This window comes from Rhinolophus sinicus, chromosome 16 (assembly GCF_057876585.1).
Source record: "Rhinolophus sinicus isolate RSI-liver-muscle chromosome 16, RSI-T2T, whole genome shotgun sequence".
Classification (NCBI taxonomy): Eukaryota; Metazoa; Chordata; class Mammalia; order Chiroptera; family Rhinolophidae; genus Rhinolophus; species Rhinolophus sinicus.
The window spans coordinates 36,452,577-36,694,510 of NC_142516.1; the positions used below are offsets into that span (position 1 = coordinate 36,452,577).

Here is a 241,934-nt window from a genome sequence, read left to right on the forward strand (position 1 = left end):
TTGGTCAAAATGTTTTGTCCTTTCCTTGGTGATGAACTTCAATTCTGATGTGGACATGCTAATCTCCATCACAAATCACTGATGACAATTGAACAAGTTCACTGCCATTAAATGCTTAAATGATTTTACAATCACTTAAACCACTAGAGTGTACATATTAAAGCTTTAATTTAAAATCTTTTTGCCAAAACACTTCTGATATAATTTTTCTCTAGACTCACACTCCAAGTTCAATCATTACAATTAATTCCCATCTCCCTAATCAAGGATGCATGTCTTTACTTAGTCTCCCCAAAAGTAATGGAGATTATAAATGGATGGATTTCACTACTGATTGTAATCAGTTGTTCTCAGGTCCTCAGCCTGGAGCCATTTCCTCCAAAGGCTATCTGAAAGCTAAACAAACCTACATTTAGCAGCTGATAACAACAATAACAAAAAGAAGGCCAAAAACATATATACATCAAGCTTATTATGAGACAGGTTGAACCAGCATTGAAGGGGTCAGTAGTCCAAGACCAATCATGCCTCTTGATTGGCAGCTGCAAAGGGTTCCTCCTGCCAAGCCCAAAAGCCAGAGGGCAAGGGGTCAGAACAGAGGCATGCTGCCCTGAAGAAGTGGCTCACCCAGCATTAGTTGCTAAATCCAGGAGGGCCAAATAACACCTGCAGGTGGGATCTGATCAAGTATTTAAAAGCACAAGGGAGTAGCTAGCAAGTCCTGTCACAATTCTGCAAAAGTTGTTTTATCCCAAGAGAATTAAAGAGAAACGGATCCCCTCTTAGACTTCATACTCCTTGAGAATACAAACCTAGTGCAGTATCTGGCACACTATAGATTGATAAATGTTTGTTGGAACTGAAATTGACATGTCCTGTCATTGAATCTGCATTAACTTCCTGACAAAGTAGGTACAATTTTACTATGAAGAAATTGAGAAAGATCAGTTTAGTAACTTGTTAAAAAGGAATCAAGCCAGGGCTCAAGCTCAGGTCTTCCTGGCTCCAAAGTTAATGTCCTTTCCATTACATCATGCTGCTGCAAAGCACCTGCTTTGCTAAATTAAGAAAAACTCTTCTGAATCTTTTCTAATCACAAAATTTACAAGACAATTCTATATGTGTAAAACCCCCTCCTATGCCCATCTCCTTATTTTCTACAGATGATCTCATTCATTCCTTTATTCAAAATGTGGAGATGATTTTGCATTAACCCCACTTCTATGTCTCTTCCCCATCCTCCCTTCCTTCATTATTGTCACTGAGAAAGAGGTGATACCCCAGGTTCCAGACAACAGATTTTTCCACCCCAGAACCATGGCCTAATGTGTCCTCATACAGAAGGCTCTAGCCCTGGTAAACACTGCTGTGACTTACCTGAAGCCTCAATGGGCCACATTTTGGCACTATTGTCAGGGTTGAGCTGGTTCCTCCAATCCTTGCTGAGACCCCCACAGCCATTCAGAGCTGTAAAAAAATAGTGCTCAAACTAGTAGCTACAAAACAGTTAAGGAAGCTGTGCTGAATGGTTTGTGGCCACTGAGGTGTGGATGTATGTGGTTTTATGTTGCTGAGCTCAGAGGCAAGCGTGGCATCATTGGCTATAATATCTGAAAACCAAGCTTTAACGTCTGATTATATTTGGTTTATTATTTGAGTATTCTTAGGCCATGTGTAAACAGACTACTATCTGAATAAAATAAGATTATGTGTCAAAATCAATGTTTTCTCTATCAAACACTACATGGAAGGTAATAATTTCTCAATATTAAGTTGGGTTGTCTTTTGCTTTGATACATTAATTCAGATCTAAATGTATGTCATTGCTTAGCCTAAAACTGTAAAGGATATATGCAAATATATCAACCTGGTACATGTATGAAGATAACATTTTAATTTGAAGGTTTGGAATATATGATAGTTAAGCTTTATTTCCAACAAAGGTGAGGCAATGGCCTTGAGAAAACTAGAACTTGCCATAGGAGAAATAATAATACCATGTGCCAGAGTGATGTAGTTAAATCATACGAGTAGTCATAAAAATAAAATTTGGACTCTATCTCTTTGCTAAAATCATTTAGATAACAGCCATGTCTACGAATGTTGAGGTACTCCTGGTCAACTTGAGTATAGCCTCCTCAAGAGAGAACAGCTGGGTCGTATTCTAAACACCGTATTTACCCGAAAATAAGACCCAGCCGGACAATCAGCTTTAATGCTTTAACCGGATTAATATAAGATCCGGTATTGTATTATATAAGACCCAGTATTATATTATTATATTACATTATATTATATCATTATTATACATGGTCTTATAGTAAAATAAGACCAGGTCTTACATTAATTTTTGCTCCAAAAGACACATTAGAGCTGATTGTCCGGGTAGGTCTTATTTTCGGGGAAACATAGTATATATTTTTGTAACATCTTGTCATGCAGGGTGACATGCGGGGTCTCTGGTCCCGCTCCACACATAAGAACGCAGGACATGGTGAGGCCAAAAGGGAACACCCACGGAGCCACAGACAGGGGAGTCATACCACACGATCTGCAATCCACACTCTGCCCTTGCCAGCCACCATCTTCTTGCTAGCCCCCATTTTCGCTAGCGTAGCCACAGCAGTTATATTAGTGGCCAATGGCTCACTGGTTACAGCTGACAGCCAACTAGCCACAGCTGATGGCCATCCAATCACAGTTGATGGCCATTTATTACCCGGAAAGCACCTTTCCATGTGAGGCCGAGAGCCTGGAAACTGCACTCCTGGCTCTGTCCCCACACATCTTTAACAGAACAGTGTGAATGAGAGCTATGGCCTACATTTTAAATCTGAGTTTGATATGTGTTATTATTCTGTCCAGTTTTATGATTTTTAGAAACTGTCTTTGCAAAATAAAATATCCTACAGATATTTAAATAGAATTATAACAGTATCTTCCATGGGTCTAAATAGCACATTTTGTCCTGAAATAAATAGAAGATATTAATATAACAAAAAAATTAAAAAGAGGTGACTCTATTTCATGATAAAAGCCCTTTCCGTGGCCCTCTTTCTCATCCATTCTCTGGGGCCTTACTCCATCAATAATCCCCCCAATCTAGCTATGTTTTAATACATCTTCACACTTTCTTCTGTGACTTTTTCCTGCCAATGTAATAAATGTTTTGAAGTGTTTCCCATCTTAAAATACACACACACACACACACACACACACACACACACACACACACACACACTCTCTCACCTCCAGTTACCAGGCAACTTCTTTAAACTGCATTCCTGTTCCTCCTTCCGCACACTACCAAGTTTCTTCCTCATGGCCTCCATTGCCTCACCATCTAATCACGTGCAAAGAATTCTCTCTTGATAACCACTAACAGGTTTGTGTTTTCATCCTCTTCAGACTCTCTGCAGTAAGCCACTGTCAAAAACTCTTCATATTATCTTCTCCCATTTTTTATAATGCTGTTCATTCTCAGTTCTACCTCTCATTCTGGTTCCTTTCTCCTTCTCACCCCAAATCTAAGTACTGTCTTTGGTTGTGTCCATAGCCCATTTCCTTTCTCTCCTACTGAATTTTACTGTCTTCCTACCAATCTTTTGTCCTGGCTAGTGCTGCAGTCCACATGCCCAACTGCCTGTTGGATGCGTGCCTGTCCTGACATCCCAAACTCAGTATGCTCAAAATAGTCTTTTTTATTTTTTTGTACATATCTATTATATTGTAATAGAGAGAAGGTTCAGCCCCACCTAATTTTAACTGACATATAAGAATAGACAACCAAAAAATGACAGCTCGTGTGCACCGAGGCATGTACAAGGATGTTCACCGCAACAGTTGCTGTGAAAAGCAAAATCCTGGAAACAACCTGAATATTCATAGATACGTGGATTTATAAAATGTGGTCTTTTCCTACAATGAAATATTATGCAGCAAAATGAATAAACTATAGCTACATGAATCAACATGGATGAATCTCAGGAAAACAATGTTGGGAGGGGGAAGCAAGAAACAAAAAGATACATATCATGATTCAATTTTTATAAAGTTATAAAACATGCAACACTAAACAACATATTATTTAAGAATATATACAGAGTGGTAAAATTAAAGAGAAAAGCAAGAAAATGTTAAAACACGAAATTCAGGATAATGGTTCCTTCTGGAGAGAAGTAGAATTGGGAAGGAACATTCTGGAGGATTCTAAAGTACTGGGATTGTTCTATTTCTTAAGCTCTGAGTGGGGACACTGATATTTGTTGTACCATCATTCTTTATATTTACATGTATCTTACAAATGCAGTTATTTGAAAACAAGTTTCAGAAAAGATACAATAAATATTTTAATTAGTCTGAAAATCCTTTCATTTTCATTTTCATAATCATGTGGAATGCAAATAAAACAGCACTGTACTCAATAAGTAGGATCTATTTTTATGGGCCTCCAGCTTACCACTTGCTTGTCCTGTGGGAGTTCTAGAAAACTAAAGCAAGAGTAGCAAGAGCATTGATTTGCTGAGCATGGTGGGTACTCAAGTTTTATGAGGTCCCAGGCAGTATCAGCACAATACCCTATGGAAGTGGGAAGGCTGGAATTAGTCACACTACTCATAAGACGCCAAAAATCCAGTTTGAATGATCTTCTCACCGAAGTGACTAAGTCTGTCCTCTACATCTGTGTTTACCTTCACAATATATCACTGCCAGCCTGCAACCGCCCTGCTCCAGGACTCTGGGCAGTTACCCTCAGCATGTTGGATCAATAAATAGCCATGACTCCACATACTGAGTGCCAGGCCCTGCTGTCTCATTCAGCCCCTCAACACCCGTCAGGGATAACAAATATTAACTCCATTTTACAGAACACATGCTCAGGGAAGATAAACACCTAAAATCACAGTTACAGCAGGTACTGGAGGCAGGATTCAAGTCCAGGTCTCTGACTCCAAGTGCAAACTTCTCACCTGGCACCCAGAAATCTCCCTCACAGGAGACTTCTCTTATCTAGGCAGTTTCCCAATGAACCCTCCTCTCCAGTGGGGCAAGCAAGTCTCCTAACGACTCCCGAAAAAATCAGGCACAATTTGTGTCTCTGTCTTTCCTTATGTTATTCCCCTGCTGCAAACATCCTCTCCTTTCCTCCACTCATCCAAATACCAAACACTTCTTTCAAGCTTCCATTTGGGACTGATCTCCTTCTGAAGCCTTCCTGAACCAACTCAACTCCAAAATGGTCTCACTTTTCAGAATCATTTTTGTCTTATATGTTTTAATAATTAGGATATAGGTTCCACAAGAGGCAAGATGCTATCTTACTCCGTGGTGTTTTGTTTTGCTTTATTTGGGGTTCTCCATAGATACACCTCGTGACTGCAAAATAAATGACAAAAATTCATGATCCATGTACTGCACAGACATATAATTATAATCCCTGTGGCAGTTGTTCCAAGGAGATTTCAAAACTTGTTAAACCTGTAGATGTCAGGCTCCATTCCAGGGACCTGGTGGGTCAGAATCTCCCACAGTGTAGGGTAGCAGAACTGGGTATCTATAGTTTTTACATGTGATATTAAGTGTACCCTCAGATGAGAACCTTTTGTTTTCTTGCAATTCAGGACTATATCCATCCAGATACACACATAAAGGATAGCCATAGAAAGGAAAGTGAACCAAAATTCTAAGAAATATGTACTTGTAAGACATATAAATACATATTTCAAGAAACCTATTTTCTTACGGAAGTGATTGTTTTGAGGGAAGGAGGAATGTAAGAAAGGAAGCAAAGGGAGAAAAGGAAAAAGGGAAGGAGAGGGGAGGAGGCTGTGACTTTATGAAACTTCACAGAATCTCAAGGCAGCTCATTCTTTCAGGCCTTATAGAACCAGCCTACCCAGGTGTTGCAAATGCAAATACCTACAAGGCCAAGGAAGATACCTGAGTGAAACCAGCAGCATGTTAGACAGCAGGAGTGGAGGGAACTCAGGTGAATTAGTGGGAGCCATAACTAAAGCAGTGAGCAATGACTCAGCTCCACATAATCGTCCCCAAGCCCACAGATGCCAGATTCTCCAATTTGTTAAGAAAATTGTGATGTCTCTCAATTTTTAAGTACTGATCAGTAATTAAAAAATAATAATAATAAACACTGGTCAGGCCTAACTTCCACAGGATAAATATCCTCAGTTCTTCAACCACTTCCTCCCTAACAGTGTCAGGTCTCTTGTGCCTTTAACAAAACAACACACTCCTGGTGACATGTAATTATCGAGAGTGGAGTGAGCACCTCATTCCTTCTACATGCTGCCTTCTAGTAATAAAATCTAAGACCAACATTAGATTTCATAGTGGCTACATTACATTGTAGACACTAGGCATTTTTAGTACATGCTGCTGCTAAGCCACATTTCCCTAATCGTTAAGCGTATGCAATTGTTTTTTGGCCCTAAGTATAAGATTTTCAAGTTATTACTATTAAATATATCTTATTGGTTTCTGTCACCCTAGACTGTCAAAATCATTTATGGATTTTTATTCTGCACCCAGTATTTGAAAATCCCTCCATATTTGGGGGAAAAAAATGTCCTCTACTTATTCAAGTCATTGATTAAAAATTGTGGAGCAAAAGCAGACTGTGGGGAGAGCCTCTGACCCACTACTAAAAACCACAATCTCGGGCCGGCCTGGTGGCTCAGGTGGTTAGAGCTCCGTGCTCCTAACTCCGAAGGCTGCCGGTTCAATTCCCACATGGGCCAGTGGGCGGTCAACTACAAGGTTGCCAATTCAATTCCTCGAGTCCTGCAAGGGATGGTGGGCTCTACCCCCTGCAACTAAGATTGAACACGGCACCTTGAGCTGAGCTGCCTCCCGGATGGCTCAGTTGGTTGGAGCATGGGCTCTCAACCACAAGGTTGCCAGTTCAATTCCTTGAGTCCCGCAAGGGATGGTGGGCTCTGTCCCCTGCAACTAGAAAAACGGCAACTGGACCTGGAGCTGAGCTGCGCCCTCCACAACTAAGATTGAAAAGACAACAACTTGACTTGGAAAAAAGTCCTGGAAGTACACACTGTTCCCCAATAAAGTCCTGTACCCCTTCCCCAATTTTAAAAAAAAAAAAATTTTTTTTAAAACAAAAAACCACAATCTCAATCCATTTGGGTAAAATCAGTCAACAAGAAATAGATCCACTTAATTGTTCTCAATTCTAACCCACATTGTTAACAAAGATTCTATATAACACGACAAATGTCTTATAGACCTCTGAATACACTAAATGCATATTCCTGTTTTCTCTAGTAATCTAGTAACATTTCATTCACTCAACACATCTATCACCTCATTCACAGCACTGAGTTAGGCCCTGGGAATGCAGCAATGAACAAGACAGTCAAATCCATGAGCTCATAGAATTTATGTTCTGGCAATACTGTCATTGAACAAGAGTTCACAATTAATTATTAAACAATGACACCAAAATATTGGTGATTAAATTATATGATGTCTGAGATTTCCTTCAAAATAATTAAGGGATAGTATATAGTTCAAATAATAACCTGGGGTTAATAACTGTTAAACTGGGTGATAGAAATGCAGAGTTATTATACTACTTCTACTTTTTTCTAAGTTTGCAATTTTCCATTAAAATTTTAAAATTACAATCTTTTTTTAATTAAAATTTATTGGGGTGACAATGGTTAGTAAAATTACATAGGTTTCAAGTATACAATTCTGTAATACATCTATATATCACATTATGTGTTCACCACCCAGAGTCAGTTTTCCTTCCATCACCATGTATTTGATCCCTTTTACCATCTACTACTGTGGAAAACTATAGGAAATAAAATACATTAACAGTGAAGACCTAATCTAATGTGATGAGGCAGAGAAAGATTCTGAGGAAGTGACTTTTAAATTTAAATCCAAATAATGAGCAAAAAATATCTAAATTGAAAGGGGAATGGGAGAGGAGAAAGCTTTCCAGAGAGAACAGCATATGGAAGCACCGTAAAAAAAGGAACAGAGTACGTATTAACAGCACAAATATTGTCAAATCATGGTTGAGTTTCAACCATAAATTGGCTGTGGATTAAAGTATGTGGCAAAAATGTGCATCCTGGAAGAATCAATTGGCTATACGAAATTTACAATAAATATTTTATACTTCATTATAATTTGTGTGCTATATCTATACTATATATCCTTTATATCAGTAAGAGTCACAATAAACACATGTATACTGAGATAGATAGGATGGGCGGATGGATGGATAGGTAGGTAGATATACAGATAAAACCCAGTTGTTGAACATTTACTATCATACAACTAAAGGGAATCTAGTGGCAAAGTTTGAGCCTTTGAAAGGGAATTAGCAATGTCATTTGAACCTGACCTCAAACATTCTTTTGAGTGGCTCAAGTATTGGGACACAGAACTCAGAAAAGGAAATATAATTCAATATACTACCTGGACTTTGCATGAACATTATTTAGATATTACATGCTTTTATGAGTTTTAATTTTAAACTTTGATCTATTAAAATTCATCTCCTACCCTTTGAGATGAGCTAGCCAAACATATACAACAAAATTATAAGAGGCATGCAACGACCTGCAATCTTTAGATTTACTACTTCCATGGGAGAACACACCAAAATTTGGTGCCAGAATGGTGATTATTAACTGTGCAAGACATATGCACACTGTTTCATTTCAGCCTCACAAGAATATAGACTATAAAACATCACCCCAACTTTACCAGTGAGAAAACTGGGACTCAAAGAAATGAGACGATTGCTAAGGACACATGCCCTAACACTACTTCAAAGCCTAACTCATCCTGTGACACTGGCTCAGACTTGCCCTCTTCCAAATGACCATTTGCTCCATTAGTACTAGGTCACCAATCAGTGAACAACTTCATTAAGGAGTTGAAAATTGAGTCTAGTTACTGTAATTCACATTATGACATAAGGGCATTTTAACAGATTTTTCAAATCCCTGTAATGGAGAGGAGGAAAAGATTGTTTTGTTTTCTTTTCTTTTGTTTTGGGCATATCCCTGACGGTTTAGGAGAAGTTGGCCAGGAGGTACCTCCTTCATGCCCCTTAACTACATTTCTACTTCACCCAGAAAGACATCAGTTAGGAACTTGCCCTCCCTTCTCAAAGTTTGTGAACCCCAAGAACAAAGCCAAAACAGAAACATTTTTTTTAGGGGAACACGACTTTATTGGGGAACAGTGTGCACTTTCAGGACTTTTCTCCAAGTCAAGTTGTTGTCCTTTCAATCTTAGTTGTGGAGGGTTCTGTTCAGCTTCAAGTTGTTGTCCTTTCAGTCTTAGTTGTGGAGGGCGCAGCTCAGCTCCAGGTCCAGTTGCCATTGCTAGTTGCAGGGGGCACAGCCCACCATCCCTCGCGGGAGTCCAACCGGCAACCTTGTGGTTGAGAGGACGTGCTCCAACCAACTGAGCCATCCGGGAGCTCAGCGGCAGCTCAGCTCAAGGTGCTGTGTTCAATCTTAGTTGCAGGGGGCAGAGCCCACCATCCCTTGCAGGACTCGAGGAATTGAACTGGCAACCTTGTGGTTGAGAGCCCATTGGCCCATGTGGGAATCGAACCGGCAGCCTTCGGAGTTAGGAGCACGGAGCTCTAACCGCCTGAGCCACCGGGCCGGCCCCAGAAACATGTAATACACTTCTTTTCCATTTTCCTTCCACCCTCTACCCATACTTTCCCTACCTCCACTGGGAGTTAAATGTTAAAAATTATAAAAGTTCTTGAGTAAATTGTTTGATAACATTTAGTGGTGTTCATAATGTAAAATTACCAGGGACACTATGTCAATTTGTAGTTCCCAGAAATGTAACCTAATAAAAACATCTTAGCCCTCTGGTTCTTTCTCACAAAATAAATAAATAAATTAATTAATTAATTTGGACTTATGTAGCTATTTCATTTCATTAGCATTGAGATCCCATAAAATTGACATAAAGAATCAGGCCATCATGGAAAAGTAATAATGTCAAGTACATATTTGAAGTTGATTTATACTGAGTCCTTTAAATGCACTAAATCCTTCAGTGCATTTAAATGCCCTGAATCTCAAAGCTACAGTGAATACAAGAGGATGAATTCATAAATCTTTAAAGAGATACCCAAATTTACTGAATTTATGGGATAACCATCTTTCATTCCTAATTTTACAATAATAATAAATACTGTTCTAAAAACTTGGTGTCCTGTTGTTCATCACAGTGTTTGAGAAATATTTAAGACTACCATCAAGGAAGACAATTCACAAAAGAATACAAACCAATTATCACATTGACAAAGACTTTTTTTTTTAATGATAATACCTTGTATAAGTATTTGAGGGGTTGAGAAGCCACAAACTCTTAAAAACTCCAGGTAGGACTATGAACTGGAAGAACTTTTAAAAAAGAAAGTAATAATAGCTACCCCTCAGTACTTAGCATATATAAGACACTGGACTGACTGCTTTAAAACAGTATGTTTTCACATTACTCCCATTTTATGGAGGAGGAAACTGATGCTCAAAAAGTTAAGTAACACGCCCAAGGACACAAAGCTAGTAAAAAAAAAAAGCTAGAAGGCAATTTGGCAACAAGTATCCAAAATCTTCAAACTGTGTTTTTTAGAGCCAGCAATTCTTTCTTATAAAGAAATAATTAGAAAAACATACAATTTGTACAATTATGTCCATAATATTATTTATAAAAATGACAAGTAGAAACAACCTAAAGGTCCAACAATAGCCAAATGGCTAGTTTCAGTGTACTGTGCATTGATGCAATGGAATAAGATATAGCTATTTTAAATGATGGTGTAACTCTGTCCTTATTGAAATAGGTAGCTCCATGTTAAGGGGGAAAAGCAAAACACAGAGTAGTATATATAGTGTAACTTTTATTAATAATAGGTGTAAAAAAGGTAAGAATATACTACAAAATGTTAACTTATTATATATTGTGGTAGGATTTTTCTTTACTCATGTCTTTTTTAATAATTTCTACAACAAAATGAACTACCTAGGTAAACATTTATTTAAAAGAACTCTCATACACTGCTCATGGGAACATAAAACAATACTATGACTTTGGAAAATTTTTCGAGAGCTTCTTATAAAATTAAGCATATACCTGCAATATGATACTGTCAATCTACTCATAGGTGTATACCCAAGAGAAATGAAAGTGTACGTTCACACAAAGACCTTTTACAAATGTTCAAGGCAACTCTTAACAATAGTCAAAAACTGAAAACAATTCAAATATCCATCAACAAGTGATGAATAAACAAATCGTGTACATCTACCCTATGTAATACTATTCAGCAACAAAAAGAATGAAATATTGATATGTGCCTGGATACACAACACGAATAAACCTCAAAATCATTATACTGAGTAAAAGCCAGACACAAAAGAATACACATTGTATCACACCATTTATATAAAATGCAAACTAATTTATAGTGACAAAAAAAGATCAATGATTGCCTGAGACCAAATGCAGGAGGAGTAAACTAAAGAGAAGCACGAGGAAATTTTGGGGGCATAGGGGGTGATGCTGGAAATGTTCTGTATTTTGATTATGGTGGTGGCTTCACAGGTATATAGGTATAACTACGAAAGGTGACCAGCATCATTACAGCATAAGTCATTCCTCTTTTCTCTCCCCTTTTTTGATCAAATTATTAGACATCCATAACCAAACAAAAGTGCCTCTGCACATTACACCAGTTTCCAGCCCACCTGTGCATCCAAAAATAAACAAGATAATTATCAAAGCTCATCAAATTGTACCCTTTAAATGAATGTGGCTTGTTTTACATACATTATACTTCAACTGTTTTTAAAAAGTGTATAGTTTATATCTTTAAAAATTATGTTTTACAATAATTTTTTTCCAAAATTCTGTATACAGGAATTCCAAGTCACCAGATTAGTTTTAAACTTCATAACAACACTGCAGCTAACATTGATAATATCATTGGTGGGCATGAAAGTTGGCAGGGGACTTCATGAAACACTTCAATGGGCACCTAAATCTTATGCTGAGTTGGAAATATGAATAAATTTGGGAGGCAAGGAGGTCAGGGAGCATGGACACTATGAGCTTGAGTATGAAAGCATGAGGTATATTTCCCTACATGCTTGGGGAACTACAGATAATTTGCTCTGACTAAAATTTGGAGGCAGATGAGGAAGAAGGAGAATAATGGCGCAAGATGAGGCTGAAAAGAAAGGCAAAGGCCAGATAACAAGACATCTTACATATCAGATGAAGAGTTTGGACTTCCTTCTCATAAGTAAGAGGGCAGGAGGAGGTTGATATTAAAGGGTAATGAAGAGAAAACAAAAATAAATTTATTCGAAAAAGATCATTCAGGCAGAATTATACGAATAGGTTTGAGGGCAAAATAAGGCAAAGACCAATTAGTAAACCCACTGGAATAATAATCCAGGCCAGAGAAGACCAGAGCCAGAATGAAAGCACCAATTTGAAAGGATGGATTGATATGGTAAAGTACTATATCCCCAGCCTTTGGTGATTGAATATGAAGAGAAAATAAGATCTAAACTCAGCTTTCAAACACTACTCACAGAGATAGAGTACAAGAAAAGAACATTCAGAAGAAAGACAATGCCATCTCATTTAGATCTCTTATAGTAAAAGAGCTATGCAAGTACTATATAGAAGAGGTTACTATTAGGGCAGACATCAGCAAATCTGTGTTGTGCCTTGAACTCTGATTATCATCCTTCAAACAAAGACAAAAGATTTTAAAAATATTTTTCTACTATGTCTATATTTTATATATGTATTTATCTTCCAGATATTTTCCTATTGCATTATTTTAACTAAAATAGTCATTTTATTATTTATGTTTAATGTTTTAAAATTCAAGACTTTAAAATTCTTAAATATTAATAAAAATAACTTTAACTTTCAAATATGACTTTTTAAAAGCAAAGTGAAAACGTGATAAACAGTCTCCCTTTGAAAACACAGTCAGCACTTCCAAAAAAAGAACGAGAGACTTACATGTAGAGCTAATTCAGAAAGGGGATAACATCTAAAGACATGGATAAATACCTTATTTTAGTCCAAAAAAAATGAAATATTTACCGCACCTTAGTAATGAAGTTTTCACTATGCCTTTTAAAATAAATTATCCTTGAAACAAAGGTTTTTTTAACCATTCAATATATTCTCTGAAATGGTATCTTGTGAACATAATTATTTCACTTAAACATGCCAGACATTTACAAGAGCAAAATAAAAATCAGCAAAACAATTGGCATCTGAAAACCTGACATTCTGATTTACTGGATTTACATTTTCCTAAGTATAATATAAACAAATCTTTTTGAGTACTCAACCTATTTATAATTGTGAACTTTCAACAATATGACACACTTGGTAAACACCAGTATAATACTTCAGCAATTTTTATTTATTTATTTATTTTAAGTGTGTTTTTCCAGGACCCATCAGCTCCAAGTCAAGTGGTTGTTTCAATCTAGTTGTGGAGGGCGCAGCTCACAGTGGCCCATGCAGGGATCAAACCGGCAACCTTGTTGTTATGAACATTGTGCTCTAAACACCTGAGCTAACTGGCCACCCCAAAGTCATCTTATGCGCAGAAAACAAACGTCTCAAAAACAGTAGTCACCAAATTCCTTCATCTAACAATTGTTATAAAAAATTTATTTTAAAAACCTAAAAACACAAACATGATTAAACATTTTTAAATGAAATTGAAATTAGTCATGAAACTTCCTTATTCCTTTTTACGAAAATAAAGTTTCAAAAATAAAAGGACAAATTTAATTCTAAATATTTCGTTGTTTTCTAATACTATTTTAGTAAATTATTTATTCAATCGCTTCTTTAGGTTCTCAAGGTGTTCTGCATTAACATCTTGTAATGCCAGTACCATTACTTTAGACAAGGAGGGATTAAACGAAATAGTCATTAGACAGCACAAATCTATTAGCTCTCTCTGACAGTTCTGCAAACCTTCCAGGAACTTTTGATACTGAAGAGGATCCTTTTTTAACTTTTTCATTTCTGGTACTGAAAACCCTATCAGACTAGTAATTATTTCATCTACAAAGTCTACATCTAGATATGCAGTACCATCAGAAATCTTCGCTGTTACACTCCAAATGCCACCAGAACTTGAGAGATTTCCAGTTAAGGTTACAATAAATGCTTTGACTTTCACTGTTGTAACTTCCTTTGGTTTGTTGGCCATTAGAACAGACAAATAGATAAAGGGTGGAGAATACAAATCCATGGCAATAAAAAGATTAGTGCTGTTCTCTGATGATCTTAAAGAACAATTCTGTAAATGGTGATCATTTTCATCAGAAATTTGTGAACTCCTTTTTGGTACATAACTGACTATTTCTCCATTTAATATTTTATTATTTAAGGAATGTCCCTCTGAACTGCCGATGGTTTGTTTTACTTTATTATCTGTCTCTGAATTCTTACCTTTATTTGTAAAATTATGGGGAAGGGGTACATTACAATTAACTGAAAACACACTATTGTTGTGGTATCTAGGAGACAGACAACTAAAAGATTTGTCTTCATTAGTCATTTGTTCAGATAAATTTTTTTCATTCCAATTATTTCCATTTTTGAAAATCAAAGAAAAATTACTTGGAGTATTAGGTTTATCTAAAGATCTCTCTATACTGTCATCTGTGATTCTGTTCAAAGTCAATGGCTGCAATTCTTCAATCTCCACTTGTTCTTTCTGGACAGCTTCTTCCAAAAGCAAGGCCTCAGCCAATGAAAAGTCATCTAATTCCCCATCAGTGAAATGCACAGACTGATTTGGTGGTTTTTCATTGAGTCTTGGAGAAATAACAAGTCCTGGTTCAAAACCTGACTGTCTTGTGGGAATCGTATTTGAAGAACTACCTGTGCTGAAACATCTTCTTTCCAAGGAGGTGTCATTATTTGCTGCAAGCTCATCATTTTCATCAAGACTTGCCAAGAGTTCTTCATCAGAAGGCTCTAACACAAGACCTAGATCATCTGTAATTCTGGGGATGCTTTGGTTAGAATTATTTGGTATGATTGAAACTATAGGATCAGTTTCCCCAATTAATCTTCCAAGTACTTTTTCTTGTGCATAGTCCTCTAAAAGAGCATCCACTTCTCCTCCCAACACCTTCACATTTTCTGGTTTCAATAAGAGAACACCAAGACGAAAAGAAATGTTTCCATAAATCAAAATTTTTGTACCTGGAGGAAGATGACTATGAAGAGCTGGAATAGGCTGATATTCCATTCCCTGCATTTGTACAATCCCATCAGTTAACTGTAGCATCAACATTCGTGAAGGCTTTGCTTCCCAAGGTTTTGGGGTAACTTGCGTTTCAGCTGTAATTAGGTCATTTGTATTATTCTTTCCTCTCAACTTTTGTATCTGAGAATATGCAGGTTGACTTACATCAACCAATGAATTAATCTGCAGAGCGAAAAATCCATTCAGTTCTCCTTTTGGAACTTCTAAAATGCTATCAGGTAAAATAGGATGCTCCAAATCTCTCAGATCAGTAAGGAGCCATTGCTCAAACACCTGTTTGTTCATTTGTGCCTGACTCAAATTAACATTTTCATTTTCTTCTTGAATCCAGTTAACACAAGCTTCCAACCACATTAGAGGTACTTTAACATGCCATGTAGCTAAAAGCCAGGTTTCAACTCTTAGTGCAATATTAGTTACACTCATTTCTTTAAAATGAAAAATATACAGCTGTAACCTAAAAAAAAAAAAAAAATTATAATTCAGTACACTTATAGTCTCTATAATTCTGTACATTATTGCACAAATAGGCATAACTATACCCTTTTGATTTTTCTCTCTTCAGCATCTTAAAATTCTTTGACTTTCTACACAGCCAAAATTTAAATACCATAAGCAATCAAATGGTATGAGAAAAGCAAAAGGTTTGAAAGTTAGCTCTGTCAAATTACAAGCTCTGTGACCTAATATAAATTTCTTAACTTCTCTCACCCAGTCTTTTCATCTTTAAAATGTCAACACCACCATTTATCTTACAGGGTTGTTGTGAGGATTACATGATTAACATTTGTAAATCATAATGTCAGACCTATGATAGACACACACTAAACAGTGATTATTATATTAATAATCAGATTGTAATTTAAAATGTAGTTAGAAAACGATATTCACTAAGATTATTTTCATATCCATAATCCATACTCTATTAAAACTTACCATTGTGTTTAACCATACAGCACTTAAATATATGGTCTAAGGATAAAATTGTAACAAATAACAATAAATTCTGAGCTGATGCAAAGCATCTTACTTGTTTGGCTAAATAATTCTCAACAGTCCTACCAGGCAAATATACTTCTGATTTTTTCAGTATGATAAAACAGTAAAGACTAATTAACCCTGTGTTCACAAAAGTATATTTTTTCCTTCTACAGGTGAAGATAGCTAAGAATTAGAGTTTATATGTTTTAATACTTTCATAAGAAAACTTACCATTTGGAACAGGAGCATACGGTTTGATGACAGGACTTGGAACTGGTTGTTCAGTGAGTACTTGTAACCTCTACTCAAAAATAGCCCTGGGAGCTAAGACAAGAAGCAGTAAGGGTTATAAGAGAAAGTTGCAAAAAGAATCACTTATTTGCACGAGTGCAAGAGTTTAATGGTATGGTTTTTCAGGTTCCTATTACCAATCAGGGCAGAGCATAGGAAATATAGAATAAAAACATGAGGTTTGGAGTGAGAGAAACAGAAGCAAGTGACCTTGAGAAACTTAACACATTCTAAGCTTGTTTCCTTGTCTATATAGTATGTACTTCCTAGGGTTACTGTGAAAATTAAAGGAGATTGGAGAGGACGGCAGGCAGGGCACAGCCCAGGCACAGATCTTGGGCAGCTGGGGCAGCTGACCCAAGGGGCAAGCCAGCCCACTTAGGCCTCTCACCTCAACCTCAAAATCACGACCTCCATGGTGTCAGTTGCAGGGCACCCAGCAGCTGTTGTAGGACAAGAAACAGGCTGCCCAGGTGTCCAAGGCCCCTAAGTAACCAGAGGCTGAAGCAGGCCAAAACAGCTTAGGCTGAAATTGAACACACGGCCTGCAGAAGGAGAAAAAGTTGAAGGCCAAGGAGAGAAGCTGGGGCTCTGGTATCCCATGGCAGTGGCAGCACTAAGGTGGAGGAGGAGATCCAGAAGACGACAACCCTTCAGACCTACTTCTGACAGAACAAGGATAAAGTCCCAGATAACCTCTCTGTCTTACATGCAACATGGGCCAGAAATCCATGAAAACTACCGCATAAATAGGTTAGAGAAGAAGAAAGAAGCACCTGTTCCATGGATTAGCATTATAGATGCCTTCGTGGAATATGACGCAAAAGCAAAGCTCGAGCTATTTCTTGTGAAAAGGTATTAAATTATTTCTGTATATTATGTAGTAGGTCCCTTCACTTTTGAAGAACAGCAAATCTTGCTTCTTTGTACAAACTTAAAGCTTATCCAAAGATTTCATTTTTTACCTCGTATTTCTTAGAAATTTAATTGGTATATACATCATCTGGTTTCCTATGTCTTTTAGCTTAAGCCACATATGTATTCAATACTGACTTCTTCTTTCTTAGACATACATTTGGAAGTAAAGGGCACTCTAAAAACAAGGTTTATTAGAAGATTCTTTAAGACATTAAGACTGTGGCATCTCCATCCCATGTCAGAGAAACTGCTCCTTCTACCTTCTGGAGGTGTAAAACAGAGTCTATTTAGGACATCAAAGTACTGCTGAAGGTATTATAATGAAAACAGGGAGAACAAATAAATTCTTAAATACTAAAGGCTGAACACATGCTACTCTCGTCCTCTACAAAGCTCCCAGAAATACTAGTGAGTAGGCCTATACTCTCCTAGAAGGAGACTAGAAAATCTTCCTCTGCGCAATCTTACCACCTTAACGGAAAAGACCTAGAGATACTAACATGAGAGGTTCTCCAATAAAACAGCCTATTTTGAGACTGCATCAACGGACTCAGAGTTCCAACCAGCATTCTTTCTAGTTTCCCATACTTAATTATAACAAGATATCAAAAGACCTCTAATAAGAAACCACATCAAACAGAAAAAAATGCAGTGAAGTGACCATGAAGGGAGACAAAAACTTCAAAAAAGCTATCAATATACTCAGAGAAATAAGACATCATATCCAATGAATAAGAATAGGATGCTATAACAAGGGATATTCAAAGGACAAAAAACAACTCTCAGAAATTTAAAATATGATAGCAGAAATGAAAAACAGTAGAATGCACGGAAAATAATAAAATCTCTTAGAAAAGTAACACATCAGTACAAAGATATCAATGGAATATGGGGGTTTGGGGAAGGCGATAATCAAAGAAAAAAATTCAGAAAAATTTCTAGAACTTAAAGAAGAACTTCCAGATGAAAAGGACCCAACAACAATGGATAAAAACAGACATATAACAAGGCATGTCTTTACAAAATTTTAGAACACAGGAAAAAAGATTCTGCAAGCTTCCAGAAAGGGAAAACAAACAACAAAGAGGTCACATTCAGAATATCAGGAATGAAAATGGCTTTAGATTTCTCAATGGAAGCTATAAGGTAAATGAGCAATTCCTTCGAATTTCTGAATGAAAATTATTTCCAACCTAGAAGTGTCTACCCAGACAAAGTATCAATCGAGTAAAAACATTTTCAGATCAGCATTGTCTAAAACAATTCTTGTAATGGAGGATGTGTTATAACATAACAGGAATAAATCAAGAAAGAGGAAGACACGATATCCTCGATCTAAAACAAGAGAGGCAAAATATTATAGTAAAGGGTTATTTGCAGGATGTAAAGGCAAACAGCCCAAAGGGCCTCAGGAAAGATTATTTTTCAAGAAGATGAAATTGTGTAAGACCACTGTTTCCAAAATTTCATGTCTTTCTCTTTCTTGGTTTACACCTGTTACTGTGTTTCCCCGAAAATAAGACCTAGCTGGACCATCAGCTCTAATGCGTCTTTTGGAGCAAAAATTAATATAAGACCTGGTCTTATTTTAATATAAGACCGGGTACAGTACAATATAATGTAATATAATATAATACCATGTCTTATATTAATTTTTGCTCCAAAAGATGCATTAGAGCTGATGGTCCGGCTAGGTCTTATTTTCAGGGAAACTCGACAGTTAGAACATTGATGTAGCTCAATGTACAACAGAGTTTTAAATAACTGGAGGAGTCAGGAGCTGAATTAATGAAAAATATACAGAAAACTAACAGAAAAAAGGTAACACAAGAGAAAACAAAATGTTGTACAGGAAAAAGTAATATTTGTATGCTGCATGGCTTAATTGTAAATAACATGTACACAGTCATAATAATATACACTCGAAATACTAATCTGACACCAATTTTAGCATAGCTAATAGCAAGATGGACAAATATGTGTGAGGGTAAAGGTACAGGGAGAAAGGTAGGTGGAAAAGAGCTAAATCTGCATCTCCGTAGTGAAAGTCAATAGATATGCCTAAAACCAAAAAATCAGAAGTAGCAGTATCTGCATGGTTTCCAGAGCTATAGAAGTAAATACAAAAAAGAATCAGCTAGAAAAGATGAAAGTGGCTGCCTCTGGGGAAGGGAACAAAGGAGAAGAAGGGCAGAGGATTGCTATTTCTCAAAACAATTATTTAAAGTGTTATCTATTAAATGATACATGTAAGACTTTTATTTTCTTTTATCTTCTCCTATGTTCCACTGATTTCTTTGTACTGATGTTTAATTTGGGGGGAGATTGTCTTATCTTTAACTTTCATGTGTTCTACTGAGTTTTTCATTTCTGCTACTAACAATGAACAAAATAGTATAAGAGTATTTATCTTTTAAAATTGAAGGTATAGGGATGGCCTGTTAGCTCAGTTGATTAGAGTGTGGTGCTAATAACACCAAGGTTGCCAGTTTAATCCCCACATGGGCCAATGTGAGCTGTGCCCTCCTTAAAATAAATAAATAAATAAATACATAAATAAATAAATAAATAAAATGTGCAAAATTAAAGGTAGAAAAGAAAAAATTTTCCCCCTAAAATCAGAAATAAGTCAAAAATGTCCACTCTCAACATTTCAACATTGTACTGGAGGTCCATGTCAGTGCAGTAAGACAAGAAAAAGAAATAAAAGGTATATAGATTAAAATAGAAAAAAAAAAAGCATCAAGACAGATATATGAACCAATGGAATAGACTAGAGTCCAGAAATAAACCTTCACATATACGTATGATCAAATGAACTTTGACAAGGGTGCCAAGACTACACAATGGGGAAATGATAGTCTCTTCAACAAATTGTGATGGAAAACTGGATATCCACATGCAAGAATGGATCCTTACCTTACACCATATTCAAAATTTAACTCAAAATGTTTTAAAGACCTAAATTTAAGACATGGAACTATAAAATTCCTAGAAGAAAACCTTCATGATACTGCAATGGGCAATGATTTCTTGGATATGACATCAAAAACACAGTTCACAAAAGCAAAAATAGACAAATAGGACTGTCTCAAATTTAAAAACTCTGCAGCAAAGGAAACAACAGAGTGAAAAAGCTACCTACAGTATGGAAGGAAATATTTGCAAACTATGTATCTGATATGGAGTAAATATCCAGAACATATAAAGAACTCAACTCAGTAACAAACAACTCAATTTCAAAATGGGCCAAGGACTTGAACAGACATTTCTCTAATGAAGACGCACAAATAACCAACAAATGAAAAGATACTCACCAGCACTAATCATAAGATAAATGCAAATTAAAACCACAATGAGATATCACCTCACACCCCTTAGGATGGCCACTAACAAGAAAACAAGCAAACAAACAAACAAAAAAAAGTGCGGATGTGGAGAAATTAGAATCCTTATGTAAATGGTGCAGTCACTATGGAAAACAGCATGGAAGTTCCTCAAAAAAATGAAAACTAGAACTATCATACGATCCAGCAATCCCATTTCTGGGTATATACCCAGTAGAATTGAGAACAGAATCTCAAAAAGATGTTTGCATACCCATGTTCATTACAGCATTATTCACAATAGACAAAATGTGGAAGCAACCGAAATGTCCATTAACAGATGAACGGATAAAGAAAATGTGGTATATACATAAGAAGAAATATTATTCAGCTTTAAAAAAAAAGGAAGGAAATTCTGTTATATGCTACAACATGGATGAAACTTACGGACATTATGCTAAGTGGAATAAGCTATTCACAAAAAGACAAATACTGAATGATTCCACTTATATGAAGTACCTAAAGTAATCAAACTCATAGAAGTGTAAAATAAGAATTGTGGTTGCCAGTGGCTGAAGGGAGGGAGAAACGGACAGTTGTTCAATGGATATGGAATTTCATTAATGCAAGAAAAATAAGTTCCAGAGATGTTATACAACAAGGTACATATAGTTAACAATACCATAATGTACACTTAAAAATTGCTAAGAGAGTAAATTTGTTATGTTTTCTACTACAACAAAAAAAAGGGCGGGGGGGAATCAAGAGGGAAGAAGGCGAGAAATGAAAAAATAAAATTACCCCTATTTGCAGATAACATGAATGTTTATGAGGAAAATGCCAAAGAATCTACAAAAAAGATACATCACCTGGTAAATGAGTTAGCAAGATGCAAACTGCCTTTTTCATTCTGTCTTTCTTTTTTTCATGCTCTATTCAGTGCTACATTTTTCACTTTTGTGCTTTTTATTGATGATTTCACTGTTTAAAATGGCCCTCTAGCATAGTGCTAAAGTGCTATCTAGTGTTCCTAAGTGCAATAAAGCTGTGATGTCACATGGAAAATAATGTGTTAGATTAAGCTTCAATCAGGTGTGAGCTATAGTGCCATTGGTCACAAATTCAATGTTAATGAATCAACATGTATTGAATAAAGTGTCTTTAAACAGAAATGCACACACAAAAAAAGGTTATGTATTGATCAGCTGATGAAAATGTCATAATCAGAGGCTTGCAGGAACCTAACTTATATTTCTCCTAGGAGCAGTGGTTCAGTACTCCCTAATTCTCTGTTCACAGTGACTTTATAACTACCACACATAACCAGACTCAACTGTACTAGTAATGAACAAAACAGTACAATTTACAATAGCACCAAAAATTTAAATCTAACAAAGTATGTGCAGGATATGTATACTGAAAACTACAAACTACTTGTAAAAGAAATCAAAGACAACCCAAACAAATGAAGAGATAAGCCAGCATTGAAAACTCTATATTACGGTTTCAATTCTCCCCAAACTGATCTATAGATTCAATGCAATTCCATTCAAAATCCCAGAATTTTTTGAGTGTGAAAAATGACAAGCTGATTCTAAAATTTACATGAAAAGGCACAGGAACTAGAATAGCCAAAATAATTTTGAAAAAGAAAAACAAAGTTAGAGGACTCACACTATCTGAGTTCAAGACTTAATATAAAACTACAGTAATTAAGACGGTGAGACATCGGCAAAAGGATTAACATATAGGGCAATAAGAAGACAGGCTAGAAATAGACCCACACACATATATAGTCAATTGACCTTCTACGAAGTTGCAAAGGCAATTCAATAGAAACAGGAGAGTCTTTTGAAGAAATGGTGCTGAAACTGGACATCCATATGCAAAAATACAAACCTCAACCAACACCTCACAACATGTATAGAAACTCTAAATGGATCATAGACCTAAATGTGAAAACTAAAACTGTAAAATATCTATAAGGAATGTTAGGAGAAAAATATCAAGTTCATAGATACACAGGTTGATGTTTGGCCGAAGTAGGGTGGGCAAAATGGGTAAAGGTGGTCAAAAGGTACAAACTTCCAGTTATAAGTCATGGGGATGTAATGTGCAGCATGGTGACTACACTTAATAACTCTATAGTGCATTTTTTTTTCAGCTTTTATTTTAAATGTGTTTTTCCAGGATCCAACAGCTCCAAGTCAAGTAGTTGTTTCAATCTAGTTGTGGAGGGTGCAGCTCACAGTGGCCCACGTGGGGATCAAACCAGCAAACTTGTTGTTAAGAGCACCACTCTAACCAACTGGGCTAACCAGCTGCCCCTGCAGTGCATATTTGAAAGTTACTAAGTGAGTAGATTTTAAAAGCTATCATCATAAGAAAAATATTTTTTGTAACTGTGTGGTGATAGATGTTAACTGGACTTATCGTGGTGATCATTTCCCAAAGTATACAAATAGCAAATCATTGTGTCGTACACCTGAAACTAATGTGATGTTACATGTCAATTATACCTTAATTAAAAAAAAAAGTTAGGAGAAAAATCTGTGTGACCTCGGTTTCTTAAAAGTTTTCTTAGATATAACACTAAAAGCATAATTCATAAAGAGATTAATAAATTGGGATTCATCAAAATTTTACTCTGTTAAAGACACTGTTAAGAGTATAAAGACAAGCCACACATACACACAAAAGACAAGCCACAGACTGGGAGAAGCACATAACTGACAAAAAACTTTTATCCAGGATACATAAAGAATTCTAAAATTCAATTTAAAAAATCCAATTTGAAAATGAGCAAAAGGGGGAGGCTGGATGGCTCAGTTGGTTAAGGCCAGCTCTTAACAACAAGGTTGCCTGTTCAATTCCCAAATGGGATGGTGGGCTGCACTCCTCCCCCCCGCAACTAAACTGAAAACAGCAACTAGACTTGGAGCTGGGTCACACCTTACACAACTAGACTAAAAGACAACGACTTGACTTGGAGCGGATGGGTCCTGGAAAAACACACTGTTCCCCAATAAAAATTTAAGAGCAAAAGATTTGAATAGACATTTCACCAAAGAAGATATGCAGATGGCAAGTAAACACATTAAAAATGCTCATTATTATTAGACATTAGGGAAATGCAAAATTAAAATCACTGTGTGAACTACATATCTATTAGCATAGCTAAAATACAAAATAACTGACAATACCAAGTACTGGAGTGCTCATACATTACTGGCGGTAATGCAAAATGGCACAACCACTTTGGAAAGCAGTTTAGCAGTTTCATAGAAAAACAGATGAGCATCTTCACAGAAAGTTTAATATACGCTTATACCATACAACCCAGCAATCATATTACTAGGTATTTACTCAGAGAAATGAAAACTTACACTCATTAAAAACCTGTCATGTGAATGTTTGTACCAGCTTTATTTATAGTCACCAAAAACTGGAAGCCCACATCCTTCAACTGGGAATAGATAAACAAATTGTGGTATAGCATTACAATAGAATACTATTCAGTAATTAAAAAAAGAATAAACTACTAATAGTTACAATAACTTGGATGAATGTTGCTATACACTGTGTCCCCCCCAAACTTCATATGTTGAAATCCTAATGCTCTATGTGATGGTATTAGGAGGTGGGGCCTTTGGGACATGCTTAGAGGTCATGAGGGTAGAGCCATCATGAAAGGGATTAGGATTCTTATAAAAGAGAGCCCCCAACCCCCAGAACCACCTTGCCCCTTCTGCCATGGGAGGTTACAACAGAAAGATGGTCATCCATGAAACAGGAAGTGTGTCCTCACCAGAACCCCACCAAATCTGCCATTGCCTTGCTCGACTTCCCAGCCTCCAGAGAAATAAATTTCTGTTGTTTGTAAGCCACCCAGTTCATGGTATTTTGTTATAGTAGCCCAAACAGACTAAGACAAATGTCAAATGCAGTGTGCTAAGTGACTTTCATATGACATTCTGAAAAATGTAACAGTACGATAGAAATAGAAAACAGCTCAGTGGTTCCCAAAGGCTGAGGGTGTGAAGAGGAGTTTACTATAGGGGGCACAAGGGCATTGTGGGGGTGATGAAACTGTCCTATATCATGATGTGGTGGTGGTAGTGATGGTGATGTGACTATGTTTGTCAAAACTCATAGAACCATACACCAAAAAGAACATAACTTTTACTGAATGTAAATTATACCCCCAATCAAAAAATTGAAGACAAATACCAAAAGGATAGAAATATCATAACTGACTTTCAAACTTGCTGAGGAAAACATCGAATAAAGAAAACAATCCAAGAGAAGACACAAAAGGAATGGGCAAGCACTACACTATAAAGACAAACAATAAATAAGATGGTAGAAAGAAGTCTAAATGTCAACAATGATAATGAACATATTGACTCACCTGTTAAAAGATACTCTCAAATTGAATAAATCAAATCCAGCTGTATGCTTAAAAGATAAACCTAAAACAAAATAACATCAAAATATGTAATTAAAGGCATATTAAAACCTCCAAGCATGATTCCATGAAGCCATAGCTTAGTGACATCAAGACTGAAATATGTGTACTTATATCCTAAGATTCCAAAGTACTATCTTATTGCCATTTGCTATTTTTTTTAACCTCAAAAATTAAACCAGATCCATGGCTCTTAGGTGAGCTCATTTAGTAATTTACCTATTTCTTCCACTAAAATTTAAACAGAACAGTGCTGGCAAATGGACCTAGTATAATTTCCAAAGGTGCTATATTAATGTGATGACAGTCTGTCGTGCAGGAGACCCTGCTCACTGCACCATGTGTCAATGAGGGGCGGCCTGCGGGGGGGGGGGGGGGGTCTCTGGTCCCGCTCCCCATATAAGAACGCAGGATGTGGCTAGGCCAAAAAGGAATACCCACGGAGCCATAGATAGGGGAGTCATACCACTATACTCTCGCTGGAGGCTGGGTTGGAGACACAGGAAGCAGAAGCCACACTGTCTGAAACCTGCGGTCCACCTCTCTGTAATCTGCAACCTGCACTCCACCGTGCTAACTGCAGTCGGTGCTTGCCAGCCACCATATTCTTGCTTAGCCCCATTTTCGCTAGCATAGTCACGGCAGTTATATTAGGGGCCAATGGCTCACTGGTTACAGCTGACAGCCAACTAGCCACAGCTGATGGCCATCCAATCACAGTCGATGGCCATTTACTACCCAAGTGAGCACCTTTCCACATAAGGCCGAGAGCCTGGAAACTGCACTCCTGGCTCTGTCTCCACACAATCATTAAGTGAAATGAAATCAGGACAAAGTGTACTTCAGTACTTATAAATTATTTAAGTGAATTATCAAGTAAAAATGCCACAATTGCAATTAAGTTTTTTACAGGATGTTTTATACTATATAAATCAGTATGCCTAAATATTACACGTGGCCATGTAATACAAATGCTATTTTCTACCTGAATTTGTTAAATAATAGGAGATAATACTGTTAATACGTCTAGGAGATAGTGGATGGGGGGAGGGGGGTTCACACAGTGTGAGGGATATAAATGATAAACGTCTAAGTTTTGCTTTGTCTTGTACACCTGAAACTAATAATAATTAAAAAAAATACTTCTAGGAGGAGGAAGGAACCAGGAAGAAAGGAAGAATGACTGGTTTTAAATTGAAAAGGTCCAGACTGGAGCGAAAAGGAACAAGGATGAATTTCTGATGTTAATCCTGTATCCCAGCAGGTACAGGTGTATAAACACAGAATTAACGATGAGGGTTTGCTGGTAACAAAAATTAAAATCCCTTATTTGTAAGACTTTAAACTTTTTTCAAAATACTTTCAAATTTGCAGTATTACCTGCAAATACTACCTAAGTCTCAAAATAATAATTTATGGTAGGTAGGTATTGCCATCTGAGAGAATATGAAATAGAGGCATGAAGATTAAGATCATACCTAGTAGACCTAGAACTAGAATATAAATTCTGCTCTCCATTCCTATGTCTTTTTCTAGACCTTGTTGACTTAAGTGAAAAGAGAAATTATAGCCAGTCCCTCATTTACATATAAAACCCACTGACATATGAAACTCACTCATAAATGGCTATTCTATAAGAGCACACTATTATAATGACCAAGCTTTTCTCAGATCTCAAATAACAAGCTCACCAAGTACATCCTAAATTATTTCATTTACAAAATCAAGTGAAAGAAAAACTTAACATTACCTATTGCATCTGTCTTTATGACAGCTTCAAAACAATGTTATGGTTAAGTACTACTTTTGTTATAATTCAAAGATACGACAAAATTTAAAATTTTTTAAAATATCACAAACTGATATTTTAAGGCTTATGTATCCATTTATTTTTTATTTATTTCAAATATGCACTTGTTTGTGCTGTTGAACATGGGAAGCGTCAAAACTTTCAAGTGACAATTACAAATTCTGAGAAACACTGCTCAAGGAAACCACAACTAAATTATTCTATTAATGTGTGGCAGTATTGATTATTCTCTCCAAGTACTACCCTGTAGGATTTGAATTTCTACTTCTGAAGCTAACTGACATCCTATAATTTTATAATACTGTTATCATAACTAGACAAAGAAAAAATTCCAATGACTAAAACCCCAAAAGATAACCAAGATATTTTTAAAACACAAATGTGTTGAGATACTTAACATTGTACAAGCATTCAATTACAGCTAATATCAAATATTTTATCAAAAAGTCAAGATGTTTGGGGGAGTGGGGAACTGACTACTAAATGCGCGTTACAGAGAATTCGTCATTTAACAGCAAAGTAAGTGGAAGGTATATTGATCTGAACATGGACATAGTCCCCACAATTGCATGTTATAATAATTGTAATCAGAAAGATGATTCTATGTATAATAGGATTATTTTCCTACAGGTTAGAAAAGAAGTTCATTAGAAATTTTAATTAAATGGAAAAAGTATTATCATCATGTGGGATCTATATTATAAAGCTTAGATTGGATTTCAATAACCAAGCCCCTTAATAATTTAGTAAATTCGATTACTTGCATATTCTTCTTCAGAGAATTCCTAAGGTTTTTCGTTCCCCCCTTTCTCAAGAAATTGAGTAAACCAGTTACTGCCGGTAGAAGCAATTCAGAGGGACGGTGTTACCTAGGGCAGCACAACTTCCCATCTGCTTATACAAAAAAACAGCCCCTGATCCTCAAAAGTATGCTCTTTAAATTGTATACTAAGAAATGTTCATACCATATGATACCCTTTTTGTTTTCCAAAGTCAATCTTAAGAAAACAATGAGAAATGGAGAGAAAAGATTTATGTACCAGAGTGTTTATAATTGTGTTTTTACAGTGTGGAAAAATACCAGAAACAATCTAAATATTTAACATTAGAAAAAAATTAAATATACTACATTGGATCCATGAAATGGAAGGCTATAGAGTCTTTAAAAATAATTTTTAGGACTACTTAATGACATGAAAATGTTCCTATTTTATTTTGTTAGGAAAAAGGCGAGATATAAAACTTCATATATCTTAATCTCCACGAATTTTATAATCATGAAAAATGTTATTTAACAAATTGATAAGACAGTTTGTGCATGCTAAACTTGGCTGACGACAATAATCTACTACATGCTAGATCTTGACTGCAGAAACTGAGCAGCATAGAGTAAGAAAATTCTATCATTCACCACTGAGACCTAAGCATATTTGATTTATAATTTTCAATCAGGTTCACGTATCCCAATTTTCTAAAAAACAGAAAGAGGCAGAAATACCATCCTTTAGTTGTATATGGCATTCAATCAATAACTAAAACTTAAAAGCACTAACAAATATTTAAATTATAATCACTCCATGTTTCCACTATCTTCATCTAAAAAATAAAGGTAATCTATGTTTTAACTCATTTGGGATGACTACAAAATAATTCCAGAATTTGAAGAAGGTACTCTCTGAAAATTAGGGGGAACAAATTATATTTAATGATTGAAATCAGAAATAGTCAATGGGGCTATTTGTGAATCTCCCATAATTAATGTAAGGAAAAGAAAGAGAATAGGTTTAAGACTGTGAATCCCAACTCTGCTATGTGACCTCAGACATGTGCCTTAATTTATTAGTCTTAATTTCCTCTTCCACAAAACAAAGATAATCACAATTTACTACAGATTATAGTAAGGGTTAAACTGCCAGCAGAAGTCTGGCACATGGTGGGGAACTCAGGAAACGTTAGCTATAATATTTCAAATAATCATCCACTTGGATAGTGTGCAATCTCACTTATATTAGCTTATCTAAAGTAAATCCCACAGCTAAGTAATACTAGCTCTGAATTCACTGGAAGTCCAAAATTATCATACAATTAATTACACAAAACAGGAGCCATTGAATGCATCAATCAAGTTGGCAAGTCCTTGAATGAGCATAGGTATAATATACTCGTTTGGCTCAGAACAATAAAGGATGAAAGGATGGTGAAAAGACAGACTTTGCCATTATTTAAAAACTAAACCTAAAAAGTAACTTATAAACGTTAAGAAGAAAACAAGTGGAAAAGGAAAGATAAAAACAACAACAACAATGGTATCTAGGAAAGGTACCAGCTTTCACAAGTTAGGGTCCAGTCAGAAGACAGTAAAATTGGGAGGTAGAAGTTCCTGGATAGGGCTGCATACTTTGCATTCCTGTTCACCATTCATCACTTATCAAGGCAGAAAATGATAGCTACAACAGAAATACTAGCTTGAAAGAAAGCATCATTAGTACTACCCCTATATGTGTCTATTAGTGTTAGTGAAATGCCCCAGGTTTTAAGCCAGATTCAATTAAATGTTGCAATTCCTGACTGGTAAATTGTATCTCTATAATCCAAGTATATCCAGCCCCTACATATACTCATCAATTCTTGGTTGAGCACTTTATAAAAATCTGAACTATGTATGACAGAACCAAAATGTGAGTTAAGTTTTACCTCCCAACAACTTACATTACTTTTAAAAAGTATTTACAATACTTTTTAAAAGACTATTTAAAAAACTTATTACCACTTAAAGAGACCTTTTATAAACTCCACAATCCCAGACCCTACGCTCTGACAACTATCTGTCCTCCCAGCCAATATTTGTCCTTCATGGTGCTTCATTCATGAAGTCCTCAGTTCCCCCTAACAAGAGTTTTCTTCCTCGGTAGGCAAGTAAAAGATAAAGGATAGATGAAATCATGGCCATTTAAAAAAACATGCTGGTTACAACCATTTTGCAAATTATTCAAGAGGGAAATCAAGTTACAATGTAATGCATCAGCACAAATTCATCATTATACACACACACATACACACACAATGGTGGATTTAGCCTTGTTCGCAAATTATAACATCTTTAAACTTCAACGTTAGTTTGGGGTTGTTTGTGCATGAAAGCTGGAGGGTTGAAGAGTCGGGATGTGGAAATGTCGTACTACCTGGCCTGGCGATTTCCCAGGTTTGTCACCGATTCGGAGTGACTTTGTGTGTCTTAACAAAAGAAATCATCAAAGCTTGGCACATGGGCCTTAGCAGTAACCAAATACAAAACAAGTGGTGTAAACTGAATAAGCTAAAATGGTAACACATTGGAGGGCGAGGTCTTTGATGTTTTATGGCCGAATACCCTGACACAAAGTAGGCTCTTTAAAGAGTTCAATTAACAGAACGGGGGGGTCTAAACGCCTTTTAAGGTTTGCATCCATTTTGGATGAACGCAATCATACTCCAAGAAAACTTTCACAGATTAAATGCAGCGACGACACTACAAAAATACTCGCCTCACAAACTCCATTAACAAAAAAAGAGACAGACAAAAGAGAGCAAAAGAATGAAAGGTTTCGTCATAATGGAGAACCCTGGAGAGACGCCTAGACTTTCCCGGGCGTGCTGGCTCAAGATAGGCACCAATGGGACAAGTTCTCCAAGACTCACCGCCACAACCCGGCGGACCGGACCCCCTTGCCCGGGATCCCGCCCGAGCCGGCAGCGAACCGCCTGCTGCGCCCCCGGCCCGGGCCACGCCTGACTGGCGCTGCAGCCCGTTACTAACAGCTGGTTTCCGTGGCGTGGGCCGGGCCGTTGGGCGGGCGGGCTGCACTTACCGACCCGCAGCTCGCCCCGCAGCCAGGCAGCCCGGGCGGGAAGTGGGTCGCGGGGAGGAAGGGAGACGCGAGTTTAAACTGTGGGAACCGGGGCATCCATCTGGGCCTAGCACCGACCTGGGCATCCCGCCTTTCCCTCGCGAAACAGTGGTTCCCCGGCCGCGCGACTGAGCACTAGAACCGCCACGGTGCGCGCCCTATTTCTGTTTTGCCTCTTCCCGCTCGATTTAGCAGCAGCTCACGCCCCTCCTCCAAACCCAAAAAATTCCTTCCAGCCGGAAAACGCCCCTTCCTCGCTCCCTCCCTATACGCGTGAACGAGATAGCCTTTAGTTCTCGCGAGAGGTTTCTCCCCTCCCCCAGCTAGTGAGTGCGCGAACGGGAAAGGAGGAGGGCGCTCCAGGCGAAAGCGCTGCAGACGCCATTATCCTCTGTTTCTCTGCGGCACCAACCTCGACGTCTTGCCTACGTCCCGCTTGTTTACGGCCTATAGGTAATTAGCGTTATTGGGGCTTTGGTATTAAGGATTCAGGCAGGGGATTGGTCTCCCTAAAGGCTGCGTCGCCTTTTTCCAAGCCGGTTTTCCTTGGGCCTTTAGCGGCCTTTCAGCCTAAAGGGAGGCGCCGGCGGGAGGCGGGGCAGTCGCCTTCTCCGGTGCCTTGATTGACGCGGCCTTGAGCCAATCGTTTCGCCCTCGCGCCACCGCTGAAACCCGAGCAGCCAATCGGGCACGGCGGCGGGGTAGGAGAGCGCCGAGAGGCGGGGGAGGGCGGCGGGGGCCTGGGCTGGTTCTCTGTCTAGCTGTGACCGGCTGAGGCGGTGCGGCGGCAAAGGGACGGCAGCCTCGTTCGGTGAGGAGCGGGGCTCGGCGAACGGCACTTGAGAGTGAGGGTCGGAGGCCAGTTTTTCCGATTGAGGGTGGTGTTTGAGGGCTACTTGTTGGTTGGCGAATTCTCGGCTAGAGAACGTTGCCCGGCCTCCCCTCCCCCCACCTCCGCCATTTCCCTTAGCGTATATCCGCAGTCTGCGTTGTGATACTAGAGGTTGCGAGGCATGTACCTGGGGACTAGGCCCCTTGTGTAGGAAGAAGGGGCCGGCGGTGGGAACCCGAAGGCGGTAGAGAACGCCGCTGTTCTTTGTTTGGGTCCCGCCGCACTTAGGCTCTCCGACATGGGAGCAGGATCAGGGGAGGTCGAATGATCGGTTCTGCCTCCGTTGCTTTGTCTCTCCCGTGGTGGGGGGAGGGTGCGGGGGATGAGATCTCGAGACCGCGTGGTGGGTGGGGGAGGGGGGGTTCGGCGCTTGGCTCCGCCTAGTAGCACGTAGTCGCCATTACACGGGCCGCCATTTCCTGTCGGATCTGGGAGAGGAGAGGTGCGGCGCTTCTGCTCTTCGCCTCTGGCTTTTTCAGCTCCTGTTACTCGGCTGTTGGCGGATCCCGGTATCGGGCGTCGGGAGGGGAGGGCATATTTGCCTCGGCTGGTCGCGCACAAACTTAGTAATTTTTGTGGTCTGGAGAATGGTGATTGAAGGACCGCGGGAACGTTTTATCCTTGCAAATAGAGCCTTCTGTTTTGTCTTTAAACTTTATCCAAATCTTCGCCACACCTCAGCACTTAACTGAGTGATGGACCCGAAAGATCACGTCTCAGTTATTAGAGTGGTTTATCGACAAACGTTATTGAAAATTTGGGAGACGTAAAAGTTGCCTTGATTTTTTTTTTTTTTTTCCTTTATTTAACGCTAGGCTGCCTACTGTGTTTCCCTGAAAATGAGACCTAGCTGGACAATCAGCTCTAACGCGTCTTTTGGAGCGAAAGTTAATATAAGACTCGGTCTTATTTTGTAGTATAAGATATGGTCTTATGTTAATTTTTGCTCAAAAAGACGCATTAGAGCTGATTGTCCGGCTCCGTCTTATTTTGGGAGAAACATGGTAGCTATCCCTTTTTTAGCACGGGCCACATGTCGCCTCCTGCCAGTCCTAAGCGGTGAGATAAAAGGATGTTTAGAGTCCCATCACCAGTCTGGTTGTAGAGGTGTAATTGTTAGGTTGTACCCTTTTTAATATAGTTTAATCTTCTAGGATTCAAGGGCTACATTGGCTCTGTTAAATAATAGAGCAGCACTGGCCATTTGGGTCTGCCCTTATTAGGTTTTGAAATTTATTTTTTCAATACAATAGATTGACCTGAATGTGGCTGTATTTGTAAATTCTCGAAGTTTTAGAGAACAGCATTTCAAGTCACCAATGGAAAGAAACCCAAAACCGATTTAAATTTTCAATGTAAAATTGCCTTGTTTCCCCGAAAATAAGACCTAGTCAGACCATCAGCTCTAATGGGGTCTTTTGGAGCAAAAATTAATATAAGACCCTGTCTTGTGTTATATATAGTAAAATAAGACCGGGTCTTATATTTTTGCTCCAAAAGACTCATTTAAGATACTGGTCCGGCTAGGTCTTATTTTCGGGGAAACACGGTAGCTTTATCTTTATAAATATATACTTTCCAGGACAAAATTAACTCGTGGGCTTAACATGCTTTTGGTCTTTATGCATTTAACATATAACTACCGGTAGTTTCCATGGTGGGACTAGATCCAATGGCTAAAAATTAGTCGTTCTTGCAAAAAATCAGATTGATTGATTTGGGTTTTTAAGGCAATCGTTTGAGGGTTTAAGACCCTGAAATGAAGAAAGAAGTTTTAGAAATCGGTCTTTGTTGTGTTCAGATCAGTGTTCATTAGTATTCGGTGATCAGCAACCAAAAACCAAAACTGATTTATGTTGGTTTTTGTAGGCTACTGCAGCACTAGGGTGTCAGTTGGTCCCGCCCAGAACACTTCAGTTCTGCTCTGCAAGGATATATAATAACTGGTACGTTCTAGAAGCAGTCATTTATTTACCTTTTAAAAAAAATAGCAACATGCATAGCTTATTTTCCAGTAAGCCAAATGGACTAGAGCCTTTTTATTTTTTCAACAGATCGGTGTGTCCATTTAATCCAAGAAAATGGAAACTGAACAGCCAGAGGAAACCTTCCCCAACACCGAAACCAATGGTGAATTTGGTGAGAAGATGTTTTAATTGTAACAGTTTTATGTTTTTCTCGTTCTGTTAATTTCATTATTTATGATTTAGTCTGAGATCCCCCTCAGTTACATTTTGGCTTTTATTTATGAAGTAAAAGTAACTCATTTGCAAAGGTAACTGTAAACTAAGAAAAACCAATAATACAATTTTTTTCTCGGATTTTGTTATTCCTGAGCCTTTAAGTATTATATCATACTTGTGTTGAGACAAATGTTACTAGAAGGGAGCATACTTTGGTTCATATTTAAAAGTCCAAGAATCTGAGTGCCTTTGGCCTTTTAAAACATTCTTTGCAATTAGCAACCAATCTCTTCGAACAGAATGGAGTTGGTTTTTCTAATTTAATCTATAAGTTAAAACTTAAATGTAGTTAAAGATGCCTTTTCTTAGATGCTGGTGCTTTCTTTGAAATCTGAACTGTTAATTTCTAGGTAAACGCCCTGCCGAAGATATGGAAGAGGAACAAGCTTTTAAAAGATCTAGAAACACTGATGAGATGGTTGAATTACGCATTCTGCTTCAGAGCAAGGTATAAATTTTTATTTTTGAAAGTGGTTCTTAAGTTGAGTGGAAATTAAGATTCTGGTTTGGCCCTCTGAGAAGCCTTCAAAGCCTTATAGGGTTGAATATAAAAGATTTGTGTGATTCTAAACAGACTTGTAGGTCATGGTGGCTTTTTTTCTTCTTTTGGCTAACAAAATGAAATCCCTTAACACAGATGGGACCAGGAGAAAGGGTGTGGGTGGTCCTTAAAGCATTAATTGGTTAAAGATTGTATCTTGATTGTATTGTGGATTTATCAGAAAACATCCTGGTTGGCAGTTTACTTGATTGATGCTATCACACCAAATGTAAAAGTATCTGTTTAGTTCTTTTACAGATGGGTGTCGTAAAATTAATTAGTGCTTAAGTTTTATGCTAAGTGTCTTAGGACATTCTGAATATTCTATAGCTCTGCCTTGCTGTTTAAAGCCCCCAAAAGCACAGGCTAGTGTTTTTTTAACTTGATGATTTTTATATTCCCAAATAAATTTTCAGCCTTATAATAGAAAAGGGTTAGAGTTTTTGTATGGTTTTGGGGGGGGGGGGGGGGGTTGGTTGTTTTTGGTTAAAGCTTAAGAGCACTGGAAGAAAAGGGTAAACTTAATTTTTTTGTTTTTCTACTTTTCTCCAGAATGCCGGGGCAGTGATTGGAAAAGGAGGCAAGAATATTAAGGCTCTGCGTACAGACGTAAGTATTAAAGAGTTTAAACTACACAACCAGCTTCGGTTTATGTTTGTAGAAATAAAAAGTTGCATCATAGAAATCAATAGTCTTAGATACAAGCCATTCGTAATAATTGATTACATAGATAATTTCAAGGTTTGCCATTCCTCATTTAACACAGTTCAGGTTGGGAGGGGTCTATATTAAACCTCTTCACATTCTAATAACTTTCCACCAAATTATTCACTTCAAGAAAGATAACATCTTAGAAATAACGACAGTGTAAAAACCTTTAATTGCACCATTTCCCGTGTGAATCAATTACGGTATCACTGGGGGGAAAAAAATCATTGCAGGTGGCTGATTAAACTCAGAAATTTTTATTTCCCCTTTTTAATCATCCATCTGTTCTTTAACAGCTTGCACATGGAGCACAAAGAAATTGTTGAGTTCGCATGATTAAATATGGGTGAAAAATAGAGTAGGCACTTGATTGGGAAACTCAATGCCAACGATTTATATGAGTCCTTCATATTTTATAGTGGGTTGACTCTTGTGATTAGACACATTAAATGTTGCTATCACCAGAAATAAGCATATTTATAGGACTTGTCTACACCAAAATTCTTTTTTTTTTTTAATTTTTTTCTTGTAGTGAGCAAACTCTCTTAATGTTTTCTTGCTAAAATTGAGGCAAATAACTTTGTGTTGAATACTTATTTGATAGAATTTCATTTCTCTCTCGGTCGCAGATCTTTGTATGTTCTTCTTGATTACTGTAAACTGAACTGGAAATTTTGTTTAAAATTTTACAGTCTTACCTGTTAGGATCTAGGAATGCGTTTTAAACCTCCAGGAAACCAACTAGTCTTTTAAGAGTTATGGGTTTTGGTGGTGTGGGAATTTTTGTTTTGTCTTTTATAAACCTCTTTCCTCTTAATCCAGATGTTCTGTATAATTATCTGGGTTATTCCCCATTTCCTCAAGCACTTCAGTAAACTGAGTCATGACAGGTTTTGTGTCTACCCTCATGAGCCAGCCTGCTACTGAAACATCGTTTGTTTAAAAAAAAAAAAAAGCTAGTACCATCATTTAAGGTCCTTAAATGTTAAGCCACAGTCAGATATAGAGAAGTCCATTATTGTGTTAGTCTTCAGAACAACTTAAGCTTGTTTCATTAATTGAGAGTATGAGTATAGTTTGTATTAAATTAAAATTTATTGCTTTTCCCCCTTTTCCCTCTCCTTGTTTTTTTGGCCATATATCTCCGTTGCCCATGTACTGGATCGACTTACCCCTGCGTTGCCCACCATGACGTTGGCCCATCCGCCCCTGAACGCCCATGTGAAAACCCTGGTTGGCTATGCCCAAAAATGTGCTCGTTGCCAAACGGGTACCATACTTGACAACTTCTGATTGAATGCCCATGCCCAATGCCAACATCCACGAACGCCAATGACCAATGCAGTACAATGCCAGTGTTTCAGTCCCAGACAGCAGTGGCCCCGAGCGGTATGTCCCAACAGTTTATGCCTCACTGCCTGATTAGAAAGAGAGAAATGTATTTTATTACCTGCCTTTTATATAATTAAATAGTATCCCCTTTAGACGGTGTATTGTTTTTCAAGTTTCTGTCTTATTTTCCCCATTAAGTCTTTTTGTCACTGAACTTTTACCGTGAGTTGCCCACCCAAACGATCCACTAATTTTATTTCGATGGAAGGAGCACAGCTTCAAGTGTTGCATATTTGCTGCATTGTAAATCAAATTGTTACCAAAATAGTCTCTCGCTCTGTCTTTGTGGCCCACCTTGCTTCCCAACATTGCCTGTTCATAATTTTTTCTGATGAAATGCTAACTCTGGTTCACTTTCCTTCACTTCTCATTTGTGTTGTCTTTGTTTTGTCTCGCATTTGTATTTGTTTTCTTGCAGAGCCCATTAGTGATCTAATTTCTAACTGGTATCCATAACCCTACTCCAAATACAATGTTCACCACTTGCATATTCCCCCACTTTGCCTAAGAGAAGGTGTGCCAGTTTTACCAATGTAACAGCGAGGGTATCCTTAATTAACTTAGTGGTGGCGGGGAACATAAATATTCAACTCTGCTTCAGTTCTGGTTATTGCCCACTTAATCTGAGCCCTTCCAAGAGCCCATTCTCTCTGTCTCTCTGCAAGTCTCCTAATAATGTTACCATGTCTGTATTGGGCATAAAACAAAAATGCATGTGTAAATCTATAAATAGGCTACTTTAAATGGGGAGTATTAAATGTGTTACTTCTCTGTAAAAGTTTGTATGACTACTGGTGATGAACACAAAACTCATTTTTCTTTTCTACCTTTTTTGTACTATTTGGTATTTGTGATGTTTGACAGCATATTGAGTATCAGTGCTGATATTGAAACAATTGGAGAAATTCTGAAGAAAATCATCCCTACCTTGGAAGAGGTAGGCTCACTTTTTTTTACGTATTTGCCAATTGTGGGAGGGGCGGTGTTTAAAAGTATGTCTGTTGAGGCATAATGTGGGAGGTGGGAAGATAGTAGATGTAATAATTTGTAGCAGTAGCATCTTAACCTGCTACATAATGTGCAAGGTTACTATACACACCTTGTTTCTTTTAAAATGTAGTCTGGCCACTCCAGAGTAAAAGATTAACTATCTGTGGTCATGCATTTCATGGGTTTAGCATATATTTTAGTTTTAGAAGGTGTGTGGTTGGGGTTTGTTTTTTTTTGTCTGGGGTTTTTTTATTTTTTAAAATACTGAGTGTAGAACTATGATTTAGTTTAAGGGGTTAAAAATTCTGTAATTTGTTAGGTGTGTAGAGAAAAGCATTAATATATTGATTCTTAGTGTAGATTAGCAGTTTCTCATTTAATGTAGATGTGAAATATGTTGTAGTAGCTTTACCAATATATGCGACAATAGCCTGATCACACTAGACACTTAACCTATTACTCTTATTTTTCTACTTTCAGGGCCTGCAGTTGCCATCACCCACTGCAACCAGCCAGCTCCCGCTCGAATCTGATGCTGTGGAATGCTTAAATGTATGTCATAGTGCCATTGAACCCCACTGAAGTATGGAGCCTGGCCCATGGGATCAATTTTATTTTTAACATAGTGTACTTTTCCCGTCTCTATAGAAAAAGGTTTACAAACATGATAAATGAATGGTCTTACAACTCACTGTTGACCCTGCTCCATGCTGCAGTGGGAATTAACTACATTTGCAAAGTGCTTTGCAGTCATTTTTATTATGGTGTTATTTGAATGTTAATAATAATTTTGTGGTAACAGCGACATGCTAAATGGCTGCAGTGTGGGTATGGTGTTGCAGGACCTGAAAATAAAATAGTTTTTTAAGGTGGTGCAGAATGTCCTTTTTGGGCCTGGCTATTGAGGATAATAAGCACATAACTGGTAAAGTTATTGAAATATAAATTCAGGTTGCTCACTGCAACAGTATGTTGTTATGCTTATAGCAGATAAGTGTATTATTGGGGAATCTTTAATTTGGGACTAATATTTTATAACTCTCCCTCTGCAGTACCAACACTATAAAGGAAGCGACTTTGACTGCGAGCTGAGACTGTTGATTCATCAGAGTCTGGCAGGAGGAATTATTGGGGTCAAAGGTGCTAAAATCAAAGAACTTCGAGAGGTAAAGCAACTGTTTTATTTTTTCTCCTGTTACTGCAAAATAGTTTTTCACTGTGGACTTAGTTCAATGGGCTTCTCATTCCCCCTTCTTCTGAGTTTTCTTCCCTGAGATTACCTCTATATCCAGTTTGCTATTAAAATATCACAAAAAGACCTGGCCACATTATTTTACTAACTTTCTTATACCACTGGGAAAGTGCTAGAGTTACAAGATTTTTATATTGGGCGGGGGAGTTACTAAAGGCAAATGTAAATTTATCTGAGCCTTCTGGGTTTCCTAACTTGTTTTTTAGTGCATTCTTATGCTCTGATTCTTTTTTTTTTTTTTTTTTGTAAACTAATTACAGAACACTCAGACAACTATCAAGCTTTTCCAGGAATGCTGTCCTCATTCCACTGACAGAGTTGTTCTTATTGGAGGAAAACCTGATAGGGTTGTGGAGTGCATAAAGATCATCCTTGATCTTATATCAGAGGTATCTTCAGAACACGTTTCTTTACATTTAATTTCATGAAACATCGAAAGCCGTTTCGGAATGTTTAGACAAATAGGGTTTTTGTCCTTTCCCTTAATGTAGCAGTTTTCTATCACCTGGTTTTAGCTATCACTTTAATTTAGAAATAGTTTGGATAATTGTCATTTGATTGATGGTGAGATTTTTATAGCCTTTAGTACTTCAAAAGAAGTTTCTGTAGTACTACATTGCACAGCTTCCCAACTGATGTCTTGGTATGGGTTACAGGCTCGCTCAAGATACTGATCCCTCCATATTCCTGGGAATGTTCACTTTCTTCTTCATAGACTGACCCCATTGTGAAATATAAAAGGGATTTCTGGTCTCCTCCTTAAGGTGAAAGGTTAAAACTAGAAAGCTGCTCTTTCTTAGAAAACAGTAAAACTCACTTTCGGTTTAGGACTCACCAAAAATACTGCCCTTTTTTTTGTTTTTGTTTTTTTGTTTTTTTTCCCCATTATTGCCTATGTTTCCTTCTTGTCTGAACTGTATCTCCCAGAAGCAATAGCGGACTTCAAATATTGTGTCAAAAGAATGGTTGGTATGAACCAAGGCTGTTTCTCTTTATAATAATGCATTGCTTTTTTTTGTTTTAGTCTCCCATCAAAGGACGTGCACAGCCTTACGATCCCAATTTTTATGATGAAACCTATGATTATGGTGGCTTTACCATGATGTTTGATGACCGCCGTGGGCGTCCCGTGGGATTTCCCATGCGGGGAAGAGGTGGTTTTGACAGAATGCCTCCTGGTCGGGGTGGGCGTCCCATGCCTCCATCTAGAAGAGATTATGACGACATGAGCCCTCGGCGAGGCCCTCCTCCCCCTCCTCCTGGCCGAGGTGGCCGGGGAGGTAGCAGGGCTCGGAATCTTCCTCTCCCTCCACCACCACCTCCTAGAGGAGGGTAAGTTTCTTTCATCTATGTATTATTAACATACAGCAATCTACATTTAGGGGAGTAGATAGGGTAGGTTTTTATTTGGTGGTGTGACATGTAAAGCTGAGATTACAACTTGTTCTCTTCTTGCAGAGATCTAATGGCTTATGACAGAAGAGGAAGACCTGGAGACCGTTACGATGGCATGGTAAGACTTCATCAGTGTGATTGAGCTGTAGGAGGTCTTAAAAGTCAGGTAGTTAATGTTTTGTTAACGAGTGTTCACTGAAAAGCTTGTCTTTTACAAATGGACTTCTTAGCCACTTATCATTTTGGTTGTTTGCTGGAATATTAAGACTTTATTGAGCTGTCTTTGTTTCCCCCAAAATATGTGATTACTGTAGGTTATATATTTTAAATACTGTAAAATAGAAATTGGGCGTGTAAAAACAGTAGCTCTATGATAGATGCAGTGCCAGGTTCTTGTTAATACTTCTTTTTCTTAACACAGGTTGGTTTCAGTGCCGATGAAACTTGGGACTCTGCAATAGATACATGGAGCCCTTCAGAATGGCAGATGGCTTATGAACCACAGGTTGAGTATCATGGGTGTTTGCATTCATACCAGTAACAATTAAGATGTTTTCCTACTCAACAATAAGTGTCTGTTTCCCCTCGTCAATGTTTTTTTTGTTTGTTTGTTTATTTAAAAGCTGTGTACCTGAAGGTTTCTTCCCCTAAGGATTTTTTTCTGAAATATACTTAGTAGGGGAGGATGTGGGAGGACTTGACTTTTCTAAACTAGAGAGGGATTTGAAGAATATTAAAACATCTGAAGAGTAGATTGGGTTTTGGTTTTTGTTTTTTTCTGAGTAGTTTTGAAGGCAAAGTAATTATTTGTTTGTTTTCATTTTTAGGGTGGCTCCGGATATGGTAAGTTTTCTCCTTTGTGAAAACTAATATTATTTCATGCTTTCTAAATGAACTTGATGCTCATTATTTAAATCAGATTATTCCTATGCAGGGGGTCGTGGCTCATATGGTGATCTTGGTGGACCTATTATTACTACACAAGTAACTATTCCCAAAGATGTAAGTATCTTTACTATATTATAAGGTATATTTTAATAAATTATTTTAAGTTCCGAACTTGTAATAAAGGGTTTCGACAAAAATACTCCATTTTAGGATTAAAATTGTTGTTAAGGACTTCAGTGAGATGTCATTCTCCAGTTTGTATGTTGTCAAGTGATGTTCAGTTCATTACTATCAAAAGCTGTTAAGAGGGTTGGCACCTTCGATTAAAGGAAATGTTGAAGTATAAATATAATCCAAACCTTAACTAGTTAGGTAGTATTAAAAACAAATCAATAACTACACAAAGTTAATACTCTTGATGGTCATTAAAACAGGTAATGCCGTTTCTTTTAAGTGTGTCATAAACACTTGTTTTTGAAAATCTTTTCAGTTGGCTGGATCTATTATTGGCAAAGGTGGTCAACGGATTAAACAAATTCGTCATGAGTCAGGAGCTTCGATCAAAATTGATGAGCCTTTAGAAGGATCCGAAGATCGGATCATTACCATTACAGGAACACAGGACCAGATACAGAATGCACAGTATTTGCTGCAGAACAGGTCAGTTTAGGTTTAGCTTTATGTTAGCTTGCACATACTAAAACTTTGAGCTTTTCTTAATTGATTTTTCTTTTAGAAGCCATGGTGTCTCAACCTTTTGGGGACCTAACTTCTAAACATTCTAATAGCTTTGCTTTAATTTTCTTCTGCTTTCTTACTAAAAACGGAGACATTCAATACTAATCTTTCTGGAAGAAGCCTTAACCAAGCAAACTTCTCATTTCTCTGGTGAAAACTGCTGCCAAAACCACTTGTTATAATTATACAGAGCCTGTAGAAAATATAGAAGATTCAGTGGATGTTGGTCTAGTTCTGTGTGGAAGACTAGTGATTTTGTTGTTTTTAGATAACTAAATCGACAACAAATCACAGTCTGCCATATGGCACAGGCCATGCCTCTACAGGACAAATGATTGGTGCTGTAAAATGCAGCATTTCACACCTTACTGGCATTTCTTGTCTTTTCTACCAAATATTAACAACTTTGGATTTCATTTTCTTAATTCTGCTCTGCTAATGTCTGATTTACTATTAATCATTTTTCTTGAATTTTACATTGTTCTAATTTGTAATTGCTAATATTTTAATTCTTCTAATTATAATGGACATGTTTTGTCATTTTAATTTAGCATTGAAATTGTCTTAATGTTGATTAAGATGTTACGAACAAAAATTCTAATTCGTACTTTTTTTTCTTTTCTTTTATAGTGTGAAGCAGTATGCAGATGTTGAAGGATTCTAATGCAAGATATTTTTTCTTTTTTATAGTGTGAAGCAGTATTCTGGAAAGTTTTTCTAAGACTAGTGAAGAACTGAAGGAGTCCTGCATCTTTTTTTTTTTATCTGCTTCTGTTTAAAAAGCCAACATTCCTCTGCTTCCTAGGTGTTCTGCATTTGAGGTGTAGTGAAATCTTTGCTGTTCACCAGATGTAATGTTTTAGTTCCTTACAAACAGGGTGGGGGGGGAGGGCGTGCAAAAACTAACATTGAAATTTTGAAACAGCAGAGTGAGTGAATTTTAATTTTTGTTCATTGTTGGTTAAAAAGGAAAATTCCCCCTATGTAATTATTGTGAACACCTTACTTTGTGGTCACTGTAACATTTGGGGGTGGGGGAGACAGGGAAGAAAAGTAATAATAGTCCTTAATGTCCCTGGCAACTATTCAGAGCAGTGTGCAGAATGTAATGCTCTTTTGTAAGAAACATTTTATGATTTTTAAAATAAATTTAGTGAACCTATTTTTGGTGGTCATTTTTTTTTTTTTAAGACGGTCATTTTTCAAATGGCTGAATTCCCCAACCCACCCCCAAACTAAACACTAAGTTTGATTTTCAGCTCCTCTGTTGGAATAAATAAATGCATCTCTTGGACATAGGCAAAATATCTTGGCAAATTCAGTTCTGGTGATTTCTTAATGGTTTGAAAGTCCATTGCTTGTGAAGAAATTCCATCATACACATTCACGCTTATAATAAGCTGGGGATTTTGTTTGTTTTGCAAATGCTTGCCCCTACTTTGCAGCAGTTTTATATGTTAATAATTGTGAAAAGAACTAAGGTGGGGAGCAGTACTACAGATTGAGTAATGGTATAAGTATATACCAGAAGCCTAACGGCAGCAAGTTTTATTAATCAGAATAATACTTGTTTATGGAAGTGACTGCTAAATAAATCCTGATTATTTTTATTAGATAATTTCTCACCTATAGACTTAACTGTCAGCCTGCCTAGTGTCTATTAGTTAAACTTTGTAAAATAATATATATATTCTTGTTTTTCCATTGTATGCAAATTGAAAGAAAAAGATGTACCATTTCTTTGTTTTATGTTGGATAATGTAGGAAATGTTTGTGAACAATTCAAAAAAAAGATGAAAAAGTTCCTGTGGATGTTTTGTGTAGTATCTTGACATTTGTATTAATAGTTAAAAGTTCACTTCCAAATAAAACACCCATAATGCTAGAATCGATGTTTGCCCAATTTGAACAAAGGTTACTTGACACCTGTAAAATTTGTTAAAACGTTCCTCTTGTAAGGAAATACAGTAATCTTAAATTATATATTTTCTGTGTGAAGTGTTTTTCTAGCATTTATAAAAAATCTGATGGGGTGGTAAATTCAGAATTCTAGTAGTTGGGATCTTAATTTGTTAAAGGTACAGGTCCTATTCTTTACCTATTAAAATTTTTGAGGTTTTTAGGTTTCTACTCTATCGAATAGCACTAGTATGGTGTTTAAAGAGCAGTGACAGTAAAATAATGCAGATTATGATTCCTGGCTCATAAATCCTTAAAATACTGCTTGTTAACTTCCAATTATCCAACAGGCATAAGAACAACTCAATTACATGGGAAAGGATTCATGGATGTAATTCTGCTTAGATTTAGGAAAGAGACTATTAGAAGAGGGAAGTAGGCAGTTTTTCTTGAATACACAAGTTGTACATGCAAATGTGCCATTTAAGGTGATTAGTATTTCAGTAACTCCTTTTGGTTAGGGAAGAGCAATTGAGTGTTCTCTTCATAGTGAAATAAGGGGTGTCACAACATCACTTAAAACGAGTGAATGCTACCTGTGGTAAAGTTTCACCAAAGGTGAAATCCAGCCAAATTGCTTCCCCTTTGAGTAGTTAATGTGTCAGTTGGGGTTGCTTAGGGTAGTATAGCCTACTAGTATTGAAATGAGCCAGCCCTTAGGGGAAAATTACTAGTGACATTTTAGTCTATTCCTACTACAGGAAAGCAACCCTGGAGAGAACTAATTCTCATAGTTTTCATTGGTCATTCAAAAACTGGTTATGTAAATAAATGGACTTAGCTGGACGTTTTAATACTTGTACAAATAATTCAGACCTTGAACACATGAACCTACTCAAGATTAAATAGATTGGAGACTATCTTGGCATTTATAAGTGGGAGGTAGAGGCCTTTTGCATTGCCACTATTGGAAAATGGTGTTTGAATATGGGCCGGAAATTTGAGTTAGGTTCAGAAAACTTGAAGTACAATTTAAAACTCACTAAAATGGAACATCAGTTTTACAAGAAGTAAGCAGCTGATTTATTGAAGCTTTAAAGATTTAAACACAGTTTTGAAGATTTTAGGTTTAATTTCTGAAGTTACTACCAAAATGGCAACAGACATGTTGGAAACCAAAGGTTGCACCAAGGTTTTTACAGGAACGAAAAAGAATTTTAAAACCTTTCTTGACTGAAGTCAAATTTTAAATTTGCTTTTATAATGAGACTATAATGGAAAAATTTTATTGAACCAGTAATTACTCCTAAATCTTTGATCATTGATACCACTGGAATTACATAGAGAATCTTAGGAAAGTGACCATAGCAATTTTCCTCAAATCATTTCAGTGGTTTATCTTGCAATGCTTTATGTTAATACTCAAAATGGACTTAGTGTTCCACAGACATGACAGGTTGTGATTTGCTTAAGATTGCTGCTAAAGAGGCCTGTATTTAAATGTTCATTTTTAGACCAATGAAAACTTAGGTCCTTACAGTTGGTTTGGTTTTTTAAATGTTTGATGCCATCAACATTTTGGAAAAGGAATCAAATTTTTTTTTGTTTTAATAGAAGAGTTTTTGTTTTGTTTTTTTCAAACTTACTTGTTTTTCCAAGACCCATCAGCTCCAAGTCCAATAGTAGTATCACCTTAGTGGTGGAGGGCGCAGCTCACAATGGCCCATGTGGAGATCGAACCTGCACCTTGTTAAGAGAGCACCACGCTCTAATCAACTGAGCTAACCAGCCGCCTCAGGGATTCCATCTTGATGGTGGCTAAATTAACCTTAAAGACTATTTTACATCTCCCATTTATTACCAAGGTTTACCCCTTGCAAGTTTGAAGTGAAACAATTTCTTGATGGTGACACTGAGCTTTTGCAAAGCGATGTCAGTGTTTCTCAAACTTCTTAGGACCACCTTCAAAATCAACATGCTGCTTAAACATGAAAATTTCTGGGCCATACCTCTACTGAATATATTAAGGTGCTGGGGATCTGCACATTTAACAAATTCCTGGACTTAATACTTTAAATTGTAGGGTACTTTAAATTGCACCCTTCCAAGGTCTGGGTGCAAAGGATTTAGGTTTTGATAATGGAGGAAAGGGCGTTTGTCAGCATATTTGCAATACAACAATATGTAGTAAGAACCGTAAGTGTTCCATACCTTTTCATTAACTCAGATACGTATTTAGTTCCTGAGGTGTATAGGGAGAGTGGTAGGCCCTAAGGTGCAGTGGTTAGCAAAAATAGTCCAGTCTATTTAAAGAGTCCAATAACAAACTGATGAAAAACCTTTACTGTGAGATAACGTGTAAGAAATCCACGTGTTGTACATACGTACATTCACAATCGAGTTGCTTGAAACAAACTGCAAAGTTAAAACTAGGAAAATCCCAGTGTGTTAATCCAAAATGCTCTCTGCTCCTTTTAGCAGATGAAAAAGACATCAGAGCTTGTTTGTGTACACAGATGGACATTATTTGCCCAAGCCAGGCCTCAGCACTTCAGTCATGGAAGAAGTCTGACCCTAGGAAAAGGAGAGAAGGGAATACCTGGAAAATTAAAGCCCAAACAAATACATTTGTCTATGTTTCAAATGGGGAGCTAATTTGCTGAGCCTCTTGAGAGGTTGAACGTACAAAATGCAAATGCTTGCCAACTGAGCAACAAGCACTAGCAATAGAGTAAACTGAAATACGATCTATGACCGCAAAACTTTACGGCCTCCACCTCATTTTTGTGCAGAACCAATAAGGATTTCCTGTCTCCCCATTCCTCCCTGCTTCACCAAACCTCAGACCTGTAATTTTGAGGGAAATTAAAGGCATAGTAGCCATAATCTTACACCTTTCAAAATCATTTCAGAAATATGTACTCCTTTTGGTCATCCCCCTTATTTTTCCTGAAGTCTGCCATTAAAGAGATAGGCTTCATGGAAGGGAAGGGCCAGTTCACCTAGAACGAAGTTTTGTAGGGTAGGGAGAGGAAAGCATATGACAGTTGCTTATGAGACCAAAAGAGGGAGAAATCATTTTGATAGATTTTGCTGGAACAGAGTAGATAGAAGGTGCCAGCTTGGTCCCTTAGGGACCTTAGGTGCACAGCAAGTGGGGTATGATTAGTGAGAGCAGTAACCAGATAGGTTTGAATAGGACGCCAAAAGCAGAGAAGCAAGGCTAAAGCCTCACTTCTATTTGGAACCCTGCAAAGTGTCCCTATGACCACATGGGCTAGTAAGTACAGCAGAAATTGAGGCATATGTTTCCATACAGAGACAGATTTCATACATGCAGGCACACATACCACAGAATTTTCTGATTCCCACATGGAGACAGCAGAAACTCAAAGTGATTGTCAATACCAGTGAAAGCTGAAGTCATATCAGGTTGGTCAAAAAAGGCCACTGGGCTGAGTGCTGAGAAACCAGATCACCAGTTACTTTGATCGTTCAGTGGTTGCTATGGGGAGAGCAGGAGCCAAAATTCAGATACCAGACAGACTACACCTCGTCTGGAGATCAAAAACAGTTTGCTGACAAAGGCCCTTTCCCTCCCATTATCAGAACACCTAAACCTTTTGCACCCAGAAGACCTTGGAAAGTCTTGGAAAGGTGGAGGTGAAAGACCTTTTAGAGAAAACAACCCTAATGAGGGGTCTTATCTAACTGAATAATTATTTCCCTTAAATTAGGTCATTTAAAACTGAAAGACCAACTTTATTTGGTAAGTTTGTGTTTATCATGGGAATAGGAATTTATGAGAAAGAATGCATATGGGAACTGGGGGGCTCTGGAAGTCCCCATAAAAGCTGGAGAGGTAAGGCTAATATCAAACCATAGTTCTAGGTAGAGGTGACCCCAGTTAGTTGGGGCCTTCATTTGGTAGATCAGGTAGCCTTTTTACCTAGATCATTTATTCATATCTGTGTCTCAAATTGGCACCAAATCTGTGTGCAGTTCAGACTCAGAACTCTGTGAGATCAGGCTGGCACTAATCTCCAACCGAGATCAAATCATGGCGTGTCTAATTCCCTGCCTTATCCTGCTTCCCTTGCTCCTTTTTGCCTGAGAGTATTTCCCCAGTGAATCACTTATACAAGAATTCCTGGCTCTGACTCTTCTTCTAGGGACTTGATCTGAGACAGTTGAGCTGGAGCTAAAGCAGACATTTGTATCAACCAGACATTTGATGGTAAGGAGACTTTGACTTATCTCCTTCTGAGGAAGGGGTGAGAATTTTTTATTTTATGAAAAACAACTGCATTCTGTTAGGAGTATTTTTGAAAGTATATGTATGGGAAGAAAATAATTTGGATGCTGATATAATGGGCCTTTGTTAAACCAGACACAATCAGTTTTCCCTTTCTAATAGTCCCTAGTTTTCCTTTTGGAGTTTTTTTTTCTTTTTTTTTTTTTTTTTTTTTTTTTTCTCCCAGTTGTATGTAGGCTTGATGAGATAGAAATCCTGGTCCTTAGAGATTCCTTATCAACCAAGAGGATGGGCATTTGACTCAGGCTTGCCCAACCAGACTTGGTCCTGGAAATTTGAATTTTGAGCAGAATGATGCAAGCAATTTACAATGACCATATTTAGTTTTTTCAGCACCATTAGAAGAGACATTCGGGCAGTTTTTGCCCTCAATATTGTAACTGCCTGATTTCTGTTTACAAGTTTGGTTCTCCAGTCTTCCCCTCCATCCCAAGAATTTTTTCATAATTTTTCAAAAATTATTTTTGCTTAATTAGTTGCTGTTATATGTAGTCCTTCAATCAAAGACTCTTATCATGTACAGGCAGCATTGCTAATTTCAAGGAGGACAGTAACAAAAAGTATGGCTGACAGCTGCTGGCTCCATCTCAGCTGCCACTGCTGTCAACCAATATCACTTAGTCCTTTACAGTTATGCCATCTGGGGCATAAATCATTTTCTAGGGGAGTGTCTAGCCCTATCTCAAGACTACAACTGAACATCCAGGGCAACCAGCAACATGCCCTGACTTTCTGGCTTTTCCCTTCACTTTCCAACTTTGATAAAAATGCCACACCTCACAGGTAAGGGATCTGACTTCCCCACCAGCCACCAAAGGGATGATAGTCAACTCTCTGTGGGGTAAACTGTGACCAATGGAGAATAAGAGAAAGGAAACAGACACGTGCCACTCGGCCATTCGTCCTCTCCACTCTGCCCGGCTGCCAGGGACACACTGTGGATGGCCGATGGCAGGTGGTCATTTTCGTTTGGACCCAGCCGCCAAGCTGCTGCGCTCAATGTTGTTAGAGATACAAAAAGAATTACTAAACTAAGGAATTGGCATTAGTGTTCTTGAAATGAGCCACAGGTCATCTGCTTTCCCTAAAATGATTAACAACACGGAGAATCTTGTGGGAGAATTGTTAGCGGTTCCAGACAACTACAAGGTGATTTTTGTGCAAAGAGGTGGGTCAGGCCAGTTCAGTGCTGTCCCCTTAAACCTGATTGGTCTGAAATCAAAAAAGTGTGCCGAGTATGTAATGAGCTAATGTCGCAGAAGAAGCCTAGAAGTTTGGGACCGTGAATATCATTATCCTAAACTTGGGGGGTTCTACAAAAAATAGATCGAAGTTTGTGAACCCTCAACCTGGACGCCTGCTGTGTGTATTATTACTACGCCAGGGAGACTGCGCATGGTGTAGAGTTTGACTTTATCCCTGATGTCAAGGGAGCAGTGCTGTTTTGCAACATGTCCTCAAACTTCCTAAGCCAGGGGATGTTTCCAAGTTTGGTGTGATATTTGCTCTTCTGGTATGTAGAACGTTGGCTCTGTGGGGTAACAGTAGTGATCATGCACGAGGAACCTCTGGGGTTCACCCACCCTTCAGTCCTGGAGTACAAAGGGCAGGCAGGAAACAAGTCCTTGTACAACACACCTCCGTGTTTCAGCATTTATGGCAGGGGCTTGGTCCTGAAGTGGATTAAGAACAGTGGTGGTGCAACAGCCATGGAGAAGCTTAGTTCCGTTGAATCTCAAATGATTTATGATATTACTGATAATTTTCAAGGATTCTATGTACACCCAGTGCACTCAAGAATAGAAGCAAGATGAACATTTCATTCTACATTGGCAACTGCAAAGGAGATGATGCTTAAGAAAAAGATTTTTCCTTTATGAACTCAGTATGATCTTCTTAAAAGGGATGGGTCTTTTCCACGTTAACCACAAGCAGTGGTCAGCACAATACTACCGTGCTGTTGTATTGTCATCTGAACCTTCTTTTTTTTCCAGTATTACAGATACTGTTTTATCTATAAGATGTTTACCTTATAGATAAAACATAAGCATTTAATCCTGGCCTCAGGTTCTGTTCAAGATAAATATTTGTATGTTTATTTTTGTACTTTTTTCTCAAAGCAGATTTTTATGTTTATCATTGTTGTGTATCCCTTGCTTCCCTTTTTTTGCACTACAATCTAAGCGAGTGATCTATTGCCAACTAGCACCAATTCTCCAAATCAGAGTGTTCAAGGGAAACATTCTTGTGTGATCCTCTTTAATAGAAGATACACCAGACAATCTATTTACTTCTGTTCCCCAGAAATAAAATAACTAGAAGCATTGCTGCTTCTCTTCCACATATTTGAATTTCAATTCTGGAAATTTCTTCAGCCTGTCTTTGGGCAGTGCAACAACGCTTTGCCTGATGATCCCTGGACCCATTCCACTGACATCTCAGCTCCAGCTTATAGCAACCTTGAGCTAAAGAAGGTGATTGCCAGATGAATATTTTGCATTATATCTGAAAATGAAGGGTGGGTTCAAAATTGTTCAGAGATCTCATTTGTAAAGCAGTGTGTACACCAAGTTTGGATTGTGGTGAAGAGAATTTATCAGGCAGGAACTAATGATATCCGTAACATCATTTAAATCACTTCTATGACATTTAAGTTTTGTGCATAATCTGGTAAAGGAACATCATTGGAACTCAGCAAATCTCTCAAGTACTGTGCGGCTTGTTCCAGAATTTTGTTATGTTTTTTAGACAGCAAGAAAACAAAGAGATTAATGTTTTATTATAAAAGGATATAACTTAGGAACAGCCAGATGGGAAGAGACATACATATAGGGCAAAGTATGTGGGAAGGAGCATGAAGATTCCATGCTCTCTCAGCATGTCACTCTCCCTGAATATGTGTTAACCAAATTGGAACTTCTGTACTGTTTTTTTCTTTACTAATACTTAGTTCTTCCTCCTAAGTAGGATATATTATTTCACTAGTTAAAAACAAACTATCGTTCATAAAATTCCTATTGGTATTGAACTGTAGTAATAATGTCATATCTAATGGAAACAATATATTTATTTCATTATAACTAAATATTTTAAAACAGAAATTGAAGAGTCAGAGTTTTTACCAGAAAGAGTTCATTCTGTCCCTAAGCCATAGCCTGTAGATGGGTCATTTTACATACAGTAAGAATAGAAAGAGCCTCTGATGGTACTAAGAAAACTAGGATAGTATAATGCCCTAGAAGCCAACAGTGAATTTCAGGGAAGTGGTCAATTTTAAATGCCATATACTGTACTGTGTTTCCCTGAAAATAAGACCTAGCCGGACCATCAGCTCTAATGCGTCTTTTGGAGCAAAAATTAATATAAGATCCGGTCTTATATTTTATTATTATAGTAAAATAAGACCGGTCTTAGATTAATTTTTTGCTCCAAAAGACACATTAGAGCTGATGGTCTGCTAGGTCTTATTTTCGGGGAAACATGATATATATATATATATATATATATATATATATATATATATATATATACACACACACACACACACACACATATACATATATGTATATACATATACACATATATGTATATATGTATATACACACACACACTATATATATATGGAGAAAAGGATCAGAGAAAAATTACACAGTAGTGAAATATGTATCTCTTTTCTGTTAAGCCTTCTTGAAGCTTTAGTCTATTGATCACTGGTAAAGTCGGAGGAAATGAAAATAACTGCGATGCCCTTTTACAAAATCCATTTTACTTCTCTGCTTTTTCTGCATATATAAGAAACTACGCCTCCCCTCTAGCAATGTCTATTGTCCATTCATTGTTCTAGCCAACTTTTGCAACTTTTCCTCAACAATACCTCTTAACCCTCTATTTAAGTATCTGCCATGACCTATCATGACAGGAAAAAGCTGATGTAGCAATGATTGTTACCAATGCTTGACATTTAATTTAGCTATTCAGAATGATGGCTCTCTTGATGACTGGAATACTCTAAATTTGGATACTGTTCAAGAGGGGGAAAAGTGATAGAACAACAATGATCATGACTTCTTCCTTGTTAACCTTTAAAATATAAGCTTAGGGGGCGGCCAGATGGCTCAGTTGGTTAGAGCGTGAGCTCTCAACAAGGTTGCTGGTTCAATTCCCACATGGGATGGTGGGCTGTGACCCCTGCAATTAAGATTGAAAACAACAACTGGACTTGGAGCTGAGCTGCGCCCGCCACAACTAGTTTGAAGGACAACAACTTGGAGCTGTATGGGCCCTGGAAAAACACAATCCCTCAATATTCCCCAATAAAACAAACAAACAAACAAACAAACAAACAAATAAATATATGGGCTTAGGGACTTTTAGAGGTCATCTTGATCTTCTTTTCAAAAGCCTATGCCTTCTGGTAGAGCTTCTGGCAAAAGCTTTCAAAAGACATATAACTCGGTTGGCATATTCTTTTAGCTCTTTGCTTTTACTTTCCTTCTTCTTTCTCTGGACACAATGCCTATAAGGGTAGAGCCACCTTACAACCATAAAGACAAAAGCCACATGTTAGGGATAGTAAGAAAATACCATGTCTGTATTTGTTATCTGTGTAAGATAGGAACCTTCCATAGCAGATAATACAAAAACCCAACTCAAAACTTCTTTAAACTATAAGGAAGTTTATTAACTCACATAACTGGAGATCCAAAAGTAGGACAGAGTTGACATGATCTCACTACCCCAGTTCCATTTCTCTGCTATTCTTTTGACCTCTCCTATGTGCTCACTTCAAACTCAGGTTGCCATCATAAGGACTATAGCACTTTCAAGCCTTGTATCAAAGCTCTCAACGTGTCCAGCTGAATCACTTCTGGGAGCTCCCCTGGCAAAGCTTTTCTGGAAGCATGCTACAAACCTATCCTTGCAACTCACTGAGGTGAATTGGGGAACATGCATGATCCTAATCTAGTCCCTGGCAAGAGGGTGCTATTATCCTTAGATCAGTCCAGACCACCCCTGGAGCTAAAGATACTGAGCTACATCAACTGTGGTTAAGAGGATGGGATTCCTGAAATTAAGGTACTGTTGGAAAGGAAGGAGAGAAAGGATGTTGAGTAGGTAAACAGCTCACTTTTTGTACTCCCAGCATCTTGTAGACATACTTAAAAGAAAAAAGAAAAAAACAAAACATCCACACATGCAAAGTTTATGCTTTATCTCAAGTCCCTTGAGAAAAGGAAGCATGTTTTACTCATTTATATTACTTCTAGTGCCTAACTCAATATTCCGAACATAGTAGAAATTCAAGTTGTTGGGTTTTTTTTCCTGTCAACCAGCGGTAGTGAGAGAAAATGGCCTAAATTACTTAGCTTCCTGGATTCTTTTGTAGATTGCTAGATTTACTTTCTAATCAATTTCTTTGACTCCCAAGACTTAGGGCTGCTGGGGCACAAAGGAAAAATCCCAAATCCACAGATTTACATTTACTCAACAATCGTATCAATATACTACTTTTCCTGGAATAGTAAATAATAGTGAAGTCCGTGAGCTCCTTTTTCTTACCAAAATGAAGACACCAGAGAGATGAAGCTGTTCTGTTTCTCTAGGGGCACAGTTGTCAAAACTTGTTTCAAATCCTTCCCAAATTCCAAGATTCTTTACTGTCAATAACTAGAGATGACTACTGATTTTTAAGAATAGTTGATTTTCAAAGGTGTGAACGTTTTTTATCACCATCCATGGAGATTTAGGTCTCCAAAGGAGAAAAAAAAGTCTATACTAAGTTCTCATCACTAGGAAAACTTGGATCATCACTAAATTGACTCCTACACCTCCCTCCCTTTCCTATTAAAAAGTATTTCATAAAAAGTTTGGGGCTGTAAGGCGAATACTTATTTCCTCTAATGTCTCCTCAGTAGGGCCATTGATAAAGTCACTGCTTGACAACAGTAGTTGGCATTGGTGAGCTTGGCTTGTAGAAAGTGCCCTTGACTTGGGGAATCAGTGAACAAGGGTTCTAATCTCAGCACAGACCATCGCTGTGACCACTGGCTAACCAATGAACCACTCAGCTTCCCTTGCAAAACGGGGATTACAATCGTTGCTTTTGTAGCAGCCAAAATTAAATGAGATTCAGTACTTAAGCACAATTCCAGGTACACAACGTTAATTTAACAATTTAATACACTTGCTTCCTCATCTATTTCTCCCAATGTTCAACTAATCCTAAAAGTTCAGTCGGCTTCCAAAAGGGCCAGGAATTTGGTAAAAGAAGAGGGCTGCTTGGGGATGGGGGTGGGGGGCCGACGACAGGTATCGCAGTCTGGGGGTGGCTGGGTCACCCACCGGGACCGGCGGCCATAATGCTTTTCGCGGCCCAGGGATCCGGGTACGCGGCGTCACGAGGGCGTCTAGCCCAGACTTCGTTCTCCGGGAGAGGAGACACACGGAAGCCGAGAGACAAGGGAGCCGAGTGAGCGCAACAGTACACCGGTTGGAGTCATCACGACTCAGGCCACCGCGGCGCACTGCAGTCCCACTTGCCAGAAGAGAGGGTGGGAACACGGACAAAATGGCGCAACCCCACGGGTCGGGGTGGGCAACTCCCCGCCAGTGCGCGCCTGACCCTCCCAGGCGGTTTCTGGACCAGCGGAACCGGAAAGGGGCCCCGGGGGGGGGGGGGGAGCGCCCGGGAGAAAGTGGGCGTGACCGTTCTCCCGGAAATGCCTGCGGCCTTGGCCCGGCGCGCGGCCCGTGCGCGGTCCCGCGGTCTCCGCTGTTCCTCAACGGTGCGGGGACGTAGGGAGGGGACCCAGATCCGGCTGCGGTCTGTGTTCTCAGTGCTTCTCTGGGAGGGCGGGACCTGATTAGGGCAGCGATCCCAGGGTGGGTAGGGAGGGAGAGTGGCAGAGGGAACCTGACCTTGTCCCGCCGAGAGAGGGAAGAGAGTTTGGCCAGCCCGCCGGCAAAAGCGTTGTTCCCCAGTCCCAAAGAGGAGGGGTGGAATGGACGGGTTTCTGACTCCCAGGGAGTCCGCAAAATTCATTGCGGAAAACAGTCGGGATGTGTTCATTGATGGCGGAGGTGTGCGGAAGGTGGCTGAGCTGCTGCTCCCCAAAGTCTCGGGTCCGGAGCTGAGCCTGGCGAGCTGGAAGACCCTTCACGAGCTGAACCCCAAGGCGGCCGACGAGGCCGCTGTCAACTGGGTGTTCGTGACAGACACGCTCAATTTCTCTTTCTGGTCGGACCATGACGAGCACAAATGTCTGGTAAGGTACAGGGGGAGAACATACAGTGGATTCTGGTCCCTGTGCGCCGCGGTCAACAGAGCCCTTGACGAAGGTTGGTGCCCCTTCTCCCCTTCGAGGCTTCAGGTTCCTGGGAGGGTCCCAAGGAGGGGGTTGGAATATGGCATAATGTGTTAATAAGGCGAACTTGAAAGTTCTTCATCGCCAGTGCCTTAGCTTAAAAGTATGAGAAGAGGCTGGCATTAAATCTTTATTCAGGGGAAAATGAATACTTATCGCAGTTACGTATAAAAGCCAGTTATCTAAAGAACACCACTTTGATGACATCTGAAGAACAAAGGGACAGATATTATAACACATTTTACGCAGTTAAAATACATCTGATGTAATATTACAGTAATTAGAAATGCATGGATAAGTATAGACAAGCAAATAGAAATGAGGGATCTGCTTCTGATTTTTTAATTATTCATCCACTTTTAGTGCGTTCCTGTAACACTCAAGCATCGTATTAACTATGTTGTAAAAACAAGGGTATAATGAATATAAAATTATGACATTGTTCCCCTGCATTTTCTTGTCTCTCTAAGGCATACCAATCACTAGTGCTTCGTACTATGCCACAGTGACCCTGGATCAGGTTCAGCATATACTCCGTTCTGACACCGACGTTCCCATGCCTTTGATAGAAGAGAGGCATCGGATTCTCAATGAAACCGGGAAAATTCTCCTTGAGAAGTTTGAAGGCTCTTTTCTTAATTGTGTTCGAAAAAGTGAAAAAAGTGCACAGAAGCTAATGCATCTGGTAGTAGAAAGCTTTCCCTCTTACAGAGATGTGACTCAGTTTGAGGTGAGTTGCTTCTGTTGGGGATTTTAGAATTCTTAATTATCTTTTCATAGATAACTCTGACTTCTGGAACTCCTTCTGAGAATAAAATCTTAAATTTTAAAGTTTGTTCTTTCTGGACAAGGAATTGTAATAAAATTAAGTAACAAAATCAGTGTACTTCCTTTATTCTCTTGTCCTTTTTTCTTTTCGTTGTCCTTTTAAAATGTTTCAAAACTGAAAAAACCCTGGACCTTTAACATGATGTTGCTACTTAGAGATAAGGAGGTCCTTTTAATACTTCAAAAAATTTACTTATTGGATGAAAATCAGAATGTATACTAAATTCTCTCTAGTAAAAAGTATTTTTTGCAGAGTTCTAATGTACGAAGCTCGGACAATTTTTTGCGGAGTTCTAATTACACGAAGCTCATGTTTAAGTGCACGGTGGAAAGTTCGAGAACTTAACTGTCTGACCTTTGTACTATGTGCTTGCCTTTTTGTGCACAGAATACTATAACAGTATTATTTGCTTATGGTACAAAAATTTTAAAGAGATGTATTTTTAAAATGGTGAACATTTTGTATAGCCTCCCCGTATACGTCTGGATTTTGTTTTTGTAAAATTCTTTTAGGATCTATCATCATTGTATTTTAACGGAGCCTAGAATTGAAAGCAACTTTAGTGGAATCACATAATAGAAATGTATTGAATATGTTAATGAATACTTTTGTTAAGTTGAAATTTTAAAGCTACCTTTTTGTAATCACAATTCAACAACTAAAATTACCAATAATATTGTTTACATCACTCTCTCATTTGATCCACAGAGCTGCTCTGTGGGGCCTAAGGACAAAGAGCATTATTGTCCCCTTTGCAGACCAGGAACCAATCGAAAAAGAAAGTGTAACTAGTTTATCTTAGGTTATTTAGTCAGGAAATTGCTAGCTTTTCAATTATATTATAAAGTGAGAGACAAATTAATTATGTATATTAAGATTCTGTTAATTGCAAGTGACAGACCAAAACTTGAAAAAACTTAATCAAAAAGAATTTTTGGATGGATATTGGGGATAGGAACATCCAGGATCAAAGACTCAGTGTCATCAGAACTTAGTCTCCTTTTTGCTTCTGTTGACTCCATTTTTCTGTTACTGTAGACCAACTTTCTCCATGAAATAGAAAAGGCTCATGAATTTTGCATCTTATTGCTTCAGCACCAGAGAGAGAAAGGAGACACTCTCAGTTCCAATTCTAAAACAAAAATTAAAGCACTTTGTGCAATTAATTTAAAATTAAAACTCCAATTCTAAAACTCCTGAGCAAGGGCTGATTGAACTGTGAAGGATTATGACCATTAATTAGGTGTGGCTTACAGGGGGCTGTGGATGGGGCAAAGGCAGTTCCTAGAAAAGAGGCCCTTGGTCAGCTCACTGTTCTCGCTCTTTTTTTGCTAATGCAGAATTTACTTTGAGATTTATCTTTGTCTTCAAAGTATATCATTTCATCCTTGTTTTTCAAGAAATTATTCCTTGGTCCATCATTCAGGCAATCTAAGTATATTAAACAGTGTATAAAAGAAATCAAACTGCCATTCATATGGCGAAGAATTCCTGCATTCCAGAGCTGACATGTTTGTAGTAGAAGACAGGCTGAGATTAAATTTAACATGACTTCAAGATGGAATGAATTCAGGATACCATGTAGTTTGTTTACTTTCAAATTGTCTTGAGTTTTTGTTTTTGTGGAAGAAAGGAGTGAATATTTTGTAGATTTTTTTGTAGATTATAATAATTGATTTAGTAAGCATTTGCTGAGTTTCTATTTTATTTACAGCACAGTGCTTTCAATTTGCTTTGCTGAAAAGTTAGTTTTTAAAAACTATAAGTATATAGATTAATTTTAAAGCTGATACATTTTAAAATTAAAACTCATTTCCCATGAGTACTCATTTCTAAAATACATTCTTATAGAAAAATGTCCAAAGTATAACAAAACTCACACTTAAGAATTTTAATACTTTCTTAAAGGAGTATTATATTTTTTCATTTATTTTTGTCCATAAGATTATCATTAGCATTATCCAAAAGCATTAGATTTCTGTAATGCCTATGATTCCTAACATAACACTGAGCCTGTATCAGGTGCTCACTTAATGCTTTGATTGGTCAATTTACAGTTATCTTTGCATATTCATTTAAAAGAGGAAAAATTAAAGCGTTTTGTGCAATTAATACCAAATCTGGAGGAATGCTAATGAGCAATTTTGGACTGGTTTGAAATTCAGAAAGTGTTAAAATCAAGTATATCTTTTTATATTTTAAAATTTTCTAATTGCGAAAGTAAAACATAATTACAGAATTTGGAAAATACAGAAAAGCAGTCTATTCTACCAAGAGGTAACCACTGATCACAATTTGGTCATTTTCTGTGTGTGTGTGAATGTGTATACATATGGGCAGGGGAGAATTAGGATCATGCTGTATAAACTGTTTTAAAATAAAACATCTGGGTGTGGCCGGTTAGCTCAGTTGGTTAGAGCGTGCTGCTAATAACACCAGGGTTGCTGGTTTGATCCCTGCATGGGCCACTGTGAGCTGCACTCGCCTTAAAACAACAACAACAAAAAAACATATTATGAACGTCTTTGTATGTTAATAAAATTCTTCCACAGTACATTTATTTTTTCATAGTACCAATTTTAATGGCTTCATAGTATTTCACTTTATGGATGTATAATCCCATAATTATTTGCCCAAACTATTTTACCACAATAATTACATTTATACAGTTCATTTTTTAAATTGGATTTTATGTCTTGTTTTCAGTTTTATGCTATATAATAAGCAATACAGCACAGCAGTTTAACACCCATAATTATTTCCTTAGAATGAATTCCTAGTAGCAGAAATGCTGAGTCAGAGCATGGCCAGGATTTTCTGACATGAAAATGCTAAATGCTCTCTAGAAAGATAATTACAAAGATGATCATCAGCTGCATATGAGAGTGCCCTTTTCCGTACTCCTTCAGCACATGGTAATGGTATTGTTTGCTATATATTTTTAATAGTTAACAAGTTGCACAAAAATAGTCACAATTATTTTTAATGTATAGTTATTTACTGAGATTATCATTCATTTTTAGATTAATGAATTTAGAAAATTTTAATTCAGACAGATTTAGGTTAGTGAATTCCCAGCCTACCTGTGCCCTAGAATCAGTTAGGAAGCTTTAAAATGCAGATGTATTTCCAAAGTGCCACCCTCAAGGATTCTGATCAATAAGAGAAAGGTTATTTTTTAAGCTCTTCAAGTGACTGATTTTAGAGGATGCAGTAACTATATAAAAATCCTAATTAATAAATCACTTAGGCTATGAAAAATATGAGCTTTTTTGATATTTTAATTGATAACATTTTATGTCACTCTTAAGAATTTGTAATTCTTTTTTTTCTTTTACAGGAAAATATTGGTAATTTTATTTAATAAAAATTTATGCTTCACAAAAAACACCATAACAAATTAAAAGACACAAATAATTAGCAATGATTTTTGTAAGACACGTGGTTAAACCAAGGGTTAATTCCTTAAAATATAAAGACTATGATTAAATAAGAATCAAATCACATAGAAAAATGAACAATAAACATGGACAAGAACTGCAGGAAACAAGGAAGTGAACATCTTAGTCTCAAAATCAGTCTTATAAGAAACAGACATGAAAACAAGCTCCAAGCATTTGTAATTCTTGACCGTTCTAATTTGTTCATGATAAGTTTGTTGAAGAAAATCAATTCATGGTCACATTTTTTCATTGACAATTATTTTATAAAGGTACTATTTTGAAAATAGTTCATTCACAAAGCAATATTATGCAACATGTAAGGAATTGTTATTTTGGGATTTGCTGGTATTTTCAGTGATACCAGTCAATATTTTAGATGCAGAATTTGATTACTAAAATCATTTGGTTACTAAAGCCATATCATCTTTTAATAAAAAGTTTTATAGATGATTTGAATTTATTTTTAAATTTGTCACTTGAATCATATATATATATATATATATATATATATATATATATATATATTTCATTTTAAGGGTATTATAATGTTTATATTAGTTGCCTACCATGAGAACAGTGGTCATGATGTGACAATTTGTTTTGTTAGATGCTACTAGCACTGATTTTGTTACATAAGTCTGGTTCCTAGATTTTTCCAGTTTGCTCTATCAATCTTGTTAAAAATAGGAGATCATAGCCTCTATCTATCATAATAAACATTATGATATAATTGTTTTTGATACACAGTTTTATTTTGTAAATTAAATTTTATGTCTTGCTGTTTTGTAAACTAGACTTGAATTAGAAACCTAGTTACCATATATAAGTCCAGTTTATATAGAGGAACAATTGCCAGGTTTTCATATTTTTCATAGGTTTTGGAATATAGGTTATTTCCAAATGATGTAGGGATAATTCTTAATGGTGATTTGTTCCCCCAGCACTCAATTTAATATGTGGACTTTACACCATGTCAAAAAATGAGCATATGTGTTTCTCCTGAAAAACAAGATACTGAATTTCCTAATGTTGGTCTTAGAAAACTTAGTTTACTTAATAAAAGTAGGTCTGGATTGATTGCAATAACCTTGCTTTACAGTTAAGCAACATTAGGTTATTTCTCATTAGGACACAGTATCACTGGAGTTTTTTTTACTAAATAAGGGAATCTATATTGTCATCTCAAGAAATTTTTGTATGGAACCTTTCCTTGAAGAATTTGATTTCATTTTTTATTGAATTATTTATGTTATTTCGTTTTTAAAACATTCTCCAAGGTGGTCAGGATATCTCTTGGGAGCCAGTAATATTATTTCCTTTCACCAGAGAAATTTATAAAAGATGGTTTGGGGTTATGACCATTGGGATTAGGACTAGGAGTAGGTTGTAATTATCTGTGCATGTTTTTCCATAGTTTATGCTGGCCTGCACTTGTAGTTTTATAGAGAATTTTTGAGTTAAATTATAATCCACTATCTTATCTTGGTTAAATTTGTTTCTCCCATGGATAAATATAATTGGTAGTTATATGGGCTTACATACTGGCTTTGACCATTTCCAGAAATGGTAGACTTGACAAATTCTGGCTGTTGATAAATTATGTCTTTTTCTCTGAAATAAATTAATCATATTATCTGAAAGGAAACATAAAAAATTGAATGTTATGATTCTCTTCAGAGGTGAGTTTAGGGATTATTTTCTTCTTCACACTCTTACGTATTTTATGTTGCAATTAGAAAAACATTTAAATTAAATAAACGTTCTAAAGAAATACTATCTAGCCATTAAAAATAATAAATAGGTGGATTATAGTGATACAGACATACGTACATGAAGTAATGCCATTGAAAAAGAACACTAAATAGTACCATGATTACATAAATTGTGTTTTATGTGCCTTGAAAAATATAGGAACTAAATTTGGATTGATAGAGATAATTTAATAGTTATTAGACCCCTTTTTTTCTGTAAATTTCTTTAAATTCTTGCCAACAGACTAATTCTTGACAACAGAGTAAGATTATTCTACCTTTGAAAAATGTTTTCAACGTCATTTTTTTTTAAAGCATTTCATAACGCTTTCAGATACCCAGGTAACCTTTATATTCTCTTATTCATCAGGGGAAAAGAATTTCTTTTTATAAACGGGCCCAAATCCTCGTGGCTGATACATGGAGTGTGTTAGAAGGAAAAGGAGATGGTTGCTTTAATGATATCTCCACTATCACCATGTTTGCTGACTATAGATTACCTCAGGTTCTTGCTCACCTGGGAGCCCTGAAATACTCTGATGAATTACTGGAGAAGCTTCTCAAAGGTTTGTCAGCTTAATTAAGACATTCTTTGTTATACTATGAATTGTTGAGTATCTAGCTTCTTTCACAAAAGGTCTCCTTTCCTTAACAAAAAAACACTTTTTTCTTTTATTTATTTTGTTAAAAGCATTTGTAAAGAAAAATGCAAGGGCAATTAAAATATAGAGAAAATTGCTTTTTGTTGTTTACACTGTAGAATATGGATGTTGTAGGAAATTGTGCTATTTGGACATTATAATTTCAGAGCATCATCATAAAATGAAATCTTAAATTTATGTTACATGAAGATATGCAATACTAAGACAGTGCATCAGGTGTAGCATTTGAAAAGTGTTAATTAAGCTTCACAGCACACTACACTGAAAGAAAAGGTGGACTGAGAAGTAATATATACTGGATTTTGAGTCAGGAGGCTCCAAGATCTGCCACTGGGTTATCTAACATAAGTCACTCACTTTACTAGGCTTATTTATTTACTTACCATTATTGGATTTGATTATTGATTCTCAAGAGTGGGAGCCTTATTATAATATATGAGTACAGATAATTGTGCTGATGTGAAAATTAGCTTTTTGTTTTTTAAATATTTCTTTGTATAAGAAAAATAATTATATTGTATAATATTAATGTTAATTTCTCTTTTTTGGGGTACAGTATTTTCAGCTACTGTTTTCTTTATTTGTAAAAGAAAGTAGATTTTATGATTGAATAATTTTCTTTTGTGAAATAGACTTCAATCACCCAAAATAACAATAACACAATATAAAGGTACCATTGTTCCTGTGGTTGCTTCTACCAGGCTTTTATGCTGCCTTGGGCAATCCATTTTGTCCCTGTTTCCTCATTTGAAAAACAACAAGCAGTTTTATGTCATAATGCTCATGTCCTGGGTCATTAATTGTTGGATACCTTTAAAAGGGACAACTGTTAGCAGTCAGGGTTTCTTTCACATACAGCCACATTCAGCTGATTGTTTTTTTTTTTGGGGGGGCCAGAATATACACTGCTCATTCCTCTCTCCAAACATTCTCTTGCCTGGTTTCCCTCACCCCCTCCTTTTTTTTTTCAGTTCAAATCCTACACATCGATAAAGGCTCAGCTTAAATTCTACCTCTTCCACGTAGTTTTTCCCGATTCTTCATGATTTGTCTGTCTCCTCCTGAATTTTCATAGTTCCCAGTTGTCTCTGCTACTGTGAGCAAAACCCTGGTGAGAAAGGTTCATCCACCACTGTTGTACAGAGTTGTCTGAGTTTTCTTCTGCCATCCATTTCAACTCCAGATACGCTATTCCAGATGTCCAGCTGCAGCTGTTACTGCCTCTATTATGTCCAGTTTCTAAAAGGAGATTCTGCTATCCTTAGCTAGTTTGACATAGGTTGAACAAACTTTTTTTGCCCCTTAGTTATTTAAGAAAGTTGGATTTTTTTTTTCCAAAAAATACTTTTACTAGCAAACTGGAGGATAAACAAACTATAAATGTAAAGGAGTATACACTGATTTTTAAAAAACTATCTTGAGTGAAGTCTAGAACCAGGTGGCTTGACTAGATGAGGTAGAACCTTCCTTAACTGGTCTCCAACGATGTTTCTTCCAAACTTGAAGATGTGCTACACTTCTTTTCCTTTTCTCTTTTCTCTTTTCTGGATATCTTCAGGACAGCCTTTAGAAGGCCTAGCCAGATTTCTGTCCATTTTATCTTTAACCCATCTCTTCACCAAAGACATACTTTTTAAAGCCAATTATAAAGACGGACAATGCAATTTGGCTAGATTTAGATTCATCACCGTGATTCTAGGGTTGACGTTTAGGCCTAATATATTGGCCACGTTACTTTCCCTGACTCTTATCTATGTTTATCAGTTCTCAGATGGTTTTATTCTTTTACTTTTTCAATGGCCATGTCCTATCCTATACTGTGAGTTGCTGTACTAGTTACTTCATTAGTTTCTAGGGCTGACATAAATTACGACAAACTGAATGGCTTAAAACAACAGAAATTGATTCTCTCACAGCTATGGAGGCTAGAAATCTGAAATCCAGGTGTTGGCAGGGCCATGCTCCCTGTGAAGGCTCTTGGAAAGTATCCTTCCTTACCTCTTTCTAGCTTCTGGTGGCTCCCAGCAATCCTTTGCATTCTTTGGCTTGTAGCTGCATCACTCCAGGCATGGCCTTCTTCCCTGTGAGTCTCCTCTCTCCCTTTGTATCCTCTCTTTTTCTTAGGAGGCTACCAGTCATGGCATTTAAGGTCCACAGTACTCCAATATGACCTCATCTTAATTTGATTACATCTGCAAAACCCTATTTACAAATAAGGCCACATTCACAGATACTAGGAGTTAGGGCTTGAATGTATCATATTGGGGGACACAGTTCAACACTAGTTATTTATTGCTGTGTAACGAATTATACTAAAATTTAGTGACTTAAAACAACAAACACATTATCTCATACTTTCTGTGGGTCAGGAATCTGTGTGCTGCTTAACTGAATGCCTCTGGCTCAAGGTGAGAGTCAAGCTGTCAGCTGGGGCAGTGGTTTCTTCACCTAATGGCTCTACTTGGGTGGTGGTGTCTGCCTCCAAGATTATTGTTGTGGTTGATTTGGCAATTCTGCCAAGTTGATAGTCAAGTTTGGAGGAACTGATTAATAAGAGAACTAAGAGGAAGGGATAGATTTGTATGCTAGTATCGGGGGCAAAGTAAGGAAATGGAGGGGCACAGCTAATGTCTGTTCTTCCACCTGCCCCAGTGACCAGTGCCTACGCCCTGGGGAGAGATGGCTGGAGGGGCCATAAGTAACACTACTAAAGATTTCAGGTCAGAGTGGAACCCACTGAGTTTGGGGCTTTTTCTCTATGTCTCAATGGATCACAAGTCCTATCAGGTACTGTGAAGCTCTGTGCAACAGTACAGATTGGTAGCCAGAAGCCAAATATAGCCTGCAGATGAGTTTTGTTTGGCTTGAACAGTGTTCTAAGCAATTTTTAATTAGTTATCAACACTCGAGAATTAGATTTCATGTGAAAATAAATTTTCTGACTCTTGTAAAAGTAGAGAAATATGGGAATGTTGGGCCTACCTTTAGGCGGCACACACTCTAGCTCACCACATTTTGCATCTGGCTACTGCATTCCTTTATCTGCCTGGTTTCACTGCCAAAACATAGCCAGTGCCCATCTTGGAAGTTCAGATAGAAGTACCCTGAAGTTGGGCACTAAATAGACTGTGGGTTCTGTGGGAGCTCTCAGCTCCATATTCAGCCAGAGCTGACTAAAGGATCAGGATTCCAAAGAACGATTCCTTGTTCAAGTTAACAACTTTGATTTCCTAGGTTCTCCTTGATGCTCCTGGCGTGTCCCTAAGTCAATGTTCAGTTCTCAAGTGGGGAAGGAAGGTGCTGTTTATTTGGCCCCCCAGGAGTCCTCCAAATTTTGCAATAATATTGTTTTCCTGGCATTAAACCCAATTTTAAATACTTTCTTTTCAATAATTGGCCATGCTTTCATATTTTTAAATGTATGGTTACCCCATATTCATTTAGCAAGTATTTACTGGGAAACTAGTATGTGCAAGGTGCTGTACCACGTCCTAGAAATTTTGAGACAAACAGGCCAGACATAGTCCCTGTTTTTGTGGAACTTAATTTGCAATTTTGAATTAATGCCTAAGTTTAGAAATGGTTTAAATTACAAAAAAATAAAGTCTGAGGTTTACAGTTTTAAAATGGGTATTATTTAAATACTGTGTTTTGTTTTATAGTAAAGTTCTGACTTGATTTTATGTCATTGACTATTAGTGCTTCTTGCTCTGTTTTTTTCCCCCTTGCAGGAAAAATGCTTTCATATGGGAATAGGCAAGAGGTGGAAATCAGAGGGTGCTCACTTTGGTGTATTGAGCTGATCCGAGATTGTCTTCTGGAGCTTATTGAAAAAAAGGGTGAAAAAAGTAGTGGAGAGATCAATTCCATTCTTCTGGATTATTACTTATGGGATTATGCCCGTGATCACAGGGAAGATATGAAAGAAATTCCATTTCATCGAACACGTTGCATATATTATTGACCCAAAGTGTAAACTGATCCAAAGAAAACTTCCTTTTTATATCACACAATCATTTGTACAATTTCACTTTGATATTATGAGAAAGTTAATATCACTGATTACCCAGTCTCACTTAGAACATTGTTCCTGACATATTACTCTGTATTCTCAGCTTTATCCTTTTTTACTCACTTGGTTTGACTGTATTTTCCTTTTTTGTTGACACACGACAGGAACAATGAAGGAATTTTAATGCTTTCTTTAAATTTCAGATTTCTTATAATTAATCATGCCTTATGTGATTATCTTAAGTGATAATATTTTATCTATTCCATTGGTATCTTTTCTCAAGGTATAGTAATTTTCTATATACCTTAATCATTTGCTGGGGGGAGGGTAGGGTCTTTGCTCTATAAATGCTGCTCTTATAAAAAATCAATCTTGACAGCTTATTTTACACTTTTTATTGGTAATGACAGTGGGTTTTTGTACGATTTTCAATTTAGTATATCTGTCTGTATGGTATTTTCAGAGTAACTACATTGGAATTGAATAAATATTTTAAAAACTTCTTAAACCTGGAATGGATTATTTCACTAAAATAGAATTTACCACATGTAATTTTAAAGGTTTACAATGAATTTGATTATTTATGTTGCTGAACTCTCATTACCTACCATGCACTTATTTCCCACCTTCACCCCCACCTTCCTTCTAACATAATCTTGATTTTTGTTAGTTATCTACCTTGTCAGCTCACTGTGACTGTGTGAATCAGAAAAAGGTGTCCTTTCCCCAAGCACTTTACTGCCACCTGCTGGAAATTTGTCATAATAATCTTACAAAGACAAGGAATGTGAATAGGCCCCCCTGGAGTTATGCATTGCACCACCAATCTTGTTAGGCACCTGCTGACCTCCTCTGCAAACCTATGGCGTCCTGAGACCTGTTGCTAAGGCTTCCTGGGAATTGTCAAACCTAAATTGTTACTATTAGTCATTGAGGATTTGTCAGCAGGCCAGTCTGACTTAACCAATTTACTATCAAGTGCAACTTTTTTTTGAATTCTAAAAATGCAACATAATTAACAAATTCACGTCTGTGGATTTTTAAAATTCAAAACACTTCAGTTTAATAACTAGGCAGTGTTCTCCCCCTTGACTTCTAAGTTTCATGAGAGAAGGAATGCTTTTTGAAGATGTTTCGAACAAAAATGGGAGGCATTGAGGCTTTTAAAAATAAATTGGAAAAGGTAAACATAGAATTCCCATATGACCCAGCTATACCCAAAAGAACTGAAAACACATTAAATAAATACTTGTACATGAATGTTCATAACAGCATTATTCATATTACCCACAGCGTGGAAACAACCCACATGTGAATCAACTGATGAATGTATAAATAAAATACGGAAATGTCCATACAAGCAACAGAATATCTATCATTCAGCCATCAAATAGTGTAGAAAGTACTGATACATGCTACAAGATGGGTGAACCTGGAAAACATTTTTTAGCAAAAGCAGCTGGTTAAAAGGCCAAAAATTATGATTCCATGCACACGAAAATGCCAAGAACAAGTACATCCATAGAGACAGAAAGCAGATTATCGGTTGCCAGGGGCTGAGGGATAGGGGAATGGGACTGACTGCTAACTAGTACGAGGATTTCCTTTTGGGGTGATGAAAATGTTTTGAATCAGAGGTGATGGTTGCACAATATTATGAATAGCTAAAATACCACTGAATTGTACACCTTAAAAAGGTTCATTTTACATTATGTGAACTTTACTTCAATAAACATAAACTGAATTGGTAGCTAAAATATTGAAACGCAGTGTGAATCTTTCTCACATTCATCTACAAACCCGTACAGAGTTGCTTTGGCTCAGCACTCCGAGACGAGTCTTCGGGTGTTGGCTTTTCAGGGACGCTGGGAGGCGGGCTCCCAGTGCGGGCGGGGTGGGGCGGGGCCCGATGTGGCGAGGCGGGGCCGGGGGCGGGGGCCGGGCGCGGCGGGACAGCGGGCTGGCCCGGAGGGGGCGCGCTAGCGTCGGGCTTCGCTGGTTGCCGGGAGAACCCGTGACAACAAAAGGCGCAGACGGCGGCGGCTGCGGCAGCGCGGCGGAGTTTAGCCGAGGTCTGGGCTGCGCTAGCCGCCGGAGATCCGGGCTTTCTCTAGCGGGTCAGTACTCGGCTGGCGGGCCCGGCCAGGCTGGTGGGGCCAGGTGCAGTGCGGCGCCCTCCGCCCTGTCGCCCGCTGCACCCTGGACCCGCCGTTGGGAGGTAGGGGCCCGGGCGGGAAAGGGGGGGCGGTTGGGGCGCGGGCGAGGTCAACAAGGGCGCCCGAGGGGTGCTGGGACCCCCTCCGAACGGCCGGTGGAAGTTGGGTCCGCCTTCAGGGGGAATAGGGACGCGTGGGAACGCGGACCGAGCCCCACTGAGTCAGATCCCGTGTCTTTCTCGTGTTCGTACTTCCAACTGCAGGATCTGGAGTGGAATGGGAAGGCCCACCCTCTTTGGGGGTTTCGTTTTGTCCTGGGCCGCCTTTTTTCCATTGCGGATGTTGAAACTTTGGTGCCTTCTAAGCGATGTAGAAGTCCAGTAGCTCCCTCCCTCTGTGGCCGTTGATAATTGATGAAGAACGCCCAAATTCTTTCTTTAAAACACCTTTCAAATAACACCGACCCCTTCACGTTTTAAAATCTTTGATATTGTCCCCTCTTTACTTCCTGTCTTCTCCATCTAGTTCTCATGTATTTGGGGCCATTTCTGAGACCCTTATGCGATTCACTATCCATTTGCTGGGAAATTTCTTATGAAAATATTAACAAGCCACAATTTTTAGACAGTCACTACTTCTGAAAAACCAAGGGCACAGGATGGCAGCGGTATTTGAAAACATTTATTTCTGATTAATGAATGACATGGTAACAGTGATTAAATATTTCTCGTCTTTACTCAGATTTCAAAACTCCATTGAGTATGCCTAAATATTACCAGCCAGTCAGATTTCACCTTTCTTTACATTTAATGGTGGCACAATACATATGCTTCTGATGACTGCAATTGGTCAGTCATCAATTGCAGATGTAACTGCTGTGGATTTTTTAAAAAACATTTTTTGCAAGCCATATGTTTATGGGCCTTTATCATTTTTTAATGATTAGAATAGGTGAATTTTGATTGCCTTTGTAGCCAAATTGTTTATAGATAGTCCTATTATAAAAACTGAGAAAATGAAAATATCTACATTACATTTAGCACCTTTGATTAGCAATTTCTTTGGAAGTAGTTAGGCTTGGCTTAACATAGGCCATGACTTGTTTTAATGTGATGGCATAAAAAACATCTGTAAGATAAAAACTTCAAATGTAAATGTTCAGAGACGTTAGGAAGAACCAACTCACACAGCATCCCTGCAGTGTTTTTGAAAAAGTTTCCAGTACCAAATGATTGTAGAGTCCTTTAGGATCCAAAAACAGATTTACCATACATATGAATATTTATTTTTTTAGTGCTGAATTTCATTAGAATGATTAAAACTGCCAAGTTTACATGCATCTCTTTGGCTGGTAAAGATATAATAGTTTGCTGACTCTGTTTTGGGATTTTTACAGCCCAAGAGAGCTGACATTTTTTTACTGTCAGTGGGCTCTAGTAGAGTGATGTAAATGTTTTTTGTTATTGTGATCCTTTTCAGACTACCCATTCACAAAGTTATAAATGGACAGTGCTGATGCAGAGTTCTGTAAAGGCTAGTGAATATTAAATATCTTAATTAACATTTCCATAGCAAGTAGTGCTGAAAATGTTACTTTATAGTTCATTAGTCTGATAGGTTACTTAATGACAGTGTTCAAGACTTGCCTTTTCTGAAGAGCCCAGCCCCACCCAAAACTGATTATTTTCCATTATCTGCACTTAAACGTTATGATAGATTACATGACATTTAAAAAATCTTTTATATGGTGTAAGTTTTATCGTATCAAGACTGTGAACATTTGCATACAAGTTTTTATACAAACATATTTTTATTTGTGTTTGATATATACCTAAGAGTGGAGTTGCTGAGTCAAATGATAACTCTGTGTTTAACTTTTTGAGGAACTACCAGACTGTTTTTCAAAACGACTGCATCATTTTATATTCCTATCAGGAGTGTCTGAGGGTTCCATATTCTCTATGTTCTTGCCTTTACTTATTATTATCTCTTTTCGATTAGAGCCAAGTAAGTGGGAATGAAATGGTATCGCCTGTGGTTTTGATTGCATTTCCATGATGACTAATGATGTTGAGCATCTTTTTCTGTGCTTATGGGCCATTTTTATATCTTCTTTGAAGAACTGTCTTTTCAGAGCCGTTGCTCATTTTAAAATTGGGTTGTCTTTTTAATATTGAGATGTACAAGGTGTGATCAAACGGTACGGTGAATGGTTAAAAAAATATTACAGTAAAAGACACATTGCCATTAATCCCCCTCAAAATACTCCCCCTCACTTCGAACACACTTATCCCATTGTTCTTGCCACTTTCTGAAGCAGTTCTGGAAGTCCTCTTCCCTGAGTGTCTTCAATTGCGCTTTCGTGGCTGCCTCAGTGTCCTTAATCGATTCAAAACTTTTACCTTTCATGGTCATTTTGACTATGGGGAAGAGCCAGAAGTCGCACAGTGCCAGTTCCAGTGAATAAGGTGGATGAGGACACACCGTAATGTTTTTTGTTGGAGAAGAGGAACAGTTCTTTATTGGGGAACAGTATGTACTTCCAGGACTTTTTTCCAAGTCAAGTTGTTGTCCTTCAATCTTAGTTGTGGAGGGCACAGCTCAGCTCCAGGTCCAGTTGCCATTGCTAGTTGCAGGGGGCACAGCCCACCATCCCTTGCGGGAAGCGAACCGGCAACCTTGTAGTTGAGAGGACGCACTCCAACCAACAGCCATCTGGGAGCTTAGCAGCAGCTCAGCTCAAGGTGCTGTGTTCAATTTTAGTTGCAGGGGGCAGAGCCCATCCCTTGCGTGACTTGAGGAGTTGAAGCCGCAGCCTTATAGTTGAGAGCCCACTGGCCCATGTGGGAATCGAACCAGCAGCCTTTGGAATCAGGAGCATGGAGCTCTAACCGCCTGAGCCACCGGGTTGGCTGCCCCTTCCCCCCCCCCCCCCGCCCCCAATGTTTTTATTTGACAGAAATTGCCATACCAGAAGCGATGTGTGACAAGGTGACAAGGAGCCCTTCCATAATAGTTCTTTATATAATTTAGATACAAATCCTATTAGATATATGACTTGCAAATATTTTCTCCTATTCAGTGATTTTCTTTTCACTTCCTTAATGGTATCCTTTGAGGCACAAAACTTTTAAATTTGATTAAGTACATTTTATCTATTTTCCCTTTTATTGCTTATTGCTTTTGCTTTTGGTGCGGTTTCTGAGAAAGCATTGCCAAATCCAAGGTTAGGAAGAGTTACCTTTTAAGAGTTGTATAGTTTCAGCTCTTACGTTTAGGTCTATGAACCATTTTGAATTAACTTTTGTGTATGTGGGTGAGGTAGGAGTCCAGTTTCATTCTTATGCATCTGGATGGATATCCAACATGATTGATTGTTGAAAAGACTTTTCCCCATTGAATTTTCTTGACACATGTCAAAAATCAGTTGCCCATAAATGTAAGTGTTTATTTCTGGATTCTCAGTTCTTTTCCATTGATCTTTAAGTCTGTCTTAAGCCAATACCACACTATCTTAATTATTGTTGCTTGGTTTTAAAATAGGGGAAGTGGGTCCTCCAACTTTGTTCTTTTTCGATAATTGTTTTGGCTGTTTTGTGCTGCTTAAATTTCCATGTGAATTTTAGAATCAGCTTGTCAATTTCTGCAGAGAAGTCACCTGGGGTTTTAATAGGAATTGTGTTGAATCTGCATATCAATTTGGGGAATATTGTCATCTTGACAATGTTAAGTCTTCCAATCTATGAACATAAGATGTTTTCCCATTTATTTAGATCTTCTTGACTTTCAACAATACTTTGTAGTTTTCAAAATATAAGTTTTACATGTCTTTTATTAAATTTATTCCTAAGTATTTTATTCTTTTTGATGCTATTGTAAATGGAATTGTTTCCTTAATTTATTTTTCAGGATGTTCATTGTTAAGTATAAGTACCAATTTAATTTTTTTAAAATTTTCTTTCCTTCCTTCCTCCCTCTCGCCCTCCCTCCATCCCTCCCTCCCTCCCTCCCTCCCTCCCTCCCTCCCTCCCTCCCTCTCTCCCTCCCTCCCTCCCTCCCTCTCTCCCTCCCTCCCTCCCTCCCTCCCTCTCTCCCTCTCTTCCTTCCTGGTGCAGCTCACAGTGGCCCATGCGGGGATTGAACCTTCAACTTTGGTGTTATTAGCACCATGCTCTAACCAACTGAGCTAACTGGCCACCCCAGTTTAGATTATTTTTCAATAAAAATTTTGGTTTTAAATTTATATTGACTTATGGAAATCCTTAACACTATTTCATGGATTTATTTCTAATATTTGTGGCAAAGAAATACTATTTTTCAATACATAGCTATAAAATCTAGTATAAGCTTTTGCATTTAACGTGTACAATTACCCAATTATTTCCTTGCCTTAGTTTTCTAACTCCTCAATTATTCAACAGTTAGATTAATGAGCTGGGAAGCATATTACCATTATAAAAAGAATGGCGCACTGGAATCCCATGTACTTATCATTTAGCTTAATTTACCAATTTGTGGTCCCCTAGATTATTTTGCAGCAAATCCAGACTTATTTCATCTATACATTACAAGTATACTTTTACAAGGCAGATTTTTCTCTTTGTAACTATCTTATATTGGAACAAAACTTGCTCTAATTGACTTTGCTTTAGAAGATGATTTGTTAAGATAGAGGAGTCAGTAATTAAATTTTGTTTTTATTTTGATACACAGGAGTCCAGATCTTACGTAAAATGGATGTTTCTCACACTGATACTGAATATTAAGTAGAAAATCTATTTAGTAATATCTAAGCTGCCATGGAAGAAATACCAATAAAAGTTGCTGTAAGAATTAGACCTCTGCTATGCAAAGAAATTCTTCATAATCATCAAGTTTGTGTGAGAATTATTCCAAACACCCAGCAAATTATCATTGGGAGAGATAGAGTATTTACTTTTGATTTTGTTTTTGGGAAAAATTCCACTCAAGATGAAGTTTATAATATGTGCATAAAGCCACTAGTGTTGTCACTGATCGAGGGCTATAATGCAACTGTTTTTGCCTATGGACAAACTGGATCTGGGAAGACATACACCATCGGAGGAGGCCATGTTGGTAAGATTCCCATACTCTTTGACTTTTATTTGAGACCCTAGAAAGCTAAAACATGACAGTAGCTTACACATAATAATAGGTGCTCAGCATGTTGTTTGAATGAAATAATAGGATAATCACTGTTCAGAAGATCGTCGTCTTTGAAACATTTGTTTTTAAATATTGAACTTTTGTTTAATTTATAATTATATTTGCTTGAGGAAAGAAGTTTAAGACAATGTTCAGTGTTCAGCCCTTTTCTCTTTTTCCAGTTTTATTGAGATAAATTGACATATAACATTATATTAGTCCAAGATATACAACATAGTGATTTGATATATGTTTTTATTGCAAAATGGTTACCCCAGTTTAGTTAACATCAGTAACCTGACAATTACAAATATTTTTTTCTTGTGACGAGAACTTTTAAGATCTACTCTCTTAGCAACTTTCAAATATATAATACAGTGTTGTTATCTGTAGTCACCATGCTGTACATCTCCAGGACTTATTTATCGTATAACTGGACCACCTTCATCCATTTCCCTCACCGCCAACCCCATCTCTGGCAACCCGTTGTCATTTTGAATGGAATTTAAATTAGAGAGACATGAGTTAACATGATCAGATTTTGCATCTTTTAGTAGTCCACTTGTAAATATTAAGAGTCCTGCAATCAGGACTTAGCAGCAGTAAGAGAAATTTATTATGTAGATTAAAGTGTCTTTTTTTTTCATTTTCTAGCCAGCTTTCTAGTTTCTTCAGCTTTATTGAGGTATAGTTGACAAAGAAAATTGTAAGACATTTAAAGTGTACATCATGATGATTTGATATACGTATACATTATGAAAGGATTCCTCCCATCTATTTGATACATCCATCACCTCCCATATATATACAGATTTGTATTTTAAATACTGAATGCTTTAGGATATAATTTCTCCTGCTTGTGATTCTGGTTTGGAAAAGGTAGAATCATAGATTTCCTTAAGAGCTAGAAGGAACCTTGAAAATCATTTTTCTTCATTTATAAGTGAGGAGCTCCAGCCACAAAGCGATGACGGGCTTGTTCAGATGGCTAGTGACAGCTGGAATTGAAAGCCAAGTCCTCTGTTGAGACTGTTTATTGGTATTTATCCACTAAAAGCAACTTTTGAATGTTACGCATATACATCGTCTGAAATTATTAGTATTCTCTATAGGTGTAATGGCTTTCAATATCTTTTCTACTTTCATACTTCTCAAATGTAGACTATGTGACTTTCACAAACATCTCTCATGAAGTGTAGGGATCGGGGAGGGCCGGAGGTTGACTGGTTTGAGGAAGCCCTCATTCCAAAGATTAAATGAAGGGGCCTTCAATGATCAATACCACCCGCCCCCAATTTTTTCAAATCACTATTATACAGGATTAGGAAATTAAAGATACTAGATTATTTTAGGGTCTTACAATAAAATATGTTTAGTTTTTCTATTATTATGAGTTTTCCTAAGGCTTGTAGCTTTTTTTTTGGTTTTGATTGGCAAATGTTTTATGATATTAAAGACTCAGTATGTGCTTTATACTAATAGGAGTATGAAATGTTCAGATCTTGATGACAATTGTAGCTATATTGTTTTTATTATTAAGAGGCCATGAGTACAGTTTTAATTCTTTAAGGGAAAAAGTTATGAAAGTTATCGATTGTCAAAATACTTTAACTGCTCAAAGATACTCTATACCAGGAGAAATAGACCACCATTGGGAAGAGTAATGATGGTGTTATTTTTCCTGTTTTTTGTTTTTTTTAAATACTGTTCATTGTAAAAACAATTGCCAAGTGATGCTGAAGAAATTAAACAAATGAAAACTCCTTTCATCCCCAGGAAATAAAAGTTTCATGTATACCAATTCCAGAGTTCTCTAGACATTTTTCTAGGCATATTACAAATACACACATAGTTTTTGTCTTGTTCTGTAACTTTCTTTTTGCATTTAACCATATCAAATGTTATTTCATTTCCTTCCATTTGGATCATAGAATTTCACCTCATTTTTTGGGGTATATATTATTTCATAGTTTGAATGGGTCATGGTTCATTCATTCCAGTATTAATGGACATTAAAGTTATTTCTGATTTTTACTATTATAAAAAAGCTGCAGTGCATATCTTTGTTCATTTAACTTTGCATCCATGTGTTAGTATTTCTACAGAATAGATTCCTAGAAGTGGATTTGTTGAGTCAAAGCGTATGCACATTTGAAATGTGAATAGATACTGACAAATTACCCTCCAAAAAGGCTTGTAGAAGTTTATATCCCCAACACCAATATAGGAAAGCCATTTGTTCATATCCTTATCGCTTACTGGATATTATAAATCCAAAACATTTTTTTTTTTTTTGTCATTTGATGGGTGAAAAATTGTTTGAAGTTATATTTCTTGATGTATTAGTGAAATTAGTGAGCATTTTCAGTTTCCCATACTGACATCTTTTCTGGGTCAGTTGTCTACTGTGTGATTATTGGTCATGCAAATAATAGTGTTTTCCTCCCCCGCAAGAAACAATTTATTGAGCATTTTCAGTGTCTCGGGTACAATGCTAGGCACTGTGGCAGAATGAAAATCTTTTGTTTTTTCAATATATTGCTTATTTAATATTCATTTTCCTGCTTTTCAAAACTTGGATTTGCTGACTTTTACCTGGCATAATAGTCCCTAAAAACTTTATATTACTGTACTCTTTAGCATATAATAGTGAAATGATGGCTGTTGAGGTATAAAACTTCACAAGTTCTCTCTCTGAAATAGTTTTTTTCAGGAATATAAGCTTAACATTGAAATGTGATTTTGTAGATTTTATTGTAAATATTATTTGACATTCAACTTTTTGATAAGTCTTGAATTTCTGTGTTTTTGTGTTATCTGTTGAATTGAGAAATTATCAGCTGTATATTCTGGCTACTCTAGAATCCCTGCTATTGGCTAGTTCTTGGAAGCTCTCAAAAAGAAATCTTAACTCTCTCCCTTGTATTGGAAAATCTACAGCTTTCTTTACTTGCCACACGATGGCAGTATTGCATCTTAGTTTAGATGAAAGGCAGCCCGATTTAATAGAGATTCAGATTTTCAGGATGATTGTTGCCAAAAGTCTAAACATTGGTAATCTTCAGTTTGGAAGCAAGTTGTTTTTAAGTTTCATTTGTAAGCCAACATTGTAGCTTGGAATATATTTTCCATGGAACAATGCTAAAAATGGTGGGCAATTTTCTAAATTAGCCTATAGAAACTTACTTAAGTCCCAGTTTATTTTTTCACTTATTTTAAAATTTTATCTTGTACATTTTTTTTACTATTTTAAAAATTGTGGTTTTATGTATATATATATATATATATATATATATATATATATATAAAACCACAATTTTATGTATATATATGTATATATAAAATAAAATTTGCCATTTTAACCATTTGTTTATTGTGGTAAAATATATAAAATAAAACTTACCATTTTACCATTTTTAAGAGTACAGTTCTGTGACATTACATTCAGTGTTTTGCGACCATCACTGCTGTTTTTCATCACCCCAAATAGAAGCTTTGTACCCAGTAAGAAATAATTCCATTGCCCCATCCCTTGCTAACCTCTAATTTACTTAATTTCTCTACGAATTTTCCTCTTCTAGATATTTCATAGAAGTGGAATCATACAATATTTGTCCTCCTGTGTCTGGATTCTTTCACTTAGCGTAATATTTCCAAGGGCATCCTCCTTGTAGTATGTATCAGAACTTCAGTCCTTTTTATGACTGAATAATATTCCATTGTATTCATATGTCGCATTGTGTTTATCCATTCCTCAGTTGATAGTCACTTGAGTTGTTTCCCCCTTTTGGCTATTGTGCATAATGCTGCTATGGACATTGGTGTACAAGTATCTGAGTCCCTCGTATGCATTTTTGTTCATTCATAATATTACTGTACTGATCTGTGTTCTGGGTTATGGAAGTGATGGAGAAGAGATGTATATAGTCTTCTGACTCTGCTTTTTTCTTTGGTCTCATTCAGTCTCATGACATTAAATACCAGCTGTATGTAGCTGACTTCCAATTTTTTTTAAATCTCCAGTCTGTGCTACTATCTTGAGCTCTGGACTCATATACCCAACTGCCTCTTCAGTCTTTCCAGTTGGATGCCAAACATCTCAAACTTAATTGGTGAAAAAATGAACTTCTGCCATTTCCCCCTCAAACCAACTCAATTCCCACTCTTCCCCATATCAGTTGATGGCAACTCCAGTGGCCATCAAAACTTTGGAGTCGTCCTTGACTCATTGCTTTCTCTCACATTCCACATCCAATCTGTCAGGGAATCTTAATGTTGCTCCCTTCAACATAAATCCAGAATCTGGTCACTTTTCACCTTTTTTCTGCTACCATCCTGCTTTGAGCCACCATCGTGTCTACCCTCCAACACTCTTGACTCCCAGATTACTGCACTGTCCTTCTAAGTGGTCTCCCCACATCTACCGCTGCCCTTGTATGGTATATGCAAAACACAGCAATCAGAGTGGTCTCTTAAACCCCAAGTTACTGCTCTCCTCCAGTGGCTCTCACAATAAAACCCAAAGTTTACCATGGTCTACAAGGACTTAAATGTTCTGGTTTCTGTCCCCTCTCTCACCTCATCCCCTATTACTCTCTCCTTGCTCTCTCTGCTTCAGCCACACTGGCCTCCTTATTTATGGATCATACCAGTTTAGAGCTTTTGTACTGGCTGTTCTCTCTGCCAGGGCCACTCTTCCCTCAGTTATCCACATGGCTCATCTGCAGCCTCTTTCAAGTTTTTGCTCAAAATGACGCCCATAATGACTTTCCGACTTGAAGTTGCAAGCACGTGCCACCTAACTATACTCACACTTCCAGTCCCCCTTACCTTGCCCTGTTTTTTAAACTGGGCATACCTATTACTTTAAATATACCATTTAATTCACTTAGTTATTCTTTTTGGCTATTGTCTATCTTTCCCCAGTAGTTCCACAAGGGCAGGGAGTTTTTTCCTTCTGTTTTGTTCACTAATGGTTCTCAGGGTCCTAGAATACTGCCTGGCATATAGTAGGTATTAAATAAAAATTTGTTGAATGAATGCATCAATGAATTTTGAGTAAGGGCATGCATGTGAAAATGTTTACCTATGAATTTTATTGTTATGGTTTAAAACATTATATAGATAATTGTAAGAAAATAAATGTATTGATTATAAATTTGATGTAGCTTTTCTTATATTTTAACTATCATATGTACTTTCTTCTAAATTTTCAGCTTCAGTTGCAGAGGGTCAAAAGGGTATCATTCCTCGAGCTATCCAAGAAATATTTCAAAACATCTTTGAAAATCCTAGCACTGACTTTAAAATAAAAGTGTCTTATATAGAAGTATATAAGGAAGACCTAAGAGATCTTCTAGAATTGGAGACATCTATGAAAGATCTTCATATACGAGAAGATGAAAAAGGAAACACAGGTAAAGTAGCTTACTTAATTGATAGCTTTAGAAAATAGGTATGACTTAATTCAGTTTCTGGATATATGCCAAAGAATCTTTAAAAATAGACATAGAAGCAAAATGAATTTGTTTTTACTTTAAAATTGAATAGATTATTGGTAACCAATGTAAGTTAAATCACCCAGTTCAACTGGTTGGTAAGATGAAGTTATTAAGTTATAATTTAAGATAGTACTTATTTCTTATAATCCTTTCTCCCACCAACACTGGGCTAACCTTAGGTGAAAGTGCGAAATATTCTAAATTAGTTTTGTACTTTTTTCCCCTCCTAATTACCCTGAGATTTGGGATGGTTTCTTCCTCTGGTGTTCATTCAAGTTGGTCCAGAACTCTTCTTTCTTCTTTGATTTTTGCCTCATATTGACATTTATTGTCTTTTGTTGTGCTTCTCAAAACCTGACTTTCTGTGCTAGTAACCATTAATCTCATTAAATATCCATTGGTTTGGAAATGGGAGAAAGTTAGGAGAGGGTCAAAATGCAGGCATTTTAAAGAATAATACTTTCTGCTTTTCTGATTTAAAAGATAACATGTTCAACATAGAACATTTTGAAAACATAGAAAAGTATAAGGAAGAAAGTTAAAGATCATCTTTAGTCCCAGAACCCAGAAATAGCAACTTCTCTTTTTGGTGTGTTTCCTTCCAGATTTCTATTTCTATGCATGTATAATTTTTAAAAATATACTTGCAACCCCATGTATAGTATTGCCTGTTGATATTTATATTGTGAGCATTTTCATGTCATTAAATGTTTTTCAAACTATGACTGTTCATAGTCATGTGGTGATTTGTCTTCTGAATGTATTATGATAATTTATTTAACTAATATTCCATTGTTGGGCATTTAGGCTGTTTCTAAATTTTCAGCATTATTAATAACAGTGACTGTTCTTGGATGTCTTCTTCTTCTAGAAAACACTTTTTTAGTAGAACCTTCCTGGAGATAAAGGATCCTGCCAGAGGAGTGACTCTCTGGGGGAATTTCCTAGCAATTAGGAAAGTAAGATGGCTGTCATCATTCAAACAGCAGCCTGCCGCGGGCAGTAAAGCTTGCCTCCTTATCGGCTCTGTCCTGGCAGCAGCCCTGGCATTCCTGGATGTTTGAAGAAAGTGGTTTTTGTTTTGGTTTTTTTTTTAGAAAGAAAGCATACAGAGTAGTTTATGGAATTACTAGATAATTCAATAGTTTATTTTTTTTGGATAGAATTCAGGCTGATGTTTTGAGCTTATGTATCTTATGAAATGTGATTATTGAATGTTTTTTATTAAAAGTTATAAAAATAATACATGCTTATTGTAACATAGCCTCACAATAAAGAAGTATACACTGTCACTCCTGATAAACTTAATGATCAAAATAGTCTGTAGCCGATATCAATTTGGGAAGGATGTAACAAATTTTCTTAAGACAGGTTGCCATATATCATATATAATGTCCCACTCACAACCAAAATGCATTTATTTGACGTACTTATTTAGTTTCTTTTTGTGAAGCGTTGGTTAGTATCCGACCGGGATGCTGCACAATTAGCATCATCTTTGAAGCTTTTTTTAAAAAAAAATGTTGATTTCTGGGCCTCATCAGAGATTCTGATAAATTACTCTGGGATAGGGACTGGGCATTGGTATTTTCTTTTTTATAAAGTTCCCAAGTGATTTGAAGCTGGGTTTGTGAACCATTGATAGTACTAAGCTATAGCTTAACATTAGAAAAATTTTATAAAAGGTATACTATGATTTACAGTTACATGGTCATATTATAATTAGCACAGTGTCTGTAGTACCGGAACTTTAGAATTTTAAATGAACCAGGTTGTTTAAAAAGTTGTTGTGATGGAAATAATGTAAGCAAAATAATTATTTTTCAAAGAAACAGTGGCATGACAGTATCTGCTTAAGATGAAGTACAATACTATAATTTAAGCACAGAATCAGGAGCTTTACTCCTCTGATTCAAATCTCAAATCCACCTACTCTTTTGTGAAATATTTTTGGATGTAAACAAATAATGTCAGCAGTAGTAAACTTAGGTTATTTTGCAGTTCTTATTTTTCTGTTGAAATAGAAACTTTTTTGCTTGTTTTGAATTGCTATCTTATCTGTTTACCTTGAAATCTGATATTAATTCAGGCATACCTGTTTTTAAAATGAATAAGCAACTTTATTTATACTGAAATTTTCGTCTATCGTATTGGTTGTGACTCCACAATACCAAAAAAAAATCTTAAACCTAAGGATGGCTTGACTAGTAACAAAACTCATAAGAAACTAATTTTTAAAAATTAATCTACTACTGATTAATTCTTTTGAGTTATATATGTAATTAAAAATCTATTATCTTTTAATCTATTAGACTCTAGAGATCAAATACTGGAATAAAGAGTTTTTCTTTTGTCAATTCTTTTAAAGAATTGAGCATGATGTGTGGCTTCCAAGAAACCAGATCGTTTAAAAAATATATACAGTATTGTATATTTTAGAATTTAAACATCAAAATGAGTACTGTTTGTTAAAATAGTTCCTTTGGGGGGTGGCCAGTTAGCTTAGTTGGTTAAAGTGTGGTGCTACTAGTAACACCAAGGTTGCCGGTTTGATCCCACGTGGGCCACTGTGAGCTGCACCCTCCTTAAAAAAAAAAAAAAAAAAAAAAAGTTCCTTTGGGAGATTATATAAAATTACTTAATGTTGCTGCTGTTCCTATTGTTTGATTATTGATTTTTTTTAAAGGGACTATTTTAGCTGGGCTGTCTAGCAAATAACTTTTGTGTGGTTAATTTAACTGTACTGGATTTTGATTACAACTACACTTAACAATTTGCTGTTTTAAGTGATTGTTGGGGCCAAGGAGTGCGAGGTGGAGAGTGCAGATGAAGTGATGAGCTTCCTGGAGATGGGGAATGCAGCCAGACACACAAGTACCACCCAAATGAATGAACACTCCAGTAGGTCACATGCAATTTTTACAATCAGTATTTGTCAAGTTGAGAAAAATACAGAGGCAGCTGAAGATGGATCGTGGTGTTCCCGTCGGCATATTGTCTCAAAGTTCCACTTTGTGGATTTGGCTGGATCAGAAAGAGTAACCAAAACGGGGAATACCGGTGAACGGTTCAAAGAATCCATTCAAATCAACAGTGGGTTGCTGGCTTTAGGAAATGTAATAAGTGCTCTTGGGGACCCGCGCAGAAGGAGTTCACATATTCCATACAGGGATGCTAAAATTACCCGGCTACTCAAGGATTCCCTGGGAGGCAGTGCCAAAACTGTCATGATCACTTGTGTCAGCCCATCCTCCTCAGATTTTGATGAGTCCTTGAATTCTCTCAAGTATGCCAACAGAGCACGCAACATTAGAAACAAACCCACGTTTAACTTCAGCCCTGAGTCAGATCGAATGGACGAAATGGAATTTGAGATTAAGTTGCTTCGAGAAGCTTTGCAAAGCCAGCAGGCTGGTAGTATCAGCCAAACCAGCCAGATTCGAGAGGGTACGCCTGATAAAAATAGGATCCTTTCTCTTGAGGAGCAAATAGCTCAGCTCCAAGAAGAATGTCTAGGTTACCAAAATTGTATACAGGAAGCCTTCACTTTCCTGGTGGAGTTAAAAGATGCTGTCAGACTAAATCAAAAGCAGCAACACAAACTACAGGAGTGGTTTAACATGACCCAAGAGGTCAGGAAAGCACTTCTCACGTCGTTCAGAGGAAGCCGAGGCATTGGAAACCTGGAAGAAGGGCCACAGCATGTTACAGTTCTTCAACTGAAGCGGGAGCTAAAGAAATGCCAGGTACTTAGACACTGCTTTTATAAGTAACTTGTTTAGGACTGAATTTATTTGGGCAAATAAGAGTCATTTTGGAACTTCAGAAGTGTTTAAAAAGGATTATATATAAAAATATAATTTGCCTTTACTCTGTTTCTTCCTTTTCCTATCGCTTTCTCCTCATAATTCATACTTTTCTTGGTTCCCCCTCTTTTCCCTGTGAAATGTATTTTAATTTTTTATATTTATTAAGTAGAATCTTGTGGACCTGGTCATTAAATTTAGAGGATGAAAAGAAATACAGGTTCAGAAACAAAATTAAGTTATACTTTATTGAAATTTTATCCCTCTATGGGTCAGAGAAAAAGAAAAAGAATACTTCATCCCTTGAGTTTGGAGTATTGATTTTTTTAAACAAGTCATCGTATTTGATAATGTTTAAGAAATGTAGGTGTGTGCATGTATACATATTGCCTATGCATATATTGAGTTCAGGATTACATTTCCCCACTTTTCATTCAGAAAACATTTACTGAGCGAAGATTCTGTATCACAGGAGAAATAGTGGAGCGCAAGACATACCTAGTACTGTTTGTGTGGAGTTTGAAATTTGGTGGACAAATGGATGTTCCATCAGTTTTTTAAAAGCAGGAAAACATAATTAAAAATAGTTAAAATAATAGTTAAAAACATAGTTGTCTAGTTAGAAATCTTTGCTCAAAACCTTTTCATATGTATTAGAAAAAAGCCAGTTGTATTATTTTCTATTGTAGCCGTTCTTGAACTTTTTGTTCCTAGGTTTCTTAAAATCGAGTTCCCCCATTGTATTTATTGATATTTACCATGTTAAAATTAAAACAAAAAATTGAACTATTTATTCAAAGCTAACAGTAATAATCTGATTGTATGGTAATATACAGAACATTTTTTAATGAAAAATAATATGTTCCAAAACAAAAAACATTTAATAAGAGTGGAATTGTTTTACACTTTTGCAAATCTGCTTTTCATACCTGCTTCAGCATTCAATTTGTTGCAGTATGCTGTTTTAGTTGAAGTACATGAAGAAAATCCAGCCTCATATAGATTTGCAGTTGGAAGAGAGGAATATTTTAATGCCTTTTTCAGATAATTGTAGATATATTTTTTTGAAATTATACCAAACTCAATAAGTAGAAATTTCTTAGAGGTTACTTGCAATATGGGATTTGCAAATATTTTGTTACAGTAATATGAATACATTAAAATTCATTGGTTCCTATCTTATATTTTGAATGGATCTTTTATCCACACATGATTTTGAATCAATATGCGTTGGTCATTTGGAAAATATTTGTTTACTAAGTTATGCAGATCTTCCAGATGTTGACATATTTTATTATACAGTATTAAAAAAGTCATATTCATTAATATCACCACTGATCTCACCAGCGAAGTCTTTAAGCTGTCACACTCATTTCTACAGAAATGTCAAAACATTTCTGTAGCAGAAATGTTTTCCAAAATTCTAATTTTTGCATGAAACTCAAATTTCATCATTTGCAACAAATACTGTTAGTTGTTTTCCTTGAAATGATGATTCTTATTTTTGAGGAAGTGTCTGCCATATACCCAAGTGTAAATAACTATAGTTTGTCTGATTCTTAGAGTAAAAATCGTACCCTATGAAAAAAGTGGCTAGTTCAATTTGCAACTCAAACAATTGCACAAGATTTTTTCCCACAGACAATTATTGCCCTTCGGTATGCAGCGGAGCTATTTTATGCGTACCTCCCATTTTGTCACATAGAATACTAAAAAAAAACATACTCAAGGGTTGAGATTTAATAAAATAATTTTTATTTCTTCATCAAGATATTCATAAGAAAAACTGGCATTTGTTTGTATTGTTAGTGCATGGCAGTGAAGAATACAGTGACTACTAATATAGTCTGGTGACACTTCCTTTATTTATGCTAGGAACCAGCAGTTTACCCATCTCTGCTTACCCACCCATCAGTGCAAATGTCAACGTGGTAAAAAGGCAAATATCATCTTAGTGTTATTGGAAAATAGTTTTGACCTCATGGATACCCTGAAAGGATCTAAGGGACATGCTGAAAGGGATGAATACACTGAATACACTATGGGAACTGCTACTCTATGACAAAGTTTTTTATATTTAACTATTGTAAGCATTTAAAGTAATACTTTTAAAGTCATGGATTTTTTTTTTTTTTTTTTTGCAGTAATTCTGTCCTTGCCTTCTTCCCAGATAGAGCAGGCCTAGCCCTTCCTCACTGGTATAAGAAACTGGTATATGGGTATTGGAAGTTTGAACTTTGGGGCATATGTAGGAGTTGGTGATAGGAAGCACTTTTCCTTCATGCTTCCAAGGTGGCTGAAACTGGAAGCTCATACAACCCACTGTTAGGGTCACTTATTCTCTCCATCTGTTGGAAACTCTCAATTTAGTCTTGCTGTAGATTATGAACTCTAGATTATCATTTCCCAAAGATATTAACAGTCTTGATGGAAAAGGGTACCACAATCAGATTGTTTTAGGGAATGCTAGATTGCAAAAAGCAAACAGGTTTCTTAATCCCAAAACATCTCAGAACTTTGAAAGTGCTAACGTATATTACAAATCTCAAGTGAAAGACACAGCGTTCAGTGTTTCCCAATCTTAAAAAACAAATTCCCTTTTTTTGGTCTGCAATCTTATAGGAATAGTAATCATTGGAGACCACTGAACAGTAAATAGAGAAATGATAAGTGTCATTCCTCACTTTGTTATATCTCTTAAAAAATAATTTTTTTTTTTTAAAGATTTTATTGGGGAAGGGGAACAGGACTCTATTGGGGGAACAGTGTGTACTTCCAGGTCTTTTTTCCAAGTCAAGTTGTTGTCCTTTCAATCTTAGTTGTGGAGGGTGCCGTTCAGCTTCAAGTTGTTCTTTCAGTCTAAGTTGTGGAGGGCGCAGCTCAGCTCAGGTCCAGTTGCCGTTGCTAGTTGCAGGGGGCACTACCCACCATCCCTTGCGGGAGTGGAACAGGCAACCTTGTGGTTGAGAGGACGCGCTCCAACCAACTAAGCCATCCGGGAGGCAGCTCAGCTCAAGGTGCCGTGTTCAATCTTAGTTGCAGGGGGCAGAGCCCACCATCCCTTGAGGGACTCAAGGAATTGAACTGGCAACCTTGTGGTTGAGAGCCCGCTGGCCCATGTGGGAATCGAACTGGCAGCCTTTGGAGTTAGGAGCATAGAGCTCTAACCACCTGAGCCACCAGGCCGGCCCCCTAAAAAATTATTTTTTAAACTTCCCTTTCTGTTCTTGTTTTCTGTGAGAGGCAGAGTAACATAAGTTACCAACGTGGGTACCAAACTCCCAAGGTTTGAATTCTGGCTTCTCAGCTTACTAGCGCTGTGACGTTAGGTAAATACTTGACAGCTCTGCACTTCAGTTTCTCCATCTATAAAATGAATAACCACCTTGTAGGGTTGTTGTGAAGATTATCAGTATTGAACCATTAGTTCTCATAAGGTAATGAGAAGGATGCCTGGCCTATAGTAAGGCTCAATAAAGGTTAGTTTATCAGGATATCTTCTTGTGTGTTTTTCACCTGCCTGCCTACATTATACGTCAGTGGCAGCTAATGGATTGGATTTAGTAGGCATATGTAGGGCCTCGTGCCAGGGGTTACTGTGAAGGCAGCATGGTAAATTCATCTGCTTAGGGAGACAATGGGTCTGGGGGAGGAGAGACACTGACATTCTCATTGCTGAGCTTGCTTCCTTGAGCCTATTAGGCAAGCAGGTAAGTACTTTTGAAAAAATTCCTAGCCAAGATTAGATTGTGGGCCATCTCACAGATGGAATAATAGCCGGATTGTTGCTAGGGAAGTAAATGTCATTTTGAAGTTACTGTGACCTTGATTTTTGACATTAGTCAATTATTGGAACACTGCATCCCCTCATAAAGACCTCTTAAGGGACTTTGTTGCTTTTTTATCCCAAATTTTGAATATAAAAACGGTACTGAACATGAATATACTCAGCAGGTAAACACTCTTTTAAATAAATAATAAAATTGTTGTTTTTAAAGCATATGTAAAAAATATTTACTATGCAGTACTGAGAGAGCAATTATAAGCTTCTCAAATGGACCATTGCTTATAGAAGAGGATATTAACTAATGAGATTACAGTTATATCTTAGTTTATAAAAGAGATAAGCCACAGAGGTTATATAAACATATAGGGTTGTAAGCACCATCAGGGTCATGCGTTCTTTCCCCAGTTGGTCATTTGAGGATCCCAAGCAGAGAAAAGAAGGGACTTGCCCAAAGCCCACTGTGAGCCTGTGGCAAGTTCAAGGCTGGCCTCAGCCGGTGGGTTCCCCGTGCGAAGGTCCATCACCTCATGCCGCTGCCTGAGGAGTCACACACATACTCCATTTTTGTGAATTGGATCTTATTTGTAAAGAACACTATTTTTGTAAACCAACTACTTATTCTTGTGTTTTCCAGTGGCTTAGGCTTTGGATCCAGGTAGGCTCTGGGTTTGTATGTCAGTACTTGGGTCTATCCATTGTGTCCACCTGGGAAGAGGTTTTAATCTCACTGAGCTTTAGTTTCTTCATGAAAAAGAAAACATAGCTATTCAATGAGATATTTTTTAAATGCCAAGTGGCTATCTATCGTAGCATAAAGTAAACCCTTCACAAGTGGTAATTTGTTTATTTAATTTAAAAATTATTTTAAAAGTATTATTAGCATATCCCAAGTTTATTTGAAAACAGGTATAATTCACTAGAAACTAAGAAAACTATCTTATTTTCAGATATCTTCAAAATATACCTCTTTATAGTGAGAGTGTAGGAAATCAAGTGTTCCTTAAATATCCAAATGCATTCCTATACCTTGTATGTCAGTTTGGAAAATGTGACCTTTGATTTTTAAAACCCACATTAAAAATCTCATGGCAATTCTAGCAAACTTGTAAAAATCTTATTGAATGTACTCTAGAATCTGAATAACTGGTGTTCATTTTAAAACACAGGAAATAAAAATCAGGAAAATCTTCCTATCGGTATGGTAATTCTTATGTTAAGCAATGATAAGTCCTCTCAACTGTTTCTGCCTTTTTTATGAAGAAACCAGAAAAAGAGTTGAAAATGAACAGGACGAGAAAAATTTTGAGAGATCTGGTCATGCTGTCATTAAATTACTGCTTTTGTGGTATTGTGTGGGCTCTGGTATTTTCCATAGTGAATCTCTCGTGCTTTCTTTCCCTCCTCCCAGTGTGCGCTCGCTGCTGATGAAGCAGTTTTTAATCAGAAGGAATTGGAGGTGAAGGAACTAAAGAATCAAGTGCAAATGATGGTACAGGAAAACAAAGGACATGTTGTATCTTTGAAAGAAGCACAAAAAGTGAATAGATTGCAGGTAGAGTTTCTTAATGTATCTAGTTCTGTAGATTTAGTTGAAATAGTACCTAACTAAACAGGATAGCACTTTAAATGATAAATGGGAATGTTCACAAAAATAGGTTTCAGTTGAAGAGTTCCAAACACAGGCACCTAAAAGAGTTATTCAAGTTATTCCCTTAAATCAGTGTAAAGGGAAAACATTTTTATTGTTAACTTGACTTATATCTCAAGTTTGACAAATATAAAGATATTACCCAGGAACTTAATTTGCAAATCATATTATGATTATCTTCTTCAGACTTTTCCCTTCCATTGTTTGCCAAGGTAATAGGCAATCTGGTACTGTTAAGAGTTGGAAGGTAAACACATAATTTAAGCTTTAAAATTCATTAGATTATCCTTTTTTTTTTTCTAGTCCTTCAGTGATTTCTTCTTTAACTTTGGTTAAATCTTTGAAATTCTCTTAGCTTTCCTATTATTAACATGGATAGGTCTGCAATGTAACATGGTAAGTCCTTAAATATTATACTTTCTGACTATGAAACTTGCCCTCCCTACCAACAAACAGTTTCATTCAAAGCCTTTAGTTTCCTATTAGGGAGAAACTAATACCCTGAGAAATAATCTGATCTAGCAAAAATTAGATTTAGATTTTGACATTGTATTTTTGTTTTTTAACCCTTCTAATTCTGTACTAATTTAAAAACAAAAAACATATACAAAAGAAACTGTTTGTCAGTGATTTATCACCTGGTGAACACCTGGTGACCACAACCAGGTCAAGAAATAGCAAACTGTCAGCCCCTCAGGAGTCCTTAGTCCCTCCTCAGAGAGACCCACTCTCCTACGTTTCACAGTAGTCATTTACTTGCTTTGCCTTGTGGTTTTACTATGAGTCTCTGAACACTACAGTTTAATTTTGGGGATTTTTATAAATTTAATCATTCAGTATGTATTCCTTAGTATCTGGTTGCTTTTATTGAACATTTTATTTGTTCTGATTCATCGGTGTTATATGTAAATATAGCTTGTTTCATTTTATAACTCTATAGAATTTCAAGATATGAATATACCACAATTAATTTTTCTGTTCTACTGTTGATGGACATTTTTCCCCCATGAATTTTCCTATACCTGTCTCTTGGTACACACACATACACTTTTCTTTTGGATTTGTGCCTAGGTCAAAGGGTAGACAAATCTTCAATTTTAGTAAATAATACCAAACTATTTTCTAATTAACACTCACACTAGCACAATATAAGCATTCCTGCTGTTCCAATGCTTGCCATTTGTTGTTGTTTTTTAATTTTAATTTTAATTTTTCAACTACAGTTGACATGCAAAATTATATTAGATTTAGGTGTACAACATAGTGATTAGACATTTATATAAATTACAAAGTGATCACCCCAACGTTTGTTATTGTTAATTTTTAAACCTTAGGCAATCTGGTAGGTATGTAGTATTATTTATTGTGGTTTTAATTTATATTTCCCTAATGACTGTTGAATGTGAGTACTTTTTCATGTTTTTTGGCTATTTGGATACCTTTTTTTTGTGAAATACTCATTCAAGTTTCTTGCTTATTTTTCTGTTGGACTGTGTCTTTTAAATTAACTTGCAGACTTTGTTATATATTCTTGGTATGAGCTCTTTGTCAGTTATATAGTTCCAAATATTCTTTTCTCTTTATAGCTTTTTACTCTCAATGATGTCCTTTGATGAGAAGATATATTGTAATCAAATTCAACAACCTTTTTGTTTGTGGTTAATGATGTTTGTGCACTATTTAACAAGACTTTCCTTATCCCAGTCCTTTCCTTTGAGGATATTTTCTATATTATCTTCCAGAAGCTTTATTGTTCTATCTTCCACATTTAGCTCTACAGTACTCCTGGATTTGATTTTTGTCTCTGGGGTAAAGTAAATGTCAATATTCTTTTTTTTTTTTTCCATATAGATATCCATTTGTCCCAGCATCATTTATTGAAAAGACCATCCTTTTACCACTGGTCTGAGTGGTTTCTTTGTCATAAATCAAGGTGATTTGCGCCTGAATTTATTGTCTGTTTCTGGAATTCCTGTTGTATCCTGTTGGTTTGTCTATCATAGAGCCAATATCACATTTCCTATTTATTGTAGGTTCATAATAAGTCTAGATATTCAGTAGAGCAAGGCCTTCTGCTTTGTTACCCTAACCTTTAGAATCAGTTGTCAAAGGCCACAAAAAAAGGAAACGTAAAACCTTTTTGTGATTTTGGTTGGGATTGTGTTAAATCTATAGATCGATCCATTTTGAAAGAATTGACGTCTTTTTTTTTTTTTTTTTTTTTAAAGATTTTACTGGGGAAGGGGAACATGACTTTATTAGGGAACAATGTGTACTTCCAGGACTTTTATTTTTTTCCAAGTCAAGTTGCTGTCCTTTCAATCTTTGTTGTGGAGGGTGCTGTTCAGCTTCAAGTTGTTTCCTTTCAGTCTTAGTTGTGGTGGGCACAGCTCAGCTCCAGGTCCAGTTGCCGTTGCTAGTTGCAGGGGGCGCAGCCCAACATCCCTTGCGGGAGTTGAACCGGCAACCTTGTGGTAGAGAGCCCATGCTCCAACCAACTGAGCCATCCGGGAGGCAGTTCAGCTCAAGGTGCCGTGTTCAATCTTAGTTGCAGGGGGTGCTGCCCACCATCCCTGGTAGGACTCGAGGAATTGAACTGGCAGCCTTGTGGTTGAGAGCCCACTGGCCCATGTGGGAATCGAACCGGCAGTCTTCGGAGTTAGGAGCATGGAGCTCTAACTGCCTGAGCCACCGGGCCGGCCCAAGAATTGACATCTTTTGATTATGAGTCTTGTAATCCATGAACATGGTATATTCCTCCATTTACTTAGGTTTCGTTTTGTTTTTCTCAATAATGGTTTGTGTGTGTGCATGTATATATAGTATTGCACATCTTTTGTTAGACTCATTCCTAGGTACTTGATTTTCTTATGTCACTAAATGGAATCTTTAAAATTTCATTTTCTCAATTGTTTGTTGGTATGTGTAGATGTATTGGTTTTTGTGTATTGATATATCCAACAAATTGACTAAATTCACTTTTTTTGGTTGAATATTTATTTTCTTTTAAATCTTCTACTTTGTCAATGAATATAACTAAGAACTTTGTAAGGCCCAAGTACAGGCATAGGGTACTGATTACTGATTTAAAAAGTAAAATCTTGTAAATCAATATTTGAGTTACATTTCCTACAGAAAACCCATTTTTTTCTGTCTTGGGGAAAAGTCTCAGTGAGTAATTATTTCAGACCAGTGAGCTCATAGCTGTCTGCTTGGCAAAGCTCAGTTCTGGTTTCTTCATGAAAAATAAGGTAACTGCCAGTATTTTTCTGTCTCTTGCCTGAGCCCTCACAAGAGCTGCTTTTCACCCCTTACGATTTAGATTCTTTTTTAATGTGTATTTTATTTTATTTTAGTTAAATTTATTGGGATGACAATGGTTAATAAAATTCCATAGGTTTCCAGTGTGCATTTCTATAATACACCATCTATATATCACATTGTGTGCTCACCATCCAAAGTCAGTTTAAATTCACTTTTTAATTGTAATATTTATGTAATTTTTTTTATTTTCCTTTACAATTGCATCACCTGCAAATGATGACAGTTTTATTTCTTCCTTCATAATGCTTATACCTTTTATTTCTTTTTCTTACCTTTCTTCATTGGCTGAGATTTTCACCGCAATGTTGAATACAAGTGGTAATAGCAAGCTTCCTTGTCTTCTTTTCAACCATAGAGGAAAAGCTTTCAACATTTCACTATTAAGTACCATGCTTGCTCTAGGTAGTTTTTTATTTACCCTTTATCAGAATAAGCAAAATTTCTTTGCTGAGAATTTTTATTATGAATTGATACTGAATTTTATCAGATGATTTTTCTTTATCATGAATTTTCTCTTTCTGTTAATGTGGTGAATTATATTGATTTTTAAATTTTTAAAGCATTCTTGTATTCTTAGAATAAACGCTTTTTTTGGTCACGATGTATTGTTGTGTCAGGGGTCCCCAAGACCACCCTCAGGTTGGATGATGCACTAGGAGGACTCAGCATATAGTCATGCTCATAGCTAACATTTATTACGGTGGAAGGAGAGCAATGATTAGGAAAGGGAAGAGGTACATAGAGCAAAGTCTGAAGGAAACCAAGGAACAAAATTGCAAGAGTTGTCTCCCAATGGCGTTACACGGATGTGCTTAATTCCCCCAGCAATGATTGTGCCAACACATGTGAATGTTGTCTACCAGAGAGACTCAGAAGAGACTCAGTGCCTACAGTTTTTATTGAGGACTGTTAATGAAGGCACTCTCCGCCCAGCTTGTATAAAAATTCCAGACAACCACAAGGAAAGCAGTTGTTCAACATAGACCACATTGTCTGCACAAACAATCTGAGCACAGTAAGCCCCTCTTATCAGTTAGGGTATTGGGAACCCTCTCAGGAGCCAAGTTCCCAGACACCATCCAGTTGACTACCTCGTGAGCAGTTCTTTCTAAGGAGACAGGTCTGCTATGTTCTTTTTTACAAATGTCCTTGATTTGATTTGCTATTATTTTTGTTAGGATTTTAGCATGTTTATTCACATGTGAGATTGACCTAGATATTCCTTTCTCAAAATAGCCTTGTCAGATATTATAGCAAGTTATGTTAGCATCATAATGTAGGTTAGGTAGTGTTCCCTCTTTTTTTTGTGCTTTGGATGGAAGAGTGTGTGAAAAAAGTGTTATTTCTTCCTTAAGTGTTTGGTTGAATTCACCTGTGCAACATTTGGGACTGGAATTTTGTGTGTGTGAGCATTTTGATTATGAGTTCAATCATATTTTCTTTTTGCCCCCATTTTGATAAGGTTTATTTTTCTTAAGAATCTGACCTTACTGTATCTAAGTTTTCATATTTATTGGCATAAGTTTATAATAGTCTCTTATCTCTTTAATGTCTTTAGATATTTGGTGATATCCCCTTTTTCATTCCTGGTTACATGTACCTTCACTCTTTTTTTCCTTCATCAACTTCACCATGGGTTTATCAATTTATTAGTCTCTTCAAAGAGGCAATTCTTGACTTTGGCAGTCTTTTCTAGTAATATGTTTGTTTACTATTATATTAATTTCTGCCCCTATCTTTATAATTTAATTTTTCCTGCTTTTTGTGGGGGCACCTTATGCTATTTTTTAAATTCTTTAGATGGGTGCTTACTTCACTGATATTTTTTTGATTTTTTTTTGTTAGTTTCAGGTGCACAAGACAAAGTAATACTTAGACATTTATCATTTATATCCCTCACACTGTGTGAGCCCCCCTCCCCCCATCCACTATCCCTCTGACATCGCACACAGCCATTACATTTCCACTGTCTCTATTCCTAATGCTGTACTCTGCTTCTTGTAAGTATATACATACACACACACACACACACACACACACACACACACACACAGACACACATACTTGTAGTTGACATTCATTATTGTTCAGCTTCAGCTTCAGATGTACAATGCAGTGATCAGGCATCTACATCATCCCTGAGGTGGTCTCCCTAATGGGACAAGTGTCCATAGGATACCCTACAAAATCTTTACAACATTATTGATTACATTCCCCAAATTAATTTTCAAAACCCCGTGACCATTTGTGGTTACTGACTGTTTTCTAATCCCCTCACCTTTCCTCTTATCCCCACCTCCCTCCCATCTAGCAACCCTCAGTTTTTCCCCTATGTCTCCAAAACTATTTCTGATTAGTTCATTCACTTATTCTTTTCTTTAGATTCCACATATAAGTGAGATCATATGGTATTTGTCTTTCTCTGTCTGACTTATTTCACTTAATATAATGTTCTCTGGGTCCATCCATGTTGTTGCAAATGGTAAGATGTCTTTCTTCTTTATGGCTGCGTAATACTCCATTGTATAAATGTACCACAGTTTCTTAATCCAGTCATCTACCGATGGGCATTTCGGTTGTTTCCATGTCTTGGCTATTGTGTATAGTGCTGCAATAAACATAGGAGTGCATAAAGTTTTTTGAATTAGAGTTTTGGATTTCTCCGGATAGATACCTAGGTTCATTGATTTTTTTTTAGCCTTTCTTATTTTACAATACATGCATTTAAAATTATATATTTCCTCCTATGTTTATCTTTACCTGAACTCCACATTCAGCTGAAAATATTTCCTAATTTTTTTAAAAACATTTTTTATTGGGGAATATTGGGGGACAGTGTGTTTCTCCAGGGCCCATCAGCTCCAAGTCATTGTCCTTCAGTCAAGTTGTGGAGGGTGCACTCAGCTCCAAGTTCAGTCACAGTTTTCAATCTTTAGTTGCAGGGGGCGCAGCCCACCATCCCATACAGGAATTGAACCGGCAACCTGTTGAGAGCTCCCACTCTAACCAACTGACCCATCCGGCTGCCCCTCTGGAAGCTCAGCAGTAGCTGGTTGTCTTCAATCTAGTTGTGGAGGGTGCAGCTCACTGGCCCATGTGGGAACCGAACCGGCACCTTGTTGTTCAGAGCTTGCGTTCTAACCAACTGAGCCATCTGGCCGCCCCACATATTTCCTGATGTTTATTGTCTTTTTTTCCTTTGACCTATGGGTTATATAGATGATTTATTTCCAACACATGGATGGTTTCTTTTGATTAATTTTTATCTTAGTTGAATTGTGGTGCCTATGATTTCAGTTCTTTGAATGTGTTGAAACTTGCTCTATGGCTCAGCATGAGGCCAATTTTTGTAGGTATTACAAATGTGCTTGAAAAGAATGTGTATCCTGCAATCATTGGGTGCTGTTAATTCTGTTAATCTTGTTATTCAAATCTATATTTTTACTCATTTTTTGGGTCTTTTATTATATCAGTAATTTAGAGTGATGTTAAAATCTTCTATGATTTTGGATTTGTCTTCTCCATGAAGTACTGACAGTTTTTGCATTATATATACTGAAGCTGTTTTATTAAGTACATAGAAATGTAGAATTGTTACATCATCCTGGTAGGTTGACGTTTTTATCATTTTTTACCTCTTTTTATCACTTGTAATGGTTTTTTCTTTGAAGTCTACTTTGATATGAATATAGCTATGCCAACTTTCCTGTGATTAGTATTTGTATTATGTATCTTTTTCCATCTTATTTTTAATTTTTCTGTGTCTATTTTTGTTCTGTTTCTTGTAAGCAGCAGGTCAGGTAATTTTATAATCTTCTCTGACAGTCTTTATCTTTTAATTGGATTACTTAATTCATTTATGAATTTAACATTGTTACTATTATATTTCAGTTATAATCCCACTGTTGTGCTTTTTATTTATCCTATCTGCTCTATGTTCCCTTTTCTGTCCTTTCTTACCTTCTTTTGGATTGTGTATTTTCAGTTTTTACTTCATTAACTTAGAAGTTGTACTTTTACTCTTTTTTTAGTGGTTATCCTAAAGAGTATACCTTGCACCCTTGCCTTAGTAAAGTCTAATATTAATTGGTATTTTTACCCTTTTGCCAAACAGTGTAAGGACTCCATTTAACACCCACCCTCAACTTATGTTCCATTGTGTTGTATATTTAAATTATCTGCATGCATGACTTTTTATTAAGGCTGTATTTTTATAGCTCAGCATTAACGCAGTGAAACTTAAGGGTTTTTTTTTACCTCATTTAAACATTGTAGTCCATGTGAAATATTAAGATGAATGACAGTTTCTTGTTTATATAATTTTGTGCTTATAAAACAAAGATTGATGTTAGAGCTTTATGGATTGAATATACTTTAAAATTTTTCTTTAGAAGGTACATAAAAAGGTAAATTCATTCTCTCTCTCTCTCTCTCTCTCTCTCTCTCTCTGTCACACACACACACACACACACACACTACAGTACACACAATTTGTTCTGCCTTTGATTTCCAGGTTCTCCTTTCTCCCAGGACTGTCAGTTGCCTATCCTCTATCTCTTTGTGCTTTTGGCTTTCTTTTTCACTGAGTAAAAGCTTTCACTTCACTGCACCTGTTGCCACTTTCTATCTTCTTTGCTGCCACCTCTGCTATTTGCAACTCTTCCTCTACTTTTCAACTTTTTTGTCTCTTTACTTCTTGGATTTCACTCAGAAAGCCCAAACTTTTATAAAGATCAGCTAATCAGAGTGCTTCAGGTTGGCAAACTAACCAATCACAGTGTATGAGGCATTTTTTTTTAAAGTATTTAACTCTATGCTATGTTTGTTGCTGCTTACTATTCCAAAGTTTTTACCACTCAGAACGGTCCTAGATATTTGTAAACACCAGAAGGCTAATCTTTGGATAAATGACGTTTTGCTTTATACTATTAAGGTAGTTGTGATTTTGGTCAATGTGTAATTTATTTTTAATCATTATCTACACATGTACTGAGGTTCTCTATTTTTAAATTTTTCATCTCTCTTCTACAAAGAATGAAAAGATAATAGAACAACAACTTCTTGTGGATCAACTGAGTGAAGAACTAACAAAACTTAACCTGTCAATGACTTCTTCAGTTAAGGATACTTGTGGAGATGGGCCAGATGCCAGGATACCTGAAAAAAGACCATATACTGTACCGTTTGATACTCATTTGGGGCATTATATTTATGTCCCAGCAAGACCAGATGCCAGGAAGGTAAAGTCTAAACATTAATGTCTTTCTTATTTTGAGATTAAAAATAATATTATGTGTAATATAATATCACAGTATATTTGTACAGTCTCAGCAGGTACAGTTTGGTTTATGTTTGGTTTCATGGACTTTTGTATATTCTTTTAATCGTGCTTCTTTTTAATAAAAAGTTAATAAGTAGGAGAATGTATCATTGTATTTGCGAGGAATAATTGAAGATAATGTCTACATTCATCAAAGAAGAAAAGCTATCCTTTGCATCATATTTTCAGACTTGACTAAGTCTGATATCTTTATGAATTTTTTTCTTTCTTTAACCACACCAACTTGATATGAGGTTGGAGGTATTTATTTTGACTTATTTGGTTTGTCTTATTATTTTCAAAATGACATTTATATGTTACTCAGTCTTGCCAAGCTTACATAATCAAAATTGTATAAACATCAGTATAAACTTATGTTTTAATTTTTATTTATTTATGAATATATGTGGGGGTAGTAAATATATGCACATACATTTCTCTTGAAAAACATCATCTGGTAATCTCTACTATGGAAAAGACATTAGCAGATTCATGAATTTTGGTTTCTCTTAATTTTATGAAGGGACATGATTTGTTTGAGATATATGTGATGGTTACAGTCAAAGGGATAAGAAATATGTGAGGTATCATAGACATTGCAGTCAGGCAGACCTGGGCATATATTTGTATATGCATATATTTACTAACCCCACATATATTCAGCTTTATTGTAAAGGCCTACATATGACTAGACCTGTGTGAGCACCAGGTTCCTTATCTGTCTGAAGGAGGGAAACATGGGGGCGTACGGAAGATGCACGTGAGATGGTTACTCCAAAAGGGCCTTGCACATTGCGTCCTCAATACATGCCCATGGGGTGCCTCTACTATGTCCCGGGCTCAGTGCCTCTGGCCCGGATAAGAGTAAGACAGATGGTGTCCTTACCTGGATGGTTTTTATTTTGAGTGGTTGACTTTTAAAATTGAAACCATTGTTGTTATTTATTTTGGTTTTACTTTGTAGAATTATTGACATTTTCCTTATGGTTGAATACATGGTAAATTTACGTTGAACATTTAGGAAGAAAGAGATTGTTCGCACGATTCAAATTTGTTGTCTGTTATTTCAACTTAATACTTATATATCAAGTCTTCTATATTTACATTTTTCTTCTTTTTTTAGTGTTGGCTAGTTATGTGAGAGAATTTCCTCTTTCTGTCCATTCTTTTATTTTTTAAAAGTAGCATTTGGTTTTTTTCCTGATTACAAAGTTACACATATTTATTCTCTCTTGCTCTCTGTTTTTTTGTGTGTGTGTGTGTGTTTTTTTATCTTTTTTACTAGACATACATGTGCATGCGCACACACTCACACACAAACTCTTTGAGGAGATAGAGCTCCATGGGTTCTTGAAAAGGGTTAGGCCCTTCTATTCTTATCTCTAGTTTGATTAGACCTAAAACAGACATGACTAGAATAAAGACTTCCATGTTATTGCTTTGAATTAGCAAATTCTTAGTTTTGTTTTGTTTTTAAAATTTTCTTTGTACCCCCCCAAAGAACCCTTGTCGCCCACTAAAAGAAGGTGAAAGGGAGGAAGATGCAAAGGTCATACGATCAGGCAAGCAGTTTTAAGAGTTCTCTCTTACTGTGTATCCAGGAGTCCCGGCTACGTCTCTTGCTTGGCCTAGTTTTTGCAGCAGATGTGGAAAGGCAGGCTTGCATGGGAAGACACATAGTATGGCAAGACTTGTTCAAGTCCTATTTGCTGCTCGCTTGTTCTAAGAGATCTCACATCGAATACCAAAACTAGCTAAGTTAAGCTGGTGAGGACATCTGAAATACCATTTCATTTTCTCCTGGATTTCTGTCTCCGTGGCAGAAGTCTAGCTTATATTTTTTGACTCTAAAATTATATTTTTAGAGTTTAGCTCTGATATTTTCTTGAAGTAAAAATAGTCTGATAAGAGCAATACTTCCTCAACTTAAAATACTTTCAAAAGAAAAGGGGAAGAGTAGCTTAATCAATTTTTAAATTGATTACAGAAAGAATTTTATTTTATGTCTTACATGCTTATTTACACATATTGGAAAGAAAGAGTGAAAAGATCTTACTTATTTAAAAAATGTATTATTCATGTTATATTTATACATATACTTTCGTTACTAGCTTTTCTCACTTAATATATCATGAACATTTAACAGTCATTAAACATTCTTCTATAATATATCATGATTTTTAATGGTTGAATAATATTTATCCCAAGTACGTACCATTGTGTACTTTTTCCTATTGCTGCACATTTGTTGTCAACTTTTTCTTAATCTGAAAAGTTAAACACCAAAATGGAATTATCGGACATATCTACTTATGCAGAAATCCTAAAGAAATTATCCCTCACCACTAAATAGTATACAGGTAAAATAAAATAAAAAGTATTACTATTATGTATCAAATTAACATGAAAAAGAGAAAAACTCATTTGTCTCAATAGATACCAAAAACTCCTCTGATGAAATGCAAAATCGAATCTGGATTTTAAACTTACAAAAAAAAATATAATAGGTTTCTACTTCCTTAACACAGTAACTATGATGTAATTAAAGCCAAGAGCCAGTGCTATAAATACTAAAAAAGCACTTTGAAAAGAAAAAAATTACAACGGTGGTTCCAGTCATTACTTAGGTTTATGCTAATGAAAATGTGTCATATTTCATTGATTGTAAGATTCACCTATTTTTTTCACTTTTTATCATCTATGATGGCAGGATATGTTTTAAAATTGATGGCATGTCATAGTTTGACAGCTTTTTTTTTTCTTGGTGGTATAAAAATAATGGTGTGTGTTACAGTTGATGGCATTTTAGATTTGATGAACTATGGTATAATGAAAAGGAAATAAAAGCAATAGGTATACAGTATCACTTTCAGTACTTGACATAATTATATACTAAGAAAACCAGCCAAAATATTCTTGAAGTATGTATTTTAAAAACCTCCTGGGATCTCCAAATTCACAGAAGTGGAATATTTGTAAAATCTTTTTTTTTTTCCTGAATGAATTACTTTTTTTTGGTCACAAAATTCCTGTGCATAACCCCACACTAAAGGTTAACAGCCTCTTCAGTTTTCAGTGAGATTTTATGTCTTACATAAAGGCCCCTTTTTTTCTCACAAAATAATTAATTTTTTGTGTGGTTTCTTAATTACTTTTTTGCATACATACCATGTTTTCCCGAAAATAAGACATAGCTGAACTATCAGCTCTAATGCGTCTTTTAGAGCAAAAATTAATATAAGACCCAGTTTTATTTTATTATAATATAAGACTGGGTCTTTAATATCATATCATATCATGTCATGTCATGTCATGTCATGTCATGTCATGTCATATCATGTCATATCATATCATATCCCCGGTCTTATATAATGTAATATCAGACCAGGTCTTACATTAATTTTTGCTCCAAAAGACTCATTAGAGCTGATGGTCCAGCTACGTCTTATTTTCGGGGAAACACGGTAGTTGCTCATGGTGAAGAGCAAACATAGCAGAACACAAGAGAAGATATGTCTACTGAGCTTTGACCAGGTTCCTTTGCAAGCTAAGCAGCTCATTCCAGCACAATACACCAACTTCATAGTAGCAAAATGACAAATTAAATCTCAAATGAAACTATAAATTTAAACATGTGGAAGCCACAATCTTTGGTGAATGAGTTAAGCAAAGTAGCAGCACATCTGATGAAACAAAATCAAATGTGTCACTAATGAGAGGGGATTATCTTATCATAGAATTTAGAATGTCTGGGTACAACATTTAAAGTCAAATTAGATTATTTTCAGAGAAAAACCAAGTTGCTGAAAGACCTTGGGGAAAATCTGAAGTACCTCAAGATTTAGTCAAATGATGACTGAATACCGGGGGTGCCAAAAAAATGCATACACATTTTAAGAGATGTTATCTGTGTATTACTTTTTGAAGTTTAATTGAATTATGGTAGCAATGTGTAGTATGACGTTCGCTCAAAGATGGCATTAATCAAATGAATGCTAGTGTCACCATGTGACAGGCAGGACAGTCAAAGAAAATGGTGGAAGAACAGTTGTCGAAGTTGTATTCTGAAGTGGTATTTGAAATTCGAGAACATTGTGGAAGTACAACGACAATGGAGGTATGCGTATGCAACAGAACCTTCAACACGCTTCACAATTGCACGTATTTGTGATAAGTCTGAGATGCATGGTGCTATGTGTGATGTGCATAAGGGAAGAGCTGGGACGCCTCGCACAGCAACAAGTCCTGCGTCTTCTGCTCTGGTGTTGGAACAGTTTACACTCCCGCCACAGAAGTCTACCAGATATAGAATATGGTTGAAAATGCTGTAATCAGAAGTGTCTGGATGCTGACAGTAACCACTTTGAGCACCTCTTGTAATTGCAGAAGTCAAACGTGACTTGTATTCATCTTTTGTTATCGATATATATTGAGTATTACAATTTTAATACAGTTTTTTCCTTTCTTAAAATGTGTATACATTTTTTTGGCACCTTTTATATTTGAAGGTCTACCATTATTGTTAGACTTTGTCTCTAGAATTGGGACCAATGAGAAAAGTGCTAAGGGGATATAAAGAAGGACTTACTAGTGATAACTGCCAACAATAATATGAGAGGCCCCAGAGGGACCCCCACAGTGAATATGTTCTGGCAGAGGTTAAACGATAATTTACAATATTACAGAAGAGAGTCAAACATAGGATAGATAGTTTAATTCAGTAACCTTTCAAGTTTTCTCTATCCCTGTGGCCGTGTAATTCTGTTATCTGAATTATTACTCAGCTTATTTGAATATTTACATGTGATCAGTACTGTTTGGAATATGGTTGAAAATGCTAAAATATCCCTATTGGAGAGCTAATGGAATACAGAAGCAACAGGGGGAAGCAGAACCCAATACCTAGGAAAGAAGGGGCTGGATTATAAAAGGCTTTATGAGCCTGGAAGGGGCAAAAAAACATTGTGTTGGGTGGAATGACTGTTGAATTAATTTGCTAAATGTTACTCATTGTAGCAGAACTTATTTAGTGTTCATTATTAAGCTGGGTCATTTAGCTTTCTTTGTAAAAATAAATTTTAAAAGCATATTGCAATCCCAGAAAACAAAGTTTGAGTCTGAACAAAAAATTTAATTTTCTTCTGAAATAATTCCCACCTCCCTGACAGAGAAACCTTGATGCCTATCAGTTAAGGGGCAAATGGCCATACTGGGTACATTGTGTTTGTTAGATAAATACTTCTTGAATTGGTTCTTCTGTAAATAATTCCCCTCTCCCTCCCCTAAACCTCAGAACTTGGAGGGCCACCTAGAAAACTTAACCCCCCTATCCATCACGGTGCTAATGTGTCAGATGGTCTTACTAGGTGACCAACAGCAGAGGCACAAATGAGATATAGAATCAGGTAGGCTTTTCTGGGAGAGGGTACATGAGGAACCTATGTTAATTGAATCTCAAACACCATGTAATATACACACTTCACTATATATTATAGTTTTAATAGCTTACAATTATTTATATTAAATAATTTAATATCCCCTCTAAGATTATTATTTACCTTTTTTGAGAAATTACCTTGAGATTTGGTTACAGAGAGGTGACGAAAAGAAATATTTGGTAACGGAAACTAGAATAAAAGTAAAAAGGCAATTTCTAATTCATTGTTGTTTTCCAAGCTCATTTGTGAGAATTCAAGGTACGTTGCCAATAGAAGCATGTTATAATGTAGAAAGTGCCTAGGCTAGCCCCTGAACATGTAACTATCCTATGATACATATTAAGTATGTTACTTAGCATTAATTCAGCTATGCTAACCACCACATATAAAGTGAGTAAATACATTTGGATTTCCAAATTGAAAATATTTTGCCTTAGTGGAGGGAGTGGTGATGGCTGTGGATTTCTTCGTTTGGTGGATTTGGATTGGATGGAGGAGGATGCAGACCCTTAGCAACACCACAATTCTCCAAGTGTTCCCAACTGTTTCCCAGTTCCCTCCTATTACACTGTATATGGGCGTGATGTTCACTGGGGAGTGCCTGTGCTGTTTTAAGAGCTGTGATGTTTTCATTGATGCCTCTCTTCGGTTTCATTGTTGAATACTACTTCCTTGGAGCTATAGTAGAAGATAGAAGAGCATTCTAGCAAAGGAAGAGATGTGTGGATTCTGGAAGAAATATGTGTCCATGAGGACAATAGTATTGTGAAATGAATTTTGACATTTTTGGGGGTGTGTGATGCATATTTTTAGTGATTGGATATTTTAAGTGTACCTATCTTATAACCTCTTAAAAACATTTTGAGTAATAAGATTAAAAATGGTCATTTTAAAAATCATTTTTTGTTGTTGTTGTTGGGTGGGGGAATCACTTGTAAGGTCTACACAAGTCCTTCTGTGTACTCTCTGGATCGAGTAGTTGCCGGATTTCGGACACGAAGTCAGATGCTGCTGGGTCACATAGAAGAACAAGATGAAGTCCTCCACTGCCAGTTTTCTGATCACAGTGATGATGAAGAATTAGAAGGCCAAGAGAAATCTGAAATGAGGTGTGTGAAATATAGACTGACTTAATAAATGTATAAATATATACAGATGTAGGCTTTTTTCATTAGAGTGCATGTTTTCCATTTAATATAACAACAGTAGGTAGTTTTTGCTAAATGTACTGTCAGCTAATGTACTACGAAACCAGTGTTTGAAGACAAATCATCAGTCTTAAGTTGAAAAATAATTTTGCTTTTAGAGTTTTTATAGTTGGATTTTAATTTTCAAAGAAAATGTTTTTGGATATCCTGATTCTGCTGCCAGAATGGCAACAAACATAATGAATTTTCCACTGGTTCCAACATGGGTGGGAATATTAGTAAAATTCTGTTTATTTTTATATAATTAACAATTCTTTAATCATTACTATCACTTTTTGAGGAAGTTAATTTGAAAGCAGATTAGCAAACACACACAAGTTACCTTTGATCCTGTTATTTTTTTTTTTTTTTAGACAGAGAAGTCGCTCATGGATTCAAAAGCCAGTCTCTGTTTGTCCTCTTGTTGAATTGAATGATATTGATGATCAAACACAAAAGTCAAGTTTGGGGAATGAAGGTACACAGACTTTCTTAAGTAATTTAGATCTCATGTTTATGAGACACTTTTCTTTCTCTTCAGTCAGTAATTTAAGAAGCATCTGGGAATCCTCAAAGGCAGGAACTTGTTAGGAGTGCTTTGCTTATTGGAAGAAATCCCCTTATGTTCTCTGTTCTACCTTCTCATTTTCACTCCTTAATAAGATAATTTCTTTCCACCAATCAATTTGGCTAGAGTTACAGGCTAAATCTCTCAAAATAGGGATTTTTACATTCAAGCCTATGTTGGTATGCATTGTACTCTTGACTACTTCAAAATACATCTTAAGTAATTTATTAGGTGGTCTGCTTTCCTGCTTCACTGGCACACATGCCTACCATTAGTGATGTTTTTGGGATTGAAGCCAGATTAGTGTATGGGTGCTCATAATGTTCGAGGACACAATTGAGAATTTTATGCATCAAATTACAGAATAAAATGTTTATGTTGCAAAAAACTATAGTAGATTTTAACTCATTTATCTTGGCCTATGAGTGGTAAAAGCACCAAAAGTGAGAGTACAGAGAATATAAATATGTCCTACACTATGAAAATAGAGAACATTTTTAAGAGCCTATGCATACAATATTTAACAAAAAATTGACTCTGTTACAAATAAAACAAATTTTAAAATGTATGAATAGTATGGATAAGTGTTAGTCAAGTAGCCATTCTTGAACTGTTTGTTACTGGTCTATAACCAGTTAAGAAACTTATGCTAGAATGTAAATCAGTGCACTAGACTGAGGAAGTCTCACTATGAAAAAAAAAGTTCAACTGAACCAAAACAGTGACAGAGTTGATTTATGTTCTAGTGTAAGATAGTAACAAAAAGTTCTGGCCCACACTCTGAGTAGTCTACTGTAGATTACATTCTTTGATTACAATAAAACTAGAAGTTAATAGGAAAAAAGTTCAACCCTCTACCCACCTGGAGATTTTACATCTTTCTTAAATAACTCAAATTAAAAACTCAAATTTTAGAATATCTACGGGCAATGAGAAACTATCAGAAACTAGGGAATATGACTAAAGCATATATATATATATATATATATATATATATATATATAATTTTTTTTTTTTTTTTTTTTTTAGGAAAGGAAAACTCTTACTATAAGCTAGAAAACTAAAGTCCCAATTGCTGTGCATTTTTTTCCTTTCTTTCCTTCCCTGTCTGTTTGTTCCTTCCTCTTTTACTTCTAGACTGCTTCTGTGTCTGCTTTTCTTTTTTGGCTCTACTCCTGTTGAAAATTTTATGAGCAGATAGCTTTATTTCTGAGTTTTGTATCTTTCATTTTAAAGATTTAAAGTTTGAATGTCTTCAGGAGAGTCAAGAGTTGAATTTGCAAAAATTAAGGAATTCAGAACTCATACTTACTGAAGCTAAACAAAAAATGAGAGAACTTACAATTAACATCAAGATGAAGGAAGATCTGATTAAAGAATTAATGAAAACAGGTAATAGTATCCTGTGAACCAGCTTATATAAGAAAGAAAAGCTTCTATTATAAAATAGTTTCTGACGTTGTAACATTTACTTTAGCTTTTGGTATAACAAGGTGTGTTCCAGAGCCAGTATGTGGAGGTTAGTTATTAAAAGAACTTTGTTATATTGGGATTCATCTATGAATTGTTCTAACCAATGTGAATTCTGTGTTGAAACGCTGTGGCACTTCATGTTTTTTGCCACTTTTTAAGAAACATACTAGGCATCTGGCAATATGTATGAGATGCTTTTCTAACTCATTTGAATAATTATTTTAAATTATTAGTCTTCAATTTCTTGGATAGTTCATTTTTAACATTAATCAGAAACTTTATATTTAAGCATAGTTAATTTTTGTTTCTCTGAAGATGTAAGGATTTGTTCTTAAGAGCTATTTTCTTGAGTGAGCCAAGGTTTTAGCTCTTCCCCTTAGTCTCAAATTCTGACAGGTTCCGTGTATGCACCATATCCTCTCCTCACTCTCAGGTATACACATATCAGACTTGCCCTAAAAAGCACGTCTCAAGCTTTTTGGGTTCCCCACCCCTCAATATACTCAAATTGTGAGCCTTCACTACCTTGAAATTCAGTAAAGACTTGAAGGAATAAGAGATATCAGCATTTCTTTTCCCCACCTCCAATGAAAAACAACTCTGGTCACGTTTAGGGGAACTGAAGGAAATATTATCTTGATTTTCTTCCAGGCCAATGCTGTAATCATACCCAGATTACATGAATTATGGTGAGTCCCCTTACTCCTCTGTCAGTAAGGGGAAACCTGCCTTCCCGTTTCCCTCCTCTTTCCTGCAGGCTTGCCTTCTGGCTGTTGGACCTCCTTTCTCAACCTCCTCTCCCTAGTTGCTGTCCCAGAGTGTCTTCCTTCCTCATTCCTAGTGACGTGTGTGCTGTGCATCATCCCAGCTCCAATATCCCAGGGAGTTAGTTGAGTTTGACCGTGCTCCTTCCTCACAGGCAGGACCTGTGCCAGTAAACCTCTCTTAGGAGTATCCAGGGACTGATTTAGGGGTTGAAATAGCTTCTCCACTTCCAAGAGTTCAAGGTACTACCTGTTTTTCTTTCAGATAGGTTATCCCACCTTGGGATATCTCACTAAACAAGCACTTTTGTAGCCTGGCATACACATCCTGGTCGCCTTAAAATAGAGGACACATAGAAGGTCCTCTTCTTACTCATTAGAACCAAGGGCATTTTGGAACTTTCCTGAGGGCCCTTAGAAATGGTGACTAGTAAAAGTGTCAGTGTGTGCTTACTTCTCAAAGCTGCCTCAATGAAAATTTCTCCTGAAGAGCAGCTACTCCAGCCAACAATAATAACAGTGACAACTTCAACTATAGTGTATTTCATCGATTCTAATACACATTTTTCACATTTTAATATCTCTGAAATCAGGATGCACCTTACAATCAGTGGCATCTTAGCATTTTATCATGTCATTAGTGTAATTGGCACTGTACCTTTCTACTTAGTGGTTCATAAAATATTGATGTGTTGAACAGTTTATAGGGTCTTAGATTCATTAAAATATAGTAGTCGTATGTATTTTAAAGTTAGGTAATCAGAGTTGTAGGGCCAGAAAAAAACTCACAGCACATTTAGTTCAATAACAATTTTTTATTAAAAAATTAAGAGATTTTCAGTATAACAGTAAGACAAACTGTCCCTGGTGATTCATGCCATGACCTCTGGACTTATTTTTCATGGCCACCAATTTGCTAATCTAGTTTAGGGACAATTGACTATTCAGAACTGTTAAACTCAAGTTTTTAGGGTCAGTAACTGGGCTTAGAATGAAGAGACATATAGAAATATCTTACTCTATTTTTCTCTGTGTTCTAAACATTCATAAGAAAAGCATTTAAAAATAATTCATCTTTAACAAGTTCAATGGAATGAAAAAGGAGGGGACCAACTCTAGATTAAAAGAGTCTTAAGAGACGTAACAATCAGATGTATCATGGACCTTGTTTGGATTGTGATTAAAATAAACCAACTGTAAAAGACATTTTGAGACAATTGTGGAAGTCAGAATTGGGACTAGTGGGTATTCATATTGTTAGGTGTGTTAATGATATTTTGTATAGCTGCTTATTGAAGTATGTTTGGTAAGAGGATATGACGTCTGGGATTGCTTTACAATTTTTAAGCAAATTAAAACAAAAGAAAAAGGCACAGATGAAGCAAATGTGGCAAAATTTTGATAACTCTGGAATCTAGGTGATGAGGGTTCATTATATTATTTCCCTACTTTTTTTAGTGTGTTGAAAATTTTTCATAATAGTAAAAGAAAAAAAAGAATTCAGAGTGACAGATTATAGGAAGTCAAAGTGTAGTAAGCAAGAGGCCAAAGAGTCACCCCACATATCCTTCTAACTGGAGTTTGATGCCAGCAGAGCTAAATTGCATACTCAGAATATCAGAAATGTCACACTAAAACACAGAAAAGAACCAGTATGAAGATTGAAATGACACCAGATGGAAACAGTCATTAAAGAACTAATGATTAAGAGGCCAAGTTGTGTTTGATGGGGATGGGTGGGGCAGCTGGTTTCTTAATGTGATGCCTTAAATAATTACATTGCCCAGCTGGATTTTTAAGAGTAGAGTATTTTTATGTTTTTCATGTTTCACTTTTTCATTTTATTTTATATAATTTATAATTATTTTTACTATTATTATTATGGTAAAGGTAATGATGCCAAGTCTGTAAGCAAACAATATTCTCTGAAAGTAACAAAACTTGCACACGAAGCAGAACAGGCAAAATTCGAATTAATTGAAACAGAAAAGCAGCTACAGGAACTGGAAAATAAAGATCTTTCTGATGTTGCTTTGAAAGTAAAGTTACAGAAGGAGTTCCGTAAAAAGATGGATGCTGCAAAGTTAAAAGTCCAGGTAATTTTTAAAATGTAATTGAGAAAACTTGTTAAAACTTTTTGCTTTTGAGCATTCTTGTACCTGGTTAGGGAAGAAGGTAGGATTCAGTTTTTACCAGCAAGACAAACTGTATAGCAACTTTTCTTTTCCAGAGTGCTGGTAGGTTTACATAATGTCAACCTTTGTAGTACATTTCTACATTCAAGAAGTATTTTAATCTTTTTATCAAAAACCATATGGTAAGAAATAAAAATAACCACAGAAATAGTGTCATTTTCTGAAGGACAAAAAAATTAATGATTCAATAACACACATAAAACATCTGATACATATATGGCACTTCGTAGACACTCAAGAAATGATAACTATTTCAGAGTTTTCTGAGACCATAACTGATTGGTTTAAGAAAGGTTAATAACTTTGAGTACTGTATCTCATTCTTAATTTCCTAATGGTGAATTTAGCTGTAACCTCAGAAATAGCTACAGTTAAAAATTCTATTCTGTGAGCAATATTCCATTATGGAGATTTCGTGTAATGAAGCCATTTTCAGATGCTTTTGGTATGGTTAGAATGCTTTATTAGTCTGATTATAGTGAATTTGCTAGAATGCCTTTTAAAATTTATTTTTCATAATTTGTAGTTTTCATATTATTCCCACTTAAGTAGAATGGAATTGTAGGTAACTTCTTCAGAAACATTGTTTGTTTATTTTTGAAACTGTTCCACAGCTATTTTCTTTCAGCAAGATACATGTTCACTGCATACCTCCTGTGTGCCAGGTCCTGTGCTACGTGGGAATGCAGAGGTGAACAGACCAAAAAAGTCCCTTCTCCTAGGGTTTTGTAATGACACCTCAAACATCTGGACATCTCCACTAAAATTTTTTACCTAAGTAGCCTCACAAGTCAACACCAAGTTAAAATATCATGACTTGAATGTTTGAACTGATTAAAGGAGGACACAGTAGTTGTATATGTCACACCTTCCACTTTATTTCAGAATACTTTCTTTCACTTATAGCAATGCTCATCTCAGAGAGTGCTGGGATCAGTTCTTTTTCACTGCTTGACTCTTTAAATGAAGGCTGTGATGTCTAACAGCACTCATTTTAACAAAACATTAGTAGAACAAAGTAACTATTGTGTTTATTATGAAATTTTATTTATGATTTCATAGTTTTATATTCTAGCTTCAATTCTAATTATAATTCATATTATACTCCATTTTAAGTAAGTAATAACCGGATTATTGCTTTTCCAAGGAGGTTATTATATTTATCCTATGCATCGACTATTTAAGCCTTGTTTATCCTATGCATCTACTGTTTAAGCCTTGTTTATGGATTTAGCAGAGATTATTTTTATATATTCTGTATTTCACACAACTAAAATGGTTGAGGTTGAAAGATTATTAATAGGGTTTGTGAATCATTATGTTTTTATTTTCCATGTTTTTTGCACATCCTTTTCTGCTAAGGCTTCTGATAAGGAAAGGAGACACAGAACTTAAGTTAAGCTCAAAAGGAACATCTCAAACTGAAACAAGACTCCCATGTAGTTTTAAAAATTTCTGTGCCTTTGACATATCCAGGCAGAACTGATGGGGATGATAAAGCTGATGAAGATGGTGGGGAGGCACAGGAGGATGGTAGCTACCAGTTGTTAAGTGTCTACAAAGTGCCATAGACGTGCCAGGTGTTTTGTATGTATTACTTAATCCTTACTTAATCCTTTGAAGTGGGTATTTTTACCTCATCAATAAATGAGGAAGCTAAGGTTTAGAAAGGTAAAATAACTTATTCATGGTCACATAATTGAGATAACAATGAAGATTTTCAGTATTCTAACATATACCATTTTAAATATTGAAATGCTAGCGTTCTTTGTATAACGTAGTTATTTCAGTTTGTAAAATAATTTTTTTTATTTTAAAAATCTAAAATCTGTATTTATGTCTAGATATATATAGTTATTTGCTGCATCAATATTTTAATGCTAACAGGTGCACTTTTAAGCATTTGTGGAATAAGTGCAAAGACAATGGCAACCTATCTGACTTTTAAATAAGATTTCCAGTACTTATACTGGTATTTTCAATAATATTATTTGGAGAATACACTAAAATACTAGTATTAATCATTTTTGCTCCAGTATTGGAATTACTGTCAAAATTAAATATAAGTTCAGTTTTGTACTGTTTTAATTTTCACCATGTATATATAATATCTTTAATTAAATACTCAATAAAAAGCAAAGAGATCAATTTTGTTCTGTTTGGCTGTCAGCATCACGAAGTCTCATCATTCGTTATATCTGGTGAAAATTCTGGTGTTTGCCCAATTGTAAAAGTAGAAATATAGAAAACAACTGTGAATCTATCAAAAATGAATTAAAATCTAGGCAAAATGCCTATCCTTGCCTATGAATTAAAAGTTTAAGTTTTACTTGAGATTTGTGAGAGATGCAATTTTTCATTTTGAAATATTCCATATGATCCCAGGTTTTACAGAAGAAGCAACAAAATAGTAAGAAATTGGCATCACTTTCGATTCAAAATGAGAAACGTGCTAATGAACTAGAGCAGAGTGTAGATCACATGAAATACCAAAAGGTACAGCTACAAAAAAGACTTCAAGAAGAAAATGAAAAAAGGAAGCAACTGGATACAGAAATTAAGCGGGATCAACAAAAAATCAAAGTAATATTGTCGTACTTTCCTGCTAAGCATAACATGGAATGTTAAATGACTCAGCACTAAGGAAGCTAAGGTCACGATTCATTTGGCCTGTCTTTGGCTACTGTCCTCATTCACTTTAAAGCTTTGTCCATCTGCATAGTAAAACCTATTTATTGAATTCTGAGTACTGTCTTGAAGGTTTTGACTTCACAAAAGAAAGTTCAGTGATACCATTTCTCAGACTAGGGCCTTTTGCTGCGGCTGTCAAAAACAAGTAACAGAGGATGCCAAAAAAATGTATACACATTGCTTTTTTATAAATATGCCCATGGCGAAACAGCTATTGAGTGGAGTTAAATTTTTTTTTATTAGTTTCAGGCGTACAAAGCAATATAATAGTTAGATATTTATACCTTTCACAAAGTGATAACCCCCTCCCCCAAGCTACTACCTCTCTGACATTTTTTATAACTATTTTAATACCATTGAATAGCTTCCTTATGCTGTACTACACCTCCCGTGACTATATGTATGTGCATATATATGTATATATTTTTTTCTTTCTTATAGTTGATATGCAGTATTATTCTACTTCAGCTTCAGGTGTACAGTGCATTGGTCAGGCATCTGCACAGTCTATGAAGTGATCACCTTGATAAGTCCAGTGCCCATCTGGCACCTTATATAACATTTACATTATTGATTATATTCCCCATCTGTATTTCATATCCCTATGACTATATTGTCTACTAATTTGCTCTTTCTAATCCCTTCACCTTCTCCCCCAGCCCCTCCCTCCTCCTATCTAGCAACCAACAGTTTTCCTATTTCTCTGAGTCTATTTCTGTTTTGTTTGCTCATTTAATCTGTTCTAAATTTAGATTCCACACATAAGTGAGATCATATGGTATTTGTCTTTCTCAGTCTGACTTATTTCACTTAGCATAATATTCTTAAGGTCCATCCATGTTGTTGCAAATGGTAAGATTGCATTCTTTGTTATGGCAGAGTAATACTCCATTGTATAAATGTACCATAGTTTCTGTATCCAATCATCTAGCAGTGGGCATTTCAGTTGTTTCCATATCTTGGCTATTGTGAATAGCACTGCAGTAAACATAGGGGTACGTATATTTTTTCGAATTAGTTTTTGGGTTTCTCTGGATAGATACCCAGGAGTGGAATTGCTGGGTCATAAGGTAGTTCCATTTTCATTTTTTTAAGTTATTTCCATACTGTTTTCCATAGTGGCTGCACCAATCTGCTATTTCACCAATAGTGCACGAGGGTTCCCTTTTCTCTGTATCCTCACCAACACATGTTATTTGTTGATTTATTGATGATAGCCACTGGCAGGAGTGAGGTGGTATCTCATTGTGGTTTTTATTTGCATTTCTCTAATGATTACTGACGTTGAGCATTTTTTCATATGTCTGTTGGTCATCTGTATGCCCTATTTTAGAGAAATGTCTCTTCATGTCCTCTGCCCATTTTTAAATAGGGTTGTTTGTGGTTTTTTTGGTTATTGAGTTGTGTGAGTTTTTTAGAAATTTTGGATACTAACCCTTTATCAGATGTATCATTGGCAAATATCTTCTCCCACTCAGCAGGATGCCTTTTTGTTTTATTGATGGTTTCCTTTGCTGTGAAAAAACTTTTTAGTTTGATGTAATCCCACGTTTATTTTTTCTTTTGCTTCCCTTGCCCGAGGAGATATATCAGTAAAAATATTACTAAAGGTAATGTCTGTGAATTTACTTCCAATATTTTCTTCTAGGAGTTTCCTGGTTTTGGGTCTCACATTTAAGTCTTTAATCCATTTTGAATTTATTCTTGTATATGGCATAAGAAGGTAGTCGAGTTTCATTTTTTTGTATGTATCCGTCCAGTTTTCCCAGCATCATTTATTAAATAGACTGTCTTCACCTCAATGTAAATTCTTGCTTCCATTGTCATAGATTCAATGACCATATAGGCATGGATTTATTTCTGGGCTCTCTATTCTGTTCCATTGATCTATGTGTCTGTTTTTATGCCAGTACCATGCTCTTTTGATCACTGTAGCCTTGTAGTATGATTTGATGTCAGGTAGCATGATACCTCCCACTTTGTTCTCATTTCTCAAGATTGCCAAAGCTATCCGGGGTTTTTTATGGTTCCATATAAATTTTCGGATTATTTGTTCTAATTCTGTGAAAAATGTCATTGGTAATTTGATAGGGATTGTGTTGAATTTATATATTGCCTTAGGTAGTATGGACTATACACATTTTAAGAAAGGAAAAAACTATTGAAATTGTAATACTCAATGTATACCAGTAACAAAAGATGACTACAAATCATGTGTATACATTTTTTTGGCACCCCCTGTATATAAAGCCAACTTTCTAAATAACTTTCTAACTTTCCAACATTTGAATAGGACTTCCCATTTTCAGAGTGCTTTGAAATGCATTGTCCATGTGGCGGCATAGAAAGAAATACAAGGTAAAATGATACCATTTCATTCATAGTGAGCACAAGAGTCATCAGACGTGTACCCCTAGCAGTTCTAGAGAAGGGATTGGGATAGGGAGGAACTAGTGGTGTCAGCCTGGGCTCTGGAGCCAGGCTAGCATACATTCAAATCCCAGCTCTCTCAGTTCCTAGGTGGATCATTTATTGAGAAAATCACTTACCCTCTTGGAGTCTGTGTATTCGTATCTATAATGGTCTTAGTCACACTTGCCTCACAGGGCTCTTTTGAAGAAAGAGGAGGATAATAAGGATCATAATAGCAACAGTAACAAACACTTATCTAGCACTACATACCAGTCTCTTCTGTTGAAATGTTAAGCCAAATCCAAAGCTTGGAACATAACTGGAGATTTCCTAGATATTTAATGTTGGAATATAATCTCTTCTTAGACCTTAAAAAAAATCATAGAATTTAGCGATGGAAGGGAACTTAAAAAGCATTTAAGCCAAGTTACTGATTCTTTTTTTAACAGCTTTATTGAGATATACTTTACCCATTTAAAGTATGTAATTCAATGGGTTTTGGTATATTACATTATTAATTTTTATAACCTGTAAAAATATATAACATGAAATTTATCATTGTAATCATGCTTAATTGTACAGTTCGGTGGCATTTAATTACATTCACAATATTCTGCAACCATCACCACCATCTGTTTGCAAAACTTTTTCATCACCCTAAACATACTCTGTAACCATTAAGCAATGACCCTAATCCCTCCTTCCCCACCAGCCCCTGGTAACCTCTAATCTACTTATGTCTCTGTGAATTTGCCTAGGCTACATATTTCATAAAAGTGGAATCATACACTATTTGTCCTGTATCTGGCTTATTTCACTTAGCATAATTTTTTTAAGGTTCATCTACATTGTAGTGTGTATCAGAACTTCATTCCATTTTATGGCTGAGTAATAGTCCATTATATACATCTACCACATTCATATGTTGATAGACACTTGGGTTTTCTCTGCCTTTTGGTTATTGTGAATAATGCTGCAATAAACATTGGCACACAAGTAATTTTACTGTATTTGTTTAAGCGCCTGCTTTCAGGTCTTTTGTAATTGAAATACCAGGAGTGGAATTGCTGGGTCATGTGGTAATTCTATACTTAGCTTTTTGAGGAGACACTAACTGTTTTTGATAGTGGCAGCACCATTTTACATTCTCACCAGTAATGTATGAGGGTTCCAATTTCTTTCACATCTTCATCAACACTTGCTATTTTCTATTTCTTTTTATTGTAGTCATCCAGTCACATGTGAAGTGGTATTTCACTGTGCTTTTGATTTGCACTAATGATGTTGAGCATATTTTCATGTGCTTATTGGCCATTTGTATATCTTTGGAGAAATGTCTATTCAAGTTCTTTGTCTACTTTTTAATTGGTTGTCTTTTTGTTGTTGAGTTGTAGGAGTTCTTTATGTATTCTGTACATTAAACTCTGTTAGATACATGACTTCCAAATATTTTATCCCCTTCTGGTAGGTTGTCTTTAAACTTTCTTGATAATATTCTGTGATATACCAAAGTTCTTAATTTTCATGAAGTCTAATTTATCTCTTTTTTATTTTGTAACTTGTGCTTTTGGTGTCATGTCTAAGAATCTATTGCCAAATCTAAAATTACGAAGACTTACCCCTATTTTTTTCAAAGAATTTTATGGCTTTAGCTCTTATATTTAATAGGTCATTGATCCATATTTAGTTATTTTTTGTACATGGTGTGAGGTAGGGGACCAACTTCATTCTTTGCATGTAGAAATTCAGTTGTCCTAGCACCATCTGTTGAAGAGACTGTTTCCCCCACTGAATGAACTTGGTACCTTTGTCAAACATCAATTGGCTATAGATTTATGGATTTATTTCTAAACTCTTAATTCTGTTCCACATGTGTATGTGGCTCTCCTTATGCCAGTACCACACTGGTTTGATTACTGTGGCTTCGTAGTAAGTTTTGAAATTAGGAAGTAAGTCTTCCAACTTTGTTCTTCCTTTCAAGTTTGTTGGCTATTTCAGGTCAGGTCCCTTGCAATTCTGTATGAATTTAAAGATCAGCTTTTTCATTTCTGCAAAAAAGGCCACTGGAATTTTGATATGGAGTGCATTGAATTTGTAGGTCTCTTAGGGTAGTACTGAAATCATGACAATATAAAGTCTTGCTGTCCATGAGCATGGAGTGTCTTTCCATTTATTTAGGTCTTTAATTTCTTTCAACGTTTTATAATTTTCAGTGTTATCAGTCTTCCTTGATTAAATTTATTCCCGGATATTTTATTCTTTTAGATGTTATTGTACATGGAATTGCTTTCTAATTTCCTTGAGTTACTCATCAGTAATAATAATAATAATTGCAGTAATTAAGATTAATTGATATCTTCAGTCAATACTACGCTAAGCACTGATGTGCTTTATCTCACTTAATTCTTTTTTTCTCCTCTATTTCCAACTTTTCCTTTTTTCCTAGAATCTTTCTTTAAACATCTTAGTTATTTTTCTCATCCTAAAATTATCCTCCTTCAGCCTTATACTACTCTCTTCTCCCCTTTATAACCAAACATTTTGGAAAAGTTTAATGCATTTGTTTCTGTTTTCTCTGCTTCCATTCATTCTCTTATCCTCTCCACTCTGGCTTCTTGCTCCTGGCTCTATCATCCATTTCTAAGCTCTGAGAAGTTCACTAGTGCTCTGTCACTAAAATCTTTATCTTAACACCTCAGTTGCATCTAGCACAGTTTACTAGTCCCTCCATCATGAAATATTTTTCCTTTTCCCTTTGTGAAATTATTTTCTCCTTGTGTTTTTCTCTTTCTGATTGCTTGTTGTCTGTCTTTCCTAGCTCATCCTACACTACCAGTCCTTTACATATGGAAATTCCTCAAGGCTCTAGTCTGGGCCCTCTATACTCTGTCCCAGGTGACGTCATCTTTTTCCATGGCTGCAGTTAAACTCCAACAACTTCCAAATGTATTCTTAATCCACAATTTGCTCTTTGAGGTCTGGATTCATATTTATAACCACTGATATCTTTATTAGTTGTCCTATAGATGAGTTTATGATCGTCCTTATTTACCTCCCTACTATCCGCCCTCCCTGCTCCCTTCATGGAGAAGAAAATACAGTTTTCCAATGTGCCTTATATGATATCTCAGTCTATTCAGCTGGGTAAGCGAGAAATTTGGCAGTCATCTTTGATTCTTTCCTCTTCCTCATCTTCCATATCCAATAAACCACTAAGTCCTATAGATTGTATCTTCCAAATATCTTGAATCTGTTCGATTCTGATCTCTATTGCCAACAACCTAGTCTGTTAACAGTCCTTCTTCCAATGTGAGGATCTGGCCTGCCTGTTAGACTTGCGGTCTTTGGGTCTCAGCTTCTCATCTCTCATAGGCTAGGGCTTAAACCAACAAGACGTAGCACTCTTTAACTATGCTTAGGGAAAAGAGAAAACTCTTGGTCAGAGTGCATAGACTGCTGAAATGTAACTCTGCCTGTAACTTAACTTTTTACATTCTTATGTAAGACAGTTTTGTTCCTTTAGCCACATTTCACATTGTAGGGAAATGACCCATTTAAGGGGGAGAATGAGTATTCTAGAAAAAGGAACAGTCTTCTCCAAAGATATATTGAAGTTTGCACTACTTCATGCAAAAACAGAAACCCTGCTCATTGTCCTAACGATCATCTTGCCCTCTGATTGGAGCTAACTTTCTGACACTCTGTTTGTCCATTTTCTACTCACCTAAGCCATTTCCAGAGAATATTACAACTTCTGCATAGGTTCTCCTTAAAGCAGCAGTTCTTAACTGAAGTCCGTGGATGAGCTATAAAAAAAGGTATGGGAACCCCTGAAATTGTGGAACATAGTACAATCTTGGGCTTTTTCTCTAAGTACCAATTTCTTCATCTATAAAATGGAGTTTATAATAATCCTATCTCATAGGATTATTGTTAGGATTAGATAGGATACTTATAGATGTAAAAAGCCTAACACAGTGCCTGGCAGTTATTTTAATATTATAACAGGGATTATAATATAAGATAAAGGCAGTAATGTCTACTGCAACATATAGAAGAGGGAATTAGACCTACTGCAGTATTCTTTTAAAGCATATCTGGAAGAATAGGAATAGCAGAGAGTCAGCTCCAAGTATAAGGTGTCTTTATTTCAGCATTCTGAAGTTGCTGTAACTATGACGGGAAAAATTATAATAACTATGAACTGTAGATCTAGGGAAGCATAAAAAAATTGATGGGTATTAAATATAATAAGGTCCAGATGCACTCATAATGCATCTCAGGTGGGCATATAAAATTTATTTATTTAGTCTATAGCAGACCTGCTATATGACACCCTCCACCCAGCCTAATCCATGTCATAATTTCTGGAAATGTGGAACTAACCAAATGTCTAGTTTGTTTAAACCTTTTCTGATAATGTAAACATTTCCTTTAAATAATTCTCAGCTCTCTTGAATAAGAATATTCAGTCTCTTAGCCTCTCTCCCTGTGCTTCTCTCCCTAAGATGGAATCCGGTATATGTGGTCGGGTGTCTAGTTTTTATTGCGTCCTATGGAGTTGAGGGGGAGTGGCCTCCTGAGTTTCAGGTGGTCCATAGATGTGACTGGCTGGAATCTGCTCTCCCTTTCCCTGCTGGCCCCTGATGCTGTAACCCGTGGCTGGTATAACTCATAGTCTGGTGTTGCTTTCACCTTAGAACACGGAGGTGCTTTGACTTCATTTCATCTCCTAATGACATTATACATCCCTGTTAAAGTGACTAGGTCTTCCATCTAGCTTGCTAACCTCGTGGCCTATCCTCACCTTCAGCTTTGGGGTCAATTCTCCACACTAATGGACCCCCATTGACTCTCAACTCAGGATCCACATTACCAGAGGCTGAGGGGTCCAATTAGACCCTTTTTCCTGAATGTACTTCTCTGCTCTTTCAGCAAGGCTGGGCAGTCCCATGTGGGTGTCGAGCCTCTGCACTGCAGTCTACGTTCTCTTCCTCTGCCCCCAGTGGTACCTTTACTTATCACTCCCTTTCTGGGCCAAAACTTAAGAGAAGAAAATTGGGACACACATCTTTCTTACTGTCTCTTTTCTCCTTTCTTCTGTTTCTAGAGATGGATAATGGTAGACTTTTTACTTCCTTTGTACTTCTGAAATTACCTGAAAGATACAATTTTTATTTTATTACTAATTTGTTACAGCCCAATACATGAACTAGTAGAAAAATGAAATAAAAATTAAAATATACTATAAAAGTCCATCTTTTACTTATTAGATTCAACAAACATAAAATTATTCAGTCATATTGCTATAAGAATTTCTAAACACTTTCAGTTCACGAACTTATCCATCATGGACCAGTAAGAGAGTAAGTGGACTGGCCCACTTTGATTTATGGCCTCCTTCCTGATTCCTGCTAAGCTTTAGCAGTGACCATGGCATCTTCTCTAAACTGCAGGAGAGTACCGTGAGAATAGGGCCTCTTGACTTGACTCTTAAAATGTGAATGGCAACTAAAGGAATTTGGAAAATACTCTTCACAGGACCAGGCTCTGTCTTGCAAGGCTGTTCTCATGCTCATAATCTGATTTTTTTGAATGCCAGAAATGAAATATTACTTTTCTTTTTACATTTCTACTGTCATAAATTCTAAATCCCCATGGCAGATGGGTACCTGGGGTGGACTAACTGAAGGTAGTGAACTCAGACAGGCAGAAGAGGAAACCACATTTATAATTTTCAAACTCTTATCCCTGTTATACTAATTTGTAATTCTGGGAAAGAATGAAAGAAATACTTAGTTTTGTTAGTAAACCCTGATTTTTACTGGAGATTTTATTGCTTCAGTGAGGGGCTAATGTTATTTTCTTCTCAAATAGCCCTAACCTTCATCTACTCTCTTTTTTGTAACTAAGAAAGCAAATATTAAGAAAATGATTATTTCATAAATATTTAATGATGGCCATATAGTAAGAGCCATAAGGTGTTTTTGATTTCTGTTTTCTACAGGAACTAAAGTTAAAAACAGAACTGGAAGAAGGTCTAAAACTGAAAGCTGAGGACCTTGATGCATTGAAGATGAAAAGGAGAAAAGGTTCATTTGGAAATATAGACCAACTTCAGGTTTGTCGATTCTATCTAGTGTTTTCTAGTTTTCCTTCTATTTCATGATTGTCTAAATAGAGGTAAAAAATGGTGAACTCTGAATAAAATCTTTAAACACTAGATTTTGCCACTTCAGCACAAAATTTCTAATATTCTGAAACTTTTCTGTTGTTAAAAAATTACTTTTTCATACAGAAACGTGCTGTATTCTTATTTCAATAGAAATGGGCTTATTTGAATGCTGTAGAATGTAAACATTAAATCCATGTTCACTAGATTATATTTATTTCCATGCCAAAACAGGTTTATTCTCATGGAAACAGATATATTTCTAAAAGTCAGAGTTCTCCATTCCAACATAACCAAATTGTTTATGCATCATATGTAGTATATTAAAAAGCTATTGTTTTAGTACCACATTAAAAAAATCCATAAACTAATATAAAAATTCAAGGAAACAAAATTTAATTGTATATCAATTCAAAATGGCAGTTCTAAAAATCTTACAGAAAGAAAAATACTGTACTTAACATTGTAATTACCCTCAAATGCAAATATATCACCTTAATTCTAAAAAATTTATTTATTTACTCTTCCTTAATTTTGTATATTACATTGTAATAGTAAAATTTAGGACATTAATTTACAGCAGGTGCTCAAATAATGTAATTTCATTCAACAGTGTTTCATAATAATGTTGATGAGATGCCGTAAGAATTTAACTCTTGTTTATATCAATTAGCCTATGGTAAAATTGGTTTCATTATACGTAGTTTTGCTTAAAGTCGCAGAACCTATTGATGATGTTAAGTGAGAATTTACTGTATTCCCAGTTACTTATTTTACTAGCGGTTTTTAGAAATTGGTTAAAGAGCATTTCTGGGTGGAAAAGTTATGTGAAGGAGTAAGACAGGTAGGAATGTACAAAGTAGTGAAACCTGTTTTTAAAATATTAAGGATCTAAATTTTAAACCAATAGAGTAATAAAAAGATTTCTGCAGCTTACACTGACATGTCGGGTTAAAAAAGAAAAACTCTTCGTGTTTTTTAATGTTGCAAAATAAAAACCCATTTTCCAGAATTTGACTCATAAGCAAGGACAAGATTATAAATTAATATGAGTGTCCAGAGAGCTTAAAATAGGATATTGATTTGATAGGAAATTCCTTTATAAAAAGAAAGTATTTAAAATTAGAATGGTATGGTAGGAACATTTGCTATAAAAAGAGGAAAGAGAAATCAAGAAATTTTCAGAAAATTTACCAAGAACAGTGAATTACACAAATGATAACCTTTATCAGATGCAGAAAAATCCATTTATTATTGTTTCCCTAAAAAACCTGTAATATATTAGCAGACTCGTACCCATTCTTTAAAACACAGGTAAAATATTACCTACTCTGTGGTGCTGGCTGACATTTCTTTCATTTCTCAGACAGAACCACTTCATTTGTGCTTACATGATATCTAGGAGTTAGCATTTATTATCAACAATCATATTTTTTTTTTGTTGTTGTTCTCTTCTGTTGGAATGGAGCTTTCAAAAGATCTGTTTGTTGGTCATCTTTCAAATCCCACTCAGTCAAGGAATGTAGAATGTGTTTAATTACTGGACTTCACAGGGTCTAATATATATGGACTTTTTATGGTACAGCTGGATATAACAAACTATAGTTTCTATAGTTGCTCTGGGATATCCTCTCTGTCCTTAAAAACTGTAGAACTATTTTAGGCTTCCATAATATGTGGATGTGACAGTGATATAGGACAGATATCTAGGTCTGGATGGAAGACTGGATGGAAGACTGCATAGCTCTGGGTCTACTTTGCCATGACCACTTTGCTCTTTATTTTCTCATGCATATTTACAATTTCGTTGTCTTAATGTAGATTTCTAGGAGCTGTTTTTATCAACCTTGAGAAAAACTGGAAGACAGTACTATATTGATTTGTTTTCTTATTGTTGTTTAGTTGACATTGCTTCATTACTATGTCCACAGCGCAAATAGCACTTGGTTGAGTTCATCTTACACAGACATATTCCATTCATATTTTTGTTTATACTTGTTTCTGGGAATCCTTAATATAAGAGAGTATTAAGATACTTATTTTGGAAATCTTTCTGACTCTGTTTTGTTTTATAATTACATATTGGATGTTGACAGGCTACAGTGCAGAGTGGATTTCCATGCTTCATCATCTGTCTTCCACTGTGTGTATTCATTTATTCACTTCATTGATTAATGGATTGAATCAGGCATTCATTCAGTCATTTATTTAACATTTTATTGAAGACCAGTCATGGGCCAGGCAGTATACTGGGCATTGGGAATAGAAAGGTGAGAAGTACAGCTCCGCAATCAATCAAGGAGCTCAAGTTGGGGAGACAGATTGTAGAGCAACCAGCAGTGTATAAGTGCTGTGATGGACGTATGCACCTCTATGACTGAAAAAAGATTCCCAGTGTATTCTCAGAACCAACTCCTAATACATGTAAAGAAAATCGTCAGCCCTTTTTTGGTCAACCTAAAAAATTCCAGACTTGAACATATTTGGGGAGTAAATTTTAATTCCTTATAAAACAACACAGAGAGATGTTAACTGGAACCACATACTTCTTAACAGTTTTAGACAGGAACAGTATTTTAGCTCACTGGTAGTTTTTAAATGTGCATTTAAGGTGTTTCAGCCAATCTGAAATTATATTACTACGATATCAATTTTATGGAAGAAAAAAAACAAATAACATGTCTTTGGAATTTTCATGTAGAAATTGGATGAGGAAAACAAATGGTTAGATGAAGAAGTAGAGAAAGTTCTGAACCAACGCCAAGAATTAGAGGACCTGGAAGAAGACTTAAAGAAACGGGAAGCCATAGTTTCTAAGAAGGGGGCACTATTACAGGAGAAGAGCCACCTGGAAAATAAGAAGTTGAGATCTAGTCAGGTATTCTATTTAATATGCTGTTTCATTCTGGTTGTAAGTCATATAAACTAGAATTTTTTCCTCTAAGAAGTAAACCATTGTGAAGTCAGAAATCGAAAGAAAACTCTTCTGGTTTTCAGTGTATTTTGCTTATTACTGCTTATCTAATGTCCACCACTAAAATCTATTGCAATTTTGAAATGAAATGTTCAATGTTCTGCTAAGAACGATTTATGAGTATTTATTAACTTTTTTGGTATCTTTGAAGTTGTGGTAAAATATACATAACATAAAATTTACCATTTTGATCAATTTTTAAGTGTACAAATTAGTGGCATTAATGATATTCACAGTGTTGTACAATCATCACTACTATCTATTTCCAAAACTTTTTATTACCTTAAACTGAAACTCTGTAACCATTGAGCAATAATCCTCTACCCCCTGGCAACTTCTATTATTAACTTTAGTAGATATTGTCAAAATAAATTGTATTGTTTGATGTTGTATAGTGAACATTGGTTAATTTGTGAAAATAGACTTGAAAATTATCTAGCTATCACTACTACTCAAAGTTTGCAGGATTCCTATAAAAGACAGAAGATTTGGTATGAAGACTTTTGAAGACTTGTTTGTTTTTCAAATTATAAAGACTTGGGACCTTTACGAAAATTTTTGTTGGAGGACTTGGATTTTATAAGCCAGTCCAAGAAGTGGTTTTATGAAGGAGTTTGCCTCAATTTCAAATTTTGAAAAAAGAATGATTGTGAAGGGATTAGAAGGACCAGGAGATACACTTTTTGATAGATCTACACATGTTTTCAACAATAACAACAGCAGCATCTAAAAATGAAGCTGGCTTGCCCCAGATTTGAAAAGGGCATTCTACCCAAAACGTTGCCTCCAGTAGGCCTTAAATCCAAGGTCAGTCTGTACACTAAGTCATGGAACAGAGAGGACCAGTGACCTGCCTCTTTATTAGATCTGCCTTTGAGCCAAAATCTAGACTAGTAGGATCTGAGTTGACAGTGGCGTGTTCTTAACCTCTCCGCTTTAGTATAACAGGTGGGTAGGTATGGGGACCTGTACTTACCTCTGCTCTGTCTTCCATTCCCTAAACATGTTGAAATAGCTATTAGCACCAGGCTACTGGACACGGGTAGGGCCCCCCCCTCCAACCACCCTACTTACTGGTGCTGTACCCAGGTAGCTTGCTCACATTGGCTGTCAGGGTCAAGTTGCCCCTCAAAACATGTAAACGACAGCAAAGGAAATTAACAGGTTAAAATATCAAGTGAGTAAATAGAAGAAAATAACCTGGGACCTTTATGATACGTTCTGTATCACTAAAGAAGAGAAAAAAGTGGAACATATAAAAGGAATGGGGAGGAAAATCTTTTTCCTGAAATAAGTTTACTTCATGATACAGAAAAAAAAAAAGAAAACAGCAGTTTCTAGTTTTAATGAGATGTATTATTTAGGAGCAAGAACATATTGAGATAAGTAGAGAGTGCAAATACATGAAACCCACAGTAGATCAAAGCAAAATTGATTCATTGAAGATTGTTTTTATGAAACAGAAGAAAAACTTGAGACTGTTATAGCTGGATTCTTTTCTGAACAAAAGGCATGAAAAGATTATATCTTTTTGCAGTGTTTAAGAAATACGTGTAAGACTTGATTATATGCATTTCAGACAAGGAATATGTATTTTAAAAAAACCACTCATAACATATATGAATTTAACTCAAAATGAGTCAGAGACCTCAATGTAAGGGCTAAAACTATAAAACTCTTAAAATACAGACATAAATCTTCGTGACATTGGGTTAAGCAGTCGTTTCTTGGATATTATACCTAAAGCACGAGCACCAAAAGAAACATTAGATAAATTAGGCTTCATCGAAATTAAAAACATTTGTGATGCAAAGGACACCATTAAGAAAGTGAAAAGACAACCCACAGAATGGGGGAAAATATTTGCAAATGATATGTCTGATAAGGGACTTGTATCTAGAAAAAACTCTTACAACTCAATAATAAAAAGAAAATCCAATTAAAAAATGGGCAAAGTATCCAATAGACATTTCTCCAAAGATATACAAATGACCAATAAGCATATGAAAAGATGCTAAACATCCTTAGCCATCAGGGAAATGATAATCAAAACTTCAACAAGCTACTGCTTCACGCCCAGTAGGATGGCTATACTCAAAAAAATAGATAATAAGTGTTGGTGAAGATATGAAGGAATTGGAACTTTCATACCCGCTGGTGGCATTGTAAAATGGTTCAGTTGCTTTGGGTAACTATCTTGCAGTTCCTCAAAAGAGTAAACATAGAATTACCACATGACACAGCAATTCTAGGAATAGGTATATATTGAAAAGAACTGAAAACATATGTCCACACAAAAACTTGTATATAAATGTTCATAACAGCATTATTCATAATATCCAAAAACTGAAAACAACCCAAATGTCCATCAACTGATAAAAGGATAAACAAAATGTGGTTCATCCATACAATGGAATATTATTCAGCAATAGAAAGGAATGAAGTAGTGATATATGTTACAACATGGATAAACTCTGAAAACATTATGTTTTATGAAAGAAGCCACTCACAAAAGAACACATATTGTATGTGAAAGTAGAATACGGGTATTTTCAGGTGAAAAAATTATCTCCCACCTAGCCTGTCTCAGGAAACTACTAGAAGATGTACTTCACAAAAAAGAGGGTATAAACTGAAAAGGCAAGAAGAATCAGGATCCCGAAAATGTGATCCAACACGGAAATTCCCAGGATAAGGCCAAAGGGAAGTCCCAAAACAACTTGTCCATTATGGAGTTGGAATATGGAGGCTCCAGGGAAAATGTTTTCAGAAAAGAATGTAATGAAAAGATTTCCTGATTTAAGTTCGGTCAAATGAAAACAACAGTGTTGAGAGGAATTTTATAGTTCTATTGGAGAAGAATTAGTTATAAGGTACAAAAAAAGTTGTGTCAGATGGAGGTATGATTATTTTGTACTAGATAGTTCAGATATGAATAATACAAGGTCATGGAAACTGAATATTGATGTAATGAAAAACTGTAATACAGGAGCGGCCAAATGGCTCAGTTGGTTAGAGCACAAGCTCTGAACAGCAGAGTTGCCAGTTCGATTCCTACATGGGCCAGTGAGCTGCGCCCTCCACAACTAGATTGAAGACAACGAGCTGCCACTGAGCTGCGGAAGAGGCAGCCAGATGGCTCAGTTGGTTAGAGCGTGAGCTCTTAACAAGGTTGCCGGTTCAATTCCCACATGGGATGGTGGGCTGTGCCCCCTGCAACTAAAGATTGAAAACGGCGACTGGACTTGGAGCTGAGCTGCGCCCTCCACAACTAGATTGAAGAACAACGACTTGGAGCTGATGGACCCTGGAGAAACACACTGTTACCCATACTCCCCAATAAAAAAAACAAAAACAAAAAACCGAGTCACACAGCCGGCTTAAATGTTAAAAAAAAAGAAAAGAAAAGAAAAACTGTAATACATATTGGGAGAATGGAGGGAGGAGAAGTAGGAAAGTGAAAACATAAAAGTGCTAAATCCTTATCTTTCATAATAGTCAGTAGACAATATCTAAAATTGATAATGTTATTTAGAAATAAGGACATAAACACCAGAAGAAATAGCTAATGCTGAAGATGGTTGTTTCTGGGGAACAAGACTCAGGTGAAAGGGTGGGGTAGGGGACAGCTTTTTAAAAAATTATAAACCTTATGATAGTATATGCATATAATTAATTAAAAAATTTAAAAATTAAATTAGTCCATACTGAAGGTCTCCATAAATCTATTTGGCCATATTTCCTCAGAATGAAATGAGTAGAAACAAATTATATGTTAAAACAACAACAACAAACCAAATCTCTATCTCTAGGAAGTTATAACATAATTAATTCTATGTAACCAGACCAAAGAAGAAAAGTTCAATTTAGAAAATAATAAAAAAGAAAAATACTCTCTCTCAAAACCTGTGTTGTGTAGTCTGGTGTGGACAAGCAATACTTGGTAATAAATTCATTGTTTGAATTTCCATTTTTTTAAAAAAGGCATTCAACTTAAGATTTTAGAAAATGAAATCCCCCACCTCTGTCCAAAAAAATATATATAAATCTGGGAGAAAACAATGTAGAAGCTAAAAATATATTCATTTGGTAATTTTCTCTAAGTTTTTCCTAATTTATATGTTGTTTGGATTTCTAGTAACTTTTTTGGGGGGTATCTGGTTGATTGTGTCTTTTTAGGCCTTAAACACAGATAGTTTGAAAATATCAACTCACCTGAACTTATTGGACCAGGAGTTGTCTGAAAAGAATGTGCAGCTCCAGAACAGCACAGCTGAGGAGAAAATAAAAATTTCAGAACAAGTTCAAGCCCTCCAGAAAGAAAAAGATCAGCTACAGAGACGAAGAAACAGTGTGGATGAGAAACTTAAAAATGGTAGCGTGTTATCACCTGAAGTAAGTCAGTATTCTTTGGAACTGGAAGTGCTGTATGATGGGTCACTTGGATGATTTCCTTCATCTTTTGCCACTTAAACATAAAAATGATAAATCTGGTGAACTTTGTTTCCTTGAAACTTTGTCAGATGTAATGAGTTTACCTGGCACCATAAGCCATGCTTGCTTGACTAGAGACGGTAGTGTCCTCATGTAAAGAGATCCATGACCGTGGCCCTTTCATGGCATAGCCAGGGATTGGGAGACTAACATTACCCTTGAGTCTGGCCTTTCTCAGCCAGGTTTCTCCACTGATCTCACAGAATGCAGAAAATGATTTGAGGGACTCTCTCATTTCTCCTAAAAAGGGCAACTTCCTTCTCTCTGTGCAGCTTTCTTGAATGATAGTAGGTGACTCATTACATACAATGAATGCCAGGGGCATTAAGGGTTAATTCTTCTGTGTTACCTTGGCTTAGAAAGGCCCAGTGTTCAGGAGCATATCCCACACTAAGTCCTATCCAAGTGGACACATAAAATCCAAATTCCAATAAAAATACCTTTTAGAGTTTTCATTTGTAAAAGATATTTCCTTTATTGGCTATCAAATTGCCCCAGACTTTGTCTTTTTTCAGAATTTTACCTCAGTTGGCAGTGGTACCTGTACCTTACTTTATCAGACAAAGATGAATTTTTGAGCCTGAGTTTTCTTTGTGAATATTTGTTGTTGATGTCCTGTCATTACCAAAGCAAGAGAAAATTACTAAGAGAAAGTGAGTAGCTGGGAATTAATGCACCTTGCTGAATCTTGTAGTGTTTCACATTGGAGCAAGTTTGAGAGGACATTAAGGAGGCTGGTTAAGAGGGAACAGGAGAAATGATTTCATGATATTAGATTATTGATCTAATGTTGGTGAAAGGAATTGAAGACTAAGTTGATTGGGGGCTATATGGCATTATAAGCCTCTATTGCCCTTTTGTATAACTTAATTTAGCTGTGCAGTGATCAGGCTGTCTTCCTGAGACTGTTTATATTGGAGCCACAAGCTTATAAAATTGAAGGGTGAGAGCCTCAGATACAGCAAAACATACAAGTATTTAAGGAATTCTTGCCTGCCCAGAACTGTTATCAGGTCCTATGGAAGAAATAAAAAAAGTAAAAATCAGTATGCTTCTCGAGAAATTCATACTCTAGCTGGAGAAAAGAGACAGAAGGATGAGAAAACTTGAAACCTGAAGAACATAAAAAAGCAAGTTACAGGTAATATAAGGAACCTATGCTTATTACATTATGTATACAAAGCAATGCAATGATCATTTGGGGGAAGATTATTAAGGCAGCCTTGGTGGACTGGATGGAATCTTGAGCTGGATTATGAAAAACATGATACTATATTGGTCGATCTAAGAAAGAAGGCCATTTTAGATAAAACACCATTAAATCAGGCATAGAGATGGAAATGAGCCAATTATGTTTGCAGAAGGGCAGAGGGGCCATTATTATCATCAAGAAACATTTAATTATTATTTCATGTGGAATTCTGTAACTAAAAACGTGTAGGGTTTTGTGGTGAAAATAGGGCACTGTGTGTGCTACCTGTGTAGTGGCCACTCAGGATTGGTGTGAGCGAGTGATAAGCCTGCAGTTGGCGGGGTTCCACTGAGTCATGTGAGCCTCTGTGCACACTTCTTCCGCTTGGTTGGTTCCCCTAATGTAGCCCTGAAGTGAGCTCTGATCTCCCCACTGTTTTCAAGCCAAGATTAATATTATCAAATGGATCTGCCAGTAGCAGATGATCAGGAATATGAGATGCTGATGTGACACAAGACATCTGGAATGCGTTGCTGTTTTGATGTCTTTAAACTTGCTTAGAATTATTTTCTTTTTCCACAATAAATTAGACTATTTTCCTAATTGTATTACTTCATGGGAAGTGATAGGTTTTAGATCAATATACTACTACAGGATTACCCAATAATTTAATATAAGTAAATCACCTTTTTTTTGGGAGGGGTAAAATCCAGAAACTAAGATTAAAAAAAAATAATAATTCTATTTTTCTAATTATGCAGAGCAGTTCCTCGTAAGTGAGGTATAGGAGAAAATATAAGAACTATTGTATCTGTATTTATTTAATCTTTTAAACTTTCACTTTCATGTTTTAGGTTTAGAAGTTGCATATGACTTATTGAGAAATACACACATGCAGTGCTTGCTCAAAAAATTTTGTTAGTTTGTTGTGTTTTACTGATAGGGATGTGTGATTTGGAGACCACTGCTTTAGGTCCTTGTTATTCTCTCTGGACCAGCAGCAACAGATTCACCTAGAAATGCAGAGCCTTAGGCCCCACCTAAACCTGCTGAATTAGAAATCTGCATTTTAACAAGCTCCTTGGTACACAATCAAGTTTAACAAACAGTGCTCTATGATAAAGCATAATCAGTTCTTGATAATCTGTGGTTTGAGTTGTGACAAATTTTCATTTTGTGACAGTTTTCCATTGCCACTCATCTTGTCAACTTATACCTATTGTTGGGTTAGAGGGACCCACAAATATTTATATGCTGCAGCCTCACTGGAGCAGGCTAGTCTCAGGGTTCTGTAGTCCCACTACCTTATATTATCTTGATGCTTCTTTAAATTACATCCAAAACTATAGGAACTAAATTTGTATCAAATTGTTCTCAGCCATATGTAAAGGCAAACTCCACATTTGTTTTTTGGTAAAATATAATCACAGTATGCATTCAAAGTCAAATATGTTCTTTGGATAATTTCCTTTTATTTTCTGGTTCCTCATTCATTCACCTAAGTACCTTTCAGGATTTAAGTTTGTTTTTCATAAAAAGGTGAATATTATTTTCTTCTGGAGTGATTATTAAATCATCAAATTCTTGATGGTTAGTGATTGCACAGAGAAATAAAATGGCTGTAGAACATTTTTTTCAAAATGGCTCTTTCAGGAGATTTTACAAAATAGCTTTTAAAAATAAGTATTATTTGACCTTCCACCAGAATAGGTTATTACGTACAATTTCCCTGAATTCCAGAAAAAGAGTTCTGGAAGTCACTCTATTCTTTAGGTAAAGAAGAAATATTAAAATGCTGGGGAGAGGAGCAGAGAGAAATACTAGGGTCACGTAACCAAGACATAATGAAAATGGTTTTTTCTTCATTAACTCATTCAGCTCTTACTGAGTTTCACTGTGTGATTAAGGACATGAGTATGGACAAGACACTGACTTCAAGGACCTTAAAATTGAGGTGACCTCCACCACATGGATAGGTCTGCAGATATATGAGGTGTGATCAAACAATACAGTGAATGTTTAAATTAAAAAAATGTATTACAGTTAAAGACACATTGCCATTAGTCCCCCTCAAAATACTCTCCCTCACTTGGAACACACTTATCCTATCGTTCTTGCCACTTTCTGAAGCAGTTCTGGAAGTCCTCTTTCATGAGTGTCTTTAGTTGCGCTGTCGTGGCTGCTTCTATGTCCTGAATCATTTTGACTTTGGGGAAGAACCACAAGTCGCTCGGTGCCAGATCCAGTGAATAAGGTTGATGAGGAAACACTGTAATGTTTTTATTTGACAGAAATTGCCATATACCAGAAGCAATGTGTGACACACGGAGTATTGTTACGATGGAGGATGATTTATGTCACACTTTAAAACACACGTTCTCTTAACCGTAGCTCACACCCGACTGAGTGCATCGAACAAGTTGAAACTTGTCACACACAGTTACTAAGGTTCGACACTCTGCTTCCCATATTGAAGATCCCTGCCTTTCTGTTGGATGGCACTCAGCCAAGGCTCTGTGTCACACATTGCTCCTGGTGTGGCAATTTTGAATAAAAACATAAAAGTGTGTCATTATCCACCTTATTCACTGGATCTGGCACCGTGTGACTTCTGGCTCTTCCCCAAAGTCAAAATGACCATGAAAGGTAAACATTTTGAATCGATTCAGGACATTGAGGCAGCCAGGACAGTGCAACTAAAGACATGAAAGAGAACTTCCAGAACTGCTTCAAAAAGTGGCAGGAATGATGGGATAAGTGTGTTCAAAGTGAGGAGGAATATTTTGAGGGGGATTAATGGCGGTGTGTCTTTTACTGTAATAATTTTTTAAAATTTAAACATTCGCCATAGTTTTTGATCACACCTCGTATACATATCCAAATCTCAGCAAGTCCAATATAATTTCCTGCCAGAGATTTGGATCCCCTCTGCCGCCTCCAATAACATGTTATTTGGGTAGTTCAAAGAACTGCAAGGTTTTCTGACAGGGATTTATCAGATTTTGTTTCCTACAAAGAAAATTTTCTCCAGTTTATGAAAAAAATGTTATGCTGCCACCATTGTTAACACCTGTATTTCCATCATGTCCTTTAATCCTCACTACTTGCCATACTGTGTTTTTTTCCCTAGAGATTCTCCTCTGATTACTAGTTCTTAATAACTTATTCTAAAGCTATTTCTTCTTTCCCTCCTATCAACATCTTGTTTTAATAGATCCTTGAAGGGACATTAGGGGGTCTACAGATCTCGCTGACATATAATATGCACTTTAGGAGCTATGGAGGGAGATAAATGACAACATTGCTAATCCTGTGGGCAGAGGCTTTGAGTGTGTTCCTTGGTGATTACCATTTGTGGTGAGACCATGGGATGTTTCATAACTCACCTAACTTTCTGCCTCTTCCATTTTATTACATAAGGTTTATTGCAAGGATTCAATGATTATATGTTATATATGTGTATACAAACTGTACTATATAGCATAGCAAGCACTCAATAAACATTCTTTTCTTAAAATTTAGTAGAAGAAAGGTAATAACCATTAGACTCAAACACAGCAGGTCCTTGAATAATGTCATTTCATTTGATGTTGTTTCGTTATAATGTTGATGAGGAAAAAAAAATGATCCCAGGCCAGGGCCATTGTCTGTGTGGATTTGTACATTCTCCTCATGTCTCCTCCAGGAACTCTGGTTTCCTCACATCCCAAAGATGTGCATGTGAGGTGAACAGGTGTGTCTAAATTGTCCCAGTCTGGGTATATGTATGAGTGGCCCTGAGATGGAAGGGCAGCCTGTCCAGGGTGGGTTCCCACCTTGAACCCTGAGCTGCTAGGAGAGGCTTCGGTCACCCGTGACCATGAACTGGAAACAGCAGGTTGAAAAAGAATGATCTTACTTGTTTTTAGTCGTCTTTCTTACATGTATGTATAGCTCATATTTATTTCAGTGTTCAATATTTGAATTGTTTTAGGTCTTTATTTAGAAGTTTGGTGATGCTTTTGTGACCAGAAATATGCTGTAGGAACTTAATTCTTGTTTATACCAATTAGCCTATGGTAAAATTGGTTTCTTGATAAATTGTTTCTCTTAAAGTCTGTTTCCAAGAACCTATTGACTGTTAAGGACTTACTGTCGCATAGTGAGATCTCAGTATCTGACAAAGTCCAAGTTATATTATTTGATTTAAAATAAGTGATATCTGTTGTATCATATCTAGGAAGAACATGTTCTTTTCCAACTTGAAGAAGGGATTGAAGCTTTGGAAGCTGCAATTGAATACAAGAATGAAAGTATCCAGAGTCGCCAGAACTCACTCAGAGCTTCCTTCCAAAACCTCTCTCATAGTGAAGCAAATATCTTGGAAAAACTAATGGGCCTGAATCCTACTGAGATTAGAGCTATTTTTTTCAGATATTTCAATAAGGTTAGTTTTCGAGGGATAGATGATTTTCTTATAAAGAAAGGTCAAGATGCTTATATATCTCATTTATTTAGAATTTTTAAGGAAATTGAAAGGCTTAAAGATTTAATGGTATAACTCCAGATTTAAGCATGATTTCTCTTTACAGTACTGAAGGTTGTCCTCTGAAAGCTTTGTGCTTACTTTGTGTGGTTCTTAAAGTTGAAGGGCCTTTTGAAATAGTTTTAAAAATCAAAGAATTTAAGCTGCATTCTTCAATCACTACTTCTTGATGTTTCCTAGATTTGGATGTTGCTACTCAGCATTCATGAAAAATCAGGGGCCCTCCAAGTTTAGGTTCCTTTCCTTCATTGCTGTAAGGTAGGGGCACGTATACTTTCTCATCATACCCTGTGAGTTGATACTAAGTGGTGCATCAGTGGCAAAGATAGTAATAGATTTTAGCATTAACCTGACTGTGCTTAATATTAATTCAAATATTTTATTTTTCATGTATTTGACAATTTACTGATCCAGCAACGTTTCATAGCATGGAGAACTATATCCATCTTTTCTCTAATGTGTTCTCTTAAGATATGTATTATGAAGTGTTAAACAAGTAGATAACTTCTTTTCTCTGATGAGTGTGTGCAGTTTAAGGGACTATCAGACAATGAAAAATAAAACACTGAAGTTTTAAAATGAAGTTCTAATTCTATTAGAGCAGAGAAATGGACATGAAAAATTAATGGAAATGCTATGTACAACCCTCCGCTTGGTTAATTACTGTTGGTGGTAAGCTACCGTTACTGGTGAGGGTGCATCCTATCACCGGGTGTGTGGAGTACTGGCCAAGACTTTGGTATAAATAACTTTTTTGAGGTGCTGTTAGAGGAAGGGTTCTTAACCCAGCACACCCAGGCCAACGTCAGTGCATTTTTTGATTCTGAGAACAATTTGTAGAAGAAATCAGTATTTTTCTAAAAAGAAGGTATTACATTAACAAGCTCCGTGATACAAACATTGTCTGAAGTATTTTTACTTATTATCAGTGCAGAGAAGAACTGAATGGACTAAAATATATGATCTAAAACCAAACTCTGTAATTATAGTTTTAAATTTTTTGTCACTTATTTATGAGTCTATTTTGGGCTGAACACTGGGAATTATCTAGATGTTACAAGAGTCTTTATCTTCTCAATATCTTCTTAGACTAGAGAAATAAAGTTGTAGGATAATAAATGTAACATACAGAGACCATATCTAAGAAATGATAGAGGGGTGATTAGTAGAGCATTATATTTAAAATGAAATTAGTACCAATTCAGAATCACAACAAATTTAAAAGGCTGTTAGGTTATTTCGTAGGTATGTTACAAAGCATTTGCTAGTTATACCATGGTGATTAAGGAAGCTCATCTTATGTAGCCTAACAGAAGTAGATATCAGGCTATCTAAAGCACACTTAAAAGGTCAAAAAATGTATTTGCCAGGTGGTTAATTTGCGAGAAGCTGAACGGAAACTGCAGTTACAGAATAAAGAAATTAAAATGAAGGTTCTGGAACGGGATAATATGGTTCGTGAGTTGGAATCTGCACTGGAGCATCTGAAATTGCAGTGTGACCGGAGACTCACCCTTCAGCAAAAGGAACATGAACAAAAAATGCAGTTGCTGTTACATCATTTCCAAGGTACCTGCCCAGTTGTTAATTCTGTATATGTGATGTGTAGGAGGGGGATTTGGGAAGGAAGACAGGACAGAATTTGGTCACTTAAAAGCCCACCATGTATAAATAGTGACTACTTATATGTGTTTTTGTGCTTTACATGTTTTGGTCACCACATGTTGAGATAGTTGACTTTGATGTAGGGCTATTCCTACTTGAAATACCATCCTTTCTGCTTGTCCTCAGTGCCACATAGAAGAACTGTTGCAATCCCACTAGCTTGTTGTTAGCCTTTATTTATATAGAGAAGTGGGATGACTTCTGGTTTTGTGGTGTACCGTTGAAAAGTTTCTCTCTCTTAAGGATATAGTACCTTGATATTTAAATTACTTTTACTTTATAAATTAAAGTGATAGGCTCTGTCAGATTTCTAGTTATATTTCTTATAATTTTCAGTTGCTTGTAACTTTTATGCACTAAGGTTGTATGTATCCTAAGTCAAAATTAGTCTACCAGATAGGCACATACTGTTAGCAGTTCAACCATCAACTCTGGTGTGGAAAGAGCTGGCATAGCAGTTGGTCCTCTCATATATTACCTGGGCATAGAGCTGGTACACAGTTGCTGGCAACAAAATCACTGCAAGGTGATACTGGTAATGCTGCAGTTCAGGCTGCTTAGCTGCTTAGTCTTGATTCTTGTGAATCTGTAGCTGGAAGTGAGTTAAAAGAGTTCTGGAAGAAGCAACCTGAGTATGCAGAAAATTGGAGAACATGAACTTGAGTATTGAGGCAATTTGCATGTAAGTTAGTTCTACAACCAGATAATCAGCATCCAGTTGCCTGATGACAGGATTTTCTTGACAGCATCCCATACTCATTTCATTCAAATGTGCTTTGCTTACCTTGTTTTAGTTTTGTCTTAAATCACTAAAAGTGATATTTTAATAGAAATTTTAATATATTTAAAAGTGACTGGCACTGTGCCAGAAAAGCTCATGCTATAGCCAAATGATAACTTTTAAAAAAAATCATTCATTTCTAAAGCTGGGGTAAGTTTTTCATAACAAAGTTGTAACTAAAAATGTTAACAATTTATGAATTTTCTAATTTCAACTGAATATGAGATATACAATTAAGTTGATTTATTTGATATCCTTTATGGGGGTTCTAATTTATGATGTTATTTAGTTTGAAGTATTTTTTAAACAAGATGATGAGTTAATTTTAAATATACAAATATATTTAGATCAAATTTTACAAAACAGCCAATTATAACAAAAATTACAAACTAGTAGGGACCATTTTATAAATTTACAATATAAAAGAGTAGGTCTGAAAGTATGTATTTTCTGAAGGTTACTAGGTTTTGCCAGTTCTAGAACATAACCCAATGGGGATAGTTTTAGACATTCATAAATATTAATTAGAAGCTTTAAGTTATATTGTAGCATAAATTAGAACTTTACTTATGCTATTTCCTCTTTCCTCCTTTTTTTGTGGTGTTTTCCTTTGTTAACTGAAACTTTCTAGCCTCTTTTGACAGGTTTTTGTTTTTTGTGAGTTTTTTTGGTTGTATATTTCTTGGGCCTATAAATCTTAGGCTTTTGATTTTTCATATATCTACTGTTCCTTATATAAACTTTAAGTAAGACATTGATTCAGCAGATGGACGGAGTTCCAAACATGAACTTTTAATAGAAAACACCTTATTTCTGATGTTTTAAGGATAAATCTAGTTAGTAGCTACTCAGAAAGTGCTTATGTATCATAAAGATGTGGTAGTTGGTAGGGGTTAGTGTGGAGAAAATGACTAAGGCATCAAGTGGTACTTTGAAAAATTTTAACAGGCAGAAGAATCCAATCCAAATGGTAGCTGAAAACAAATCCATTCAGGTAACAGATACATGTAACATACTTCTGGACCCTTTAAATATACTCTGCGGGCTATGTTAGAACATAATTTTCAATCATTTTTTAAAACTGACTTTCAATGTAAATTTCTGTCTTATAGAGCAAGATGGGGAAGGCATTGTGGAAACTTTAAAAACATACGAAGACAAAATCCAACAGCTGGAAAAAGAGCTTTATTTCTATAAGAAAACTAGCAGGGATCTTAAGAAGAAACTTAAGGAACTGTTAGGGGAAGCAATTCAGAAGCAACTGGTACCATCTGAACGTAAGACATTTAGTGCTACTTGTCAATACTAACACTGTTTCTTTCTTTAGCATTTGGCAAAGTCATGCCTAATTTGTATTTTAGCCTTTCCCAATTGATTTGGTTATTTAAGATTAGACATTTAACTTCTGTTTGTCTTTGTAACCAACAATAGTTCTCTAGATCTATGTATAAGACAGAAATAACCACAGGAGAAGTGAATGGATGAACAAATGTGTTTGTGAATGAAACTACACATATTGATTACCTGCCTTGTGCCACACATGGGCTTTTGTATTCCCTGACTTAAAATAATCCTGTATCTAAGATAGCTAAGTTTTCTTCCTATTTTATAGTAAATTTAAAAAATGTAAAATAAATAGTAAAAGAGAGTAGTAAAAGTAAAGGTAAAATAACATTGTATGTATTTCTAAGATCAGTCAGGTCTTTTTCATATCATGACCTTTGGAAATTCAAAAATATTATAAAACCCATTGTTGAGGCAAAAGATGTTTGCTTGCTAATTATACGTAGATATGTAGAAGTAGTACCTTCCTAAATGCTAAAACATGACAAAATATTTTGCAAAAGTTAAAAGTGCCATGATTGAAATGTACCCTGGTTAGGTCTGCCAATTAGAGAGGGATTAATATTTCTAAAAGAATATATTTTATACTTTATAAAAGAATTAGCTGTTCTTTAGGAAAAATATTCTTCTAGTAATTTAAGTGTGGCTTATGAAAATTTACAATCCTTTAGAACACACCTATTTTGGTACAACAGATTTATAAAGAGACCAGTGAAAAATTATATGTATGCATAATAAAAAGATATATGGTAAATATATAAATCAGAATTAACAGAATTTTAAAATTTAAAACTTAGAATAGTTCTCATGCTACCTTATATTTATGATATTTATAATAATAGACATTTCACAAGTTGTTCCATTTAACCCTCAAACTCAGGGTGGGCCAGTGTCTGCTAACCCCATTTTTAGATGAAGGAATTGAAACTTAGAGAGGTCAAATGACTCACGAACAGAACAGTAATGAGAACATGGTCTAAGTCCTTTGTGTTCTGACTCCTGGTCCAGTATTTTAGGATAAAAGTTATCTTAGGATAGAGATGTGATGCATTATACAAATCCAGTCAGAGACTAAACCTTCTGATTTTCAATGTAGTAATGCAGAGGTACTTACTAATATAATTGAAACACTTATTTGAAATACTGTTTGCAATATATAGCTGAACTTTTATTTGAAACGCTTCTTGTAAAAAATTAAAACATAAACAGGTATTAAGTAGGATAGAACCATCAGCATAAGGCCATTTTAGCTTAAAGAAACTCACTTTCAAATTTGAGGTATCTGAAATTAGATATCTACTGTTTAAATGGCTCGTGTTTATACTATGGAGTCTACTAGACATCTCTTAAAATAATGGTGTGGTGCAGGGGTATACAGGTTTAAGAAACCTGGATCCTCATCCTGCTCTTTAAGGGAACAAACACAAAAAACTCTAAGAAACTTAATTTTGGAGATGTGTAAAGTGATCATTACACCCATCTGACCAACTCACTTGAGAAGTCTAGTTTTGATGATAATGTTGAAGATATTATTCAGGTAATGTGCTATTCTGCCTAGGAACATTGTAAATACTTTTTTGGCTATAAAAAGTAATATATATTCACTGTAGAAAATTTTGAAAATATAGAAAAAAATATCACCCGTAATTCTACCCATAACCACTAACATTTGGCATAATTCATTTCAGTGTTTTCCCCATGCTTTAAAAAAAAATTAGTTGGAATCGTATCAAAGATATAGCTTGTATTATCTTACTCAAAATATTACTCTAATATAATGACATTAAATAAGATTTGTTTGAATTATAAAATATAGCAATTTATCAAATTTTGAATTTCCTAAAAAGTATTATATGCTTAATAGTCAGTATCCTACTTAGTGCATAACTCTCTTGGTATTCAGTTCATTGGTTTTTTCAATAGCACTTTTCTCATTTTATGCCTACCAGACTTGAATTCATCTTCTTTGAGTATTTTTGGCATTTTCGAATGCAGAAAAATTAATCTTTTGACCAAAATATATTGGTCGGTTCTTCATCATGCCTCTGGTGTCGTGGTTTTGTTTTCTAACATATTTTGAGGATAAAATCAGTTTATATGGACACTCAGTCCATGCACTTAAGTATTTAAAACTCTTTCCTTGTATCAATTTAAATCACTATAAAAACTCTGAGGATACTGGAGTCAGAAGACCTGGATTAGAATCCTAAATTCTTTTACTAGCAGTGTGACCTTGGGTGGATTAATTTTCCTCCGATGTTCCCTAAGGGTAAAATTCTGGAAGAGGGAAACTTTCTATTGTGAAGAATCCAAGTGGGCTTCAGAGTGAGCCCCTCCAAAGAGCCCCTTTGTGCTCTTTCACAATATGATCTTTCACAAATTAGATGCCTGGCTCCCTCCCATAGATACTACTACCTGGGCCTCAGGATTTTTAAAAGCTTCCCAGTGACTAATGTGCAGCACCATTTGGGAGCCACTGTCTGTAGTCAGCTTTGTGAGGATCTGCTAGATCTATACGCGGATCTATGTTGTTTGCTAGTTCAGGTTTTTTTGTTTGTGAGAGAATTTTAAAAACTAGAAAATTAATGATGTGTTAAAGCAGGGGTCACAAACTAAGCTGCCTGCAGGAGCCAAGGAAGCCAGAGTGAGCAGTGGGGACTGCCACTGTTGTCCAAGTGGCCAGGGGCAACTCTGTTCCAGTTGCTGTTGCCAGGCAGAAATGGTCAGTTCTCATTGTTTTTGGAAATGTTGGAAGTCTGTATTTTTATATGAAACTTTCCAATTTTTAAATTTTGGACCATATATTACGTTATGTAAGTGTAGCCAGGCTAAGTAAAAACCTGTTTGTAGGCCACATTTGGCTTGGGGGCTGCCATGGTGCAACTTCTGTTTTTAAACTTGGTCTTTGTGTAGGGCTAGAAATATACTAATCGTGTTTCAACCTATGTTAAAATTGACATTTTTCATTATATTAGGTCCAGTACCTACATGGACTTTGCTTAAGCAAGTTTTTGTCTTTGCTATTAGATGATCTATGATTTGTTCCAGCAGGGTGTCCCCCACTGAGGGGTATGCTCCCATCTCCATGTTGATGGTGGCACCTCAGTACATTCAGAGAGTAGAACCCAGCTATCATACTGGGAGTGCTAGCCAAGACTAAATTTCCACACATATGATGCTAAGTCCCAGCAGTCATTGGAGATATGGGGCAAAGCCAGTGCTGGCTTCACTTTGCCAGGATATGGAATGTGATTCACCAGTGCCAAGCCCAGTGGCAGGCAGGCGTGGAAGGGCACTGGAGAGGCTCAAAGCACCCGTTTCCAGGGAGTACCAAAATCACTAGAAGACTATTTTTCAACTTTGTTCCAGGAATGAAAAGTACTCAGTTATTCATATGCAAGATGCCTCTAAGGAAAAGAAGAATAATTCATATCCACACTTCTAGTTGTATAAAAGAAGTCTTTTAACAAAATCTGAAAGACATAATTTATATTGAATGATAGTATAATTATGTTACGATATCATGATTAAAATACCTGCTTTTGATTTCAATAAATCTCTAATTTTTTTTTTCATTTTTGGATTATTTTTAGATCGTGATGCTGGAGATGGAGTCCTGAATGCAGGAGAAGCAGGCATGGTTTCAGAAGAATTAAAATGGGCATCTAGAACCCAAAGTATGAAATTAAGTGGAAGGGAAAGAGAATTAGACAGTTCAGCAAGTAGCTTAAGAACACAACCAAATCTTCAGAAGCTCTGGGAAGGTGGCCCAGAATTACCTCCAATTTATAGCTATTTAGCTCCCACTAGTGGGCATTTGTTAAGCAATGAGGATAAAACAGAGAGTGATGAAAATCAATTTACAAAATCTCACAGTCAACCATCACCCCAAATTCAGCCAGTAAGAAATGTGGGACAGATTCATGGCGTCACACCTGTAAAGTTGTGTCGCAAAGAGTTACGTCAAATTTCTGCCTTGGAACTATCATTACGACGTTCCAGTCTTGGAGTTGGGGTTGGATCTATGACTGCTGATTCTATTGAAGTAGCTAGGAAACAGTGACTTAAAACTTAGGTAGTTACTAATAGAACTTTTTAATTTAGTTGATATGTAAGATTTATTTTTCTAACCTGTTTAAAATTAAAGCTTAAACTCACTAGCTCTTCCCTCAGGATAAAGGAAAAGGGGGAGGAAGGAATCCCTAATCCTTTTGTATGTTATAGATGTGTATGTATATCTTCTATACTACATTTGGGGAGTTTTAATTTGCATTTCCATAATAGCCAAACACACATTTTCCAATACTATCAAGTAATGGAACATTTAAATATTTCCACTTACAAATCTGCCTAAAATTCTTTTCCAGGCGTATTTGAAGAACAAGACTAAAAGTAAAATAATAAACTAAAATATCCATCAAATGTATATTGCTATATAATATAAAAGTATATTATAAAGTATGCTATGTAAGTATGTAATAATGCAATAATTATATCTTATAAGTTTGTTACTGTTATTTTCAAATAAAAGTATTTTTTGTTTTTTTTAAAAGATCCAGTTAAATATTGCTTATGTAAGAGGAAGAGTCACCTGCTGCATATGTTTTGACACAGTTAAAATCTGTGCCAAAATGCAGTCTGTGGGCTAAGGCAACTGGCTAGGGTTATGGATTAAGGTTAATTTATGGTCCTCATAGCCCACAGAGGATGAGTAATCGATCAGTCTTGATGTTTTTAAATATGGTCTCTGCTCTTTTTCTAAAATTGTTTTTAGAATATTACATTATTGGTTTGCTAATATTACGGAATATAAGTTTTCCTCTCTCTCCTGCCCTACCTATTCAACATATCTCTCTTTATGCTACTAAAAATGGGAGAATGGATGCAGTTGTATGGAACAGGGAAATGATAACAGACTAACACTAAAGCATTCCACTATTTCAAGGAAAAGAGTAAAGCTTGAAGTCTTGCCAGAGAATCTTTAGCTAATCATCTGATGGGTTTAATCTGAGATTTTTCTCTACAACTTGCTCAGTCAGGCTTTGCACACAGGCAGGCCAGACTACATTGGGGCTGTAAATATGTAAATGAAAATTTTTCTTTAAGATTTTTTTGGTCCAAACCTTGTTATATAATATAAACTTCACGTGGTATTAAGAATTAAACATTGATTTGCCCAACATATACAGTTTGTACTTTTGCATCATATTTGTCAGTCACAGAAAACATTCCCTTATAATGACTGGAGGTATTAGGTTGGTGCAAAAGTAATTGTAATTTAAAAGGTTAACAATTGCAAAAACCACAGTTACTTTTGCACCAGCCTGATATTTTGTGACTTTTTAAACTATGTTATTTTTTTACTTTTCCAAACTTTCACTTGTAAAATGAGATTGTTTCTTAAATTAAGTAATGTTTGAGTGGGGCAAATAGCACACCCACCCTGACTTAAGGATATCTACTCAATTAGAGTCACCCACTTCCTTGCTGACTCCATTTTTTCTTCTCTGATGCTACTAATTTTTTCTTTTGTCCTTTTTTCTGTTGCTGTTGACCCTGATCATCTTATCTAAGATCCAAACTGTCACCCTGTGCTAAAAGTCCTAATGTTTCCTTTTTCTAAGTTTCAGCCCTTAGGGACTAGGGATCCTTGGTCCTACTGCTAAAAACTAGGTCTTATAGGAAAAGAAAACCAAACCGAAACAAACTCCTAAATTGGTGAATAGTTTCTATATCTCTTAAGTGTGGTACTAAAATTCATTTAAATTATGGGTTAAATAGACTTCTGTGGACCTACCTGGAAACTGAACTACAATTTTTAACATTGGCCCAATGAGAAACTGCTTCAAACAATGTATTTACAAACTACATTGGAAATTTTATCTTTAACAGGGACTATGTGAAATCAAATCCTGGTTTTAAGCAAGTTTCCTTTTTTTGCCTTTGGTTTGCATGATATATATTTAATGTATATCATATATAATATGTATATAAATATATAATGGGAAAAGGTCAGTGCCTTAAAGCACAGCAATTACATATTTATTAATAAATACATATTTATTAATGAAGTTCCTAATTGTATATTCCTTATAAGAGTAGGCAATGATTGAGAAATAATTCATGTAAAAATGTACTGTGACACTGGAATCCTGCTTGTCCAAGAAATTGACACATATTTGTTTTACCTGTTGAAATATAAACATATTTTCTGAAATCTAACTCACGAACAGAGGAAGAAAAAATTTATATCAAACCAACAATAATTAGATTTGATAATGCAAATGTGAACTGAATTCTAAATAACAGATAGTTGTTTTCTTCGTTCTGGTTTAAACATACATCCTTTAATGCTATGATAGATTTCATATGCATTCACCCATATATAAGCAATATCCTGAATAATACCTTCTAGAAGTGAACCTCCTATCATTCTAGTTTAGTCAGTGCTCTCACAAAGGACAGAAAATTTAAGGCATCTCCTCAAGGTAAGTAAACTATTTTTTATGTATACTACTACCAAGTTTTACTTTTTCACATGCTTTCCTTAGTCTAAACGTTTTGTCATGTCTGCCTTTTTGCATGTTTATAAAATGTTTGTGGTTTTCTTTTCCTTTTCATTATGTTTTGTTTTGTTTTTTCCAACGATCACAGCATTTGACAGGAACATGTTTGCCTCCGACAAGTACTAGTTCCTTCCCTGACTCCAGAGTATTATAGATCACAGTGTTGGAGAATTCTATAAGTATGGGCAGCTATGGGTAGTGAGAACATCAGTGAAGATGCTTTTGTGCTTTAATGTTTGTTTTCTTTTGCTAATGGTTTTGTGGTTTTGTTTTGTTTTTTTGGTCCCTCAATTCTTCTTATCTTCATGAACTTAGGTGTCCGAGGAGTCAGCTAAAATACATATGATCTTCAATAATGTGGACTTTATTGTCACTAGCAATGGCTTGTTTGTATTAGTCCAGGTCAATAAAGTGATAAATCCTTATTTAAAAATGGGTGTCTTATATGGAAAAAAAAAGGTCTTCTTATATTAAGTCTTAGAATGAATTACTAAGGAGTCAAATCCTTAGTGGGAGTTTGGTTCTATAGTCAATACAAATTCTCATGCATTAAATACAAGTGTGACATGTTTTGCTCTTTCAGTTATTTCTTTAGGCACATACTTGTGACTTTTTAAAACACTGAAGTATCAATATCTGAAAGCTCAATGACTACAGTACCTGTAAGTTCATGTCCACAATTCCTCTCTTAACTTCACTGGCATTTTAAAAAATATTCATTATGTATATTTTACATTTAAATTTAAGCTGTGGGCTGCCTTCATTAGTACTGATAACACATTCTTCTATATACTTTTAACTCATAGGTGCAATAGTTCAAAGGGTGGGGTAGTGGGAGAATCTGACTAATGGGAGGAGTATTTTATCGCCTTCTTTGTTTACCTTGATGCCAAAAGTAAAATCGGATGACTTTTCCTAAGTTTGTTTTTAAATTCTTCACAAACAGTGCAGCCCCTATTGCCTGTACCAGGGGTGACTGCTTCTATTCCTTGCTGTTGGAATGCAGCGCATACATGGCACCATATATTAGAATGGTGTTGACCCCAACAGTACCCCAAAATGAAGGTCATTAGAACAAGAGAACTTATAGAAAGCTCAGAAAAACTTGATGTTATAATATTGGCTTTTGATATTCTGTATAGTTTTTATCTCTCTTAATATTTTTTCCTAGGGATTTCCACAATGAATTAATAGAATTGCCACTATTTGAAATGCTAGCAGTGTAATTTAACTGAATTATTGACTCAGACTTAGGTATTAGGTTCTACTGGTAAATTATTATATACAGCTCTACGGAGTTATCTCTATAGTCTTTAAAAGAAAAATACAACAATCTCACAAATTGTTATAATGAGCAATATCCTTATTTGCCCAAGGAACAAAACCATTCACAACAGCAGTGTAGAAAAGTAAACATTAAAAAAATTTATACTTAGAATTGTTGTAAATTTAAAACTCTATTAGTTAATATTTCTGTAATTAAAGTATAACAGAAATGTATTTTGAAACAATATTTGTATGTGGTATTGTGTTTTCAAGCATATTACAGTATATACAAAGCAAGGTATAATTTTTCAAGTCCAAAGTGGTAAATGTTAGAATTTATTTAATCTGAGGGGCCTTTTAAAAGAACCACTTCTTTGACCCCGACTCCCTCTCCAATTGCCAACAACAAATTATAGACAAATTATAGCTTTACATACCCCTCACGCCCCATAATGTTCCAGGATTCAAATAGCTATGATAAGAACAGAAGATGAAGAGGTTTATTTTAAAGTATTCCATAGATCAGCAAAGAATTTTCAAAAATATTTTGAGTGAATATATTTATTTCTCTGGCAACAGCACTGAAACAACTTCAATCTTTGGCTATCTCTAAACCTTGAATACTTCTAATTAGTACTGATTTTGCCATTTGAAAATATACATCCCAGTTTTTATACTAGTTCCTCTTCCTATGATTACTACTAATTCAGGATTATATGAAAAGAAGCTACTCTAGACAGAATTTGAATGGAAATTATGGAGCCATTCAATAGAGAATTATAAGAAACAGTAGTTTTGGATAAATTCCAACACCCATAACATAAACCAAAGAAAACAGGACCTAAGTGATTTTACCATTGAAGAACCACAAATAACACGCCAAAACAAACACTGGGGGCATTAAATGACAGGATTTATCTTCATAAAACAATACTTAACCATTCTGCTTAATTTTTTTCTCTCTGCTCGAGTATCCCAGAAGTTTTCTACTGAAAATCTTCTGGATTAAAGACTTCCATTCATGATTACAAACCAGCAGCTATTAGCTTGCCTTGGGAGGTTTAATTGATGTTATTCATTTTTGTTTGTGACCTGCAGTGGTATTTCACTATCCACCCTGAAAAGGAGTCATGAGTTAAACTGAAATCAACTGATTTATAAGTATAAAAATTGTCAGAGTTTTGTTGTTACTTTCTAGCATGATTTCTTTCTTCTAGATGAGAAGAGTGGGAATAGGGCAAGGTATTTTTATACTGAGGGGCTAGTCTCCTTTTTGAAATTCCTATTACCTAGGGGTAGGGCAGCATCTGAATTGTCCCATTAGAAGCCTGGAACTAAGCCTGTTTGTTTCTTAGCTAGCACCAGGTGTCACTAGTTGTAAGACACGACTGGGACATGACCAGAATGACCCAAATTATAAAAGCAAGTTATGAATCACTCCTTTACATTTAAAATCAAAATCTTATTTTTCAAATGCAACACAAAGTATTTAATAAATTAATTGGGAGGGAAACTGCTATTTCTATTATATGGTAAATAGCTTGTTTATCAGATAAATACATGAAAGCCCTTTGAAAAAGTATCATGTTTATGATGGAATTATAAGTTAGGTTTTCCATAGACTTGGATATCAAAATTGGATAACTTTTTAGCACATATGTGGTTGCTTGTTTTATATATATATATATACATATATATATATATATATATATATATATATATATATATATATATATATAAACATTTTAAAACAATATATATAAACATATATATATCTCAGAGTTTTAGTTATATATGTCAGTAACAGTAGAAATAACAGTATTCTATGGGAAATTTCATGTGAATTCTATTCTCACAAGAAAATATTTCAAAAACTTGACGGAGTATTTTTAGAGGCATAAGAAGTGCTTCATGACTATTTCTTTGATTTGTAAATGAAAGAATATGTTGCTACTAGGTTTTTAACCACTATTTCTTTAGCAATAATTACATTTGTGAGTTATCGGTTAACTCTGGCTAGAAAACAAATTTTCTTAAAACAGAAGAATGGTTTCCATTAGGTAATCACAAAGATATTTTAAAACTCTATATTTCCCTCAAGGAAATTATAAAACAGTTAAGTTAATTTTTTGGTATATGTATAGTTATATGATCAAATTAACAGCAGTCAGTCTTTGTTTGGGATTTGACTCTCATAGCTACTGTGTACAATAAGCATAGTCTAATTAAATCTGGTATTACCGTGGTGTTCTCTTCTTTATGAGCGTTCTGAAGCAAGCTCATTCCCCTTAGTTTCCAAGTATCTGCCAATGTTAAGAAATAATTTGTCTCTATTCACATCAAAAACCCATGACCTGTGCAGCCAGGTAATCAAAGAGAAGGCCAAGACTTTAATGGAACCTATCATCATAAGTATTCTACTGGATTGTGAACAAATAATCAGAGAGAAAGAATACTAACAAACAGTTTTCCTGAAAGAGTTTTTACCTTCAGTGGTACCGAGGTCATTTTAGTAATGTTAATTACAAAGGTCACTATCTCCCATAAGAAGGAAAACTTTATGTAAAGACTTGATTATGTCAGTTTAATTGGCCAGGTCAAAGTTGAGTTGTAAGAATTCTTTATACTAGGTACACGTTCCTTACCAGAAACATGATTTGCAAATATTTTCTCCCATTTTGTGGGTTGTCTTTCCTTCCTTCCTTCCTTCCTTCCTTCCTTCCTTCCTTCCTTCCTTCCTTCCATCCTTCCTTCTTTTCTTTTTTTAATGGTGTCCTTTGCATTGCAGAAGTTTTTACTTTTGATGAAACCTATTTTTTTCTTTGGGTGGTTTGTGCTTTAGTTGTCATATCTAAGAAATCCCAGATCGTGCAGATTTATACCTATATTTTCTTCTTAAGAGTTTTATAGTTTTAGCTCTTATATTTATGTCTTGGGTCCATTGTATATGGTATAAGGTAGGGGTTTAACTTCATTCTTTTGCATGTGGATATCCAGTTGTCCCAGCACTATTTGTTGGGAAAAACAAAACAAAACAATCTTTTCCTTATTAAATTGTTTTGGCACTCTTGTTGAAAACTAGTTAACCACAGATGTTTGGGTTTATTTCTGGACTCTTGATTCTATTCCGTTGGCTTATGTCTGTCCTTTTGCCAGTACTACACTGTCTTGATTACTGTAGCTTTGTAGTAAATTTTGAACTTGGGAAGTATACGTCTACCAGCTTTGTTCTTTTTCAATATTGTTTTGGCTATTTGGGGTCCCTTGAGTTTCCATATGAATTTTAGGAACAACTTAGCCATTTCTGCTAAAGAGCCTGTTGAAATTTTGATAGGAATTGCATTGAAGCTGTAACTCCATTTGGAGTGTATTGCCATCTTAGCTATATTAAGTCTTCCAAACCATGAATATGCACTGTCTTTCCATTTACTTAGATCTTCTTGAATTTCTTATAACCATGCTTTTTAGTTTTCAGTGTACAAATCTTAATCCTTCTTTAATTAAATTTATTCCTAAATATTTTATTCTTTTAGATGCTATTGTAAGTGGACTTGTTTTTGTAATTTCATTTTTCAGATTGTTCATTGCTAGTATGTAGAAATACAACTAAATTTTGTGTATTAATCACAGTTTGTTTTGGCTGGATAGTAGATTTGGGTTTGGGTTAGAATACATCATACCGTGAATCAAGGAATTTAGTTAATGTTTATCCACACAAGCTGACTTAATGAGCAGAAATCCCAACTTTTCTGTTATTGTTGATACATTTTTAGCTGGTTATTTTAAGATTATTCCTTAAAGAATTATTTCTACTTTTCTCATTTCTAGGTTAAGGGTGGTAAGAGCATATATCACAGCTACATAATTTGGCATTTGTAGTCTATAATCTGAGGTCTTTCACATGTATTTTTTTCCTATTTAAGTAAAACACATAAGGAACAATCATCAGTACCCCATCTCTCTATATTATGAGGATACTTTTCTCTATATTCCTCAGGACTATGCATTTTAACCATTAATGCTAATGCAGAGAAAGCTAATTCATTCAACAAATTTCTATGTGCTAGGTAGAATGCTAAATGCTAAAGGAAAAAATGTTTAATAAATCACAGACCCATCCACCAAGGAGCATACAGTATGTTGAGGGAAGACAGATAATAACATTTTGACCATTTGAATGCATACAATGAGCCTGGCACTGAAGTGACATACCAGTGAGTAAAATAGGCCAGGTTTCTGTTTTAGTGGAGCTCACAATATAAGAGAGAATATAATAATTCTGGTGAAAATATAGAGGGTACTTTGGGAATATGGAAGAAGGGCTTTTTAAAAAAAATCATTCAAACAATATTCAAATTATTAACTTTTTTAAAGTATTATAAAATGTTTAACTTTCATTAGGTTCAGGGTTTATGTTGCTTCAGGGTTTAAGTTTGCATATAACTGAACTTTCAGTCTGCTAACACCAGCTGAATTGATTCCATTCTGGATTCTAAGGTGTTGGTTTCTTCTTGCAAATTTTTTTTTGCTGCTTCTAACACTTTTTGTGTTTCTTCTTGAGAATGGCTAATGAAAACATCACCAATTTGATAAGGTATCATTAAGCAATTGTCATCTGCAAGCATGATATCCTCACAAGCATCTCTAAACTTTGGAGTTGTTTCTTTTTTACATCTATTTCTTCCTTCTGCTCTGTGATTCTACTTGTAATCCATGCAAATTTGTTTATCTTTTGTTGATCTTCGAAAGTAACATTGACATCTTCTGCAGTTGCCTTCTTCATGGTGGCTGCCATCTGGGACTCTGGAAGAAGGGCTTTTAGGGGTAAGGGAAGGCTTCCCCAAGAAGGTCCCCCTGTGTCTTAATGGACACATTGGCTTTCAAAGATATAGGAATAAAAGGAATAGCATTTTAGATCAAGAAAACCCATTGCAAAGGCTAAGAACTGGACGATAACATCATATATTCAGGGAACTACAGCAGTTTAGTAATAGGCTTAGTACATTGGGGACTCCAAATAAGTATCTGCTGAATGACTGAATTAGTGCTGGGTGTAAGGGACGGCGGGAGACGAGCATAGGAAGGTGGCTCAGATCACGAAGGGGCCACCCTAAAGAATCCAAAGACTACAGCGAGCCTGCTGCATTTAGTCTGTACAATTTATATAGCAATTGGACTGGTGTACTTTTGCTGTCCCAAATTCTTTTTCTTTAGGCACAGTAGTACAAATGATGTACAAAACACCAGAAAAGAGTGGAAAACCCATCAAATAGAAATAATTATTTGCAAATAATTTATAGATATTATCTATATCTATATGCATTTCTATTTATCTATATGTAACATCGATTTTAATCACTGCAAAGCTCCTGAAGAAAATACATTTTTTTTTTGGTCTAGTGTGAGAGGGTATTTTAAAAACAATTATTTTTGAAAGTATAAAATAGCCTTTCATAACATAATTCCATATTCACGTAAGTCATTTTTCAAATTTAAGTTAGTGACACTTGACTTCATATAAATAGTAATATTATGATACTATAAATAATACCACAATCAGGGCAAGGAAAGGAAGTAGCTGAGTCAAAATATTAAAAAAGCAACATTAACATTTCTATTTTGCAGTGGACAGTGTGAAGGTAGAATGAAAAAGTTTAGCTTTGATTTATTCAATTTTCTTCAAAAAGGTATTTTTAAAGAACTGGTCAAGAATTAGTTCTACTTACATCTTAATATTAGTGAGGGATGATTAATGGTCAGTCTATTAAGTTGGCTGAATTAAAAACTACTACAACTTTCTGTCCTCTCACCATTAATTTTTTTAAAGATATGCAATTTTAATTTTTTTCAAAGTGATGATATATATAGTTTAAGAATCTGATTACTACAAGGCTCATAATAAACAGAAGGCCGTTCTCCATGTGTCGTAACTCTGATGCCTGCTTCCCAAAGGAAAGTCGATGTTCTGCTATTCTACATTTCTAAACAGCACATTTTTACTGCCATGTCTTAGTTTTTCAGTTGTTGTCATTTTATGCCATTTACTAATTTCCCAATATATTTATATCATGTTGTTCAGTTTTATTACATATATTTTAATGCCTATTACATATTATCCACAGCATCCCGTGTTGTATCCGTTAGGAGTGATTAATTATGCTGCATTAAGAAATGACCACAAAAACCTCAGCAGCCTACAGCAATAAAGGTTTACTTTTCATTCACACTGCATGTCCAATGGCAGGTCAGCTGCAATTCTGCTTTATGGTGTCTTCACTCAAGACTCAGATGGCCAGTGGTAGCCTCTATCTGAACAGTGCCCATCTCTCAGCAGGAGCAGAGACATGGCTCCTATAGCTTCTGCCTGGAAGTGCCATATTCACTTGTGCTCCCTACGTCATTGGTCACTGTGATTCATACTGCCAGGTCTGACATCAATAGGGCAGGGAAGTATAATTCTCTTTCAGGGAGGTAACATAAAATATTCTTAAACAGCCATACAGTCCACCACAAATACTTTGTTTTCCCTGGAGTTTATAATCTCCTCTTTCTTGGATTGCTTAGTTTACTCTTATACTTATCACCATTTCATCATCTTTATGTTCCACTGGACCTGTGAAGTTTTGTTCATGAGGTTCAAACATATTATTAGCTTATCAATCAGGTCCCATTTTTCCCCCCTGGGGACATGCCCTCTGGAGCCCTCCATCCTCTGTCAGAATGGACTGGTTGCTCTGCAGGCCCGCTACACAGTTGTCCTGGAATTTCCCTTCACCTAGATCCCAGGAATTCTCTTTGTTTTCTTCTTTGTTGGAGCTCCTGTTTACCAGGCCCTATGTGTTTCTGTTTCTTGGTTTAAACCCTTATTTTGGTGGAATACCTCCCTCCAGTAATCCTGAGCATATGTGAGTTAAAACTTTTGAGAGTTTTTTTCATTTTGACATCTTTTTCTGCTCCCTGCGTTGGCTCTACTTGGTTTCTTTTCTTTATTTCTTCTCCATATTTCCTCCCTTCCTCCCTCCCTCCCTCCCTTCCTTCTTCCTTCTTTCTTTCCTTCCTTCCTTCCTTCCCTCTCTCTTCTGTTTGTTCATTAGGGGCTCTTTCATTTAAGAGGGTTTCTTTAAATATCTGGAGCTCCTTGACTATTCACTCACATTTAAGAATGAGATGATAAAAATCCCAATGGCATTTTTTAAAGAAATGTAACAAAAAATCATCAGCTTTGTATGGAATAAAAAAAAGACCCTGAATAGCCAAAGCAATCCTGAAAGAAAAGAACAAGGCTGGAGGTATCACACTCCCTGACTTCAAATTATACTACAATGTGACAGTAATCAAAATAGTATAGTATTGGCAGAAAAAAATAGACCAATGGAACAGAATTGAAAAGCCAGAAATAAACCCACATATATATGGGCAGACAATTTGAGACAAAGGAGCCAAAAACGTAATGGAGAAAAGAAATCCTCTTCAATAAATGGTGCTGGAAAAATTGGAAAGCCACATACAAAAGAATGGAAGTAGATTGCTATCTGTCACCATTTACCTAAATTAATTAAAAATGGATCAAAGACCTAAATATAAGACCTGAAACAATAAATTCCACAGAAGAAAGCATAAGTACTAAACTTGTGGACCTTGGGTTTAGAGAGGATTTTATGAATTTGACCTCAAAGGCAAGGGAAGTAAAAGCAAAAATGAATGAATGGGACTATATCAAATTACAAAGCTTCTTTACCGCAAAAGAAACCATTAACAAAACAGAGACAAAACTAACTGAACGGGAGAAGACCTTTGCAAACAATACCTCCAATAAGGAGCTAATATCCAAAATATATTAAAAAATGCATACAACTCAACAACAAAAATAATCTAATTAAAAAATGGGCAGAGGACCTGAACAGACACTTCTCCTGAGAAGACATATAAACAGCCAACAGATACATGAACAAATGCTCAACTTCACAAGCTGTTAGGGAAATGAAAATCAAAACCACAATGAGATACCACCTCACACCTGTTAGAATGGCTATTATCAACAAGACAAGAAATAATAAGTGTTGGAGATAAACCCTTATAAACTGCTGGTGGGAATGTAAATTTCACTATGGAAAACAGTATAGAGGTTCCTCACAAAGTTAAGAACAGAACTACCATATGACCCAGAAGTCCCTCTCCTGGGTATCTACTCAAAAAATCTGAAAATGTAGATCCGTAAAGATCTATGCATATGTACCCCTATGTTCATTGCAGCATAATTCATGGTGGCGAAGTCATGGAAACAACTGAAATGTCCTTTGATAGATGACTGGGTAAAGAAAATGTGGTACATATATACAATGGAATATTACTCGGCCATAAGAGATGAAATACTGCCATTTGCGACAATATCGATGGAGCTTGAGATTATCATACTAAGGGAAATATGTCAGACAGAAAAAGTCAAGATCCATATGATTTTACTCATGTGTGGGATATAAAACAAAGCAACAAACAAGACAAACAAACACTCAAAAACTCATAGACAGATAATAGTTTAGTGGTTACCAGAGGGTAAGGTTGGAGGGGTGGTGGTGGTAGAGGAGGGTAAAGGGGGTCAAATATATGGTGATGGAAAGAGAACTGACTGGGTGGTGAACACAATGCAATATATAGATGGTGTATTACAGAATTGTACACTTGAAACCTATATAATTTTACTAACCAATGCCACCCCAATAAATTTGATAAAAATAAAAAAGAAAGATGATAAAAAGTTAACTAGAGCCTAGTGTTGGGCTTCACTGTAAAGAGCTAGGTGACAAACTACATTCTCCATTATAGAACCCTCAAAGTCATTATTTGTAGGCCTTTTCTTTTGTACCAGCTGATTTTCCTCTAAGACGGTTGTCCAAACTTTTTTCAATGTTTATCACCAAGGGCCATATGCGGTAAAATACACAAACAGCCGGGCCACTCACTCGAGGTGAAGTACGTATTGCCTCACCTGGTTTATTTAAGTAAACTAAATATATTTTTGGAATTTGCAGCAGGCCAATTAAAAATGGATTGCGGGCCGCAGTTGGCCCGTGGGCTGCAGTTTGGATACCCCTGCTCTAAGAGAAAGCACCGTATTTCCTTACAGGATCCCAGCATTCTAAATCTGAATTTGGGAACGAAGCTGGGGGGATATGTCTTATAACATAGACAACTTCATTTAATTCTGCTTTTCTGTGGAGTGTGAGTCATCTCCCTGTCCTCAGCTCTGCCTGGTGTCCAGAGGAGCTCTGAGTCCACCGCTCCAGAAAGTAAACTGCCCATCTTCTGCTGAGTTAAGGCAGCATGGAATAGAGTAGGGATTAGGGGAAGAAAGAATCCCACGGTTCCTTATAAAGCTTTCATAATGAATTCTGGTTTGCAGCCCCACTCTACTTCTGCTTTCAGAGGTGTGTGGCAGCTCTAATTTCAGAGCCTTTCCGGGGTCTGTGATGTGAACAGGTTCACTCTGGCTGGCTCTACCCCTTCCAAAAGCTTAGGTATTGAATTTCTCAGTTTTGGTAAGTCAGTTATCACACATCCATCTACTTTCCATGTTCCTAAGTTTTCTCGACATTCTTCTTCAGCAGGGATCTCTTTTCCTGTTTGTTTTGTCTTTATGGGTTTTTATCTTTTTTATTCTGTCAGTGTCATTTTAGTGAGGGATGTGGAGCGAGTGGAGAAAAACGTGTGTTCAATGTGCCATGTTTAACCAGAGTCTCCTTACTATTAGGTCTTAGTAAGTACAGATACAATGAGCATATTTTCTAAGTAGGAAAAGTCCAAATATTGTTACAGGGAATTTCATAAGAATTAGATATTAGTACAATAATAGAATAACTGTAGCTAACTTGGAGTGCTTATATGTGCTAAGTGGTCTTTTAAATGCTTGCATGTATTATATTTATTACATATTTTATCCTCACAATAACCCCATGAGATGGGTGCTTTGATTCAACCCCTAGTTGTCTAGCCCCTATGCTAGAAAACATGGTACATCATTTTCTAAACTAAAGGTAATCTTGTTATTTTTAATTTGCCCAGTCTGTAGTCAATCCCTATTTATTAAGTTATACCTGAGATTTCTCATGTCAATTTTGAACATTTACAGTGCATTATTTGATATGGCAAAGCTAGCATCACTTTTGATGTAGTTATTTGAGGATATATTTTGGAGGTAGAACAGAGTAGTCTATGACACATTTTAAAGCATAGTCATTTAAACTGGGAAGCTTGGCATGTGTTTGTTTTACAATACAGACAGATGGGCATTTCCTCTTAAAGAAAGCTGTTACTCTTAAAGAAACCTGTAATCTGAGAGGTCAAAGAGAAGCAACTAGAAATCCCACATTAGTAAAATTTTAAAGTGCCTGTTTAAGTGAAAACTCTTATCTGCAAGAATTGAACATATTAAATAATTGATGGCCTTAAACACCCTAATTCAGAGAGTTCAACCCCTCATTCTTTGAAGATTTTAGTACCAGGCTCATTATCACTCACTTAATGGCTACTCACAACTCCAACATGATCATTCCTGTGGACAACTCTTTGTGTGTCTCTATCTCTCTATCTCACTGTCTCTCTCTCTCTCTCTCTCTCTCTCTCTCTCTCTCTCTCTCTCTCTCTCTCTCTCTCTCTCTCTCTCTATATATATATATATATATATATATATATATATATATATATATAATCTATCTCTCTATCTCTCTATCTCTCTATCTATCATCTCTATCTCTAATCTCCCTTTCAAACACTTACTGCCTCTCAATTCCTTAACCACAATTCTTCAGATGATCTTGTGCATCTGCTGTCTCAGCTCCCCACTCATGATCATTCCCTACCTTGACATCACTGACAACTACAGATCTTCTGATTTTAATTTCAAGCCTCCTACACTCCAACCCATCTCTTATCTTTTCAGGTCATTCTTATAGTACCTTAACTCCAACAATTCTTCAACCCGATCAGAAAGACCAATCTATTCATCCTATCACATTTTCACAGTTCATCAGCCCTCTCAGAGCCTTACTTCTTACCATGTCTGAAATTATAATGCCTCCTTTGCTTTTACCCCCAACTACTTTTCCCGTCTCTTCCCATCATTTTTGCCTGGCCAAATCTCAGTCCTGGTTAATCCAAAACTGCCTACTCAGTGCCTGTACATAAACAACTGAATATGGCTGGAGAAAAATGCACAACCATATTCACTGATCTCACTATAAATTCATGACCACTCACAGGTGGGCCCTTAGTGCCTGAAAACCTTATTATGTTTCCCTAGTCAATTCCCTCTCCCATACCCATAGACTACCATTTCACCTCTCTTCCTCTCTCCTCCCCCCTCTCAAACTTACCCTCCTTACTTTCAGTTAATGACTATTTTAGCTAGAGTAGGCTAAATTTCTATAACAAATAAACCCCCAAATGTTACGGCTCCCACACAATATAAATTTATATCTTGCTCACATAATAATCCAGAGTGGGTGTTTCAGGTCAGTGGGCTGCTCTCCATCCAGGTGCTTTCTTTCTTGTGACTCTCGTAGTCGTCTGCGTACTCTAGCTGGCAGAAAGGAAAAACATGTGAAGCAAGAACTCTGGCCTGCCAGTGGCAGGCATCATTGCTGCTTACATTCCACTAGCAACAACTTAAGACTTGACTATACCTAACTGAAAGAGAGGCTGAGGAAAATGATCTGTGTGCCCAGGAAGAAGGGGAGAATAAATTGTGATGGACAATTAGCAATCTCCCAAAACGATCTTCTTATTTCACTGAGAAAATAGAAGCAACTAGAAAAGAATTTCTACTTTGTCCTTCTATCAAGTCCACAACCCTACTTCAATATGTCCTGTATTCGTGGGGACTGACGGGGATGAGATTCCTAGGCTGTCCCTGATCACAAAGGGGCAGTTTCCAAGCTTTCAGTTAGAACAACATGGTCATAATGACCACACCACCTAATCTCAAAATTCAAACATACCTTCCTTCCTTGTGTTTTTCAATCTCTGTGGTTCTGGATATTGTTGATGTACGCTCCTTCCTACCCCTGCCTTTGTGCAACTCCAATTTACCTTGCTTTGGAGATTTTGCATTGCCTTGGTTCTCCTACTTCCTCCTCCCTCTTTGCTGGCTTCTCTTGTCTAGATTAGATCCCTTCTTTATTTTTTCTCTCATGTAGTTCAGAGCTTCTCAGACTTTAATGTGATACAAATCAGTTGGGGTTCTTGTTAAGTTGAAGATGCTGATTCGGCAAGTCTGCAGTGGGCAGGGCTGAGATTTCACCTTCCTGACAAACTCCCTGGTGATTCCAGTACTACTGGGCTATTGACTACACTTTGAGTAGCAAGGTTCTAAAGAAGATGTTCTGCATATTCTGCCCTTTGTTTTCTTCTTTTCTCTCACGGAAGTTATCACTGCTAGGTTGATAACGTCCCAGGCTATTTTCTAGTTCAATTCTTTTTCCCATATTTCAAAACCTTTATGTCTAACTTCTTAGTGTCCACCTCTATCAGGCTGTCTGGACAACCTTACAAAACTTCAAAATGTCCAAATCTAATGGTCTCTCAAAAAGCAGTTTCTACTCCTGTCTTTTCTATCTTCTATACTTATCTACAAACTCAAAACCTCCACTATCTTTGATTTTTCTCTCCCTCTTCCTTCATATACGTTCTCATGCTAGCCCTTCTTGCTGTAAATCCAATTAATTAATTAATTATCAAATTCTGTAGATTCTGCTTCCACATCATCTTTAAACCATGCTTTTAAATTTCTCCTGCCCTACCTTTAATTCAGACTCATTATATTGCAGGTCTGTCTGGCAGTTTTACCACCTCTAATTTGTGTCCATTCACAGCGAGATCAAAGAAAAGCTGTGCTTCCCCCAAACTTTTAAAGCACAAAAACTAAAAATACTGAATTAAACACAAATTCTTCCACTTGATATTTTAGGCCCCATTCTCCTTTGTCACTGCCACTGCTCAATATACCCTAGAGCCTTACCATTTGCTTTTTCCTGCACACGGCTATCATTGATTCACTATATGTCCTCAAGCTATCCAGTACTGCTGCAAAACCTTCCCCATCTTATTGACAGTCAATCCCAAATGCCTTCTCTATATTGCCTCCTTTCACGATTCCCCAGACAGATAAGTTCTTTGATCATGGTTTGTCCTTTATTATTGTTTTATCTTTGCTTTTTCCTTACCCTCTGAAGGCAAGAATGACACCCTCAACTCCCCTCTGTAGCATCTTACCCATAAGGATGTGTGTCTCCTACTAGCTGAATCAAAGTGATTTAGTGAGATAATATGATGTAATGGTAAGCAGCACAGAATTTGAAGTCAGTATAGCTGGATTCCGGCTCTATTTAGTAGCTGTGAGGCTTTGGGTAAGTCACTTGGCTTGTAAAATGAGACTATTACTACCTGATATAGCACCAAGGGCGATAACGTGAAAGTGTCATGTTAACGCTACAGAGAAAATGAGCAAGTTCCTTACAAAGATCTGATGCGGTCTTGCTACTCAAAGCTTGGTTTGCAGGACCATTGCTACTTCACTAACTGGAGATCGAGCCCAGAGTGGCTGGGAACTCGGGCCACCAGGTCCCACGGCCCCTTTCCTCTCCAGGGCCCTCCAACTGCTCTCCGTGATGCAGGTGAAGCCACCGAACTGCAGGGGAATGGCCTGGAGTCCAATTCTCTCGGGAGGCCTCCCTCGTTCCACCCTCTCTGGGAAAGCCCTTCTTTTCCCCGTAACCCCGAAAACTGCGGCGCCACCGCCTACATGAGACGTTTGGATCCTGCCGGGCCCCCGTAGCTCCCCTTCTCCAGCAGGTGGTTCTAGTCCTCTCCCCCACCTCGGGGCGCTAACGTCAGCCGCGAACCTCTACCCACGCGCCAGCGCCGCAACCAACCGAGAAAATAAACAAACCCCCGCGCGCGCCGGCTAGAGCGCCAGGCCCCGCCCCTGCCCCGCCCAGCGGCTCTCACGCTGCCCCCGCCGCCGGGACTTCCCTCCCGCCCTCGGCTCACAGCCGCGCTCTCCCCGCCCCTCACCGCAGCCTGCAGCCGTGCTCCCCGCCGCGGTTCGCCTGGCCCGGCGCCCCGGGGCCCGTTAGTGCCTGCCTGCTCGCGAGGCCGCCGCGCGACCCCAGTCGGACGCGAGCCCACCTCCGCCCCTTGACCCAGCACAGTCCCAACGCCTAGTGCGGCCGCCCAGGGAGCCGCAGGAGCGGCGGCGGGGTAAGAGGGAAAGGAGGGCCGAGCCGGCGGCCCGGAGGCTCGGTGAGTACGCAGAGGGCGGGCCCGTCTCGCGGAGGTCCGCTCCGGCGCCCCTGAGGTAGTAGTGGCGGCTCGGCTGTGCCGTTCCGTGCGCCCGGGATTCGGCGTTTGGGGACTCGGCCTGAGGCGATGGGCCCGGCTGGCCGGAGCCGCCGGGCAGAGGGCGCGGGAGGGCCGCTCCTCGGGAAGGGCCGCGGCCCCGAAGCTCGGCACACGGCTCGGGGCCGGCGGAGAGCGTCCTGCGCAGACCCCAGGCCCTGGCATCGGGGCCGTGGCTGCGTCTCCTGAGACCTCGCCGGGGTCGGGGGTTATCGCGGTCGCGGGGCCGCCGAGTGACAGGTGCCGCCGCCCCCTCCCCGTCGTGGGCATCCGCGTTCCCTCCTGGGGAGCCTGGCGCTCGGAAATTTCTGGAGCGACGACCTGACTCGCTGTTTTCTCCCTTTCAGGTTCTGTAGCTGCTTCTTTGCTCGAGTTAGGTCTCGCCCAGCCCTGTTTCTTTCTCTATGTACTTTGTGCGAATAAGTTTTGGAGCATCGGTTAACAGCCTATGGGTGAAATTTGGCTTTCATTCGTGAATGAGGTATAGTTAATTACTTTTTGAATAATGTGCTCCTTCCTCCTCCCCGCGAGCTATTGAAAAGTAAATGGGGCTTTTTAATTTTGTTTTGTTTGCTTGTTTTTTGCTGTTATTTGGAACAAGCAGTCTATCAGAATTTTGTTAGATCTCTAGCACTTAGGGTGCTTACTAGATATGAAACAGTAGTGAGTAAAATGGCCTATTAAATTGTCTTTTCTTTCCAGGTTCTTTTAGATTTTTAATTCTTAACCATATTTTACAGTTAAGTAGATGCTGCAGCTTTCATTAGAAGCACTAATGAAAAATCGTCTTTCTTTTACTGAAAAGCCAGTGAATTCTTTTTCTACACCATTCAGTATTTTCTATTTATGTAGTAAATGTACTTTTGGCTGTAACCCGAATCATCAGTTTAATAAAGTTGACTGCAGCTCGAGGAATATTAGAGAAACTTTATGGAAAACTAAAGTATTAAAAATCTTTGATCTATGAAAATATAGGTTTTTTCCCTCAACAGGTTTATAACACTATAGTTGGTATTAGTCAAACCTAATCAAAGGAAGATATTCTTAATTGTCATAAATGATTTCAACAAACTTATCTATAAGGTACCAAAGAGTGACTTCAGTCTGTGGACCAAAAGCTAAGAACCTAGAAGTTGACTAAAAGAACACCGGGGCAAATGAATATACATGTGGTTTATTCAGGGGGAGAATCCCTTAGGTCCTTACTCAGTACCTGCTTGTATTTTTTTGCTTAGATTGTTCAACCCATGGAAAATTAGGCGCTTCTGATTGGAGACAGGAGGCAGTATTTATGAAGAAAAAAGGGAATTAAAGCAAACCCATTAAGTTTATGTGATTTGTTTGCACAAATTGTGTTGGGAGCAATATTTTGGTACACATTTGACACTTGTTGGTTGTGAACCTTGATTTTTAAGAAGCTAAAGTGAAAAATATTGTTTAGTTGTGTTATATGAGGAACAGAACATGAAGTAATACAATTTTTTAAATTTCACCAGGTATTAAATCACTGATGCTCAGTGCCATTTCATTTGATGCCATTTTTTAAATGTAAGTTACATTTGAGCAAGACCACACTAATTGGCATCTTTATTGTATTTATTTTTTTATTGGACTAACTGGTTAATAGTGTTAATAGAAGATGACTGTCATTCATTTTATAAAATGGAATAAACTTAGTTGTCCTTGATTGAGGATTTTATACATATATCAGTTTTGAAGTGCCCTAATTGTGGTTTTCAGGACTGAGGTCTGGCTACAGCTACCATCTAGAGAAGTCATAGTCTAGAGGGATGAGATCATAGTGGCAGTGGTCCTCAGAACTTTGGTAGAGGAGACCAATAGTACCAGCCATTTTGAAGTCCTGCTGCTGGCAGTTTAGGCTATTCATTTTTAGAAGTAGTTTACTTTAAGCATCAGATGTAGCCTAAATCCTTTCAATCAACTGTAATACCAATTATGTTTTCCTAAACAAAATTAGTTGTGGTGATAATCAGTTGGTAGAATGGCATTTATAATGAAACAACTTTGAACTGCTAATAATCTTGAATTCACATTTGCATTATGGGAATTAGGGATTATTTGTAGTGCGTTTTGCGTTTTCTTTTTCTCTACATTCTATTTTAGAGCACATCTTTCAATGTATGTATAGCTTTGTACTTTGGGAATGTAAATATTTTTTTAAAATCCAAATTCAGTAAATTTATCTTTTGTGTACCAGGTTCTGGGGTATTTGTTAGGGATAGAAAGAAGAGGACCTTTCCTTTCAGGATGTTGAAATCAGGATTGTAGGGGGCTAGGCACAGCAGTAAACAGATAATTTTAACTAAATCCATTGACTGATAAAAGTGAATATAAAGTACAGAAATATTACAGAGGAAGGAATGACTCATTCAAGGGGCAGGTCAGAGAAAGCTTCATAGAGATGCTAGCACCTAAGCAGGATTTTGAAGAATGAATACAAGTTTTAAGTGGAAGAGATGGAGAGCATTTTAGGCAAAGGGAATAGCAGAAAGATACGAACAAGTAAAACTAAACATGTGTTCAGGAAATTTTAGGTAGTTTGTTTTCCTGGAGCAAAATCTGAGGAAGAACAGTTATAAAAAGCCCTAAATATGCTATAATATTTAATGTCAAATAATTGGTGATTTGAGTATATATAAAATGGAGACTTCACTATAATTTGACATTGCTGAGATGTCAAGTGTAGAAGAATTAATAGTTTTTACTAATGGAAATCATTAAGAAATTATAGACTATTACACTTATAAGTGATGAGCTACCTATGTATTTATATTTGTGAACTTATTTGTATTTCTTGTGCATTTTGACCTGAATCATTTGTTTTTTAATTATCTTGTGAATTTTCTTTTGCCTTCCTTCAACTACTTAACTTAGACTTTAAATTATTTTTAAAAGGAGACTCAAGGGGAAGAGTGGAACAAATGAAGTAATCATTAGCTTTCAGGACTAAAAACCGAATTTGTGTAATATTTTAGTAATATGTAAATGTCAGTTTAATATATAACTCTAGCCACCATATTCAGAATCTGACCAATGTGGGTAGCCTAGTGGATGTTCACTATACTTAATTTTTTGCATTGTATACCTTCATTAAGTCCATATCATTTAAGTGTATATAAATGTTGGAGATTTTAAAGACTGTGAGAGAGAGAAAGAAAGGGAAAATAGTAGGAAGAAGGAGAAGAGCTCTATTTCAATGTATTTATCGTAATATCTCTTCAATATGACTGTAGATGGAGATTCCAAAGTTTAGGACACAAGATTGAAGGAAAGAATACTAACCCGAGCCGTACACGGAAATAATATCTTTAAGAAGCCTTCCGTTTTCATGGTCTGCCTAGTTACTCCTTTTTCTCTTCAGGGTTTTCAAAGAAAGTTAAATGAATTCCTGGATTGTATAACATGAGTATTCTTTTGCAAATTCTGAAAAATTTGTTAATGAAGCTAATATTCTCTTAAAAACATGCAACATAATCAGTCTTTGGCAGTTGCTCTCTGTCATTTATCTTCTGCATCACTAACATAAAGAACCAAAGACGTCATTGTCAATTCTGACCTGTAGTTGCCCTTTCTAAATTTGATACAGGGCAGGAAAAAAAAATCAATATTACATTGATTGCATCATGCTTACCCTTTAAGTATAGATGACCATTTGCCTTTTTCAAGATGAGATTTTTTTCTTATAGAAAAAATATGGTCATTATAGAATATTTGAGGAAATAGTGAAAACTATAGAAAGGAAAATAAGCATAAAGAATAGTCCCATACATTTTCTTTGTTTTGGTTTGTATACAAATAATACACATATTTACAGATTGGGGATTATTTTTGTATTTTTATTCTCTTCCTTCATTTAAAATTTACATTTCCCCCTTCCTCCACTTCTGAAGTATTGGTTAGTGTACCGTTTGACAAGTTGTATAGATTTCTCTCAAGGCTATTGAGCTAGATGATATGTTGGATGTTTTCATGTACAGCACCTAGCTAAGATAATTGAACCCTTCCAGTTATCCCATATCATTACTCCCTCAGCTGATAAGTAGAGCTATTCTTCAATATTTACTATTACATAAAGTATAGTATAAGTAGCTGCCACTGTCCTGTTTTCCTTTTTTGTACTTCTACTCCAAACCAAACAAGGGATCATTATAGGTGAGCATTTGCGCCTGTCCATTCTACCCTTTCATAAGGTAAAAAAGTATTTTAATACATGGGTTGCTGGTGTGTAGCATATATGGTAGCTGCCTCCTCGGAAAAATAATGATTTTGTATTTTGAGTGTTTATCATTGACTCTTTTCTGAGTTTAACAGTATTGTTTCTAGTGCTTTCTTTTCACTTTGTTTTTCTGTCTTTTATTATTTTCATTCATTCAGGAAACATTTGTGTGCCCATTGTTTAAGATGTAGAGCTTACTGTGATTCTTGGGTTTCAGGTAAATTGGTGTTTTCCTTCTGTAGTATATTAGGTATAATCTTTAGGCCTTTGACTCTTTTCAGTGGCTCCTTGCTCTACTACTGCTTCTAAATGCCTAACAACTCTTTCCTTTCGTATCAAAGATTAAAAAACCTTAGCTTTTAGAAGGGCCAGGTGTTGATTTAAGTTTCAAAACACTTTTTGCAATGAAGTCAGATGTGCTTAGCCTAATTTTTAAATAGTTTGTGCCAGTTCTCCTATATCTTGTAGGACTTCAAGACATATTTTAATCACAGTAAGAACACCAGTAGATGTTTATATTTGAGTATTCCTGCTGTACTGGCTACTGTTCTAAACACTTCGTTATTATTAGGTTGGTACAAAAGTAATTTCTGTTTTTGCAACTATTTTTAACCTTTTAAACCGAAATTACTTTTGCACCAACCTAATAACTTTTTAATCTTCACAACTACTCAGTGAGCTAGGCGTTCTTGTCCCACCTTTACTGACGAGGAAGCTGAGAGGTCAAGTACTTGCTCAGGGGCTCACAGTAAGCAGCAAGTTGACCAGGCTGTCTTGCTCCAGGTCAGCAGTCTTGTACTAGTGCTTTTTTGCCACGTGACTTCTGCGTTACTAACATAAAGAACCAGAGGCATCTCATTGTCTCCAAACTGGGAAGGAGAGCTATGGTGTCTGTATAGAACTGGGTGGGCAAAAAGTGTTACATTTTCTTTATAGTAAATGATTAGGATAGGTAAAACAAAATACATTTGTATAATTATTAGGAAAGTATATTAGGAAAGATACTAACTGTTGAATTTATAGAAAACTTCAGAATCTTTTCAGGATTTGTAGTGAGAAGACTGTGCTTGCTTTCATGAACCTGAAATTTTAAATGAAATTTATCCATGAAATAAGAATATACAGTTCCTGATCCAGACTTTTAAAATCTTTCTTCTAATTGAATTTCCATTGAAATTTTGTTTGGAAATGAGTAGGTAGTAAAAATCAAAACCATTTTTGTTGTATAACCAATCAATAATTTATAACAGTTGAAATTATTTTAAAGAATCTAAAGCCTTTTCTCATCGAAAATGTAATACAAAATTTCTTATAAAATGAAGAGTTCAAATTCAGTTGGACTTTTTGACTTCAAGCATTTAAAATAATAATGAAGGTCTGATTTGCAGAAAGCATATGCATTGTTTGAGCAGTCACCTTACAGCTTGATTTTATGCCATAAGAAAGGAGTGTCACTGGCCAGTAGGGGGAAATGTCTGCTATTTGTGAATATAGAGATTTCAGGCCATTGCTTGGAACCCTGCTCACTAGAATTTGTGCTTCCCTACTCCTGACAGCAGCTGCTGCTCCCTATACTGCATACCTTGTGTTTTGGGCACCTAGAACACAAATTCTTCCAACAGTTACATGGGGCTATGTACCATGATGGGCAGCAGTGCATTCTGCAGCTGTCTAATAAAGGAGCTTTCCAGGGGCTTGAACACTTCTCTTGTCACAGTTGACAAATAACTACAGAGCAGCATGTGCAGCAATTGTCCTTGGGGGAGGCTGCTTGTGTCTGGTGGTGACTGGCTCAGAGTCTGGAATTCTCCAGGGTTTTCTTGGCTGCTCCAAGGACTAAGGGAAACTATCTGAGGGTACACTGGTAAGAAAGCTCTGCCCTATGCCACAGAAAGAAAAATAACAGTCATAGTAAGGCTAGGTTATACTGCAGTAACAACCTGGAAATCTCAGCAGCATAAAGCAGCAAAGTTGCTTTCTTGCTCAAGCAACATATCCATCCCAGGTTAGTAAGGAGACTTTGTTTATTGTGGTTTCAGACTCCATCAAAGCTGACTGATGGAGACACCATGTCAACATATGCTTCTACAGTCACAGAGGCAGGGAAAAGAGAACGTGGTGAACTGTGTTCCCGCTTTTAAAGCTTTTTAAAGCTTACATTTCACTGGCCAGTCAGTCACATGGTCATGCCTGCATTCGGTAGCAGAGTGATACATAATTCTGCTTCAGGAAGGGGAGGTGAATATTTTGTGAATGGCTGCCACAAGCAATTTATAGTCCCAACAGTTAAATATAGTAGTGGTTGTTGAACAACTTCGTTGGGTTATTGTACCTAAGGTGTTCAAAGCAACTAAAACTTATAGGATTTTAACGTGGCACGTTGAAGTTTAAGCTGAATTAATGTTTTGCATAATATTTTTTAGTCTGGAATTTCTTTTTTTCCTTTTGTAATATTTTTTTGCCCTTGTAATAACTCAATTCTTGTGCTTACAGGAAAAAATTGAAACCTGAAAATATGTCATAATTTATCAGTGTGATGTCACCTCTGTATGTTGTGGTATTTTATCTGGATTTGCATATTTCTGAGCATAGAAGCAATAGGTCTTAACATGGTATCATAATAAAAATACTTTGATTTAGTAACTATTAAATGACATCTTCAAATATGAACTCTTGTTTTGATTTTTCTTCATTGTTTAACAAAAAATATTGAAAGATTTCCAAATAATTTTCTAGATTTTTAGGTTAAGATGGAAGATTGAACACATGCTTCTCATTTTTGTTTCTTCCTGAAAACATACAAACTATAGTGTGTTGTTAGCTTTCAAATGGACCTTAATGATCCCTACCGCCAAGTGTTCACACTTGTACTTAGCTCCCTCCCGCACTGAATTGGGTGGACTTGTATAAACAATAGGATATTGTGGAAATGACACTAGCTTGTTTAGACATGAGCGCTGTTACTCAGACATCATAAAACTATAAAGAAAAACAAAGGAATAAGTAACAAAAATAAGGATCGTTATCTCCTGACTGGGAAGTGTGTGGGGGGGTGCGATACTATTGGGGAGAGGCATGGGGTGGGTTAACATTCTGTTACTCTTAGTGCTGGGTACTTGGAGTGTTCATTTATTTTTTTTAAACTTAATGTTTTATTCATTTTTGTACCTGATAACATTTACAAATAGAAATAAATTTCTGAGTTTCACAATCTCTGAAGAAAATCTTTTTCCTTTTGCATTGAAAGGATATTTAGTCTTCTAATCGTTACAAATCTTCTATGTACTTGCAGAGTGAAGTTAAGCATTTCTAGGTTCAGGTCCGACTTTGCCACTAACTTGCAAAATGACCTTAGGGAAGTCACTTAACCAGTCTAGGCGCTACTTGCCTCATCTGTAAAGCTAAGCAGTTCAGGTTAGAAATTACTAGAGGACCTTCAATATCCTAAGTCTAAAAGATTCTTAAAAAGCTGAAGGAACACTAAATGAAACCATTCCCACCTATGCTTGGAACAGTAGGGTGCACTGAGGCTAGTGAACTAAAAGATGATGTGGAAGATGATACTGAAAAGTTTTCTTTGGTTGAGAGAATTTAGGCTCTCTATTTTGCTGTCAGTTCTGTGATTTATAAGCAGTCTCTAGACTCAAACTTAAGGCGGCATTTTGTATATAAGACTGTTCTTCCTTTTCTACATTTTTTTTCCTGTGTTGGAAGTTGGGAATAAACACGTAGATACTTTTCTATTCTAAACCATATTGATTTAGGATGTTCTTCAAAAAGATGTATATATTACAGCAGTATATTTAAAATATAGAGGAAAATCATGAATTATTGAAAACTGTATATGGAAAAATGAATATATCATATTGGTGGTAGTCTTGCACTAGTTGTGAAATTTCAATATGTCATTTTTCTGTTTTCTATTATATAATTTTATGTTGTTTACTTAAGTTAAAAAGTTATGTCATTGCCAGTTGGACTATGGGTATGAATCCAAATATTACTAAATCTGTGTCAGGAAAAATGTGTATGTATCTTTGTATATATAATAATTTATATTATTGTCCTAGAATCTTGAACAATTTTACTGAGTATGTTTACTCATCTGTTTACTTCTCCTTCCACAGGAATTATTCTTGATAGAAGTATTTTAAAAGAAAAGCCTTTGCAATGGCCTCAGCAGTTCTTAGTTCTGTTCCCACTACTGCTTCTCGCTTTGCCCTGTTGCAAGTGGATAGTGGCAGTGGTTCTGATTCTGAGCCTGGAAAAGGCAAAAGTCAGAATACTGGAAAGTCTCAAACAAGCAAATCAACTACAAATGAGAAAAAGAGAGAGAAAAGAAGAAAAAAGAAGGAACAGCAACAAAGTGAAGCAAATGAGGTAACCGTATAATTATTTGTGTCTGCTTTCCCAGTAGACTAAGCGTCATAAGGATGGCGGGTACTATCTTACTGACCCATGTATCCGTAGTACCTAGTCCATGGGTACTTGGTAAATGTGATTTGAATAAATGGATATAAATTTGTGTGTGTATAAAGTCAAATGTGATGAACATTTTAAAAATTCCTTTGTGTTTTTCGGACTAAGGAAACTTATGTGTTCATTCCAAAAAGTAAGGAAGTCTTAAAAGGAAGCAAAGGTCATTTAAAAATATAGCTAGAAATATAACCAATTAATATTTTGGTATGTATCTTCTATATATATGTGTAAGTTTATGTGAATAGATAGATATGTAATGCACATATATCTATATTCATGTTTAAACAAAAATGAGATTATGTGATAGATTTTTATACTGGCTTTTTTTCTAATTAGTCATGAGCAGTTTTCCACATGAGTAAACAAAGATCTACATTATTTTAACTAATTCCACATTATTTAATTCAATGAATATATCATACTTTATTTAATTGAACCCTTGTGATAAATGTTTAGGTTGGCTCCTTTTTTTTTTTTTTTTTTTTCACTATTGTAGAGAATAATCCTATAACTAGCCTGAACATACATTTTTATGCTTCTTATGGTCATCTCTTTATTAGGGTAATAAGTACATGGCAGGCCTCTTTTCCCTAGACATTCTTAGCATGAGTTACATGACCAATATGTAATCTGCTCATTTGTTCTTACTTATTTAATTTTTAAAGATTTTTAATTAAAATATAGCTAACATACAATATTATATTAGTTTTAGGTATACACTTGAATTAATATTCAACATTTATGTACCTAAAGAGGTGATCACCATAAGTTCAATTAAAATTGTTGATCCTTGATTTAAAGCCTCTTTATCAGTTTCCTAAGGCTGTTATAATGAAGTAACACAAACTAGATGGCTTAAAACAACAGAAATTATTCTCTAATGGTTCTAGAAGCAAGACGTCCAACCAAGGCATCAGCAAGGGCCATGTCTCTTTGAGTAGACTCTTTTTTTGCCTCTTCCTAGCTTCTTGTAGTGGCCATCAATCCTTGGCTTGTGTCTGCATCACTCCAGTGTTTGTCTCTGTTGTTAGATGGCATTCTCTTGTGTATCTTTGTCTTCTTATAAGTATACCGGTTGTATTGGATTAGGGCCCACCCTAATTCTGTATGACCTCATCTTAACTTGATTATATCTGCGAAGACCCTATTTCCAAACAAGGTCACCTTCATAGACACTGAGGGTTAGGGCTGCAGAATGTCTTTTGGGGGAATACAATTCAGCCCATAACAGCTCCTCAATATTTTTCTCTCTTGTTTCAATTTTTGTGTCTCAGATAGATTCTGCTTATTGTTGGGAAGTGGTTTGGTCAGTACAGTTTTAGTTCATTATGTTAGTTTGTGGATTAGCCCCTGTATTTTTAAGGACTCACGCAAAGTAGTTACTAGAATTGCATAAGCTATCTTCTCTCACTGTTTAAACTTTTAAATTTGTAAGCTATTCAGTTTTAATCTTTTTGAACCCTATTGTTTTACATTTTAATAGCACACTTGTTATCCTGTTTTCTACTCCTATAAGCTTCTTCCCTTTAGTAAAACACAATCATTAAAATGATATGGTATAATAGAGTACAATCCATTTACACTTACTAATCATTTCATCTAGAAATCCACCAACATTATCTTAAATGCTGGTGAAATGAATATTCTACAGAGATTACAAAAAATGTAAATAGCAACTTTGGAATAGTATTTACAAGTGTAAAAGTATTGTTGATTTCTTAACTTTCAAAAAATTGTTATCTCAGGATTGGTAAACTGAATATAATATATTCTTTGATTGTTTTATAGCTCAGGAATCTTGCTTTTAAGAAAATCCCCCAGAAATCCTCCCATGCCATTTGTAACGCCCAGCATGAGCTTTCGTTACCAAACCCAGTACAGAAGGATTCACGAGAAGAAAATTGGCAAGAATGGAGACAAAGAGATGAACAGGTACAGCTAAGTAAATCAAATTCTTTTGCTTTGGTTTTCACTGAATGTATGCATTTTTAAGATGGTGTACATCTGAATCTATGACACCACTGTTCTCAGGAGCTTTTAGTATTGGATTAATTCACATGTGTTTGCTGCTTTTAATAAGAGATTCTGCTTTTCATCTACTGTAAAAGCAGATTGACAAACATTTATTTTTGTTAGTTTTGAAACTTCAAAGTTATTTGAGTTTTTGATTTGTCTACCTTTTTACAAATAAGGAGAGAGATAGGGAAAGTAGAACAACAGGATTAAATTATTTCCAGTAAAAAAAATTACACTTGTGGTGCCCAGTGACAGTTTTGCTTAAAAGGGAAAGACTTTGAGGGGAAACCTTTCCTTTTCAACCTTAATGTAAACTGGTTTATGCATTTGTTTATTTCTTTACCTATTTACATGATATTTTGTTTTTCTATGTCACTGTTAAATATCATTAATAACCAAATCAAATAAATAACTTATTAAAGCCAATTTCTTTTTTGTGTTTAGTGTCCAAGAAAATATCATACTAAACCTGGAATGTACTCTAGTAGAAGTGCTATGTGTATGGGAAATGAACAGTTACTTGTTTATCTGTTAAACTGTCATTTGATTTATTGGGAATAGGTATTGCTTCTAGTAGGTGTTTGGCTTAATATAGAGTGGCTATATCTATCATGCTTGTGTTACCAGTTTTGTCTTTTTATTTTTTATTTTTCTATTTTTCAATTACAGTTGACATTCAGTATTATTTTATATTAGTTTCAGGTGTACAGTGTAGTGGTTAAACATTTATATAATTTGCAGAGTGATCCCACTGACTAGTACCCACCTGGTACCATACATAGTTATTACAGTATTATTGACTATATTCTATGTTCTGTACTTTAGATGCCCGTGTCTATTTTGTAACTACCAATTTGTACTTCTTAACCCCTTCATCTTTTTCACTCAGCCCTCTGACTCCCCTCCCATTTGGTAACCATCTTGGGTTACTAGTTGAAAAAGAGTTAGATTAAACTATGCTCTTAACATAAACTATATAAATTATAGCATGTTTTAAAGGATTTTGTAGTGCTTCAGGTTCATCATTACAAAAGTTATTACTCTAGAGCTGACCAAAAACAGTTATTACTCTAGAGCTGTTCAAAAGGTATTTCCAGGCACTGGTATACTGGATAAACAATTTTGTATTATTCTAGGGATTTTATTTGATTCCTTTTTTCCTCTTTCACAGAATTTTTCTGGTTTACAAATATAAATGTAATGATCTACTTGTTTAAACAGTAATAGACTTTACCAGTGTCTTCACCAGAGAGAATGAAAAGACAATTGGAAGACAATGGCCCACTGGAAAATTAATGAGGAAAAGCTACTCAAATTTGCACTAAAATAAATTCCATGTAATACAGGAACTCAGGCACAGATATTTGATTGCCCTTTTTCCTGCCCCCACTGATTGATATCAAAATGATTTGGTAATTATGGAAAAGAAATAGTCAACTTGGCCCTGACCCTATACAAGAACAGATGGACAGTATACCACCTGGAATCTACTTTACTGTGTGGAGTAATAGATTTTAAATAGGGACCAGGCAGTGACTATACTAGGCAGAAAGCACACAATTATGGTGGATGTTCTTTCTGACACAATTGGGAAACATCACTACGAGAAATACGAGGTAATATAGGCTAAGTCAGACAAAAGGCTGGATATACTCATAGATATTTTGCCTGTTATGTGGCTGTGTAGTTCAAACACAAGAGATGAATTATGCTAAAAGTTTACTATTCCTAAATCACCACAGCGATAATGTAAATTTACATCAGCTAAGCCCTAGCATAAAATCTGAGAGCTGGCATTAAACAGCAACCACATAGTAAAAGAACCATCCACTCCACCTACTTTATGAACAAACACTAGATCTTAGTTGATCTCATGTGAACTGAAGAAAAGTTTCTATCATGTAAAAGGAAAAGAACTTTGTATTTAGTGTCCAAAGTGAAAGCACACTTTGAAAAAGATTTGCTGTATGGAACAGAAGTTGATTTTAGATAGCACCTATTTTTTTCTTTAATAAAAACTAAGGGTCTAGAACATTTTGTAAAAGTGAAGGGTATAGTAATGTTATGTAACAAGGTGAAATAATAGACTGAGATTGAGATGAAAAAAGTGGCTAAGAGACAGAAATTGAAAGGAATGGGTGAAGTAAAAAATTGGGGAAGTAAAATCATAATAGAATTAGAAACTTTATTAGAGGGACTAAAGAACAGTATATATATACACTGAAGACAATTGAGTCAGTTGTGTAAAGGAAAATTTGAGATAAATTTTGCCAATAAAATTGACATGACAGGTTGGAACACAGAACTGAAATCCAACAGAGGCATAATCAGTGTTCCTGCCGTAAGTAGAACAGGGAATCATTAAAGATAATGTTGATAAAAATTTTCCTTAAGCTAAAGACTTGAATCTGAGCTTGAAAGAACTGAAGCGGTTTTTTTTAAGACTTTTAAAATCTTTTAAAAAGTTATTTGAAGACTGAGAAACAAGGAAATTGGTATAAATATATGCATGAGAGAAAACAGGTTGCCTTAATATTAAGGATGAAAAACAAGCTGGGTGGTTTAAGTGCCAGAATTGAAATGTTAAGACCAAGAATTATATCTGGCCAAAATGTAATTTGTGTGACTGCTAAAGAAATACATTCTCAGACATGCTAATGCTGAGAAAGCATACCACCATTATCCTTTCTGCAAATTTTTCAGAGGTGTGCTCCTGCCAATTAAAAGGCAAATCGAAATAAAGAGCACAGCAATGGGGAAACACCCACCAGTGGTGAGCATTGAAGCTAGTTCAATATAGAATTAACTATAAACGTGGTCATTAAAGAGAACATAGCTGTATCCTGAAATTAATACAACTAATATAATATTGTCTATCAACTATACTTAATTTTCTTTTTTTAAGAAACAGGAGTTCATAAAATATTTTTCTCATAAAACTGCTTTAAATCTATAAATACCTGTGCTAAGGAAAAATGACACACAGTCTCCTAGAAATTTTAGAGCTTGCCTTAGTTTCGATAATCAGGAAATAAATACCAGGAAATGACAGAACCATACAGATTTATTTCTAGTCCCAAGTTGACTCAAAGGGACTATCACAGTCATGAAAAATAGGTCACTGAGATTGGGAGACTTGGTTGTCTGTTTATACATATATGGTCAGAACCTCTCATGGGATGCAGTCACTTCAGAGACTGGAGTCCTTACTAAAGGAGCAATTAAAGTCTTGGTTTACACCAAAAATAGGTAGATAGATGATAGAGAGATAGATAGATAAAAATAAAGAGAACATAGTTCACTTGAAGAATTTGTCTAAAATGAAATCCCTGTTTATGAAATTAAAAATAGGAAGGCATAGGTCAGAGGAGTCAAAAGGTGTTTAAATATTTTTTGTATTGATAACAAAATATAATTAGTTCCAAGAGTGCTTTTTAAATTTAAAGAGAACTGCTTATATACAAGAGTTTTCATTCTGTGAGTTTTAAATCACTTGAATAAAAAAATAAAAATATGGCCCATATAGCAAAAATTATAAAGCATAGGAAATTGCAAGGAAGCCTTTGAAATAAGGTTTAAAAAGGATATAAAAAAGGATAATAGTCTGTTTTATAAATAAATGTAAATAATTGCAGTTACCCATTAAAAGACAAAAACCAATTGGGACAAACTGTCTGAACCACATTTTGATCTTAATTGTAGTATTTTCCTTAACATTACAAATTATGATATATTGCCCCTGAAAAGATAGGTTCAGGCTATTCACAATATTGTATGTTTTGCTGAGGTATGCTACCAAAGCTGTTGGAAATTGTAGAGATGATCTTAACTGGATTATTTATGACTTAAAGAAATGTTTTTATCTTTATTTTTCATTTTATAAACTTGTTTCTATCCCAGCATGCTTTAGTATGGAAAGATAGTTTTACATTCCCTATTTCTTTGCAGAGATGTGTACATCAAAAGGAGGTATAGGTTTCACACTTGAAATGGGTGAATTTTATGTGATATGTGACATATAAAATGTTTTAATTATATCTCAGTAAAGGTAAATAGTAAAAACAAGATAAATAGGCCATGGCTTTGATTTGATTGTATTAATAATTTTTATTGTTTCTTTTAATATTGAATCAAGATCAAGACACATATTATTCACTAACACCTGTTGCATGGGAATAAATCTCTGTGTAGATGTTATTCAGATATAACATCTTTTATTTATGATACATTGATTTTAATGGTTCCAGTGTTCCTTATTTTTAAGTCTACATCATGGCTCAAAATAATTAACTTAATAGAAAAATCCTTTTTTTTTTTTAGAAAAATCTTTTCTCATGTGTTTTCAGTGATCAAATTTTATTGTGTATTTCTTCTTACTATTGCATTGATTCAAACTCCATACATCACTGATTTTGTCTAGCTGTAAAGTAAAATATCTGCAAGTATGTGCATAGTAGTAATTGTTCTTTCACATTATGTTTTCCAGTCCATTTGATGAAGGCATTTTATCAATAGCTTGTTCTGTTTTGTTTGTTTGTGAGCATGATATTTGTAATTAATATCTAGTCCCTTGGTATAAGAAGTCCTTTTGCAATAGTTGGACTTGAACTTGGTTTACCTAAAAGGAGTGCAAATTCAAATAAATCCTCTGTGTTTTTTGGCTCTTTCTTTAGCAACAAAATTCATCACTTTTGTTCTGGAAAGCATTACTACTTGGTACTTGTTCTGGAAAGACTCATAACAGGTCATTATGCTTTGAAAGTGAAACAAAAAAAAAAACTATGTCTTCAGGCCACTGGTCTGCTAGAAATAGGTTGACAACTCAATAAATCAAAATTTCAGATATTCACTGTCTTAATTTTCTATTTGTAATTTTCCTTTTAGTTGCTTACATGACATTGCTCTTATGACACATACAGTTTTATATTCTATATTAACTATATTAGTCCTGTTTATTTTTAAATTTACGTTGTCTTTATAAGTTGCATTATTTATACGATTTTCATTACAGCATGTAGTCCTTCAGTGAATCATTGAACCATGTTTATTACTTGGAGATACAATAAAACACACAACAGAAATGCAGAGTTAATAAATGTAAACAGTACTCCAAAGACTTGAAGATTCCTTAGCTGAGATGAACTGAACCTGATAATTAGTGTGAACATATAGATACAATTTTTGTAGAACACTGACAGCCTTTAAAATCATAATGTTCAATAAGACTGTTAGAAGATTTCTGGGAAGGTAATTCTGCTTTCCAAATTCCTGAAAGATATGTGGTCCACACTTTGAAAATCACTGAGTTAGTACCACAAGGCACTACTACTATTGTGGCTAAACAGTTGGCTTCAAATGTTAGATGTTTTCAGAATGGTCTTCCGTGTTGGTTTACAATAACCCTGTTCCCATGATGCCTGTGAGAAATGAAGAGTAATGCTTCATGTAGAAATTGTTTTGCTTGGATTTAAAATGGGTTAAAATTATTATGGTACTTAGGCTGACAGATTTTTAAAAATGTAGTTCCAAAATATTTACTGTCGTTCGCATTTTTCATTGGTTCTTAATACTCTTATCTGATCATAAACCCTTGAGCTATAGGTTTGTTTCAGTAGAAAACATTAGATGGGGAGTAGGAGGCAATGAAGGAAGCCAAGAAGAAGAGGGGAATCTGAAGTACTTCATATTGGGCACATGTTAAGTATCTTCTTCAATCCTGTAGGCACTTTAGTGCCTACTATTTCCTCTTTTTCTTCCTTTTCCTCCTCTTTCTCCTCTTCCTCCTCTCGTCCTCCTCCTCCTCCCATAAATACAAAGCAAATGATTAGGAATTCTCAATTTGCAAATTTAAATATAAGACACTTATTAAAAATCATGATTTTATTTGCATTTTCTTACCTGGTGCCTGCCTGTCTTTCAGGCCCAGCCCTTTTTTCCCCCTCTCCAGTTCTACCTATATATGCTATGATTAATTAGATTGATACCTATATTTGCAATAGTCTTATGATTAATTCTGTAAGATGTGTTTAAAGAATCTGGAATCATGTTTTCATTCCCTTTCCTTATGTTTTAATCTTGTGCTACCATTCCCCCATTAACGAGAGTCACAAATCCTATCTTGGATTCATTGTTTCACACTTCATATTTAGTCAGTTCCAAAAACTTGGTCATTCTTTTCTAAGATACAGCCTTCATATTTTCTGCACTATTATGTTCTGGTCCAGGTTCCTCTAGACTGAAATTACTCTGGTTTAGCCAGACATATTGATTCTAAGTTCTCATTCTTCTAATATCCAGTTTATTTCTTTAAAATTACTTTTATCAGCATTCCTTTTTCTTCTGCCCTGAATCCCTAATTTTTAGGGAGGATCTGGAACCTAATTCTGCCCTACCTGAACAATATTATTTTCTACTAGTCTCCAACATAGAGGAGGGGGATTCTAATCTGTGTGAAACTCTTGTGCCACTCAGGTGCTGTGCTAGATACTTTACATATATTATAGCTTTAAATCTTCAAAATATCCTACGAGGTTGATATTTCTACTTCCTTTTTATATATCAATAAACAGATTCACAAGTTACATAACTTTCCCAAGGTCACAGCTAGATGGGTGGAATAGGAATTTAAATTACCCACTTACATGATCTCCCAAAGCCTGTGTTTTTCCTACATTTGTAGTATAGAATTCACCTTTTATCAGGCATCTCTTTCCTTGATGCCTGATAGTATATCCATTGTTAATATACCTTTGTTCACATGGCTCTTTCCTCCTGAAAGTCTTCTTTTCCTTTTTCTGTCTACTCAAATTATGTATATCTATCCTCTAAGGACCAACTTAAATTAGTTTCTTTTCTATTTGTTGTTTAACTTTTTTCGCTCAACTTTGTAGCACTTTTAATGCAGTACTCCATTTTCTGTACTTCATACATATGTACTAGTCTTCTGTTCCCAACTGGAGTAGAAATTTTTTAAAGGCAAAAGCCAAATTTATGCTGCTGCTTTAAAGCCCTACAGGCAAAGCACAAAAAGGTTCTCTGTAAGTCCTTATTGGTTGATTGATCGTACATTGACATTTTTGGAAGATTTCTTCTAGTTTTCAAAGATTTAAGTTGAAATTTAAATAATTTTTGCCTACTTGTATTTTCTTGTTTACTAGTTTGTGTTTATAATTAAAAGGTAATTTAAGCTCTAAACTGCTACATTTAGAATCAAATGCTGAAGAGCCATGTTTTTAACTTCAAAAGTTCCATTTCATTCGGTTCTTATTATGCTATTAGAATCAGTTACCCTAATGTCTTTGAATTAATATGGAAAAGAATAATAACATTTTGCAAGTCTCCCAACTTCCTTACTATTCTCCTGTCCACTAACTTATTTTTGAAATACCAGTCAGAAAATTTCTGACATATTGGAAATAAATGCCCTTTCCATAAATACAAAGTGTCGTTAATATTGATTAAAAATTTTAGTGTTAAATTGAATCATGTTTGTTTAGAGTAAACTTAGTTTTGTTACTTTTTCTATGTTGGAATGACTACTATGCTTTAATTATAGTGAAATAATTTTTGCTCAGTTTGCTTTGAGTTTAGGTGGAGAAATTGATGTCAATTTTATTTTTTGTGTAACACTAACATGAATCTGATTCTTTTAATTGTATAACTATTGTTTTTTGAATATCCTTTTATGTAATAAATTATTTAAAAGGTGAATTTTTACTTTTTCCTGATTATTACTAGCTTGTATTAAGTGAATTATGCAGTTCTTTGCAGTTATTTCATAGAAAAAGTATGTACAATTTACTCTGGATTTAACCAGATTTTCTTGTGCTATGTACCCTTAATTCTCATCTTATTTTTCTCTGAATTAGATTAATTTTTTTTCTCTGATAAAGTTAATCTTTTTGCCCTCTTTTTGTTGTCATGGTTTAGAATTAGATGAGATGCTTTCAAAGGAAATAATTGTTAATATTTTCTAATTTGTTGGTAGTGGTAGCTTGGATGTCTGTGTGGATGTGGTGGGTGGTATAGGGGAGTATGTGCTTGGCTGTACTGATGGAATAATAGGACATTGGAATGAAATATAGTTATTCAAAGGAATAAAAGAAGGGATTCTGGACAGACAAAAGCAAGAGATGTCCACTAAATTTATGCTTTCGTTATCCAGTACACATAGGTTGACAGATACATGCACACAAATCCAGGCTGTTTACTCTTGTCATATTGCAATTGTCCTATATTCAGCTTCAGATATTCCTTATCCTCAGTGCTGGATTATTCCAAGTCCCATCCAACTACTGTAGCAATTCTGTTTGGCAAGTAGGAAAACTAATTCTTGGAGAGTTATTTGATTGGAAGGTGGTAGAAGCTAGATTATAAGAAGATAAGATGAGATTGCCATTACAGTGTCAATTTCTTTGTAAGATATTTTGTATTAAAATAAAAGGATTATGTGATGTACAGCAAATTATTGACAATGAATGGGGAAATAGAAATCTCAAATTGGAAGTTTTTGCTTTGGTATCTTCTATAAAATACAGGGTTCCCTACTTTGGCATGGATAGATAACTTTGGAGAACCCAGATTGTTTTTTAATGTATTTGTTTTGTTTTCCTATATTTGTCATGGTTATTTTGCTAGTGTGGTATAATGCTATCATATGTTTATTGTGAAACTTTTCTTTTTTAGCTGACATCTGAAATGTTTGAAGCAGATCTTGAGAAGGCATTGTTGCTAAGTAAACTAGAATATGAAGAACACAGAAAGGTATTTATACATTAATTGATTTAGCTGTATTAGGTTTAACTGGTCAAAAGTTAGGATCAACCTTCCTGAATTTTGTATAAAAGTTCTTTAAAGTTTGTCTTAAAAATTCTTTATTATAAAAAAGTGTAATAAAATTCCTTCTCAGATTTTGAGAAATAACAGAAATGTGTACCAAGCTTTGTCTGATGATTTGGAATGTTTAGTTAAAAAGTTTCTTACCCGCAACATGAAGGGAAGAGAGGAAATTTAATTAACAGTACATGATTTATCTTAACTAAGTTTAGGTGAATATAGAAAATAAGTAGATTGGAAAAATGTAAGTAACTATGAGGACAGAGATACCCATTAAAAGACCCTCTGCTATCGATACACTACAAGTAAATGAAAGGACATTTCTGATAATTTGGACTTATGAACTCAGCATTTGTCACTAAGATGTGATATTGGGCTGTGTGCTGAAATGCATTCTACAGCTTGTAACTGTAGAAACATTTAAGTAAAAAGTAGTTTTGGTTTCCACTTTCTATATTTAAGTTGAGCATTTATATTCCTATTATTTAATATTTTAATCCTTTACATATATTGGGAATTTTTTTTGGTCCATAAAATTTATTCAACTTGTGATTATTCAGTGGTTGATCATAAATGGCCTCTGTTCATACTTGGGGGCCCTTAGATTATCATTGTACACCAGCTCTTTCATTCAAGATAAAGGAAAGAGAGAAATAAAAATGCACAATAGATGATTTTGCTATTAATTCATAGCTCAAGGGAAAAGGATAAAAATATCCAGTAAAGTGGACTTTGTACCCTATATGTGTTAGTTTCATTTTCCATTTCTATTCCTGTAATCCTGAAAAATCCAGGATAACTTTAATCCTGTTGTTAACTTCTGTTTAGACACAAAGCTGATAATTACAAAAATTGGTACAGCTGGCTTTACTATGACTTAATCATTTGCTGGACTTTCAGGTTACACTGGAAAAGCCTTGCTCAATTTGAAGATAAAACTTGTCAAACTGAATATTGTTATATAATGATTTTTTATTGTTAGATATATGTCTAGATTCTAAAGCTAGAATCATTAGAGGAGATTTTAATTATCTTTAGAGGAGAAGTAGAATAGATAGTGTTGCTACAATATCATGCTTCCAGCCAGTTTTCTTGGCACAGTCATAGGCCTAGTACCCAAAAGCTTTGGTTTTATCAGACAATAATGACTCTCAGAGAATGGAGGAACTCCTTTTATATGCAATGGCGAGTTTGATGTGATTACAATGATATAGTCATTGAGCTTTAAGACAATTATTTCAATTAAAAAAACTACAATTAATTTAGCTTAAGGATTTTTATAATAACTAAAGGTTGGGGTGGCATTTTCTATTCTGTTCTATCACTCATTCACCAAATAATTTTTTGACTAGCCAAAATATGCTAGACACACAATACAAAGATAAAGACATGGTCCCAGCCCCTGTAGAGAGATGTACGTATAATTATAGTATATGGTATTGAGAGATGTATGTTCCCACTGCAGTGGGAATTCAGAAGGATTTTCTGTACCTTTGAGGGGGATAGGTTAGGGTTAGGGATTCTTAAAAGAGGATCTTACTAGATGTATTAGAAGTGCACAGGGTAGGTAAGAGGGAAGTTGGCATTCTTGGGAGGAATGGCAAGTATAGAAGATATTTACATGTGTAAGAGTATAGCATATTTGAAAAACTATAATTTAGGGAGATGCAGTTGCTGGAGGTACTGCCAGAAGAATAGGATATAAAGAACCTTGTGTACCAGGCTAAGGAAATTGGGTTATACATCTATTGGCGGAGAACTTATTGAATATTTTAAACTTTCAGACTGATTTCAGGTTTTCATTTTAGAAACTCATGCTGTAGCAGTGTAGAAGATTGATTGAGGGGCTAAAATTAGAGGGTGTTGCAGTGTCAAGTAAAAGAAGATAGGGAAAATGACAGAATGTACAAAGAGAATAGTTTTAAGAGAGCTTTAGGAGATAAACTCAACAAGATCTAGTGACTAATTTGGATATAAAGTATGTAGGAAGAATAGGCAAGGATGACTGAGACTTCTGGCCTAGACAGTTGTGTAGATGATGGTGGCATTAAACAAGGTATTTATTACAGGATCAATCCTTACTGGAGAATTAGAGATGTTTATTGAACATTCAGTTGAATTGTCTGTACATATAGAAATCATCATTGGATGGGTAGAACTTTAAACTTTAGTTTGAAGAACAATGGGTATAAAGCATAAGAATAGATTAGAATGGAATAATGGTGAACAGCAGCTACATTTTTAAGAACAGAATTGGGAAAAGAAAACCACTAAAGGCTACTCACGTGTAGTCAAGAGTATTGAGAAAACCAAGATATGCTTGAAAAAATGTCTCAGATTTGGCATTTAAATGGAGGTTGACCTTAATTTTAGTGTCAGAGAACAACAGAAGCTAGATTTCAGGGCTGGGTGGGGGGAGGTGAGAAAGCAAATTGACTGTAGATTATTGTTTTAAGTTTGGTCCCAGAAGGTGGCAACTAGGAGGGGCAACTAGCTTTTTGTTTTTATTTTAATGCTTAAGAAGCAAGAGATTGAGTATATAAATAAACAGGTATCCTTTTATACAGTTTGGCTACCCTAAGTTACTATATTTTCATTTGCCTTTTATCTTTGAAAAGAAAGCTTTAATAAACGTATTACCTGTTGGTGAGTTGATTTTACTAGTGTAACTAAGCTTAATGATGGTTGGTAATTCTTTTCAGGAGTATGAAAATGCTGAAAATGCTTCAACTCAGTCAAAGGTGATGAATAAAAAAGATAAAAGAAAGAATCATCAGGGAAAAGACAAACCTCTCACAGTATCACTAAAAGATTTTCAATCTGAAGGTAATACAGGTATGAAATCGGTTAGTAAAAAGTAGTTTTGGAGAAACTATTCTGTCTTTATATACTTTCTAATTTTGAAAATAAGTGAAAAATGCTTTGTTAATGTGCTACTTAGTATGTAAACCTGTTTGGAAATAAACAATTTAGAGGTTAAAGTAATTTAAAATCAATCATTAAAAACCCCATTAAACTGCAATTTATCTTTTTGTATTTCTGAATTTGTCCCTTTTCTAAAACTCACTGAAAATAAAAATTGACATTTGTAGCTTTTAAGTCATGCAACATATTATTGTCCTCATACATAAAGTGATTTGGCTTAAACTAGACGAGGAATAGTATTATCTTCAGGTTTCATTTATTGTTGGTAAACCTAAGTTACCTGGAACTACATCTTAGAAAGTTAAAATACAAATTTTTAGAATGAGATTTATTACCAGAAAACTCTTTATAATAGCATTTGTATTTTTTTAATCAAATAGACAAAATAGAAGGAAATTATATAATACCATCCACCAAACTTTTGAAGCAGACCACAAAGTACATTATTTGTGATAATGATGAAAACCCTAGCTCTGTACTGTGTTACATGGTAGCTACTATTCATGTGTGGCAACTTAAATAAAAATTAATTAAAATGAACTAAAATAAAAAATCCTTAGTTGCATTAGGCACATTTCAAGTACTCAGTAGCCACATGTGACTAGTAGCTTCCGTATTAGACAGCATAGTCACAGAAAATATTTTCAAACAGCGTTGTGCTTAGACCTGTCAGTATAGTTGTTGACCAAATGAACAGCTGTTTGTTCATTGACAGTGCAGACTGTTTGATTCATGTGAATTTAGCCTTAATACATTGGGCATTTGTTCTGTGAGGATTCGTAATACCGTAGCAATAATCTAACAAAAAAACCCCAAAAAACCCCAGACCCAAAACCCTACTTTACTGTTTTCAGAAACAAGCCTATCTGTGAAATTAGGAATAAAATTCAAGGATTATATTGCTTTCGTTAATGATCAGCAAAGTTTTTCTTACAACCTTTTTTCTGATTAAGTTGTTTTAGGGTTAAAACAACAGACGTATTTTAAAATGTCCAATTTTAGTAAGGAAGATTTTATATAAGAAATATTTCATTAAAAACTAAGAAACACGAAAAGAATGCTTTTTAAAAACTCCTTAATTTATTTTCTATATGTTTGATTTATTAAGTATTATGTAAGTTTATTAGATGGATTGAGAAAGACATCTGATTTGATACTGTTAAGGTGAAATTATACAACTATTACAAGACAGAATTAGCACAGTTGTGATCCTTCCTGGCATACACTGGATGCTAAGGAGAACATGCTAGAAGAATAACCATGTAAACTACCGGGATTTGATAATTTGATCTTGTGATTTTGACATTTACTGTGTTTATGGACTCTATTCTGATCAATGGTTGCTTTAGAGACCTGGTCTAGCTTTTAGATTCTCAGTCATAAGACAGCTCTTCTATTAAATTATTAGTCCCTGAAAATGGAAAATTTCTGCTGTCCACAGGAAGCATTATTAAATATTAGATATCCTGATCATTTCCAATTGAAATAAGAACACTTGCTCCCTATTTGTACTTTAGTTTCAACCTTGTATCTGTGTGGATTCCCTTATTTCTTTTCTTCATTCCTATTCCCTTTCCACAAATGCTGTGCTGTTACTAAAGCAATGATTTGTTTAATCTAGATGTATTTGTTATGCCTTCTTTTTTATGTTCATTTTATAAATATACATCAATTTTTAATTTTTGTCATAGTATTATCAACTCACTATGATGTATATTTTTAAAATAAAAACACTAGCTAATAACTTTAAAGGACACAAATTGCTAGTCTACTTTTTATTTTATTCCACAAAGGTGTAATTAGTATAGTTTTTGCAGTCATAGTTCCCTCTGATTTGATTTTAGACGTATTTGTACATCCTCAAGATCCTCCCCCAAAAACTTGTACACCCTCCCCCAAATTATATGAAACCAAAAACTTAAATGATAGGCAATTCAAATATTTAAAATTTAATAATACACTTTGGTATGGGTGGCATTTACTAGGATACAAGACCTAGCCCCTAAGCTGAACAAATTAATAGTTATATACTGAATTTTAATATCTTATCCCTAGAAAAGTAAATCTGATGACTCCTAGACAAACCCCAAATGACTTCTGAAGCTCTTATTATAATTTTGAAATTCTTTTCCATTACTTTATTTAAATATTTTTTACATATTAAAATATTTTGTTAATTTCCTCCAATGAAGTGTCACCATTTTTTTTTATTTACAGATCACATTAGTAAAAAGACAGAGGTAAGTGTTGTAACCACCTTCATTCTAGAAAACATTTGATTTTAACAATAGTACTTTAATGTTTAGCAGTAAGTCTTTTTTGAGACACAGCCATTTAAAGGACAGCACATAGGTGTCTCATGAGTGAACTCAGTCATATATCTGGCAATTATAAGGATATAAAATACATTATGGTAGAATAAGATATGATTATTTGTATGAAATATAGTATCATTTGGCTTTAGCATCCTAATTTGTACGTGTATGGAACCAAGAGGTTACCTATCACATGTAAGTTAAAATTTTAGGGAAATAGTCTCTATTTTAATCTTTGTTAAAAACACCCTGAAACCATGTTTCAAGATATTTTGGAATCATAGAAATTGTAAGGTAAGATGTGATTATGTAGTTCATACCCGTGGATAAAATGAACCTGATCACATATTTTTCTTACTGTTCACCATTAGAGGGTAGTGCAGCTACATATAACTTCCTAGTGTTATCAGTTACTTTTTTTTTTTAAAGACTCCATAACGGCTCTACAAACCTTTTAGAATTTGGAAATGAGACTACTATAAAATATATTTTAATATAGAAGACAGCACTAATAAAATTTTAGAGTTCTTTTTACTTCTTTAGGTAATAATTTGAAAGTTTCTTAGTTATTCTATTATGTATGTAATTCTTGTCAGTAATTCCGGTAAAAAAAAATTGATCTTTTAAAAAATGGTCAGATGGCCCTTTGTTTCACTTTAGAATACATATGTGGTTTTTGACCATTTTTGTTGTTGTTTGAGGCATTTACTGACAAGTCAGGGAAATGAAATTCATCTATACGAAAACAATATCTAACTAACTGTGATTATATTGATAATATAGTTCTTAACTATTCGTACAAATACAGAATTGATTTGTTGTTACAACAGATGCTAGAAATTCTTTAAGTTATTTACAAACCACTGTTGCCATTTCTTACATTAAAATTTAAATAACCACAAATAGAGACTGATTATTAATTTTATGTTTGAAAGTGGAAAACATACTTTTGGATTGGGTCCAGTTTTTTTAAATCCATTGATTTAATTGGAAGTTAGCTTTATGTGAATGAAAAAGTAGATACAAATGGTACACCCTATTCCTAAGAAATTGCCCCCAACTGTTAGTGGAGGGGAAAAATAATTTTTATATGTTGTTCCATGCTTTTTTCCTGATTTGAAAGAAGAAAAAAAAAGCAGACTTACCACGATCTCATCTATGTAATATGCATATTCAGCCTGAGTTGTGTTTAAACGTGCATAGGTACTCGTATGTTATATAGCGTATATTTTGTCTTTCATTATAGTGCTATAACTGTGTTCTGATTGTTTTCTATTATTAAATAACTTGATATATAATAAAATTCATTTTGAATAATCCTAATGATTAAGACATTTTCTGCATTTGTAAATGTAATGTAATTATAATTTATTTTCTACAGAACTATTTTAAGAAATTTATCAAAAGAAAATGAAATTCATATTATCCTTGACACTTACTAAAAGCGTATCAAACTTACATTTCATTTTCATTAGAGGTATTCCTCACTTTCTGGGACCTGAATATTTAAATGTTGTAATGATTATGCCATTGCTCTAGGAATTTAGATAAACATTTTTTCAGAGAGTTTCAAAAAGAAGTCTGATAAGAAATTTCAACTCTAAAATAGATGTTTTCTACTCCTAAAAATGTACTAGTGTTTGTTATGTTTATATGCTCAGTAATTGAGTTAATTCTTCCCATCTTTAATATGTTACTTATGCCAAGAGATTTTTTTTTTCCATGGGTGCTCTTAAAATTCCCAACCTCTGTTGAGAGAACATTATACATCCCACCCATCCCCTCTTAAATCAGGTACTTACTGATAAAATTCAAAAGGGAAAATATTTTTTACTTTATTGCTGGGTGACGAGGAATAAATACTTGAATTGCCTGTATATTCCTCTAACTGCTAGTTAAACTTGTCTCAGGTTAATCTCATCATTCCCCTTCTTTCTTTCTCCATTCATCATATAATTCATGATTATGGGTTATTAATCTCAGTACTTTTTTTCCAATCCCAATTCTTTGTAATCTCTCTGACCCTGAAACAATTAGAATAAAATGACACTACCGGAATAGAGGATGGAAACTATTTTTCTTCATTAAGTGTCCAAGATATGTTGGCTGCGACCAGTCCCCTACCCTTCACTAGAGAACATCCCAAAATAATTTTAGACAGTAGAATGAATAATAAAGTAGAATGAGTAGGTGCTTGTACATACTTCTTAAAACCTCAATTAATCATGCCTTATAAGGAACATTATTTGATCCTTAAAGTTGTTTTGTTTGTTTTTAATTTTAATATGTTGCCTTTTTAAATGTTAATTCTGCTGGGTAGAGTATGTCATAGCTACTCCTTTCTCTTTAGTCCCACTTTTATCTGTCCTCTTCAACTGCAGTCCTTCTAGTACCATTTAAAATTTTAGTGATCGTCATGTATCTTGAAGTCTAAAAGGTCAAGTCTTGAATATGCTTGAATAGACTATCTCTAAAAGAGTACCCAAGAAGTTGTAACAGTGATTGACAAAGGGTGGGAAGGAGGGTTTACTGGAAGAAGGAAAGGAGAAAGACTCACTTGTCACAATATAAACTTAAATTTTCTATCATGTCTAGTTACTACCTATTAAAAAATTATATTAAAAGTAAAAAGCACTGGGTGAGAGAGGGAGCTGGGGAACAAACTCAGTCCTATCTGGCTCCACAGCCTATTTCCTTTTTATTGCACTATGCTTCCAACATGTCTATCTTAGATATATGAACTTGGATAAATTATTCATTTCAGGTCCTAGTCATATTAGCTGAAAAGTAAGATGGAATCTGTTTTCTGAAATTACGATAGATGATCAGTGTGTGATTGAAATAAATATTATCTACTAAAAGAAATGGACCCTATAGTTAATGCTGCTAAAACACAGGAAAATAGCAATAATAGACCATTAAATCTTCAAAGCAAAAAATTCTACCTAGCTTTTAAAAATCTCACCTAAAAAAATAATTTCACCTAAAATCTGGTTTTACCTAAGCAGTTCAACCTATTACCATGCTCCTCAGAACATGTTGAACTCACTTTTGTTCCCATGCCCTTTCTTATTCATATTTATTGTTATTTGTTAGCTCTCTTTGGTTGTAAATAACAGAAGCCCAACTCAATCCAGCATAAGCAAAAAGAGACATTTATTTGGTTCCTGTATCCAAACCATGGAAGAATAGGGAGAGAGCTGGCCTCATAATTGACTGGATCGAGGCGTTTGTATAACTTTAGGACTCTTCGTTTCTCTTCCAAGTCTCAGTTGGTGTCTTGTGAGGGGGAGCGAAGTTAGGAATGGCCTGTGTTGCTATCTTGGTGATGTCACTCCTCTTCCATCTTTTTTTATTTGCATAACTGCTTCAGAACTTGGTCAGTCACTTTTTCCTGGAAGCTTTCCCTGATTATGATCTATTTAGATGCCCAGAATACTCTGTGTATACTTTATAGCTTTCAACACCTGTTTTATCATTGTTTTGCTTTTTCACTGGAATTTGAGTTCTTGGAAGTATGGGACCATATCGTGTTGATTTAGTTTCCCCAGTAGTTCTAATTCCTGTCACATAGTAGGTAATATAAATGAATGTTGCTTGATGAATGAATGAATGTTCTAGCTTCTCGCTAAAACCTTCTCTAGCCTTTTTTGGTCTGCTTCTTCTGTATATTTTTACAGCATATAATAGAGGTACATAGGTTTTATTTCCTTTGCCAGTTCAAGAACATTGTTAGGGCCTTCGTGGAGCTCTGCATTAAGAATTCTGAGACTGCAACTTACTTAGCAAGAAAAAGTGTCAGTATCAATTAATTGTTTACCATTTATAAAAGAGGAAGCAGTGGCTGCATGCTTTACAGGTATTTGCCATCCTGACTTATAAAAAAGAGTGCTTAATAATTGTGTTTGTTATTATATTTGTTAGTTTTTGTTCTCAGTAGATTGTGAGTTCTATGAGAATAGCCCATTAGTAATGTACTAATTGCATAATAAGGGCTTAAATAATTGATTTAAGAGATGTTCAAGAGTTGAATCCATTAAGGTCTACCCTAGGGAAGAGGAGAAAGTAGGCTTACTCTACATATTATGTCATCTTCAATATAATCGCTCATTTAAAGGATCATTATTTAGATTTCCTCTTGGAATAAGTTCAAAGCATCCAAGTGTGGTAAAAGAGAAATAGCACATATAGACGGAGCATTCTGAGGTTTGCATGTCACTTTATAGCAAGGTATCTTGAAACTAAAGCTGGGAGGCTATTCTTCTAGGAGGTGACTTGGAACCCTTAGAAATATGAAAGGAATTCTTGATCAAAGCATTCATATTTGTCATTTTACTGTATAAATGATATGTTAGGAAATAGGTGCTCAGTGGGGAGCTAGTTTTTTTCTTCTTTAATTGGAGTATAATTTATACACAATAGAATGCACAAGTCTTAAGTGTGCAGTTTGATGAGGTTTGACACATGCATGTACTTATGTGACCTGTATCCCTATCAAGGTAAAGAACATTTCCATCACACCGGAAGGTTCCCTTCTGCCTCATCCCAGTCATGCCCTCCCCTCCCCCCTCCCCCCCCATAGGAAGCCACTGTTGTGATCTCTGTCATCCTAGATTAGAGTCTTTGTTTAAAATGAAGCCTGCAGTATGTTATTCTTTGGTCTGGTACTTTCCCTCATCAAAATGTTTGAAGGTTCATTCATGTTGTGTATTAGTAGTTTTTCCCGTTTCATTGCTAAATTGTATTCCATGGTGTGGCTATATCACAATGTGTTCGTTTATTCTATTTATATACATTTGGTTTCTATTTTTGACCATTATGAATAAGGCTGCTATAACATTTGAGAAAACAACTTTATTGAGGTTTAATTTACATACTATAAAAGTTACCCATTTTTAAATATGCAATAGAGTGGATTTTAGTATATTTACAGAGTTGTGCAGTCATTACCATAATCTAATTTTAGAATATTCTCGTCATCCCCAAAAGAAACCTCATGCCCATTATCAGTCACTCCTCATACCCCTTCTGCCCTGCTCCTCACCCCTGGCCTAGGCAACCACTAATCTATATTCTGTCTCTATACATTTGCATGTTCTGGACTTTTTGTACACGGAATCATACAATATGTGATATATTGTGACTTCTTATACTTAGCATGATGTTTTTTAAATATACCCATATTGTAGCATGTATGTATCAATACTTCATTTCTTTTTGTTGCTAATAGTGTTCCATTGTACTTAATTTTATTTACATATTCATCTGTTGGACATGTGGATTATTTCCACTTTTGGTTATTGTGAATAATGCTACTATAAATATTTGTGTACAAGTCCTTTTATGAACAGATATGTTTAATTTCTCTTAGGTAGAAACCCAAGAATGAAATTGTTATCTAAATGTACCTTTAAGCATAAGAATTACTAAAGAGTTTTCCAAAGTGGCTGTACCTTTTTACACTTGTGGAGGTGTAGGAGTTTATGAAATAAGGAAAGTTATTTTTGCATTCCTGGTAAGGAGGCTGACAAAAGGTTTTCTGTGATGCTAGCCTTAGTTTCTTATCCTAAACTTTAAATGACAAAACAATTTCAATACTTATTTATATTTCCATATGCCAGTAACAGCAGATAATGTAATTAAAAGCACAATGCTTTTTAAATAATAAATTATAATAATACCTAGCTATAAATCAGATAAATGATGTGTAAGACCTAATTGGGAAAATTATAAAACTTTATTGAAAGATAGTAAAGACTTACATGGAGAAATATACCTTGTTCATGGATTGGAAGACTTATCATAGGAGGTCACGTTTCCTCAAATTAATTTGTGAAATCAGTGCAATCCCAATCAAAATCACAATTTAGTTTTCAAACTGAAAACTTAAAGTGCATCTAACATTTAATGCATTATCTGTCATTTATCAAGATTCCATATATGCATGGGTCTGTTGAGCTCTCTTCTGTGTTCTACTGGTCAGTTTATTCCTGTGTTCATTACATAATGTGTTCATTACTCTAACATAGTAATGTCTTATATGTGGAATAGCAAAGGACAGTTGTTAGTCATATTAGGAAAAAATCAAATTGGATCTCTACCTTTCGTCATGCATTAAAGGCTACTCCACATAGATTAAATACTTACATGTGAAAGACAAATTGTATAACCCTTAGAACAAGAAAATAGAGAATATATTCCTGACTGAGGGGTAGGAAACGCACTATAAAAGAAAGGTTGAAAACTTAGATGTTATTCAAAATGAATAACTTATTTTCTACAAAAATACCAAAAAGAATGTAAAAAGACAAGGGACAAATTTCAAAGCAGAACTGATAGAGGATTAGTATTCAGACACAGAAAGAACTCGTATCAGGTGGTTAAAAAAGAGATGGTTGTCTTGTTTTCTTATTGTCTCATAGGATAGCAAAAAACAAATAAATAAAAAATAAATAGAGACATCCGACATTTTACAAAACAGGGAAATATGAATACCAAAAAAGTCCAACTTGGTTATTATCGGAGAAGTGCCCCTTTCTTCCGACCACCAAGTAGGCCAAAATTAGGACGTTTGAAAATACCCAGAAGTTATACATCAGTGGAGTTATGGAACAGTTTACAGTGGTGGGAATGTAAATTAGTACAATATTTTGCATAAGTCTGGTGTTCTTATGAAACCGAATATACATTGTAACCCAGGAGTAAGTAAACTTTGGTGTAAAGGGCCAGGTCGCAAATATTTTAGGCTTTGGGGTCACATCCAATCTCTGTCACAACTAACTGAACTCTGCCACTGTAGTATAACAGCAGCTATCGTATAAAAGCATGGCTGTGTTCCAGTAAAGCTTTATTTATAAAAAAGGGAAGTCTTATTCTGGGCCATGGTTTGCTGACCCCCTTATATAATTTTAGCAGTCCACTTGTAGGTATACATGCACTAGAGAAACTTGGACATGTGTTCTGAGAGCCATGTACAAGAATGTTTTTATGAATGCGGAATAGCCTAACCTTTCCCCCCAAGAAAACTTGGAAAAATTTAAATGTTAATCTTCAGTAGAATGGATACATTTTAGTATAATCACAATGGTTTATACAGTAGTGAAAATGAATTTATAGCTCTAGGCATCCAAAAGAGAATGTTGAGTGAAAAACAAGTCTCAGAAGACTACCTCAGAGTAATACCAATTTTATAAAACTTTAAATCAAGCAAAACTAAATAGTCTTCCTAAAAATGTTTAAACTATATATAAATCAAGAACTGGTTTCCATTTTACAGGAAATACAGGAATTAGAAGTACAAGTTAAATGATACCTAAAGGAAGCAATCAGGTTAATGTAGAAGATGGATATTTTGTAGGACAACTGGCATATTCTCTTCAGCAAGAAAGTATTATGGAGGAGAAAAGGGTGGAGCATGGGGAAGGGATGTTCTGGATTAAAGAGATTTAAGAGATGACCAGTGTAATGTTTGGATCCTAGTTAGATTATTAACAAAAGACATTTTGATACAACTGAAGAAATTTAAATATGAACTAGGTATAAGATGATACTCAGATGTGATATTTTTGTTAGGTGTGATACTATGGTTAAATTTGAAAATTTATTTTATAGCTGCATGCGAAATAATTTTGAGATGAAGTGTCATGATGTCTATACTATAAAATATCTAAACAACAGGGTGGGATAAACTGTTAAGGAAAACCTTAAAAATTGTTAAAGTTAGATGTCAAGTCTAAGTGTAGAGTCTATGGGTGAAATTTTTCATAATGAAAAGTAACACAAGCAAAATGAAAATATATTATTTAATGATATAGCTATTAAACAATAAAAGATGGAAATGATAAACACTAAATTTGTGTTAACAGTTAAATCTTTGGAGGGTACAAGGTATAGGTAATATTCTAGTTTTTAAGTAAAATAGTGGGATCATGGGAATCTTTTAAAAAAACAGCTTTATTGAATTATAATTTATATACTATAAAATTTACCCATCATTAAGTATATAATTCAGTAATTTAGTAAATTTAAAGAACTGTGCAACCATACCCATCATCTAGATTTAGAACATTTCTGTCTTCCCCAAAAGTTCCCTATATCCAATTATAGTCAGTTTCTACTCCCAACCCCTTGCAATCACTGGTCTACTTTGTATCTTTATAGTTTGCCTTTTCTGATAATCTGACTGGACTCATGCAATATGTATTCTTTCGTATCTGACTTCTTTCACTTAGCGTAATATTTTTGAACTTGATCCATGTTACGGCATGTGCCAGTAGTTCATCTTACTTTATTGCTGAATAGCATTCCATTATATAAATGTTATTTATTCACTAGTTAATGGACATTTGCTATGAACATTTGATACATCCTTTGTGTGGATATGTTTTCATTTCTCTTAGGTGTATACTTAGAAGTGAAATTGCTGGGTTAAAGGGTAATTTATGTTTAACTTTTTAAGAGTCTGTCCAGCTGCTTTCCAAAGTGGTTGTACCACTTACCATTCCCACCAGCAGATGAGGATTCCATTTGACACTTGACAATCCTTGTCAACACTTGACATTTTCTCGTTATGATTATAACCATACTAGTGGATATGTAGTGTATTTCATTGTTTTTATTTGCATTTCCCTAATGGCTAGCAATTGAGAACATCTTTTCATGTACTCAGCCATTTTTACATCTGTTTTGGTAAAATGTCTATTCATATCTTCTACCCATTTTTAAGCATGTTGTCTTATTATTGTTTTGTAGATACATTCTAGATACAGGTACTCCATCAAATACATGGTTTGCAAATATTCTCTCCTGGGCTGTTACTTGTCTTTTTATTTCTTAATGGTGTCTTGTGAAACACAAGAGTTTTTAATTTTGATGAAATCGTTTATCCATATTTTTCTTTTATGGCTCGTGCTTTTGTTACTCATTTAATAACTTCTCTTAATTTACTGGGGTGACAATTGTTAGTAAAATTACATAGCTTTCAGGTGTATAATTCTGTATTACATCATCTATAAATCCCATTGTGTGTTCACCACCCAGAGTCAGTTCTCCTTCCATCACCATATATTTGATCCCCCTTACCCTCATCTCCCACCCCTCATGTAATAACTTTTTGCCTAACCCAAGGCCACAATGATTTATTCTAGAAACTCTATAGTTTTAGTTGTTTTTAAAAATCTACGATCCATTTTTCCTTTTTTATCGTGGTGAAATACATATAACATAAAATTTACCATCTTAACCATTTTTAAGTGTATAGTTCAGTAGTATTAAGTACATTCACGTGGTTGTGCAGCTCACACCATTCAGCCCCATAACTCTTTCATCTTGTAAAACTGAAAATCTATACCTATTAAAAAATAGTTCCCCATCTACTCCTCCTCAGCCTCTGACAACCACCTTTCCACTTTTTGTCTCTCACATTGACTACCCTAAGTACCTCATATAAGTAGAATCATACAGTATTTGCCTTTTTGTGAGTGACTTACTTCACTTAGCATAATGTCCTCAAGTTTCATCCATGTTACAGCATATTGCAGAGTTTCCTTCCTTTTTAAGGCTGAATAATATTTCATTGTGTGTATGTAGACCACATTTTGCTTATCCATTTGTCAATGGATACTTGGGTTGCTTACATGTTATAGTTCTTATGAATAATGCTGCTGTGAACGTGGGTGTACACATATTTCTTTGAGACCCTCCTTGCAGTTCTTTTGGGAATATAACCAGAAGTGGAATTTCTGAGTTGTATGGTAATTCTATTTTTAATTTTTGAGAAATCTCCATACTTTTACACAGTGGCTGTACCATTTTACATTTCCACCAACTGTGTTATAAGGGTTTCGGTTTCTCCACATCCTTGCCAGCACTTGTTTTCTGTTGTTGTTTGTTTGTGGGTTTTTTTTTTACAGTACCTATCCTAATGGGTATGAGATGGTATCTCATTGTAGTTTTGATTTGCATTTCCCTAATGATTAGTGATGTTGAACATCTTTTCGTGTGCTAATTGGCTGTTTGTGTATCTTCTTTGGAGAAATGTTTTCAAGTCCTTGCCCATTTTTTTTCTTTTTTTAAAAATTTATTGGGGTGACAATGGTTAGTAAAAGTACATAGGTTTCAAACGTACATTTCTATAGTATATCATCTATGTATCACATTGTGTGTTCATCACCCAGAGTTAGTTCTCCTTCCATCAGCATGTATTTGACCCCCTTTACCCTCTTCTACCATCCCCCCTCACCTCTTACCCTCTAGAAACCACTAAACTGTTGTCTGTGTCTGAGTTTGTCTTGTTCCTATGTTGCTTTCAGTTTTATATCCCACATATGAGTGAAATCATATGGTTCTCGACTTTTTCTGATTTATTTCACTTAGCATAATAATCTCAAGATCCATCTATATTGTTGCAAACGGCAGTATTTCATCTTTTCTTAACAGCAGAGCAGTATTCCATTGTGTTTTTATACCACATCTTCTTTATCCAATCATCTCTCGAAGGACACTGTGGTTGTTTCCATGTTGTGGCCGCTGTACATAATGCTTCAGTGAACATCGGAATACATATAGCTTTACAGATAAATGTCTTCAGAGTTTTTGGGTAGATACCCAGGAGATGGATTGCTGGGTCATACGGTAATTCTTAATTTTTTGAGGACCCTCCATACTGTTTTCCATAGCAGCTATGCCAATTTACATTCACAACAACAGTATGGGGGTTTCTTTTTCTCCACAGCATCTCCAACACTTGTTATTATTTGAGTGGTATCTCACTGTGGTTTTGATTTTTATCTCCCTAATAGCTCGTGAAGGTGAGCATTTTTTTCATATATCTGTTGGCTGTTTGTATGTCTTCTTGGGCAAAGTGTTAATTTATTGCTGTGTTTGATTTGCTAGTATTTTGTTTAGTATTTTTGCATCTGTATTAATCAGAGATATTGATCTAGTTTTCTTCCTTTGTATTATCCTTGCCAGGTTTGGATATCAGGGTATTGTTGGCCTCATAAAATGAGTTAGGAAGTATTGCCTCTTTAATTTTTGGGGAGAGTTTGAGAAGGACAGGTATTAAATCTTTGGTATGAATGTTTGGTAGAATTTACTGGTGAAGCCATCTGGTTCTGGATTTTTGCTTTATGGGAGGTTTTGGATTATTATTTCAATTTTCTTACTGTTGATTGGTCCATTTAGATTTTTCAGTTCTTCGTGATTCAGCCTAGGATGGTTATATAGTTCTAAGAACTTGTCCATTTCTTCTGTTACTGAATTTGGTGGTATATAGTCTTTCATAGTGTTCTTGTATAGTCCTTTGTAGTTCTGTGGTGTCTGTCATAACTTCTCTTTCATTTCTGATTTTGTTTGAATCTTTTCTTTTTTTCCTTAGTGAATCTAGCCAGAGGCTTGTCAATTTCATTAATCTTTTCAAAGAGTTAGATCTTTGCATTAATTTTTTCTATTGTCTTTTTGTTCTCTGTTTCATTTAATTCTCCTCTAGTTTTTATTATTACAGTTCTTCTGCTGACTTTGGGCTTCATTTGTTCATTTTTTTCTACTGCTCCAAGATGTTATGTTAGATACTTTACTTGGGATTTTTCTTGTTTCTTGAGAAAGGCCTATAATGATATAATCTTCCCCCTTAGTACCACTTCTGCTGTACCCCAAACATTTTGATATGTCGTACTCTCATTCTCATTTGTCTATGTATCTTTTGATCTCTCCTTTTATTTCTTTTTGACCCAGTCATTCTTTTGTAGCATGTTATTTAATCTCCACATATTTCTCATTTTCCTTGCTTTCTTTTTGCAATTGATGTACAATTTCAAAGCATTGTGATCAGAGAATATGCTTGGTATGATTTCAATCTTCTTAAATTTGCTGAGGCTAGTTGTGTGTCCCAACATATGGTCTATCCTTGAGAATGTTCCATGTGCACTACTAGAGAAGAACATATAATCTGGTGTCTGGGATGAAAGGCTCTGTAAATGTCGATTATGTCCATTTGGTCTAATGTGTCATTTAAAGCCAATATTTCCATATTGGTGTTCTGTTTAGATGATCTATCCATAGCTGTCAATGGTATATTTAGGTTCCCTAGTATAATTGTGTTTTGGTCAATTTCTCCCTTTAGTTCTGTTAGTAGTTGCTTGGTATATTTCGGTGCTCCCTGATTGGGGGCATAAGTATTGATGACTGTTATGTCTTCTTGTTGTATAGTCCCCCTTTACCATTATGAAATGTCCATCTTTGTCTCTTGTTATCTTTTTCACTCTGAAGTCTGTATCATCTGGTGGTATTATGGCTACACCTGATTTTCTCTGGGTACCATTTGCTTGGCGTGTCAATTTCCACCCTTTCACTTTGAGTCTATGCTTGTCCTTGTAGCTGAGATGTGTCTCTTGGAGACAGCATATGGTTGGGTTTAGTTTTTTTGATCCAGTCTGTTACTCTGTGCCTTTTTATTGGTGAGTTCAGTCCATTTACATTTAGGGTGATTATTGATATGTGAGGATTTCCTGTCATTCTATCTTTAGTTTTCTGGTAAGGCTGTGTCTCCGTTGTTTCTTTGCCTTTTTGTTGTTGTCTATTATTTCTGTGTGGTGGTATTCTATGATGTTTCCTTCTGTTTCTTCTTTTATTACAGTATGTATTTCAGTTCTGGATTTTTTTTGAGGGGTTACCGTTAAGTTTACCGAAAGTTTGATATTTAGAGTATTCCATTATCTTCAGCACGCTTTCTCCATTCCCATATTCCGGTTCAGGTCTTTACTTTCCCCTTTTTTATGTTTCGGTTGCCACAAGTTGTCCCTGTTGATGGTGGTCGAATATCCTCTTTTAGTATTTCTTGTAGTGCAGGTCATGTATTAGAAAATTCCCTCAGCTTCTGTATGTCTGGAAAGGTCTTTATTCCTCCTTCATATCTAAAGGATATCTTTGCTGGATATATTATACTTGGCTCATAATTTCTCTCTTTCAATAGTTTGAATACTTGGTTCCACTCCCTCCTGGCTTGTAGAGTTTCTGCTGAAAAATCTGATGATAATCTAATGGGCTTTCCTTTGTAGGTTACCGTCTTCTTTCCCCTGGCTGCCTTGAGGATTCTTTCTTTGTCGTTGATTTTAGACAGCTTCAATACATTGTGCCTTGGAGAAGGCCTGTTGGGATTGAGGTAATTAGGTGTTCTATTTGCTTCTTGGATTCGAGGATCCAGTTCTGTCCACAAGTTTGGGAAGTTCTCATCAACAATTTGTTTGAATATATTCTCTGTTCCCTTCTCTCTTTCTTATCCTTCTGGTATGCCCATTATTCTTATATTGCTCTTTCTGATGGAGTCAGAAAGTTCTTGTAGAGTTCTTTCATTTCTTTTAAGTCTCAAGTCTCTTTCTTCTTCCATCTGTGTAATTTCCAGGTTTCTATCTTCAATGTCACTGATTCTTTCCTCCATCTGGTCAACTCTACTACCTAAGCTGGTTATTTCATTCTTAATTTCTTCTATTGAGTTCTTAATCTCCAGAAATTCTATTTGGTTCTCTTTTAAAATTTCAATCTCTTTCATGAAATGCTCATGTTGTTCTTTGATTGTGTTTCTGAGTTCATTAAACTGCCTGTCTGTGTTTTCTTGCATCTTGTAGAGTTTTTTCAGAACTGTAATCTTGAATTCTCTGTCATTTAAGTCACATATTTCCATATCTTTAAGTTCCTTTTCTGGAGACTTTTCACTTTCTTTCTGAGCTGTCTTGTTGCCTTGGTTATTCATGGCAATGACTGATTTATTATTTCTCTTCCAAGACATCTACAGGAGTGGCTTCTGCAACAGGTTGATAGGAAGAGATCTTTCTTTTGTTTTCCAGTACTTGTTGGTAGAATGTTTTATTTTCTCTCCGACTGCAGCCTTTTTTTCTCTCTCACACGGTAGTGCTATGTTTTCTCTGCACTATTCCAGCTTCTCACACAATGGGGGGATTCCCTGAGAGACGGGCTTCTCCTCTGTTAATAGTTCATCTAGGTCACAGGGTGCAGTGTCTGTGTGGGTATGCAGAGAGCTTTTGAAGTTCCAAAGCACTTCCAGCTCCATATTCTGAGCCAGTATGTTTCAGCAGTTCTGTTTACTCCTTCAGAGATCTGCCCAGATAAGTGGGGCCAGGGGTGGGGTGAGATGTGAGAGGTGGCCCAGAGCAATGGCAGCGACCACCACCACAGCCGGTCCTGTTTCCACAGCTCCCTCCCTTTTGCCGGAACTAGTTGGGCTGCGAATCTGTATCTGCGGTCCACAGTTCTCAAAACAGCAAATATTCTGTTCTTTTGATCTGACACTGCTACTGTTCCACTTCTAGCACCAGGCAGGTGGGGGCGGGGTGAGCTCTGGGAGGGTAGGGAGGGGGCGGCTAGTCTCAGTGTCTAAGGCTTCCATTCTCTGCTCTACAGTGAAGGCTTAAACCACCATTTTCAGCCTCCTTCCCTCAGTCTTTTCTCCGAGGTCTCTGCCGTGAGCGTTGGGTTCAGCCGTGTTATATGCTGCCCCCTCAACCCTGTGGGCCATAAGCGGAGCCCTAGCTGTCCGAGTTCTTCCCTCTCCCGCAGCTGTGGTAATTCTGGGATGCACTGAGCTCGGAGCACTGAGATAGGTCTGCAACCTCTGCCCACACGGCTCCGTCTCTGCACTTATCCCTTTCCTCCTCTCCCGCTCGTGGGATTCACCCACCTTTAGGTGACTTCAGTAGTGGGCCTCTTCGTCTTGCCTGTCTGCTGTGCAGGGAGTCCTTTGTGGAGTTATTGTTGTTCTATTAGTTGTAAATTCCAGGGGTGCTTTACAGAGGCTCACCTCATGCTGCCATTTTGATGACATCGCCATACCCATTTTTCTTACATTGCTCTTTCTAATGGAGTCAGATTGTTCTCGTAGAGTTCTTTCTTTCTTCCCTTTCTTTCTTTTTTTCTTTTCCTTCCTTCCTTCCTTCTTTCCTTTCCTTTCCCTTTCCCTTTCCCTTTCCCTTTCCCTTTCCTTTCCTTTCTCCCAAGTCTCTTTTCTTTCATCTGCATCATTTCTAGATTTCTGTTTTCAATATCATTAAGTCTTTCCTCCATCTGGTCAGCTCAGTTTCCTGAGCTTGCTAGTTCATTCTATATCTCTTTTTTTGAGTGCTTTAGCTCCAGAATTTCTATTTGATTCTTCCTTAAAGTTTTAGTCTCTTTGGTAGAGTACTTCTTTCATTGATTTTATTTCTGAGTTCATTACACTGTCTGAGTTTTCTTGTGTCATTGAGTTTTTCCAGAACTGCAATCTTGAATTCTCTGTCATTTAAGTTATGTCTTTCCATGGCTTTAAGTTTATTTTCTGGAGATTTTTCATTTTCTTTCTGAGTTTCCTTGTTACCGTGGTGTTTTGTGGTATTTGATGGATAATTTCTCTGCCTAGGCATTTTTGGGAATGAAATCTGCATTTTATTTTAAGCGAGATACCTCTATTTAGCAGGTTTGTAAGAAGTGATCTTTTTTCTGTTTTTCAGTAGGTGGCGCCAAAGTGCAAGTTTATTTTCTCTTGTTTACTCTAGCTTCTATGTAAGCTCTCTGCAGGGTGGTGTAAAATGCCTTGTATTTCCTGGGGAAGTGGACGTCTTCTCAGTGACTAGGTCACCTGTCTCTAGGCACCACCCTCCTGGGGGAATATGGGCAATGGGGCTCTGAGCCTGTGCAATCCCAGTGCTTCCCCCTCCAACCAGATGCTGCTAGAGGTGTATTAGGTGCCCCTACTAGGATCAGCTGCCATGGGTGGGGTCGGGCTGGGCTGGGAGAGGCTAAATCCTGTGTTTGAGGCTTTGTTCTACTCCCAATAATGGCGACTGCCAGAGCCCAGCTGCCTCACCTCTGTATCTTTACCCCTGTCAGTGTGATTAGCTGCAGTGTGCATCTGTCGCTCAGGTAGGACTATACCTGCCTCACTAGTTCTCAGGGCTGCAGATAGTGTGCTCTGTAGCCAAACTCTCACTGCTACTGCGTCTTCTGGGGCCTGTAGCTAGTTTTGTTTTCTGCTTGGCAGTGACGGCTGCTAGACCACAGCTCTGTGTTTCATCTCTGTCCCGGTCACTGGGCTTAGCTGCAGTATGTGCTGACCATTCAGGCAGCAATGCTTATTCTAGTCCCTGCTCCTCCGGTCTGCAGAGTGCACATTGCAACCTGGTTCCTCCCCTCTCGCAATCCCCCCAACTAGCTCCCGGCTGCGTCCAAGGCACCTTTTTCTGCTCTTTTCCCTTCTCTCCTCCCATTTACTGTGGTGTTTCAATACGCAGATCTCTTAGATGTGTTTTTGTGTTGAGCAAGGAATCCTTTGTTGAATATAGCTGTTCGACTTGCAACTTCCAAGGGGAGAGAACAGAGGGATCTCATACCACCATGCTTCTCTCTTTTAGCATTTTGAATATATGAGCCTACTGTTTTCAGGCCTTCAAGTTTCTGTTGAGAAATCTTCCGATAATCTTACTGAAGATCCTTTGTACATGATGAGTTGCTTTTTCTTGCTGATTTTAAGGTTTTCTCTTTGTCTTTTCAAAGTTTAATGATATATCTTGGTATGGGTCTTTTTGAATTCATCTTACTTGACCTACTTGGATATTTATATTCATGAATTTCATCAAATTTGGGAATTTTTCAGCCATTATTTCTTCAAATATTCTCTCTGCCCTTTTCTCTTTTCTCCTTCTAAGACTTCCACAGTATGTATGTTGGTTTGCTTAATGGTGTTCCACAGGTCCGTTAGGCTCTATTTGTTTTTATTCGATCTTTTTCTTGCTGTTCCTCAGCTGAGATAATTTTCATTGTCCTATCTTTAAGTTCACTATTCTTTTTTCTTCTGCCTGCTCAACTGTGCCTTTGAATCTCTCTATTTAATTTGTCATTACAGTTATTGTACTTTTTTTTTCATTTATTGTACTTTTCAGCTTCACGATTTCTTTTTGGGTGTCCTTATAAGTTTTCTATCTCTATTGATATTTCCATTTTGTTCACACATTATTTTCTTGATTTTTTTGCCCCCCAAAACTTTTAGTTCTTTGAGCATTACTAACACAGTTTTTTTGAAGTCTTTGTCTGGTAAAAATGGCGAAAATCTTTTTCAGGGACTGTTTCTATTGATTTATTTTTTTTATGTTTCAATGGGCCATATATTCCTGTTTCTTTGTATGCCTTTGTATTTTTTTGTTGAATACTAGCCGTTTGAGTCTAATGATATGGTAATCTGCAAAAACCTTTCCTCAGGGATTGGTGTTTTTATTGTTTTTGTGTTTTTAGTTTTTGTAGGCTGTCTGTTCAAGGATCAGTAGAAGATGTAAATTTAATGCTAAGGTCTTGTCTGGGCTTCTCCTTGGACACGCACAGCCCCTTTCTGATTTTCCCCGTATAGGTAGTTGTTTTTGAATGTCCTAGTTCTTAATTCCTGGCTCATGAAAGTGGGAAAGCAAAAAAACGAAAGAGAAAAAAGGATTCCAGCTCTTTAAATCCACTGAAAGTCACTTCAGCTGGAGTGGGTGGGGCTTGCAATAATATGGGAGAGCAACAAAAATGTCTGCCTGCCACTTTGTCTGCATCTTTCTGATCAGAAGCAGCAGTGACCAGAGCACAGATCCGTTATTTTGTACTTGTTGTCTACCCTTACTCCCATAAGCTGTATGCAAGCTACTCTAGGAACATGCACACAACTGCCTGCCTCATGGCTGAGGGTAGGGAATGGGTAGCTGTTACTGTGCTAAGAGCTGAAATTGACCAAAATTAACTGCAATTTACCATCAAAGTCCTCTCCTGGAAGTTGCAAGTTTTCACCAGACTCCAGAATTCCAAAATAGGTACATCAGACAGATTTCTGCCAATACAGTTGTCTACGTGGGGAGATCGATTCCTGGTGCTTCCTACTCGTGTCTTCCCAGAATCTTTGCTATGATACATTTTTTGGTTAATTTTTGCATATGGTGTGAAGAGTCTACATTCACCTTTTAGCATGTATATATCCAGTTGTCATAGCACTACTTGTTGAAGAGGCTTTCTTTCCTTAATGAAGTACCTTGACACCTTTTAAAAGAATAAATTTACCATAAATGTGAAGACTTATATATCAAGACACTCAAATATGTCCCAGGATCTTTAGGGCTATATTTACAGAAGCACTATACTGTCTTATTCATTATATGCTTGGCACATAATAGGTGTTCAAATTTTGAGTTAAATTGAAATTGAATTGGCTAGACATTAAAATAAAAAATCTGTGTTCTTATGTTTGCCACATTTTTGACTTTTTTTCTTTTGGGGCTTCGGGGCTGGGGTGTGGTTGATTTATTTTTGCTCCTTTTTCCCTGTAGTTTCTTATCAAGGTATCTTTTGACATATTCCTTCCTTAGGTTGAAAAGAAATTTTATGCCTCACTAAAAAATACTCAAGAGCCGAGTACCCTTTGGGATAGGTATGCTGATAATCGTAGCAGCTATCAAAAAACAGAGGACACTGCTGGAACTGCAGTCTTTAGAGAAGTGAAATTCAGAGGCTGATTAATTGTTATCATCATGCTATTCTGTCCACAGAAGCTCAACAGTGTTTTCAACATGTTGTATTTATTGCTTTAAAATGACATCTTACTGGAATATACTGGAATTATTTTTTTGAAGCAGTAGACAGAGTTATATCTGTACCACTTAGCAATAGAATGACTCATGTGGAAGTTATTTAACTTTCCTAAGGCCATGATTACTTTGTGGGGAAATAATTCTTGCTCTATCAACCTCTTATAGTGTTGATGAGATTCAAATAAAGGGATGTTTGTGTAAATGCTTTGCTAAGTAAGTATAAAGTGCTTTACAAACATTTTAATGTTATTTGTATATTTATTAAGCACTGGTATACAATTATTTTTCCAAACACTTTCTAAGATAATGTAAAGGGGAAAGCATGAATAGTCGTTGAACTGTTGGGTCATTTGCTCACAAATACAATCACGATGGGTAAAATTGGGAGTATTATAACTCAAGAATGTGGGACGTATGTGAAACCAATGAGAGTGAGAGGAGCATTTTCTTTAGTTGTCTCTAACTTTAAAACAAGTTGGAGAGGCAGTGCTATTTTTCTTGGATAACATGTAAAATGTGTAATTTTATGTAATTGAGTAGATTGTGATAAAATCTTACTTCTTTATCATTGGTGTGCAGAATTTATGTAAAAATTATTTTTAAATGTAAAAGATTGAGCAATACGAAGCTAAAGTAATCAAGCCAGTGTGGTATGGCAGAAGGGTAGTCATAAAGGTTGACAGAATTAAGAATCCGGAAGAGAAACCCTTAAATTTATGTTGTTGATTTTGGACAAGGGTGCCAAGACAATTCAGTAGAGAAAGAATAATCTCAACAGATGATGCTGGATATCCACATGCAAAAGAATGAATTTGGACCCTATTCACACCATACACAAAAAATAACTCAAAATGGGTTACAGACATAAATATAAGAACTAAAACTATAACGCTCTTAGAAGAAAATATAGGAGTAAATCTTTGTGACCTTGAGTTAGGCAGTGGTTTCTTGGATAAATTGGACTTCATTAATATTTAAAACTTTTGTGATACAAAGGACACCATCAGGAATGTGGAAAGGCAACCCACAGAATGAGAGAAAATATTTGTAAATCATATATTTGATAAGAGACTTATATCTAGAATAAAGAACTCTTGGAACTCAAAAATGCATCCCAGTTATAAAGTGGGCAAAGGATCTGAGTGGACATTTTTCTAAAAAGATACACAAATGTCCAATAAGCACATGAAAAGAAACTCAGCACTGTTAGTTATCAGAGAAATGCAACTCAAAACCATAATGAGATACCAGACCACACCTACTCGGGTGGATGTATTAAAAAAAAGACAGGTAATAACAAGTGTTGGTAAGAATGTGGAGAAATTAGAACTCTAATATACTGTTGGTGGGATTGTAAATGGTATGGCTGCTTTGAAAAACCTATCTGGCAATTCCTCAAAAGGTTAAACACAGAATTACCATATGTCCCAGCAGTGTTACTTCAAGGCATATATCTAAGAGAATTGAAAACATGTCATGCAAAAACTTGTGCATGAATGTTTATAGCAACATTATTCATAATAGCCCAAAATGAAAACAACCCAAATGTTCATTAACCGATGAATAGAGAAATAAAATGTGTATCCATCAAAGGGATATTATTTGGCAATAGGGAATACAGTATTGATACACCTTATAATATAGATGAACCTTGGAAGCATTTCGCTAAGTGAAGAAAGCCAGTAACAAAAGACCACATATTGTATTATTCTATTTGTATCAGATATTTAGAATAGCTAAATCTATACAGACAGAAAATGGACTAGTCTTGCCTAGGGGACAACTAAAGGGGGAGGTATTAGGAGGAAATGGGGAATGACTGCTAATAGGTTCACTGTTTCTTTCTGGGGTAATGAAAATTATGAAATTGATTATGGTTGTGGTTGCACATCTCTTTGGACATGCTTAAAATGACTAAATTGTGCATATTAAATGGGTGATTTGTATGTATATGGATAAAAATTATTTTTTAATCAAGTAGTACCTAACAACAACAAAAAGAAGAAAGCATTTGAAAATGTGTCTCTACTGTTTATCTTCTGGAGGTAGAGAAGAATTAGATGGTCGATTGTCTCTGATCATTTTTTTTTCTCTACCCTTCTAGTGGCTGACTGGGTTTATTAAATGCATAATAAATGCATTTTGTGTTAAATGATAGTAAATTATAATTCATTTTTGACAGGAATTGAGTTCTTCTCAGACTTTATCACATGATGGAGGATTCTTCAATAGACTGGAAGATGATGTTCATAAAATTCTTATTAGAGAAAAAAGAAGAGAACAGCTTACAGAATATAATGGAACAGATAATTGTGCTGCTCATGAACACAACCAGGCATGTAAAATAGAAAATTCAATCACAGTGAAATTAAAATACAATTTTTCTTTTTAAAAAAACATAAGCAGTGGAGTTTAATTATGATTCTATTAAGTTACAGTTTTAGGATTTGTCTTAGTCATAGATATTTATATTAAAAAATGTGAAGTACTTCATTCATTGATGAATATTTATTGAGGTACTTTTAGGCTCCAGTGTAGAGAAGTAGGAATACCAAGATGAATGACTGTCCTTCCTTTATATACTCAGAGTGGTAGGGATCAGAGGAGACCTGTAAAGAGAATGTCTGTCATTCAGTATGATGAAGGCTTTAAGAGATACGAACAATAAAAAGGAGGTTTTGAATAGAAAAGTAATAGATCACTCAGGTGAATTGTGAAAAGTATGTATGAAGAAGTGACATTTGGGATTGATTTTGAATGATGAATAAGCTGAGAAATGGAGAAAACCTAGAACAAAGCCCAGAGTTAGGCAAGGCCCTAGTCAGACTGAACATTCCGGAAACTGTAAAATTCTGCATCTAAGAATGTAGAGTTAAATGAGTGTGGGATAACATGACCAGAGAAACAGATTGCATTTAGATTATAAAGGTATTTTTATATGAAACTAAGTGAGAATTTTGTGCTGTAGACCAGGGTTGCAAACCGTGGTCCACAAGTCAGATCTAGTCAGCAGTCTGTTTTTGTAAGGCCCACAAGCTAAGAGTGGTATTCACATTTTAAAAATAGTTTGTTTTTAAAAATCTCATAGAGACCTACAAATCTGCATTTATTTTTCTCACCACAACCTTAAACTATGAACCTATTTACTTTACTTTGTATTAACCTCCAATCCATCAATAACTTCTCCTGGCCTGAAACTTACAGTAAGTAATTTGATTCATATCCCCATGAACACTTACTTTCTCCTTACTTCCATGATTTTCTTTTATTCCCTACCTCCCAGTGTGCAGCATTGGCTCTTACAGAATTGTCTACCCTTTATTCTAATTTAATTCCTGTGCTGCCAGGTATTGCTGGAGTATGTAGTTTTTAAAACAGTGCTAATGTTCTGTTCTGAAAATCAATGCTATGTAACTTTTATCATATCCTCATTGTTCATAATCACCAGGACTGCTTAATAGGCCTTTAATTCATCTCTTTCTGACTTTCTACAATGGCTATTCCAAACTCTAAAAGCCCGTATCTCATTGTTTTACTCTCTTCAGTGGATGTTATTTCTGTTTCCTAAGTTGATAAATTCAATCATTCAACAAATTAAACACCTACTGTATTGTTTTATAGGACACAAGAGAAGTTAGACCCTTAAGACTTTTTTATTCCAAGGCAGCAATAGATTGGTTCATAAATAACACTAACATTAATCCACATGAAAATCCATTTTCAACTTAGTAGTGTGAAATCCTTGCCTGCCCTGAAGTATTCATGAGCTGCTGCTTTTCTGGCATTGAATTAAATTTACTGTTTTCCTGTCTTGTCTTAATTATCAAAGTTTATGTACAGTCCATGTTAACGTTTATGGTTAGCATATTTGCTTCCTTCTTTTTCATTGACTATAATTTTCCCCTCTGTGCTCCATATCTTCTCTTTTTTTTTTTTTTAAGCCATCTCAAATAATTTTTGGATAGAAAGCATGATACTAATATATTTCATCAAATAGGTGTCTCAAACCCTTTGCAAAACAAAGTTGGGTATATGTGTTCAGTTCAATGATTAAGTGATATTAATAATCTAATACAACCATAGGACAATACAGTATAGAAGATAGGGAAAGTCTTTGAAATTAAACAAACCTAATAATACAAAATACAGCTTCTGCAGCTTATCAGCTGTGTTACATTTGGATGAAATTACCTGCTTTTCATGCACTGTTAGTAGGAAAATTAGCAATTATGATATAAATGTTTATCAGAGCATGTACACAGTACACATTTAATAATAGATAATTACTTTTGTACAAGGTAGAAAATGGTAAGTCCAAAAAAGGATATATTGATAAAGTGTCATAGTAATTCACAGGAATGGAGATCAGAGGTGGCTTTCTTAGAAGAAAATTGCTTTTGATTTGGAATTTAAAGGACAGTAGAATTTGAACATGCAGAGGTGAGGAAGAAGAAACTGAAATGCAATGAGTAATGGTAATGAAGTAAAAATATAAACCAACTGAATTAAAACAGAAGGATCATAGAGGAGAATAATATCCAGTAAGTTTGGTAAGGTAGTTTGGAAAAGATTGTGGAGGATTTAAATAGGCCTAATTTATGATTTAGTTGGTAGATAGTAAAGAATTCTTGAAGGTTTTTGAGTAGAGAACAGAGTTTTACATGGTAATATTAACTCCACTGCAGTGCCTAGGAGAAACTGAATGAAGTTGAGGGCTAGTGATAGGAATTAGACAAGACGATAGTATTGTTATGGATATAGAACAACAGTAACATACTACTAATGGTAGTGTAAATTGGTATAACCATTTGGAAAACAATTTGGCATTAACTTTTAAAGTTGAAGATGATGAGCAGACCGTATGTTCTAAAAATTCTACCCTAGATTAAACCCGGGAGATGTTCAAGAAGAATGTTGAAAACTCACTTGTTTGTATTAAAATTGATAGGTGAAATGAATGACAACTATACATAGCAACATGGATGAATATCAAAAATATAATGTTTAATAAAAAAATCAGGTCACCAAATAATAGTTTGATGCCATGTATATAAATCTCAAAAACTAGAAAATTTAATGTATATTTTTAGGACTACATTTATATGTAGTAAAAGACTAAGGGGAAGAGAATGACAACCACAAAATTTCTAACAGTGTATATCCTCAGGAGGATATGACTGGGGAGAAGCACATAGGGGATGCCAAAATATTGGTAATGTTCCCTTTTTTTAAAAAAATTAAATTTATTGGGGTAACACTGGTTAGTAAAATTGTATAGGTTTCAAGTGTACATTTCTATAATACATCGCCATATATTTGACCCCCTTTTCCCTCTTCTGCCAACTCCCTGCCCCCTTACCTTCTGGTAAGCACTGAATTGTTGTCTGTATCTGTGAGTTTTTGCTTCTTTGTCGCTTTCAGTTTTATAGCCCACATATGAGTGAAGTCATGGTTCTTGACTTTTTCTGATTTATTTCTCTTAGCATGATAATATTAAGGTCCATCCATGTTGTTACCAATGGCAGTATTTCATCTTTTCTTATGGCTGTGTAATATTCCATTGTGTATATATACCACATCATCTTTATCCAATCAGCTATGGAAGGACACTTCAGTTGTTTCCATGTCTTGTCCACCATGAATAATGCTGTAGTGAACATAGGGGTACATACGAGGCCGGACAATTAAGTTTGCAAACTTGTTGCAACAATGTTGCTAACCTTTTTTGATATCAGGGATTATTCATTATGAATTTGTACCAACTGGACAAACAGTTAGCCAAGTTTACTATTTGGAAGTGCTGAAAAGTCTGCGTGAAGAAGTTAGATGACCTGAACTTTTCACAAACATTTCATGGCTCTTGTATCACAGTGCACCAGCTCACGTGGCACTGTCTGTGAGGGTTTTTAGCCAGTAAACAAATAACTGTATTGGAACACCCTCCCTACTCACCTGATCTGGCCCCCAATGACTTCTTTCTTTACCTGAAGATAAAGGATATATTGAAAGAAGATGTTTTGATGACATTCAGGACATCAAGGATAATACGACGACAGCTCTGATGGACATTCCAGAAAAAGTTCCAAAATCTCTTTGAAGGATGGACTAGGCTCTGGCATCGGTGCACAGCTTCCCAAGGGGAGTACTTTGAAGGTGACTGTAGTGATATTCAGCAATGGGGTATGTAGCACTTTTTCTAGAATGAGCTCACGAACTTAATTGTCAGACCTCGTAGATCTTTATGAAGAGACGTTTTCAAATTTTGGGGGTAGATACCCAGAAAGATTGCTGGGTCATACAGTAATTCTATTCTTAATTATTTGAAGACCCTCCATACTGTTTTCCATAGTGGTTGTACCAATTTACATTCCCAGCAGAAGTGTAAGAGTGTGCCATTTTCTCCACAGCCTCTCCAACACTTGTTATTACTAGCCCTTTTGATAATAACCTTTCTAACTGGTGTGAGGTTGTATCTCAGTGTGGTCTTCATGTGTGTTTCCCTAATAGCTAGTGAGGTTGAACACTTTTATATATCTGTTGGCTGTTTTTATGTCGTCTTGGGAGAGATGTCTGTTCAGGTCCTTTGCCCATTTTTTAATTGGGTTGTTTGTTGTTTTGTTGTTGAGTCGTATGTGTTCTTTATATATTTTAGATATTAGCCCCTTATTCGAGGTGTTGTTTGCAAATATCTTCTCCCACTCAGCTGGTTGCCTCTTTGTATTGTTGATGGTTTCTTTTGCTGTGCAGAAGCTTTTTAGTTTGATATAGTCCCGTTCGTCTATTTTTGCTTTTACTTCCCTTGCCTTTGATGTTACTTCTCCCCATCCCACCCCTCGCCTCCTTTTTCTCCTCATTGTACTCCTTTCTCAGAGAAAGCTTCTCTTTTTTCCAAGCTTATAATCCCTTTTTACTATACACTAATATACCAAGAATTTTTAAAGGTGAAAAATAGTTCGACCCCAATTTAACCATTCTTAACACAATATTTGGTTCCATTTTTGAATACTCATTTTCTAGGAAAATGCTACATGTATAAGCACTTAAAAATAATTGTAACAGTAAGGAACATAGTTCCATAGCCTTTTTTGTAAACCATGCATTATATGTTGTCAAATCAACATGCTGTTAATTTCCTTGGTCAATGCTTTGTAATTGAACATTGAGGTTGTTTAGAATTAGTCACCATATGTTCATTGAACATATTCATATATTTAATTTTTGATGAATCATTTCCTTGGAATAAATTCTTAAAAGTAATAATTGAATCAAAGGATATAATAAACATCTGTGTTGCTCTTGATATGTTATCAACATTGTTTTCTATCAGCAGGATAATTTTTCCATAACTTCACTGGCATTGGGTAGATCATCCACTCCTGATCTCATTCCCCTTTATGGGTTTCAGATCTGTTTTTTTTATTTCCCTTATGGCGTATTTCACCCTTTGATTCTATGGATGCCTTATATTTACTGTGTCCAAACTCAGGCTCATCATTTACTCTCCATACTAAGCATTTGGCTTGACTTCCATCATTTCTGTTTTTAGTTCACCATTTTATCTAGAGATCCAGACTCTAAACCTTTTTCACTTTTCTGTTTTCCAGGGCTTGGGAATTATTAAGTTTTGAAATATTTTTCAAATCTGTCTTTTATGTTCTCAGTAACAATTTCTCTAATTTAGGCCCTTATCTCTTACTGGTATTATTTCAGTAATCTTTTAACAAGTCATTCTGCCTCCTACCTTCTGATGCTAGGTAATTTATCTTATACATTGCTAACATATGACTTTTTAAAAAGCATAATACCCACCATGCCACACCATATCCTTAAACTTCAATGTCTGTTGAATCAATTACAGCAGGTCCATGAATAGTGCGGTCTCATTTAATGTCATTTCATTATATTGTTGATAAGATGCTGGAGGAACTTAACAGTTGTTTTGTATCAATTAGCCTGTGGTAAAATCGGTTTTGTTTTATGTAGTTCTGCTTCAAGTTGCAGAATTGATCCATGACCTTAAGTGAAGACTTAATGTACAGTGTCCTTGCCTTGACATGTAAAGTTCTCAGGCTGTGCTTTTCAAACTGGGAGTCCCAGCTCATTTAACTGGTCTTGAAATCAATTTAGAAGATTGTTACCAGCACTTATAAAATGAAAAAAGTGTCAGAGTATATGCATATATCTATTCATAGTTTATGAAAGTTATTTCTGTGTGTGTATTTTGTTGTGGTACTTTTCTATGGGTGTATACTCCTCCCCTTCCCTCCCAGTAATGTAGAAACTTTTGTATGGACCATTTTTTAGTGAAATGCAGATGGCAAACATGTCAGGTCATTAAGTAATAATTCTTGAACATTAAATAATTGAGTTTTTAATAACTAAATTTCTTTCTTTTACCCACACTGAGAAAAAAATTTTTTTAAATATACCAGTTTAACATTTCTTGCTTACTATTGAAACTGTACACTTTTTCATGTTTATTTGTCATATGCCTGTTATGTAGGTTGTGACTTACATTTTCCAGCTTTTCATTTATCTTTTATTTTGTTACAGTATTTTTGGAAACTTTTCATCAAGTTAAATCTATCAGTTTTTTTCTTTTAATTGTCTCAGTTTGGAATCATGTTCAGAAGGGCTTTCCTACTAAAAAATGGTAGATATATTAATCCTGATTTCAATAGTTAGGTGGTTTAATTTTTTCAAAATTAAAACTATTTTATATTAAGTAATTATATACTCAGTATAAAACAATTTTGATAAATTTTTAAATGAAATGAAATCTTCCATAATCTCATGTTTTAAGAGAATTGTTAAGAATTTGTTGTGTATCCATCCTTCCAGCCTTTTTCCTTGGCATATAGTATCACAATTTTGGAATCACGTTAATATATTTTACAGTTTATATAAACATTTTTAGTGAATTCAGAGTTTATAGTTTTGTAAATTTTCCATATATTTAGCCCATATCCTATAGTTTAAACTCATGTCCACTTTTTTTGTTGTAATAAATCTGCAGTAAACACTCTGATAGATACTCTTCCCCCCTCACTTATCTATTTAAGATAAATTCCTAGAAGTGAGATTCCTGGGCCTAATAGTTTCTCTCTTTCTCTCCCTCTCTCTTTTTTCTTTTCTTTTCTTTTCTTTTCTTTTCTTTTCTTTTCTTTTCTTTTCTTTCCTTCCTTTCCTTTCCTTCCTTTCCTTCCTTTCCTTCCTTTCCTTCCTTTCCTTCCTTTCCTTCCTTTCCTTCCTTTCCTTCCTTTCCTTCCTTTCCTTCCTTTCCTTCCTTTCCTTCCTTTCCTTCCTTTCCTTCCTTTCCTTCCTTTCCTTCCTTTCCTTCCTTTCCTTCCTTTCCTTCCTTTCCTTCCTTTCCTTCCTTTCCTTCCTTTCCTTCCTTTCCTTCCTTTCCTTCCTTTCCTTCCTTTCCTTCCTTTCCTTCCTTTCCTTCCTTTCCTTCCTTTCCTTCCTTTCCTTCCTTTCCTTCCTTTCCTTCCTTTCCTTCCTTTCCTTCCTTTCCTTCCTTTCCTTCCTTTCCTTCCTTTCCTTCCTTTCCTTCCTTTCCTTCCTTTCCTTCCTTTCCTTCCTTTCCTTCCTTTCCTTCCTTTCCTTCCTTTCCTTCCTTTCCTTCCTTTCCTTCCTTTCCTTCCTTTCCTTCCTTTCCTTCCTTTCCTTCCTTTCCTTCCTTTCCTTCCTTTCCTTCCTTTCCTTCCTTTCCTTCCTTTCCTTCCTTTCCTTCCTTTCCTTCCTTTCCTTCCTTTCCTTCCTTTCCTTCCTTTCCTTCCTTTCCTTCCTTTCCTTCCTTTCCTTCCTTTCCTTCCTTTCCTTCCTTTCCTTCCTTTCCTTCCTTCCTTCCTTCCTTCCTTCCTTCCTTCCTTCCTTCCTTTCTTTCTTTCTTTCTTTCTTTCTTTCTTTCTTTCTTTCTTTCTTTCTTTCTTTCTTTCTTTCCCTCCCTCCTTTCCCTCCTTTCCCTCCTTTCCCTCCTTTCCCTCCTTTCCCTCCTTCCTTCCCTCCCTTTCTCTATCTCTGTCTCTCTCTCTCTCTCTTGCTCGCTCTCTCTCTCTCTTTTTTGCTTAACTGATTTTAATAACATAAAACTCCTACTCTTGATATAATCGTTATACAAAATACTAGATGAATACTGTCTTCTTTTAAAAATATAAATAAGCAGGATGTGAAAATAAGCAAGTTTCCATTAAATAAATGAAAAATTTTTAAAGAAAGATTTGCTTTCTATATCATTTGAAGAAGGGAAGAAATGATTTAAACAATATTCAAGTTTATTAAACAAATTTTAAAAAGTATTTTAAAATGTTTAACTTTCATCAGCTTCAAGGTTTATATTGCTTCCAAATTTTGCATGTAACTGAACTTTCAAATATGCTAACACTCGCTGAATTGATTCCACTCTGGATTCTAGGGCGTTAATTTCTCCTTGCAAATTTGCTTTGCTCTTTTAACATTTCTGGTGTTTCTTCTTGAGAATGGCTAATGAAAACATCACCAATTTGATAAGGTATCATTAAGCTGTTGTCATCTGTAAGCATGATGTCCTTACAAGCATCGTCTAAATTTTGGAGTTGCTTCCTTCCTGTGATTCTACTTGTGTTTCTTGCAAACTTGTTTATCTTTTGTTGATCTTTAAAAGAAACATTGGCATTTTCTGCAGTCACCTTCTTCGTGGTGGCTGCCATCTTGGGCTGAATATTTCTAAGTTTGATCTACCCACCTTATTCCTTAAACTAGAAAGTTGGAGTGTCCATCTTTCTCACCTGCCACATTCGACCTCTTGTCAAATGCTCTTGATTCTGCTTCCAATTAATTTCTCACATGGTACACTTATTTTCATTTAAACTCCTTCCACCCTAATCCAAGGCATAATCTTCTCTGGCCCAAGCTTGTAGTAGCAATTAAAAGGTCTTTCACCTGTTTCACCCGACTCTAATCCATTTTCCACATATCATCCTTTAAAAACATAAGTCTAACATAAATCTTTTTTTTTAAATTGTAACATAAATCTGATAGAGCCACTCAAAATCCTTCACTGCCTTCTATTTTACTCAGAATTGTATGCAGACAGACCACTGTTATGGCCTACAAGGCCCTCCAAGATCAGGCCTCTATCTGTTTTTCCAAAATCATTTTGTACTGTCTTCCACCTCACTAAGCTCCAACCACACTGACCTTTTTCTTCAGATTCTCCCTCTAGGCTCTTTCCTGCCTCAGAGTCTTTAAACATACTGTTCCTTCTACCTGCAAAGCTGTTACCTCTTTTTACTTAGCCAATTCCTACCGATCATTCAGGGTTCATCTTAAGTGTCACTACCTCAGAGAGCGCTTCCCTGATCTAGGAGGGAATAATCCACATTACTCCCTTTATATCACTATGCTTTTCTTCATAGTTTAAACCTTAGTTTCTAATTGTAGCGTTTCCTTATGTCAGATCTGCCTCCTGCACCAGACAAGTGCTATAAGGGCAAGAATCTTTTCAGTTCTATTCACTATTGTATACCAGCACCTAGCAGTTAGGTGCTCAGTGAGTAATTTTGGAATAAGTTAATGTTACCATATCTCTTATTAGATAAATAGAACCAATCTATACTGTTACCAAAAGTATGACTTTGGGTCAATTTTTCACATTTAAGTTTGTTTATTTTCGTATATGTTGCAAGATGGCAGGTATTTAACTTAATTTTCCCAGTTAGCCATTTGTCCTGTAACCTACCATTATTCTGTAATTCAGTCTTTTCTCACTTCTTTAAAAACACTAGGTATTACAATAAATTCTAGTATCTTAAATCTCTTTCTGGACTTGGTCACCCTAGGTGCTATGACCATGCTATTTCAGTTATTTTTGCTGTATATTATAGAATTATTTGTTAGGCAGATTCTTCTTCATTGCATTAATTTTTCACCTGTTTCCATCCTGTATTCTCCCAGATGAACTCTTGCTGAGTTCCAAAGTAAAAAATCCTATTGGAATTTCGATTGAAAATTTGTTGAATTTACAAAGTAATACTTAGTAACATTTAGCCTTCCTATCTACAAACATACTTTGTTTGTGTCCCTTTTTAGTATTTTGTAATTTTCATTATGGATCCTGAAAATTTCTAAATTTTAGTCTTAGAGATATTTTATTACTAATAGTATCTTGTATCTGCTAATTGCTGATATAGAGAAAAGTTATTTATTTATTTATTGTTTATTATTTATTTTGTGTTTTTTCTCATAAGTTTTCAATTCTTTTGGGTCTTTAAAGATGGACTAATAACAACTTGTCACAGAACACTTTTAATATGTTTATTCATAGGATTATCATTTCAAAGCCCTGATATTATTTGCAGTTTGAGATTAATTATAAATATCTTAGTTGCTTGCATTGTACATAACTACAATTATATCATTGAGTAGAAGTGGAAATAAGTCAACAGTTTAAGTTTGCTGTAAAAAAATGAATCAAAATCGGGAAAACTGGGATTTTTTTTCCACAAAGGAATACTGTGAACCGTAATTGTCAGACTATCTTAGTTCTAAAGTAGTGTTTTTCTCTCTGTAGGAAGTAGTTCTGAAAGATGGAAGAATTGAAAGACTAAAGTTGGAACTTGAAAGGAAAGATGCTGAAATCCAGAAGCTGAAAAATGTGATTACTCAGTGGGAGGTTTGTATTTATTTTCTGTTGTAAACTAGTAATTGGCACATTTTCTGTTTTTCTTACATGTAAATATGTTTAATATTTGATTGATAGGAGTAATGTTTCTGCTGTTTAGGTTTTTAAACTCTCTTTAATGATATCAAATATGAATGATAATATAATTTATTGTATAGTCTAATGGTAAAGATAAACATGTAAATAATTCCATTATACTGTAGACTTTATAATTGAGATTTGACTGAGTGCTCCGGAAGCACAAAAACAGGAATAAATTAGTTACTGTTATTTAAAATTGTTAAGGATTTCACAGAGAAAATGGTATTTCCTGATAGAGAGAACAACACACCCGATGCATGGGAATGGTAGGAAATACATTGTTGCTGATATTTAGAGGAAAGAGCAATTGTAGAAGGTGAGATTGGAGATGTTAGTTGGGGTCAGAATGGGAAGGCATTTGGATTTAGACAAAGAGGGCAGTAAATGTCTTTAGTAAGAAAGTGACATGAGAATTGTTTTGTGGGTGGTAATGCACATAGCTGAGGCCTGGAGTGAATATAATATAGTCTGGTAAAACAATTAACAGGTATTAATTATGAAAGCATGAGTACATTTTGAGCTGGTTTGGGCAGTGGGAATAATAGATCCCATTTTGGATATGTTGAGTTTGAAATGGCTGTACATTCAGGAACAGATGTTCAGGATGCAGTTGGGCACAGCGGAGTCACAACATATGTGCATTTAACTTAACTGTAAGTGCTCTCTTTTTCATGAAATTAAAAATACCAATAAGGGCACTGCATTTCATTTGTGCTCTTTATTATAAATTGTATGGTACTAGTATTTTGTACATTTCTGTTTTTATAGATGCATTTACTATTCAGGATTGTATATACAAAACTTTGCTATTTTTATGGGCAATATAAAGAATTTTCATGGGTAATTTTGCTCATTTGCAGTTTTTGCTTTATGAGCTGACTGTAGACCCTAAGGCTGGTATAAGAGGTGCCTCCATGTACATTGACCTAGACCTTGGACAAAAGGCTAGAAATAGTTTGGTGAGATACTAACATTGATTGAAGCCCTGAGAGTGAGAATTTCATAGTACTGTAGGTAGTTTTATATTCACCATGTATATATTTCTATAGTAACAGTGACTATAGTTGTAGTTACTGTATAAGTTTTTCACCTTCATATTTTTATGTTTCTGACTTACCTTCCTCCTCCATTTCTAAGCTGCTCAGAAGTCCTTCTCCCTTTATATTTACTGTGGTGCTGACTTCAGTGTATTGTCTGCAGTATTACTCAGCTACATTACTGATTTATCATCCAGTAAATTTTTACAGTCATTTGTTCTGATTTCTTGTTTTCTATAATGTATTAAATGTATTGTTTTTCTAATATATTAATGTATTAAGTATTTATAAGTAATTCAGAGTGTGTTGTATGTTGAATAAGGGTGGTGTGGGGTAAAATTTCCCAGATTATGGATGTTAATGTGGGGACATAGTTCCTCTTGTTCGTAAATGTATAATTGTGTCATTTATGTAGTATGAGAAGAAGCTAAGCCATTGGGGGGGAAATTGAAAAAGAATTAAAATATATTTCATTAAATTACTAGTTCATATCAACCAAAAATTACTTCAACAATATTTAATTAGTGAAATAACAAAAGATTAGTAAATTTAGCCCTAACTGAGTAGACAGAACTGCACTGTGGAAGTCAGTAACCACAACCTGTGTGTACCTTAATTTAAAGTTAAATAAAATTAAAAACTTTTTTCTCAGTCACACTAGGTGCATTTCCAGTTGTTAAGAGCCACATATTGGACACTGGCAGATATAAAACAGATACAGAAAGTTCTAGTATAGTACTGAATAGTCCTGGTATAGAGCTATGAATCATTTTTCCTTTTGTTTTCATCTAATTATTTTGAATTGTTAAGGATTTTATTTGTGGGAGAAAAGGAAAGTCTTTAGGAAAACTTAATATTTTCCTGAGTTTTTTTCCACTTTTATCCCTCTTTATTTTTCAATCACCTATAATACTAATTTCTACTGTTATACCAGGGATTAAATTTTAGGAGTAGACAGTTCTGAATACATTTTCCTCCATCTTGTTTCTTTCAAAAATAACTTATGTTTTTGAGCAAGCCAAGAATTCATAGCTCCATTAATTGATAGTAGAGTATTAACTATATCATTTATCTTTTAAAAATAAATCTTTTTTCTTTGACTATTAGGCAAAATATAAAGAAGTAAAGGCAAGAAATGCACAGTTATTGAAAATGCTTCAGGAAGGTGAAAGTAAGTGATTTTTGTGATTTTAGAATTAAAAGTTAATCTTAAAAAATATTTGAAGATAATTTTTTAAGATTTATGATTTATTAACAAATAGAATGGTCTCCCAGAGTGATACAAACTGGATTGTTGCTGATACTACAAGTCACACGATACCACCTTAGCTATTATACAAATTTAAAACTATTCAGATAAGAGAAATCGTGAAATTTCAATTCTGATAAGTTATTAGACTGTATTTAGCAGGAAAGCAGGAACATTGGCTTAAGATTCTGCTTTTTAATAATTAAAGGAGAAGGCCTATTATCATGTTAGGTTTTCCTTCTCCCCGACCCACCACTCTTCACACTTTTGCTGCCACTCTAAACTTTTGGCAATAAGGCACCAGCAGGAAGCTAAAGAAATTAATCAAAAATGGTTAGAGATAATAAATTAATAAAACTGATGTTATATGAAAACCCCACAAATCATTTGATTTCCTGACTGTTTACCTAGTGACACTTACTTTGGAAGTTCTATGAAAATTTTCCATTCATAACAGAAAAAATGTATATTAATTTTTTAATATAAAGTTTATGCAAAGGAAATTATAAACCATGAAAGAGATATAGAGAAAGACATGAATAAATGAAAAAAATCTTCTAAATAAAATTAAATCTAATAATAAATATTAATGAAATCCCAAATATAGCTCCTGTTAATAAGTATTAATGAAATCCCAAATACAGCTCCTGTATTGTATAGCACTTAAGAGGTGAAACTCACCTTGAAGAATAAGTAAACAAGACCAACAAATTGTTTCAAATATGATGATACTGGGAGTGGAATTGCCCAAACAAAATTTAAACTGTATTATTAAATAACAGTTATTAAAACAATATGTGTAAAAACCAGAAATCCAGTCCAGTTGAGCAGAATATATAATCTGGAAGTAGATTCAAACTTATTTTTTTATAACTTTTGTTTTTTATAACTATACTTTAACTATTATACAGCTTAACTATGATAAAATAGAAGTTAAAGAATAATGAAAAAAAAAAAAAGAATAATGGGGAAAGGCATTAATTGGACAATTAGATATCAATATCCTAATGAGATTCATTTATATCTGTGCATGTTACTGAACTTCATGCGATTTATTTAATGAATAATATTATGAAAACAAAATAATTGTTTGCAAGGTATGTTTCTAATTGAAAAAATTAAGCGTATCATTGGACATTGGATATATGATTTTTAAATATGTCAAAGTAAATATTCCTTCGTTAAGGAAATATTTGTAAAAAGTGAGAAAATTAACAAAAACTTCCTCTCAATAATGGATGAAAAATGGCTACCAGTAAATAAAATCAGTGTCCATACTCCATACTATAAATAATCCAAGTAGAAGAATTTTATATAGGACTATTACATGAAAAATATTCACAGTACATTATACACAGTAGAGTATACATATCGTAGCATTTATAATTTAAGTGTAAATACAGTCAGTTCTGTTAAATGTAACATGTTCCTAAAAATCACCAATCTGTGAAAGTCACAGTTAAAACCACAAGGTTTGGGGGAAATGGAGTAAGGAGCATACAACACTCAAAAACTTTATCAGTGACACATTAAAAAAAAGATAGAACTCTAATAAAAACAGTGTAACAGTTTATATGTATTAAAATGGTTAATTAAACACATAAATACTGTAATATAGCACTTTACCTTGAAAACAACCTAGTTTACTTGTAGAAGTAGGCTTCAGAGGGTTGCAGTTTGTGTGTTCCTGGTAAGTGATAAGAGGCTTGAAAGTTGGTGTCGTTCTTAACACACAGTGACCTGAGATAGCTGGTGATATTTGAGATGTGTGTGTGGGTGCAGTTGTCTGTGTTCACGAAATTGCGCTTAAGCAAATGAAAAATTCCTGTTATATTTAAGTTCCCTAATATATCAGTGTCATTGAAACAGGCATTATAGGAGAACTGATTGTAGTTAAAATATTACATAATTATTAAAAACCACTAGTGCTCAGAGTGTGTGTGTGTGTGTGCGCGCGCGCGCGCGCGCTCTGGAGATGGAGGAGTAGAATGTATAATTTGTAAAAGTTCCCAAGTTGATTCTTGAGAGACTGATTTGTTTCTTGATAGTGTTACACCTTACTGCATATTAAGCTATGACAAATAAATTTGAATTACAGTGTTATATTTGTATAGCTGTGGTGACATCAGTACTCTAAAATATTTAAACATTTCCTTCTTTACTAATTTTATTACAATTTTATCTCTTCAATCTCTTCTAGCTTGTTTTGAAAGTTGAATAAATTGTTCATCCATTAGCCATTACCATGGGTTAAGGATTTGTCAGCCATGTGGAGATCTCTAAAGCTGAAGAAAAATGCAACCAAAATATAGATCTCTTGCTTCCACAGAATGGGAAAAACCTCTAGACAAATAGTTCTGAGAGACCACAGATGTTGTATGATTAATTATGACCATATGAGTCACATTTATTTGAGAGTGCTTTATTGGTATGAAATGTGACATAAAAGTGTTTGTGGGCTTTGTATGCTGACCCTGACAATTTTTAACAAAACAAAACAGCAAACAGAAACACTCTACATTTTTTAATCCTGAAAATTAGTCAATTTTCAAGAAAATTTCCCTTTGTGAAATTTTTTATTTTCTTGTGTCCTTGTCCTTTTTAGTATAGCTGGAAAAACTTACTCTTTCATCCTATCTGTACAATTAATATTTTAACGCTACAGAAAAATAAAATTTCCAAGAAAAACTGCTGTGGTGATAATGATCAGAATTTACCTGGGAAAAATAAGAGTGATATAGGATCAAGAAATACATTCATTAAGTATGAGGAAAATCTTTGCCTGGCTGCATTGCTGTATTGGTTCACTGAAGTGTTGTTAAAGTATTTGAGTGGTTGAAAAGATTATGCTACTCTTTTTTCCTTTTTTGTTAGTGAAAGATAAAGCAGAAATACTTCTGCAAGTTGATGAATCACAGAGTATCAAGAATGAGCTAACTATACAGGTAAGGAAAACTATATAAGATTGGTTTTCTTAAGCTGTCCTCTAGTTTTGAATTATGAAACTTGACTAAACAAAAATATAGCCCATGAACACTGCAAGAAAGTGATATAAATTATATTTCATCATTATGTAATAGCAAATGAATAAAAAGTCTGTTTACTGTGTAGGAGAGGTATATATGTCCTGAATAGAGGAAGATAAGGTTGTATTTTAGTTGATGTGGACTATGAGTATAGAGATAGAAAGGGCAGATAAAACATCCTGCTCTTGGACTTGATTTTCTCCCCTTCAGTCCTCATTCTGTGGTCTAGAACAGTGAGCTTGTCCTATCTATCTTTAATACACAGCTGAATAAAATGCCTAATTGAAATTGGGGTGGCGGAGAGGGGTTCTTGTTCTGATGCTCATTCATCCAGTAGTCAAAAACCATCATTGTGGGTGGCCCGTTAGCTCAGTTGGTTAGAGTGTGGTGCTAATAACACCAATGTTGCCGGTTTGATCCCCGCATGGGCCACTGTGAGCTGCGACCCTCTTTAAAAAACAAATGAACAAAAAAACCATCATTGTGAATAAGTGTTAAGAATTAAGATTATTTGCCTAAAAAGACAAAGTCTTCTTTTAAACTGAATTATTTGGTTATAGGTGACTTCACTTCATGCTGCATTAGAACAAGAAAGATCTAAAGTGAAAGTATTACAAGCAGAATTAGCCAAATATCAGGTATGCTTTTATAATTTTGAAAGTGTTTACATCACAAATAATACAGTTGAAATAGATACTATGTAACAATAAATGCACTATCCTTAGGCCAAAATTTATTCATCAAAAATATTAATAATTTTGTTACTATTGATTATATAATTTATGTTTTAGGAAGTGTTAAGGTTATTCTAGGTGTTAGTATATACAGCAATAACTAAAGTATTTCAGAAAAATTCTTGGTACTACATAGATAATGTGGCATACATGCTATTGAATCATATCGAGGGAAGGCACATGACATTTGTCCCATTATATAATAAGTTTAACTACTTGGATACAGCAATATCTCCTAGATGTCTTCATTGTAAAGGTATATTTTCCCCTTTGTAATTAATAAATAATATGTGGAGTGATACTTTGGGATTGTGTGAATATCCTTTTCTTTTTATCCAGTGGTTTAGTATCCATTGATGATATTTTGTAGCAGTTACTATTTTGGTGCTTACAAAATAATGATTTTTCTAATTCTGTCATTTCTTCTGCATTTATAAGCTGGCATTAAGCATTTTTTTTTTCTGGATGAAGCAGTAAAAAATATCAGTGCTTTGTTTCAATATATGTGTATATGTATTTGTGTGTATACACACAGAAACACACACGTTTGTATGTACGTGTGTATGTGTGTCTAAGTAATGATATAAAATGTGTTAACTAATGAGGGGTCATAGTCAAAAACATATGAAAGCCATTGGTGGCCTAGAGAACATAAAAATTGTTTAGCCCCAGCTTTGATATCTCATCAGAAGGATAATTTGCCTGGGAGGCTTTGAAAAGGGTCCTTGAATTTTTGTGTGTTTTTAAAAATCTTGTTGAGAAGCAAGGTAAGAGTTTTAAGTTGTATAACATTGGATCTTATGTGATTATCTACCTTGTAGAAATTTTTTTGGTAAATCTATTTTTATTTTCCTCCTATCAGGAAATAAATCTTATTTTTTAATACATATCATTACACATCTCAGGTTCCACATAACCTCTTTATACTTATTTTCTCTGAAAGAATCCTTGCAAATCTTTTATTTGGTCAGGAATGAATAATAGCGTTCTTATACTTGATTTTTTAAAAAAGAAAGTTGATATAGAAATGTTTTTGATCACCAAGAAGGAAGTGGTAGCAGAAAAAGGATAAAAGGGACAAGGAGAAGCTGCCAACATTATTAAATGGGCCTGGGTTTCATGTGCCCCTGATATAGCCACCATTTTAAGAAATGTACTTTCCACAGACAAGTAGTTCCCAAACTTGGCTGCCCATCTGAATCACTTGGGAACTTTTTGAATTACACAGATGATTCAGCCCAGCCCTGGTAATTGTGAATAAACAGGTCAGAATTTTAAAAATATTACTACTCGGGTGATTCTAATGATCAACTAAATTTGAGTACCATTGCTATAGTTTATAAAAATGGAGAAAAAAACTAAAAAAATTGTAAGGCAAAAATATATCAAACCATTATTTATGGTTAAAATGTGGAGGTAGAGTAGTTATGGGTGATTTTAATTTTCTACTTTGTACTTTCCATATTCCTATAGTGAGTATTTATTTCTCAAATCAGAATAAGGCATAAAATGTTATGTTAAAAGTAGTTAATGTAAAATACTTGTCTTTTAAGCTGCTTTTCTCTTTCCTTGGCTGAAGTCAGATACTACAGATGGAGTTTCAGTTGGAGCACATTCAATACAGATGTGTATTTGTCACTGAGCAATATAAAAAGTATAACCTACTTTTCAACCCAGTGATGAAAAAAATCAGATTTCTAATGTTGTCTTAATATGAACAAGACTAGACAAAACTTGCATAGAAATTTATTTACCCAAAAGGGTCAAGAACTGAATTACCAAATTTGCTGATCATATGGAATTGTTTTAGTAGTGATCAAAATTTGTATTTTAAAAACAACCTAGCACAGTCCAAATGAGTTTTTAAAAATAAGGTATTGGTGATCTTACTAAGTCTAGACTAATTCAAATAGACATAACAACCACCTTTAACCATTTGTAAAAATAACCATGTAAAAGTAATTTAGTAGTATGCACATTCAAATTCACAACAAACTTAAAAAGTAAATTGCTTCCTTCTCATACCTAAAAATGCCTTTGGTTTCATATATTCTTAAAATGAAAATGCCCCCAAAATGGTATTTCCTAAATAATTTGCCCTATTTTTCTTTACAGGGTGGCAGAAAAGGGAAAAGAAACTCTGAATACGACCAGTGTAGGTGATTCCATTAGCCTTTGAGGTCAACACAAAAATTAAAACTTTCAGGGTTTTGCAAAAATGTACATATTTAATGCTGTGCAACTGCTAAACTATGCAGTTTTTGTTGGAGAAATACTTAAAACGATTAGCTCACTAACAGTCTATGGTTTTTTTGTCCTTTTGGCTTAAAGTGAAAAGAAGAAAAAATAGAATTCCAGCAGAACTCAGTGATTGTTGTTTACTATCCATACTTCTTACCACTTTAGTTTTTCATCAGTCAATAAAATTAATTTACTCTTCCATTATGTTTGACTTTTTCAGTTTCAGAAACAATGTGAAAGTATTATTTTTGCTTATAGCACAACCAGTTAATTGGATCATTTAAGTTCAGTGAATATTTACTCAGTACTTTCTGCATGCAAAAACCTATGGGACATACAAGTTGAGTTAAAAATGGTTGATATCCTCAAGTAGCTTATGCTTAGAAGAAGTAGAAGGTAGATTGGATAAAGACAACAGCAAATATAATTACCGTACAGATTAGAGTGTGATATCATGTTGCTTGGAAATTGAGAAAACTTAAATGATAGAGTTTTTGGAGGGTAGATACCTTTTCTGTAAATTTGTTGAAAGGCAGTCTAGGGAGAAGGAACAAACTCTGGGCTGAAATGTTTGTTTAAAGAACAGTATGGCCTAAGGACAGAAACGTGGCACACTGAGAATAGACAGAATGTTGATGTGGGGGTGAAATGAGAGATTTTTCATTGGTACGATCAGATACTCGAATAATTAGTAGTTTATGGGATTCACTTTTTTAGTGTAGTCAGTGAAATACAAATATGATTCATTAAAATGCCAAAGATTTTTTGGTTTTATAACAAAGATGAACACATAAATACTGGTCTTGGCCTCCAAAACTAGAGTTCTAGGAAAGATTCCACTTTATACAGTCTCTGAAGAAAAAAATACTTAATGTCATCATTGCATACATGTCTGGCTTCTTCCATAAGGTTACATGAACCTTGCAAAGAAATGTGACTTTTTGTTCCCTATATTCTCAGTGCTTGGTCCTCTATGTGGCAGAGAGGAGATGCTAAAGAATTATTTATTTAATTAAGTGGTAAAGCTTTCTGAGATAGTGTTTCCCAAATTTTACCTTTGATTAAAAATTAAGAATAGGTACCATCAGAACCTAATTTATTAAGTAAATATACATGGTAAATATACTATTTTATGATACCATATTTTTCAACCCAGCACTGAACAGAAGCAATTTCTAATGCCGTCTTATATGAACAAGCTAGACAGAACTTGAATCAGAATAGTTTGAATTATAATTGAATTACCCAAGCAGTTAATAAACTGAATTACCACTGCTCCTATTTCTCCTCCTCTGTCCTTTTTTTCGTCTTTTTTCTTTTCTGTCCTTCTGTGTATGACATTCAATGCCACATATAGTCCTAACTGATGCCAATAATAAACCACCCCAAAAAGCATATTGTATTATCCTCTGCCTGCATATTATCCATTTGGTACATTAGCTAGCATCTAGTACAGTGCCTGGCATATGGTAGACATTCAACAGATATGCCATTTACAACTAATGTATATTGGTTTAACATCACCTGGGCATCAAGAAAACTTTATTGATCATCCTCTTTTGTGTTGTGTAGTCTCTAGAGTACTGTATTCATAGCTCTTTATCCCCCTGAATTCTTTTTTCTTGAATTATGTATCCACTCCTATGGCTTCATCTATCACTTTTAGGCCAGTGTATCAGTTTCAACAGGAAAATATTAACTACCTTAAAATTAAAAGTTTTATCTAGTAAGAGATTAAAAAGACAGTGATTAATTGGTAATTTCTTCTGTTAAATTGATTTCTCTGGCATTCTCTTTTAATAAATATCATTACTTAGATTCTTTTCAGTTTCCTGAATCTTCAGTAAAATTATTGATAGCTTATTATGTGCCAGGTGTTGTGCTAATAAGTAACAGAGATGCAAATATATCCACAATCAATTGGAAGAAAACAGAAATGTAAAGAAATAATCACAAATTATTCTAATAAGTAATAATACTGATGTATTAAAATTGCTATTGGAGTACAGAGAAAAGATACCTTACTGTTTTAAAGGGGGTAGCGTAAAACAATTTATTGTAATTACTTCAAACTCCATTAATAATACCTTAAAAATTAATTATGGCAATATAGCTACTTAATTAAATTTGGCAAGTATTTTTGACATCTTCTATGGGTGTTAGTAAAGCCAGAGGAACTAGAACTATGTTCAAGTCCCATTTCTATTATTTATTAGTTGTATGACCTTAGCTTATAATAAACATTCAGTAAATGATTCAACAGAATGAAATTGGGTATCAAATGAGACCAGCTAGGGAAAGGGTACAAAATTAGATAAGATGGAATCTCTACCTTCAAATTATTTTCAGTCTAATAGGAATAGAAGATCATACTAGCATATAAGTAACTAAAATTCAAGATAGAATGCAGTGGATTCCACAATAATTGTATGGAAATAAGAGAGTATATTTGTCCAGGAAAGTCATATGTTATTTATAGAAAAAAACCAACATTTTTAAATTGGTTCCTAGAGGATAGGCAGTGACTTACACAAGATATCTAGTGACTAAATAATGGAGCCAGGTACTAGAATTCTGAATGCAGTTCCAGTTTACTATATCTGTTTCTTAGACTGGTTGGCAGCCCATCTGCATTGGACTTACCTGGTGGTACTTTTTAAAAACACATAATTTCAGTCTTTACTCCAGCCATGGTGAATCAACATTTCTGGAGGTAGGCCTGAGTATCTAAAATTTTAAACTCCCCCAGGAGATGCTTATGCATGTTAAAATTTGCTATATTACCCCTGCTTTTTCTGATATACATATTAGTCATTTCTATTGGCAGTTTTCAAAATACTTAAGTCTTATTAAGTTCACAAAATTTCAATTTCATCTATAAAATTCACCTAATGATTTCTTTGTCTGTAAAATAAAAGTTTTCTTAGATTTCTAAAATCCTTTTAAGGTCTAAATGTAAATGTTGCCCTTCACAGAACTCTTGAAACTATAAAATGTACATTTGTATTTAAACAGTGACTATCTAGAATACACTGATAACCAAATGATTGGAAAATACCATTACTAAGGAAAAGGACTTCAGAATTTAAGAAAAACTTACTTACAAAAATTGCCAGCTGTCCACAAGTGAAACAATTCCATATAACCCTCCTTTGGATAAAGTGAGTAACCCTCCCAGATGGTACTGTTCGTTATAACATCTGTAGGTAAGGAACTTTATGTGGAAGCCTATTTTAAAGGAGTTTCATTTGAACTAGAACTGCTTTCAAATGGGGCATTGTGAATAAAATGAACTCAATCCGAAGAAAATGCATTCCTTAACACGTTGCGTACGGATCACGAGAATCTTCATGAGGGATTTAAACCCCACCGTACGCAACGTGTTAAAATACAAGGGCAGAAAGATTTTAAAACTTTATAAAGAAAATACAGACGGTGCCCAAATAATGTATACACATTTTAAGAAAGGAAAAAACTATTAAAATTGTAATACTCAATATATACTGATAACAAAAGATGCATACAAGTCATGTGTATGCATTTTTTTGACACCTCCAATATTTCAAAAGTAAGTTACCACAAATACTTTTGACTTTTCAAGAGTGTATTTATTACCTAAAAATGAAGCACTTTACTAATGTCACCAAGGTTTATCTGAAAGAACATCAGGTACTTAATTTTGCAGCAGTCAAGGCAACTCAATGCAGAAAGATGTGCTTGATCTAGATGAAAAAGGGAAAATGAAATTCATTGCAGGAGTAAGCACACCAGTTAACATCAACATCCTACAGCACAGAGAACAAAGTTAGGTAGCACTTGTCAGTTCTTTTAAATGTTCTGCAAATCTTTCAGTCTGTTTAATGAGAAATATGTATTAGGCCAAGAGAGTAGGAAAATATTTTTCTCCTCACTTCTAAGTAATAACTGGAAATCAAAACTAATTTAAACTAATCAACATTACCAATACCCAACATCCAAAATTTACTAGCCATGGTTAGAAAGCAGAAAAATGTTACCCGTAATGAAAAAGAAAAGCAGTCAATAGAAACAGACTCAGTGGCGGAAATGATGGAATTAGCAACAAGGATGTTAAAACAGCTATAACTATGTTTATTCAAAGGAAAACATGAAAGTAAGGAGAGAAACTGAAGACAAAAAAGAACCAAGTAGAAGTTTTAGAGATGAAAAGTATAGTATATGAAAAAAATTTTTGAATTGTATAGGATCAATGCAGATTAGACACTGCTAAGGAAAATATTATTAAAATTGAAGCCAGAGTGATAGAAACTATCCAAAGTGAGGAACAGACCAAAAAAAAAAGACTAAATTAACAAAGTCTTGGTAATCTGTGGGACAATATGAACAGTCTAAAATATTATATAATTTGAGTTCCAGAAAGATGAAAAGATGAGGACAGAAAGAAATTTGAAATTATCCATGAAAATCTTTCAAATTTGATGAAAACTATAAAGCTACAGATCCAAGAATTTCAACAAACCCCAAGAAATTTAAACACATAACCAAAACAAACAAAACCATTTCAAGACACATCACAATCAAATTGCTGAAAACCAGTGATAAAGAGAAACAATCATAGCTGCAGGGGAAAACAATTACTTGACAGCTGAATAAAGTTAAGAATACATACAGACTTCTTGTCAGAAATATACAAGCCAGAAGACAATAGAATGATATCTTTAAAGTGCTGAAAGGAAAATAGAAACTCAATCCTGAATTCTATAATCAATGAAAATAATCTTCAAAAAAAAAGTTGAAAGAGACATTTTCAGAGAATTCATTGCCAGCAGATATGCACTACAAGAAATGTTAAAGGAAATCCTCCGTGAAGAAAAAAAATAATACCAGATAGAAAGGAATGAAGAGCACCAAAATGGAAATGTGTAAATATAAAAAATGTTTGTCTTTACAGTCTGATTTCTTAAAAAGATAATTGACTAAGTATAATACTAATAATGCATTGTAGGGTTTATTACACAATATAGAACAACATTGCGTTGTACAAAAGACAGGAGAGCGAATGGAAGTATACTCAAGTTTACTGTTATGATCCAGTCATCCCACTCCTAGGTAGAAAACATGCCTACACAAAGACGTACATAAATGTTCCTAGCAGCTTTATACACAAATGGAAACTACATTTGTGTATGGAAACTGGAAACTACACAAATGTCCATCAAGAGGTGAACACACAATGTGATATATATATATATGTGTGTGTGTATATGTATATATGTATATATGTATGTGTATATGTGTACGTATACGTATACATGTATATTTATACATATACAGATATATGATGTATTACAGAATTGTACACTTGAAACTTACGTAATTTTACTAACCATTGTCATCCCAATAAATTTTAATTAAAAAGGTGAACAGAAAAACAAACAGGTTTGTTTATACAATGGAATACTGAAAGAATTGATACATACAACATGGATGATTCTTAAAATAATTTTCCTGAACAAAACAAACCAGACCCAAAATGTTACATACTGATTCAATTTCTGTGCAACTCTAAGACCATAATGACAGAGAACAGATGAGTAGTTTTCCTGGGACCATGGTTGGGGTGAAGATTGGGCTCAAGGGCTCAAGGGAATTTTTAAGAGTGATAGAAATGTTCTATATCCTGATTGTGGTGTGGTTACATAGATGTATACTTTATTAAGACTAATGGAACTGTGCACTTAAAATTGAGGGTGTATTACAGTGTGTTAAATTATATCAAAATAGATTTTTAAAGTTCTTGTATATGTTCCATGTTAAAAAAAACTAGACAAGAGAACTAAAAGTTATTTAGTCAAACACAAAAAACGATTTGTATTTTATTCCTATATATCATTAAATAATTAAAACTTAAAATGTAAAAAGATCATTTAAGATAAAATGTATAGCAATCCAATAAAAGGCATGCAAGACTGCTAAAGAGAAAAGTATAAAAGGTTACTGAGAGAGAATAAAGATCTAAATAAATAGATATGTTCCTGTGGTAGAGTGCAAATATTTTAAAGATTTTAATTCTCTCCAAATGGATTTATAGATTTAAAACAACCTCAGTCATTCTCAACAGAATATCTGCTTTGTTTTGTGGTACTTGACTAGATGAAGGAAAGAGCCACGTAAAAGCCACATCACTATTGAAGATAAAAAATAATTCTGGAGGATTTTTGTACCAGCTACCAAGAATTCTTAGAGTAAGTATGACTGGTATTGCCTCAGAAGTAGACATAAACTGATGGAAGAGTCCATGTGTATTGTGTCAATACCAGGCTTATGAGAAAAGTGCCACTGCAGATCAGTTGGAAAAAAACTGTTCCATATAGTCTTGATACAATTGGACAAAACAATTTTAACTCATACCATACATAAAAATATTACTTACAGATAGATTGAAGAGCTGTATGTGAATGGCAAAATCCTAAAGCTTTTAGGAGATAACTATAGTGGGTTGAATAGTGGCTCCCAAAAGATATGTTCATCTGGAGCCTCAGAATGTGAACTTAATTGGAATAAGAGTATTTGCAGATGTAACTAAGATACAATCTCTAAGATACAACAAAATGAAATTATCCTGGATTAGGGTGGGCCCTTAATCCAACAATGAATATCTTTTATAAGAGAAAGAAAATAAAACCCAGAGAAAAAACACAAAGGAGAAGGCTGTGTGAATATGAGGTTGGAGTCAGGCAGCTTCAAGCCAGAGAATGCCATAAGTTGCAGGCAGCCAGCAGAATTCTCACCAGAAGAGAGTCTCTCTCTAGAGCCCCCAGAATGAACCAATACTACTGACATCTTGATTTCAGACTTCTGGCCTCCAGAAATGTGCGAGAATAGATTTGTTGTTTTAAGCCACCCGGTTTGTGGTAATTTGTTATGGCAGCTCTAAGAATAAATAACATGGGAGGCTATCTTCATGACCTCGGGGTAAGGTACAGGAAAAGCACTAACCATAAAGGAAAAGATTAACTACCTTAAAATTAAAAGAGCCTCCTCCTTTGGCTCTGAGTAGCACCATGCAGTCAGCGCACATGAGCACCTTACGAAAGAAGGTAAAAAGGAAACCAAGAAGAAAGTGGTTGACCCATTTTCTAAGAAAGACTGGTATGATGTGAAAGCACCAGCTATTTCAGTATAAGAAATACTGGGAAAACACTAGTCTCAAAAACTCAAGGAACCAAAATTGTATCTGATGGTCTCAAGGGTCATGTTTTTGAGGTGACTTTGACTAATCTGCAGAATGATGAAGTTGCATTTAGAAAATTCAAGCTAATTACTGAAAATGTTTAGGGCAAAAACTGCCTAATTTCTATGGTATGGACCTTACCCATGACAGAATGTGCTCCATGGTCAAAAAATGGCAGAACATGACTGAAGCTCATGTTGATGTCAAGACTACGGATGGCCATTTGCTTCATCTATTCTGTGGTGGTTTTACTAAAAAACACACTAATCAGGTTTGGAAGACCTCTTAGGCTCAGCATCAACAGGTCTGTCAAATCCGGATGATGATGGAAATCATGGCCGCAGAGGTGCAGACAAACACCTTGAAAGATGTGGTCAGTAAACTGATTCCAGGTAGCATTGGAGAAGACACAGAAAAGGCCTGCCAGCCTGTTTATCTGCTCCATGATATCTTTGCTAGAAAAGTCAAAACGCTGAAGAAGCCCAAGTTTGAATTGGGAAAACTCATGGAGCTTCATGGTGAAGGCAGCAGTTCTGGACAAGCTACTGGGGGTGAGACAGGTGCTAAAGTTGAACGAGCTGATGGATATGAGCCTCCAGTCCAAGAATCTATTTAAAATTCAGACTTCTAATGGTGACAAAACCTACTCATGATGTTTTTAAAAAGGCCTCTTTTCATGAATAGATACTATAAAGAATAAAATGGCAAGCAACAGAGTGGAGAAAGCTATTTGTAATATATATATCTGGCAAAAGAACAGGCACTTCACAAAAGAAGAAATCCAAATGCCCAGTAAACATATATAAAGGTGCTAAGTTTTATTAATAATAAAGGAAATAAAGTTAAAATGAAATACCATTACACACTCAGCAGATTGTTAAAGCCAAATAGAAAAAAATAGGTATATCACAAAATTAGTAAAAAAGGGGAGCTGTTTGCACATATCTCTCATTTTAATACTTTCTATAAGGCAGTTCCACACTACGTTCGAAAACAAAAACGATCTTAGATCCTAGCCCCTTAAATAAAAACTATTTAAATCCTTCTAGGAAGAAACTAATCTCTCTCTCTCTCTCTCTCTCTCTCTCTCTCTCTCTCTCTCTCTCTATATATATATATATATATATATATATATATATATATTATAGATATATATATCTGACTTATGGATATGTTTGGGACTCTGAAAGATTCTAAACGTCCATTTTGCATTGTTGTGATTTGTAAATATTAACAGTTTTTTTGACATCATGTAAGTTTTAAAAGTTCACTTTTAGAAACAAATGACTGAAACTGGAAATACAGTATGTTGGTAGTAATTTGTGACTTAAGATCACAATGATGTGTTGGTCATGACTCTTACTGGTTCCCAAGAGTTGATTGTGTGCATCTCTTCCCAATTCTACAATCAATTGTATCACATCACATTGATAACTTGAAATTAGCCATGGTGGGAATATTCACACCATGAAAACGGGCAACAGATAAATGCTACAAACCAGCACCCCCACCACCCCAACCAGTCTATCAGCTTCTCTGTAAGGTACATCACAGCCTTCTAACTCTAAGGAACACTAGCCAGCACTATGCTTGAGGGCCATTTTAAACAGCAAAATCACCAACACAGGCACAACAATGTTAAAAATGTGGCACTAACTAGACTCTGAAAAGGATACTATTATAGTATGAAAGCTGAAACAAGAATGCAGGGCATCACCTTGTCTGACCTCAACTGGGAATGTGTGCATGAAGTGACTCATTTTTTGCTGCTCTGCACATGTCTACAAATGATTGCGAAAGCATTACAAGTATTGATTTTGAGTTTATAAATGAATTTTAACAAGCAGGCAAGTTCATAAATACGGAATTGTTAATCTAAAAAATAAGCCAAAGTGAGAGGCAACAGCATTTATTTGCAATAAAAAAAGAATAGCTATTGAGGAAGCACTGATTCTGGCAGAAACCCAAATAATGTTCCAATTAGGAGACGGGGGATTTATGAGAAAGGGGAACAATTACATCAATAAAAGGAAGGCATTTCCATTGGTACATAGTGATGTTAATTCTAAACACTTTTTAATTTTCAATCCAGTAGGCATCAGTCTGGTCTATCATACTATCTTTCATACTATCTGCTTTCTTGTTACATTTACAAACAGTTTTTGGGGACACAATGTTGCTTTAGACCCAGTCCAAAGGTTATTTGGTCTGTTTTAACTGTTATATTGCCCTGTTTTAGCACCCAGAAAGTTTAATCTGGGTACTACATGTCCCAGAAAGTTGACCCATAAATTTAACCATCATACCCTACAGTTGGCATTTTTGTAAGCCTTAGTACTTAAGTGATTTTACAACTTGGGGAATAGGTACTTAATAAGAAAGATAAAAAATGTTGCCATCTCCTAATTGAATACATGCTAATTTATGAGAATCTTGTTCTTTAGAGCAGCATGGGAGTTTCAGACAAATGTAAATTGTTAGGAGACTATGTTGGAAGACAGTTCTCCATCGGTCCATTGCATTTCTGCACATCCTGTGACAAGAGGCACTGACTTCTTTTGTTCAGGTTTATCTTTTCAATGATGTTTGGTATAGTTGAACAACCTTAGCAGATAGTGTCTGCCTCCTGGAGCAAAGAGCAGGTGTGCACACAGCCTTGGAAGATAGTGTTCCCCTCTTGAGCAAAGGGTAGGCAGGTTTACTCCCTATTTTAAAACATTTGGGTTCTCTAAACTCAGAGTTCCTCTTGTAATACAACATTTGGGTTCAATGTACAGATGACACTGGTCCTCTTTGTGTTGCTCTTTGGGAACTGGGCCTTGGAGAAATGGTACATGGCAATGCTGATACTCTGCTTGCTTCTGTTGATGTGTAATAAGTAAGAGAGTCCTTTGTCCTTGACCTGGGATCCTTGTGTCTTCTGTCCACATCCATGAAACTGCAGCAGGTTAACTTCTCAGTTTGTAAGAAGGGCAAGTAGAGGCAGTTATTGGAACAGCCTCAGGTTCATACTATTGTAACAGCTAGTACTGTTTTGCCCTCTGTCCGACACCTGTGACAGAAATATGCATTACACTGAACAAGAAAGTCCCAACTTAATGGGCAGAAACCAGGCAAATTTTTAGAACGTTGGCTGGTTGGCTTGGGGGTAGGCATATAAGGCTTGTTAAGAATCAACAACTAGGCTGTCCTTCAGCTCAGTTCTTTCCTCATCTAAGCATGCTAATCTTAGATCCAGAGATGACAGTAAAAGGTCTCAGATTTTTTTTTTTTTTTTTTACAGTGCATTCAAGCTTTCATAAGGAGCTTTGTTCTTAGAGATTTTCCTGAGGCAGACCAATGTTCTTAGATTTTCCTGAGGCAGACCAGTTCCTGCGGGAACCGTAAATACAGCACTTAGATTAGTAATAAGGTTCTTACTGCGCCAGGTAGGCTTTATAATGCTGATGAGGTAACCCACTGAAGATTGAAAAACAGACCCAAAGAAATTTAGAGAATTTCTGGCGATCAGCCCTGCCATCATGGGAAACTCCCATTAGCACTTACAGTTGAATTTAGGAGATGTTATTTTGATAATGGGGCAGTAAATGCCCCAGATTAAAGTGGACTCCTCAAAGTCATCAGCCAAAGGACAAATTCCAGCCACAGCTGGAAAATATAGCTGTGGCTGCCACAGTTCCTAAGGCTGAAATAGTGTGAGCAACTGATGACTTTGCTGCCAATATAGGGCTTTGGTTGGACTGAAAACATTGGAAGTTTGGGTAAGCAGCAGTCATCCACTGCACCTTGCTTCAGGCACACACTCTCCTTTCCCACCTCTAGGTCACTCCCTCCTCCTCAACCTCAACCTCAGCTGTTTTAAGGGAAAGATGATTAGGGGAGGGGCCAAACTTTTCCGTGTCATTAAGGGGGATCAGAGTTCTAGGAGCCTGACAAATATGCTGGGCAACCTTGGGGAGGAGAGGAACTCAAACTTGTATGGCCTTGCTGGACACAGAAGCCCAAGTCACCATTCTCCCAGTCCCGTGGGGGAGCTGGCACCTGGATCCAGCTAATGGGGCTAGGGCAGGGTTCACTGCATTGTTGCTGTTACGTTTATGTCTGAATGTACAGTGGGAATTGATGTGTTGTGTACTTGTGTTTCCTCATTCCTGAAATGCCAGAGATTCTTCTGGTTGGGAAAAGCTGCATGTAGAGAAGTGCTAGTGCCTTCGAGGCTCCACAGTTTGAGCTACAAGTCTATAGGCCTGACGGTTCTGCCAACTGGAGCTTCTGACAAGAGGAGGCAGCCTCAATCTGGAGGTGCCCCTGGGGTTTTTGGACTCACAGCCTCCCTAGCATGGCTACCATACACTTCATTTGAAAAGCAGCTATTAGCTTGCTGTTGAGCTCTTGTTGAAACTGAATGCCTGACTGATAAAGGCCTCGTGACTCAGCTTAATACTCCCATTTGGGGGTGAGTCAACTTGAACCGAATGACTACCAAGGTGGGAAGGGCTCAATAAGCCTCGCTTATCAAATGGAAATTATAAAAGAATGCTGCTGTTCTGGCCCCAGTGGCATCTTGGCTTTATATGAAAAGTGGCAGCTATCACCCTGAGAGACTTTATCATTTGCTTTCTCCTCCCTCTGGCTTCTCTGCTTGAAGCAAAGCTGCTCACTCAATGGGGCTCTCAGTTCAGGGTTTCTCCTAAATGCCTGGGCCTGATTCACTATGGTTTGGCCACACTGAAATCTGTTCTCAGAACCTTTGTGGCTGTTCAACTTCATTGTTAACATGTAGAACCCAAAGTGGACATGGTCACTACACTCAGTGGGCAGAATTCAAGGCCATTCTCTTATCTCTGACCAATAGTCCTCGTAATGAACCTTGTTATATTTGTACTTACTTTTGGGCTGTTGCCAGTGGCCTAGCTCTTTGGTTTGCACTTGCAAAACTACAGACTTGCAGATTGAAAACACCTCCTGTTTGGGGCTGTGAAGTGTGGAAACAAATCACAGCTGCTGACCCAACCACTTCAGCCTCTCACGTAGATGTCCATGGTAGAGGCCATTCCGGTGAGACTGACTGGAGTCAAGTTGCTGACAGAGCTTTTCACTGCCCTGATTGCCACCACTGCTGCCTGTGCCTGTCATTGTAATGGATGTGGTCCACACCCATCATCATAGAGTGGGCACAGAGAACAAGAATCTATGTTTTTGATACAAAGGCTACCACTGATTGCCAGACTTGGACCCCTGACAAAAGGTGATGCATCTGTCTCACAGGGAATGAGGCCACACTGTATGAATGTGGCCACCATCCACTCCTGACATATTGATTACATTGGACTTTTGACCTTCTCTAAGGGCTATTGGTGGTGCCCCACTGCTGTTGACACTTCTTCAGCTTTGGTGTTACTGGTCTAGTCCAACCGACTCTAGCCATAACATTGTGGCCCTTGAAACTAATTTGTGTCATGTTTTTGGCTTTCTGGACTATTTGTGGTCTGACACTGGTGTACCTTTTATTGCAAAAGCCACTTAACAATGGGCTAATGGACAAGGTACTAAATGGACTTTTTATGCTCTGTACTATCCACAGTCATCTCAAAAAGCTCTTGTACTGTATATCCCTCACTTCCTCCTAGTTCATACACTTTAATAGTAGGTATTTTGGTCACTGAATGTGGCTGTCCCCAGAAAGAGATCATGTCCTCTTGGCCACTTCCTAGGTAATGATAAGGACAAAAGGGGTAGTTTTCTTTGTTTTTAACTATGGTTTTTTTTTTGTTTGTTTTTATACTTGAAATACTTTTATTACGTTACATGACTTTTATAATCCAGACTTGCCCTCCCAGATCAGACCTATCCAGGGATAGCTCTGACAGCCCAAGGGGGTGGGTAGGGAATGCACCCAGGAGGCCGTCGACCTGGGCAACAAGCAGCGTCCCCTCACTCATAGAGTCCCTTCTCCGCTAGGTGTACAAGAAGCAGTCAGCACTGAAGCTGGGTGACATTAGTCACCGTCTGACAGAGCAGCAGGAGGATTTTGCTAACAAGACAGCTCAGTAATAGCAAGAGATGAGGCGTCTCCATCGGATGCTGCAGGACAAGCAGGATATCATGTTTTTAACTATCTTGAAAATCCAGAATTCTACTCTGGGTGCAAAGCTGCTTTCTTTCTCCAAATGACAATCACAGGTCGGCCTGGTTGGTATACCTTTTGGTAGCAGGCCAGCCAAAAGGGGGTCTAAGAGATTTAAACTTAATTCTGGTTTAACTACTTGGATTCGCTTGTTGGAATGATGTGGTCCTCATGCGTAAGGATAATGACTACATGGTTGAATACATTGCTCCCTGAGTCCCCCTATAATGGCATGGTCTATAAGGGTCCAAATGGGGTACATAATGGGTCTCCATAAGTTTTAGAAAAATGTCCTTATCGCTTTTGTGTCTTACCCTTCTGGACAAAAGGTCTACGTGTGAGTCTGGGATGAATAGAAAAGGTGAAGCTATAGCTACTAGAATGGGACACGCTGTTTTGGTGATAGAGGTGAACAGGTTAGCGCTACGGGAAGAACATGTTGGACCTTGGGAGGCATGGGAGAGGGAGAGACATCAATGATCTTCCATCTTCCAGAGCTACCCCTGGACTATTCCTCATGAAGGAAGACACTCAGGTGAGCTTCTCCTGAACAAGCAAACACTAAATTCAATTGACTGTTGGGTCTGCTGTACCCCACTACATAGCTCTGACTACAATTGATTGCCATTCCCCTTAAGTTTAGTAGGAAACCAATTGAAAACGGCAGGGAATGTCCCAGCTCTTGCACCTACCATGCAAAACATGTCAACACCTCCAGGTATCTTTCCCACTCCCATTCTTGTAGCCTTCACTAGTCATTTTGTGGCGTAGATGAATGCCACTTGGCTGGTGGCATAGACAAACAGGACAGTTTGGACTGACTGTCTGTAGGCATTTCCTCCATAACAATTATTCAATTATTCAAACAAAATTATGGAACCTTACGGCCCGTCAACCAGCTGGGAGGCCACAATGGAGGCACTGTCAACCTATGCCCCCTGACTGATGTATATCACATTTGGGGGGGTGTCCAATAATTATAAACATTTGCTTTCCAGGTACACTGTCTGTGCACCCCAGGACTGTACTTATGTGGATGTTAGGCATTAATTTGCCTCCTCTTGAAAAAAGTGTTTTGCACCTTAGGGGTGGTCATAAGAGGCATTCAAGTGTTTAAGGAAACACCACTGGTAGATCACAGAGCACTAAGATCTAACGGAGAACTATCCAAAATGAGGCTGCCCTTGATTACTTGGAAGTGTTTCTCAGAGGGATAACTTTCTTGCTATTTGTATGCACATGGGAGCAGTTATTCCTATGAGAATCATTCAATTAGAAGAGGTGGAACAAAATTTGTCCTGAATTTAGCTGAAGAGATCAATGACATCACATTGGCCCTGGAAAGCATTCAAGTCAGTCTCAACTCGCTGCTCAGGGTATTTATGATTGATATAATTGCCCTAGACTCCCTCCTCGTAAGCTATGGCAAAGTATGTGCAATTGCTAACACATCCTGCCATACCCAGATTAATGTTTTGGGGCAAGGGGAAGTCAATACAGAAACAGTACCAAGGAAGCAGCCAAAGTAGATCTCGATGGTTTATATGATTTGTTCAGTTGATTGGGTCTGGACCCTTGGAGAGCAGTTATTAATACTGCAGGTTGGCCTCATCTTGCTACTTGGAATCTTGTTAATAATAGCCTTATTAAATGCTCTAGAGACAAAAAATGGATTTGGTCCCAGCGTCTGGTGGTCAGATTAATCACAATGACCAACAGAGTGACACCCTCAAAGGAGTTTTCCAGAAGCCAAGAAGTGCAAAAACAAGAAGTGGATATTATCGGGAGATAACTCTTCATGGGTTTCTCATATTTTGCGCATCTTGTGAATACAGGCACTGACTACTATTGGTGGGCAGAATAATGGCTCCCCAAAGACCCTAATCCTCAGGACCTGTGAATCTGTCACCTTACGTGTGAAGGACTTTGCAGATGTGATTAAGAGATGATGAGATTATCCTGGATTACTTAGGAGGGCCCAATGTTATTACAAGAGTCCTTATAAAGGAAAGAGGGAGGCAGGAGAGTCAGAGATAGACAATTGAAGCAAAGTTGGAGCAATTTGTCCATAAACCAAGAATGTGGGCAGTGTCTAGAAGCAAGGAAAAAGCAAGGAACAGATTCTATTTGTCCTCCAGAGATCCAGAAGGAACACAGCCTTTGATTTTAACCCTTTAAGATCCATTTTGGACTTCTGACCTCCAGAATTGTGAGGTAATAAACCTGTGTTGTTTTGAGTCACTAAATTTGTGGTTGTTACAGCAGGAATAGGAAACTAATGTACTGCCTTTGTTCTGGACTATGTTTTCAAGGATATTTGTATAGCGAACTGTCCCTGAAGATCTCTGAGCAAAGGGCTGCAGGATTACTGCCCATTTATAAGATCTAGGTTCCCCACGCTTGGGATTCCTCTTACGCAAGCCGCTGTATGTGCAGTTGTCACCTGGCCCTCTTTGCATCATTCTGCAGAAGTTAAGGCTTGCTGAACTGGTGCCAAAAAAAAGAAAAGAAAAAAAAGAAGAAAAAATGATGATACCCTGGCTACTACTATTACTGCAACCAAGTCTGTTTCCAACCTAGGAATTTTGTCTTCTGCCAGCATTCATGAAACTTGGCTTGTAAGTACGTAGTGGGAAAATCTCAGACCCTTCACAATGCCTGATTATAGAACAACTCAGATAAATCACACTGTCATTCTGTCTTCGCTTTTCAATTCACTTGGGAATCACATATGAATTATTTGGATGAAATGGGGTGATTGAAGGCTATACTTTTTTTTTTTTTAAACACCTCTCAGCTGCCTACACGTATGTAAACTATCTCAATAGGTTGCCTTCTTAAGTACTACAGAACTCCTAACATCCTAAAGCATCTTTTCCCGTAAGCATTAGTATTCTGTGGAATACCTAGATGATTTGCTTCACATAATAGATTTTGCACTTTCACCTACTTCTCTCTGATCTCAGAGAGTACTTAAAATTTCCCCATGGCTCATTTGCTTATTCTACATAACATTATGGCAGACTCTTCACACAGATAACCTCCTAAGGTCAGAAAACACAGTCCAAATACATATGTGTTGAATAAATTTGTACTCTGAAAAGAAATCATTAGGCTGAGAGCTTTACACAAACAGTGAATGTTTCCTTCCTCTGAACCTATTGCGAAGCAGGTAAGTTTCAAGGTATAGCAGTATAAAGTACGTGTATGAGCTAGTGTTCTAAATGAATTTCCTGTCTAGTGGAAACATGATAGCCCAATAATTCAGTTCAACAATAAATACTCTCATGCCAGGAACTGAGTGCACTGTGTGATTAAGACTTGATCCCGGTTTTCAAAGACCTTGTCTAATAAAGGATTAGACACAATTACATTTAATACACGGCAGAATGTGGTAAGTGACACCAAAAACAGCAATAAAGCTATATGGGAATATGAGGTATTTATAGAGAATGTATGGCCTACAAAGTCTAACATACTATTTAGTCTTACTTGAAAGTTTGTTGATCCTTGATCTAGACCCCCATCTCCAAAGGTTCCTTACAAGGTAGGATTATTTCTAAAAAGTGCTTTAATGAACAACTAACTATACCATATATTCTTACAGATATATTACTTCATAAATTGTCCAAATACTTCAGAATTTAGAAATTAATGTAGACACAATTAATTACAGAACAATTTTCTTAAGTGTCGGGTTAGAGATAAATGACTGGTTGTCCAATGGTGGAATTTTCTACCTTGAGAAGTAATGATTACCTTACATCTAGACACAAATATAGTCATCTTCAGCAGAGAGCCTTGCATGTGTTATTGAACAATGCTGTCGGAAATTCAGCTGATACCAGATGATGACTATATTGCAATTTATACTTTTTCCCCCCTTCTTCCGCCTCCCCTCACCCCCCCCCCCCCCCCCCACTCTGGTTCAAGTCCTTATTTCTCAGTCCAGTTGTGGACACAGCTCCCTGGCCCATGCTGGTATTATGAGCCTTGCGCTCCCGGGCTGAGGCAGTCAGTCGGCCACTCACAGCAGCACATGGCCAGCTGGCCGCTCATGGTAGCCTACAGCAGCACGCAGCAGCCCATGCCAACCTCCTGCTACTCACAGCAGCCCAGCTCCAGGGAGAGCCATTGTTCACAATCTTAGCTGTAGAGGAAGCAGCTTACTGGCCCATGTGAGAATTGAACTTGCAACCTCCACAGTGTTTGTTAGCAGCACAGAGCTTGGGAGCATAGCACTCCAATCACCTGAGCCAACAAGACGGCCCCAATTTATACTTTCACAACTCCTTAGGCCCAGATTCCAAAGGGACTCTGCTTTAAAGTAGTCTTCATGCAACAGTATTGTTTTCCCAGAAGAGAGTTGGATAATTTAAAAACATGCAGAGTGTATCTTTGCAATATTTGGGTCACGTTGGGCAGTCGGGGTTTACATTTGTGTAACACTGATTAATAAAGTTAATGTTCTGGGTTGTACATTCCTTGAAAGTCATCTTTAAAGGCAAACAATGGCGTCATTTTAAATTTGGAATTTTCAAGGGGAAAATAATTAACTTCTTATTACTTATTTGTACCTACACTACAATGAAAATACTTATCTTTCATACTACCTAAAGTTTGAAATAGAGCAGTAACTTAATTTGGTAGACTATAAAATGGAACACTTCAGCTAAACTTTCTAGTTGGGTGGGCACTGTTTCTGTCCCAGACAATTTATGGGACAGTGTTCACAGAAAATTGGGGGGTGCTTGCGCAGGGCTGTAAGAGCGGGAGCGGAGGCCGCAGTCAACACAGGTGGCCTGATCACCTGAGCACACTGGCCTGACCCAAGGACAGGAAGCCGTGGTCACGGAGCAATGACTCGCGGGATTGCGCACAGCGGCTAGAGACGTCTACATCTTCCTTTCGTAATGAGGATTTTTCCTCCATAAACTTAATTTCCAACTTCCGCGCACTGGGCACTAAGATCAAGCATTTTAAAACTTCCAAATAGGCAAAAA

At 35.9% G+C, this 241,934-nt stretch overlaps 5 protein-coding genes and 4 pseudogenes across 23 annotated transcripts; 7 read left to right on the forward strand and 2 right to left on the reverse strand.

Moving 5' to 3' along the window:
* Positions 1 to 13,460: 13,460 nt before the first annotated feature.
* RMI1 (RecQ mediated genome instability 1) lies at positions 13,461 to 31,292 on the reverse strand. 2 transcript variants are annotated; one of them, XM_019750086.3, is made up of 4 exons: positions 31,115 to 31,292; positions 25,283 to 25,343; positions 16,568 to 16,660; positions 13,461 to 15,812 (listed from the first exon to the last, which is right to left on the reverse strand). In XM_019750086.3, exon 4 carries the CDS (start codon positions 15,779 to 15,781, stop codon positions 13,901 to 13,903), a length of 1,881 nt encoding a protein of 626 aa, XP_019605645.2. In that variant the 5' UTR covers positions 15,782 to 15,812; positions 16,568 to 16,660; positions 25,283 to 25,343; positions 31,115 to 31,292; the 3' UTR covers positions 13,461 to 13,900. The 2 variants fall into 2 exon arrangements, with proteins under 2 accessions (XP_019605645.2, XP_074186702.1); XM_074330601.2 differs by lacking the exon at positions 25,283 to 25,343 and having other exon boundaries at positions 13,652 to 15,812; positions 31,115 to 31,186.
* On the forward strand, positions 16,594 to 17,489 carry LOC109457301 (V-type proton ATPase subunit G 1 pseudogene; annotated as a pseudogene).
* A 58-nt stretch (positions 31,293 to 31,350) lies between the features above and the next one.
* Positions 31,351 to 44,058, forward strand: HNRNPK (heterogeneous nuclear ribonucleoprotein K). Of its 13 annotated transcripts, none has more exons than XM_019750137.3 (17): positions 31,351 to 31,489; positions 33,798 to 33,874; positions 33,983 to 34,067; positions 34,522 to 34,619; positions 35,265 to 35,321; positions 36,766 to 36,809; positions 37,677 to 37,749; positions 38,283 to 38,354; positions 38,855 to 38,968; positions 39,315 to 39,443; positions 40,079 to 40,386; positions 40,513 to 40,567; positions 40,871 to 40,954; positions 41,277 to 41,292; positions 41,369 to 41,451; positions 41,828 to 41,997; positions 42,706 to 44,058. In XM_019750137.3, exons 3-17 carry the CDS (start codon positions 34,010 to 34,012, stop codon positions 42,737 to 42,739), a joined length of 1,395 nt encoding a protein of 464 aa, XP_019605696.1. In that variant the 5' UTR covers positions 31,351 to 31,489; positions 33,798 to 33,874; positions 33,983 to 34,009; the 3' UTR covers positions 42,740 to 44,058. The 13 variants fall into 13 exon arrangements, with proteins under 13 accessions (XP_019605696.1, XP_019605698.1, XP_019605699.1 ...); XM_019750139.3 differs by having other exon boundaries at positions 42,766 to 44,058; XM_074330602.2 differs by lacking the exon at positions 31,351 to 31,489 and adding an exon at positions 31,710 to 31,847.
* Positions 44,059 to 49,144: 5,086 nt separating this feature from the next.
* LOC109457300 (phosphoserine aminotransferase pseudogene) lies at positions 49,145 to 55,088 on the forward strand (annotated as a pseudogene).
* On the forward strand, positions 55,017 to 66,858 carry QNG1 (Q-nucleotide N-glycosylase 1). 2 transcript variants are annotated; one of them, XM_019750129.3, is made up of 4 exons: positions 55,017 to 55,627; positions 56,124 to 56,383; positions 62,047 to 62,242; positions 66,070 to 66,858. In XM_019750129.3, the coding sequence occupies exons 1-4, from the start codon at positions 55,291 to 55,293 to the stop codon at positions 66,300 to 66,302; spliced, it is 1,026 nt and encodes a 341-aa protein (XP_019605688.2). In that variant the 5' UTR covers positions 55,017 to 55,290; the 3' UTR covers positions 66,303 to 66,858. The 2 variants fall into 2 exon arrangements, with proteins under 2 accessions (XP_019605688.2, XP_019605689.1); XM_019750130.3 differs by having other exon boundaries at positions 55,406 to 55,554.
* Positions 66,859 to 68,318: 1,460 nt separating this feature from the next.
* Positions 68,319 to 144,336, forward strand: KIF27 (kinesin family member 27). Its single transcript, XM_019750122.3, has 18 exons — positions 68,319 to 68,467; positions 73,220 to 73,603; positions 78,889 to 79,089; positions 81,961 to 82,919; positions 88,175 to 88,318; positions 96,772 to 96,978; positions 103,436 to 103,605; positions 104,058 to 104,161; positions 105,488 to 105,643; positions 108,379 to 108,584; positions 111,069 to 111,266; positions 119,794 to 119,907; positions 122,660 to 122,836; positions 127,112 to 127,327; positions 132,838 to 133,044; positions 134,514 to 134,712; positions 136,702 to 136,866; positions 140,527 to 144,336. The coding sequence occupies exons 2-18, from the start codon at positions 73,306 to 73,308 to the stop codon at positions 140,994 to 140,996; spliced, it is 4,191 nt and encodes a 1,396-aa protein (XP_019605681.2). The 5' UTR covers positions 68,319 to 68,467; positions 73,220 to 73,305; the 3' UTR covers positions 140,997 to 144,336.
* Positions 144,337 to 158,719: 14,383 nt separating this feature from the next.
* On the forward strand, positions 158,720 to 223,790 carry GKAP1 (G kinase anchoring protein 1). Of its 5 annotated transcripts, none has more exons than XM_088792789.1 (13): positions 158,720 to 159,060; positions 159,504 to 159,637; positions 167,521 to 167,773; positions 169,661 to 169,804; positions 178,574 to 178,651; positions 181,426 to 181,558; positions 183,866 to 183,888; positions 204,742 to 204,898; positions 215,117 to 215,214; positions 217,449 to 217,512; positions 220,465 to 220,535; positions 221,177 to 221,254; positions 222,517 to 223,459. In XM_088792789.1, the coding sequence occupies exons 3-13, from the start codon at positions 167,564 to 167,566 to the stop codon at positions 222,547 to 222,549; spliced, it is 1,089 nt and encodes a 362-aa protein (XP_088648915.1). In that variant the 5' UTR covers positions 158,720 to 159,060; positions 159,504 to 159,637; positions 167,521 to 167,563; the 3' UTR covers positions 222,550 to 223,459. The 5 variants fall into 5 exon arrangements, with proteins under 5 accessions (XP_088648915.1, XP_088648914.1, XP_088648913.1 ...); XM_088792788.1 differs by lacking the exon at positions 222,517 to 223,459 and adding an exon at positions 223,466 to 223,790 and having other exon boundaries at positions 158,726 to 159,060; positions 181,426 to 181,549; XM_088792787.1 differs by lacking the exon at positions 222,517 to 223,459 and adding an exon at positions 223,466 to 223,790 and having other exon boundaries at positions 158,731 to 159,060.
* LOC109457315 (prefoldin subunit 4 pseudogene) lies at positions 212,543 to 213,336 on the reverse strand (annotated as a pseudogene).
* Positions 223,791 to 230,518: 6,728 nt separating the features above from the next.
* LOC109457298 (small ribosomal subunit protein eS1 pseudogene) lies at positions 230,519 to 231,588 on the forward strand (annotated as a pseudogene).
* Positions 231,589 to 241,934: the final 10,346 nt, after the last annotated feature.

Coding starts and splice junctions, on each gene's coding strand:
- RMI1 (XM_019750086.3), bottom strand. CDS start 15,781: ATGAGTGTAACTAATATTGCACTAAGAGTTGAAACCTGGCTTTTAGCT.
- HNRNPK (XM_019750137.3), top strand. CDS start 34,010: ATGGAAACTGAACAGCCAGAGGAAACCTTCCCCAACACCGAAACCAAT. Junction 35,322..36,765: donor TTAAGGCTCTGCGTACAGAC/GTAAGTATTAAA, acceptor TGACCAATGCAG/TACAATGCCAGTGTTTCAGT. Junction 41,452..41,827: donor AAGTAACTATTCCCAAAGAT/GTAAGTATCTTT, acceptor AAATCTTTTCAG/TTGGCTGGATCTATTATTGG.
- QNG1 (XM_019750129.3), top strand. CDS start 55,291: ATGGACGGGTTTCTGACTCCCAGGGAGTCCGCAAAATTCATTGCGGAA. Junction 55,628..56,123: donor CAACAGAGCCCTTGACGAAG/GTTGGTGCCCCT, acceptor TGTCTCTCTAAG/GCATACCAATCACTAGTGCT. Junction 56,384..62,046: donor GAGATGTGACTCAGTTTGAG/GTGAGTTGCTTC, acceptor CTTATTCATCAG/GGGAAAAGAATTTCTTTTTA.
- KIF27 (XM_019750122.3), top strand. CDS start 73,306: ATGGAAGAAATACCAATAAAAGTTGCTGTAAGAATTAGACCTCTGCTA. Junction 79,090..81,960: donor AGATGAAAAAGGAAACACAG/GTAAAGTAGCTT, acceptor TGCTGTTTTAAG/TGATTGTTGGGGCCAAGGAG. Junction 136,867..140,526: donor GCAACTGGTACCATCTGAAC/GTAAGACATTTA, acceptor GATTATTTTTAG/ATCGTGATGCTGGAGATGGA.
- GKAP1 (XM_088792787.1), top strand. CDS start 167,564: ATGGCCTCAGCAGTTCTTAGTTCTGTTCCCACTACTGCTTCTCGCTTT. Junction 167,774..169,660: donor AACAAAGTGAAGCAAATGAG/GTAACCGTATAA, acceptor ATTGTTTTATAG/CTCAGGAATCTTGCTTTTAA. Junction 181,559..183,865: donor TCAATCTGAAGGTAATACAG/GTATGAAATCGG, acceptor TTTTATTTACAG/ATCACATTAGTAAAAAGACA.